This window comes from Zalophus californianus, chromosome 3 (assembly GCF_009762305.2).
Source record: "Zalophus californianus isolate mZalCal1 chromosome 3, mZalCal1.pri.v2, whole genome shotgun sequence".
NCBI lineage: Eukaryota > Metazoa > Chordata > Mammalia > Carnivora > Otariidae > Zalophus > Zalophus californianus.
Genome location: NC_045597.1, coordinates 167,013,680 through 167,287,443, shown reverse-complemented (window position 1 = coordinate 167,287,443; position 273,764 = coordinate 167,013,680). Strand labels below are relative to the sequence as shown.

The 273,764-nt window shown below is 42.5% G+C and overlaps 1 protein-coding gene, 2 long non-coding RNA genes and 1 pseudogene across 8 annotated transcripts; 2 read left to right on the top strand and 2 right to left on the bottom strand.

The window, feature by feature from the left end:
• Positions 1 to 54,847: 54,847 nt before the first annotated feature.
• Positions 54,848 to 233,895, top strand: PLEKHM3 (pleckstrin homology domain containing M3). 6 transcript variants are annotated; one of them, XM_027589656.2, is made up of 8 exons: positions 54,848 to 54,977; positions 76,613 to 77,533; positions 93,760 to 94,695; positions 120,567 to 120,712; positions 132,699 to 132,892; positions 157,164 to 157,227; positions 203,952 to 204,109; positions 227,617 to 233,895. In XM_027589656.2, the coding sequence occupies exons 2-8, from the start codon at positions 76,936 to 76,938 to the stop codon at positions 227,792 to 227,794; spliced, it is 2,274 nt and encodes a 757-aa protein (XP_027445457.1). In that variant the 5' UTR covers positions 54,848 to 54,977; positions 76,613 to 76,935; the 3' UTR covers positions 227,795 to 233,895. The 6 variants fall into 6 exon arrangements, with proteins under 6 accessions (XP_027445457.1, XP_027445460.1, XP_027445462.1 ...); XM_027589657.2 differs by lacking the exon at positions 54,848 to 54,977 and adding an exon at positions 55,106 to 55,227; XM_027589658.2 differs by lacking the exon at positions 54,848 to 54,977 and adding an exon at positions 76,379 to 76,482.
• LOC113921060 lies at positions 65,716 to 65,879 on the top strand (annotated as a pseudogene).
• Positions 119,340 to 133,107, bottom strand: LOC113919852. Its single transcript, XR_003519137.1, has 3 exons — positions 132,849 to 133,107; positions 129,354 to 129,475; positions 119,340 to 119,537 (listed from the first exon to the last, which is right to left on the bottom strand). It is a non-coding gene; the product is annotated as an uncharacterized LOC113919852 (long non-coding RNA).
• LOC113919851 lies at positions 187,445 to 214,951 on the bottom strand. The gene is made up of 4 exons (XR_003519136.1): positions 214,916 to 214,951; positions 214,423 to 214,607; positions 198,278 to 198,337; positions 187,445 to 187,599 (listed from the first exon to the last, which is right to left on the bottom strand). It is a non-coding gene; the product is annotated as an uncharacterized LOC113919851 (long non-coding RNA).
• Positions 233,896 to 273,764: the final 39,869 nt, after the last annotated feature.

Here is a 273,764-nt window from a genome sequence, read left to right as displayed (position 1 = left end):
TGGCACATAGCGAGTGCTCAGCAAGTGTCTACAATGATGATTGTTATTAGGTTCTGTGGAGTTGGAAGAAATGGGAATAAAGGTGGTGAAAATGTTGTGGATAGATCTTGTCCCATAGGGAAGAAAACATGGCACATACGAGGGGAACAAGGAGTGATTCAAGTTGGCTGAAGTGTTAGAGACCCAGAGGGGAGAAGTGAGAGAGAAGGTAGTCAGATGGTTAAGGCCAGAGCTGGGAGGGAGGTGACATTAGTGAGTTTGTTTTTTTTTTTAAGATTTATTTACTTGGGAGAGAGAGAGAGTGCTGGGGGGGGTGTGGGGGCAGAGGGAGAGAGAGAGGGAAAGAAGCAGACTCCCCACAGAGCACAGAGCCTAACAACGAGGGGCTTGATCCCACGACCCTGAGCTCATGACCTGAGCTGAAATCAAGAGTCGGGCGCTTAACTGACTGAGCCACCCAGGTGCCCCAGGAGGTGGCATTATTGATGAGACCTCAGCTGAGACAGAAATGATGTCACAAGGCTCCCAACCAGCATCTAGGACCTGAGCTGCAAAACAAAAAAGAATTTTTTAAAAAAGGGAGAGAGAGAACAACGGAGCAAGCAAAACCATTTGAAATGCACAAAATCAAAAACCAATAAAGGAGAAGTGTTTGTGCAAACATGAATGCTGCTTTCTCCACAAGCACTGTGACCCCCTTCTCTTCCAAGAGGCAGCAGCTAGTCTGACACACACACTCATAACCTCGTAGTAACTTTGCCGAAACACTTCTTTCTTTAAAAAAAAACTATTTTTTCTCTAAAACCAAAAGTGGAATATAAAATATTTTGTGATATGGTTGTTTCTGTTACTACTAACTGCTAAAGTTGTTTAAAGTAACTTTAAAATAAAAAGAGGAAGAGGTGAAGCAGGAAACAGAGACCAGCTAGCTAGCAGGCTATTGCAGCCTTCAGAAAAAAGAGGTCACTGGCTTAAGGCAGGTGGCATTTACAGAGGTGGGAGGTGGCCGCATTTTGAAGACATTGTGAACACAGAAACTCCTATTGGATTCAACATGGGTGTGACAGAGAGGGTTGGTCTGCACCACTAGAAAGATGGAGTTGTCTTCAACCCAAACAGGGAGAACTGCAGGGGGAGCACGTTTGGGGAGGAAAACCAGGTGTCCCATTTTGGACAAGAGGAGTTTGAGATGTCTAGGAACATCCAGGTGGAATTGTTAACCACACAACTGGTTAACAGTTAACCAGGCAACCAACCTGGGGTTCAGGAGAGAGGCATGGGCTGGAGATCAATGTTTGCAAGTCATCGGAGGTAGATGGTATTGAAAGTCATAAACTGGGATAGGATCCTTAGGGAGTGTTTGTCGATGAAGCCTTGGGCACCTCAGCTTTAAAATGAATGTATGAGGGGCACCTGGGTGGCGCAATCGGTTAAGTGACTAACTCTTGGTTTCAGGTCAGGTCGTGATCTTAGGGTTATTAGATCGAGCCCTGCGTCAGGCTCTGTGCTCTGTGTGACATTTGCTTGAGACTCTCTCTCGCTTTCCCTCTGCCCCTCCCATCTGCACACACGCGCTCTCTCTCTCTATAATAATCTTTTAAAAAATAAAATAAAATAAATGTATGGGAGGGAGGGCTAATAAATAACGCTAAAGTTTGGTGACTTACACAATAAAAGTTTTCTCTTTCATTTAAAACAATTTAATTTAATTTTAAAAAAATAAAAAAGGGGTTTTTTTGTTTTTTGTTTTTTTATGAGGTGCCAGGGTGGCTCAGTCAGTTAAGTGTCCCTCTCTGGATCTCAGCTCAGGTCTTGATCTCAGGGTCGTGAGTTCAAGCCCTATGTTGGGCTTCACACTGGGCGTGGAGCCTACTTAAAATACAAAAATAATAATAATAAATATTTTAAAAATGTTTAAAGGTTTTTTTAAATAAATGGTAATGACTTTTTAGCTAATTTTTAAAAGCAGATAAATCTGGAAACATGAAAGTCAGCAGGAACAATGCCAAGGTAATTAGAAAAGTGGAATCTAATTGCTGTTTCATATCACTTTTGATTTTCTGACCATTACACTAGAGAGCACTGTCTACCAGTTCATCAAGAAAATTTTGGGGGTTCCTAGCGACTCAGTCAGAAGAGCATGCGATTCTTGAGCTCAAGGATGTGAGTTTGAGCCCGTTGGGTGTAGAGATTACTAAAAAAAAAAAAAAGGCTGAAAGAAAAAAGAAAATTTGGGGGGGACCTGGGTGGCTCAGTCATTAAGCATCTGCCTTCCACTCAGGTCATGATCCTGGGGTCCTGGGGTCCAGCCCCGCATAGGGCTCCCTGCTGAGGGAGGAGTCTGGTTCTGCCTCTGTCCCTCCCCCTGTTCATGCGCGAGGACTCTCTCTCTTTCTCTCAAATAAATAAATAAAATCTTTTTTTTAATTTTTTATTTATTTATTTGACAGAGAGAGACACAGCGAGAGCAGGAACACAAGAGCAGGAGAGGAAGAAGCAGGCTTCCCCCTGAGCAGGGAGCCCGATGCGGGGCTCGATCCCACAACCCCTGGACCATGACCTGAGCTGAAGGCAGACGCTTAACGACTGAGCCACCCAGGCGCCCCCAAATAAAAAAATCTTTAAAAAAGAGAAAGAAGTCTTTTGCGCCACAGAGAGTAATAACTAAAAATTCCAAACAAAAAAAAGTAGCTTCCTTCACTTTTGCTTAGACAATGCTTTTACTTAATTTAGATGAGAGCTCCACCTAGTGCTCAGCAGAAAAAAGACAAGTATGGTCTAAAAGCTTTTTTCAAAATCACATATACTAAGAGCTTATTCTGTACCTTTTAAATATACTCTGCTAGACAGTATATGCAGGGCAAATTTATTATTAGCCAAAATTCTTATTAAGCCAATGTAACTCTTATTTGTTTGAGAGCTTTGTGACACATTGTAAGCATTTCATAAGAGCAGCCGAAGAAAGGTAGGACAATGGATCTGTGTTCACAGGAGCAGATGTGGCCCTTTCGGGTTAGAGAATCCAGCATTTGCACTGTGACTTTTAACAGATCCCCTCTCTTCCTCCATCTTGCAACATGCGACAGATCCAATTTATAAAACTTCAGGTCCATGGGTAAGATACATTCCGAATCCTGCTTCAAACATTTCCTTCATTTCACCCTCAGACTCAACCCCTATTTACTTGTGAGTTTTCAACCAACTCTTTTTTGTATCCTTTGCATTTTTTTCTTACCATTGTATATGACTCATTGTTTACAGAAGTCTGATTCATCTCGTTTGGGGGAAAAAATAAACAGGAGAGCTATTTCAAATCTTGTTGGCTGACTTCCTGTGTTCCTCTGTCCCTCTCTCAGTGTCTACAGACATACAAGGATAGCCTCGTCCCATAGGTCTTAAAACCTCTCAGATCAACCTAGGAGTATGCAAAGATAGCGAACAGTGCGCAACGTGGGTCCTCAATTGCCCAACCTTGCATTTGGAAGTCCCAACCTTGGCTCCTTCCAGTAACACCTAAGCTGTGTGTCTTGAGGCTGCTTTGAGCAGTATCCTCCAAGAGATGTTTGTCTTTCTGCCTGAGCCCTCCTACTCCCAGTTTATGTTGGTTTCAAAGGTAGGAGTTGGGAACTGCTGATAGAGCTCACAAATATAGTTCACCTTCTCTTATCCTTCGGGCTCTGTGAAGCATTCTAGAAAACCTTCGTTCTATGTCCCACATGGCTGGGGAATGCTGGAAACCAGCCCAGATCCCAGATCCCTTTGAGGATCTACCGGACTCCAGCTTTGAAACTGACCTTCTCCCTGACTTTGTGGCCACCTGCCTCACTGTCGCAGGGTCCTGGCCTGGAAAATAAGATAAACCCTGTCTTACCGCAACCATCTTTTCTTTCCAGGAAATCAAATGGGTCCGTTCTAAGCCAAGTCTTACCATCGGACTCTCCGGGACCACCACACCGCTGCCCATGTTTCAGATTCTTCCCTGTGGTTTCCATGCCCCACAGCTCACTCTTTCCACTGACTTTGTAATTTTGTTCTTCATACATTTTCAAATTTTGTCCCACCAACTTGAATTTTGTTCTTCACAACTCTTTGTCTTTACTATGTATTTAATCTTAAAGGCTTTTTTCAGAATTGTTCTACCTCCCCGCCCCCTGCCCTCCATTATAAATCCATATTCAAGGATTCACAGAACACAATTTTGCATTTAAGAAGCAGCAGAAGTAGGGGGAAAAAAAGGCAGCAGCAACAACAATCTGAAATTCCCGTAAATAATACTTCGGTTGGCACACAGTTTACCATAACCATCCAGCTAGTTTCTGTTGAAAACATTGCTCTTGAATTCCCAAGAGCTAGTTCTGGGCGTCAAACTTAGATACAAACCTTACCCTGAGCCAGCTGTGGGACATCAGGGAAACGACTTAACCTCTCTAACCAAAGCTACAGTTTTCCCATCTGCCTAATAGGGATAATCTTAAAACCCACCTCATGGGGTTTTGTGAGACATAATAATAATAATATAATGCTATAAAATGCCTGGCATATAATAACTCACTCAACGTTAGCTATTATTATTATCACATTTTATTTATTTATTTTATTGTCCTAAGTATGATATTTTGTACTTGCTGTGGATTTTTAAAAATTATCCTGAAGCCCAAAGTTTAATTTAGGATGTCCTAGGATAAGGTAGTTTGGTCGCAAATCATGTAACTATAAGTGTATTTATGGAGCGACAGTACCTAGAATACAGGAAACAATAGATGTACTGTTGTCCAAACTTGTCAAACAATTGTTCCATTCTAGGCAATATATTGTAAAGGGATCGTTACTAAAATGTCATATTTTCTGAAGAGGACATCAGGATTAGGAAGAGTCTAAAAACCATCTCCTGTGAGTAGATAAAGAAACTGGCACTATTTGGGCCGAAGAAGAAAATTGTTAGTATTTTCAGATATTTAAAATGCTACCATGTGAAAAGGAGCCTAGACTATTTTCCGTGTGAGCCCAGCATAGAATTAATACCAGTGGGTGTAATTTGGGGGTAGGCTGTTACAAGTTCAACATGAAATAAATTTTCTTTTTTTTTTTTAAGATTTTACTTATTTATTTGAGAGAGAACGAATGAGACAGAGAGAAAGCATGAGAGGGGGAGGGTCAGAGGAAGAAGCAAACTCCCTGCTGAGGACCCCGGGATCATGACCTGAGCAGAAGGCAGTCGCTTAACCAACTGAGCCACCCAGGCATCCTCAACGTGAAAGAAATTTTAAAGGAGCCAGAGGTATCCAGCAATGCGATGGGAGCCTTGCAGCGTGTCCAAGGAGGAGCTGACAGTCACTGAGTAATAAAGAGGGTTTCCATGTAGGTAGGAACTGAACTTAACAGTGCGTTCTCGTCTTACTCATGGGAGTTTGTTTATGTGATTCCAGGGAGGTATAGTAGAATCCTTTCATTGCAAGTGACAGATCTTCAACTCAAAAGAGTTTAAATTGAAACAGAATTAGAAGTGGGAAGTCACAGCTGTTGTCACACAGAGATGCATTCCAGAGTTCAAACAGTGATAAACTTTCTGCCATGTGGGCTTCACCCTTAAACGGCCTTTTTCCACGGGATGGTCCCTAGACACCCCAGGATCACCGGATCCCTCGTGTCCAAAATCCCTGTCTCTCTCCGAATGTCTGGATCAGGTCTCTCAAACGGACTCCTGTTGATCCTGCAGGGGCGAGATGCCACCACAGAACCATCCATGAGTGCTAGAGGTCTGCCTGCGCATGCTCTCCTCGGCCAGCCCTGGCCCCACGGCCACCGCAGTGCTGAGGGGATGGGAACTTGGGGCCGCTAGCTCCACTGGGGGAGGAGTAGATGTCAAGAGATGCCGGGCTGACAAATGCTAACACATCTGCTACAGGAGGACTCCTGAATACACAGATAACAGCCATGCCTCCGATTTCTCTGGGTGATCCCAAGAAAGCCTTTTTTTTCTGTAAGGTATTGCCCATTATCTACAGATGTAAAATATGGACAATACTTTATTTTCTCTTCTGTAGACATTTTCCCTGATAGGCCCACCTTTCCTTCCCTAAGAGGTTCCTTCTATTAGGATAGATGGTTAGAATTTCCAAAGTAATCTGTAAATAAATTTCTTTCTAGGAATCAATAACTATTGGAATGCAGGAGCCAATTGGGTTCAATCTGGGGCAAGTGACTGGAAATGGAAGGTTAATTTACATTGGTTTAATTTGTAGATTCCCTAGAAATGGGCCATACCCTCCCTATAAGATAACTTTTGTCTTAAAGGGAACAGAGAGCTTCCCAAGATTTTCAAAAATTCCTTTTCAGCAGAAAGGTTTTGTGTACAGTACAGACCTCATCACAGGGACATCTGCTTAAAATATCAATAAGTACCTAAATTTCAACTCCTTTGTGGGTATGCACCACCAGCACCCCCACCCTGCTGCCCGAATCTAAATAAAAGCTTCTGCTCTTCCTGTTCTCTCTGCGGCATTACTTAATCTTTTTAAGCACCCACAATGCCAATGATGTCAAGTTAATAATATCAGCAGGAAAACTGTCAGACTTTAAAATCCCCACAGTCATCATTGTTTAATACATATGTGCAATTGGCTATTGGTGGTGTGGGTCTATATTTATTGATATGGAAATCTGTTCATGATATTTTAAGTAAAATAACATTTGTCAAAAGAGCCTCCAAGTGTAACCTCATGTTTCTCTGTGCATTTGGAAATAGTCTGGAAAAATCAACACTACCATGTTAATGGCATTTGTCTCCAAGGTATGGGATTCGAGATGACATAAATTATTGTTTAGCTATGTTTTCTACAATAAATATTTATGAATTATATAATAAGAAAGAAAAAGAAAAAAGAAAATAAATAAAAATTTACGGTTTTGTCTCCAAACCAAACTGCCTTGATCATAAGTGCCTGGAGGTCAGGGGACCAATTTGGCTCAAAATGTAACAGACAATGACTAAGACCTTCTCTATATCAAGTATCACTGTAAAACTCAGAAAATAAATGTCACATACACATAGTCCTGGATACCTGAGAGAGATAGGCATTCACAAAACTGATTTAAAATGGAACAAGAGGGGCGCCTGGGTGGCTCAGTGGGTTAAGCGTCTGCCTGCAGCTCAGGTCATGATCCCAGGGTCCTGGGATCGAGCCCCGCATAGGGCTCCCTGCTCTGCGGGAAGCCTGCTTCTCCTTCTCCCTCTCTCACTCCCCCTGCTTGTGTTCCCTCTCTCGCTGTGTCCCTCTCTGTCAAATAAATGAATAAAATCTTTAAAAAAATAAAATAAGATAAAATGGAACAAGAAATACGTGCTGTGAGAGTTTAACATAATCCTGTGGCAGTGAGCAAAGAGACCCGGGGGGTGGTCTGTAAAGCATGGAAGACAAGGCAAAAACAGAGACCTATCGAAATGGGTGCCCACGGTCCTGGGGCTGAACTGGGATCCCAAAGGAGTGACGTGGGTCAGCCTCAAGGCTCAGGGCGAAAGTGAGGTACCAAACGGTGTGGACGCATTTCCAATATTTTCACAACCAGTCCAGGAAGGAGGTGGCCCAGGAACTGCACCTGGAAAATTAGTGCAAGGAATGGCAATGAGAAAAGAATATTCCGGGCAGAGGCGAGGACAGATCTGAAGACATGGAGGGGAGGCCATATCCTGGGTGTGTCCCAGATGCCTAGCATGGGGTTAGGAAGGGCATAGCTCCTTGTTGATGCTTGTGGGCTGGGAAGATAAGTACCCTGAGAACGCCCAGCACTGTCTGCTCTGGTGGGAGACCACTGGGGAGCACTTCCTTGGGTCAAGAGAGAGGAAAAAGCCGACGCTGACAGCCCACAGCTGGGAGCCAGCCTGGCACTCAGCGAGGCCATCATGTTTTCCAATGCAACATAAACAATTTACAGAATGCTATCATCAGTTGAGGTCACTCTGTGGCGATGATGGAGCCAGACACAAACAAGACCACTCCCTCCCGGGTTTGAGCACGGCAAGCAAGAACAAGGACACCAAAAATGGCAAAGATGACCAAATGTTCCAGATAACAGGGAGTGAGTGCTATTTCTTTCCCATTATAGCTCTAGCCTCGCTCCGTTCCCCCCACTTCCCAGATCATATTTAGATAATAGAACTGATCCCACCTTATGACCCTCCCCCAAATCACCTAACACAAGACCGAATCCCATCTATACGAGCCCCTCCAAACCCCTTTTCACTGGGCTGCCCCGTGGTGTGCAGCCTCCCTTGTTGCAACAAGAACCAATAAACTCAACTTCGTTCAACAATAGGTGTGCTCCTGGTGGTCTTTGGCTGAAGGCTAAAAGGTAGCAGAATACGCCATCCCAAAATATGTCTCTTTGGCCCAACCATTCTTTTGAGCTGATCATGTTTAAGAAACAGCAGACACAGGAGAAGCTCTGAGAACAGAGTACAAGTGGCCTTTTCGTAAGGGACATTTACATTTACCCAAAAAATCTGATTTTTTTGGTGCCTTTATAAATGTCTCCCCGCACCAGGAAGAGAAAGAAGGATGACTCTAAATCACAAGAAGATCTTATCAACAGAGAAAGCAGCCACTTAAATCTATAAAACAAACCTTACCCTTGTTTACCATGCTTTTCCTGATAGCCTCCCAGAACTGGTCTCCCCACTGTACCCCAACATCTTTCTTTTGTTTTTAGCTAAAGAAGGTATTTAAGATGGTGGCTTGGGCTGCCTTGGGGAGTTACTTGGGAGTTTCCCTGGGAATCTCGCATGCAGACATGAGGTCTACATATTACTAAACTGGTTTTCCCTTCTTAATCTGTCTTTTATTATAGAGTGTTTCAACCAAGAATTCAGAAGGGTAGAAAGTTATTTTTCCTCCTCTAAACTTTTGCAGTTCAGATGGGACCCGCTGGGACACACCACTTGCCCCAGAACCTGCAGATGGGATCCTGGAAATCTGACAGAAGCTGGTGAAGGATAAGAATTCTTACCAAAGTCAGCTCTCCCAGATTTCTGCCTATAGTGCTCAATCAAGAAAGGAAGGTAAAATTTCACTCTCACATTTCCTTTTCAAATTCAGATTAGCAGCAGAAAAACATTTGTAAGAATTAATTCTCTGATCATGACTCATGTGAATTTGGTTTTGGGGTAACCACTGGTTATTGATCCTTTGGCTATTGCTTTCCTATTTATTTCATTTTGTGTCCTGAGAACTTAGCTAACTTTTAGAAAGCCCCTAAGGATGGGGGCTGGTTGCCCTGGAAACCGACCTGAAATTAAAGTGTTGGAACTTTCAGCCCCCACCCCCACTTCCACGTCTGGGGAAAGGAGAGGGGCTGGAGATTGAGCTCAATCACCAATGGTCAATGATTTAACCAGCCATGACTGGGTAATGAAGCCTCCTTAAAAAGCCAACAGGATGGGGTCTGGAGAGCTCCCTCATTGGTGAACACAGGGGGTACTAGGAGAGTGGTGTGCCCAGAGAGAGTTTGGAAGCTCAGAGCCCTTTGCCCCTAGGCCTTGCCGTATGCACCTTGTCATCCGGGCTGTTCTGCCCAAGATTGTTCAGTGACAATAAATGATATATGTATGACTACAGACTCTCTAGAATGCTAAGACTGTCCAAGAAAATTTCAGAAACACTTAAAGGAATAGCCACTCCCTGAGAGAAATTAGTTTGATGACCGTGGTCTTGCTGCTAGCTGCTTTTAGTAAACGTCTTTTCTTTAAACCAATAAATAAAAAATTAAAACTAAAACAAGTGAACATATCATTTTACAAAACATGTGTCATCTAGTAAATAAACTGTTTTCCCAAGTTCTGTGACTCACTGTAGCAAATTAATCAAACCCAAGAAGGAGGTCATGGAAGCCTCCAGACTACAGCCAGTTGGTCAGAAGCCCAGGTGACAACTTGGGCTTTGACTGGTGTCTGAAGTGGGGTGGGGATGGGGGGTGGGGAGGAGGCAGGCTTGTAGGACCGAGCCCTTCACCTGTGGGATCTGATGCCACCTCCAGGTAGACAGTGTCAGAATTGAGTTACATTGCAGCACACCCAGCTGGTGCCGCAGAATAGCTTGATGTGTGGAAAAATACCGCCCACCCGGTGACCAGAATATAGAAATGTTCAAGGTAAACGATACCGTGTTCTTCCTTTACTTCGAAGCACCATAGTCCCATAGAAGGACCCAGGGCTTCTAGGAGAAGTGGTTAATCCTGGGGCAGGAGCAGAGAAAACACAAGAGGAGTCTGGAACTTCTAGTGGTACCAGAAAGTAGGAAAATGCTAAAAGAAAAAAGCGGGGAGCCAGGAAGGGAGAGACACAGGAGCCAACCTGATGGTGCTTCTAATGAGGAAAGCTGTAACAATGTAAACTGCTAGACCTCAGCTCGCCCTGGGCAGTGAGGAGTCCGTGTCACTGCAGCCCTGTAGGGAGCTTTTTAAAATGGTGACGGTGGAGCGGCACCCAGGTGGCTCAGTCAGTTAAGCCTCTGCCTTCGGCTCAGGTCAAGATCCCTCTGCGATCAGGAGCCCGCTTCTCCCTCCCTCCGTCCTTCCCACCGACCACCCCCCTAACTCTCCCTCCTCCTCCCCCCACACTCTCCCCTCCCCCGCTCATGTTCTCTCTCTCTCTCTCTCAAATAAATAAAATCTTTAAAAAAATAAAATGGTGGGGTGCCTGGGTGGCTCAGTCATTAAGCGTCTGCCTTCAGCTCAGGTCATGATCCCAGGGTCCTGGGATCGAGCCCCGCGTCGGGCTCCCTGCTCCGCGGGAAGCCTGCTTCTCCCTCTCCCACTCCCCCTGCTTGTGTTCCCTCTCTCGCTCTCTCTCTCTCTCTCTGTCAAATAAATAAATAAAATCTTTAAAAATAAATAAATAAAATTAAAAAATAAAATGGTGACATTGGGAAGGGGCCCCTTTCCTACCCACTTCCTCACTGGAGCAATTAATTTTAATGTTTCTATTAGCTCAGAAGCAAACCAACCAACAAAATTCCTCCTGAGGTATAATACACATTATTATCATTTTAGAAATAAAACCGATTGACGCTACTAAGATGCTTCTCCCCTGAGGTTTGCTTACACAGGAAAATACTGAAATTCTTGAAGCATCTGGAATATATGTGCGGATACGGGAGGCTGACTTGTTGGCACGGATAACCCACACATCGGTGAGCAAAGACTGAGCAGCCGTTGAAAGGACAGCCGCTCTGGAAGGCTGGCCAGACACTTTGATAATCTTTCTTTCTGCCATGCAGCCAATCATAATAATTGACAATTAGCGTGTTTCCAAGGCATGGTGCCAATCACTTCACGCCCATTTCAATCCTTTCAGAGCCACCCTTTGAGTTAGATACGAGTCCTATCTGCTGTACGGGGGACGCACGTTCAGAACGGTTAATGATTAATCTGGGGCTACAGAGCAGAGCCAGGACTGGAAGCCAGGTCTCCCTGATTCCAGAATCCTCACATTTCACCAGGAAGCTCTGCTGCCTCTGCGTGGAAGGAGACACAGGGGAAGTCTGGGGAAGGGGGCGGGGGACGCAGACGCATGTGCATACTATTTCCCAGCACATGCCATTTTTAGCAATAATTTACTCGAAGGTTGTAATCGCATCCAAAATAAGAAGGAAAGAGGCAGGGGGAGAGGCAGAGAAAGCACCGCCCCCCCAACCCCGACCCAGAAGCCTGGAAACAAAGAAGAGAAGGACCTTTGAAAAACTCAAAAGCAGGAGCTGTTTGAGGAGACTTCAGGCCTGTAACGCTCTGGGAACCAGACTGTATGTTGTAGCTTCTGTCGTTTTAAACAAGATCGTGAGCAAGACCATTAAAGAAGGTGTGCTGGTGGGGTCCCTGCTTCCAAGGGGCATTCTTGCAATACATGCGTAGGTAGGCCTACCCTTGCAGTAATGTGCCCCCCTCCCGGTCAACAATCCTGGTTCATCTGGGGAGGAAAGGGCTCGATAAACCAGCATTCATGTTTCTACTGCAGGACCCCATAAGGCATCGGCAGGGGTCTCCTCATAGAGACAAGTCGTACAAGATCAATGAGGAAAGAGAATGAAGGCAGGGCAAGTGCCACACTATCCCAGTAAGTCACTCTCAGTGAGAAAACAGTAAGGATGCGTTCCAGTGTTGCTGTCAGAGAACAGAGGAAACCTGTCTCTGTGCTCCCAGGAAGACAAGTGAGTGCTCCCAGGAAGACAAGGAATGGGAGTGCAGGATGCCCCCGTGATCGAGCATCTTGGTAGTGAGGAGAGAGCTGGGTCACTTGGCTCGGAGAAGAGGCTACTGAGTCTGTGAGGGAGGGTCCACAGACCCCTCCTATGATGCAGAGACTTATGGGTGTGGAGAGTCTCCTTGTGGAATTCTTTTAAGAAGAAATTTTGTCAGCCCAGGACTGAAAACCCATAGCATTATGATTATAATTTATTATCTTGAGTTAAAAATATGAACTTTTTTTTGGTTTCGGTTTTTATAGAGGGAGTGGGGATGGGCAGAGGGAAAGAAAGAGAAAAAACCTCAAGCAGGCTCCATGCCCAACACAGAGCCCGACTCCAGGCTCGATCTCACAACCCTGAAATCATGACCCTGAGATCACGACCTGAGCTGAAATCAAGAATTGGATGCTTAACCGATGAACCACCCAGGCGCCCCCCCATTTTTTTTTTTTTTGGTTTTTATAGAAGAACAAATGTACCAAGATGGTTACTTGAAGGACCAGGAAGTCCACAATCTATCTTTAGAAGACAGAAAACCAAGGGACGAGCGACTGAGAAGACCCAGGGAAAGAGTGGACACAACTCTGGGAGGCATGCTGGGGGTTCCTGGCAGGAGTTACCTACCACAGGAGCAGAGATGTGCTCCCTACTCCAACGGGGAAATGACCAAGTTTGAGAGAAAGACAAACGCCAGCAAGTTCTGCATTCTCGTCAGTGTTCAAAAAGACCCAACCAGGCATTGTGGCAGAACAATCCTAGCAGTGCCTAATGGGGTGTCAATAACAAGAATAATAGGAGCCGTGAAGATGGGCCTCAACAGCTTGGCCAGGTGCCTAGAACCCACACCTACGAGGCTGCTGCTCAAGTCCAGGCTTCTGTCCCAGTAGGGAACTCACGCAAGATGGTGAGGCCAGTCAAGCAGAATAGAATTCCCACCAGAGGGACAGGCAGGCTGGTGGGGAGAAGGAGCTTGGCGTCCAGGCAGCCATCTGGGATTTTGTTCACCTCTATCGCTTCTGAGAACACTGATTATAATATATGTTGGTTCCTAAGCCAACTCCCTCATTAGCCTCATGATTAGGTAATAGGAGCTAAATCCTGTTACCTTTAGGTAACAGGAACTGTTAGCAGCCAGGAGAACTTGAGCAGAGAGAAACAGAAGGGTCCCAGAAGGGCCAAACTCAACATTGGCTCAGACACAGGTGAAGACCCACAATGACAGGCACACATTCATTCAACTGATAGTTCAACACAGACTCAGTGAACACACTATTACACGCCCCAGAAACCAGTGCTGCTGAGCTAAGCCGAGAAATTTTGGAGATGGTCAGATAGGGGAGGGGCCTAACACAGACTGAGCCCTTGCTCTGTGCCCATCTCTCTATCAGCTTATGGAAATGCAAAGAGGACCAAGACAGAGGCTTTCCCTAAGGAGCTCGGAGTCTGGCAGGAGAGCCAGGCCCACAATTAACTCCCGATGAGGTAAAAGGCGGTTACCTGCGCAGAAGCTGAGGATGTGAAGGGCTGCAGAGGCAAGGAAGAAGAAAGACGTGAATTCTTCCTGGGTAAGTAAGGAGAATTCCAGAAAAGGATTTGTTGTCTCACAAAGAGATAACATTGGAGATGGCGTTTAAAGTCTGAGTAAGAATTTAACTGTGGAGAAAGAGCAGAAGGACCCTGATAGCACCAGAACATCGTGAGAAAGCTTGGAACACATCGAGGCATGAGGGGGCATGGTGCGTTAGGCGGACTGTGACCAACCCCGCGTGGTTGGAGGAAGAAGGTGGGTCACAGGTCAGGGGTGACAGGTCAGGGGTGACAAGTCAGAGAAGACCCTGGAGAGATGGGGTGGAGCAGGGTGTGAAGGACTTTCAGACAACAGGGGACCACGGAAGGCATTCAGCAGGCTTGGTGTAACTGGCCTGTTTCCTTAAAGACAAAGGACTGATAAACAGGAGAAGGGACGGAAGCAGGAAACCCGGGGAACCACAGAGCACGTGCAGAGAACTGGGCCAAGTACCGAGGACCTGCCCCAACAAAAAGGAACGGCCAGATGTATTTCGCCACCCATCCACGGAAAAGAGGCCCAACGTGGCCAGATGCCCCCACTTTTCATGACAATCTAGAACTGTACATTCTGATGTTGACTATCCACCCACCACTCTGGTTTTTAATATCGGCTTAAACTTTAATTTTTTTTAAGATTTTATTTATTTATGCGAGAAAGAGAGAGTGGGAGGGTGGAGGGAGGGAGAAGCAGACTCCCCACTGAGCAGGGAGCCCAACATGGGGCTTGACATGGGGCTCAATCCCAGAACCCTGAGATCATGACCTGAGCTGAAGGCAGATGCTTTCCCAACTGAGCCATCCAGGCGCCCCTTGGCTTAGACTTTTAAAAATCACCCTGTGGGCAAGCAAAATTTCCTCAGTTACATTTCTGCACAATTAAGATCAAAGGAGAGATTGAAAATTAAGTCAATATAGTTTGATAATTAAGCCCTGGAGTCAGACTGACCTGGGTTTGAAAGCGGGTTTTCCCACCAACCAGGAGGCCAGGGGTAAGTTAGGTTAGCCTCTCTGAGCCTCAGCGTGCAAGATGGGTGGCCAGGTTATTGTAAAGGACAAATGAACATGCTAAGCATTTAGCACAGAATTTGGCATGCTCAATATATGTAAGCTTCTGTTGTTAAATCTATTGTATTATCAATCTTGTACATTTTATTATGCAGTCAATGCATTATTCTCCTTTTCTTGAGTTCTTTTAAGATTTAAAGCACAAGTAACTACTACAACATTAAAAAAAATTCTATTTCCCCAATTTTGATACCCACAGTAGTAAGAAAAGTAAGGAAAAACGTAACCGATATGATTTACCCTCCCTTTGGGGAAAAAAAAAAGAGGAAATATAGACCTAAAATTCATTGATTCTTTTTCTCAAAAATATGCAGTAATTACATTTTTAAATGAGCTTCATCTTTTCTCTCCCTTCCCTTAAAGTCGTGCACCTAAGTTTTAACTCAGCAAAAAAATGTCCAGCTTCCATTTTCAATAATAATGGAGTTTTGTAAACATTTTTAAGAACCTAACCTAAACTTAAAATTAACTTAACCTAAACTTAAAGTTAAAGGCAAAGTTGATTTCCTAAAGAAGCCTATATGAACAGCTATCTCACCTGCTAGAGATAAATGTTCAGTGTTTTACACTTAATCCTCAAAATATTTTTTTTTAAGAAGGTTCCATGATGGATGTGGAGCCCAACATGGGGCCTGCTTCTCCCTCTCCCACTCGCCCTGCTTGTGCTCTCTCTCTCTCTGTCAAATAAATAAATAAAATCTTTTTTAAAAAAGGATTTTATTTATTCATTTGCGAGAGAGAAAAAGAGAGCACAGTTCAGGGGGGCAGAGGGAGAGGAAGAAGCAGACTCCTCACTAAGCAGGGAGCCTGGCGCAGGGCTCCATCTCACAACCCTGAGATCATGACCTGAGCCAAAACCAAGAGCTGGAGCCTTAACCAACTGCACCACCGAGATGCCCCAGTTGGTAGCTTGTTTTATGCCACAGCCTGTAGCAAATACCCCAGCTACTCAATGGGCAAGCTAGCTCCCAGCTCCATCATTAGGAGGAACACAGACGCTGAAGTCTATTCAAAATACCCTGATTTCTCAGGTCAACACCCTGTCAACTTCAACTTTATAAAGCAGAACATGATTCCCTTCTTCCTTGGAATTTAGAATTTTTTTTTCACATATTACTGGAAGAACTTAGGGTTAAGTAAGGGCTTCCTGTTGATGAAAGTGAGTGGACCCTGGAATGGAATTAATGTGTAAAGTTGTAAGATTGTTCTACCACAAACTGTCTAAAGACTAGGGTCAATGACCTTGCTGATCTCTTCAAGGCCAGTCTGGGAGTGATCTGCAAAATAATCCCATTCCTTTGAATGGCCAAGTCTTCCCACAACCATATGCCTAATATGGCCCTTTAATCTATTATCTCATTTTGAAAACCAGACTTGGAACTTCTGTAAAGTTCTAAAATCAAGGTTTTGTAAAGCTTCCACTTGTAACTAGCGGTGGGATTGTGTGACAAGAAGAGGTTTGATTTGGGATCACAAGTGCCCAATAAGCTTCTTGTTAGTTGCATGGTTTTATGTAACTCTCTGAGCCTCAGTTTCCTTTTCTGTCACAGACCAATACAAATTCCTGCCCTATCTGCTTCACCAGCTTTTTGCGAGGAGCAAATGCAATAACATTCAGGAAGCCAATATTCAACTGAACCTTGTTCTACTTTATCACAGGGGTAGACACATGTAATTATTCTATAATAAAACTGCGGCTCACAGAACCACTCAACTTCAAACACATTCTGAGACTCTCCCCCAAGTGAGCAGCTATTCATATTTGAACATTTTAATAAATGTGGATAGAAGTTCATTTAAAGCTTAGCCTCCCTCCCTTTTAGGGAAACAATCATATTTTCTCCTTTAATAAAGAGAGTTATGAATTGCTTAGTGGATTTTCATTCCTTTCTTTGTAATTCGTCTATTTTTACCTTTAGATTATGGAAATGTTTCCTGAGATGATATTTTTTTAATCCGTGTGTTATTTCTGGCTGCCATTCTTTTTTTTCCATCTTGAGCTTTTAATTCTTTAATGGGTACATATCCCTCTTTGGTGTCCAGTAGATTCTCCACCATCTCCTCCTACCTCTTTCCTCGCTCCACAGACCATCAGTGTTGCATCCGCTCAAACCCCCTCAGCCCATCGCTCTGAGACATTCCACTGGAGCAGTGGTTTTCTATGCTGGCTGCACATGTGAATCACCTGGGGAGCTTTTCCAAAAATCCTGAAGCTTGGTTTCACCCCAAAGATGGGACTGAGTTCTGATGCAGGGCTGAGGCATCCCAATGTTTGCAAAGTCCCCCAGCTGATTCACGTGTGTAGGCAGGACTTTCAACCACAGGGATAATTTGCTTTCTGAACAAAGTGTCTATTTTTTTTAAGTTTATTTGTTTATTTATGTAATTTCTACAGCCAACATGGGGCTCGAACTCACAACCCCAAGATCTAGAGTTGCATGCTGGGGGCGCCTGGGTAGCTCAGTCATTAAGTGTCTGCCTTCGGCTCAGGTCACGATCCCAGGGTCCTGGGATTGAGCCCCAAGTCTGGCTCCCTGCTCAGTGGGAAGCCTGCTTCTCCCTCTCCCACTCCCCCTGCTTGTGTTCCCTCTCTTGCTGTGTCTCTCTCTCTGTCAAAAAAATTAATAAAATCTCTAAAAAAAAAAAAAAAAAGAGTTGTATGCTCTTCCGACTGAGCCAGCCAGGCGCCCCATGAACAAAGTGTTTAAATAGTTGCCAGCATTACACACAAGGCAAATAGTTTTCTTTGCTAATTCTATTTAGGTTCTTAATCTCAAGACATTATAAGATTTTATTTTATTTATTAGAGAGAGAGAGCGCACAAGCAGGGGGAGTGGCAGGCAGAGGGAGAAGCAGGCTCCCTGCTGAGCAAGGAGCCCGATGTGGGACTCGATCCCAGGACCCTGGGATCATGACCTGAGCCAAAAGTAGACACTTCACCGACTGAGCCACCCAAGCGTCCCAAGACATTATAGATGTCAATTCAAAAGTACTTCATAACCAGTTATGTAAGGTTGTGTGTTATCTCATGGGCTCTATGTCCACAGGGCTACTTGGTCTGTGAGGGAATGTCACATCCCTGCACAGGGGAAAGTTCTTTGTGCTGAGAGGGAAAGCCCTTGACATGCACTCGGATTTTTTGACCCCTCCACGCACAGCTCAAGATGCCTTGCAGAAGCCCTTGGCCAGGGCTGAAGAGCTGGTGTTCTTTTTGTAAAAGTAGGACAGAAATTAGGAAATACACCCAGACAAAGAGGAGGGCGGGCTCGTTGCGCTGAGTGTGTGACCACCGTGTGTACCGTTGACCCCGGCTAGTGTATCATGTGCCAAATCATCAGCATCAGGTAAAACCAGCCCCTACCGGCCCAGTCCTACTCAGGTTACCGTCTCCCACCCTCCTGCCTCATTTCCGCTCACACATCGCTTCCTGATGATCTTGAGTTCCCCTGGCTCCTGACCTCTGGTCTGCTTTCTATTTCCAACTGTACTGTGCACTCAGTCTGACTTCTTCAGTTTGGCCCATGGCAATCCTTCTTAGACACAACTGCGTACTCTACTGGAGGCCCAGATCCTTCCTGCCATGTTGGCTAGAAGACAGGGATTAGGAGAAAATGAAGGTAGAGAAGTGGGGGCCAGACCATGAAAAGCCTCAGACGCCATGCTAAGACCCCTGTTCTACAGACAAAAAGGCTCTGCTGTGCTAGGTTTATGCAGAGGAGTAATACTACCGTCTGTAATTCTTAGAACTCGAACTCGGCTTTGGAGACAGGTTGGTGAGAGGAAACACTGAAGGCCGGTGATGATTATAACACTTGGGGCGGGTTTTGCTGGGATACGAGCTAATCAATTGTAGTGGGAAGGTGGGGGGGGGGGGCGTCAATCTGCCGCAGCTGACAGAGAACTTTCAGGAAGTATTTATGTAAATACTTGATCTGATCCGACTACTTATTACCCCATCAGTATTGTCCTTGTGTTCAACATCCTGGGCCTCACCTCTCCCCCTTAAAAAAGACAGGGGTACCTACAGAATTACTCTATAATAAGAAAACTCACATTTGATTAGGGCTTCACAATTTACAAAGGACTTTCTCAAAGTCTCCCTCGATCCCTGTTCCAACCCTGTGGGATGGACATGAATATCCCCACTTTAACAGATGAGACTCAGAGTGCATGACTTGCCCAAAGCCCCAGAAATGGTAAACGGGCAAGTAAAAACTCAGTCCCAGTTCTTCAGACAATTTCAGTGCTGCCTTCACCTCAACACAACCACCTCCACAAGGAAAAGGAGGCTTGTCTATTTCCTTTCATACTGGGAATGCTGTAACACAGCAAAGTTCATTTTGCATTATTCTAGGTCATCTACTCTATTATAATTATTTTACTGTAAACATTAAGGCTTTGCCAAGGAGGATCACTGTTAACTTATTTTGCTTATCTTTACCGAAACCAAAAGGACGCCTGGGTGGCTCAGTGGGTTAAGCGTCTGCCTTCGGCTCAGGTCATGATCCCAGGGTCCCGGGATCGAGCCCCACATCCGGCTCCCTGCTCAGCCGGAAGCCTGCTTCTCCCTCTCCCTCTGCTGATCCCCCTGTTTGTGCTCTCTCTCTCTCTGACAAATAAATATATAAAATCTTAAAAAAAAACCAATACATTCAAAGTATATTTCCACGTCTGTACATTTCACCTTTGTTAAGGAAAAAAAATTGGGTTGCAAAGGAATCTTGCCAGCTTCAGTTCCTTTGACAGGAAGTTTGGACCCCTCTTCACTTCTTTCCCCCATGCCCCAACACACTCAACTTCACACTCTTACCTCAAGCCCCACCCACCTTCAAACGGGCAGTGGGACCACACAGGTGCGCGCGCACACGCACACACACACACACACACACACACACACACACACACACACACAGCATGGAGGGCAACGGACAGGAACACTGTTAGGAAAAAGACAAAATTCAGGGGACCCGAGGATGGATGTGACATGAGGGGAGAATGCCAAGCATTTGGACAAAAACCGCCAAGCACGGTTTTGGAATAAAATGAACTGAGAGGAGGAGTCTTTACCTAAACAACCTAGAGCTCATCTTTACAGCTCATTTCTTTGGTTGTCCAAGTATATGGGAGCTTGTGCTCAGCTCAGGAGACACCGCTGCTTTATCGCCTAGGGTGAGTGGGTATTGGCAGATGAGGATATTGGAGAAAAACGGTTGTCAGGCGGCATTTAAATGTTATGCCTAATTCGTCCACTAGAGGGAGACCACAGACAGGCACTTGTGGCAATTCCCATAACAGCGGGAAGTTTCCATAGTTTTTGCTTAGCTTCATCTCTCCTTGAGTGTCAGAGGAGCACAAAATGCTCAACAGATACTAAAAACTCAAGTGAACATTTACACATTTACATATGTAAATGTTGTTGTAGAGCCTTGCCCGATAGTAGGGTATAAATTCCTACCAAATTCTCATGACCTTAGAAAGAAAAAAGATAAAATTGAAAAAGGAGTGATTTTTAAAAATCTTTTCTTGGCTTTTACGCATCCTGAAAGAGCCAGCCACAAATCACAGATGTGGTACTATTTCTAATTTATTAGTACCCCCCAATGCCCAAGTCCCTCTTATCTGCTGCACCCTTCACCCCTACAGAAAGCATTCCACGACGGATCTGCTACATGATATCATCTGTTTCTCACTGAGGCAACTAATGAGCAAATACAATTATATTATAGACAATATAATTGTCTACAGACAAATCAAAGGCAGAACAAACAATAATTTGCCACATCCTGTTAAATAATCTAGGATGAAGTCAGGATTAGACCAAGACATTTCCCGTGTATTACTCCAGAGAATAAGATTTCTTTAGCATCCATTAGAGCCAAGCATTCTAGGAAATTTTTAGAAATGAATGGAAAGCTCTCACGGTAACAGGTCAAAGCCTATATGGTCTAGCCATTGCCTACCTCCGGGACTCTCTCCTCTCCTCTCGTTCCTTCCTTCTTCACATCGTGCATTTTCCATCACCTAAGTTGGGTATGCTGTCCCCCTTGCTTGAAATGTTCGGCTTCCATCATCCAACAAGGGGTTTCTTATCATTCAAGTTCCAAATTAATTGTCACTTCCTAGGAAAAGACTTCCTAAAGCACCCAGTCCTATCTGCCCTTCCCAACAGAACCCTGCTCTCCAGCGGGACACTTTGCTGCCCAGGACACCAGTCCACACTGCCCAGCCTCACTAGCAGCTGGACGTGGCCATGTTTCTGGCTAATGGGATGTAAGTGAAAATGTGGAGTGGGACTTCCTAGAAGCCTCCTTGAAGAGAAGCAGACAAGCCCTTCTTCCTATTTGCTGTTCTCCTACTATCTGGAATGCAGGTGTAATAACTGGAACTTCGGGAAGCATCTTGTATCCTGAGATGCAGTGACAAGGGACAGATAGGAGCCAGAAAGACTAGTGGAACTGTGGAATGGGGGCAGAGCATACAACATCAGCCTCTAGGTATCTTTTATGCGGGAGATAGAAATGAACCATTTCTTTAAATCACTGCTACTCATAGCTTTCCTATTCCATGCCACCACACCTTAAGACTAACTAAATATACCACACCCATCTCTGGACACATCACCCTCTTTTCTTCATTCCCTGAAACAGCTCATTCGTTTGTGTTTCCATGAGAGCAGGGTCCAGGTCTCTCTGGCTCCCTGCAGTATCCCTAGCACCTACCACAGTACGTTTCCAGGCAGGAATTCCCTCCCAGAGTTTCTCAAAAGTTGGTGTTGTTTTGAGTTCAGGGAAGAATCCACTGAGAACTCAGTTGAGGAAAGTATTATAATTCTTCCCACAAGAAAGAAAGTTAAGCAATCTTCATGGAGATGTTACTCATTTGAAGGAATCCACCAGCCTCTGTAATTAGCAATATATAGTGAAAAAAAAAAAATGGGGTGAGTTTTCAGCAGCGATGCTACTTCACTTTGCTGTAACCGAAGTGTCTTATTCAAACACCTGAAAGATGGAGCCTTGAGAACGGGGGGCAGAGCAGCGTACACACTGTAGATTCTGAACATGAGAAAGCTGAAAGCAAGTAATTCAGATTCGGATGATGTAGCTGGTGCCAATCAGTATGAGCTGCAAGATGATGTCCTTCTGGCAATTTCTAGAAGAAAAGCAGTAAATCTTTTAAGAATTTTCTCCAGTGTGGGGCACCTGGGTGGCTCAGTCATTAAGCGTCTGCCTTCTGCTCAGGTCATGATCCCAAGCCCTGGGATGGAGCCCCTCATCGGACTCCCTGCTCCGCGGGGAAGCCTGCTTCTCCCTCTCCTTCGCCCTCTCCCTCTCCCTCTCCCTCTCCCTCACCCTCTCCCTCTCTCACTTCCCCTGCTCCTGTTCCCTCTCTCGCTGTCTCTCTCTCGGTGAAATAAATAAATAAAATCTTTAAAAAAAAAAAAAAGAATTTTCTCCAGTGAGAAATTTTCTCTTTGCAACAAGAATAGGAAAAAAAAACAACAACAAAAAACTTACAGGTCATTTTGAACTGCAAAACACTCTGGAACACACTAAAAAAAAAAAAAGATCGAAAGATTTTTAAAGACTCTAAACCTGATAAAAAATTATTTTCTTCCCGCTGAAACGAAGATACTTTTGGAAAGAGGAGTATTTTGAAATTGTGAGACATTGAAATTGCTTAAAACCAGTTTGATTAGCAGTTGAAGTGTGAAGAAACCACAATGCAAAATCTTCTAAGCAAAATCAGAATTCTGCTTTAAGCAGTATGCTTTTAAAAGAAATTAGAATCTAATTGCTTAATGAAGAATAAAGGTCTAATAAACATTTAAGTAATGTTAGTAGTTTATATGAGGTGGACAGCTTTTTTGCTTTGGCAAACAAGAATGAAGTAATTCAATTAGCAAAATCCTTAATGGAAAGACTTGTGAAGGAAAATGTGCTATATCAGAAGAAATGCAGAGAAGTGTTGTGGTCTATCCATTGTGGAGTCTGACACTGATCTAAAGTCAGAATTAGCAAAAATAATATGGACTTCAAGGGCAAGATTAAAATCAGAGAAGACAATATTTTAATCATTGGGAAAAAGGGAATGAATTTATAATAAGCAACAGGTACCTTAATGACCAACTTGAAGATGCTTCTGGACACACTCAACAATTCAACTCATGTCAACACACAATGAAAGATCTTTCTACATCTGGAATATTTGTCATAAAGCAAAGGATCAAGACAATTAGGGCAATTTATGCTTTATAGGTCTTTAAATTTCATTTTAAGAATGATAACTTAAAATTTAATTGTATTTTTCAATTTTTAAAATGATTTGGGATTTGTTTTATGTTGATATTTCCTTTTAATATTTTCTTCTTTAAAAAAAGATTTTATTTATTTGAGAGAGAGAGTTTGCACAAGCGGGGGCAAGGGCAGGGGCAGAGGCAGAGGGAGAAGCAGACTCCCCACTGAGCAGGGAGCCCGATGCAGGACTCGATGCCAGGATCCTGGGATCGTGACCTGAGCTGAAGGCAGACGCTTAACTGACTGAGCCACCCAGCCGCCCCTCTTAGTATTTTCTATTATCAAAGGTCTATATCAGGTAGAGTTGGTTTTTACATGTCATTAAAATATATTATCTTGTACCAATATATATGTTCGTAATAATAATAAACTGTGCATTTGTTACCACCTTTTTCACAGAAAGTTTTTCACAGAAAGTTTTAGTATAACCCTATCATAGAAAAATGATTCACTGTTTATTATGGTCAGTCATTTAAAACATGTAAAGAAGATATTATAGAAAAATACAGAATGACTTAAGATTTTGAGAATTCCCAAGAATTCCTAGGGATTCCCATTTCTTATTCCAGAGTCCTGAAGATTGATATCTATCAGGAATTTACAAGCAGTGGTACAGCGCCTGGCACAGAGCAGACTCTGGGCTCTGTTTAGAATGAGCAGATGGTATTTTGTTTAATAGGCCAGCAGGAGATGTGAATATGCCCATTTCACACGTTAGAAATTCGGGGCCTCCTTTGAGGCCAATGTAGAGCAACACCCTTGAAATTCTCAAAAGCTCTATTGTTTACTGAGGCAGTCTATGCTGCACACCCCGAAGAATGGTGGAAGTACTGCAGGGGCTACCCTTACATGCTTGTGGCAAAGCTCCTCACAGCCACACTCTGGATTTGACCTTAGCCCGGAAGTCATTTCTCATTTGGGAATCTCTTCATGAGAGGGACTGGGCATGAGAAACAATTTTATGTTAGAACCCTGTAAATCCTGCTTTCTCTGTGTTTCCTTCCAGTTCTGTGAAACACTTGATCAGTTTCTTCATTAGATCATCACTCTGGTCTCGGATCTTATCATAGGCGACCAGGAAAAGCCGGATGGTGCTTGCTTCATTCCGCCAGCCCGCTTCATTCTGCCAGCCCGCTCCATTCTGCCAGCCCGCTCCCTGGCGGACCCCATGAGTTATTACGTAGCCATTGCAGGTGACAATGTTGCCACACTTTCTGCCACTATATAACTAACAAAGCTCTGTGTTCTCCAGCCTCCCGCAACATTCTCTTCACAGCTCTTCACCCACCCACCCCCAACCAGCAGTCCCCTCAGAGCCTTCTGTGCGTCTCCCTGCCACCCTGTCCCAAAGTCAATGTCATGGGGTCTAGGGATTCATTACAGCAGCACCCCACTTCTACATACCAAATTCTGTTCACATGACCTATTGATGTATAATAAACTTAGTGGCTTGAAACAAGAACTTATTATTATGATATTTGGATGGGACACAGCAAGGCTCAGCTCATTTCTGTTCCAGAATGCCTGAGGCCTCATCTGAAATGAGTTGAACACCTTGGGGGGCATGAGGGGTGGGGGTGCTGGGCATCTCACTCAATCTCTCCCTCTCTCTCCCTCCACGGGGTTTCTTTAGGCTGCCAGCTTAGGCTTCCTTATTTGATGGCAACCTCTGGACCATCAGACTTCCTACATGGCAACTCAGGACTCTAATCAACGTCCCAAGAGATGGGAATAGAAGGTGCCAGTCTCTTAAGACCAAGACTGGAACTGCACTTCCATACTGTTCTGTAGTCAAAGCAGACGGCCTGACCAAAATCTAGGAGAGGAGACATAGTCTCATTCTCAATGGGACTAGAGTCAAAAATCCCTGGTTACCTTTATCTGCCACACTTTTATTCCTAGGGCTATAATAACACCTATAGTAAAACTTCATGAGAACAGAAATTCAGGTATAACTCAACTCCTGTCCAGTTCTCATTCGTCAAGGGGAATGGACTCGCGTTCTTATCTTCTATAGAGAGCGGCCTTGTGACTATTTGAGACTCTAAGTTTCGCGTATGGTGCACATTGTGTTTGAAATGCTTGGTGTTCTGAATATTTCCCATTCATCTCTCCAGATGTCTTTACCTGTTTTCACCTGCTTTGTGTTCCAGGAGGCTTCTGGTGGAGTTCAGCCTCTAGGCGATACCAGCAGGTCGATGGGGGATGGGGGGGGTATGAATGAAGTCCTGGCGTTTACTCCTGCAGCTCCTCCCCGTTGAGCCATTGCATAGTGTCTCTGTGGCTCCCCAGGCAGGCTTCTCCTTTGGCAGACCTAGGGTAGTAATGGCATCCTGACTCTTGCTAGTTCCGGAGCACTCATCATTCTTTGTTGGTTTCCCTAAATCCTGACTCTATTAAACTCTGCTAAGTTATCCTATTTGGGTCTTCTGTTTCTTGATGGATACTGAGGCAGGTGGTTTCTTTCTTTCTCTTTCTTTCTTTCTTTCTTTCTTTCTTGCTTGCTTGCTTGCTTTCTTTCTTTCTTTTGCAAGTGATTTATTTCTTATTTAACCGTAAATTAAAATGCTGTTTTCTGCTTTTCTTACGAGAATCATCTATCAGTGTATTTTCTGCATTTTCCTAAGGGTTTTTGGTCCTTTGTCTCTCCATTTTTAAAAAAAAAAAGGTTTTATTTATTTATTTGACAAAGAGAGAAACAGTGAGAGAGGGAACACAAGCAGGGGGAGTGGGAGAGGGAGAAGCAGGCTTCCCGCGGAGCAGGGAGCCCGATGCAGGGCCCGATCCCCGAACCCTGGGATCATGACCTGAGCCAAAGGCAGATGCTTAACGACTCAGCCACCCAGGCGCCCCTTGTCTCTCCATTTTTAAGAGTTCTTTACATATTAAGGATATTAACCCTTTATCTGTGCTATATCTTACAAATGTTTTCTCCCAATTTATTTGTTGTCTTTTGACTTTGGTTATTCCGGGGTTTTTAGCCATGCCCAGAAAAAAGAACTCTTTCTACAAATTTGGTATGTAGTCAAATATATTTAAATACTTTCTTTCATTGCTTTTAGATTTTAAGGCTTTCCCCACACCAGGGTTAAAGAATTCACTCATGTTGTCTTCTAACACTTGTATGATTTAGTATTTTACATTTAGATCCCTGACCATTTTGAATTGATTCTTGACTGTGGTATTAGGCATGGGTTTGATTTTATCTTCTTCCAAATGTACCATTTGTCCCAGCACCATTTATTAAGAAGTCCCTCTTTTTCCCCAGTGGTTTGAGATGCCATTTCTTCATATATTAAATTCCTAGATGGATTTTGTTCTATTTCTGGGCTTTTTATTCTATTCCATTAGTCTGTTTAGTCATTGGCCAATACCACACTGTTTGAATTATAAAGGCTTTATAGTATGTTTTAATATCTTGTAGGCCTAATCTTTCTCTGAATTTTTAAATTATTTTCCTGACGATATTCTCATATTTTCCCCACATAAACTTTATCATCAACTCATCTGGCTCCATAAAAGAGCTCTTTTTATTGGGATTGTGATAAAGAATAAATTGACTTAGGAGGGGCGCCTGGGTGGCTCAGTTGCTTAAGCATTGGACTCTTGGTTTCAGCTCGGGTCATGATCTCAGGGTCCTGGGATCAAGCCCCGTGTTGGGCTCTGTGCTCAGCGTAAAGTCTGCTTCAGGATTCTCTCTCTCCCTCTGCCCCTCCCCCCTGCTCTCTCTCTCTCTTTCTCTCTCTAAAAATAAAAATAAATTTCAAAATCTATTAAAAAATTGACAGGAAAAATTGACATCTCTGTGATGTTGAGACTTAGGAAAAATTGACATCTCTGTGATGTTGGGTCATCCTACCCAAGAATAGAAGATGTTTTAATTATAAGGGCTTCATAGAATGTTTTAATATCTGGTAGGGCTAGTCCCCACTCACAAGTTTTCTTTTCCTGACTATTCCTGCTTGTTTATTTTTTCATGTAAGTTTTCGTATCAGCTAATTTGGCCCCATAAAAACATGTATTGTTATTTTTTAATTTAATTTATTTTTGACAAAAAGAGAGCACAAGCAGGGGGAGTGGCAAAGGGAGCCCGATGCGGGGCTCGATCCCAGGACCCTGAGATCATGACCTGAGCCAAAGGCAGACACTTAACCGTCTGAGCCAACCAGGCGTCCCAATGTATAGCTATTTTTATTGGGATTGTGATCATTAATCAATTGAATTAAGGAGAACTGACATGTCTTCCAAGTCCAATCACTTCAAAATAGATATTTTTAGTTTGAATACACAGACACACACACACACACACACACACACACACACACCAGATTCTAAAAATTCATGTCAATTTTTTGAAAGGACCAATTTCATTCAGTTCCACTAGTATTTACACATTACCTACTGTTTGCCGATTGCTGTCAGAAAATACAGGTAGATGAGCAAGCCAGGTCTCTGCCCTGAAGATAACTACCTGAAGGGGGCAATAAGCACTTACATAAATGACTACAATTTTTATAAATGACTACAGTGAGACTTACATAGCATTTAATGTTTACCGGTTGGGGTAGCATCTCTCTGAGCTACAGAAGTCTAGAGCCTAAATATCCATGTGAAGTGCTCACTTATGTCTCCAGTCATCCATGGTAGAAATGCAATTTGTTTGCTCTTGTGTATGCCACATGCTGATTTCTCCAGATACCCTGATCGCCTCCAGCATGGATCCACATCTACAAATGCTCTCCTCCAGAGAAGAAAGGATTAAGGTGAGACCATTCATTCACTCTACCATACTGATTGAGTGACGAACTGCTCTGGGAGCTGAGCTCATAGTGGATAACAAGAAAGACCACATCCCTCCTTGTGATGACTGCTTTCTAGAAGCAGAGACAGAAAACAGACACATTAAATTATGTAATATCATTTCAAATAATGATAGGAGCCAGAGGAAGAGTACAGCAAGTCAAGAAGAGAAAGAGGGAAATGCTATTTTAGATAGGACGGCGAGGGCAAGCCTTCTTGAGGAGAAAGTATTCGGGCAGACTCGTATGACGTGAATGGGTGAATCGTGTGAAGGTCCCTGGAGAAGAGATTTCTGTGCATGCAGGAGCATCTGCGGAGCTAGGGACAGCATGGAAGCCAGCAGAACCAGAAGGGAAAGCCAGGGAGAAGAATGGAAGGAAAGGCTTGAGGTAGGCAGTGCCTAGATCAGGTAGGGACTCTGGGCAACAAGGCGTTTGGATTTTGTTCTGTGAGAAGGGATGCTTTTAGCAGAGGTCTGACCTGCATGGTCTGATCTATGTGTTCAATCCGGCTGCCATGGGGACAGTAGATCCCAGTGAGGGTCAGAAGTGGAGAACTGGTTAGGAGTCATTGGTGTTGTTCATGTGCAAGATGACAGGGGCTTGGGCCAATGAACAGCTGTGGAAAGGAAAAGAAGCACAGAAATGCAGGGATTTTTTAGAAGTTGAGCTAACAGGACTTGCTGACAGACTGAATTTGGGAGTAAGGGGAAGACAGGAGCCAAGGGTGTCTCTGTGGTTTTTAGCTTGAGCAACCGGGTAAATACCAGTGCCATATATTGAGAAGGGATGACTACTGAAGAAGGAGCCGATTTGGGGCAAAAAATCTGAAGGTGTATTTTGGATTATTTCAAGATACTTGGTTAATAATTATTTCAAGAATCTTGGTTACTTCCCATTAATTTTTATTTATTTTTTATTTTTTTTTATTTTTTATTTTTTTTTTAGGAAGGATTTTTAATGACATGGGAAATGCTTATGACAAGTGAAAAGTGGAGGAGTATTCCATGTGACTTTTTCCTTCTTGATCCTCTGGAGCACTTTTCATGAGCACGTGTGTGGGTTTTACAATCAGTAAGGAGAGGTGTACAAACGCAGGGAGGGCGACTCACGAGGGCTGTGCCCTGCCAGCCGTCTTCGAGCCTGCTTCTTGCCGCCGCCGCCGCAGCCTGACTGCGCGTTTACAACCTCCGTCACCCCCCTCTCTCCGGTGGCAGGGAAGTGCGCCCCGGGCAGATTCTCCAGGGCGAAGAACCGCAGCCCCTCAGCACCCTCCAGGGTCCTGGGATGGAGTCGCGCGCGGGCTCCGCTCCGGCCAGGGCCGCTCCGTCATGGCGGCGCCTCGGCTTCCGTCCCATTAATTTTTAATATCTCAGTGTAAGTTGTATGTTCCTTTCTCATTCTTCTTTAGTATCCAATTAGAGCTGTTCCCAGGAAGACAGTTAAGTCAGGTATAAAAGAAGTTATGGTAAATGAGCACTTGATCATTTCTCAAAGGCTCCAGCATGATCTTTGTATAAAAAGGAATTAATCAATATTAGTGTTGGTAATAAAGGATGTTTGGGTCTAGTTGATTTCAGTTGTAATCAAGCAGGAAAAAAAATTAACAGAGGTTAAACTAAGTTGTTTGCCATGTTTTGCAGGGTCAGAAACAGAGATGCACTTACAGCTTGCCACTGGCTCTGTTCAGGCAGATGGTGCAAGATCAGAACGCACTGCTTACCTGGGAGGCAGATACCTTAACAGGTAATCAAGGCCCGATATAATCTCTGGATCGGAGTCGCTTAGTCATGGAACATTTTCTTAGCATTTGTCATACACAGGGCACTGTGCTGGGGACTGTCGCTGTCACATCCTGCACTGCTATTGTTCTTCTTGAACACCTCTTTGTTCTCAGAGGGTCTCCCATGACTTCCTAAAGGCAACTGATTGTCTGGGGTTTGTTCATAGAACCATGATGAGCCTTTAATACCAAACACATACCTTAATGAGATCATAAATGGGTTAAGGCCTGTGAAGTCTTGTGAGGTGTTCAGGTGAGAAGCTCTCTGTAGTACCCATTAATATTATCTTTACCTTAAAAATAGCTCTTAAGGGGAGCCTGGGTGGCTCAGTCGGTTAAGCCTCTGCCTTCGGCTCAGGTCATGATCCCAGGGTCCTGGGACCAAGCCCCGCATCGGGCTCCCTGCTCTGCGGGAAGCCTGCTTCTCAATCTCCCTCTCCCACTCCCCCTGCTTGTGTTCCCTCTCTCGCTGTCTCTCTCTCTCTCTCTGTCAAATAAATAAATAAAAATCTTTAAAAAAAATAGCTCTTAAACAAAATAATAAGCAAAATCTGGATCCAAAAAAAAAAAAAAAAGCTGTGAAGGGGATATTCTCTATAAAGATCTTAGGTTCTCCAGTCCGTTCTCTCCTGGCTAAGAGAGAATCCCAGGTATTTTGTGAATGATGAGGCAATGCAGCCATCCCAGGCCCCAGCACTAAGTCTTAGCAGATAGAGCAGGGCAGAGTATCTTCAGCTATTGTGAACCATTAATTGTTTTGCATTGTGTAGGAAAAGTACAGTGGGATTGGGCCAATTATGAATGATTTACATCTTAAGCATCAAATGCACAAATTTTCTTTCTAAAATTCAAAAGATTTTTTTTCTTAAAAGTAATATATTTTAACAGTAAATTTTAAATACAGAAAATTATTAAAAATAACTTTATAACCACTCCTCAGAAGTTACCACTGTTAATATTTTATTTATATAGCATATATATCCACATACACATATATATCTATAAATCCTCTTTTAGGAATATTGATTTCTATGAGTGTATGAAAAAAAGAGCATGATTGAAATCTGAAGGATCAACTCCTAACGGACTTCATTATAGGGAAAAGTTGCTTAGCACAGGCATAATAATAGTTATTTGCATTTTATAGCACATCTTCTGTGTATTTTCTCTTATTAATACTACTAATAGCTATTATTAATATCATTCAGAACAATGATACTATTAACAATTAATAATACTTGTTGTTATTAATTATTATTGTTGAAATATTGGTAACCGAGGAAAGAATAGTTTCTGGGAGACAAAAGTCCAGCCCCAAGTTATGGTTAGATACAAGACAATGAACCATATTAAGCCTCAGTTTCCTCAAATGTTCAATAAAAATCCTGTCCTAGATGAAGTCTGAGGCTTCTTCCAGCTTTAAAATCCTGTCCAAGTCTTGTTATAGAATATGGGCACTTCTTGACATGCATTTCTTGAGATGCAAAATTTCACTTTCGAATATTTTTTGAATATTTTATCTAAAATACACCTGTTTTCAAGCAAAGAAAAAATGGATCACATTTTGAAGAATATTCGAATGCTTTGAAGATGGGGCCTATTTACAAAGACCAATTTGTTTCCTTGCATCATTTTAGCATGCAACTCTACTCTAGTCCTGAAGCTTCCTAAGTATCTGAGGCTTCGGAGAGTGGGGGTGGAGGAAGCTTATTACCATGGAGATAGATGGGAGCAAATGGTCACATCATCAAAAGCAAACTAGAAATGTACAAAGCTTTTGTGATGCTGATCCTTTTTTTTTTTAAGTAAGAAGAAGAAGGAAAAAGGCACAAATAAAAGGACAGATCTCCCTCATTAAATCCAACACTAATTTAGTAATCAGTGAAATAAAGGTACCCTTGAAAGCCTGCTGCCAGAAAATACCGTACAACAAAGAAGCACAAAAGGTCGCGGGCTGCCAGGTGTAATTTCCAGGTACTCCAAGTGCATTTGGACTCTCCATTCTCTTAGCTTTGCTCTTCACGGTAGATTTGAACTCTCCATTTAGTCACCCCAGTGTGTTATCCAAATATTTAGGAGGGAAAAAATTGCAAGAAAATAACCCTTAATTTTTATGATTCTCCAAAGGAAACTGTTCAAAATTAAGAGGTCTGAGAAGCGAAAAATGAGAATTAATTTATTTTTCTGTTTATTACCTATCACTTTGGATAATCTGGAAATAATTTTGACAGTAGGGTAAGAGTCAAAGTTGGGATAAAAGTCAAAATCTACAGAAAGTAACTTAAATCAGAATATAGTCACCATCAATTAGATTCATGAGTGTGTGTATATACATAGCTTTTCTATTAACCCTATCCATTATTTCACATTACTCTGGCAGAAGCTGCCAAAAGCCTAAAGGCAGGAAAGATTTACACTCAGTTCTTCATAAATATTCAAAAGAAAGGAAATCATTTAAGAATAACTATATAAAACTTAATGAACTTAACCAAGATTCTGCCTTGAACTTTCAGTCTATAAATTAGAAATAGTAATTGCATGGGGTATTTTAGAGACTGGCGTGATGTTTTAAAAGTGTTTTGTGCTATTCAGAGAGAAAATGCAATTTGTTATATTTTAAGTGTGAATTATGAGGAAAAAAATGTCTCTTCTTCTTATCTTCCTCTTCTTCCTCTTCTTTTCCCGCTTCAGATTTTCCTCTTTGCCTATAGCAGTAAGAGAGAAGACTCTCCACAATTATAAAAACGTTAATTTCCTTAATTGATCTATAAATTCAATGCAGAACCAAATAAAACAGCAAGGTGATTTTTTATAACTTGAGAAAATAGTACTAAAGTTCATTAGGAAATGAATATGGGTAATCAGGAAAATTCTGAAAAAAGAGTAATGGGAAAATAATTAGTACAACCATATCTTTTAACATTACAATAATCAACATATTTTATTCTAGAGAAGAAATATATAGCTAGATAGAATAGAATAGAATGATCAGAAATAAATTCAAATATGTATTGAACTTAATGTGTGAAAAAGGTAGATGGATCAAATTTATGGGAGGTGAGGGGGAGGGAAGATGTATTAGTTAATAAATAGTGGCAGGTAAACTGGCTAGGAATGAAAAAATAAAATAAAATGGTCTTTACCATACTCTTTTTATGCAAAAAAATTTTCAGGGGATTTAAAGATTTTCAACATAAAAAATAAAGTTATAATATTAGTAGCCGAAAACTTTGATGAATTTATTATTTGGTGGATAATCTTGGCATACAAAAACACTTTCTAAGACACGTAATCCTAAAGTTAAAGGAAGAGAAAAACAAATTTGAACACATACGAACTGGACAAAAAGATTGCAATACACTTGGCAAAGAAATTATCATTAATATACAACACATGATACAACTCAACAAGTCAAATCAAATCAGAAGAAAAATGGTCAAATATGTTAAGATCCTCATCTCTTTCACAATTAAATAATTACATACCAAGGGATGCCTGCGTGGCTCAGTCCGTTAAGCCAAGTCCTGCTTAACCTTCTGCTCAAGTCCTGATCCTGGGGCCCTGGGATCAAGTCCTGAGTCCCACATCGGGCTCCTTGCTCGGCGGGAAGCCTGCTTCTCCCTCTGCCTGCCTCTCCCCCTGCTTGTTCTTGTGCTCTCTCTCTCTCTGACAAATAAATGAATGAAATCTTTAAAAAATAGTAATTCTGTATCAAAACAATGAGTATATCCATACAACAAAATATTATTTAGCAATAAAAAGCAGCATTGTTTAGGGGCACCTGGATGGCTCAGTTGGTTAAGTGTCTGACTTCGGCTCGGGTCATGATCTCAGGGTCCTGGGATTGAGCCCCATGTGGGGCTCTGCGCTCAGTGGGGAATCTGCTTGTTCCTCTGCCCCCCTCATGCTCTCTCTCTCTCTTTAAAAAAAGTAGCATTATTTATAATATCTAAAAAGTGTAAACAATCCAAATGCTCATCAACTGATGAATAGATAAAACAAATGTGGTATATCCATACCATGGAATATTATTCACCTGTAAAGAGGAATGAAGTACTGATAAATGCTACAATGTGGATGAACCTTGAAAACACTATGTTACGTGGAAGAAGCCAGACACAAAAGAGCACATGTTGTATGATTCCAGTTACATGAAATCCCCAGAACAGACAAATATAGTGAGACTGAGAGTAGATTAGTAGTTGCCTAGGACTGGGGGATTGAGAACCAGGGGAAAATGAGAGTGACTGTTAATGGGTACAGAGCTTTGTTTTGTTGTTATTGTTGAGGTCATGACAATTGAGTGTGATGATGGTTGCACGATTCTGTGAATGCACTCAAACCACAGAATTGCGCACGTTAAATGGGTGAGTTGTCTGGTATGTGAATTACATCTCAATAAAACTGTGTTTTTTAAGTCTTATTTAAGAAAACAATGAGGTATATGAATTTGCTTATCAGATTACAAAGCTCAATAAACAATGGTGGAAGTGCAAACTGGCACACTGTTTTGGCAAATGACTTGGCAATACCTTTCAAAATTTAAATAAATTCAGCAATTCAAACTCAAAAAATTAATGATATGTGTATTTACAAAAACTTGGCAAGTTGCATAAGAAGAATATTGTGTGCAATAGGAAAATCTGAAACTCTGGAGGTTGCCATTTAAGGGATTATTATATATCTTTTCAAAATATCATAGAGTTATATGGGCTGACATGAAAGATCTCCAAGAAAACAATAAAAATAATATTTACTGAGCACTTGCTACATGCCACTCTTTCAAGTGCTTTACATGCGATAACCCACCTAATCCTCTTTGCAACCCTATATTGTTTCTTATTATTACATCCATTTTATAAATGATGGCACTGAGAAACACAGGGAGGATTAAGTAACTTGCCTAAGATCCGGTAGCTACTAAGTGGTAGAAACCAAGTTTCTTGCATAAATTTAAAAAGTGAATATTGGGTACCTGGGTGGCTCAGTCAGTTAGTCTGCCTTCGGTTCAGGTCATGATTTCAGGATCCTGCGATCAAACCCCGCACTGGGCTCCCTGCTCCGCGGGGAGTCTTCTCCCTCTGCCCTTCCCCCCGCTCATGCACGTGCTCTCTCACTCTCTCTCTTTCAAACAAATAAAAATCTGAAAAAATAAAAAATAGAAAGTGGATATTTAGAGATTTCAGGGGCTCATCACAAAAAATAGCTATGTAAGATATTAATTAGCTTGACTTAGTAACCATTTCACTATGTATATGTATATCAGATCATTGTGTTGTACATCTTAAATATTTTTAAATTTTTTATTTAAAAATTTTTATTTAAAAAAATCACAGGAAAGGGTCAACATCAAATGTGTGATTGTGGTTGCCTATGAAGATGGAAAGAGGAGAATGGAATTAGGTTCAAGCTACAATATTTTCTTAATAAAATATCAAAAGCAAATATCACACAGCATTGACATTTGTTGATTCTGACAGTGGGCACAAATGTATTTGTCATATTAGTCCTTGTATTTTTCTATAAATTTGAAGGTTTTCACTTTTCTAACAAATAATCTTTCCACCACACTAACCTGCCTCCTGACTGGCTACTAGACAGCAAATGGACAAACACTCTTATGGAATAAGGTAGGGTTTTTGTGGGGGAGGGAAAGGGGTCAGTGTTTAGTTAGTTTGTATGCTTTATGGTCTACAATCTCCACTGCTGATTGAAAGCATTTGGCTGAAGCCGTGAGGGTACCTAAGACCTGACCCTTCTTTCTCATTCTAACTCACTGGTGTCTAGACTGCTCATGCCCAGGCTCTAGTCCAATCTAGTTTGAAACACTATTGATGGTGCCACAGCCATTCAACATGGGTTTCATCACATCACTTCCTTACACAAATGCCTTCAAACTTTCTTGAGGGAGGAAGACTTCATCATTAGCTTGGGTGTCAAGTCTTCCTCAGTCTCACCTAAATCTCTTTCCACAGTTACTGCCCACAAGGTTACCCTCCATACTTGCATTACTGTTTGATGTACACCATTTTTGCCTTATCCCTAGATCAGCCTGTCCCCCTTCCTTTCTGTCTTTCTCTATCACAGCCTTACTTCAAGATCCAACTACCCAACGTCTTCCCTAGAGCCTTCCATGACCACCCCAGCCTGGCTTCCTGATCAGGGTCATTCAAACTAGAGCAAAGCCCCACTTCCTTAAACTGTCCCCCAAATCACCTAACACAAGCTCAATGCCTGTAAGGAATCGGAAACTCTCTTCTTGAGATGCCCCCTGCTTCCCCCTGGTGTGTGGTCTCCTTCCCCATAATGAATAAAAAACCCAACTTTGTTAACTGCAGGAGTCTGCCTGGGTGATCAAGAGCACTAATGCATTAGATCAGGTGAAAGAAGAAAGTCACAAAAAATAAAAATTTCCATTCAAATGAAGTTAATAAAAGTCAGTACTAATTAAATTGTTTAGGGATGCATTACCACATAGGTGATAAAACTGTATAGAAATAAAAGTAAGAAACGGATTATCAGAAATGTTGGTATAGTGTTAGTTCTAAGGGGAAGGAAGGGATTGAATGGGTTGAAACATAATCAAGGAGTGAGCTCCAGGGAAGGATGTCACTTACGAGACGGCACAGGTAGAAGCTAGCAAAAGCCTGGAAATGGACGTGAGAGCTGTGTGTGTGATCTCTCCTCCATTTGTATCTGGGGAGAGGATTCAAGCATTATTCCACTTCACAGGGAGTGGATTCAAGAGCATGCTTGGTGATAAAGCTTCAGTTCGGACATAGCTTGCTTTATTCAAGGATGAGGAAGGAGAACAAAACACCGCAGCCTCACAAAAACTTGTGCGGAATACGAGAAAGAAAACAATTTTCAGAAGACTCCCAGGAAGAGCTTGTGCCAGGAATTGATCCCCTGTAGAATATAAAAGAAAACTTCAGGGAACTGATAGCCCTCATTGGCCCAAGACGGACATTTAACAAGGGAAGAGTTATGTGTCATGAAAAGAAGAGAGTACAAGGAGAACACATTTGGATGAAATAAAAATGCAGCAAGATTTTTAAAAGAAGGATGATGTGATAAGGAAAGATGGAAAGGAAATTAAAACCGAATGCTGGAATTAAGGAAAAAAACATGGGAGGCATAGCAGAATGGATGCTGTAGCCACATAGAGGACAAGTTAAGTCGCTATCAAAGTACAAAGGGGAGGACAAAGAGATGACAGGTAACATGACAGAACAGAAAGATAGAGAGCAAAGAAGGGAGTCAACTGGTGTCCCTTAAGAAAAACCCACAGCAATGGGAAAGACACAGTCGCCAGAGATGGGCTACGAGAGTGATTCTCCCTGGAGGGTGGGGTTGGGGATGCAGCCCGCAGCCCTGATGGGCGCCGGTTGGGGATTGCCCTGGAAGGAATGCTGTGCCTTTAAATTGCCGTAATGAATGACTGCTGGTTGGGCTGTGTCGTGTCCTTCGGTTATTTCAGGGAAAAAAAAAATACACTGGAACCATTGTAAAATAGATCTGAGATAAAGAGAGTGAACTAATGTGCAAATGCAAATGTTTAACAAGATCGGGAGTGCTAAACCACATCCCACGTGAAATGGATCAAGAGAAACCCACATCTAGACACATTTGGACAAAACTTTTGAACCATAGGGTAAACGGGGGGCGGGGGTGGGGGGGAAATGCTACCGTATCCATTTTTTCCTTTTGTTTTTCCATTTTTCTCTTTAAAAATGAAAGTACCCAAAACAAACAAATTAAAAAAAATAGATTTGTCCCAAGCTTTTCTTTCTCTGCCACACACGATTCCTAATGACAATGAGGCAATGCTTACAGGATGCTAAGGTGTGAGGTTGGAATCTAATCACGTTCAGGGAAAGATAATATGAAGACTTGAATTTGCAAGCATTCAGAGAGAATGCCACCTATGTGCCCTTTTCAAAAATTACTTCACATGGCCTCTAACAAACATATGAACTGGTAAGTCATGGAATGAAACCATCGGTGGTGAGTGCTAAAATCAATTAAAACTGAGCTAGTGGTAACCAGAGGAAGAGTGGATTATTCATTAACATCTCCATCCTCTATATGACAAAATTATTTTCTTTTTTTTCTTTAAGATTTTATTTATTTATTTATTTGAGAGAGAGAGAGAACACGAGCAGCGGGGCAGAGGGAGAGGGAAAAGCAGGGTCCCCACTGGACAGGGAGTCCAATGAGGGGCTCAATCCCAGGACCCTGGGATCATGACCTGAGCCAAAGACAGATACTTAATCGACTAAGCCACCCAGGCACCCCGGCAAAATTATTTTCAGTAATAATCATTAAATAAGACAATAATAATGGTCAGAGAACAAATGCAGGAAGTAAATATAGTTTATTGAATTTTATACGTATAATATATAAATAATGAAATTATTAGATTAATGATAAAGGGAAATATGGATTACCACTTTTTAATTACAGTGTTGTGGGATTTTTTTTTGGCAAGGAAAAAAAACTCAAACTCTTGTACCTATGTATTCGTTGGTCACATAATGAATAATAACATTATTATAATTTAATGATAATTATAAAAGACAAACTGAAAACAAGAAGAAATTTCTATTTTAAAGATTTTTTAAACTGGGGCACCTGGGTGGCTCAGTCGGTTAAGCATCTGACTCTTGATCTCAGCTCAGGTCTTGATCTCAGGGTCGTCCCATGTTGGGTTCCAAGTGGGGCTCACTTAAAAAAATTTATAAAGATACTATTCAAATTCAGGAAGATACTTAATACATAAACTAAATTTTTTGCTTTCTAATAAAAAATATCCACTTTGCAGTTTGTACTGTATCACCGTTTTTATCTCGGGAATCTTTTAAATACCCCAAATCCAAGAACTCACAAGGGATTACAGAACTGAACTGAACTCATGTTCTGATTCCTTGTCTTTGCAATCACCATTGTTATTACTTATTTCAAATCTGCTGCTTAACCACAGGCATTTGTAGTACCACAAGGGTTGGAAACACCAACTGGACCCCTAACGTGACTGGAACAATCCTGAACCATTATAAAGTTACCTTTGAAATGAGCCTGTGTGTCCCCATGTGCTGTTGGAAGCTCAGTGTATGACTGGGAAGTCTTGCAATTAATGTCCATGTCTAGAACAACACTTACTGGGGCGCCTGCCTGGGTGGCTCAGGGGGTTAAACATCTGCCTTCGGCTCACGTCATGATCCCAGGGTGCTTGGCTCGAGTTCCGCATCGGGCTCCCTGCTCGGTGGGAAGCCTGCTTCTTCCTCTGCCCCTCCTCCACGGGTGCTCTCTCTCACGCTTTATTTTTTAAAAAAGGACATGATGTTTACTAAAAGATAAGTAATAATAAAACATGCAATGTTCAGGTTTTCCTGCAAATTATTTAACCTCAGCAATGGTTGAAGATTTGGGCCAAAGATTTTTCAATGAGAAATATTTAATTACTGACTTTGTTGACATTTGCTGGTACATGGCGTTAATAGAGGACAGACAACTTCACTTGGCTTCATTGTCGTTCCCATCACTCTGCCCTTGGTCTACCACTAGTTTGAATAATTCTGGTCAATCTGGCTGTGAAACCGAATGCCAGACCGTAGGTCTCTCTTTTTTCCAATTATCCTCCAAAGAGAGGACTGGGGTTTCATCAGGTAGAATTATGCTCTCACTGCATGTGTCAGGAAGCGGATAGAAAGGTTTAAGCAAGCGAGGGAAATAGTTTTTCCGAGTAACAGCTCAGAGCTGATAGAGCAGCTGTATGTTGCTGTCAAGTGATGCACGCTCCCTCTGGTTTTTTGCACAAACATCCTTCCCTTTTGTCTTTTGCCCTTAAGCTCACAAAACAGGGCCGAACCTCAAGATCCTGTGCCCACCTGATATGCAAGATATAGCACAAAAAGCGAAGGCAGCATTCTCCCAAAACCAAATCTGTCCCTTCTTATGAGGAAAACATTAACTTTCCTAAAAGTCTCATCTACCAGATTTCTGTTTACATCTCCTTGGTTAGAACTTGTCATCTGGCCACTCGTAACTGCAAGAGAGAGTGGGAAATAAAGTCTTCTTCTTTTACCTGGGTGCATTGCCGTCCCGTGTAAAATTGGGGCTCTTTTGGGATGGGGGGAATGGATATTGTTTAGGTAAAGTGCTTGGAAATTAAAACTATTAAATTCCTCTGTTGCTGGAAAGGTACTGAAATAAAGTTGGGTGTACTTGAATTCCCCATAAGGAGAAACCTGTGGTCAACAATCGCTACAATTTTAATCATTTCAGTGTTATCACATGAAAAAGATCCATGCTGTGGTCCGAATATTTGGGTCTCGCCAATATTCATGTTGAAATCCTCACCCCCAAGATGATGATATCAGGAGGTGATTAGGAGATCCCAATCACCATTGGAGGGTGATTAGATCAGGAGGGTAGAGGCCTCATGAGGGAAGAGATTGGTGCCTTATCAAAGAGACCCCAAGGAAGGACCTTGCCCCTTCCACCATGTGAGGACACAGGGAGTAGGGTGTCTTCTATGAGGAAGCAGTTCTTAACCAGACACCAAATCTGCTGGTGCTATGATCTTGGACTTTCCAGCCTCCATAACAATGATAAATACATTTCTGTTGTTTATAAGCTACTCAGTCTGCAGTATTTTATTATATTAGCAGGAAGGATGATCCATTAAGAAAGATGCTTAACTCTGATGTCATAGAGACTAATTTTTCTGGGCCAAAATTATTTCTGTTTCTACTTTTTTTGTATTTTAGTATTTTTGTACTTGGTAGCTTAATATTTCTTCCATTACTTTCTTTCTTTTGTGTGTGTGACCAAGAAAGGATAAAATAGTGTATTATCATATTCAATCACCAAGAATAAATATCATAAGGTCTGGAGACTTAAAACCAGGAGCCGGCTACTACAAAGGCAAATAACAATGCTCTTTTTCTATCCACTCATCTTTCAAGTTCTTTTTTTTTTTTAAGATGTTTCTTTATTTATTTGACAGAGACAGAGAGAGAACACAAGCAGGGGGAGCAGCAAGGCAGAGGGAGAAGGAGAAGCAGGCTTCCCATCGAGTGGGGAGCCCGATGTGGGGCTCAATCCCAGGACTCTGGGATCATGACCCAAGCTGAAGGCAGACACTTAACTGACTGAGCCACCCAGGCATCCCTCATCTTTCAAGTTCTTGAATCTGCCTCGAGTGAAGTACCCGTGGGCCACTAAGCAATACTAACCATTTACCATTCATGTGCAAGTCATTGGGCCCATCCACAAAGCAACTCCCAGAAGGAAGAGAATGACCAAGCAATAGGCACTCTGCGCATCATGTTTTTAAAGCCCAGACTACCTAATAGTGAAACAGTTCTCTGCTCATCTAGTCTTGCTCCTTCTCTTTCCATATTAGGCCCATGTTTTGTCCTCAGTGAGGTCAAGAACATATCTTTTGGTGAAAATTTGCATGATCGGATATCTATTTTCTCAATGTCTCCCACCTCAGGAAATAGCCTGAAGGATGAACTCAGGATAAAGGATGGTAGACAAAAAGCGTCACTGGCCACAGCAATAATGACTGAATGAAGTTTCTGATCAGACAGCCTTTCAAACTTCTAGGGAGGGGACAGGCTGAGGCTGAAAGCCTCTACCACTGAGCTGAAGAAACTGCCACTTGACAGAGAAAAATCTGTGGAGTTGAGAATGGTCTTTTTTCTTCTTTTTTAAAAAGATGTGTGGGATTGTTTTTTCTTTAAAGATTTTATTTATTTGAGAGAGAGAGAGAGAGAGCGTGCACGAGCAGGGGGGAGGGGCAGAGGGAGAAGCAGACTCCCTGCTGAGCAGGGAGCCTGATGCGGGACGTGATCCCAGGACCCTGGGATCATGACCTGAGCCGAAGGCAGACGCCCAACCAACTGAGCCACCCAGGCGCCCCCGTGCAACATGTTTTCTAAAACTCAGTTCCTTGCAAGGTATGGCCTTGCCTTCATATCATCCCAGACTTTCAGCTTCAGTCTCCCTCAGGCCATGTTTATTCTCCACTCCACACCTTTACTCCGGTTATTCCTTTTGCCTGGAATGCCCTACACTGAACCTTTCATTTTTCAAATCCTATCTACCTGACCTTCAGGGGTGGCCGAGATTAAACTCAAGGGTCTCCTTGAGACTCTTTGCCCGGTTCTCAATCCACTCAGACTCTTTCTTTCCTCAACTTTTATAATGCCTTTCAAAGTTTGGTGTGTGTAAGAATCACCTGAAGGGATTGGTAATGCTCCTGTTACCCACCCCCAACCACCAACACCAGAGATTCTGATTCACTAGGTCCAAGGTCAGGCCCAAAGTCTACAGTGCTCCTAACAATACTCCCAAGTGACGATGCTGTGGGCTGTGGATCACACTAGAGGCACTGGTCTAGAATGTAACAATCTAGACTCTGCATAGTCTGTTGCTTCATTTATTTCATAGATCACTTGTTTCTTCCACTAGATGGCCAGCAATTTGTGGGTAGGAACCTCGTTTTATAGTCTTCTCTATCTTGTGTATTTCGAGAGCCAAGAGATGTTCACAGGATACATGTGACCTGAGGCTCGGGAGTTTGCAGGCTTCTCCGTAACTTAGACAGTGGTAAAGATTATGTAAGAGTTTGCAGCTGTCTCTTCCATTAGTACCAGCTCCAGAAAACTTTCTGGCCCTGGTTCTGAACTTGAATGCATCACGAATCCGTGCGTGTGTCCATGTGATTTTATGTCAGTTAAGGGACAATATCCATACCTACCTCGGAAGACAATTCCTCGATGGGGCCTCAGAGTCTCTGAAAACATGCTTTTATACCAAGTCTTTCTTTCTAGGGGCACCTGGCTGACTCAGTCCATAAAGCATGTGACTCTTGATCACAGGATCGTGAGTTCAAGCCCCACGTTGGGTGTGGAGCCTACTTAAAATAAAAAATTAAAAAACAATACTTTCTTTCTTTGTTTTTCTAGACTGTTCCCTATGTTAGTGGAATCCTGAGGCTGGCTGATGCAACTCAATTATAATAGAGCAGTCTGAATTTGGGTGACCATAACTAAGTGTGAAATGCAAGCACGTACAATTGACTTCTAGCTTTATTTTTTTAAGTAGTGATGGAATACATAAACTTGGTCAGCTTACTATATGAATGCCTGGCCTCATTCATGCAAGTCAGTGTGCACATATACTCAGCTGGCCCATAAAGGCAGACCTGATGGTCACCTCTCTAGAACAGCCCCAAGCAACAGAACACACACCCAATCTCTCCTGACACTTTGCACCTTGCTGACATCCACCCTTCTTACACAATCAAAAGAGAAACTCCCCAGTTTTCTTGGGAACCATCTACAACTGGAACCATCTCCCCAACTCCCCCAAGATACCGGTGTGCCTGGAGTGCTAAGAAACTCTAATGCTGGACTCTCCTCTTTGGCTGCACCCCCATTTTCTTTCCCACCAGGTCTTGAGAAGCTAGGCGACATCACTGAAGCCTGTGTGTGTTTATTTGTGCCTTGTGAATCTGTGTTACTACATAAAGGTCCACCCATTCAGGGGCTAAGAATGTGCTTCTAGTTCTACCTGTAAAACTAGAAAAGTACTCTTTAATTGCCTACGAAAGGAGACCTGGCCCTCTACACTGATGTGGGAAGATAGGGGAAAATATGGGATATAGGTAGTTTCCAAATATTGTAGTCATGGGAACATCTCAGGGAACAAACTTCGGTTGATAAATAGAAAACAGGCGTGGAGGAGTGGGGTACAGTATTTTGAGTCACTATCTACCATGACAAATATTTATTCTGCCCTCAGGTCACAGATATTATACTGGGCACTGAGGACATAATGATACCCCCAAAGAGACGCAGCTATTGCTTAGGGAGCTTATGATTGTTCTCATAACACAGTCTCACAAGAAGGTAATTATTATTAACATAAACCATTCAAAGAAATGTAAACACTTAAAGTAAGTCCTGTGAAGGAGGAATATATGGAAATATATATATCATGAAATAGAGTTGCCAACCTAGCAAGGGCAGTAAGGGAAGGCTTTCCTGAAGCTCTGAGTACTGAGTTGAGAGTTGAAGGATGAGTGGGAGCTACCAGAGCAAAGAGTGTTTCAGGCTGAAAGATGTGCAAAGGCCCTATGGCAGGAATGGCATGATATGTTCATTCATTGAAAAAAGCCCCAGTGGCTGGTACACACAGTTGGGAGGAGTGTGATGCAAGAGGTTGCAAGAAAGGAGGAAAGGGGCAGACATGTGTGGGCTCACAGACAACATTAAGAATTCCTATGGGTAACGGGGAAGCCACTGAAATGTTTAGTTAGATTTCTGTTTTGAGAGACTTACTCTGGTTATTGTAAGGAGACTGGGTTGAGAGGGCCAATGGTGCTGCTGGCAGACCAGCTAGGGGACCGTGGCAGTCATCTAGGGGAGAGAAGATGAAAGCTTGGTCTAGGATTAGGGTAGGGGAAATGAGAAGAGAACTGCTCAGGCCACTTGCCAGCTATATAATAATGCACGAGAATCCCCCCTCATGTGATGCCAACTTCCAGGAAAACTGAGTGTTGGAGGCCTTGTTTATAAAGCTGGCTGATCATAAGACAGCCGTTTGAATCCAGGGGGGCCATCCTAAGCTTGACATATAAGTGTGCAACTGACTCTGGCTTCAGATTTTTAAAGGAATAATGGGGCAGGCAGTTTCTCTGGAGAAGTAAATACTGGACTATGGAAAGCAGCAAGGTAAAGGAAAAATTGGTCTGGAGCGTCATTCTGCTTCATGACCACTGAGTGCTGCTCTTTCCAATGACAAGTTCCCCAAAAGCAAGGGAAGTGGGAGAAAACCACCTTGGAATAAAAGAGAGAAAAAGACAAAGATGTTTCCTAATTTTAGAAATCCGAGTCCTAAGCAGCAGGGTTCCAAACCAAGTTTTTGTGAAGGTCATTTTGCAGTATGGTAACTTCTGGCTTTCCTGTCAGCATCTCTAAGGACGGTCCCCAGTAATAAAAGGGCCAAGAAGGGACTTTTTTAGAACCATTAGCGTGCCCCCTCCCCCACAGTCCCATTAGTGGGCCTTATTAAACCAATTCAGACAAAGAGTAAAGATGCCCTAGTTAATGGAGAGTCTCCGATAATTACTTACTGCTCAGCCGCTTCTTTTAGGGTCTGAAAGGCCTTTAAATAATGTTTCTCTTGCTGTGTTCTCAGACAATGACCTAGTAGTCTGCTTTAAGCGGTGCCAATCCCATTAGCTGAAGAATAGCAAACTCTGTGTGTGTCTGTGTGCCAATGAATGTGTGTGTGTGTGTGTGTGTGTGTGTGTGTGTGTGTGTGTGTTGAGGAGTTCAGTTTATGGTAGGGGTCAATTTTAAATGTTGCTTCCTTCCTCTTTTCCTCCATTCCTTTGTAAACTCATCCCTCCCAGGAATAAAATGCACCACTGTGTCTATCAGATCCTCAACTAGGTGAAAATCTATTCCTAAAAATGGCAAGCAACCCTCAAATGCTTGCAGAAGATCCCTGTCACTCTTATTTACTAAGCATTTCTTGGTTGGATGTGATCTTAAAATCATCCTTGCCTTTGAAGAACTTCAAGTCCCAAACCACAATAAAGCAAAGAAAATAAAGCTATCCCAATTCATGTCTACTGCTCAGAGTTGAAAAATGTGAAAAGTTTTATAAATGTGGAAGGAAAAGTGTAGGAGACAAAACCTAGAGGAGGAACGCTGAGATGCTTGGAATACTTTCCCCTGCGGCCCTCTCTCCTAATGCTGGCAGCTTTTTTTTCCTGGTGATTAGACTGCAGAATTATCTTTAAAGACAGGTTATATCCTGACAGAGAATGTGGAAAAAGGGCAACCTCACTTTTTTGGGGAAGGGTCACATTCTTCTATATGGAAATGAATACATTCAATCATGAGCAACTTTGTTATGAAACTGTGTAAAGCAACATTCAGAAACACTATAGTGAATTCAATCTGGCTGGAACCAGCTCTAGCCTACCTCTGTCTGGAAGACTTTTTCAGGGTTTCCAGAATGGTCTGATCCGACAGTTCTTGAACAAACGGAGTGTGAAAACAGGCCAGCGTAAGGAAGTGGGGTGATCTCATACAAATATATGAAAGTGAGTTACATGCGTCTCAGTGAGTATCACCGAGCACCCACAACACCCACACCCACACCCACCCACCCACCCACACACACACACATAACACACACACACACACACACATAACACACACACACACACACACACACACATCTGACAATTCCTGGAAAGAATGATCACACTGTGACCAACAGGATAAAAGAACCACTCTCTGGTTCTGGATTCTAGAAAGACACCATAGGCAAGGAAATATTCTACTTGGGAAAACCAGAGGATGTTCCATTCAGTTCTCACTTTTTTTTTTTTTTTACCTTTCATTTTGGTAACCGAACGGTTTATGTGTGGGGGCTCCTTCTGTATAATTTAAATTTCTGGCGTTATTTAGTTTCAAAAACATAAAGAACATCTGAGAGATGTTAGTTTCTTATACCTGCACCATTAACAACCTATCTGTTGGTTATCAACTTTCATTTGTAGGGGCACCTTCGGCTCAGGTCATGGGGAGCCCCGCTTTGGGCTCCCTGCTCAGCGGGGAGCCTGCTTCTCCCTCGGCCTGCAGCTCCCTCTGCTTGTGCGCGCACGCGCGCGCGCTCTCTCTCTCTCTCTCTCTCTCTCCCTGTCAAATAAATAAGTAAAATCTTAAAAAAAAAAGCCCAACTTTCATTTGTATAACAATTAGTTAAAATGTGTGAAATAAGAAATCACTCAGCAGGAAATAACAAGCTCAGTATTTGGGGCATTGGACTTTTGTATCAGCGATTCCCATTCTGCAGAAAAGGACTGAGTAGTGTGGAAGTTAGTTTGGGTGTGTTGGGGAAGGTGAATTTATTTTTTTACTTTTTAAAGATTTTATTTATTTATTTGAGAGAGAGTGTAAGAGAGAGAGAGTGCGCACAAGCAAGGGGGAGGGGCAGAGAAAGAGGGAGAAGCAGGCTCCCCACTGAGCCAGGAGCCTGATGTGGGCCTCAGTCCTAGGACCCTGGGATCATGACCTGAGCCGAAGGCAGACGCTTAACCAACTGAACCACCCGGCACCCAGGGGGAGGTGAATTTTTGATCACGTACAGAAGGCTTGGACCTTGCATTACATTTAAAAAAAGAACAAAACAAAAAAAAATTAAAATTAAAAAAAATAAAACAAAATAATAAAGCTTTCTTAAAAATCACTCTCCAAAACCAAATTAAATTCTGGAATCTCAATAATCTTGGACATTACAAATATAAATTGCTCATTAGATCTTACTATGCGCCATCACGGTGCTTAGTGCTATGAGGCATAATAAGTATAATATGTATAATCCATGATCTTAGACTTTGTGGTTAGGCTCATCATTCAGAGGTCCTGATTCCTAATCCAGTGCTTTTTCTAGTATAGCAAAGCCTCTCTTGCAACACAATTACCTTATCATAATCCAGCATGTACCAAAAACAGAATATTGCATTAAGAAAGTTGATCCCCAGTAGAACCACCCAGTGGAGGACTGCCCTTAGATGTGGGCAGTTGGGCTGATGTCCTAGGCTCTGGGCTTTAGGTCTTCCTCTGGCTGCATCTCTCCCTGGCCCCAGGGCTTTTACCCCAGGGCTTATCTTCCTGGGGGCTGCCCCACTTGCCAGTGTGTCCTCATAGGCCTGAGGAGTGGCTACGGCTAGGGAAGCAGTAGATGATAGGACAGTAGACATTAAGACGTGGTGGCAGAGGTGTCTTCATGCCTATGTGGGGCCTCGTAGAGCAAGACAGGGTCCGTGCTGGGGAGCGAAGGGCAACCAACTGTTTTGCTCTTGTCCCTAGAAATATCAGTTATGCTTGACCAGTTCCAGTGAACGAATGAATGAATACACATACACACACACACGTATATATTTTCATATACATATATAAATTCAAATTCAAATATATATGTGTATATATATATACACACATATACGTATATATATATATATATACACACACACACACACACACAGTTCATAAGTTATGATGGTTCAACTTAGGATTTTTATATATACATTTTTATATACTTATATATATGTGTGTGTATATATATATATTGTGTGTGTATGTATATATATATATATTACTCTGCAATATTGTATCTTCACATTTTGCTCCATACAACAACAACTCACTTATTGGGGGCCTAATATTGCCAAGCACTATTATAAACTCTTACTTGGGACTCACTTATTCCAAAAACACTATGAGGTAGATAACATTATTACTATCATCATCACCATCATCCCCATTTTACCCATGAGGAAACCGAGGCACAGAGAAGTAAGGTAATTTGTGCAGGCCTGAGAGCTAGTAAGCACCAGGGCCAGGCTTCTAACCATAGGCAATGCAGTTTCTATTCAACTTCCCTTGCTTTTCTACCTCAGCTCTCTATCTCCTGCCAGGCAGGCTCAAGCCCTCGCTCTTTTGTAGAGGGCTGTCTGAGCATTTCCATTCTCCTCCCAATTTTCTGAACTTCTGGAGTTCCTTTGGCCTTCATCACTCTCCGGATACTTACTGTTGGGGACTGCCGGGAATCTCCCCACATGTTTATCTATTAGCTCTACCATCTAAAAGTGAAAGATGACTGGGCCCTTCCCTGAAAAGTGTTGAGTGGGCAGGTGTTTGGTTTCCCAGAATAAATATGGTCGACTCTGTGATGAGCTGCCGAATCCCCAACCGGAAAAGGATTGTGGCCCCAGCTTCTAGAAGGGAGTGACGCCAGCACATTGATTGCAGTGGTCAGCCCCTTCAGGGGCTATGTCAACGGCAGAGAGCAACCTTGCCTGAGGCCACGCTCCCTCCCAGAGTGGCCCACGTCCTTGGACTGAGGGATGTGGGAGTGTAAAGGCCTGGCTATCTTGGTCAGCAGTGTGCTGGAGCCAGCTTCCATGGATGGTGCATGTCATGAACTCCATGTTCAGTGACACGACATCCAGAGCTTAAAATTAGTCATGGTGTGGTATTTGCTGCATGGAGATTGGCAAACACAGACAGATCAGGGCTTTGGTTTTTCAGAGTCAGTTTGCCAGCACACCCCGGTTCTCGGCCCAACTCAAGACTCCTCGGAAGCTTCTGAAAGGCCCTTCTGTCTCAGAGGTCTTCGTGAGGGTGGCCGAGGCTGTCTTCCTGGGGGCTCACAGCTGTATCTCTCCCTCTGCCCAGTTCTGCTCCTAGCCCCTCACCCACCCTAGGCACATGTGTTGATCCCAAGGGCACTTTCTGCATGCCCAACTCTCAAAGTCTGCTTTCTGGGGAACTCAGCCTGCAATAACTCTTACTACTGTTAAAGTTTATCTGAGCTTTGCAGATTGCTTAGGCACTTTATCAGGAATGCTAGGTTTTCCCAGAAGGAAGTTGAGAATATATCATACAAAATGTTCTGTCCCACATCAAGATGGAGAAAATTTTTCTTATACAAGCTTTTAACCTTTTTTTGAGACATTTAAGGGTACTTTATTTATTCCAGTATACCTAAAATGCTGTCATTTCCATATGTAATTATTACACATTTTTTTACTGAGACATTTTACGTTCTTTTAAAAAAAAAAAGATTTTATTTATTTATTTGACAGAGAGAGAGCACAAGCAGGGGGAGTGGCAGGCAGAGGGAGAAGCAGGCTCCCCGCTGAGCAAGGACCCTGATGCAGGGCTCCATCCCAGGACCCTGGGATCATGGCCTGAGAGGAAGGCAGACGCTTAACCGACTGAGGTGCCCCTGACATTTCATTCTTTTTACATATGAAGTTTTAGAAACCTAGTGTGCATTTTATACTGACAGTACATCTCAATTCTGACTGGTCTCCTTTCATTTGCTCAATAGATTCATGAAGCTGGTATGTGCAATATTATACAACTTAACTAGTAAGAGTGTCCACTGCTCGGGACTTCTGGGTGGCTCAGTCCGTTAAATGTCCAACTTTTGGTTTTGGCTTGGGTCATGATCTAAGGGTGGTGGGATTGAGCACTGAGTCAGGCTTTGTGCTCAGCATGGGGTCTGGTTGAGATTATCTCTTTCGCCCTCTCCTTCCTCCCTGCTCCTCCCCTGCTCCTGCACATGCACTTTCTCTCTCTCTCTCAAAATAAGTAAATAAAATCTTAAAAAAAGTGTCCGTTGCTCATACATACCACAATTTCTATATACATTTGATTGGTTTTTCCGTCTTTATGAGGTATAATTAATATATAAAAACCTGAATATAATTAATGTATGCAAATCAGTGAGTTGGGACATATGCAATGAATATGCTTATTACTTGGATTGTGGTGATGGTAATATGAGTGTATATATTTGATTATCGATATATATTTAAGTTTAGGTTGTTCCCGATTTGAGACTATTATGAGAAATGGTGCTATCAACATTCATGCCTGTCTCTTGGTGCACATATGGAATAATTAGGTTTGTATATGTTCAAATTCAATAGATGCTGCCAAATATATTTCACTTTGTACTGTCAGTTCTTTATCTAATTTTATCAGGTCTGAGGGATTACTGGTGGTCTCTAAGCTGGAGTTCAATTTTTAATTCCCCAATGACAAATGTTGTTGCTCAAGAGGTAAGCTCTTTTTGTTTTTTAAAGATTTATTTATTTATTGGAGAGAGAGAGAGTGTGAGCATGTGAATGGAGGGAGGGGGGAGGGAGAGAATCTTCAAGCAGACTCCCCACTGAGCATGGAACCTGTCGCAGGGCTCCATCCCACCACCCATGAGATCATGACTTGAGCCAAAACCAAGAGTGACAGCCAGCCAGGCGCCCAGAGGTAAGCTCTTAATAGAGGCCCTGGCTAGTACTCACCATTATACAAGCCACCATGAACCCCCTACCTAGAGGACAATTAATTCCTGTTCATGTTTGCTGAATGACTAAAATGAACCACATTCAAATTGCCCGATTAAAATTTTTTGGTAAGGGCGCCTAGGTGGCTCAGTCGTTAAGCGTCTGCCTTCGGCTCAGGTCATGATCCTAGGGTCCTGGGATCGAGTCCCACATCAGGCTCCCTGCTCGGCAGGAAACCTGCTTCTCCCTCTCCCACTCCCCCTGCTTGTGTTCCTGCTCTCGCTGTGTCTCTCTCTGTCAAATAAATAAATAAAATCTTTAAAAAAAAATTTTTTTTTGGTAAGATTCTATCACTTACTCTTGAGCTTTCTTGTTGAAAAAGGAATAGTATGTGGTGGTAGGGTGGGGAATTATTGAATATTTTGCTTTGTTGAAGACTTTTCACTTTTTTTCCCCATGTCTACCTGTTTGTAGAAGTGATAGTCAAAAGACTTAAAAACATGTATGGCCAGACCATCAACTAATCAGAAAATTCTGGCCCTAAAGCAAGAGCAGGGTCCTGTCAACACCCATCATCCCAGCAGAATAGGGTCAGGTATTAATTCTTTGGGTGTTAGATCTTAGAGTGGGTGGGGAGGGGGCTCCTCAGAAAGAGACTTGGGACACTTAGGAAGGTTAGCGACAGAAGCTAGTCATCAACCTGTATGGAACTGTTTCAATATTTGAACACTGGGTATGGCCTTGTGGATGTCTGCTAGCTGAATAGCAGGCTCATTTGTTCTTTGACCAAGTGACTCCGTTTATGACTTTAGTATTCTGTATCTCAAATGCTTTTAATTTATCTAAGGAGACAAATTATATTGCTCTCAATGAATATCCTAATCATCTTTACTTGGGCATTTTTTGGGAGATGGGAGTGATGTATACTTGGGCTTGCAAACTTTAAGCTATAAATAGCCCTCCAAATTTTCCGATTAAGTTTAAAACATCTTTTGATCAGACTGTTGTTTCATTTCTTGGAAGACAGCATTGCTTTACTGAATCCTGGCCCGACCATTACTGTAGAAAATTGAGGCTAAAAGGAAAAAAATTTAATGAAGAGATATAATAATCAAATCTCCTTCCATGTCGTTTGGTATTTCATTTTGTTTCAATGCACATTTATTGAGATCATTTACTCGATACAAAGGTAAGTGTTGTAGAACATGCAAATATGAATAAGACGAAGTCCCTGAACTTCAGAGCATGCAGAAGGAGGTATAATAGGGTAGCCTAAAGCAGGATAATGGGAAAAGAGGAGTATTCAGAAGTGGTAAAAATGTGTCTGGACTACAGAGTGGAGAGGAAAAGATTATGCAGGAGACAAGTCTGAAAAAGTGGAATGTTAGTCAAGATGCTTTCAGTAGCAAGTGACACAAACCAACTCAAACTATCTTGAGCAAACTATGATTTAACTGGTGGTATAACTGTGAGGTCTAAGAGATGTAAATAGATAGGTGACCCAACGGATTTGGGGTGGTAACGATGTGTCAATGTAAGTTCACCGATTGTAACAAATGTACCACCACGGTGCAGGATGTTAATAGTGGGGGAGGCTGTGCAGGGGGATATGGAAACTCTGTAATTCCCACTCAATTTCCCTGTGAATCGAAAACTGCTCTACAAATAAAGTCTATTAAAAAAAAAGAAAGAAAGAAAAGATGGTGGGACTGCTGTTAGCTGACAACCATTTGAATGGAGACATGAACTTAAATATTTTACATTTAAAAGAGTAAAATGTTCCCTGCTGACCTAGTGGGGAGGCCTGAGAGCCTGCCTAGCTGAGATTGTTCTTAGCCATTGACTTTTCATCCCTTTTCTGGGATCACCCCCTTGGTTTGGTGATAAGGATGTGTATTAGTGATAGTGAATAAATTCAGACATTCTGCAAATGTGACTTTTTAAAGCATTTTATGTGCCAGACCCTGTGCTTAATGCGCAGCAGGGAAACAATGACAATGCACAGGCCCTTGTCAAACTTTACAGAATCATAGAGGTTTTCTCAAAGGGTAGTCTGCTGATCACCTATATTGGAAGCAATTTGAGGCACTTGTGCAAATCACAAAATTCAGGACCCTATTATAGGCCTTCAGAATAAAAATCTGTGGATATGTGACCCAGGAATTTGCATTTTTAATAAGTATCCAAGAGCCTTGACACTCAAAATATAGCATCACCTGGGAGATCATTAGAGGTGCAGGGACCCCACCACAGATGTCCTCAATCAGAATCTGCATTTTAACAGGATCCTCATACATTAATGTTTGGGTTTGAGAAGCACTTTTCTAGAAGATTGTTACATGCTGAAGTTTAAAAATCACTGGTCTAGGAAGACTGAGTATACAGATGACTTTAACAATGTGATGAGTGCATTTATAAAGGAATGTGTGAGTTCCTCTGGATGTGCATAAAAGTAACAGGTTTCCCTGCCAGAAGTTTCCAGGACAAGTGTGATAGCACCCCTTTTTAAAGAGCAAGGAGTTAGGCTAACGTGATGTGGCAGGGGTGAGAGGTCTCATCAGAGGAAACCACTGTACAGAAGTCCTGAGGCAAAAGAGAACACTGTTTAGGGATCAAGAAATGTACCTCAAATTGCAGTGTCTTGGTTTTGTTTTTGTTTTTAACTTACTTAAACTCTGGATATCAACAGAAGGAGATACTTTTTTTTTTAAATTCCATGGTTGGGGTGCTTGGATGGCTCAGTCGGTTGAGCAGCCGGCTCTTGACTTTGGCTCAGGTCATGATGTCAAGGTCCTGGGATCAGCTCCCCCCCTCCCAATAGGGCTCTGTGCTCAGCCGGGAGTCCGCCTGAGGATTCTCCTTCCCTCTGCCTCTCCCCCCACTTGCACTCACAAGGGCACGCTCTCTCTCTCAAACAAAATAAATAGGGCGCATGGGTGGCTCAGTTGGTTAAGCGACTGCCTTCGGCTCAGGTCATGATCCTGGAGTCCGAGGATCGAGTCCAGCATGGGGCTCCCCGCTGAGCGGGGGGTGGGGGGGAAGGTCTGCTTCTCCCTCTGACCTTCTTCCCTCTCGTGCTCTCTATCTCTCATTCTCTCTCTCTCAAATAAATAAATAAAATCTTTAAAAAAACAACAAAATAAATAAATCTTAATACATTTTTTTAATTTTTAAAGATTTTTATTTATTTATTTGAGACAGAGAGAAGGAGCAGGAGCATGAGGAGCATGAGAGGGAGAGGCAGGCTCCCTACTGAGCAGGGATACCCAGGGGGTTGGGGGCTCTCTCCCAGGACCTGAGCTGAAGGCAGATGCTTAACTGACTCAGCCACCCAGGTGCCCCAAGAAAAATTCTATGGTTAAAGATTTTTCTCATTAATGTTTAAGGGAAAGGGGCGGGGATCAGATTTTCGATTCCTTTCATGCTGCTTTCTCCAGCCTCCTTTGACAGATTTTGTTTGTTTTTGGCATCAATTTCTTCACTCATTCGTTCATTTGAACGGTGCTTTGCGCTCGGTGCGAGAAAAGAAATAGTTCTCGCCCTGAGGGAGTTTATAGGTGAGGCTAGGGTAGGGATGGAGAAGCCAATAAAATAAGGAAAGTAAATGCGTAATTATAAATTGAGAAAATGGTTAGGAAGTGTGCATATATAAACACAACACACACACACACACACACACACACACACACACACACACACACACACACACAGACACACACACAAAACCACTTTCTGTTTTGCTGGGAATCCGAATGGGGGTTGAAGTCCTCCCCTCAAAAATCAACCCCTTTCAACCTGCTGTCTACAACAGGGCAGGACAGCGAAAATGGATTTTCTCCGCAGCTCCAAACCTGAAATGAGAAGCAACCTCCAGGTGTAATAGTCCTATTTTCAGAAAGAACTTATCTGAGTAATTTTCGGAGGGAGCTGCTAAAAATGGGTCCAATCCTGTATATGTTCCCAGTGAAATTTTCCAATTGCAAACATCCATTTGGGCGTCGGGAGGAGCAGGGAGGAGACTCTGCGGCACCCGCCATTGTTTCCAAAATGTGTGTGACAAAACCCTGTGCAGAAGGAAACAGAGATAAGGCCCGGCGGTGCGGTCAGGCCCTGCTCCGCGGCCGGGTCCTGGGGCAAAAAAAGACGAGTCTTGCGACCTGGAACCTTGTGTGTCGGGTCTCGCTTCCCGGGTGGCTGGGGGGAAGCATTTAAGAGCGGGACCGCGAGCCGCGCTTGTAAACAGACCGCGGGGCTGGGATGGTCGGCGGCCAGACGGGCTGTCACGGTGAGGCCGGCTTGCTGCGAAGCCGAGCCCCAGCCAGGAGTAGGCTGCAGGCCCCGCAGGTGAGGGGAGAGGCCCAGCCGGCGGCCTGGGGAGAATCCGCCTGCTTCTGTGCTGCCTGGCTGGCCAGTGGGGGAAGGGTGTGGGCATGACAACGTTGTAACATCCGAGGGTATCCCTGGGGTGGCGATGATTTTGCTGTTTCTTCCGTACTCTGGTTTTGATTTCGTGCTGGAGGCTGCACTACAGTGTCGTGGATAATGGGCGAGGGGAGATTACATGATACATTGTCTGCTGATTTTTAGACATCGGGTGTGTAAGTAGAAAGCAATTTGAAATAGCTGATCCCGTCCTGTGCGTTGTTTTTAGTCTCCCTGCTTCCTGGGTCCTAGAAACCAAATCTCAGCAGAGCCTATCACTCACCTCACGCCGGGGCTCCTCGAGCAACAGCGATTGTTCGCTCTGTGGACTCCGATCATTTTTAATGTGTAGTAAATGATACCGTGTGACTGATGACAAGCATGATTTGGTCTTCTGTGAGAGGATTACTAAGCTGAAAAACCAGGATAAGGATATTTCAGACCCACTCAATAAATGAAATGTCTACTGAGATATATAATTGAGGATAAACTGAGATTGGTCTAGATTTATAGCTTGCAAAGCAGGGCAGATTTGAATTTAACAGGTTAAACTGAAACTGAGCTATGCTGTTGTAAACTCATTTGGAAGTTTTTTCCCTTCTTTTTTAATCCTTGGAAAAGAGAAACTTTTTTTCTTTAATATTTTAATTTCAGTAGTCACAGTGAATTGCAATGTGTATTCATTCATAAGGTTTTTATTATAAACTGCCTACATGTAAGCTTTAATTGTACATATAATCAAATACAAGGCAGTTTTCATTTCATTAACTTTGAAAATGCCTTCACCAAAAATTGGGCTATATATAGACATGTCTCCATCACATAGTCTAACTTTTATTTTTATTTTTTTTAAAGATTTTATTTATTTGAGAGAGAGAGAATGAGAGATAGAGAGCACAGGAGGGAAGAGGGTCAGAGGGAGAAGCAGACTCCCTGCTGAGCAGGGAGCCCGATGTGGGACTCGATCCTGAGTCTCCAGGATCATAACCTGAGCCGAAGGCTGTCGCTTAACCAACTGAGCCACCCAGGCGCCCTAGTCTAACTTTTAGTTAGTAGAAGAGTATTAGATTAAATTGCACATAGAAAGTGTTTTTTGGGCACCTGGGTGGCTCAGTCGGTTAAGTGTCTGCCTTTGGCTCAGGTCATGATCCCAGGGTCCTAGGATGGAGCCCCACATCCGCTCCTTGCTTAGCAGAGTCTGCTTCTACCTCTGCTGCTGCCCCTCCCCCTGCTTGTGCTCTCTCTCTCTCTCTGTGTGTGTCAAATAAATAAAATCTTTTAAAAAATTTGAAAAAAAGAGAAGCGTTTTGAAAGCAAGTACATCAAAGAGATAATATAATATGAGTTTGTCTTTAAAATGAATATTTGCACAGTGTAATGGTTCATAGCAAGAACTATAAAGCCAGGCTACCTGGATTCTAGTTCCTGTGTAGCTACTTCCTATTGTATAATGTTGGGAAGTTACCTGCTGTGTTTCTGAATTTATAGACCGAGCTTAATAATAGTACTGATCTCATAGGGTTGTTATGAGGATTAAATGAATTCGTATTTTTGAAGCATTAAGAACAGTACATGTAATAATTGCTGTATACATGTTTGTTAATAAATACATAAGGGGTACCTGGCTGGCTCAGAAGAGCATGTGACTCTTGATCTCCGGGTCATGAGTTCAAACCCCACGTTGAGTGTAGAGATTACTAAAAAATAAAATATTTCATTGATTTTTTTTCTAAAAATATGTATAATAAAAATAAACCAGTGTTGAAAGTAGAATGGTGGTTGCAGAAGCTGGGGGAGGGGCAAAATGGAGAGTTTTGTTAAATGAGTATAGTTTCAGTTTTGCAAGATGAAGAGTTCTATAGATTGGTTGCACAATGTGAATGTACTTATTACTGAACTGTACACTTGAAAATGACTAAGATGGCAAATTTTATAGGTATTTTCCCACGATTAAAATTTAAAAAAAAATATCAGGGTTGGCAAAGTTAGGTATTAAAAATTCTTTTTTTTAGGAGGGGGAGGGGCAGGGAGAGGGAGAGAATCTTTAAAAAAATTTTTTTTAAGATTTTATTTATTCATTTGACAGAGAGTGAGAACACACAAGCAGGGGGGAGGGGGATAGGGAGAGGAAGAAACAGACTCCGGACTGAACAGGGAGCCCGATGCAGAGCTTGATCCCAGAACCCCGGGATCACGATCTGAGCCAAAGGCGGATGCTTAACCAACTGAGCCACCCAGGCGCCCAGAGAGGGAGAGAATCTTAAGCAGGCTCCATGCCCAGCACAATGCGGGGCTCAATCTCACAACCCTGAAATCATGACCTGAGCCAAAATCAAGGCTTAACCAACTGAGCCACGCAGACGCCCCTCAAAATTCTTATTAGCACACAGTAGCCCCATCCACAGTTGCCTTTGCCGTTGTGAAAATGCAGCTTCTTACAGTCATCAGTAAGGTTCATTTATTTGGTAAATTCATGCAATTGAGATTTAGCATAAAGAGCATGAACAAATGGTAAGAAACAACACCTATGACTCTATAGCAGGCAGAATTTTAAAAATGCCTCTCTACCAAGATTGCATGCCCTAATCCGTGCAACCTGTAAAGATGATGAATTACCACTCTTTTGACTATATTATGTTATAGGACACAGTTGAATTTAAAATGGGGAAAATATGTGAGTAGTCCTAATCTAATCACAGGAGCCCATAAAAGTGGAGAGCTTTCTCTGGCTGGGGAAATCCAAACTATTTGAAGCTTGAGGAGGAACAACATACTGTTGCTATTTTGAAGGTGGAGGCAACACTTGAGAAGGAATGGAGGAGACTTGAAGAATGCAGGATGCCTAGAATTCTGGGGGTGGCCTAGCATGGAAACTGGAACCTCAGACTTGGGGGCACAACCTAAGAACTGAACTATGCCAACAACCTGAATGAGCTTAGAACTGGATTCTTCACCAGAGCCTTTAGAGAAGAGTCCAGCCTGGCCAACAACACCTTGATTTTGGCCTCTTGAGAGAGACCCTGAACAGGGAACCCTGTCAAGCTCACCCAGACTTCTGACCTTCAGAATTGTGAAATAAGAAATAGGCGTTGCTTTAAGCTACCGAGTTTGGGGAAATCTGTTATATAGCAATAGAAAACTAATACAGACTCCAACAGAGAAGTGGGCAAAGACAGGAACAGACTATCCATAGAAGAGAAAATTAAGTGACTAATAGACGTATGAAAATACGTTCTCTTTTCATTAGTCAAAGAAATGAGGATTGGAACAACAGCAGGGCCCCATTTTTCCAGCTCTTAAATTAGATTGTTAACAAATTCAGTTCTTCACATTAGTTAGTGTGCAGTGGAGCAGATACTCTCAAATGCTGTGAGGGGTGAGCAAATGGTATAACCTTTCTGAAAAGCTCGTTGGCTGAATGTATGAACAGCCTCACTAATGCTCCTACCACTTGACCTAATACTCCTAGCAATCGATCCAAAGGAACTTAGAAATATTTTTACAGTTAATGTTCACAAATGCTTAGTGTAGCTTTGTTTTCTCATAGATAGATGGATTTTAGCTTTAGGCTCTAGACCCAGGTTAATTATACAAGTGGAAAACAAAGAACTGTGATGGATATGTAACCATTTGCAAAAAGAAGGACATCTGCATGTTCTGGCTAGGAGAACCAAGCTGGACCCAGGCCGGTAACATCTGTGTTACAAAACACCCAATGCTAATATTCATTGAATATTTATCAGATACTTGACATTCTCTATTCCAGTTTAATCATGTATGCAGCCTTTCCATAATACTTGAAGTCAAGCTATACATTTACATATTTAAGAAGTAGGTAGGTAGATGGGTACTACTTTAATTACTTGTTTCAGAAGACCTGATTTTAATAGGAACCTGGAAAAGATTAAATCATTTGGGCAGATTTTTTAGGATTCTCCATCTCTAGACAGTTTCCAGGAGCAGCAGAGCACTATTTCATTTTCCCCACTGGTTCCCTTTCCTATTTTCATTTTGCTCTGTTCTCACACACCTACAAGAAATGTCCAGAAACTGTCTATTGCTCCATTGGCACTAGCCAGATGGTGATTTTCTTCATGGGGAATGTTAATCCCTTAGAAGAAACCGTGTGGAAGGATGTCTAGCTAGGAATTGCTTTTTTCTTCATCCTTTTTCTTTTAAAGTGATTTTGTATTTGGTTCATAAGTAGCTGAACCGTATTCTAGCTTAGAGCTTCTAGTGCAAGCTAAAAATTCTGAGAACTGAGTACTGAGTGACACTATGATAAAAATGACCACCAGTAGTAAATTCCATGCATTGGGTATGCTCTCCTTCATGGGCTCCTATGGATATTACCAGACAGATAATAAAAAGCCCACATAATTTACCTTCATACTGACAATAAGGTAAAGACTGTGTTTAGTCTGTGGATGTAATTAGTCTTGATGGCAACGTGAGTTATGAGCAAAAACTAAAGTTAAAATATTGAGGCCATTGTATTGAGATGTCAGGCATGCTATTTTCATTAACATTTTGTTTCTTTTTCATACACATTAACTGTTAATTTGAGTTATGTGTTTCATATTGGATTCTTCGATTATATGCCATGTTTGTGAGTACGGTAGAGATTTGTTTGTCCACTTACCTTGATTAGTGTAACCAATTTTTTTTTAAAGATTTTATTTATTTATTTATTTGAGAGAGAGAGAGAGAGAGCACATGAGAGGGGGGAAGGTCAGAGGGACAAGCAGACTCTCTGCTGAGCAGGGAGCCTGACGCGGGACTCGATCCGATCATGACCTGAGCCGAAGGCAGTCGCCCAACCAACTGAATCACCCAGGCGCCCCTAGTGTAACCAATTTATAATTCAGTACAAACTAAAGCTGCCTGGTTCTGAGTTATCCAGTTTACTTGTGACCATTTGTCTAATGGGGAAATTGCTAAATATCCACTTTACTTTGTGGCTTGTATATGTGATTGTAAATGTAGGTTTCAGTCACAGAACAGGGAACATGTTAGAAAACATCAGAAAGGTGACCAGCAGTTTTCATGCTCCAGGAAATTGACTAAATGATAGTTTCCCACGTGTTCTTGATCCATTTGAGTCAGCACTTTAGCTTTTCCAGAACAACTTCTCTTCTACCCTCAGGGATTCATTGATTCATTGACTGAACAAGTAAGAGTTGAGCACTTGTTTTTACCGTGACAGAGAGCTCTTGTACTTGGAGCCAGGAGCACAACTTTGAATAAAACAGGTACAGTCTTTGCCTTCATGAAACTTATGGTTTAGTGGTGGAGACAGACAAGTAAACAGGCCAATTTACACAGCGTGAAAGGCATTATAAATTAAGATCAGAATGCAGTGGGAACACATAAGAGGGATGACTAAAACGGACGTGGGAGGTCAGGGAAGAAGTGACACTTCAGCAGAGACCCAAAGGCTGAATTAAAATTAGCCAAGTTGTGTCCCTGTGTGTTGTGGGGTAGAGGGTAAGAGGGAGATTCAAGAGATGAGCCCAGGAAAGTGAGTGGCTGTGAGCTCTTACAGGCAGTGTTAAGGAGTGTATGGTTTTTCCAGAAGACACCAGGGTTTTAATTTCGGAAAGCCCACTTCCTTTGCAGTGTGGTGACTGGATTAGAGGAGGGCAAGACTGAAGGGAAGAAGACTGGGTGGTGGTGTCTGAACTAAGACAATAAAGAGAGGAATGGGTAGATGCGAAGGATGTGGTAGAGGTAGCATTAATATAACTTGCTCTTTGGAGTGATTGCGGGTGAAGGAGACAGAAGGGTCAAGGGTGCTGTTCACTTTCTGGGGCAGATGATGGTGTCCTTCACTGTATGGACAATACCAGGTTGAGGGGCGGGTTGAGGGTAAGATGAGGAGCTGGGTTTGTGCACATTTAGGAGTTAGGGGACATCCAAAAGGCAGTTGCATTTGTGGGTCTAGAGCCCAGGGGAGTAATCGGGTCCTCATCCACCACATGGACTGCCGCTGAAGCCACAGAAATGAAGATCACTCAGATAGAAGAGGAACTAATAGGAGGGTTATAGGGGAAATGGAGGAATACCTGTATTTATGATATGAGCATAAGAAGGGGAGCTCATGGTGGGGACTGAACTGAGCATCCTGAGATAAAGGAGAAACATCAGAAGAGGCTGCATCGGTGTGTTCGTGAGAGCAATGCAGAGTGGGTGTTCAATAGGTCAGATACTGCTGAGGGGTCAAGTCCGACGTGCAGTGAAAAATCTCCTGGGTTTAGCAACAAGGAAATTGTTGATGACCTTTGCCTCTGCAGTTTCAGCTGGGGCAGAACCAGATTGCCTCTGGGGGGCGGGGGGCGGGGGTGCGAATGAATGGGTGGGGAGAAGTAGAGTCAGAAAGCATAAAGAGCAAGTTTCTCCTAGAAACTTGGAATTAAAAGGTAGGAGGAGAAAATGTTTTAGCTGTAGGGGAACTTGGAGGGCAAGGGAGGGTTTTACTTACTTGGTTTTTCTTCTTTGAGGAGAGATAATCCTTTTGAATCATCATGCACTTGCATTATTGAATCTCCCCACCCCAAGACCACCAGAAAAGCAGAAAACACAGTAACTCTCACTGCCTTGAACAGTGCAGGCATTCCTTGAGTAGATTAAAACCTATCTCAGAGTTTCCTGAACCGATTGCTGTCACCCCTCTGTACCAGTTCGTTGGTTTATAATGAGAGGAGATCAAAGAGAATGCGGACCCTTTCCCTGGCACCACACAGCCCCTGTCTGCGTCCTGTATCCTGTGCTTTGGAGTTCACAAAGCACTGCATTATGTCATTTGACTTGCTCTCCAAGAAAACTTTTGAAGAGGGTTGGACAGGTATCCTTATTTGACCTGCATCAATGTAACTGGAATTCAGGTTTACATAGCTTGCCCAGAATCACACCTCTGGTCATTGTGCATGGAATGTTGAAACTGACGTCTTCCAGTTCTAGGTCTTAATGGTCCCAAAGTGATTGTCCTTTACTGAAATGTTAAATATGATGTCTATGGATTCCTGGTACCAGTGTGGTCATATCGTCTTTCAGTAGACTTAAGAAACAAGACTGAAGGTTGAGGGTCAACTTTGTTACTTTGATTGAGCCCCATGTACAATGATATTCTTACCCCTATTCCTCCCCCAAAAAAGTTCAGTTGGTTTTAGAAGGAGGCACTTTATTTGGGCATGCCTTAATAGTTAAAATATGTTAGAATTATCTATAGTCACATTTAATTTGAAAATATTTCTTTAATCCTTTTGACAGAAACACTTATTAGCAGTTTTTTTTTAAGTAAACATTTTTTACAAGTGTTTCTATTTATTGGCTAAATGAAAAATGATGTCTGAGGGAAACATTAGTAAAAGGTTTGGGCAATTAGGACTATGTCAACATTTGCAAAAGCACTTATTTGGCCTAAATGAAGTCACAGTTATTATACTCTTGCAGACATTCCAAGTAATGTGTTCAAGGTCACTAAGAGAATTGAGGTTAGCTGTTTAGTTAGAGAACAGCTTTTTACTCTGTTTGTTCAGGGACCTCTCATCCACCATTCCCTCAGAGAACTTACAATGACACAGAAGTATTACAGACATGATTTTTTGAATAAATTAAGTATAAACTGTTTCCCTGGGTGTAAAGATGATAATTAGCATTTAACTTTCTGAGTTGTGGGATTAACAAAGATTTAAAAATAAATAGTTTAAATAATTATTAATTATTAATAATAAATAATTTAAAGTTGCTGATGTTTGACACTAAAATTCAAAGCACCATGTATGTAAAATTTTAGCTGTCTTATCTCAGGGTAATTAATTTGCTATTAAATGCCATACAGGGCTGTATGTGCATTTTAGAGTCTTACTTCCACTCACTGGCCATATTACTTTGGACACATAACTTGGTCTGTTTAAATCTGAGTTTCCTTTTCTGTAAAGTGATAATAATAGCAGCTCTCCGATAAGATTTAACAACATGATGCAGATAAAGGGCTTAAATAATGACTGCCCTTAGTAAGTACTCAAAAATATTAGCTATGACTTCTTAATCTTGGTCTTGGCTCAGGAATTATAAGAACTGTCTTTATTTTGTTTTTAAATATTTTATTAACTACATCATTCCATATTTAAATGTGTCCGTCTACATTGAATAAGCCCTTTACGGGACATTTTTAATGAGTTTAGTAGTGGTAGTCTTGGATGATGAGCAGCTGTTTGAGTCCCAGTAATCATATGCCTATCATCTTAATGTCAAATCAAAAGAGCTGAAGAGTGGTGCCCGGGTGGCTCAGTCAGTAAAGCGTCTGCCTTTGGCTCAGGTCATAATCCCAGGCTCCTGGGATCGAGTCCCATGTCGAGCTACACACCCAGTGGGGAGTCTGCTTGTTCCGCTCCCTCTGCCCCCTCACCCCTCTTTGTTTTCTCTCTCTCAAATAAATAATCTTTTTTTTAAAAAGTTAAAAGAAATATGCACCAATCAGAACTCCAGAATGTTTACATGCTGCTGCATTGTTTTCTAAAAATTCATTCTATACTCATGAATATAGTCCATAATAAAAGAAATTTAAATCCAGAAATGGAGATGAAAATATAGTTTCTATTGTTCTCCTCCTGCATATTTTGTAAACTTTTCCTTTGTTCTGTTTGATGGACAGATTTTTCTGACCTTCATGTTGTACATCGTAAAATAAAGACTCATCCTATTATTTTACCTTACCTTGTTGTTATCTTTGAAGGTCATAGCCTGTTTTGTCTGCCTCTGCCAGCCTTGCTTATTTCCTGACAGAATTGTAAGAGGCTGCTTGGTAGTCAAGGTTGTTGTCACAGATTAAGTAAAAAAGGGAGGGAGGGGTCATGGATGCAATTCATCACTACTGAGTATTGTGTGTCCTTTCAAATAAGGAGTCACCTTTTGCTTAGACCTTATCATGGGTCTGATACTCTCAGGATGCCATTAAACAAAGACCCAAGGCTCACTTTTTAACAGGTTCAGTTGTAGCAGAGAACGAAAAAAAAATCATTTAATCACTTCTAATGTACACTCACCCTACGTGCCCATGGGAACTGGTTTGTGAGTATGTGCTAACCCATAGGCTGATTGTTGTTTTGAAGGTTAAAGTTGTAAGTATTTTCCCTTCTGCTAATCAGCTACAGTGACCTAAGGAATTAAAGTCAACAGGAAATGAGGCATTTATTGATTTCCCATGACATCCCAGCCACGCAACAGAGGCCTTCTGTTGGCCAGTGATGTTTCTGTGGGTCAGAAAGACTTGGGCAACTTGTGAAGAGCTCTCTGCATTGGTGCCTTCCATTTGTGCCATTGTTAGTGTACTTGGAGCTTACCCTTTGGTGGAGCCTCTGAAGCTCTTACCAGAGGTTGATAGCTTCATGCCAGAAGCAGCATCATTTCTAGAGCAGGTATGATTGGTTTGGTTGGTTGTTTACTTTGTCTTTGGTTTCTTCCAACTGAAGTCATCTCTGTGTAGACTGTTAGGTCATTGAATTGTGTTTGGTCATTATGACTCTTTATTATCTCTTGATTATTAATGATTACTTATTTATGTTCCCATAACACCTTTTGGATACTTCTGTTAAGGCACTGTTTACACTTGGTTTTATGTTGTTCCCCCACCAGCTGTTACGTGCTTCTAGGGCAGCTCTGGTTTTGTGTCCCTAGCCTCTATTATAGTGTTTGGGTACTTGGTCCATCCTTGTAAAGGCTTGTTGAGTATAAATGGTTGTGTGGTTAGGAATCAGCTAGCTTCTAATAGGAATAGTAATTGCTTTAGATTTTACAAAGAGCTTTCACATACATTATCTGCATTTGTGCTTTACAATTCCCTAAGGTAGATGGGGGCAGGCATTGGCAGGATTTCCATTTTGCAGATAAGGAGGGCCCGAAGTCCTGAGTCAGCCTGACTTGCTTGTAGTCCTTCAGCTTAGAAGGCAGTGCTGTGTTCTCATTGCCATACCTCTGTCCCATTGAACAAACTCAAAACTGTGTTCTCATTGCCATACCTCTGTCCCATTGAACAAACTCAAAACTGAGTGGCAAATTGTTGGATTCAGTCTACTCACAGTTTATGGTTCTTCTAACATCAGGGCCTCTACGTGATTTAAGTTGATTTAAAAGGTAATTGAACTTGGTTGGCTCAGTGATTAGACAGGGATTCCAGGAACCTCTTTTTGTTCCCCACAGGGCCTTTGAATGACAAGAGATGAGTCATCTTGGTTTCTCTTTCATCATCTTTAAAGTAATCCTGCTACTTTTTCTTACCTCTCTCGGTTTACTACTAGTTTTTATCAAGAAGCTTATCAAGCACTTTATAAACCGTACTCTAAGCCATGCATATGAAAATGATTATTCTCAGTAGAGCCAAATGGTTATATGAATTGATGAAATCTTTAAAGCTACTTCCCTGGTTCTTTTTGGGTAGCTTGCATAGCGGGGTCTCAGTGAACCTCCCTGGTGGTTGTTACCTTCATTGTTGTGATCTGTCATGTATTCAGCTGATGCCAGCTGGCTTGGCCCAGGTGGCACCTGCATGGACTAGGAAGTTATTCCCTGTTGCAGTTGGAGGCTGACTGTAGCAAGATGTGATTTTTATGATGGAAGTTTTCGCCTACTTCACCTCAGTCCTAGATAATTTGAGTGGGTATTTTTTGTGCCGTGGCAGTATCGTAGCCAATGAGGTTTATCTGAGGCACGATTATTGCTGTTTTTTAATCTCTATTCCTTGCTGTGGAGGTAAAGGGAAGTGGAAAACATTTGAGTCTGTATCTTTAGACACATAACTGAAATTTGTGTCTGTTTGGTTTCTAAAAGCGGGACATATTAGAACTCTGGTGGTTTTATGAAATGGGATTCCCCAATCAGGAGCCTTGGCTTTCCAATCCAGTGGTTGACATAGGGGCATAGTAACATTACTGCCTACAATGGCAAAGCGGTCTGAGATTTGAAGTGCCATGCTTACATTTAGGTTAGTTTCTGGGAAAACATCTTGGGGCATCAAATGTCTCGGTGATTTTTGCAAGTGGCAAACAATAAGCAAGCACAGAGATGTACTGAAAAATGCTTTAAATTGATTGCCTGGTGTATTTCAAAGGGAACATCTCTTTACTGGTATTAGAAAGAGCTTAAGCTCTAAGTCAGTGGAAAATGAGACCAGCCCAACTACTGATTTGCAGTGGTTCACAAAACAATTCCCTAGTGCTGCATACGTGCTTTTGCTTCTATAAAAGGTCTGAGTGAGGTCTTGGCTGCCTGACCCTTGCCATGTTATTTTTAAACCTGCTTTCTGTAGCATAGAAGCTTTCTCTACCAAGAAAAATCTTAAAAGCTCAAGTCAACATATGTTTTGTCAGATTTTACTTACATGAGCTTATAATGACTTCAAATGTACTTTTGCCAGAAAATCAGGGTGGTATTTATATTTACAGATGTCAGTGCTTTGAAAACTTACTCTTTATTCAGTTGTTCATTCAACAAATATTTACTGAGCAGCTATTGTGTACTAACCATAGTTCTAGGCCCAATGGGGGTTATAAAAATGAAATGGTTTAAAATCACCACTCTCAATTTGCTATAAGTCCGGTAGGGTAGGTGTGTGACCTCAAGCAAATTATTTGTCTTTGAGCCTCCATTTTCTGTCTGTAAAATGGAGGTAATAATACTCACATTATACATCGTGAGGCTTAGAGATGTACCAAGCAGTGTAGCGGGCACAGTAGGGGCTTTTGATAAATTATTATTATTGTCATCATTTCAGAAAGAACAGGCAGCATGCAATGTATGTTGTGGGGACAGAGTACAAAAGACATCCTGTGGGAAATTTAAAGAAAAGAGCAGGCTGTTTTAGGATCAGGGATTACAGAAAGCTTGTGGAAGAAGTGGCATTGAATCTTGTAGAGTGGATAGAATTTCATAGGTAGAGCTGGGGAGAGGGTACCTCAGAGGTAACTGTGTTAAGTAAAGTTTTGGAGTTGGGAGAACAAAATTTGAGTGATGGCATTGCAGTTTGGAGGAAGAGTATATTACAGAAGAGAAGTGAGCAGTTGGGCAGGCAAGCCGGGCCGAGGCTGTGAGAGGTTTAGAGTGTCAGGTGAGCAAGTTGGCCTTGTTAACAGAAGCTTCATTGAAGGATTTTATTTGCTACTGTTCCCCCAGTGCCTAGAACAGTGCCCAGCCCGTGGTGAGCCTTCAGCAAATATTTACTGAATGAATAACTGATTGTGATTTTAGACAAATTGAGCTTAATTTTGTCATGAGATAAGCCAGGTAGAAAAGTCTTAAGAATAGTTGGGAACCTAGGACCAGAGGTCAGGCCTGAGCTTGAGACCGACAGTGGACATTTGGAAGGCATGAACATAGAAGTAATTATTGACAAGCATGGATAAATGGACCTCAGGAGAATATGTAGCTGTAGTTAGAGAAGAGAGCTCAGGCAATGCCCACATTTGGTGAAGGGACCAGTAAGGAAAGAAGAAAGATGGAGACCCAGAATGAGGCAGTAGAAATGAGAGGAAAGGTCAGAGCGTGTGATGTCTGTGAGGCCGCAGAGATGTTTGAGGAGGGGTTGGTTAATAGTGTCAAGGAGGGTCAGGACTTGGAAGAACATTAGTAGTTGTGTACCGAGGAAGTCTCTGCAGAGCTCTAGAAGGGAGGTTCAATCGAGTGGGGCCTTGTGCCAGGTTGAGGGTGTAAGTGGGCACAGCACATTCTGGGACTTTGCTTGTTTTTTTTTTTTTCAAGGTTAGTGTTATTTGCTTTTTGAGCATATATGTAAACAGACAGTGTGCCCACATTATATATATATAATCTGATTCCAAGTCAATACTGGACAAAACACACCTAACTATTGATTTATTTTCTCTGAGTTATGATGAGATCATGACTGATTATTTTCTTTGCCATATCTGTCAGTATTTTCCAGAATTTCTATGAATATTTATTGCTTTTAGAACTGGGAAAACACTCTGCCACTTATTTTTTTTTTAATGTTATTCTCCTGATGTGTTAACGTAGCAATAGATTGCTCATTTATTAAAACTTGTATAGAATGTAGCCTTCTAACGTTCCTCCTGGGCCTATGAAATGGGATTCCATCTGTGTTTGTCACCATCCTTTTCCTCCGAAAGACCCCTGAAGCCCTTATGAGGTCCACAGCGACACCATGTCCTTATCTGCTGTTCGGGGCTGGCCTGTGCTCCGTTCACATGCCTACGGTGTCGTTAGGTCAAAGCACCTGAAAAAATCATTATCTCTTGTAGCCTCATAGTCCAGAAAGGTATTTTCGTAGGGTCAGATCCTTCCATGGTGGATTCTTGACATTATATAATTAGATATATAGATAATATAAATATAGAGATAATTAGATATGTATATAACATATATAAAATATATATTAGAAAATTTTCAGTCAGCTGCAGCCTTAACCAAAGTGAAGAACACATGAGAGCCACATATGCTGACCGTCCTGGTCATCCCTCTTCATTCTCATGTTTGAAAATGGACTGGCAGAAACGGTTCACCCTAGGTGTCTTCGGCACTGCCCTTTTCTCTCTAGTCCAGCTGCTTCTAAGACTCCCTGGCCTCAGACACCCTCTCAGCACTCATTCAGTTCTGATTACAAGCCATTTAGTCAAGTGGGAGGAAGTCAGCACTTTTATCATCCAGCTTGGGAGAACATGGCACCTTTCTGTGGGTTGGGGCTGGTATTACTGCTCACAGCTGCTTCCGCCTTGGTGTGGGAGGACTGCCGTGTTCATCCTCTTAATTAGCCTGGCCTAATGAGCATGTAAACAGCGGATTGCCTTGTTAGAAAATAGCAATACACTGATTCTCCATCCTGTTACGTTTTGACACATGCAGGGGATTCTTTGGGTTGAGTTTTTATTACTGCACTGACAAATGGACCTCCGTTTGTCAGTCTGTTAAATAGGAGAAATAACCCTTTGTACAGAAAGGGTATTTTGTATAAAAATAAGATAAAATATCTATAGATCATTGAGTTTGGCTGAAAGTAGTGTATTATAAGTAGTTGGTTGCTGACTTTGCCTTTGTTGGGCTGACACATCATTGAAGGTATAGACTAGAAGCATGTGGTTGTTGAACGGGTGAGGTCCAGGGGAGTGCTCCATAATTACAGTTTACATTTTTTAAAGGCATGTTGGAACAGCTACCTAGTGAATGATCCACAGGCATAGCAATTTGATGTTAGCAACTTTATTGGATACAGGTAGCTGAGTAAAGCACCCAGAGGTTAAATGGTTTGCCAGAGGCCACCCAGCACGTGTGTGTGGTTGAGCCAGATTTAGAACACAGTTCTAATTAGCTCCTAATTTCCAGTTTTGTGCTGAGGCAAACCACAGTGCACCTACACACTCATTTTATTTAGTTCACTTTGTCAAAGGAACATAATCTACATATTTTGACCTGTCTGAATATGCTGTTGTTATTTCTAATTAATTAATTTCAAAACCAAATGAGGCAAGCTAGGAAGAGGTGTTTACTTATAGAGACTAAACTTGGCATTAGATCCTAGTATTGTAGTGAATTTGAGGCATATATATCCTAGGGAAAAGATGAAGTTCTAAAAAGAATGAAGTTGAAAAATGGAGCCCCAAAGGATGAAGACACAAAGATTACACAGGAGGTTAAGTAAGGCACCCTGCCTGGTGTCCAGTCACTTCGAGTGTGGAGTGGGATACATGAAATAGAGGCTGTTGATCATTTCAGTGCAGTGTGGCAAACCCAGGGCGCTGTGAGAGAGCCTGAGCAATTGGGAAGGGCTCCCCAACTTAGAGCAAAGCATGGAGGAGTAAAACGGCAAGGTGAATGTGGGTTAGAATCTACAAATTAGAGAGGTGGATAGGTCACGAAAGGCCATCAATGTCATGCAAAGGAATAACACTGCATTCATTCAACACCTGAATATTTAGTGCCCCCCCCCTTTTTTAAGCATGTCAGATGCTGTTCTGTGCACTTAGATACCTTAGTGAGCAAAGTGAGCATAAATTCCTGCCCTTGAGGAGCTTATATTTTATTAGATAGAAACACTAAACATTAAATAAGTAAGTAAATTAAGTGGTACTTTAGAAAATAGTAATTGCGTAAGGAGAAAGGGTCAAGCCAGGTGATCAAGGTTAACATAAACAGCGGTAAGTCATGTTGATAGGTACCTACCCTTGATATGATGTGATGAGAATGGCACTTCGCCTCTGTCGTTTTTTCCCCCCAAAACATATAGCTCTAGTCTAATCGTGAGAAAAACATCAAACAAATCCATCTATACAATAGATCTATAGAATCTATAGATCTATAGACAATCTATAAAATACCTGGCCTGTACTTCTCAAAATTGTCAAGGTCATCAAAAACAAGTAGTCTGAGAAACTCACAGAGGCCAAGAGGAGGTTAAGGAGATATGACAATTAAATGTCATGTGGTATCCTGGGTAGAATCCTGGGACAGAAAAAAGATATTAGACAAAATTGAGGAAAGCCCAATAACATATGAACTTTAGTTAATAATAATGTATTAATACTGGTTCATTAATTGTGACAAATGTGCTGTACAACTGTAAAGTGTCATACGGAGGAAACTGGTTGTGGGGTTTGTTGGGACTCACTGTACTATCATTGCAATAATTTTGTAAATATAAAACTTTTAAAATTCTAAGTTTGTTTTAAAAAAAAGAGTAAAAGGAATCAGATGTCCCGGGTGAAGATGTATGTTATAATTTTAAATAGGATGGTCAGGGTAGGCTTCCTTGAAAAGGTGACATGAACAATCACTTCAGGAGAGAGTTGGTCATGTTGATTCTGAGGGAATAGCCAATGCAAAGACCCTGAGGTGAGAACATGCCTACAAGTTTGCGAATCTGCACAGAGGCCAGTGTGGCCAGATGGGAGGGAGGGTTGGCAGTAGGGAGAGTATGAGCTCATGGGGGAGGGATGGTGGAGCAGACTGAGGTAAGGGCTTTTAGGCCACGGTTGGTCATGTATTGTGTGCCAGGAACCATGCCACGTGTTGTCTTACTTAATTCTCTCAACTGTCCTGAGAGAGAAGTATTATTAGTTTGCTGATTTTGCAAACGAGAAGCCTGAAATTAAAGAGGGAAGTGACTTGTTGAAGTCCCATTGCTGGTAATTGGTAGAGCTGCAGTCCTTCCTTGCTGGACTAGATCTCTAAGGAAACTACTGCGCGCAAGAAATCTGACTCTCTGCCTGTTGTTTTTGTTGTGGTAAAAGACACATACAAAATTTATCATCTTAGCCATTTTTATGTGTCAGTAGTGTTAAGTGTATTCACATTGCTGTGAAACAGATCTCCAGGGCTTTTTCATCTTGCAAATCTGAATATCTATACCCCTTAAACACCACCTCCTTCTTTGGCAGCCCCTGAGCCCCTGGTAAACCACCATTCTACTTTCCGTTTCTATGAGTTAGACTACATTTGATTCCTCATCTACATTGGTTTGTGTAGCAGTTGTATTTTTGTGACTGGTGTATTTTACTTGGCATGATGTCCTCACAGTTCATTCATGTTATAGCAGACAGGATTTCCTTGCCTCTTTTTTTTTTAGTTTCGTTTTTTTTAAAGATTTTATTTATTTGTCAGAGATAGAGAGAGAGCAAGCACAAGCAGGGGGAGCAGCAGAGGCAGAGGGAGAAGCAGACTCCCCATGTAGCAAGGAACCAGATGCAGGACTCGATCCCAGGGCTCTGGGATCATGACCTCAGCTGAAGGCAGATACTTAACCAACTGAGCCACCCAGGCATCCCATTTCCTTGCTTTTTTAAGGCTGAATTCTACTCTGTTGTACAGATATATACCACGTTCTGTTTATCAGCCTATTTTGTCAGTAAAGTTTTACCAGACACGGACAAGCCCATTCATTTCCCTATTGTCTGTGGCTGCCTTCCGCACTTAGAACAGTAGAGGTGAGTAGTAGCCAATGTAACTGTACGGCTCCTAAAGCCGACGCTGCTTACTCCTTACAGAACATGCTTGCTGACTCTTGTTCTACTGGGGAGACTCTGAAGGGCTAAGAGAAGAGATGTGGAGGCTGCATTAGAGGGAGGAAGGGAAGAGGCAGGAAGACCTTTCTGGTTTTGTGGGAACAGGGACACAGGTGTGAAGTTGGGGCTTGCCCTCAAGAAGCTCATAGTCTAATTGGGGGGGAAAAGCCTGTTTACAAAGTTGACTTGTTCAGTGATGGGTTAGACATTCAGGGAAGGAAGAGACCTGAAAGGACTGAGTCCTCAGGAAAGACTTCATAGAGGGCGGGGATTTGGGACGGGATGGATCAGATTGATGCAGGGTACGGAAGAGTGCACCTCCTTCTCAGGAGGCCTTCTCAGCCACACCTTACACGTGAGGATAAGACAGCGAAAGCAGTTAGATCTGTGCCTGGCATACAGTAAGATTTCCACTACCCTTGCAGTCATGTAAGTTCCACGAGAGCAGGACTTGTATCTGTTTTGGTCACTGTAGTAATACCTGTGCTTAGAATTCAGTAGCTGCTTCAGTAAATATTTATGGAATGAATAAATCACTGTAACTCTCAATAATGCTTTTTAGCTATTTCAGTTGTACTGTGGAAATACAGGCAAAGAGCTGGACCTCTCACACTGGTCTGTCAATTCATTTATTACACTAAAGAGTAATTTATTTATTTATATATTTATTAATTTTTTTTTTTTTACTGTTAAAGCAGCGGCTAGTTTTACTGTTTATTGCTAGAGATGGTCATGTGGTAAGAGGTGGTAAGTCAGAGTTACTGGCAAGCAAGGGAAAAGAGGAGAAGAAAACAATGTTAGTAATCCTAAAGATAGCCACTCAAAAATAATTCAGTAACTTACTTAAAAAATATTTATTAAACTGCAGCTGTGTTCTGGAGGTCCAAGGGTGAGCAAAATAGACACAGTTGCTGCTTAAGAGGGGCTGACTGGCACTGAAACTGGTAATTAGGAATGTAAAGTGTGTAACTTACAGACGTGCAAGTACCACGGAAGCTTAAACAAGGACATTTAACCTAGTCTGGGACACCAGAGGGTGTTTCCCTGAGGAGGCGACGAGTCTTGATTATTGCTTGCTATGTGACAAAATACTCCCAAACTTAGTGTCTTAGAACAATTTATTGCCTCTCACTGTTCTGGGCTACCAGTTCATCTGGACAGTTCTCAGTTGGGATCTCCTAGGAGTTGCGGTTAGATACTGAATGGGGCTGAAATCCTTTGCAAGCTTGCCTGGGCTGTCATCCAAGATGGCTTCTTCACACACGTGCCTGGTGCTTCCCTGTTGCAACGTGACCTCTCTTTCTGGCAGATAGGCTTACTTCCTAGATAACAGCTTAGAGCTCCAAGAGATAGGAAGAGGAAGCTGCCAGGCCAGGTAAGGGCTGTACCTCAGATGGGCACAGCATCATTTCTACCACACTCTGTTGATCAAAACATCACAAGTCCTGCCCAGATTCAAGGAAGTGGAAAAATAAAGTCAGTTCTTGATGGAGGAGTAACAAGATCTCATTGCAGAAAAGCATGTGGGGTAGAATTTGTTGTGGCCATCTTTAGAGAATACAAGTCTGTCACTTGATGTTGGGTTGAAGGATAATTTGGTCTTAGATAGGCAAAAGAGAGAGAGGGATGGTAAGCTCTCCAGCAATGTGGACAGGACTGGAAGTCAAAAAGGTAAACCTCGGTGGGACTGAAAGACCGGAGCCGCTGAGTGGAGGAAGAAGAGGAAGGTAGGAAAATGCTGGGTTACATAGAGAAGAGTAGAGGTTTTTGGGGTATGATTAGAAGGCTAAATGCATATTTCTATCAGAAAGGAAGAGGAATAGCTGCGTAAGTTCCAAACAGAGGTAATGGAAAGCACTAAATAGTGAAAATCAAAATTCCTATAATGGGAAAGACAGGTTAGTCTAGAGAAGGACTTGGGATGGAGTGGGTATGGGTCAGGGAGATCTTGCCCCAAATCACATAGTTCATAGGAGACCACTGGGAGTTGAACCAGAACTGACTCTAGAGCTCAGACCCTTTCCACTATATTGTTTACCACACTGCCTATGGAAAGTCATATAATAAATTTGAAAATTTCTTGCTAATCAAAAAGTAATTTACTCTTTCGAATTTGTTCCTAGCCATTCAGGTAAATACCTTCTAAATTTCTTAGGCTCAACTCAAAGGGCACCTTCTTTTGAAGACTTTCCTAATGCATACAAAAGTGTCCATGTGATCTCATAATCTCTTGGCCTCAGTGTCCCCTTCTGTGAAAGGTTGGGGTTGGAAGGATGACTTCAAAGTTCCCTTCCTTGTCTAACAGTCTATGGTTTTAGGATGTGTGAGGTAACAGTGTTCCACAAGCTAGCAGTGATGGCCATCAATGGTTATATGCTTCTCACCAGCCTATGAATACCTAAACAGAGAGCACAAAGAGTCTATTTCTAGACATTTTGATTTAAAATAAGAAAGAAAGAAAATCACTTTGAAGGTATTTACTCTCTCTTTCTAGTATGATTACAGACTGAATTTTAAGCTCTGGGGAAAGGAATATGAGTAATAAAATCTTAGACGAATAACTAACTGCGCTGCACCTTGGTGCCTCGTCTATAAAATGGGAAACTTATGTTAAAAAAAGAAAATTTGAGTGAGTAAACTTGAAGATAAGTTTGGCTGTATTCAACAATTCATGAATCAGGTGACATCCCATCTAGTAAATAGAAAGCTCTACAAAATGGAAGTCTTTTATAGGCAGAAGGGGTAGAAGCAAGGTCACCTTCCTTTGAGGGGAGGGCGGGGATCTATCGGGCAGATTTCCTCAGTAGGGCTGATCAGGTAGTTCCAGATTTACTGGTTAAACGTCACATTCCTGGGAAAGGCGGGAAGTACGGAGGCTGAGGTTAGGTATAAGTCTTGATTTGCTGATGTGGGGCTCCGCACAAGTGACTCCATTTTGTGCCCATTATTTCTTTTTTTAGCACTTACACTTTATTATGTTCATATGAAATTTTAGTAAAGAAAGAACTAAAAGTTTCACGATTTATTATGTATTTCTTTTTCATAACCTCTGGTGTAGAAGATGAAACTAAAATTCCCATGTTTCAAAATTACAGAAGTAGTGAAACCCTGTTGCACAATTCAAGAGGCTTAGGGCTTAACTGTAAACACAGGAAGAGAAACCCTGTTTGCAACTATTATAACTGATGTTTATCTCTGAAAGTCAATCAGTGCCTTACTGCATAAGGGCTAACATAATAAGTACCAAAATATAAAATGTAGACAAATTCAGTCATTATCACTTCACAAGAGGTTAACCACAGAGTTCCTGTGAACTGCAAACTTCTTGACACATTTTAAAATAAAGGGCTATAGTATGGTGATTAACATAACATAATAAAAAAATAATAATAAAATAAAGGGCTATATAGACTAGTTTAATTTACATATATTAAGCAATATGGATTGGTACTGTTGATTTAAATGTAATGGTTAATGACCTAAGTGCTAAAAATGATTTTAATGAACCATAAAATCATGTAGTTTTTAACAAAAAAAGCACATCTGTGAACCTTTGCAGGAACATGCAGAGGTGTTGCTAATTGCCTAATTTTACCTACTTGTAAGTAGTTAAGGGCAAAAAGCCCTTGCATGGTTCTTTTGGTTTTTTGTTCATTTTTTGGGTACACATACAAAGGTGTATGTGACTGTTGAGCATATGAAATGTAATAGGGTGACTGAGAAACTTTATTTGATTGTTATTATAAATTGAAATTGAAATAGTCGTGTATGGCTGGTGTGTACCATATTGGACAGCATCACTGTCAAGTTCTGTGCTAATTAGACCTTGGAGATCTAGCCTTTCCCAGAGATAATGGATTAGTGCTCACAAAGGGTATTTTCTGCCCAGCCCTGAGGCTGGACCTGTACTCCTCGGCCAGTCCTCAAAACCTCTGGGAGTTTGGAGCCTGAAGCCTTTTTTTTTAAGCTGAATGGAGGAATTCTGAAGTCCAGAGGCATTCATTAGGTATTACATAATCAAAGCCTGGGAAACACAAACACAGTAATTTTGGGGTTTAATAAAAGGGCAGAGCCTCCCTGGGTCCTTCCCCCTTGTGCTTTTTAGCCTGACAAACCATCAGCGCTTTCAAAGTTTGTGAAAGGACTCATGTATTTGTGACTTTTAGACTGATTATGATGTAGGCCCAGACACAGAATTCTTAGTCTCTTTGCTTACTATTTTAGGTCAACATTTTACAGAGATTTGCCAGGATAGTCTTTTCACAACTGTTCTCAAAGGCTTTTCTGTATGAGTAAAAGCTGTTGACCTTAATTCCCCTTATCAAGGGTTCCACCCTGCTCTGTGTAGGTTCTAACACTAAAGCCGGTAGTGATGTGTACTCTTGACAATGGAACTTCTGTGTGTAGGTGTTGTCCACCTTGGGGCATGTCTACATAGAAGAGATGTAAAGATGGGGAAATTGTTGGGCAGATTCATGTACTATAGAATATAGTGAACCACGTGTCAATGTTGTGCTGTTTCTTTTCTTCCAGGAAATTAAGGATTGCATGGCATTGCTTTGGCAAGCACTTCCTGTTATCTTTACAGAGATCTCAATGAAGAATAATCTCAAAGGAGCATTTGCCTTCCCACACCTCTGCTAATGGCCATTAGCTACTAGCAAATGCTCTTAATGACTGAAAATACATCAACTATCCTTGTGCTTGGCCTGCTCTAGGCAGTCGAATGAAGGTTTCTTTCAGTTGTTTCCAGAACTTTATTGCTGAAGCGCACCTCTCTTTGTTGGGTGAATGAATGTTCATGAAGCCCTTTCCTGAACCAGCTGAGGAGCCTTAGGTCTCTTGGAGCCTGTGACATGGAAGCTTTGGAAGTGGATGATATCAGCCCAGCCTTGGAAGTTACTGAGGATTTCTTTAGTACTTTTGATACTAAGCTAGAAAAGGCTGTGCAGCAAGCTGAGGTTTATGGGATTCAGGAAGTCCCTGAATTGGTGGGGCATGAGGTCCTCACTAACATAACAGACAATGGTGCTATCAGAAATGTTGCCTCCCTGGGCAAGGGGGGCCTGATTTGGGACCACTGTAAGAGCAGGCTATTAGAAACCAAAGCTCAAAATGTCTTCCCTGCCAAAGAACAGTTTATGGTTCAGAAGGGGACAGCCCCAGATAATCTTTCCTGGATGGAACAAAAGGAAGCATCGACCTTTAATTTTTTCAACATCTGTCCACGTCGGAGGGATAGGCCTCGCTCCGTCAATGACTTATTGGATGAGACCTCTACTTTCAAGCCAGGGCATGCTCGGTCAAGGTCAGATATTACCCAGGTGGACTGGAGGCTAGTCCTCCAAACCATGCCTCTGCAGCAGCAACCGTGTCTTCGGGGCCCTCATTTCACCAGGCCAGCTTTTCTGTCGTCCTCACCAAATAAGGTCGAAGATGCTCAAGGGAATACTGGTATGTTTTCATGTCTGACTGCTATTGAACAGTCGTTGACTTTCCTTGGTCCGTCTTACATTTACCTCAGGGGAAGTGTACTCTCCAGTGTCCCTGTCCGGTTTTGCTTAAGCTCCGTCTTCCATTTGCTTTCACACTTTACCTCAGCCTTGGTGTCTTCGTAAGAAGTGCTGAGTGAAAAGATGACTGTAGTTAATTCTCCCTTTCTAATCTTGTGTGTTAGAATCTGCATAGTCTCATAGTTTGTGTAGTATTTGCCTTTGTACAGAGTTTGATACTGCTTGTTCACATTAGTAGATGTTCATCTGATCACACACTGGGCATAGCCTTGTGCTAGGAAGTGTTTAAAGATGTGTAAAGACACCGTCCCTGGCTTGAAGAACTTCTCACTTAAGCCGAGGGGATCAGACACTAACAAACACTCAAGAAGGCACTAGAAGTGAGAGGAAGTAGAAGGCAACTGAAATATTTGTGAGGGGGCTTTTGTTTTACTTTATATTGTTGGGGTTTCTTTCAATGAGCAGGTGACAGTGACTGAGAGGACAGAGGAAGAAGACACTGTGCTGGGTTTGTTAGGAAGGGCTTATGAGAGTTCATGGAGTTTCAGCTGGACCGGGAAAGACACTCAGATGCAGAAAGGGGGGGTCGCAGTAGAGGACACCCGGTCAGGATTACAGCTGGAACCAAGGTGAGGAGATGAGAGGTGCAAGGGGGAGTAGAGGATCCCCTGGAGGCCAGTGGGAGGGAAAGGTGGGGGAGGTTGGTTCAGACCTCATGGTGTGGGGCCCTGAATTTTTCTCTTTTTCCTCATACTTCATGCACAGTACCTATGCACATGAATTCTGTGAGGTGTGACAAACCATGTCTTCATTTTCCACAGCATTTTCTTTTAGATATCTTAAACATTTAATAATATTACTATTATTAATTAAATTTGAAACTCATCGGGGCACCTGGGTGGCTCAGTCGGTTAAGCATCTGCCTTTGGCTCAGGTCATGATTTGGGGATCCTGGATCGAGCCCCGCATCGGGCTCCCTACTCAGCAGGGGGGTCTTCTTCTCCCTCTCCCCCTGTTCCTCCCCCCTACTCATGCTTACTCTCTCTCTCTCTCTCACTCTTTCAAATAAGTAAATAAAATCTTTAAAAAAATAAATAAATAAATTTGAAACTCATCAATGAGAATCAAAGTGACAGTGACACTTCCAATCACTCCTACTTTACTCTCGCATAGACTCTTTTATAAAAGAGCCTCACAGTAAGTATTTCTTAAATTGGCCTTCCTGAAGTGTGCTTTCTCATATTATGAACGGGTTTGTTAGTGGGAAGCGAACCATTCATTCCCTCTCTCACACTGATTTGTGATCAGCTGTTTACTGTCTTCTGGTCACTGAGAAAGGAACTGTTTATTACCCATTGTTTTATCCTCAGTACCTAACATGGTGCTCTGAACATAGTTTATGCTCAAAAAAATTGTTTAAAATGTGAAATGAATGTAATTCTGATAAGCTGATAAGTTAACAACAATAACTTCTTTAGCCAGTTTTCGTCTTTCTAGAGAAAAAAAACCTCCAGCCTCTTTTCTGAGGGCCTCGCGCCATCATCTAGCATTTCATACCTTGCACATCCTCTCTGTGAAGCTCTTTAGCAGCAGTGAAAAATGATTTGCTTTTATCTCAAAGGCTGCCCTGCACTATCCTTGTGATAAGAGAAAATCAAACAGATATGGCTTATAAAGTGGCCCCTCGTGTTGGCAGCATGTTGCCCTGGCCTTGGAGGGGTATCCAGATACCTCTCAGACTCCCGGGTTGCCTAGGTACAGTTAGGATTCCCCTTTCTGGAAGAATCTGACTACTGCTTGGTGAGCACAAAGCCTTGTGCGATAATTAGGCTTTGCCCTTTAGTCTTTCTGAAGTTGGCAATCATTTGAAGTAATTTTGAAGTAATTTTGCATCACTCCTCAACTCTTCCCAGTTCCCTGATAGTGTTTCTTTAAAGAAGATGATTGCTTTGGATTTGAAGATAATTTCTTTCCTAGCTTCTTGCTCGGGTTGTATGAGAGCAGAATACATCAAACGGACTGATAGCCTACTTGTCACTATCAGAGCCAACACCCAAGCACCCAGTGTGTTTGCCCTCGGGATGAGAGAGCCCAGGCAGGAAGAGGAGGGGAAATGGTGGCAGTAACAAATAGTGTGCACTGACTATTTTAAGTTCCTTATAAGTAGCGGCTTATTTAATTCATATAATACTCCTGTGATGTAGATATTTTTACCGACCCCATTTTGGGGATGGTGAAACCTGAGGCACAGAGAGCTTAAGTAATATGCTTAGAGTCCCATAGCTGGTACTAAGTGGATCCTTGACTTGAACTTGGGCAGTCTCTCTCCAGAGTCCACGCTCTTAACTGCTAAGCTGGAGCTGTACCCTTACCTTGGAAGCCAATAGTTCTCGGTCTCCAGAACCCTCTACTTTGAAAGCCTTATTAGTAATCAGGCCCTGTGGGTGTAGAGGGTGGGAAGTGGTGTGGAAGAGACAGACCTGGATGATGTTCATTGAACTAAAATTAATCCCTCAGGAGATCACCAAGCCTGGAAAAACTTAGACACACAAAGCGGCCTAGCTAAACAAGGATTGTTTTTTGCATTTAACATATTACTAAAATACATGGACAGTGCTGAGCTGGCCACAGTTCTTTAGGGGACCAGTGAGCCCACAAAAGGAGGACTGTAACCTTGCCCTTCATACTCTTGAATGCTGGCTGCACAGAAGAGCTTAAGTGAACTGACCCCATGAATTTGTTACTATGGAAAGAGGGCTTTGGGGTTTTGTTCCATCTTTTGGCTGCCTTTTTCAGTCTTACTTAGAAGCCTGTGAATGAATGTATTCTATAAGTTTTATTGCCTCAGGCAGAGATAGACCCAGGACAGGCTTCTTACAAGGGAATATTGCCAGTGCTAGGTAGATGAAGGGTAGAGTCAATGGGTCCTACCAGGTTGATGGAGTGTGGCTTGAATCCAACCCAGTTAAGACTGTCTGCACTATCTGAGCGTGGGATAGTGATATTGAAAAGGTTAGGTCACAAATCACTGGGAAGCACTAGATCTAAGGCAAGACGGAAACAGAGACAGGTTTTTTTCTCCCCCAGCTTTGTTGAAGTATAATTGACAAAGTTGGAAGGCATTTAAGGTGTATGTTGTAATGATTTGATATACATGTACGTTGTGGAAGGATTCCCCCTATCTAGTTAGTTAGCACATCCATCACTTCACATCAGAGGCAGTTGTTTCTAAAAATTCTCAAAGACAGGTAGTGGAGATAAAGCTTCCTCATGGTCAGCTCTTTTCCTTCCTGCCATGCCCTGGGCAGCCTGTAGCAAGGTGTGACAGGGAGCTAGCCCTGGGGGAAGTTCATAAACTTAGCTCCTGCCAGAACGGATCATTGCTAGTCCTGGCACTAGTCTGAGTTCTGTACAGACATGCTCTTGACCAACCCTTTCCCCTTTATATCATTGTCATCGTGTTCTTGTTTAGTGAGTAATAATACAGCCATGGGCAGCAGGGAATTTCCCATGAGATCGGAAGACAGGGTCCTAACATCATAGAATTATAATCCAAATATAAATATGAGTTAAGGTAAGAACATAGAAAGTCATATGGACATGTGGACGCTAGGTATGTTATCAATATGAAAAATGGATCACACACACACACACATACTTACACCTATAAACGGATACATGTAGTAGAGGAAGGTGGGGGGCGGTGTGGAAAGAACACTCAATTAGGACTCACGTGTGGGTTTGGAAAAATCACTCGTCTGTTGTTTTTGATTCAAAAACCTAGTGAAGCAGGTTAAATTATCTCTAAGATCCTCCCAAATCTAAAATTGTATCATTTTAGGATATATTTGAACTGACCCTGCTTCTTGGTTGTATGGGAGCTAATTAACTATAGTCCGATAAATCGGTAAATCGGTAATGGAAGGTCGTCATGGAAATATGGGTATGGTTGAAGTTATTTAACACAGAAGAATTTCTTTGTGCCTTGTAACTAACTCTACTTTTGGGTGAACTGCTGTGGTTGCAATTTTTAAAATCTTTTTTTTTAAAGAAATCCTTTGCATTAGCTGTGGAGCTCTGAAACTCAACGGACTGCCGAACCTGACTTCCTTTTCCCTCCCTGACTGTGTTCACATTTTCATGTGCTTGGCAAGGGCAGTGGTCAACTGGCTTTTGTTTCAGTTGGTTTCACTCTCTAGTGACCTGGTACCATTTCTATGCCTCTACTTGTTCTGAGTACTTTAGGAGAAGGTCTCAAGCAGAGATTTTCTTTAGAGCTAGAAAGACCATGGCAGTGTGGTTTCTTTATCTTGAGTTTTATGTTACTCTCTTTCCATTCCCTTTTTCCCCATCTTTCACTTAAAAAAAAAAAAAGCCAAATTTGGGACTTATACTAAAATGACTGCTTTTTCAATTATGATGTTTCTGAAAAGCCTTGGAGCCAGTAGAGGTGGGAATATTCCTGCAGGCTTAGAACAAGTGAGGTCACCAGGACGTGGTCTCTTGCTGAATTTATGATTCACCCTTCAGCAAGATTAGTCAGTACAAAGAAGTTGCTAAAATAGGTCACAGAAAGTTGATTTTATATGGTTGTATAGTTTCCACTGGTTACATTATTGAATGTTGGTCTGTGGCAGCTATTGGAAACCCAACACTCCTTATCGACAGCCGATATCCTGATTCTAACATTTCTATATGAGAACTCTGAAAATGAAGTTTCTGCTGTTTTTTGTGATTGCTCTGTTAATATAGTTTATCTTTCTTGGCTAAGGAGAACTATAGTTACTATAGTATTTCACAAACCACTAGAGTTACCTTCTTAAAACAAAAATCTGTTCATACTATTCTGTTCTCAAAAACAAATCACGGTTCCCTATTCTTTACAAAATCAAGTGTAAGTTTTATCAAGCATGCAGGAAACTTCCCAGACTTATCACTCGCACCTTCTATCACCCCACCTATGTGCCATTTTTGAATGTGCCATGTCCTTTCAAGTTCCTGAGCCTTTACTCATGCTTTCTCTTCTTCCAGAATACCTTCCCTGCCTTTTTCACTTTTCAGAATCCACCATTATCTTTCTTTTTTTTAATTATGAATTCTTGTTTTAATATTTTTTTCCTTTAAATTTTTTATTGTTATGTTAATCACCATACATTACATCATTAGTTTGTGATGTAATGTTCCATGATTCATTGTTTGTGCATAATACCCAGTGCTCCATGCAGAACGTGCCCTCTTTAATACCCATCACCAGGCTAACCCATCCCCCCACCCCCCTCCCCTCTAGAACCCTCAGTTTGTTTTTCAGAGTCCATTGTCTCTCATGGTTTGTCTCTCCCTCCGATTTCCCCCCCTTCATTCTTCCCCTCCCGCCATCTTCTTTTTTTTTTCTTAACATATATTGCGTATTTGTTTCAGAGGTACAGATCTGTGATTCAACAGTCTTGCACAATTCACAGCGCTCACCATAGCACATACCCTCCCCAGTGTCTATCACCCAGCCACGCTATCCCTCCCACCCCACCCCCACTCCAGCAACCCTCAGTTTGTTTCCTGAGATTAAGAATTCCTCATATCAGTGAGGTCATATGATACATGTCTTTCTCTGATTGACTTATTTCACTCAGCATAACACCCTCCAGTTATATCCACGTCGTTGCAAATGGCAAGATCTCATTCCTTTTGATGGCTGCATAATATTCCATTGTATATATATACCACATCTTCTTTATCCATTCATCTGTCAATGGACATCTTGGCTCTTTCCACAGTTTGGCTATTGTGGACATTGCTGCTATAAACATCGGGGTGCACATACCCCTTCGGATCCCTACATTTGTATCTTTGGGGTAAATACCCAGTAGTGTAATTGCTGGGTCGTATGGTAGCTCTATTTTCAACTTTTTGAGGAACCTCCATACTGTTTTCCAGAGTGGTTGCACCAGCTTGCATTCCCACCAACAGTGTAAGAAGGTTCCCCTTTCTCCACATCCTCACCAACATCTGTTGTTTCCTGACTTGTTAATTTTAGCCATTCTGGCTGGTGTGAGGTGGTATCTCATTGAGGTTTTGCCACCATTATCTTTGAAGGACCGATCCAAATGTTATGTCCTCCTTGAGACCTTTCTATATTTTTTCAATTAAAATTCTTTTTTTTTACTTCACTGTATGTTTTCACAGCATATTTAATTCTGTGAATTATAGGTAATTGCTTATATATCCATCTCCCACATTAGGTTGGAAGTTTTTTGATGCCAAAAACCATATCATAGAAAACTTTGTATTGTACCAAGTATGATCTTATGTGAAGTGTCTGGTTGAATTTTATGTGTTGTTACTTGGAATATCAGGACAATACCATTTTGTTTTGTTTTGTTTTCCAAAACAGAAATGGCCTCTCTTTCCGTTTTCCTTCCCTATAACTTAAGTTGAATGAAGTTTGTTATTAATACTATCAGTAAGAGCTGTCATTCAATGAGAGTTAACTTTACATTCAGCCCTGTGCTAAGATGTGTCTATTATCTTATTTAATATTCGTAATAGTTTAGTATGATAGATGATATTGTTCTGACTTTACAAATGAGGGAACTGAGTCTTGGAGAAGTTGACCTAACCCAAGGCCATGCAGTAGGATGTGGTGGGACGAGGATTCCCACCCAGGCCTGACCTTAGAGGCCACACGTAATCACTCAATAATGCTGTCTCTCAAGCCCAAGGAAGTTTAGGTCATTCCCTCCACCACAGATAAACACGGTATAATCTAGATTCCAGGTTTGGAGGTTAGAGTTCTCCTCTCAAATTGCACACTTTGTGGTATAATCTTGGCCAAGTCATTTTGCTTCCTGGGATCTCTTTCCAAATCTGTTAAATTAGTTACGAATATTTTCAGAAGCAGTTACCAGCATCCCCAACTACAAGTGGCATAAATAATAAGGCCATTTATCATCTTCTGTTTTCATCCGTCTCACAGATGGGTGTGGAGCACTTAGTGAATATCAAGCACTACATGCAGTAAACACTTCAGAAGTCCAGAAGTAGGTGGTCCCAGGCTCATCAAAGATCCAGGCACTTTCCATCTTTCTGCTCTGCTTCTCAGTATACTGGTCATGTCTCTTCTTTCCCTTCATTGGTACAAGATAGCTACAGCAGTCCCAAGAGTCATTTTCTTATATATCAGTAGCCAAATTCAGGAAGGAAAAGCAGAGCACTTCCTCTGGGTCTCTTTCCCAGTGGCCCCTAATAGCAGCCCCTCGGTAGCTAGAGTCACATGCTCATCCCTAAAGCAATGTCTGGCAAAGGAAAATAGCATTTCTGTGATTGGATTAAACAAATCTCGCTTCTTTCCATGGGGCAAGGGAGAGGACATCTCCTCTGAGCATCTGCCACCATACCTGAACAAGATTAGGGTTCTGTTGGTAAAGCCGTGGGAGGACTAGTTAATGAGGTAAGCAACTGACAAGTTCTACCTCAGATGGGGCTGGGCCAAAGAGATTTCTAGTCCCTTCTAACTCTTAAGTTTCTATGACTCCAGTACATTACCCAAAGATACTATACTGAAATGCCATTTACCTTAAAATCTGCTGGCCTAAGTATGGGAGATTCTTTTATACTTAATTCCTATAGATTAGGGAAACAGAGTGAAAAGCCTACCATGGCAATGAATGAGCATAGCTTGAAAGTTGGTTTGGAATTGTTTTCTGGATCACAAAGTTCTTAAAGACTAGGGATTACCCTTATCACAGAAGGCAGAAAGCCTCTGCATTTAAGAAATTGGGTCTGTGATCTCCTAGTGGGGTTCACACTTAGAAGTGAAATTGACCAGGACCGTATGGACTAATGCTCTATCACTGTTGCCCATAGCAAAGAACTTAGGTGGAAAAGATCCCAAAGTTGGTATGTCTGTCTAGCTAATATGTAGCCAGGTATGTTACAGGCCTATTTCTACCAGAGCCTGCACAGATAGTATGTCTTTTCCCCTAGGTTTATTTTGAAGGGAGAGCAAATGGGATAGTCTCCTTTACCCATAAAGAAAGGTCTCCAAAGTAGCTCTCAGAAAAGACATTACTTGAGCCTACTTCATTTCTACCAGAACTAGTTTGTTAACAAGTATCTGGGAGCCGCCGCTGAGTGTTGGCCTGTGGAGCATATTTCAGATGTTCAAGACACAGCCTGTCTTTGGTTCCTATAGCATTATTCTCTTCATATCCTTTGCTATGGACTTTTGTGGCAGTGTCATGATTAATGTGGATCCCGTTAATGTGACTGCTCTTGTGTGCCTCTAATGAGGAGAACAAAAACCTAAAATTATTTAAAACTTTTCCCCCTGGTTTCTGGCTTAAATACAGTTGAATACTATAACATGAAACAGACTTGAAAGACTGCGTTTTATGAACTAGGAATATAAAGAAGAGAGACATGATTGTAATCTAGAATGTTAGAGAGGTCTTCATTGAGGAGAGGGTGCTTCAGTGAGCTTAGAGGGTTGAGCACAAGACCAAGGTGGAGGTGAACACAGCATGTATGTGGGGTGCCTGGGAGGCTAAGCCGGACAGGGCTGCATTTTTGAGAGTTGTAGTCTGAGGTCATGGAGGACCTTCAAAGCCAAACAAATAGACTTAATGTGATATGTTTAGCAAAGAAGCACTTGAAAATTACTTGAAAGTCAAAATTAAAAGGGTATTTTATAAAAAGTATGTAAGTCGACAGGGTTGCAGGGTAGTGGAGGTAGGTACCAGGGAACCACCTCTCCTGTAGCTTTTGTGTCTGTGTAAAGAGGTATCAGTTACACTCACACTCTTGGCCTCTTTCCTTCCCTTTGCACTCTCCACCCCCAGGGAGGAGCAACTTAGGGCAAGTTTAGGAGAGGAACTGGATGTGTATAACTCAGCCTCTCTCACAGGAAGCACTAAATCTGGTCTGTTCCTCCATCCATCAGCCTTTCATGGGCAGTCTCCCAGGAGGGGAAGCCTGTGGTGATCAGTACTGCTTATGACTCCGAGGTAAGTGTGTATAGTCCTAGGGTTAGTTAGGAGGACCTAACTAACCTAAGCTGCGGCCTCCAACTGGCTGATGTTTTGATCTCCGTGTGTCTGACAATGTCCGTCAATCTCAGTTGGTTTAAAACTTGGGTGAGTAAAGGGATGCTATTTATTGGTTCCCCTCAGTGCCCCCCCCCCCAGAATATAGGATGGATTAATAGATGGAAAGAATGGAAGGGATTGAAACCAATTAGAAGACTCTGCCAGTTATCATGCTGTGAAGTGATAAGATCTAAACTTAGGGTGACTGTGGCCAAAGAGAAAGTGGGACTTGTGAAAAGAAAAAGAAGGGCTCTAATTGGACCATAGATCTATTGACAGAATCTGTGTCTGATTCATTTGGTGTCCACAGATTCTAGCAGAGTCCTTTGTACATTCATTCAACAAATATTTATGGAGACAGCCACCGAGTATACAGGGGTGAGAGAGACATCCAGGTCCCTGCCCTCAAGAAGAAGGAGAGAGTTATTTGAAGGAAATAAAACAAGGTGTAAGATAGAGAGGGGGCTCTTGAAGGTGGTAAAGGATGGCCTCACTGAGGATGGCACCTTTGAGGGGAAAAACTAAGGGAGGCACGTAAGTCAGTGGGGCTGGGGAGAGAAGTTGCAAATGGAGGATATAGCAACCTCCGAGTTCCTGAGGCTAGAATGCACTCAACTTGCTCACAGAACATAAAAGAATGTGGCTGGAATGAGAGAAGGAATGTGAGATGAGGTCAGAGCAGTGGTCAGAAGCCAGATTGTGTGGAACAGGACATGGAGGCAATGTCAGAATTTGGCCTCTGAAGGAAGGAGACAGATTGAGCCAGACGAGAGGTAGGATCAAGTGAATCCTTTTTTAATAGACACAACAAACCTTAGGGTATTGGAAGACAGGAGGAAAAGAGATTAGTGGAAGGATAATACTAAGATGTTGCAGAGGAAGAGATTCTGAAGAAGTGGGAAGGAATTAGGCACAGAGCAGAGGTGGAAGGGCTAGCTTTAATAGGGAGGCAGGAAGATTCTTTTGAGACCAGATGACCAAAATAAGAAACATCTGTTGAATACTCATGATGTATCAGGCATGGTTCTAAGAGCTACTCATTTCTTTCTCACAAGAGTACAGTGGGGTAGGTGCTATTATTATAGCCCATCTTAGAGATGACAAAACTGAGACTCAGGTAATTTGCCACGGTCACTCAGCCAGTAAGGGCAGAACTATGATTTCAGTTTAGGTTCATTGGCTCCAGCACCTATGGCCTTAACCACTGTGCTCTGGAGCACTTGTGCAGGACATTAGTTATGCAACATTGACAGGAAGCCAAGCATAGTATATGTGAAGGAGCTCCCTGCAGTGCACAAAATGAGACAGTGGAATTAGGTGTTTAGGAAGAGTAAAGGAAGTATGGAAAAACTGTTGTGGGGATTGTGTTTGGGATCCACTGAAATGAATAAAAGAATGAATTGTCAGGACTAAAGATATGATAGAAATTGAGCAACATGAGTCTTTGTTTGGTGCTATGGACTGAATATTTGTGTCACTCCCAAATTTCGTAAGTTGAACTGTCTCCTAAATTGATGATATTAGGAGATGTGGCCTTTGGGAGGTGCGTGGGTCATGAGGGTGGAGCCCTCATGAATGGTATTAGTGCTCTTATTTACAAGAGACCCCAAAGAGCCCCTTATCCCCTTCCACCACAGAAGAAATGTAATATATCTGCCAAACTTTGAAAGGCAATCCTTTCAGGCTTGTCTTAGATGGTGTTACACTGAAGTGTATGGCTATTCTCCATTCATTCTCCACTTTGGCTTCCTTTCACATTTATTAATCTTGTAATAAGAATTTAAATGTGTGCTTTAAATTTGTCTAGATATCTTTGATTTGGAATACTGGCACCACATTGGGCTTTTGAGTTCTTTGAAAACATCAAAATGTTGCTCTGTCTTTCATTCTAACCATTGCGCAATCTGCGGAATCCTATTCTTGTGACTTCATTCATTGTGCTGACTCAGGCAGTCCAGATTTTCTTGGTAAACTAGGTTAACTAAATGTTTCTTTCATTTATTGTGATCTGGGATATGGTGGTTTTTAAAAAGATAAAATTGCATAAAGTAATAAAAATGAAAGTATGTAACCATTTAGTAATTATGTAATTACATAAGTAAATACAATATACCTCTAATTATTATTTATATAGCATATATATCATGTCTGAGGGCTTCATATCAAACAGTATGTAGTCTGGACAGGAGGATTGTGGTGCTGGGATATGGAGGCAGAAAGTTTTTGTTGTTGCCTTTTACATTTTTTTCTGATTTTTTGAATAATTTTATTATGTAATTTAATACATATGTGATAAATGTGAAGTAGTGTCTGAAATCTGAGTCATCAGAGTAGTGTAGCCATAGAGCCTTGGGGGTTCAGAGGAGGACAGTTGTTTTCAACTAGAGGGGAGGAAGAAGGTCTTCAAGCATAGGTAAGATTTTGGGTTGCCTGGGTGGCTCAGTCGGTTAAGCGTCTGCCTTTGATTTAGGTCATGATCCCAGGGTCCTGGGATCGAGTCCCATGTGGGCTCCCTGCTGGCGGGGGAAGCCTGCTTCTCCCTCTGCCTGCCACTCCCTCTGCTTGTGTGCGTGCACTCTTGCTTGCTCGCTCACTCTCTGACAAATGAATAAATAAAATCTAAAAAAAAAAAAAAGGAGTAGGTAAGATTTTGTACTAGCCCTCGTGTTAGGAAAACACGCATAAGCAGAGGTGAAGGGAGATCTAGACAGGGAGGTCAGTGAGAGAACATGCATGAAGGTTGGGAGGGGTGAGTGGTAGAAACAGTATCGTCACCTGGCTGCCATATGGGGGAGTGGAGAAAAGTGCCTGCATTGTGTGAAAGGTCGCTGGGGAAAGTTATAATGGAGGGATCAGACTAACATCTTCTGAACCCCCTAATCAATCTTAATACCCCTAGAAGTGGAACAACCACCTGTGACGTATTCTTGCCAAAAAAAAAAAAAAAAATCTAAATGAACCTCAAGATCTAAATAGCAGTTGACAGAAAACATGGAAAACAGAGGAACATTTAAACAATACCACGAGGATACACTCGGCCAAGTCCAGAATGTGAGAATGTCTACAGGACAAATGAACTCATTTCTTCAATAAATATGTGGCATGAAAAAAAAAGAGAACTGTTATAGATTTAAAGAGATTTAAATGATGTATCCACCAAATCAATGTGTGAACCTAAGCTGAACAAACCATCTGTATAAAGAAATTTTTTGAGACAATGTGGGAAAATCAGATACAGACTAGGTATTAGATGAGGATTATTCATGTTGTTGGGTGTGAAAATGGTTGTGTGTGTGTGTGTGTATGTGTGTATGTGTATGTGTATTGAAGTTTTATCTGTCAGATTAGAGATCCCCTTGAAGTATTTACAGTAGAAATGATGAAGTGTTAACAATCTGCTTTCAAATATTGCAGCCAAAACAACTGACAAAAAGCCAGAGTCGGAGAGGGGCGGGAGATAGGGAACAAGAATAGCAGAAATTTGATTTTCAAAGCTGAGGGATAGGTCACTGCATGTTTATTTTCTCTTCTACATGCTTTGGAGTGTGTTTAAAATTTTCCATAATAAAATGTCTTAAGGAGTTTGAACTTTACTGGGTGGGAGGGGCGGTGCATGACCCAGGTAACAGTGTGGGAGATCGCCAGGAGGAAGGCGGGCTAGAGGTGGGAGCTCATTTAAAACCTGGATTAGGTCTTAAAGGTACAACTTTCCAGTTATAAAATAAAAAGCCATGGGGATGTAATGTACGGCACGGCAACTCTAGTTAATACTGTATCGCATATTTGAAAGTTGCTAAGAGAATATGTCTTAAAAGTTCTCATCACAAGAAAAAAATGTTCTGTAATTATGTATGGTGGCAGATGTTAACTAGACTTAACTGTGGTGATCGGTTCACAATATATGCAAATATCCAGATCATTACATCTGAATTGTACATCTGAAACTAATATAATGTTATATGTCAATTATGCCACAATTAAAAAAAAACACAAAACCTTGATTAGGGTGGTGGCCATGAGAAAGGAAACTTTTCCGAGAACAGGTAGAGGAAATAAGAGCAAAAGAGGAACTCTGGCACGTTGGTGGTACAGAAGTGAATCAGGCGGAGAAAATTCCCTTCTTCCTCTTCAGTAAATAGCAATCATTGTCCTTAAACCGCTGCACTGGTACTACAGGTTGAAGAGACGAGGAAGAAGGGGTCTTCACTGCAGAGGAACTGAACCAGGTCTTTGTACTAGCCAAAGTGGAAAGCAATGGGGAAATGAAGAATTCAGGGGTGGGTTTTTGGTTTTTCCCCCCCTCTTTTTCACAAGGAATTACTTGTGGTTTCAGTATGAAATTTTTGGGTACAGTGATTGATTTTGATCATCCTTTCCTAATTTATTGAGGAAATGGTGATAATCCTTGTCAGTGCTGCCATCTGAATCATTTATGATAATAGTTAAAATAGATTTTATATTACTCATTTGTGAAATTGAACACTTTACAATAATGTGTGGGAGGTTAATTAAATGAGTTGAAATGATATGGTCTGGGGAAATAAGAGTTGAACTATAAGTTAATGAGAGCTTTGATTTAAATATATACCTTCTGATTTGTCTGTAGCATAAATATTAAAAATAAACTTCAGATAGAAACAGAAAGTAGCAGTTGTTTGAGACTAAAGAGAAATGGTCATCCTTTAGCCCTCTACAACTCAAAGACCATCAGTACTTCACACAGGAAATATTAGTAAGGTCTAATATAAACAGACCCTCCAGAGAGGAATACACATCCCAGAGGATAGCTTTCTAATCATGTTTGCTCTCTTCTTGATTGTTCTTTTTCAAGAAATTAACGCTACAAACTGCAGCCTATAAATATGGGCCATTTCCTATGATCAACACCAATCTCTTCTGTCTCAGTTTAATGTGCCTATTTAGAGAGGGCTGAGCCAGGTGGGGGAAAAATCTGGAAACACAATGCATTCTCTACCCTTATTCTGCATCAAGAAGGTGAAGGGACTTTTGAGACACCCAGGCAGGACTTCTAACTCGGTCCACCCAAGCTGGCATCTACCACCCTAGCTTGGACAGTCAGAAAGAGGTGAGTTTTTAATCAGGTTTGCTGCTGGCTTGGGCCCAATTAAAGTAGAATTTCTAATTCGTGATTGCTATTGCAAAAAGCTCTCAGGGAGGAAAGAAAAGGAGAGAAAAATTCCAGGCTAAAAGCAAGAAAGGTAGTTTTTATTTTACTCAGGGATGCGTAGCTGAGCCATTGGGTCACAGGACAGATGGGGATGGAGGGACACATGGTTATGAGTCTTATTATGGAAAAGATTGAACTACCATCAGCGCTTGATGGAAATGAGAGGGGGAGAGGTAGCAGCAGCATCTCTAACAGCACTACCTCCCTTATTGCATTATCAGAAAAGACAGATAACTGAGAATAGGCATCCATTATCTCTCTCTACAAAGGGATTAGTGTAGGTTGCAAGAAATTAATGGCTTTTGAGTTATCACAGAAATACTAATGAATGTCAGGACTGGAGATGTAAAGCAGGTAAAATTGGCTTTTCTCTGCCTCATTTCTCTCCTTTTCTCTTTTGGTTTGCTATTTTAAGATCTAGATCTGTGTTACCTTTTTTTTTTTTTTCTTCAGCCAAGATCAGAAATCATACCCTTTGGGAGTGTGATTTGTTTTCTTTAGGGAATGACTCAATTAGTTTATGACTGTCTCCAATGTGTGTTAGCAAAGAAATAAAGAAACAGAATGAAATGAAAATTTCAGAAATGAAAATCTCTACCAGGGAGGGGTGCTGCCTCTTGCATGGATGTCATTTTCATGCCTGATAAAAGTATCAGGAAGTCTCCCAAATGATAGTGTCCTTCTATTAAAGTACTAAACTTGCATACATTGCAGCTAAGCATTGATTAAAGATGGCACAACCAGATAAACTTGTGAAACAGGGGAAGGGAAAGAAATAATACCTACTGTATGCTGGGCATTGTGCTGGGAGCTATAGTTCTCATTCAACAAGTACTTTTTAAGAGCCTACTGTGTACTAGGCATTTTTCTATGTGCTGTGATAATAAGGATGAAAAGACAGACCTCTTCTCTGTCCTCAGTAGAGCTTACAGTCCAATGGGGAGGACAGACTTCTTTAAAAACTTCAAAATTTATTTTATTTATTCAGATAAATTTACACGATTATAATACAGCCTTATAAGAACCCATCAGAGAGGAATACTAGAGATACCTGTTACTGACCCAGGGCTGTGTGTTTGCAGGTGAGGGATTGGGGGAGTCAGGAGAGACTCTATTCTTGGAAGAGAATCTGGCTAAGTGAGGAAGGGTAAGTGTGTGGTAGCTGGGGGAAGCAGTGGGAAGGAACACTGTAAGCAGAAGGAACAGTGTGAGCGCATCCAGGCTCAGAGGTGAGAGAGAACTGCTCTCTAAGCAGAGACCTAAAACGAGCTCGTTGAGTCAAGCCTGGGGAAGTGGTTGTAAGACAGAAGGCTCATGAACTGGCCTTGAAGACTAATGGGTGTGTCTGAGAAACAGGAGTTTATCGGCAGCAAACTTCATGCTCTGTTCTGTCCTTTCCATTGACGCTTCTTGGCTTTCCTAACCCAAAGAAAGATGGGAGTATTGGCGAGGAGTTAGGTCATGTGACAGGAGGAATGTTCTCTCTCATGTATTTGGCACTCTGTAGAATGTTTCCTAGAAAACATGGAATCCTGGGGAGGTGCAGTTGTTTCACGGGCCCATGGGGGATAGTTCCAGTTATTCCAGTATTTCTGTTTTCCACACAGACCCCTGCACGTCACACTGACATTGCAAACCACCCCCCTCCGTACTTAATCTTACGCTCATAATTCCACCTTCGTGAAGTTTTTTAGACCTGAAATTTCCCCCCAATTACATCTTATCATTTGTACTATCTTGGAATTGTACTGCTTCTACTGTGTTTGCTTTGAACCAGAAAGATGTCATTCCCTGATCTCTTTAGTTTCTTGCAGCTGCCTTTTCATCTCATTGAGTCCATTCATATTCATAAATTAATGCACATTGCTTCTTCTGTTTTGTTTTTTTTTTTCTTTCTAGAACACAAGCAGGCATTCCCAAACCTTCTGAAGAAGGGGTACCTGGAGATTAGGAAGGACCATGACAGTTACTGGCAAAGCTGTTATGCAGAACTCTCCCCCTACAACTTCTACTTCTACAGCCTTGACAGCAGTGGCAATCAAGCCCTCTATGCCACCTACCAGCTTTCACACTTCCAGAGCATATCTGTTTTGGGCAACCTCGAGGCCAGGCTGGTGGATACCGTTCTGTATGACAACACTCAGCTGCAGTTAAAGGCAGAGTCACCATGGGAGGCTTTGGACTGGGGGCAGAAGCTTTGGGAAGTCGTGCACGCCACCGTGCCTGGTTATGTGGGGCGGCAAGATGAGCTGGCCAACTCACCAGGGCTTGGTCATCACGTTGACTGTACACAGAATCATTGTTTACAGAAGAAATCCAGTGAGCTGCTCGCACCATCCCCTGTCTTGGATAGTCCCAAACAATACCAAAACATCATCAAGTCAGGGACGCTGTACAGGCTCACCGTCCAGAACAACTGGAAGGCATTTACTTTTGTGCTTAGCAGGGCCTACCTTATGGCTTTCCAGCCTGGCAAGCTAGATGAGGATCCCCTGCTAAGCTACAATGTGGATGTGTGTCTGGCTGTCCAGGTGGACAACCTGGACGACTGTGACTCTTGCTTTCAAGTCATTTTCCCCCAAGATGTCCTCCGCCTCCGTGCTGAGACCCGGCAGAGGGCCGAGGAGTGGATGGAGGCTCTGAAAACAGCAGCCAATGTGGCGAGGAGTTCAGAGCAAAACCTGCAAGTCACCCTGAGGAGCAAACCCAAGGATCAGATGGGTGGGCACGAACTCAGGAAGAACAAACGTCAGTCTGTGACCACCAGCTTCCTCAGCATTCTCACAACTTTGTCTTTGGAGCGAGGACTCACTGCTCAGAGTTTCAAATGTGCAGGTATGAAGCAAATGTTTAGTCTAAAGCTTATTAAAGAACAGTCCTGAATCCCACTATTGGAATTCACTTTAAAAATCCCCTCAGTGGGCCAGTCACAGCTGCCTCTTGTTTAAAAAGCATCTCTCCTTCAAGGAGTTCGCTATATCAGAACATCTGTCTATCTTCATGCCATGCTGATGAAGTAAGTAGAAGCAGATAGGATAGACCCCACTGAATCAAAATGACTTAGCCAAAGCATAACGAGCCTAGAATTTAGGCTTCTTGTGTCTGCTATGATTCCATTTCCTCTGTCTTCTTAAATAAAGGTCACTGGGAATGTGGATGTCACAAATTGTCTCAAAGGAGATATTCAGGCCCAAAGCTGACTGCTGACACTCCTTAGGGAAGAAGAATGTCCGTAGTCAGTAACTGTCATTGATCATAACCTTGTCAAATCCTGTTAAGGTGGAATCTAGAAAGTCAGCCTTGACGGAAAATCTGGAGGTGGCTAACAGCAGGGTAGATGATGATTGGGCAGATGACCTCTGAGTCACAGGGGAAGGATTACAGAATGGGCAGGGATAGAACTTTTTGGCAGCTGCTTTAGGTTCCATGTTGCAGGATATCTCCCTTTGCTGTCTAAATGTCCTCACTCAGTTTGGCCTGGTTGGAGAAGAGGTTGGGGATGGGTGCTCATAAGGAATCCAGGAGGCAGGAGAAATGAAATCTAAAACTCATTTGCTCTGCTCAGCTTTTACCTTCATGCTCTGGTTTGGAGTTCTAATAAATCACAGGTAGCTTTCTAATCTGGGGTAGGGAGAATTCAGTCCTAATTTGTGTAGTATGGTGGATTCCCAAGTAGAAATTTTTTATTTCATTTCAGTGCCCCTTCCACTGGGAAATACTACATTCAGTTGCTTTGTGCTACACATGGTTTACCAGGTCGCTTTTCATTTTCCTTCATTGCAGCATGGAGTACTGGTTTCATACCCCAGGTAGGAATACTTCACCTCCTGTAGGGGGCAGAGTCTCAAAAGAAAAAGGCTAAAACTTGTTAAGCAAACCTCCGAATGTTTTTAAAATTACTTGGGAGGTTGTTCATTATATTAAAAATTATTATAGCAGATGGAACCTTAAAAATTGATCTCTCACAAACACAGTTAATCTAAACCAGCTGTTTATTCATTTAGTATTTGTGTCCCCTAACTTTTCATCCTTGTAAAAACATCCATTTGGTGAAAAAGCTAGTTGCATAGTATGTTTACCTTCTAAAACATCAATTCTCACTAACTTGTTTTTAGTTGAATTTGGCATTATCTGTTATTTTAAAGAGAAGCTCATTCAGAATATTTCATGGTTTTAGTGTCTTTAGAATGTAAGTTTTTACGTCCATGTAGTCCCTCCCCCTTTAAATATGTTTTTGAGGATTTATTTATTTATATATTTATTCTGTATTTTATGACAGAGCAGCTCTTTATTATGATGTCATTCAGTTGCTGTCTGGGCGATCTACAAATGTTGGCTTTTAAATCTACAAAATAGTGCAGTTGGCGTTCTTTCACTAAATTCTTTCTGTAGGTAAAGAATTTTCGATATCCTTTTTGGAAACTTGAAGAGCCCCTGCAGAGAAAATGGACCACAACCATCCCAAAATGCCTGAGGTTATGGTTTTGAAAATACATGCTTATATATAACTGTGTATTTCTTAACATGTGCTTGAACTTTTTATAGTTGTATTTGATGCTCTGTGGTTTGTTCCATGGCTTCCTTTCCAGCCCCAGGGCTGCCTCATGCTAGGAAGCCATAGCCACAGTGGTCATCTTGTTGTTCTGGAACGTACCTTGGTCATTTTTGCCTCCGGGGCCTTTGCACTTGCATTCCTTCTTCCTGAAAACATGCCTTTGGAAATGAAGTTCTTTCCTTCTTCAGCCTACCATTTATTGTGTGCTGAGTTTCTGCCTTGGTCATGTGCCAAAAACTCAGGTGCACCCAGAGAAGTCAGAGCTGCAAGAAAGCAGACATGGTCCCTGCCCTCATGGAACCTACAGTCTGCTCGGGGAGCCGGACATTAATCACATAATCATGTCATGAATGCCAGATGGCCACTGTGACAAAGCTAGGTGGTGGCAAGTAGAACTATATGAAATAGCAGCTCTTCAGTCATTTTTGACCGGCAAAAGGAGTTTGATAGGGTTGAACTGAACCTGTGACCCTGAAATCACAGAAGGTTCCTGAGCAGAGAGGAGCATATGATGCAAGTGGTATTTCTGAACAGTTAATTTGGTGCTGCTTTAGTACAGCTTTTCAGGAACACTTCTGTAGAAGAAAATGAGGTACGATTCTCTAGCGAAGTTACTGGTTGGGATTTAAAATTGGGTTTGGCATCTGTGGTATTAAAATATTAATACTAAAACAAATGATTATGCAGCTTATTAAAATATTTATGAAGTATGTACCTGTAAGTGGTTCTACACTAGGTTGCTCACAAAATGCTGTATAACTTAGATCATAAGGCAGCCGCCCTGTTTTCTTCAGGAATTAGACATGTGTACATACCTATTTCCCTTCAGTGGATACAGGGTTTTCTTGGCACGAGTACATACAACTATTTTTCCTGTAATTTCCCGGCAAGCAAGAAACCTTACAATTGAGTACTATAATCAAAGGGCCCAGGGCCTTGTTTTGGGTGCCACAAGATCTGCAAAGCTCACCGTTCAAAGCGTTCCTTCTGTTCCTGCTTTGTAATCTGGGAGTAATGTCGGATGGCCACTGTGGGACAGTGTTCCTGATTCTGGACTGAAGTTGAATAATGTTAACAGAAGAGACAGCAAGAAAAATAGTGAGCTGAGGGGATCCCCTCTACTATTTTCACACTGTCAGTTTTATGGTTTTACTCCTTTGGCTGCTGTTTAACCTCTCGGGACTGCTGTTGGTAATTACATCTCTCTGGCATTAAGAGCTTTTGCTTTCCTTCCCTCCCCCCCCCCCTCCCCGCACCTCAGTCCTTGGGAGGAGTAAGCCCAAGGTGGGAGGGGGGGGGGAGTTTCTCTGTGAATTCTTCAGCCATTTAGTGCAAATTCCTGTAATTACCGGCATTGTGTCCTCCCTGAATGGCACATAATACAGCAGAAGCCATTCCTAATTGAGACCTTACAGGAGGTACAAATCCTCTCTTTGTTCAGCCTGACAAATTAGTGCCAGAAAGTGGCAGGGTCCGAGTGGGAATCAAAGGCAAGAAACACAAAGATGGAACTTAAGGCTACAGTAATAACCCTCTCTTGTCCTGAAGGGAAAAAAGGAATGACCAAGGAAAAATGAAGTTTTTTTTTTTTTGTTATAAATTCCCTTGACATGACAGCACCTCAGGGCTGCTCTATTTATTTAGCAAAAGTGATTAAATAGTAATACAACAGGGCTGCCCATTGTTTCCCTGGGTGCCCCCACCTCACAGACCCCTGCTGTCTCGGCTAATTGATTGACAATGAACCTCTGATAAAGAAGTATGTTGTTAGGACCTGGGGGGGGGCATTTTTTTCTTCTCTCTTTGTGTGTTTGAGAGTGTGTGTGTGCGTGTGTGTGCGCGCGCGCGTGATTTCATTTTTGTTTAAATTGCACTCTAGTTTTTCTTTGCCCCCACCCTTTCTCTCCCCTTCTCTCCCCTTCTCTCCCCTTCTCTCCCCTTCTCTCTCCTTCTCTCCCCTTGCCTTTTTCCCCCCAGAGCTTTTCGGTGGCTGCTCCCAGCTGATACAAACAGGTAGAGAGGAATTAGAATTGTAGTGCAGACTTTTGACAAGTTTATCTTGGGAGCAAACTTCCTCCTCTCCCTGCTCCATTTAAGACAGAACAGTGGTGGGGCGCCTGGGTTGCTCAGATGGTTAAGTGTCTGCCTTCGGCTCAGGTCATGATCCCAGTCCCAAGTCCTGGGACTGAGCCCCGCATCGGGCTCCCTGCTCAGTGGGGAGCCTGCTTCTCCCTCTCCTTCTACCGCTCCTCCTGCTTGTGCTCTCTTGCTCTCTCTGTCAAATAAATAAATAAAATCTTAAAAAAAAAAAAAAAAAGAACGGTGTGAGAAGAGAGAAAAGGGAAAAGGCGCTGATTATTGGTACGTTAGGGTCACAAAAGTTTTTTGTTGTTAGTTTCTCATTTGTGAGGATGGATGTCTGAAACTAGTCTTTGAGCTAAGATATTTCTCATAAATTGCTTACTCAACGTTTAAAAAAAATCTGTGCTCTAATAACATTTACATGTTGGGGTGAGGGCGGTTGTGGAGTAAGAAATAACAATTTGAATGATTTCATCTCCCCTCTGTTCCTGAAAAGCCGGGATTGGTTATTCAGGGGGAGACTCTGGCTGCTGGTGGTGTAACTCAGTACCCCCAGGATGCTGAAAGTTGTGGGAAGATGACTAGCAGCAGATAATTAATAGCTGCTGGCTATATATGCTCAACTAGCTAAGCAGAAGCTAAATCCCTAATTTAACTCCGTTACAGCTGCGAAAACAAATCATTTCAAGCCCCTTGAAAGCAAAATATATTAAACAAACAGTATCGACCTTGTTAATACCGCATGGCATTTCACGTGATAAATGAGGGCGTCTTTCTGGCAAAGGCCTATTTTATGACATCGTTTAGACATAAAGGATACCTTTACCCTGGTAATACAAGCATCCCTGATAGAAAGTATGGAGTGGTTAATTATTCATTAAATAGTTGCCAGTCTGGAAGTAAGCAGTATTTCTGAGTTGGGCATAGTTACTTACTGGCCTCAAAGTAAATCATACAGAATAGCAATTCTGAAGAAAAAGAGAAATTGATTCATTTTCCCCTCCGGTCAAAGACGAACCATGAGAGACTGTGGACTCTGAGAAACAAACTGAGGGTTCTATAGGAGAGGGGGGTGGGGGGATGGGTTAGCCTGGTGATGGGTATTAAGGAGGGCATGTATTGAATGGAGCATTGGGTGTTATACACAAACAATGAATCATGGATCACTACATCAAAAACTAATGATGTAATGTATGGTGATTAACATAACATAATCAAATAAAAAGAAAAAGAGAAATTGAATTTGGGAGCTGATTATGCATATGAGTGTAGGTAAAGAAAGATGTAGGTTTTTTAAGTGCCAAAAAGGCACTTTTTGTGTGTTGTATGTTATGCTCTTGGTTGCAGAGGGCGACTTCTAGCATAGCCAAAATCTGTTTTGATTCTCATGTGAAAAATTAGGGGATCCTCTAGTAGCCAAAGTACAATATCTGCTAAGGAAAATAGAGACAGAAATAAAAACAATTGACTTTCCTTGATATCTCCAATTTCTATCTTTAGAACTATTTTCAAATTTGTCTTCCACTTGCTAGGAATGATAGTAAGGTGAAGATTTATTTGAGTTAAGGAATAGGCAGATATCCAATTGGAGGAGAATAAGACAATAAAGAAAAACCTAGATATTCCCCTCAAAACATAGAAACAGCTTGGATAGAAGAGAATATTTTAGTTTGTTGTTGCCTTCTTTGTATTATCTGTCATTTTGTTTCTTAGTGTATTGGGTGGTTGTCTCCCAGAGGAGAAAAGGAGAAATCTCGTGTGTGTGTGTGTGTGTGTGTGTGTGTGTGTGTGTGTGTGTGTGTGTGTCCCCATCCTGACAGGCTAAGTTTTATTTCCCCAACCTTGAATATGACCATGGAAGGGTTGTTGATAGTAAAATCTTTAAGTGGAGTTTTGGTGGAGGGTTCGTTTCTACAAGCCTTTATTAAGCCCTTCGTGTGTGCTACACACGTGCCCTGCCAGGCACCTTGGGATATGCAATCAGGAGTAATATGCGGGCTGTGCTCTTCAAAGATTTATAGAATCCCCTTCAAGAGGATATGGGGATTTGAAGGGGATGAGCAGGAGAATGGGACTGGGAGGTAAGGGGCTAGGCTGTCGTGGCTACTGGCTTGGAGACCAGCACATCCCCTCTCTGCTTATGCTAGAGAATCCCTGTTGTAGAGAATTTGAAAGCTAAAGAGCTAAAGTAGTGTTTCTTCCCACTTCACCATTTCAAACGTCATCCTGAGATTTCCTGTAGAATTAAACTTGGGGAAATCTCCTTGGCTTTTACTACCCATCTATCAAAGATAAAACTTGAATTTCTGTTGTGTCCTCATTGTGTAGTTGGTGCTATGAGAGATAAAAGAGAAGCGTAGATATGGTCTGGACCCCCTGGACTTTATAGTCTGATTGAGGATGCACAAAGGAAAATGAGGGGTTACTAGACAGTTAGGTCAGGTCCACGCCATATGGCACTTAATGTTCAGAAAATTATCTGGGCTTTTTTTTTTTTTTCCTCTTCTGGGGATGGCATCAATAGGTATTCAGAGTGGTCCAGAATTTGACGTATATAATACAGCCTCTAACACAATGAGGCTAGCCCAAACCCCTGGTAATAGAGTCATTTAGTTTTATACCACGAAGGTTGGGAAAGCACCAAATTCCACATGTGGTGTGTGCCCAGGGTGACTTTGAGAAGTTTGTGCTGTACAGTTCTTACGAGGATTTCTAAAATGAAAAAAACACATCAGCAGGGCCTACAGTGGTTCCATGTGTGCTAAGTGTGTTCATGACAGGATCAAGCATGTTTTCCTTATTGTGGAGCAGAAAACTGTGAAGTTGTTGAAGGCACAAAGACAGAGTTAGAAAGCTGAATTTAGAAAGGAAGCTTTTTTGAGTAATAAAAAAATCAAAAGGCTTGTTCTGTTTAAAAAAAAATTAAAAGGAGAAAAGAAAAATATTTGGCAAAGTCCTGAAGACAGAATAGCATGGGTTTTCAGAGATTATAGTTCTGTCATTTTGTGAATGATTGACAGCTTTGTACAAGGATTGTTGACTAATGGATCCCTATCAGCCTAGAGGGTTGTTGGTAAAGGTACATGAGAATAATAAGAATGAGCATCATTTAGTAGTTAAGATCAAGGACTCTGGAATCAGACTGGGTTTCCAGATGGCCCCTCACCATGTGACCGTGCGTACTTACTTAACCTTTCTGCATCTACATTTTTTAACCTCTGATGTGAGAAAATAATCACATCCACCTCATAAGTTTGTAGTAAGAATAAAATGAAGTAAAAGGGCCTGGCACATAGTAAGTGCATATAAGGATTAGCTCCTTTGGGGCACCTGGGCGGCTCAGTTGGTTAAGCAACTTGCCTTCAGCTCAGGTCATGATCCAGGAGTCCCAGGATCGAGTCCTGCATTGGGCTCCCTGCTCAGTGGAGAGCCTGCTTCTCCCTCTGACCCTCCCCCCTCTTGTGCTCTCTCTCTTTCTCAAATAAATAAATAAAATCTTTTTAAAAAAGGATTAGCTCCTTTTATTATTTGTCTACATAGAACGATAATTACCTGGGTAAAGATAACATAGGCATCCTTAGTCAAATTTGCAACTCACACAAAACTAGGTTAGGCAACTAATATGTTAAATGACAGAATCCAGATTCTTAAACATAAGCTAGAGGAATGGACCAAACAAGATATGACTTTAGTAGGGATAAATAGATAGTCCCATGCTTATATTTGGAAAATTAACTGCAAAAATGGAAGGCACAGGATACTTGATCTAGTAGCTCAGGTGGGTGTACAAATGGAGCAGCCGGAAACCAGAATCTATGCTGCTGTGTTGACTTAAAAGCATTCATGAAACAAGTCCAGAAAGAAGAGATTATATCCTCATTGTGTTCTGCCCTGGCCAGATCACATCTGGCAATTTCATTTACAGCAGTTGCTCTTGAAGAACAAACAACTACATTTATTGACATGTGATAGGATAGTGAACCATGCCGTGCATGTGTCACCTAGAATAGGAAGGACACAAGTGTTGTCCCCGTATTTTTGAAGGCTGCCACTAAGAAGAGAAAATAGACTTCTCTGGGTAACTCCAACAGACCAAGGGAAGAGATATTTCCAGATTGGAATGGATGTCCTTTATTTAGGATTTGATGGCCATAGGTGAAAATCGGTAGAGTGTCCAGAGCCCTGGCCAATATCAAACTGGAAGAACTGGAATTGTGACCTCAAGGCAAGACACTTAACTTGTCTGAGCTACAGTTTTCTCATCTGCAGGATGAAGAGATTCATTAACTTGGACCTTCTGCTTGTGGAAGCCCTGCTATGTTCTAAGCACTATGCTTGATGCATAATGAACAGACTAATCCCATTATTTGCCCTCACAGAAATTGAAAATTGGAGGCCAGACAAATGAGTAATTATAGCACACAGTTGAACTCAAAGGTCTTTGAATTTCCTTCCAACACTTCCATCTGTCTGGGATATTTTAGAGGGAACGACCTTGCTCTATATGGTCCCTTTTATCTCTCATTCTGTGGTTCTTTGAATGTCTATAGAAGATTAGAGAAAATTAGATTAATGTGGTCCCTTCATTTAAACCTCATTTAATAAGCAATACCTTTTTCCTTTGAGGAAGATATTTTAAACCAGTGGAAATATCACTTGACGAAGAAGACAGGAGATGGGTATCTTTTTCCTGATTCTGATGTTTATCATTGGATAAATGTGCTTTTTACCCTTTTTTGTAGTCTAAATGTTTTGGTCTAGGAAATGATTTTAAATAAAAATAAATGTACATTAAGAATCTGAATACACACTGAAGTAGTAAAATGACTAAGGAAGAAGATTTGGGTTTTGAACTATTTCACATTCTAAAATTCAGAGAGATTTGATCACTTTATATAAGTAGGCTGTTTGATTTTATAGGTTATAAATTTGCTTTTTGATTTATTCCTGGTATCTCATCATAGAAGTCACATGTTGGTCTTTGATATGTTTCAGAAGAATAAAATCATTTTGAATTTCAGAAGATATGGATCTTTTGATAGACCTTCCTGAACTTCATAGGCCATAGCTGTGCTGTCTTTTTTTTTAAAAAAACTGTTCATTTCTCCCAGTCTTTGTTGCTATACTTTGGTCTGGAAAGTTCTTGTCCCTTTTTGTAGCTTCCTTTATGGTTAACATTGTTCTCATCATGTGTTCATTTCCAGCTAAACTTCTAAAGTAAGTGATAATGTACTATTGGACTCTGCATTGAGTTAATAGTTTCTATTTACTGACCCTGCATTGGGACAGAAATTGGTCTAAGTATGGTTTTAGGATAGGCTGGGGATATCCTACCTAGGGGTAGGTCAATATTCTTAATTTCTAGCTGAGTTACTGGAAAAACTAAGCTTTTCTTGGACTCCTCTAAACATAAGAGCTACTTGAGAGGTTTTCTAAAATTCATTATACTGCCTAAAAGCAGAAACATACATAAGTGAAATGAGTAAATGCATCCCTAGATAAGGAAACTTAGTAATAGAGTAATACCAACTTATTTCTTGCCATATTATTTTCATCTAATCATTCATTCATTCAACAAACATGGGCCACATACAGTTCCAGAAATTGAGGTGTGGGGGTAAATGAAAAGTTAATTTTAGTGGTAGAAAATATGACTATATGCAGGTTTTGTTTTGTTTTTTAATTGAACTATAGTTGACATACAATGTTATCTTAGTTTCAGCTGTACAACATATTGCTTATGCAGGTTCTTATATCTTGAAATACATTAACCCAGAAAATGTTTTAATTAAATCACATTAATAAGAAACGAAGAGCATAAAACTCCTTTCCATGTTTCAGATGCAAAATGGAGCAGGCCTGCAAAGCAGTGAGCCTCGAGATCAGGGGTGACAGGCAGTGTTCTGGGTAGTTTTGTATAATGCTTTGTTGAAGACTTTTGGTAGTGAAAAAGCCCCTTTATACTCTTAAAGGCTTCTTTACAAGCCTTCCTTGACTATCCTACCCCTACCTTAACTCTAATCCCCCAGGTAGGACTGAACATTCTTCCTGCATGACCCCACCCCCCTTCCAGTCTCCTGGAATCCTGTCATGGTCCTATGATGTGTGTCTGACTTTTTTGAAGGCAGGACCCCAGCACTTCTTAGAGTGATCAGAGCACCATTTTCATCAGAATCAGGAGAGTGGTGAGGGGAGACAGGACACTTCCCTAGACCTGTTGAAGTCAGGATCTCTGGGATTGGGTCTGGAGATTTTAACAGGCTTTCCAGTTGATTTGCATGCATACAAAGTTTGAGAAACCACTGCCCTAACATATAGAATGTTCTTAGTGAATGAATCAAGCCAGACTTCAGTTTTTTCTAGGTTATGTAAGCACATTTCTTTTAACTGTTTCTTCTACATATGTCCAACATTTTAACCATTGAGGTATCAATCTGCTGATAATCTCTAGGTTTCCATGTCTTCCTTACATTCTGGAGACTACCATGGTGTTCTAATAGGGTTCTACTTGGTGGTGAATATGAATGAAGAAAGATTAGTTCAAGTCTTTTACTCACATTCTGGCCTCCTTTTTAGTACATCCTAATGTTATGCCTAGTTTCTATTTTATACTTGCTAAGCCTATTTAGTATTTGGATTTTGAGATAGCCTTTACCTCCCTCATTTCTTTGCTACCGGCAGAGTTGTCTTTCACCTAGACAACCACAGTGACCTCCCAACCAGTCTTCTTGCTTCCATTCTAACCTTTCCCAACCTCGTCTTGACCGTAGTGAATGTGATCTTATTAAAATGCAGATTGACCCTGGTAGACCTCTCTAAAGTCCTTCAGTGGCTTCACACATCTTTTGGCATGAAGACCAGGATCCCTAAAATGACCCCGCATGATTTGACTCCTGCCCACTGCCTCACCTTCAACTCTTTTTTTTTTTTTTAAGATTTTATTTATTTATTTGACAGAGAGAGACACAGCAAGAGAGGAAACACAAGCAGGGGGGAGTGGGAGAGGGAGAAGCAGGCTCCCTGTTCAGCCCAGGCTCCCCTCCGAGCAGGGAGCCCAATGCACGGCTCGATCCCAGGACCCTGAGATCATGACCTGAGCCGAAGGCAGACGCTTAACGACTGAGCCACACAGGTGCCCCCACCTTCAACTCTTCTTGTCGCTTCCTCCCACACACCAAGTGCCAGCCACGATGACTTCACTCTGTTCCTCAAACACACCATTTCCTTCCCCCTCAGAGCCTTCGCACGTGCAGTTGCCTCTCCCTGGTACGTTGCCACCATCTCCTCTACCCCCAACTCTTTCTTCAGGTCACTACTTCAACATCACTTTCTCAAGAACACCTTCTCCAACCAACCCCCCAGACTGACTTAGGACCCATTTAGTGCTCTCCTCTGTAATGCTGGTTTAGTACCTCTTACTCTAGCACTTGCCATAATTGACATTATAGTATCATTTGGGTAATTGTTTATTTAATACCTGTCTCCTCCACTTGACTGCAAATGCTCTGTTGGCATGTGTTGTCTTGTTCATTGCTGTCTCCCTAGCTCTGCATCTGGTGCACGGTAGGTGTGCACTAAATAGTTCTAATCATCCTCTGTTTGAGACCTCCCTCCCCACTCCCACCATCTTTTCTAGAAATCCTAGGTTGGAGTCATCTGCAAATATAATTAACATGTTCTCTACTTAGTCATCTAGGTTGTTTAATAATATTAAGAAATGATGGACCCCAAAACTTACCCTTTTGGAAAGCCAGTTATCATCTTGAAGGTTTCCAGGAACTTTAAAAAAATTTTTTGACTATGCGGAGTGCCTGGCTGGCTCAGTCAGAAGAACGTGTGACTGTTGATCTTGGGGTCATGAGTTCAAGCCCCACGTTGGGTGTAGAGATTACTTAAATAAATAAAACTTGAAAAAAAATTTTTTTAACTATGTAACCTTTTAGAGCCTTTATTATACTGATAAGAAGTATAAATATGCAACATTTCTAAACTTAGTTGAGCTTCTCTTTGCAGGACTAGGATTCCTCAAACACATGGTGCAAACCCCTACTCCAGGCACTGTACCATCAGAGTTTCCTCTCATGTGCACATATTGTTTCAACTCCAACTGGTGTACTGCAGTTCAGTTTCGGCGCTAACTACCCACAGCACAAACCCCATGAGTTAAAGGCTTGATCCCTCACAAGACTGCTCCAACTGCAGATGCCAGCCACAAGTTCAGGGCGTCCCCAGGCCACCCGCACTCTGGCTGACTAGCTATAAATTTGAGGGTTCCCACAACCCTCTCAGGTTAATAATTTGCTGGAACAACTCACTACTTCAGAAAGCGCTATACTCATAATTACTGTTTTATTAGGAAAGATACAAATCAGGAACAGCCAAATGAAGAGACTCAGAAGGCAAGGTCTGGGAGGGTTCCAAATGCAGAGCTTCTGTGTTCTTTGCGTATGGAATCAGGTCATGTCACCCTCCCAGCACATCAGTGTATTCACCAACCAGGAAGTTCTACAGAGTTTGAGTGTCCAGGGTTTTTATTAGGGTTTCATTATATAGGCACGCTTGATTGAATTATTGACCTTGTGATTGAACTTAGTCTGCAGCCTCCATCCCCCTTCCTTTTATTTTAAGATTTTATTTTTTTTTTGTCAGAGAGAGCACAAGCAGGGGAAGTGGCAGACAGAGGGAGAAGCAGACTCCCCGCTGAGCAAGGAGCCCAGTGCAGGACTCGATCCCAGGACCCTGGGATCATGACCTGAGCCGAAGGCAGATGCTCAACTGACTGAGCCACCCAGGCATCCCTGCCCCCATTCCTTCCCCAGAGGTCAAGCTGGCTCAAAGTCTAAACCCTCTAATCAAGTGGTTGGTCCTTTCTAGTGACCACCCTCTATCCGAAGCTATTTGGTGGCCCACCATGAGTCACCTCATTAGCATAAAGTCAGTTGTGATCTAAGAGGCTCAAGAATAATAAAGACCCTTGTATCACTCAGGAAATTCCAAGAGTGTTAGAAACTCCCTGCCAGGAATGAGGGAGAAAGATGAGACAATTCTTTATTATACAACAGTACGAACAGCAAAAATAGGATCTGGATGAAAGGAGGAGAAGTGATATATGTGGCTGCCCCTCAGAGAAGGAGGAAGCCTTGGCCTGTTTACCTTGTTCTCTCATTTCCAGTCCGCTGCTTGTGGGTGCCTTCCAGCACTGATGCACTCACTCGGGAGGGGAGATTTCTAGTGATATCTTCCCGGGTCTTCCTGGGACCAAGCAGCTTCAGAAGCAGCGAGGAAACTGGCTGGCTGTGGTCTGTCCAGCCTGGCTAGAGCCCTCAGAGGGCTGCAGCTCAGGGTGGTGGGATGAGGGCACATCCAGTGACTTTGTGATCCCACTCTCTAACCCAGATATACTCTCAAATCCTGGCTTAAAATAGAGTGTTTCTTTTTAAATAGATGCTATAAAGGTGACCAGCAAAATTAATTTCATTTATTAGCTTTAGCTAATGTAGTGTGTGTTACATACCACTTTTGGAGGGAACTAGGATTCCAAAACCAAGACAGGTAGGCTTGTGTGAATTTCCAAAAGATTGAAAATCACATTCTTTTTTTCTTTCCCCCAGCTTTATTGAGATATAATTGACAAATAACATGTGTAAGTTTATGGCCTACATTGTGATAATTTGATATACATTTTAAAATGGTTGCCACAATTAAGGTTAGTAAAGATATCCATCACCTCACATAATTAAAATTTTTTGTTGTTGTGGGAACATTTAAGATTTACTCTCTTTTCAACTGTCAAGTATACAATACAGTATTTTTTTTAAGATTTATTTACTTATTTATTTATCAGAGAGAGAGCACAAGCAGGAGGAACGGCAGACAGAGGAAGAAGTAGGCTCCCCACCGTGCAAGGAGTCTGATGTGGGGCTCGATCCCAGGACCCTGGCCAGCGTCATGACCTGAGCCGAAGGCAGATGCTTAACTGACTGAGCCACCCAGGCGCCCCTGCAGTACAGTATTCTTAACTGTGGTCACCATGCTGTACATTAGATCCCCAGAACTTATTCATTTCCCCTCCCCCTGCTTTTTTGAGATAGAATTGGCATATTACGTGTAAATTTAAGTTGTACAACCTGGTAATTTGATATGCATATATATTGCAAAAAGTGATTACCACAATAAGGTTAGTTAACACATTCGTCACCTCACATAGTTACCTTTTGTGGGTGTGTGTGGTGAGACTTTTTAAGATCTACTCTCTTAGAAACTTTCAGGTATACAATAGAATATTGTTGAGTATAGTCACTGTGCTGAAAATCACATTCTGACAAGGTATGTATCAATATACCAAGGACTGTATCTTGCTAAGCATTTTTTCAGTGAGGTAAGTAAATTATGTGGGGCTGAATCAAAAGCCTTATTGAAAATCATTTCCCTGTCAAATCACCAAGCCTGTACCTCTGACACAAAGGATACACTTAGTTTGAATGTCTTGGTTTCTTTCTCCATCCTTATCAATAAAGATGTTCTTAACCCCCAGGCTTTTAGAGACCAGACAAAATAATAGATACCCATGATTTGGTGGCTGAGAAGCATCTAGACTCAGTGGGTTAAGTAATACATTAGGAGCAGAAGAGCTTGGTCTTCTGTTTATAGCCCTGCCACTGATTTATTATACAGCCTCGGGCCAGCCTTTTTAGTCTTGCAGGTCAGCATCTTCGACAGTCTAACTTGAGGGAAGATTAAACTGCCTTGACTATGTGCAATTCAACTATTACAAAATATCACCTAAACCAAAAGTGCCAAATTTTAATTCAGTAATATTGTACATCACTGCATTTTTTTTCCCCAGAAAACATGGGAGAGGGGTTCTTGGATGAGTGGAAGTCTTATTGTGGCCTAATATTGGATGGGAAAGCTTTAGGAAAAATGATGTTTCTCATCCATTGTTAAGATGAAGAATTTTAACTGAATGAAAGGTGCCCGGTGATGCAGAGGATTTCCTTGCAAGCCTCTGAGCCCAGCTTTCCTGTATGATCCCGTCACCCAGTGCCATGTGTTGCCTGATTGCTTTCCTTTCTCCTTCCCACTCCCATTGGTAGATGCTGTGTCTGAGCCATCATCCTGATAGGGGCTTTACAGGGTTAATGTATCCTACCTCTTCATTCTGCTGCCAGGGGTCAGGAAGATGGAGATCAAAATATAGCATGTATTGTGTATCAGTCACACTTATTATTATATAATGGACCCTTAAATTAGAGAGACTTATTCACATGGTCACAGCTGGAATCCCAAAGGCCATGTCTTCTTGAGACAGAAAATCTTCCTTTTTTTTTTTTTTAAGATTTTATTTATTTATTTGACAGAGAGAGAGATAGAGCAGGAACACAAGCAGGGGGAGTGGGAGAGGGAGAAGCAGACTCCCCGCTGAGCAGGAGAAGCGGGGCTCTATCCCAGGACCCTGGGACCATGACCCGAGCCGAAGGCAGACGCCCAACGGCTGAGCCACCCAGGCGCCCCGAAAAACTGCTTCCTGAAGGCTGGGCTGAACATGCCAGGTTTCTTCTAAATTTTCCAGTCAGGTACCTCACGTCTCCATCTGTGAAGAGGCCAGATAAACAAAGGGGAGAGACGCTGGGAATACTACTCTAGGGAATTCCTTTCACATGGCAACTGGAGGACCAGGGAATAGGAGTTTCCTGCTTGCAGATGTCTTTTTGTGTCTTGCCTTCTAGCTCTAAATATCCTGATACAAGCAGCCTATCTTCAAATACTAAACATATAGTTAAAAGGTTAGTTTTGGAGGTAGTCACAAATCTGTGCTTTTAGAGAGACAGAAAAGCTTGGTAAGAAGACCAAAAAAGGCATAGGGAAAAGGGTCAAGGAAGAGTACACTGAGGCAGTCCCTGAATCTTCTAGAACATAAAGAATTTGGTTTGGGGTGAAAATGAAAAAATTCCAGCACGGGTTTAAGGGAAGCTGATGAAAGTGATCCTTTCACTTTGAGACTGTTCCTAGTACTACTTGGATCCACTCCCATGACTTTAATTTTATCAAATTGTTGTCATTACTAAAATAGCTCAGGTAGAAATTACTCTAAGAGATGCTGTCAGGGTTTTTTCGGAGGTTTTAGCAAAGAAGAGGAAAGGTTGTGTTGTAAAGATACTGTAAAGTTCAAAGGGATGAGACTCATGAAAAATATAAGGAAAGAGGAGCAGGCATTCAGAATGGGGAGTGACGTGAAAGAGAAGTCTGAGGGGCCCCTGGTGGGACAGTGTTTGTCACAGAAGCGACAGGGCTGGGTGAGGCTGATGTACACAGAGACTTCTGTAAACAAGCTGGAAGGAAACCTAGGTTCCAGAAAAAGACTAAAGAAAGACAGCTTGCTTCTCAGGGAAACCATAAAGATAATCTGAACTTCTAAGCCAGTAAGAGGTTTTTGACCTTCCAAAGCCACCGAAATAAAGGTGGAACCACTGTGCAGTGAAGAAAACAAGGCCTACCCAACCATGTCTTCTCTTCCTCACTCAGGTTTTCCTCACTTCTTTATAAAGTGCTGTCTCACAAAAAGAGAGTTAGTGGTGGTTTAATATAATGTTAAATATCAGGGAGAATCACTGCAGAAAGAACATCATTGGGGTACACAGCAGACTCTGTGAGGAAAAAAAGGGTTCAGTACAGGGCTGGAGACTAGGGTAGGGGGCGTGAGGCAATTGCTTTGGGCATACAACTTAAGAGGATGCCCCCCCCAACCACTCAGTAATTGAGATAAATAATATTTTTAATGTAATATTATTTAAAAGCCAAAAGATCCATGATGAACAAAATATAAAATTTTAGAGATAGGATCAGTATGACTGAATTTTCCTTTTGTCTCAGGCTTCTCTCATATGGCGTGGCACTCATTCAGAGGAACATTCCAGTAAAACCGTTGATTTTTTTTTTTTAAGATTTTGTTTATTTGCAAGAAAGAGCATGAGCGGGGTGGGGGGAGGGCAAAGGGAGAAGGAGAAGCAGACTCCCCGCTGAGCGAGGAGTCTGATGCGGGACTTTATCTCCAGACCCTGGGATCATGACCTGAGCCTAAGGCAGATGCTTAACCGACTGAGCCACCCAGGTGCCCAAGACCATTGATTTAATAAGACAGCTTCCTCCAACGCTTTCAGTGTGTAAGTTCCAAGCAGCCCAGCCCAGCATCTGCCTTGTTACAAGGATGGTGAGGCTGACCTGCCTTCCCTTTCTGGGGCTGCAGGGGTACAATATGGGGGATACTGCTACTCCCGTGCTTAAGAGACAACTGGCAGCAGGAGGTAGACTGTGACAGAGGGACAATATTCCCACCGCCGGCCGCTTTCATGTTTAAAATAATCAGGTTAGCTCAGCCCTTTCCCTTTCTGCAGTTTTCCAAATAAGAGTTATTGGTCGCAAGTGTTTCACCAGAAGGATTACTTCATGAAGAAAAGAGCCGACGTTACTGGCCAGTAATCTAGGAGATGGTGGTACAGTGTGGATAAGACCTCTCTTTGATGGTGCCTCTCTAAACTAACATAGTGGCATGAATCATTTCTTTTAGCTAAGAAAGTAGAGCTGGCGGGAGGGCTTTCCTCCTTCCCATGATAGACCATGTATCTGTCACTTGCAGAGAAAAGTGATTAAGTAGCGTCCATACTCAGACCTCTTATTTTGCCCTCTTTGTGCTGTCACAGGGTTTCTCAACAGTGGCAAGCCTGACATTTGGGGCCAGATAATTCTTTGTTGTGGGGGCCGTCCTGTGCGGTGAGGGATGTTTAACAACATCCCTGGCCTCTATCCACTAGATGACAGTAGCTACCCCCCTCACCCTTTTATGACAACCAAAAATGTCTCCAGATATTGTAAATGCCCCCGTTTGGGACAGAACTCTCCCCTGGTTGAGAACCACTGTGCTGTCAAGAAATAAGGCCTACCCGCTATGTCATCTCTTCCTCACTTGGCTTCTACTCGCTACTTTATATACTTCTTTATAAAGAAATAAATGTCTTCTACGGAAATGCATATTGATTATTTCGTACCAGCTAATGGTTTATAATGAGACCTTAGCATCTTAATGGGTAGCTCTAGGTAAAAATGATAGGTTATAGAAAGAGAACCCTCAACCAGCCATTATTCAGTATCAAATACATCAGATGCTGTCAGTCACATAACAGAAAATCAAATTCAAATAGATTTGTACAGTAAAGGGGAATTAATCTCAGTCAACTGAGCTATAGGAATCAGAAGATCTGGTAGCTCAAAATTTTTGAACTCTTGTCTTTTGGTCTTAATGCCCCCAAACAAACAGCATTTTCTCCCTGAAACCACCTGCCCCTTCTGACTGATAGATTTCTCATACAACATCATGGGCATCTTTGACAATCCCAATTCTTTCCACGTTAATCAGTTACCAAAACGTTTGCCGTTCATCTCCATGGTATCCCTTTCTCTTTCCCCTTTCTGCTCCCAACCTCACTGCCTACTTAAGCCCAGACTGGTACAATAACTTATTGACTGGTCCTCTCCCCTTCCATTTTTTGTTTTTGTTTTTGTTTTGCTTGTCAATTAATCTTTCCAAAGCTCAGATTCCTGTTCTGCTTCAAACAACTCTAGCTCATCCTGTATCTTATTGGTTAGTAAGGATTCTTCCCACTGAGCATTCAGGATTCTTACGTTCTAGCTTCAGTTTATGGTTCCAAGTTCCTTTTTCCTAACACTCCTCTCATTACAGGGAGCCTCAGACATCTAGAATAGTCAACGTTTTCCAAACATGCCCCTATTTTTCTGAGCTGTTGTCTTCCAAAATCTCTTTTCTTTTTCAAGGCCCAGTTCAAATGACCTGTGCCTACACAGCCTTCCCCAGTCTCCACAATTAGAGTGATTGCTTCCTCCTTGGCTTATCTTTTACTGTCTTCTGCTTTCCACCTTCCAGATTTGTACTCTTGTACCCCTCACCCTTCATATTCAGGGTGATGCTAATGCTCTGAGGTCCCAGGCTAATTCGGTGACAAAGTAACTTATGCTCTTTGGTATAATTGATTTCTATTTCCTGTGCTTATCGTATTGCCATACACAGAGAGACCATTTTTTAAATACTTTCCACAAGGAGATAGCTACGTGGAAATTCATATATAGATAGATAGATAGATAGATAGATATCTATCTATATATATATATATTAGTGTTTCTCATCAAGTGCCACATCAGCTACTTCTATTAAGCTCTGTCTTCTTTCTAACTGTACAACCATGGACAGAATTACTTTATCACCCTCTGCCTCAGTTTCTTCATCTGTAAAATGGGGATAATACCTACCTTATAGAATTGATGAGTATTAAATAAATGTGTGTGTATGTAAAGTACTTATAACCGTGCCAGGCATATAGTAAGCACTGTGTAAGTATTTGTTTATCCATTTACCTATCTATTTATTACTCCCATTTAAAATTGCATACTGTTTTCTTGAGAGTCTTTGGGTAAAGAGCAGACAGGCACAGAAGTTAATGAGAAAATTTAGTCATAGACTATTAAGAAGAAAACAAGTATGAAAAAAATACCAAGTTTAGAGTGATTTAAATATACTAGATGGTGAAATAACATTTCATTGTTAACCTTCTCTGACCTTACATTACCATAATACTGGTACTGAAACACCTTACCATCAACATCTTCCAAACCATGTCTTTGGAAGTGAGAATCTGTGTCATGGATACTTTTAACTGAATGTAGCTATTTAGTAGACAGAAAAGCAGTCAGAATCTCTAGAACAGTGCACATATTTACTTACTTGCCTTGGCAAAAATCAAGATTTATTGCCTTTCAAGATAAATTTTGACTAAATATTGACTTTAGTCTCTCAATCATTGTTTACCTGAAAACCAATGAATCTTGACACCTCTCAACTTGAGTTGGAATCTACTTGGTAATATGATTTATAATCTTAATAACATTCTATGAAGATTAAACAAATATTATAGCATTTATCCAGCATAGACAGGCTTTATATTTTGTTTTGTTTTGTTTTTTCTGTAAAAACATTATTGTTTCTGTTTGGTCCACAGCTGGGGAGAGGGCTTCAGGGTGTTAAAAAACTGCTTAGTGGCTGCAGGGAGGAGATGCCCTGACACCTGGGGAATATAGAGGAACCCCTCAAAGTCCACTGGGCTCCAGAGGCTCCTAGTCCTGCTTGAGGGTGAGCCTTCACAGGAGATACTAGTCTAGCCCAGCCTGCGGAAGTTAGTCAGGTGGTCGCCATCTTCTTGATGAGTTTCACCTCCTCATCTAGGAAGTGGCTTTCCAGGAAGTCACAGAGATGGAGGTCTGTGTGGGCAGAACCTGGGGCATGCCAATCCTAAAGGGCCCGGTTCAGTTCTCCTTCAGGGCCATGGCAGCTTCCATGCATACAAGGCTTTCCCTCACCATCTTGGGAGGGCATTTGCATGTTCTGGAAGAGGATGCAGCCTCTGCCCTGGTTTTGCATTTTCAAGAGACACTGGGCACCCTCATGCTTCCCCTGGGTCACCTGGCAGAAGAGCTGGCCCATGCCTTCCAGAGCCACAGCGTTGCAGCAAAAAATAGAAGCCCAGAGAGAGGTAGGTGTAGAAAGCCTGCAGATGTTAGGTCATCCCAGCAGTTGACAGCAGCCTCCACTTTGGTGGAATAATTCTGTTGAATCTAGGAGCTCAAGGTTGGTGGGCAGTAAGGAGCTAACCACAAAAAACAGTGTTAGCTGGTCCCAGAGGCAGAGGATGGCCAAGAAAAGATGGTCTTAGAGGTTGCAACTGGGAAGGAGGTTGGGGGTTGGTTGGAGGTTGGAAGAGGGTCCCCAGGTCCGTTTCATGCAAACACTGTTGAAGCAAGAGACAGATGCATGGGATTGCCGGGTGCTATCTGTATTTTCAATCAGCAGTCAATGGTTATAGACTGTAAGCTAGGAAAGCGGAGTTCTGTATGACCTTTTTCCTGCTGATTCTTATAAAATAGCAAGTCATTGAAACCACCCTCCCCCATTTCTGTTTTCCTTCATTTTGGAAAATCTGGTCTGTAGAGCTTCGGATAAAAGTCCAGGCCTTTGGGCGCCTGGGTGGCTCAGTTGGTTAAGCCACTGCCTTCGGCTCAGGTCATGATCCTGGAGTCCCGGGATCGAGTCCCGCATCGGGCTCCCTGCTCGGCAGGGAGTCTGCTTCTCCCTCTGACCCTCTCCCCTCTCGTGTGCTCGCTCTCTCTCATTCTTTCTCTCAAATAAATAAATAAAATCTTTGAAAAAAAAAAAAAAGTCCAGGCCTTTAAGCCCCACTTTACAAAGTGCTTAGCACAGGTCATTGTCCCACACCAGGGCACTGGACCGAAGGGGTGAGGGGGCAAGGGCCGTCCTTTTGCCCTTCCTATGGGCACGTCTCCCTCCACCGTGCCAGTTTTATTTTTCTCTTTTAACAGAGAAAATAAAAAGGTATCCTCTCACTCTTACCTCTGTTCGTCCCTTTTGTATAAAGACCCCTTCTCTTCTTTCTTTTTATTTGCCTTTTTTTTTTCTTAGAGCATTTCTACCTTCCAAATACAAAATACCAAATTTACTTTACCAAATTAGGTCAAGGAGGTAGTGTGGCTGACCACACTTAGAAAGCATTGTGTGAGTTCTTTCCTCAGGGAGATTCACCTGGATCTAGCCACAGTCCACCTCACTTTTTTTTTATGCCCGTGAATTTTCCAGCTGCTGGTCAGGGGAAGGAGGGCCGATTTGGTAGCCATGAAGTAGTGAGAAGGTGATTGGCTTCTCCTCAAGATCTCGGCTTCAGTAACACCACATTGCAGCCAATTGAGCTAACTAGGTGCACTTGTAAGAAGAAAGATTGTGCCTTTGTGGAGAATTATGCCAAAATTTCTGCTTCAAGCCCTGGCAACAGATTCTTTTGGTCCTCTTTAGTGAAAGGCCATTTGGGAAATGGACTGTACATGCAGCAAATAGGATTTCAGTTAAATGGTAACATTTGTTTCCAAAAGAGTACCAGAGGGGAAGCTAAGCTCTTCAGAGCATGTGTTCATTAAAGATTTGAAGTGGGGTGGGAAGCAATAAAAAAAAAAAGGCCAGTGAGTTCTCTTGTGAGATAGTTTTTTGTTCCTATGAATTGAACACCCTCTGAAAAGTTTCAAAAAGAGACTGGGAAGAATGTATTTGCTTTGATCCAATATGTGGAGGGTTCCCTACTATAAATACCCCTTAATTTGGAAGCATTATTCAAAAGTCTGTTTGAAAGCACATAAAAATATAATATGTAAATAAGCTCTAATTAGTTATTTCAATTAATTATTTTTTGTCTCTGCTTTGCAGATCTGTTTTTCTCCCCATAATGTCTCTTGTCAGAGTCCAGCTTTGGCGCCCTTCAAAAAATGTGTTTTTCTAGTAGTCGTTAATAAGAAAACACATTTTTTGCCCTGTTGAAAACATCACAATGATAAAGTAAAATCCAGGTCATATATCTTTAGGGGAAATTGATTCAGACATTTTTAGTCTATAATTTGCTAGTATGATATTAAAGAAGGAAATCTTACAGTTAATTGAAAAATATATGTGTTTCCTTCTTCAAGTAAATGGTAAGTGGTATTTTTTAGAAAATGAATCTGTATTAGGCCACTAGCCTCTGATCTTTTTTGACCATCCTTTGTTCTTTCAGTAACAAATACTACATTGGATTTGGAGATTAAAAGTTTTAATTCTAAACCAAGTAAGATGCTTCTCAGTGGAGAGACTGAATGCTGTGGGAAAATATTGGTAAAATGAACTCAGGTTGTTTCTACGTAGCAGATTTGGAGAAATTGACTAAGAACCTGAAATGATGGTTTTGGAAGCCTAGAGAGTATACTATGTGACACATTACGAGCTTTTCATTTGAGGGGCTGCACACCCTCTGCACTTGAATAGAATTGGAATTTTAAAGCTTGGAGGGACCTTCGCAGCCACCTAGAAACCAGGGAGCCATTCTTAGCTTTTCCCCACCCAGGTCTCTGGTGGTAGTTGGCTGGTTGGGGGGAAATAGAGGTTCCTGGGCCCTAATCCAGATCTACAGACTCAAAGTCTTACGGGTGGGAGTTGGGGTGGGGACGGGGTCTACATTTTTCACAAACATCTCAAAGATCAACAAACATGTCAAATTCTGACACTGACTGAATTTGGCAAACCGCTGATTTAGGCTGGCCCCTTTATTTGCAGTGAAGAAAGCAGGGCTAGAGAGTTTGATGAGTCAAGTTCACAGTCTGTCCTAGGCAAAAATGGGCTTTCTAAGTCTGGACTTGTGCTTGTCCGTACACCATGTATCCCAAACAGTCCTAAGCACGCAGATAGGTTCAGACCTACTTCTGGGTCATTAGGGGTGATTTCAGCACGGAAAGTAGGAGAGCATAGTTCTAAATAAGGTATGAAGGTAAAGACACCCAGGAACTAGGGGTTTATGTGCTGTTGCTTCTGTCTAACCTAAAACCTGAGTGAGCCCTAGCCACTCTCTCTCAGCCCTTCTGTCTTTGATGAGCCTCGAGACTAGTGCGCAGTGGTGTGAATGCTTAGCTCATTTAGTTAGCTCATGTAGTTGAACCCCCAGCATGTTAGGCTTTGGACCTGTATTGATGTACACGTTTTTAGACCATGTACTTTCTTAAAATGCATATTTGTGTATTTTAATATTGCTTATGTACATTGCATCTAAAAAATTATAATAAAGTCATTAAAAAAAGTATAGACTGATAAACCCAGTAGTACCTACTAAAGCATATATAAATATCCAGCAAATGCTTATTAATGTTAGTTACATCTAAACTTCAAAAAACCAAAAAACTAAAGTGACCCAAATTTATTTTTGCTGTGTTCTGTGATGAGAGTTTAAACTATAGTGATGATCTGGAATTCCTGCAGGACCATGATCACTTTCTAAATCATTAGGAAAGATTGAGTTTCATTCATTGTCATTTCAGTGTTAAGTCAATTTGACCATCAGCGAATTTTTGGAAACAGCAATATACCAGTGTCTAGGATGTGTCAAGTTCCACTGAATTCTGCTCCACAGTCCATGTATGAACACATGAACGATGTATAATTCTTAGAATGGACAACATATTTTTCACAGGGTTGTTAACAAAAAAATGCTGTTTTAAGAGGCAGGTGACCAGGTTAGGGGGATCAGTTCTAAAAGAGCTATGAGAAATTAAAATCTCTTTAAATGCAGGTGTATGTGTGTCAGGTAATATTCAGTTTATCATCCTTTCTGCATAAGCAGTTACTGATGGTCTGCTGTATGTAAAGCTCTGTGTTAAGTACCGAGGATAAGAAACTGCTCTGAGGAGTTTATAGTGTGGTTCTTGCTGGACAAGCACATAAAAAGGCACAGTAGTTTCAGGAAGTATGTGCCAAATGCCAGATGAGCAATAGTGCGGTCCGTGAGTGCCGCAAAGAGCATTCCAGTGCCCAGAGCCCGGGCATTGCAATGGCACCTCCTCTCTGCAGCCGCAGCCACTTGTGTGTTCACTTCGTCTGTATCTGTCGCACACATCTCCTTGCTCAGCCCATCTGAAAAACAGGAGCTTGTTCTGATTTTGCTGCTACTCAGTAGTAAAGAAATAACCATTCTAGGAAGGAACGGTATGCAGCTTTTGAAGCATAATACTGATGCACGCACTCACTGTCTTTTAGTACCTCTTGTCTTTAAAGCAATAGGATCTAATTCTCTTCCTGGAGAATGCACTGTGAAACTGCTTGATTACCGATACCATTTTATTTGTGATGAAAACGAAAGTCCTTTGGGTTTTGTGATATTTTCATTCATGGAGTTCATGTGAATCAGTTTTTTCTTGGGTTAGCAGTTTGTTAAATAAACTGTTGGGAGCTCCTTTAATGGCAATGAGGTGCAACCCTGATGGTAGTGGTGATGAGGCTGATGATGATGGTGATGATTAATTCGTTTTATGCCCTTATCGTGAAATAGGCTTAATGTGAGATTTCTTTGACCAGTGCGGTTCTTGGTCCAGCCATGAATCCAGAAATGGATTTCTGAAATGAAAGCAGTAGATTAGAAATGCCAGGATAATGTTGCTGTTTGTATAATCATGATTACCTGTTCTGGGCTGCCAGGATTTTGTCCTTTGGGTTAAGATAGAATTTCTGTACTCACCAAGAGAAGGTAGTTCCTCCTACCTAAAGAAAAGGCATGGCTTCTTTGTGACAGGGCCGAGACTATTACCAGTTCCGCTGAGAGTCCCAAAACAGTGCTCACAGAATCATGGATTTCCTCGGACATGAAAAGGGCCTTAGCAGTGATTTGCAGGCAGCCACTGGTCTTGAGTAATGGGCAGGATTTGGCAACGTGGAGATCAGAGAAGAGGGTGTTGTGTACGGAGAAGCAATATACGCCAATGTGTGGAGGATGGAGTGAGCACACTATTTGGGGAATAGCGAGGAGAGTTCTCTGATTGCAATAAAGAGGTTATATTCCCATTGGAGAGTAGTAGGAGTAGGTAGTTGGAAAGGTGATATGGGGCCAATCGGGGGACAAATTTCTTTCATTGACTATGTAAGTACAGGAAGGCCACATATCAGTTTTTGGAATCTTTAAACTCAGACAAGCTTAGAACCAAATCCAAACTCCACCTCTTACTGGCTTGGTGACTTCAGACAAAATTCTTAACTTGGCTAAAACCATCTCACAGAGATGTTGTACTTGTTAAATAAGCTCCTTTATGAGAAGTCCCCAGCAAAATGTCTGGTGGTGGAAGTAAGGGTTTAATGAGGAAGAAGTGAGGTGCCAGTAGTGGGGTTGTAGAGAGGCTGATCTCTGACAGCTGTATGCAGAAGACACAGAAGAGACCAGAAACGGAACCAGTCAGGTGCCGGCTATGGCAGCCCTGAGGAGGTGAGGGGTGGAGGCTCTCAGGCTAGGAAGAGAGGACCTATATACATGTATTCTCTGAAGGTTTTTTTTTTTTTTCCTGTTGCGGACTTTTGTTTGAGGGTTGTGTAACCTTGTTCTGTGGTGTTAAAAGTACAACACTAATCATAGACTTGTCCTTTTGCCTTGGACAGGATGCCAGCGATCCATAGGCCTTTCCAGTGGGAAAGCCAAGGTGTGCAATTACAGTGGGTGGTATTACTGCAGCAGCTGCCATGTGGACGACAGTTTTCTCATCCCCGCACGCGTAGTCCACAACTGGGATACTTCAAAATACAAGGTAAGTACAGAATCTGAGTGTACTTCATAATAGCAATGTGGGTGTTCAGCTGTTGTGTGGATTAAGAAATAATGATATAAGAATTTGAAGCACACTTGACTAGGTAGTCTCATAAAAGCTACGAGATCTTATCTAATGCTTCTTAAATAGCTCCCACTTAAAGGCGTCTTAACTATGACTTTTTATTAATTTCCTCACTTAGATAATATAGCAGGTTTTACTTCTGGGCCTTGGTAATTAACTGTAGGTGCTAAAAAAGAATTCTGATAGAGAAAGAGGCCTCATTATTTTTTTATTAGATCTTATCTCCAAAATCACAATACTCTCAGAGGATAAAAATAGGAAAATAATGCATGCATGGGCATACTAGTGACTTTTGAAGGAGAGGCCTTATATAATCAAGATATTTCTTACCTTGAGTAGGAGTAGCACTCCTACTCATGTGAAGGTCAGTCTTCCAGCAGGTCCATCTCCCCTGGAACTAGAAGCTGGAGAGAAGCTATGAGGATTTCTGGGTGGGGGCCCACACCAAAGAACAGTGCACCGAGCCACCCTTAGACCTTCACCTGGACTGTTGTTTATTTTTGTAAAAAGGGAGGAAGTGAGAAGCATGCTTTGCAAAGTAACTGCTAACAGCCTAGCAGGGTATGCCAGAAGTACAAATAGCGGACTTGGTAGCTATAAAAATGCAAGTCAACAGAGGAGGAGAGGAAGTCTGGGGAGGGGGACACTCACCTTAAGAGGGTAGAGAGGAGAGGAGCAACCAGCAAAGGAGACCAAGGAGGAGTGCATAGTGAGGGAGAAGGACCCTACTGTGTCCAACAAGCCACACAAAGAATGTGTCTTCAGATCAGCTGTGACAGAGGCTGATACGTAGTTCGGATAAGATGAGCACTGAGAACTGACCATGGGATATAGGAATGCGGAGGTAATGAGTGACCTTAATGAGAGCAGTTTGAATTGAGCAGTGGGAGTGAAGGTCTGATTGGAGTGAGTTTGACATGGAACAGGAGAAAAATAAGAGACAAGAACAGACAACTCTTGAGAAGTTTTGCTATAAGGGATGGAGAGAGATGGGGAGTAACTAGAGGGGAAGTAGGATCAAATCGGGTTTGATTTTTGTTTTTTTTCTTTTTTAAAGATTTTATTTATTTATTTGAGAGAGAGAGAGAGAGAAGAGAGCATGAGAGGGAAGAGGGTCAGAGGGAGAAGCAGACTCCCTGCCAAGCAGGGAGCCCGATGCGGGACTCGATCCCGAGACTCCAGGATCATGACCTGAGCCGAAGGCAGTCGCTTAACCAACTGAGCCACCCAGGCGCCCTGATTTTTGTTTTAATAGAAGAAATAACAGCATGTTTTCTATGCTAATGTGAACTACCTAGGAGAGAGAGAATTGCTAGAATCGTGGTTGAGTGAGAAAGAATTGTGTAGACAGTAGGAGGGTTGGCCTTCGCTTGGAGCAGGAAGTAAGAGAAAAGGCGGAGTCTGGATGTAGGTGCCAGTGGGTAGCTTAGGGAAGGCCCCTTCCATTTACATCAGTAGCTGTCATCATATTGATTTATTTCAGCACCTGTGAGTCTAAAGAGATTAAAGACCCAGCCCCGGTTACTCTGGGAAAAGCCTTTACCTTCTATTTCATAGAGTTTCAGGAGTGATTAGGCAATAATTCTGCCAACCCTTTTATAAACTTGTCTGCATCTACACCCGTCCTCCTTGTCCTCCTTCCAACCACAGAAGAAACATCACTCCTTTTATGGAAGGTTTATTCCTTCTGCCTCTGCTCATGATCTTAGCTCCTCCATCAGTTTTGCCAAATCTGATTGACCCTTGTCAGTTTCTTGTTCTACTGGACTTCTCTGGGATATAGTATTGGACCAGGAATTCTTCTGCCTTGACTTGGAGGACACACCCCTGGTTCTTCTCCTACTTCCAACTCTTTTTCCTCTGTCACCTTCTCTGATTCTTTATCCTCTGCCTACACCTTTAATGTTGCAGTTCCTTAGCTTCATTTTTTTATTTTCTGTTCCCGCTTTATACTCTATTGCATTCTCTCTTTCTCTTGCATAGTTTCGACTCCCTGATGATTTCCACCCTTATCTCCAGCTCCATTTTTGCTACCGCAAGGGAGATCTGTGGATTTAATTGCCAAATGACATCTTAGCTCTAGCTTTCAACCTAGTAGTCTTCAAGATATGTGGATTGTATTGCACTTGTTAGCGGCATTGTACCACAGTTCTGCCCATGCAGAAACAAGGCAGTAGAATTTGGCAAGTTGGGGAATCTAATCCACTGAAGTACTGTAGGCATAGGATTCTTTTATGTTCCTGTATTCTGCCAGAACTGAGAATTCTGGTACCTGACTGACTAGAAGCTTTTCTGATCCTTCTGCCAGAATGCTGTCATCTCTTCCTTGAATGAACCTTCCACGCAAAGTGCTTTGTCCCAACCACAGTCTGTATGACTGCTTTTATGTCTCCTTGCTAATAGATGTCTGAGACTTGCTGTCAATGTAACTGTATCACCTGGGAGCAAGGTGGGTGGGGAAGGGGCCCATAGCTGTCACCTGTAATATTTTTTTTTTAAAGATTTTATTTATTTGACAGAGAGAGACAGAGCGAGAGAGGGAACACAAGCAGGGGGAGCGGGAGAGGGAGAAGCAGTCTTCCCATTGAGCAGGGAGCCTGATGCGGGGCTCAATCCCAGGACCCTGGGATCACGACCTGAGCCAAAGGCAGCCGCTTAACCCACTGAGCCACCCAGGTGCCCCTGTCACCTTTAATATTTGAAGTCTAAAACAAACATGAAAGTTGTGAGGGACCATTTGGTGGATACCCTCTCTGTATCCCTGGGCAGCTCCGTCTCCTGGTCAATCCAATAACCATCCACACCTTCACTGTCTTTAGGGTGCCTCATCCCCATCCTTCTCAGCATATGACCTTGCCTGCACTTCAAGGACAACATTGAAACTGCAAGATATGGATATGAATTCCTACAAATGTTTCTATATTTGTACCCGGCCTTACTGCTTCCCCTCCTATCATATCCTTTCTCTTGTTTAGAGATCATCCTTCCACATGTACTATAGATACTTTTCTCCATCTGGGCAACCGCTCTTCATTCTTCCAGAGCTGATAAAAGCATGTCCTCTTTGGCAACATATTTTCTGGTATTCCCCACCCTACCCTATTTGCTGCATTGCTGGCTCTCTCCCTTGTGCCACTACCATGCCGTGTGTGTGTGTGTGTGTATCTATAATTAGACTTACTTAGGGGGTTAGTTGCAGGACCTTGGAGTTAAACAGGCATTTGTCCAAGTCCTACCTCCACCTCTTATTTGGGGCTTAATTTGCTGGGGCAAATTACTTGAACTTTCCTGAACCTTAGTTTCCAATTTATAAAATGAACTCAGGGCGCCTGAGTGGCTCAGTTGGTTAAGTGACTGCCTTCAGCTCAGGTCATGATCCTGGAGTCCCGGGATCGAGTCCCGCATCGGACTCCCTGCTCAGCGGGGAGTCTGCTTCTCCCTCGGACCCTCCCTCCTCTCATGCTCTCTCTCTATCTCATTTTCTCTCTCAAATAAATACATAAAATCTTAAAAAAAAAAGAATAGCTAACATTTATTAAAAAAATAAATAAAATGAACTCAGACTGCCTGAGTGTAGGTCTTGTCTTGGTCATTTATTAGGTGTCTAACCTGGGCAAGTTATGTAGTCTCTCTGTGTTTGAGTGTCCTCATCTGTAAAATGAGGACGATAACACTTCACAGGCCCACTGCCAGTTACCTGAGTTCATGCATGTGAAATGTTTAGAATAGTGCCTAGGACATAGTGATGGTGCTCCTCTCTGTGAGCTCCCTGGGCACACGGAACCTGTCTTGGCACAGTTTCTGGCACGTCGTAGGTAAGCAAGAATGTATACTGAATCAGTGAAGGAATGAGGTCTTATGGTCCCCTCCAACTCGATACCCCCAAATCGGCTTCATCACCCTCATCACATGTACCTCTGGAATGTTGGTGGCCCCACCAGTCCGCGCTGCCAGTGTCGGGAGACAGCCTGGGCTCTTCTCTCTGCCACCACCCCCCCGGTCTAATCAGTGAGCAAAACTCAACCACTGGATTTGCATTCCGCTGCACCCACCATCCCACCTCACAGACCCAAACCTTGGGCATCACTCCAACGAAGGAGTTTGGTAGCCTCCTAACTGTGCTGCTTGCCTGGAAGTCTTGCCCCAGCAATGGTTCAGAAAACCCTAATCTCACCGTGGGTAAATTCTGTACCCTTTCTCAGTCTCAGTTTCTTCACCTTTAGAATGGAGGTGGTGATGATTGTAATGGGAACTGCTTCATAAGATTGCTTTTGACTTAAAAGAGTGATTCACAGAAAGCCCCGAGCACCATGACTGGCACACGGGTGCTAGGTTAATGCCAGCTTTTACTATGGTTGTGTAGAAGTTAAACACAAATCTCTTAACCTGACACCAAGACCTTTTGTGATCTCTAGTCCCTGCTCTTCTCTCCCCTTCATGCACTACTCCTGCCCCGATGAGCATCCTCGGTAAGGTCACACTCCCTTCTGTTCCTCGGTCGTGCCATGCTGACCGGACGCCTCTCGTCTTCCTCTTGCCCTCATTTCAGCATGGCAAACCCTAACCGAGCCTGTCTTAAACCTCCCTTCCTCTCCCAGTTCTTTCCTTCCCCTCTCCCAGACGGAGTTATCATTCTCTCCTCTGCATCTTGTACTTGACACTCTGAATATAGGCTATAAATATATTTGCCATGTGTGTATTAGATAAAAGCATATTTAGAGTTGAGTTTGGTTTAGATTATTTATATTAATCTGCTTAGAGCAGGGCTTTGACAGCTAAGAGAGGTGTATAGAGAGCAAGTGAGGGAGGCAATCCCAGCCCCGCACTCACCCGGGCCTTAGGCTAGTGGCACCTGCCAACAGAATATGCACCACTCCGGGGAGTTAAAATAGAAGAGGTGGCGCTAAATGAGGAAAGTCTGAAAATCAGGCATGGCTTAAGAAGATGTGAATTGGTGGAGGAGATCCACATCTGTGTGCAGTGAGCCATTGAAACCATCAATTTAGCCATCAGTGACGCTTGCAGTCTTTTTCTCTAGAGCAGACATTTTGCCATGCTGGTCATTCAGATGACAAGGTTTTATGTTGAGAGGATAAGTAACTAATTAAAGGTGTTAGGTACCCTCGCTTCATCCACCTTGTACATGAGGAAAATCTCCTTTGTCGGACCTTCCCTCCCGGATTCTCAGTGGACCAGGGAAGATTTTAAAGCAAGAACAGAGCTGGTCGATTTTATCAGGATCATCTCTCTCTGGCATTAAGTAACTATATTCCATTTAGTCCAGGATCTGTCTGTCTTTGCTCAGACACCAGGATTTAACTTAATGTTTCTAATTGTGAGGATCAATTCAGACCTATCAGTTTCCAAGACCAGACATCATTCTGCTAGATCTGCCTCCTATCCTTAATAAGAAGTACGTGACTGGCTTGAATATCCATTTAAGAGAGTGAAAAAATGGTTTTGCAGAGCTGATTGAAATCTGTCATCTGAAGCGTTTCCTTGTCTACCCTCTGGAGTAATAATAATACTCCTAATTATTTTTAAAGCAGGATTTCATCTATTTTCCAGTATACATCCTGCAAATTGAATTGAGCTCCGGGATTACCCAGCAGCTAAACCTTATCCTCAAGTTCTGTAGCCATTTTCTAATGAAATTCTCTTTGAAGACCACCTTCCCCCTACTGTCCGCCCTCTGATTCACAAATACCAGGCATGACACAGAGGTGGTGAGGACCTCAAACTTGGCCTCAGCTCTTCCTAAATAGTTCCCTACTATTGTACTTTTAAAAAAATATTTTTGTGTCCTAGCCTGAATATTCACATTCCATTTAGCTCGGGGTTTTCCATGTTACATAAACTACTTACTATCTCTCCATCTTGAGAGGCATTCGGGGCAAGCCGTACTGTTCTCACAGAGCTGGAGAGTGGCTCACTGATGGGAAAAACCACTTGCTCAGGGTCATTCAGAGATTTTGCGAACAAATTGCAATTAACCTTAAGATCTCCTGATTCCTTCTCCATTGGCCCCCAGTGCCTATTTTAAGAGGACCAAGAAGTATTATGGTTGGGATTGATTTTAATAAGACTTTCACCATGATTTTTCACAATGAACACAGGCGAAAATACAGGGAAGAATACATTATACCAAAGCAATAAGTGGTTATTTTTACTGTAATAAGATTGTGATATATTTTTTTCCTTTCCTGATCTTTATTCTCCAGATTTTCAGTAATGTGAGTGTTACTTTTAGTATTTTTAAAATGATTAACTGTCACTTAGCTCCATATATTCTATTTCAGAAAATACATACTAGAAACTTGCCTTTTTTAATGCCTCAGAATTATGATTGTTCTGTCCTGTGATGACTTCAGGTTTAATGTGGTAGAGAAGGCTACTTTTCCATAAGGAAACTGCCTTGCACTGCTATATTTTTATTTCTTCTTCTTTCAAATATAATATACTTCCACAAATTTCAAGATTCAAAAAGTACAAAGGGCATGTATACATAGATCATCTCCCTCCCACCTATCATGTTCTTCTTCCCACAGGCAACCAGTTACTCTTTTCTTGTGTATCTTTCCAGAGGTAGTTTATGTACACGTGCTTATTCACACAACAGTGGCAATAGATGATCTACATGCAGCTCTTGGAGAGCCCGCCCTTCCACTTAGGTCATATCCCGCATCTGGGGCTTGCCTGCTTTCTTTTTCTGTTTTCTTTTTTTGTCTAGCCACTCCATAGTCTGTCATGAATTATACACATTTTTATACACACATGACAATCTAACCAGTCCTTTCTTGGATGATTTCGTTTTTTCAGTCTTTTGGTATTACAGATACTGATTCGATGAATAACTTGATACATCATTTTGACTGTAAGTTCTTTCATTCACAGGTGAGACTGAGCACACCTTCCTAGATGTAGATTTGTACATTTTTTAGCTTGCCGCATGTTCCAGATTGTCCTCAGTCGGACTTTGTGCTGCACTTTCACCTGTATCTCCTGGCAGCCACCTTTCTTCCTTAGTACCAAGATTTCCGCTGTCACTTCCGGTGTGACTATGCTGCCTCGAGCTGTCCTTCCCCTTTCTACTTTCGTAACTCTCAAGATGTGGTGAACTTAGAAACAGCTAGCCAAGCTGTTAGGAGTGTGTGGTTCAGAGTCCCAGCCAGAGCATCGTAAAGCGTTCATCCATTTCTTCAGCAAGTATCTGTCGAACACCCACCATGCTCACTGTTCTACGCAGTGGGGACAGTCTCTGCCTTGTGAATGCTCGTATTCCAATGGAGGGAGAAAGACTGTAAACCAGTAAACAAATAAGTGACTTCTAGATAAATGACGGGTTATTGGACTGTAATTTTTGTTTCATAGTTAAAATCAAATGGCCAGCATACTGCCAGATTACATCATCGGTTAGTCTCCCTTTGTAGCCCCTTGGCTTTGTATTTGGGAAAAGGGAAGGACAGAACCTGGACAGGGATCCCCTCCTTCGAGGAGTGATGACTAGATAGTTTATGGTAGAGTTATTAAAGAATAAAAAGAACTGTGAATATAAATAATGCTAAAAAGCACAGAACAGGGTATCCAGAGATCTGAACAGATAAGTCACTTGAGCTCTCTGGATTCAGTGTTTTTTCTTTCTTCTATTAAGTATATTAATTCAGCGTTTCTCAAAATATGTTCCATGGAGCATTAACAAGTTCTGTGCCTGTTAATAGGTGTTATACCAGATGAGGGTTCTATAGGAGGGTCTCAGCCAGGCCAGCTTTGTAATCGGAACAGGGCACCTCAAGAGAATGCAGCCCTGGGAGCTCACAGGATGGCAAGAGATTGGAAGGAGTTAGAGATAGAGGCCCCCTTCCTCCAGTTGGTAAGCAGGGCCCAGACTGAGTTTCATCCCCTACCGCCCCCTGTACAAGGCCAGCACAACACTAAATAGCTGCCTTGTCTGCAGTTAGGTTTGGGAAATTGCTGGGCTAAGCACGTGACGCAGACGCGCTGTCCGCAGGCTTTCATAGGCTAACATGCTACACTGAATGACTAAGAGAAGAATGTGGCATGTGGCATTTTTCTTGTTGGACCTCAGGGCACCATTTTTGTGGGACCGGTATTCCTTGGAACACCTGCTGAGAAAAATGGAACTAGATTATTTGTCCCAGTTGTTATTCTAAAATTATGGTCTCATCTGTTTTATTCTAATGTATTCTCCTCCCTTAACAAAAACTGAACTCCTCCCTACTCCCACCCCCACCACATCATCTCCAAACTGCTGTCTCTGGGTAAACATTCCCTCTGCTCCATTGTTTTCTTACCCGGGGCTATATTTGTGGGGGAGCATACCAGGACACCATTCCAGAACCTCTTTCTCAGAATTACATAAACCTGAACATCTGAGAATTCTGTTTTTAGGAGGTAGCAGTCACCAGCTTAACAAAAGGAGTATTATGTTTAAATCTATACCGATGATGGTTACTTCTCAAATAACAGGCTTATTTGTAAATACGTATGTTTATAGAGCAGATTTGGTCCTTATAATTTGTAGCTGATTATAACCCACTTGCTGTTTGCTCCAACTCCTGTGTGTGAGGTGTGGAGAAGCAGCTTTCAGCCTCAACTTCCTCCTCAGCTCTTGAATCACGCAGATTGCAGCGCTGTGTGAAGGGGGCACCAGTTCACAAACTGCAACAAAATCAAGTCACAGACTTGAGTTCTTATAGCTTAAATTAGTCTGGTTTTAAGCTTAAAAAACCATGGAAAGAAATTATATTAAACATTAAATATTATTTACTAAATTACCAAAGGTCAGTCGGTTTGGAAAATGAACTATTGACCCAATAAAAGTTGTTTCTAATGTGAATGGAGTGGGATCATGGAAAAGAATGCCAACCAAAGCCATTTTTAGAAAATGTATTGGGCCCATCCATCTGCACCTATGAGCTGAGTTTTTACATACATCAGAAATAGCACTCAGGCTTTTCATCGTTTTCATAATTTGGCAAGAAATAGGACAGTAGCTCTTAGCTCTTGGGTGGAATATAATTGGTGTTCACATATAATTTATGTAGTATTTCTGTTAACAGGACAGAAACTTTCTCACTTAAAAGAGTATCACTGGCTTCCTTCCCTAAGTAACTATATATTTAAAAAATTATCTTTTAAAAAAGCTTTCTAATTACAGTGAGTTTGGAAGTGGAATCCTTATACCAGTATGCAGGCTTATTTAGAACTTAGGAAATCAGTGGGGATCCAGCACTCTCTTTTTGCAAAAGTAGCATTTTATGCCAAATTCTTAGTTCTTTCAAAAATTCCCTTACTTAGTTATAAGTGGTGGATTCTCAAAAGTGAGCATGTGCTCAGCCATGCTGCCAAAAACATGGCTCAGTGTTGCAGGGTTCGTTCACCTACTCGGGCAGCTGCAGTCACAGTACGCTCTGTATTCTTAACACTGGGTAATAACTTCGTGAAGCAGTGCCTTAGACATTATTGAAACTAGCTCTGTTTTTGTTTTTAGTAATTTCAGCTCATGAACACTGATGTCAGTAGCTGCTGTCCCATTTGTCTCACTGCTTTTACTGTCTCTGAAAAAGACTTTTTTTTGCCCCCCTTTTGGGCTTAAGTACCACCTGAAGAGAGAAGCCTTTTCAGGCCTGGGAGACTGGCCAGTGCCCTTTGTCCTGTTCACCTACTAAAAGGTAGTATTGTTAACCTAATTCAGCAGGGCCCTGACTCAGTATAAACACTGCTCAATAGAGCCAGAAAGACTAATTGAATTGTACAATACATCATTTTTCAGCAACAGTTTCAAGTGGACTGTACTTCATTTCCCAGAACACCATCCGTTTTTTCCCCCATTTAAGATATTTAAATATAGCAAATATTTAACCATGATAAATAAAATACTTGAACGCAATTCTGTCTTTCTCACCGAACCTCGAGCTACGGGAGGACGGGGCCTTGCCTACTTTCCTCCCCACTAACGCCTGCGGTGGCATCTGTATGGCACGTACCTGTGTCTCCGTGCCTCGCAGTGAGGCGCTAGTTATCCTGGCCACCTGTTAGTTCCCATCTGCTTAAGTAGTGGAAGGTTTTGGCTAATTCCAGGTGCCTCTTTGTGAGCTGATTTGCAGAGACTGTAAGCTTCACCACCTATGTCACTGCAGGACCCCCAAAGGATCACACAACAGGTACCTCAAAAATTGCTAATGAGGAAAAAAAAAATGAGACTTTTATTTAAAAAAAAAATCAGTGCTTTTGTATCTCTCTATAACAAACTTTTATATGAGTTCTATTTTATATTAAATGACATAAATGTGTTTTAATCAGCATACAATAGCTGTACATTTAGTTATCACCTATTCATACTGCGGGGGTTTTCATGGTTGTGTCTAGTTGTGGTACTCTCCTCTGTCCCATCCTTGCTCACCAAGTGAATTTCTTTTTATCCTTCTAGACCTTAGGCAGTGTGGCCTGCTTTGCCAGGGGCTCCCTTCCCCCCAGGACAGTTGATTTCTCCTTCCTTTAAGCTCCCAGTGGACCTCATCTGTATTTCCTCTGTACTAGGGGACAGGCTACGTGCTACATGTAGTTTTTATCTTAAATATTTATCTCTGATACTAAATAGTGAGTCCCTTGAGGGTAAGGACTGTATCCTATTTATCTTCATTAATAAACTTCTAGGCTGGAATGTAAAGCATAGTGGATTTTCAATTTTCTTTTTAATAAGCAGAATTTTTTTAATGTTGAATTCTGTCATTACTCCCAGTACTAGAGTAGTTTTGGTGGAAACTTTTTAGAGAGGTTTTACCTTGCATAAATAGAAACTAAACCAAATCTACATATCATTAGCCAGTCCACATCTCAGTATCAGTGGATTGGTATGTAAAGATTCCCCCAAATTCCCCACTTGTTACACATTATTTAAGCTACTCCCTCTGTATCTCAGATGCATTGTTTGTACTCTAAGGACAATGACATATTAAAATCACCTTTTCATAGGCTTGATGTTTACTACCAGAAGTGGATATAGAATTGGATAGATAGATTAGGCAGTCAGCCCAAGCGCAAAGTTATTCTAAGAACACTCCTTTCTGCTCACTAAAGTGTGTTTTTTGAGCCTGTTTTCTATGGAAATTATCGTTTTAAGCTATCCTTTTATTCCTCTTGAATTTAGTAATATACTTGATTTACCTATTTTTTTAAATGGCTCCTTATAAAAGTAGTACAGAATATACATGTATGTAGTTTTTAAAAATGAAAAATTAGGACTCTTAACAGCAATGTTAAGTTTTGAAATGATTATAAATTCACAGGAAGTTGCATAGATAAAGGGGTCCTGTGTACCTTTCACCCAGTTTCTCCCATTAGGTTACATCTTAGATCACTATGGTTCAATATCAAAAAAAAAAAACAAAAGAAAAAAAACCCAGAAGTGGACACGGGTATCCTGGGTCTGTATAGTGCTGTGTCATTTTATCACGTGTAGATTCGTATAATCAAGATTCAGAATTAATGAACTCCTTTCCATGCAAGATTACTTTTATAAGTTTCTGGAGGAGAGAAGGAAAAGCCAAAATTTATATTTAGTTAAATTATGGGCTATTTCTCTTGGCTTGTTCAGAAAATAATGTGACTTTGGGTGGGGGGATGGGTTAGCCCGGTGATGGGTATTAAAGAGGGCACGTTCTGCGTGGAGCACTGGGTGTTACACGCAAACAATGAATCATGGAACACTACATCCAAAACTAATGATGTAATGTATGGTGATTAACATAACATAATAAAATGTAGAAGTAAAAAAAAAAGAAAAGAATGTGACTTTGATATTTAAACTCTGGTTCCTACTTGGAGGAGGTGTGGCAAGCTGGATGATTTGACAGACTGACTGAGAAAGTTTATTTCATAGGTATCTAAGCAGGCCAAAGAGTTTCTGGAGTACGTGTACGAAGAGCCCCTGATCGACATCCAGCAGGAGAACCCCATGCTGTACCGCCACGCCGAGCCCCTGGCCACCGTGGTGCGGCTGCGGCAGCGGCTGAAGTCTCTGCGAGCCTACCTGTTCAGCTGCCGGGCGGCTGTGGCCGAGGATCTGCGCCGCAGGTAGGTCACGGGGTCAGGCAGCTCCACTTGGTTTTCCTCTCCCGCCCGCCGGGGGAGGGTGGTCAGATGACCTCCCCGGCCTTCACGGTGTGCACCCTCTCGAGTTCTGTGGCTCTCCCTCTAGGCTCATCTTTGACTTTTTTCCTCCAAAGTCCTCTCTGGTTGAGCCCAGAAAAAATGAAGGTAATATCTCAGCACAACTGAAGGCTTTTCACCCGGGGAACTAGTTTCCCACAACAGTGAAGACTGCTCTTCCCCTTAGGTTAACTTGATAATCACGGGAGTGTCCTCACTGATCAGTTCTGGAGTGTTTTACACTTTTCCTAGTTCTCTTTGTAAAAGGAACGTGTCTGAACTATTCCATAACTTAAAGACATTTTTCAATGGAAATAAGTAGGTGGTTGTTCAGATCTTACTTTCCATACAGAAACAGGCGTGGTAAGTGATGCAGGCCGTGGAGGCTGGATTAAGATACAAAGGCCCAGGATTCTGCCTTTTCATGTCCCCATCTATGCAGGCTGCTCTTCCATAGCTTAGTTATCCCAGAGTTCATAGAACACGCAAGTCCATACCAGGTTCAGATCCTCAAAATAAAACTGTGAAGTTAAAATGTGCCTGCTCTCATCAGATTCCTTCTTTTACAGTTAGATTTTATTGGCATTTCAAGTCTCACCCTTGGCATATATGAACTAGCTTACACTTGAGATAATTGTTGATGGTGTTCATAGGTCCCTAAAAATCCCTTTTAATGTCTTAATAGAAATGACCAAAAGCATACCTTAGTCATGGTTTCTGGAGGTGAGCCTACATGCAAAAGAACCTTTGGAAAATATTAAAGTGCTATAGTTTGTTATTTGAGATCCGGTTAGATCCAAAGAACCTGACATAACCCCAGGCATCTGAAGAAGACATTTTAAAAAGAATTAAATGTAGATAGTGAGGAATACATAATATCTAGACAAGCTCTTATAAAATAGTAATGAGAAGGCAGCTGCCATAAAGCAGAATACCTCTCAGTGGTAGTCATTCTATTACCTCGTTGTTTTTCAGAAAGCACTAGAAAATGGTCAGCATTTATTCTTATAAAGTCGAGGCAAATCTTAACAGATCAGGGCTTTCCCTGAAAGACGATAGGATTATAGGTCTCTAATTTACCAACTAACCTAGATACAAGATTTTTAATGTTCAAAGTATGTTCTATTTACCTTTGGCTTTGCTCAGAGTTAGTTTTTCTTGTGCCTATACTTCTAGACAGTATTAAAATCTTTAAAAAAAAAAAAGTATCCGACATGATTCCCATGTGTAGATTTTATTTATTCATTTGAGAGAGAGAGAGTAAGCACGAGCCAGGTGGAGAGGCAGAGGGAGAGGGAGAAGCAGATTCCTCGCTGAGCGGGGAGCCTGATGCGGGGCTCGATCCCAGGACCCTGAGATCATGACCTGAGCCAAAGGCAGATGCTTAACTATCTGAGCCACCCAGGCGCGTGCCCCTAGATACCTTTCTGATACAGTGTTTTGCTTTGGATAAATATGCCACATCAGGGCATACATTTAGAAGGTAAATAGATCCTCTCTTCATTTGGATGACCTATGCTTTTGAATACCTCTCTTCATTTGAATACCTATGCTGTTCTGGTGGTTTACCACCATGTCCTACACCTTATGGCCAGACCACCAGAAAAGGAATGGAAGTTCTCGAAAGAAGATACTCCTAGGGCTAGGAAAATGAAGACAGCAGTCTGTTTTTCTTTCCTCACTTGTTCATGACCAAAACTTAGTAAGTTCTGAATGGAAGGAAGGAGGAAGGGATGGACAGTTGTCTGCTGGGGTGTCACTTGAGACCACTGAATAATGGCTAGTATCCCAATTATGAGGAAGGAGTCAATCTTCGGATTTTATTTCTTCCTTAGATGTCCTTTAGCACAGTGACTGACCCATCTGCAACCTCAAAAGTAATTCTTGAATGAATGAATAGATGAACTGAAAAACAAATCAAAGCAGTCAAAAAAAATTTAGTTGGTTGTGTTTTGAGCATAAGTCTCAAATCTTTCTTTTCCTTTTCACTTTCAATGTACCACCCTGGCTTGGAGTCTCAGGACTATTGCAGTATCCTTCAGACCAGCCTCACATCAGTTTTTTCCCTCTCCCATTGAACCTTCATGTCAGGCAAATTACTAAGTATGGAATTCAAGATCTGTGCAAATCTAGTCCAGTATATTGGTCTACTGTCAAATATCTTGTACTTCAAACACGATTTAACTTCCTTTAATGCATTCTGTTGTGGGAATTAATTTTTTTTTTTTACAACTGAAGTGTGTACAACAGTGCTTATACATAGTTAGCACTCAATAAATACTATTAAATACTATTATAATACTGCTTTACTATCCTAGAATGTTCTTATCTCTGGCTTTAAAAATCTTTGTTAGAAGCTTCCACCTAAAAGCCCCTGATGCCCTGTCTACTGGAATCAGTCCCTTTTCCTGTTCCTATGTCAGGAGAGGAGTGAGCCAGAGGAAGTGGATTGGAGAGCTCACCCTGGCCAAGGAGCCTGAGGATCTGGGGTATTTGATGCATACTTATTCATGCAGTTGTTGCATAAAAATGGGTGGGGCAGGAGGTTCCCTAAGACCAAAGAATGAGATTCCTACAGAACCCTAGAGGAGGCACATTGATTTAAAAAAAAAAAAAAAAAAAAAGTTAGTTTCTCTATATTCATATGCTGTTAAAATAACGTTTGGGCTTACCATGTCTTCCCACCTTGGCACAGAGGAAAGGATACCAGTACACAAGCAGTACTTACAGGGGGCTGGTCTTGAGTTATTTCAAATCTTTTTATTTTGAAATAGAGAACTATTTAGTGCAGTAGGTCTAAGATTTTCTGGGATGCCTATACTTCTTGCAGCTGGGCCATACTTAATATCATTTCTGCCTTCTTAAAGGGTGCACTACATAACCATAGGCACAAAGGGGAACCATTACCCACCGAAGACGCTAAAACTCCTGTCACCAGAGGCCGTCTCTTACCTTTTACCTTTATGAGGAGTCTGGCGTTTTAAAAAACAAAACGAGCCAACTGCACCCTTGATAAGAGAGACGATAAACTTGTCCAGAAGTCATGTTTAAGGTTCCCTTTGTTTTTGTTTCACTTGGGAACACAACATTTAAAGTGGAATTTAAACATAAGAAGAAGCTCCTAGATCCAACTAATCTCGTGTAACCTTGATAGAAATGAAGGAGGAGGAGTTGATGTGCAGCAGGGAACAAAAGAGAGCGGGAGAAGCCAGAGCTCATCTAGTTGTGAAAGGCATTTTCTCCTTGCCTGGTTTTCACCTCCGTATAGGAGTAGCCATTAATCTCCAGCAAGGAGGCCCAACGTGCTGAAGACCTGTCAGCACCATATAAACAGAATAAAGCAAACTGTTAATATTGCTGTCGTGAGGAAACTGAAAACAGACTGATTAATCGTATCGGTGCTCCCCCACCAGAGAGCTAACTTTGGTCGTCGCCTTATTAGGGAAGTCGCAGTTTGCTTTTAGGCCTGTCATTATGATGACCGCCCGCTCTTCATCCTCAGTATTCTGTTCTTGTTGTTAAATGAATGCCTTGTTCTTGAACCCATACTGCAAATCTTGACTGGCAGGGATGATCAGTTTAGAAAAAGTCAGTGTCTTCTGTGAAGTCTAAAATGTTTACAGTGCTAACAATCCACTGTTCCTGAGGACTCCCAGATGGTGACCCTGTTGGATTGGTTTAAAGCCCAGTTAACTTTTCATGAGAAGAGTTATTTACAGTGTCCACACATGAAGGTACATGAAGAACTCTCCAGAAAATCTTAGCACTGTGAGGACACAGCCACATCAGCAGCCTTAGGGAAGTCTTTGGGAGGGACACTGAGAAGAACTGGTAGGGGTCCCAGCACTGTATTTCCCACTGAACAATAGGAACGGTAGGGTGTGTGTGTAAATCCCGTCACCAACGGGCACCTCAGGGCCAAATTTGGCCCTCAGACATGTTTTGTTTGGCCTTTCAGGAATGGTCTGGCTTTTAAAGATTGTGAATTAGTTGCCAACATTTAAATAACCAGGAGTTTTCATGTATGCACAACGAAGCTCCCTGGTGTCGCTGAGGACATCAGAGGAGTCCCTCCCTCCCGGCTAGCAGCAGTCAGCATTAGATCCTGGATGCTTCACTTGGCATAGTCTCTCCTGCTCCTGTTCTCTCCAAACCCAGGGTCATTCAGTAGACACTACATTTCGGCCCTGTTTTCTTCTCCCAGCCCATTTCATTTATTTATGGTGGTACCTGGGCCCATGTAAGATAATTATGGTTTTATCAGTTAAAAGTGCTTTCCCATAAATATATTATTTGTTCCTTACAGGAAACAGAGGGTATTTAGAAAGAAGAGAAAGAGCTGTGACTCTGAGACGCTACGTGACTTGCCTGAGGTGACAAAGCTGGTTAGCAGCAGAGTCGTCCCGTCCCCCCCCCCCCCCCCCCCCCCCCCCCCCCCCCCCCCCCCCCCCCCCCCCCCCCCCCCCCCCCCCCCCCCCCCCCCCCCCCGCTCAGAACCAGATCACTGCAGCTCTCCCCAGAACATTTGCTCTTGGTGGTGGTGATGGCCAGAGGTCTCTAGACTCTTAAGAGGAACCACTTCTAATTCTCCTAAAGCCTTGATTGAGGTCATGTGGAAGAGGGGGAAAGCAGGCAGCAGGGAGGTGGCAGACAGTGATGTCCCATGAGGGGGAAGGTGGGGTTGCTGACACAGGCACTCCTGTGCTCACAGTTGCTCAGTCAGCCTAGGAGAGCAAGGCATGACAACTGGCTTAGCGTTAACGAGTACATTTTCTCTAGGTCCGCATTTACCAGACCTTCCCGTTTCACAGACCTGTAAATTTAAACAAGAATATGGATATATCTGGGGCGCCTGGGTGGCTCAGTCGGTGAAGCATCTACCTTCGGCTCAGGTCATGATCCCAGTGTCCTGGGATCAAGCCCCGCATCTGACTCCCTGCCCCTTGGGGAGTCTGCTTCTTCCTCTCCCTCTGCTACTCCCCCTGCTTCTGCTCTCTCACTCATGTTCTCTCTCAAATAAAATCTTAAAAAAAAAAAAAAAAAGGAGATGTCTATAGGGTTGTCATATATATGTATATTTTTTACCAAAACAAACATTACCGCCTATTTTTCACCGTTTCATAAAAGAACATAGTAAATTAAAAAAAAAGGCAAATGATCTCAAATCAAACAGCTTTTTAAAATCAAATAATTATATTCAGCATTAGTTCTCACTGAAATATCAGCTTTCCCAAATAGTGAGAAATTCCTATCATAAAGATTCTCATTTTTATTAATTTATCCAGGAAAAAAAAAATGAGTGTATGGATGTGTATCCTAAGACTGGCACTGCCAAATTTAGCAGTTTGCTCAGCTCTTGGACCAGCCCGTCAGTGTCATCTGATTTACCAAGATTCTCTTCCCACTCCTTCCTTTGTTAGCCCCGGGGAAAGCTGTCTTTCTAGAGAGTTGAGGGGAGGCTAAGTACAGAGGTTGTAATGTCCTTTGGCCATTCGCCAGCATCGTAAACTCCATATGCCCAAAGCGGAACTAGTCTTCCTGCGCCCACTGCTGTTGCGAACCGTGCCTACTGCAGACCTCGTCTAGCTGACCGGCCCCTGCACCTCCTGCCGCCCTGTTGTTCGCGCCGAACACCTCTCTCTCACGTCCACAGCCAGTGCCTTAGCAAATCCTGTGGTGGGTTCGCCTTCAGAATACATCCGCTCGTCACCACCTCCCCCGCTCGCTACCGCCCAGGTCCCAGCCACTGTCCTCTTTCCCCTGCCTTAGTGCAGTAACTGGTCTCCCCCGTCAGTCTGTTCTTAAACTACAGCTAGAGCTAAGTGTGGATTAGGTGACGTCAGCCGTCATCCGGACAAATGGCTTCACCTCTCCCTCCAGGTAAAAGCCAAGGCCATGCACGGTCTCCTCCCCGGGCACCTCTGCCCTCACCTCCCACTACCTGCCCCCTCATTCCTCTGTTCCGGTCTGTGGGCAGGGTCCTGTGTCATTTCTGTCCTTGTTTTTCCTCTCCCCAGACAACTGCACGGTTGCTTCCTTACCTCTTTGAGGTCTTCACACAACTGTCCCCTTAATGAAGTATCCCTGACGCTCGCTCCACCCCAGACTTCCCGCCTTCTTTCGCGCTTATTGCCATATGACAAGGTATTTTGTCTGTCTCCGGCTCTTGGGCCATCATGCATGGATATGGAGGCTGTGCTTTGCTCCCTCTCTGCAGCCATATGCAGGGGCCCACTTTCCGCACCGGATCTAAGCTACGAAAGGTCATGGCTTTTTATCTGTTTTGTTCACTGCTACATCCCCAGGGCTTAGACCCGTACCTGACGGTATAGTGAGGGCTAATCAATATTTGCTGAACAAATTAACTAAATGAATAAAATAGTGTTCCCAAGATTCTACCCACTTAATTTGGTCAAACTTTTTTCTTATTACCAAAAAAATACTGGTCATTATAGAAAACGAAAATAAAGCCATCCTTTATCTTACCACTTTGGTACATGTCTTTTCAGACTTTTTCCTCCACAGACTATTTTTTCCCCATTAAAATGGTTTCATACTGTACATACTACTTTTAACCCAATCATTGCACTTGGTATACTGTGAACATCTTTTTATGCCAGTAAATATTTGTCTTAAGCATGATTCACTAAATAAAAATGGTGCTTTGATGTGTGAGCATACGTACATAACATTGATCTTGAAAAAGTAAGTGAGGATATTACTCAGTGTACCCAAAAGCATGCATGAACTGATAATAAACTGAGAGAGATCATTTCATAGCAACACATCCTCTTCCCCCCCTCCAAAATCGGACGTATTAGGTGTAGGGGTTATCTGTTACAAAGAGAAAAGATTGCATGCTGTTGGGAATTGAATACACTTAATTTAGGAGGCTGGCTTATTAAGACATATCTCTTAGGGCAGCCTAATTCTTAAAACACAATCTCTACAGACATGACTTGGCATGTCTCTGACCTGCATGGGAGGACTATCTTATAACCAAAATTTGAGATCTAATTGTACAATTATTAGCCTACAAAGACTAGTTAATGTTGAATTTTAGAAGAATAAGCATTAGCAGGACTCTTAAGTGTATAGATAACTCTTGGGTTCAGTAAATGAATAGGACTCTGTAAGATTTAATCTTAGATTTTGTGGCTTTATTTTTCGAATTAGTGGATTAAAAAGTGTCATTAGCTGCAGTTGGGGCTTTAGTCTCAACAAATTTGGAATCTATCAGGACTTCAAAAACTACTAAAACACATGAAAGCAACTGTTCTCATTCTACTTTAAGAATTCCCTTTCCCTTGGATGACTTCTAGAACTTCTAAGGTCTTCAAGTCATCTAACCTCCTGATCTATAGCTCCTCCCCCTTCATTTTCTTCAGAGATCTTATTTAGCAAATCATATACCAATATCAACACTCTAAAAGGGAGTTACAGACTGTAAAAGACAATGTCATTCAAAACTAAACAGATTAATAATCTGTGAAAAGAATTCTGGCAAGTTATGTATTAATTTTATTATAATGTACATATAGCTTTTTATTTACTGAATTCCTTCAGAAAGTTAAAAAGTGATTTTTATCTTATTCTGAGGAAATGAAATATACAGAAATTATCTAAAATCATTTTCTAAGGGACAACAAAAAAGTGTTAGTTCTTGGAACTGTTAAAAAATACTCTAAGACTTTCAGCTAGGATCTATAACTGTGATACAGTCTATCACTCTTATAATCAGACCCCAGAATAATCACAACCAAAATTACTTCCCAAGTATTCCCTCTCCAGGCTTTAGATTGTTACTAAGAAACTTAAGCACAATTTTTGAATGAGCAGGTAAAAGAGGTCCTTATTTCCCATAACTATCTGCCAAGATATAATGTCTGATGCAATCTTGCTACTTTTTCAGCCAATGAGATTAGCAAAATGAGGTATCTAGAGAAATGATCGAAGCTTGTTTCTTCTACATGGGTTGCTATCGAAATATCTGCCTTTGATTTAAAATTGTTTTTCCATTAGCTGGGAGCATGGCTAGACATATGATTCCTGTCCACATTCAGCCTAATGTAGCGATTTCAGGAAGAGTTTGCAGCTCATATCAAGAACAGCAAATTGCATTTCCTTGGGGAATGCTTCTCGGTGCTTTGTACTGATTTCAGTGTGGGTGTTATTGCAAGCCTCTCAACTCAGCACAAATTACCCAACCCAAATCACATATTCTTGGAAAACCCAGTAATGCTACATGAGTAAATGGTTTTCTTTTTAAAATTATTCTTTATGCTCTTCTATCCCTGTTCTTCGTTTAGACAGTTCTGACTTGGAATCAAAATTGTTTTTGATTTGTTTTCCTTTGGTGGTATTTGTATGTGTGTGTGTGTAGATGGGTCTTTTCTTTAAAACTTCTTACATGTGCTAACATATTTCCATTATAAACTTTTTTTTCACATTTTAATCATTGGGTCTTTAAATGCCAGTTGTGCACCTCCAAGAACTGAGCTTCAGGGAAATGGTGATATTATTAAATCTTACAAAATCCTGCCAGGTGTCTGCTTACTTCCGAGTCTCATCTATGACCTACTCCCTCTTCTCTCATGAGCATCAAACCTTGGTGGGGGCTGAATTGAAGTCCTCAGAAATTAGTTGAGTTAAATGAATCTTGATTTATTTGATTCAGTGTCCTAAGGACAAAATGGAATGAGGACCCCCTACCTTTCTTGCAAAGACCATTGCCTTTGATTTCTTAGGCAGTTATCTTTGCCTTTTTTAACCCCAAGTACCAACTGCATAATATTAAGGACTCTGAATCATATATGACCTTTTTCCTTTTTTAATTTTCCTTTTTTCTCACCTTTCTCATTCGAGCAATCTATAAATGAAGCCTAAGTTACCTTCTTGGTAAACTAGAAAACTTTGGCCTTAGAAATGATTATGCTACTTGATTTCCCTGATTCTTTAGCAGGTTTCTTCATTGTTCTTTGGTATCTGAGAATTTGATAGTGCTACCTGCCAGTAAGGTAATTTCCCTTAACACATTTGTCCTTTGGCTCTGATGTCAGGACTGACCAGATGAACTTGCATTGGCATGAGGAGGGCTGTTCTCAGGGTTGGCTTGCTGGAGAAATGCTGTCAGATCTGATGGTCTGTAGCCCTGCAGTGCAGTAAGGTCACTTAATCCCAGAAAACCCTAAGCACAGTAGCCTTGTCAGAAAGCAAAAAGCAGCACCCTCCTGTAGCAAAGATCCTGTTTACCAGAGGACTGCTAAATTAGATTACTTTCAGGTAATTTGTAGCTTTGGGTTCCTAATATGTTGACTTTTAGAGGGAACACTGGAAAAATTAGTAACTACCTTTTATATAACATTTTAGTAGAAACCTGAAGCAATTAAATTAAGAAAATACAGGAGATGTGTGTGTGCATATGTGTGCAAATATGTATATTTGAAAGAGCTTCCAGCTGGGTCCCCATCCCATTTTCTCTAGGCCATTCCAGGGCCAGGCTCTGTCAGTTATCCCTACTTTTCTATCTATAGTTTCTCATGTACTAGCACCTTCATTTTAGCATATAAATGTGCCCAAGCCTCTCCCAACTTTAAGAATCTTTTTGAAGCAGAAAACTTATTTGAAGAAGTAATAGCTGATAACCTCTCTAATCTGGGGAAAGAAACAGACATTCAGGTCTAGGAGGCACAGAGAGCCCCCAAACAAAATGAACCTAAAAAGAGCCACACCAAGACATATAATAATTAAATTGTCAAAAATTAAAGAGAGAATCTTAAAAGCGGCAAGAGAAAAGCAACTAGTTACATATAAGGGAGTACCCATAAAATTATCAGAGGATTTTCCAGTAGGAACTTTGCAGGCCAGAGGGAGTGACATTATATATTCAGGCATATAGACTGAAAAGAAAAAGCCTACAACCAAGAATACTCTACCCACCAAGTTTATCATTCAGAATTGGAGGAGAGAGAAAAAGTTTTCCAACAAACAAAAGTTTAAGGAGTTTATCACCACTAAAACAGTCTTATAAGAAATGTTAAAGAGACTTCTTTAAGTGGAAAGGAAAAGGCCATAACTAGAAAAAAAATTATGAAGGAAAAGGATCTCACTAATAAAAGCAAATATATAGTAAAGGTAGTGGGTCGACCATTTATAAAGCTAGTATAAAGGGTAAAAAACAAAAGTGATAATATCAACTTATATACAATAATTAGTTAAGGGAGATGTCCGTCAACGGATGAATGGATAAAGAAGATGTGTGTGTACACACACACACACACACACACACACACACACACACACACAATGGAATATTATGCAGCCATAAAAAAAAAGAAATCTTGCCATTTGCAATGATGTGGATGGAACTAGACGATATTATGCTAAGTGAAATAAGTCAATCAGAGAAAGACATGTATCATACGATCTCACTGATATGAGGAATTCTTAATCTCAGGAAACAAACAGGGTTGCTGGAGTGGTGGGAGGTGGGAGGGATGGGGTGGCTGGGTGATAGGCATTGGGGAGGGTATGTGCTATGGTGAGTGCTGTGAATTGTGTAAGACTGATGAATCACAGACCTGTACCTCTGAAACAAATACATTATATGTTAAAAACAAAAAAAAAGAAGAAGAAGATAGCAGAAAGGGAAAAATGAAGGGGGGGAAATCGGAGGGGGAGACGAACCATGAGAGACTATGGACTCTGAGAAACAAACTGAGGGTTCTAGAGGGGAGGGTGTGGGGGATGGGTTAGCCTGGTGATGGGTATTAAAGAGGGCACATATTGAATGGAGCACTGGGTGTTATATGCAAACAATGAATCATGGAACACTACATCAAAAACTAATGATGTAATATATGGTGATTAACATAACAATCAAAATTTAAAAAAATAAAAATAAAACATACCTGCAATAAAAAAAATAGACTGTCATATACATAGGGTGTTATATATGAAATTCATGGTAACTACAAACCAAAACCTTGTAATAGATACACAAAAAAACAAAGATAAAAGAATCCAAATATAACACTAAAGAAAATCATCAAATCATAAGGGGAGAAAGCAAGAGAAGAAAGAACAGAGAACAGCTACAAAACCAACCAGAAAACAGAACAAAATGGCAATAAGTACATGACTAGAGCACCTGGGTGGCACAATTGGTTGAGCATCTGACTCTTGGTTTTGGCTCAGGTCATGATCTCCAGTTTGTGGGATGGAGCCCCAAATCGGGCTCCATGCTCAGCAGGATATTGTTGAGACTGTCTCTCTTCCTTTGCCTTTGCCCCTCCTCCCAGCATGCACTCCTTCTCTAAAATAAATAGATAGATAGATAGATAGATAGATATAAATAAATAAATAAATGTAAATAGACTAAATGCTCCAATCAAAATACATAAGGTAATTGAATGGATAAGAAAACAAGACCCATCTGTATATTGCCTACAGGAGACTCACTTCTGACCTAAAAGCACATACCAACTGAAAGTGTGAAGGGATGGAAAAAGATATTCCATGCAAATGGAAACAAAAGGAAAGCTGAAGTGGCAAGTACTTATATCAGACAAAATAGTTTTTTTTTTTTTTTAGATTTTATTTATTCATTTGACAGAGAGAGACATAGCAAGAGAGGGAACACAAGCAGGGGGAGTGGCAGAGGGAGAAGCAGGCCTCCCGATGGCAGCCCGATGTGGGGCTCGATCCCAGGACCCCAGAATCTGCCCCGAGCTGAAGGCAGACACTTAACGACTGAGCCACCCAGGTGCCCCCAAAATAGATTTTTTAATTTTTTTTTTTTTTTTAGACAAAATAGACTTTTAAACAAAGAAGGGACCACACTGGTAAAGAGATCAATCCAACAAAATGATATAACACTTGTAAATATCTATGCACTCAACATAGGAGCACCTAAATATATAAAGCAAACATTAACAGACATAAAGGGAGAAATTGACAGTAATAACAGTGGTAGTAGGGGACTATAACATCCCACCTATATGAGTGGATACATCATCCAGACAGAAAATAAAGAAACAGTGGCCTTAAATGACACCTTAGACCAGATGGATTTAACAGATATATATATAGTAGAACATTCCATCCCAAAACAGTAGAATGCATATTTTTTTTTCAAGTGCACATGGAACATTCTCCAGGATAGATCACATGTTAGTCTACAAAATAAATCTCAATAAGTTTAAGAAGATTGAAATCCTATCAAGCATCTTTTCCAAGCACACTAGTATGAAACTAGAAATCAATTACAAGAAAAAAAAAAACTCAAAAGAAACGAACACTTAAAGGCTAAACAACATGCTACTAAACAATCAATGGCTCAATAAAGAAATCAAAGAGGAAATTTAAAGAATACCTTGAGACAAATGAAAATGGAAACAACATTCCAAAATCTATGGGATGGTTGCCTGGGTGGCTCAGTTGGTTAAGCGACTGCCTTTGGCTCAGGTCATCATCCTGGAGTCCCGGGATCGAGTCCCACATTGGGCTCCCTGCTGAGCAGGGAGTCTGCTTCTCCCTCTGACTCTCTTCCCTCTCATTCTCTCTCTCATTCTCTCTCTCTCAAATAAATAAATAAAATCTTAAAAAAAAAAAAAATCTATGGGACCCAGCAAAAGCAGTTCTAAAAGGAAAGTCCATAGCAATACAGGCCTATCACAAGAAACAAAAATCTCAAATAGTCTAACCTTAGATCTAAAGGAACTAGAAAAAGAAGAACAAGCAAAACCCAATATTAATAGAAGGAAGACAATAATAAATATCATAGCAGAAATAAACGAAACAAAGACTAAGAAAACAATGGGAAAAAATCAATGAAACTAAGAGCTGGCAAAATTGATAAACCTTTAGCCAGACTCATCAAGAATAAAAGAAAGAAGGCTCAAATAAGTAAAATCAGAAATGAGAGAAGTTATAATCAACACTTGAAGAAATTTTTTTGGAGGTTTCCTCAGGCAAGGACAACAAAAGCAAAAATAAACAGGATAATATCAAACAAAGCAGTTTTGCACAACAAAGGAAACTATCAATAAAATGAAAAGGTAACCTACTGAATGGGAGAAGATACTTACAAATGATATAATCAATAAGGGATTAATATTCAAAATCTATAAAAAACTCAGTATTAAAAAAACCAACCTGATTAAAAAATGGACAAAGGACCTAAGAAACATTTCTTTCAAAAAAGATATACAGATAGCAGACACATGAAAAGATACTCAACATCACTAATCATCAGGGAAATGCAAACCAAAGCCATAGTAAGATGGCTCGCCTTTCAGAATGGCTAGTATCAATACAAGAAATGAAGTGTTAGTGAAGATGTAGGAAAAAAGGGATCCCTTAGCACCTTTGGTGGGAACGTACTTGGTGCAACCACTATGGAAAACAGCATAAAGGTTCCTCCAACAATTAAAAATAGAACAAAAACCATATGATCGAGCAATTCCACTTTGGGGATTTATTTGAAGAAAATGAAAATACTAACAGAAAAAGATATTATGTACCCCTATGTTCATTGCAGCATTATTTATAGTAGTCAAGGTATGGGAACAACCTATGTGTCTATCAGTGGATGAATGGATAAAGAAACTATGATATATATGGATATAGACAGTGGAATATTAGCCATAAGCTGATTTCAAAAATGAAATCTTGACATTTATGACTACATGGATGGATGCAGAGGGTGGTGTGCTAAGTGAAGTAAGTCAGAGAAAGAGAAGTACCATAGGATTTCACTTACATGTAGAATCTAAAAAAAAAACGTGAATAAACAAAAAATGAAAACAGACCCAAAGAATAAATTGGTGGTTGCTAGAGAGGAGTGGTAAAGATGGGTGAAATAGACGAAGGGGATTCAAAGGTACAGACTTACAGTTATAAAGAAGTTGAAGAGATGTGAAGTGCAGTATAGGGAACACAGTCAATATCGTATTACCTGTGTATGGTGACTAGACTTATGGTGTTTATTTTGTGATGTATGATGTAAGGTTGAATCGCTTTGTGGTACACCTGAAACTAATATGTTAACTACAATTAAAAAATTTATTTGAAATAATATATTTTCTTCTTCTTTTTTTTTTTTAAAGGATCCCTTCTTTTGTAGGGATCCCTTCTTTTGTAGGGATCTTTTGTAGGACTTAAAAAAGTCCTACATCCTTTTTTTAGCCATAGTCCAATTTCTCTCCTTTCTTTAAGGGTAACTTCTTTAAGGAGTAATCCATGGTCCTCCACACTAGGGAAGGAAGTCTAGCTTCCCTCTTCCTCCCCTGAAATCATCCTGTCCAAGGTCACTAATGATTTCGTTTGCCAAATCCAGCACAAACTGTTCAGGCTTTGTGGTGGCCTTACTCATATTATTTGACCTCTCCACTGCCTTGGATGGCACGGACCCTCTTTTTCCTTCTTGAAATTCTCTCCTTCCTTGACTTCACTGATGCTGGCTCTCCTGCTTTTTTTTCCTCCTATCAGCTGCTCCTTCCCAGTCTTCCTGCATCTACTCCCTAAATAATACGGTTCTGCCAGGGTCCCGTCTTTTCTCTTTTTCTAATATGTGTTGTCCCAAGCTAGGTTCATTCTCATGGCTTCACCTAACACCTGTAGGCTAAGGGCACACAGAGCTCCTGCCTAGACTCATGGACAACTCCACCTGGACACTCTATAACAGCTGCAGTCCTCTGTCCCAACTGAACTCCCTGTTCCCAAAGACAATTCCTCTTCCTTACTCCCTATGCCAGTAAGTGGAACTGCCATTTTCCTACTGACCTAGCTGGAAACAATGATCCCAAGCTCCTTCTTGGCCTTCACTTCCTGTTAGTCATCATCACTGTGGATTCTGCTACAGAAATCTATCTCCTGGTAGGCCCACTCTCTACAACCCCAGGGTAACCATTTAAATTTTGTTCAGGCCCCCATCATTTTGCACCTAATTTACCAAAAAAGTGATCCATCCCTCTGTCTCTTCCCCCATCTCCTTCTGCTTTCATTGTTCAAGTCACAGATCTAACCATGTTATTCTCCCGCACTTCTGTGGCACCCCACCTCTTTTGAGGTAGATGCTTAGCAAGGTATTCAAGACCTGTCATGTCTGGCTACATGTCGCCTTCCTGAGCTCACACCCTGCAGTTTCCACCTCACCGTTTGTACATGTGCGCAGCTCCTTCATCTGCCCATACCGCTGGTCCCCTGAAAGCACAGTCCTCACACTGGCCCCTGTGCTCTCACGCATGCTGCTCCCTCTGCCTAGAATACCCCTCCTTCCACTTCTTCAGATTACCCCTGGGCAGTTCTTGGAGGCCTTCCCTGACCAGGTGCTCTGCAGGCTTCCCTCACCTCTACCTGTGTGTCTGAGGATCTCAGCACTCCGCACTGTGAACTGGAACTGTTTGCTTACTTGCCTGTTTACCCCACTTGTCTGCATATTCTTTGATGTTAAAGAACCACGTCTTCTCCAGAGCTCCAGGGCCTGGCACAATGCCTGTCCCATATTACGGACCCAACGTCTATTTATTGCAATGAAATATATGCAGGTTTTAGTTCTGATTTTAGGTTTTTACCACAGTGACAAGCCACAGAGGTTGGAAGGTTGGATTTCATTTGCATTAAATTCATTGGGAGATAATGATGATCACAAGTTGTGTTTTCTGACAAAATGCAAATAATCATTCTTTATCGAATACGTTAATGGTAAAATTAATGCTGACACGACTATCTTAAGGGGCACTAGGCTTTGCCTCCCGGACATGAATGGCTCCCCCAGCAGTTCCTGAAGTGGCTGTGAGTTCTTCTCTGCATCCTCTGCAGAGTCCTGTCCTGCCTCATCAGCTCTGCCTGAGGCACTTTAATGCTCCCTGAGCACACACTGGGTCTGCAGATTCTCCACAACCCCCTTTACTACTCATAGTGTAAGGGGAACTGCTCCTCGGAGTTCCTGCTCGTTCCCTCCATTCCCTAAAGAGCTTGGTTGGATGAGCCAACTTGTACATCTCAACCACAGCAGGGAAAAGCCCTTGGCGTCACCCAAATGAGAAGTTGCAGGTGCTTTCCTGGGCTTGGCTTTTGTGTTATTTACCCTGTGCTTCCCCTGTGGATGGTCTGCCTAAAGGAGATATTCAGAGAGTGTCTTGCAAACTCGGTCTGCCTTGAAGATGGCAGGCGGTGGGAAGTAAGCCTGGCCCTGCCTCCAAAACCCTTACCTCTTCTACGCAGAAGAGTGTGTCCCTACTTCTAAAGAGCTGCGAAGGATATTTTCTTTTTTTTATTTACATTAAAAAGCATCACTATAAGAAATACCTTTTAATACCTCTGTCTTCCCTCTCAGGAAATTTATTGTCATATTTGACTTCAATGCTTTTGTGCTACAGCTTCTGTCCTCGGGGAAAAGAAAAGCTGATTGGCATTATCCAGTCTTAAAAGCCTGTGTATTTTAATGGCCACCACCATATCTCCTGGACACATCTTCTCCAGACACACGAAACTCAGTTCCTTTATCTTTCCTACATATATTGCATTTTCTAGTTCTTTGTGTCTGTTATGACTGACGTCATGTAAATTATAGAGGTAGACACGGACAAGTGGTAGGAGACCAATAGATAAGGTGCTTCTCAGGGGAGAGGAAACAAACATGTGAAATACATTTATACACAGAAACATTAAATGAATACATAGATAACTTCAGCAGACCGTGTTCAAAGCTGGTGAGTTATTGTGAGAAGAGGAGTTAATTAATGAACAGTGTTTGGAAGCAAGAAGGACCCAGCCTAGTATGGAAATTTTCTTTGTTACTCATCAACCATGTTCATTGACCCATTCATCTCCAGCACTTCGCACAACACCTGGCTTATTTTACGCACTCAGTAAATGTTAACTGGATAATTGACTAGCTGTAGTACTCTAGTAAGAGTAGACCAGTAGGATTTGGTTTGTAATTTTATAATTATTTTTTATATCCTGTGTACTCTGTGATAGAGGTTTTAGGATTTTTAGAGCAGAAAGAACTAAGTGGCAGAGCCCTGAGAGAACACTACCCTGTGTTTGTTCTTGCTACAGTCCATTTCAGTCGCTTTCCTTCTCCCAGCTCCAGCTGACCTCCGTTTGTACAAACCAACAGAAGAGGCAGAAGCTAATCTTGAAATGATTTTCCAGCCTACTTACTTGATTCACTCTGTCTCCATGTCTTAGCCCTTGTGCCACACTGCTCTTGTTGTACTTTATTTAAGGGATTTCGTTATTAAGCAATCATTGTTGGAAGATTATTCCTCCCACTGAACCATGTTCAAACATCCTGTGTCCCTGCATTAGATTATCGTACATCGCTACCCTAGGTGCCCCACTCTAAGACTCTCCTAGGTTTCCTATTCACATATGTTCTGCACAAACTCAATTTCTTGCGAATGCTTAAATTTTACATATATTATATAAAGCTATATATATTTTATAATATAGAAATCCAATCTGGAATACAACATTGCATTTATATATATTATAAAATATATATATATTTATATTTTTATATGTTTATAATTTATATATATAAATGCAATGTTATATTCCAGATTGGATCCTTGAATAGAAAAAAGAACATTAGTAAAACAATTGGTGAAATCTGAATAAAGTCTATAATTTACATAATGCTTCATTTCTGAGTTTTTGGTCAATGCGCTGCGGGTTGTGTAAGATGTTAACATTAGGGGTAACCAAGTGAAGGGTATGAGGGTACAAACATTTCACAAATAGAGGAAATGTTAGAAACCGAAGTACATGTGAACATCTTGGTTATTTTCAAAACAATTTTTCAAGCAGGAGAAAAATTGTAGAACACCGAAGTGTATACTTTAGAGAATTCCAAGCAGCACAAAGTAAACAAATAACGACAAAGAACCTCTGTCCCTGCTCAGCCCCCTTCCTGTTCCCTCCTAGGTCCCTCCCATCCATTCCCACAGCTTTAACTGTCACCTCTGTGCCGATGTCAGTAGTGCCCCCTGAGTATCCCACATGTCTCCCATCCCACATTTCCAAGGGCCATACTTCCTGCCCCTCCTACAAGCACTTCATAGTCAGCACTATGAAACTCAATTTTTTATCCCCTTCCCTGACAGCCTGCCCTATGTAGGCCAGTGATATCACCATCCTGTCACCCAAGCTAGATACGTCAGTCACCTTTGATTCCTTTCTCCTCTTTCACCAACTTTTTTTTTAAGATTTTATTTATTTTTCAGAGAGAAAGAGAGAGCACAAGCAGGGGAGCAGCAAGGCAGAGGGAGAAGCACACTCCCCACTGAGCAGGGATCCCGATGCAGGACTCCATCCCAGAACCCTAGGATCATGACCTGAGCCGAAGGCAGACGCTTAACCGACTGGGCCACCCAGGCGCCCCCTCTTTCACTAATTCTAAACATTGTCAGTTCTTCTTCCAAAAGGTCTCTTGTATTATCTACGCCCCCCCCCCCCCCCCCCCCGGCGCATGATCCTCCTGTGGTTATCCTAGAATAGACTCTCAAATACCTGTCAGGACTGTCCACGCCTGCAGTCTGTCCACCTTCTCTACTGCCTTCAAAAAATAGGCATGACAAAATATATCAGTGTCACTTTCCTGCTTAAAAAAAGCACCAATGGCTCTATATTGCTACTGGTCTAAACAGTAATAAACATCTACCTGGAAGAGACATGCACTGTTATAGCTAAATTAGATGGCCAGCCTGCCTCCCTCCTTCCTCTACCCCCACCTTCAAGAAAGTGGAAGGAAAACAGGCCTTTGGCGTCAGGAAGTCCTGGCCTTAAATCCCAGCTTTGTGACTTTGGGCAAATTGGTCTCTGCCTCTGAGTATCAGTTTTTTCTTAGGCAAAATGGAAGTTGTACTTAACATGCAGGGCAGCTCTGAGAATTAAATGAAATGATGTATGTCAAGTGCCCAGCCCACTGTGGGCTCCTTTTACTGTTATTGGTGCTTAATACTAAAGGGTGCCATGAGGAATAGATCTCTCGATCATCTCTGTCTTATATGTGTGTTTTTGAAAATGGAAGTGGTCCACCTTCTACAACAGGGAGCCTCTCTGTGGTAGGGAAGCTTATTCTCACTTGGAGGAGTAGGCACTTGCCCTATATCTTGCCCAGCTGGGCTTGGAATATGCACCCACTTCCTACCAAAGGTGCGGCCCTGAAGCATTAGAGTTGAAGGGAGCCCAGCCTCAGGTACTGTACTGTATTTCCCAGAATATAAGGGCCTTGCCACTAGGTCTATTCTCATTTCTGTGGATGAAACAGGGCTTTTCAGCAGAATTCTTCAGAGCCTGTCATACTTCCCAGGAGAACTCCAAACTAGCATATGCTGCCCAGGCCTCCATGAGGGAGGGACTTTCATAAGTTCAGTGTCCTTTCTTCAATGGCTTAGTACAGGGACTGGCACATAGTGTACTTAATCAGTATTGGATGGATAGATGGATGAATGGAAGGATGAATGATTTAGCCTCTAGGATTTGTCCAATAATGCATACTTAATTGAAAGACTTTCCCAGTGAGCTAGATATTAGGCCAGTGGTTCTAAACCTTGGCTGCACTAATCACCAGGAGAGTTTTTGTTTTGTTTAACACTGATCTCTGGGTTCTACCCATGCTTATGCCCTGTTATTTTCTAAAAGCTCCCCCAAGTGATTTTATTTTTTTCTTTTTTTAAAAGATTTTCTTTATTTGTTTGAGAGAGAGTGAGCAAGAGAGAGAGCACTAGCGGGAGCAGAGGGAGAGGTACAAGCAGACTCCCCTGGTCCCGATGTGGGGCTCGATCCCAGGACCCTGGGATCATGACCTGAGCTGAAGGCAGACACTTAACCAACTGAGCCACCCCAGGTGATTTTAATAGGCAGCCACGGTTGGGATCCAACATGCTAGACCATTCTAAAAGTATGTATCCTGTGCATAATTTATCATTCTCAGTTATCAGTTTATATATCTTTTCCTCAGTTGACTTAATGCTCCTTGAACTCAGTACTGGGACTATCTTATTCATAATTATCTACCTGATGCCTAGCACAGTGCTTGGTATATAGTGGACAATCATGAATGTTAATTGAATAAATTGGTTGTTTCTTCCCTTTAGGGTACAAAAAGATTGCATAGTGTCACATAAGACAGAGAAAAACTGCTAGCAAGCACCATGAGTTTTGTTTGGGTGATGTATGTGTGTTGGTAGGGGAGGGTTCTGACCATCAGTACTTTGGTACCTATGTGCTTGCCCATAATCCACTGTTGTTTCCTATTCACTGTCATTTATCCAGATGCTGTGAACTGACAGCAGTTAGATACTAGACTTTGTCAGAGACTACCAATGTGAAATATTTCATCCCATTATTCCCATCTGTACCTATGTCCTAAAATTCATCACTGTGTATATGAGGATAGTTCATTACTGTGATATTCAGCACAATTGTCCCCATTAATAAAAGCCATAGCAGCCTCTAGACAAAGACACACAGGTTGCCACACCAATCAGTTTTCTGAACTCCAAAATCTATTAATTGAGGCACAGAACTGGAAAGATATTTAAAGACTTTGTATTCATTCATCTTTATTAAACAGTGAAGAAGCTGAAGCTACATGGGTTTAAGACTTGCCTGAGATGACGCAGCTTGTGAGGAACACAGCTAATGCAAGAAACCTGGTGCCCTGGTCCTCAGGCCTGGGCCACGACATGGTACTCGTAGCACCTTGGATTACATTAGAATCAAAGGTCAGGGTAAACTCCTAGACACACCCCGTCCTCCAAGACTGAATCAAGAAGAAACACAAAATCTGAACAGACCAGTTACTAGTAATGAAATTGAATCAGTAATGAAAAAACTCCCAAAAAATGAAAGTCCAGTACCAGATGGCTATATCAGTAAATTCTACCAAACATTAAAGAAGCGTTAACACCGATCCTTCTCAAACTAGTCCCAAAAAATTGCAGAGAAGGAACACTTCCAAGTGCACTCTATGAGGCCAGCATTACCCTAATACTGAAACCAAAGACATTCTAAAAAAAGAAAATTACAGGCCGATATTGCTGATGAACATCCACACAAATATCCTCAACAAAATATTAGCAAACCAAATTCAATAATACATTGAAAGTATCATATGCAGTGATCAAGTGGGATTTATTCCAGAAACGCAAGGATGGTTCAATATCCACAAAATCAATCAACTTGATATACCACATTAACAGAAAGGGTAAAAATTATATCTCAATAGATGCAGAAAAAGCATGACAAAATTATTAAACATCTACTTATGATAAAAACACAGCAAAGTGGGTATAGAGGGAACATACCTCAACATCATAAAGGCCATATATGACAAACCGACAACTAACAATGGTGAAAAGCTAAAATCTTTTCCTCTAAGATCAGGCACAAGACAAAGATGCCCACTCTCACCACTTTTATTCAACATAGTATTGGAAGTCCTAGCTACAACAGTCATTTAAGAAAAAGAAATAGAAGGCATCCAAATTGGAGAAGAGTAAGTAAAACTGTGACTATTTGCAAATAACATCACACTATATATGGAAACCCCTAAAGACTCCACTAAAAAACTATTTGAACTAATAAATGAATTCAGTACTGTTGCAGGATACAAAATTAATATACAGAAATCTCTTGGATTTTTATACACTAATAAAACTATCAGAAAGAAATGAGGAAAACAATTGCACTTACAACTGCATCAAGGAGAATAAAATATCTAGGAAGAAATTTAACTGAGGAAATGAAAGACCTATACACTGAAAACTGTAAAACACTGATAAAAGAAATTGAAGATGACACAAATAAATGGAAAGACATACCATGGACTGGAAGAATTAATATTGTTAAAATGTCCGTACTATCCAACTCTACTAGCTCTGATCCACAGATTCAGCAGAATCCCTATGAAAATACTAATGGTGTTTTTCACAACATTAGAACAAATAATCCTAAAATTTGTATGGAACTACGAAAGACCCTGAAGAGCCAAAGCAATCTAAACAAGGAAGAAAAAGCTGAAGGTATCACGCCCTGATATCCCACTATCCTACAGAGCTATTGTAATCAGAATACTATGGCAGTGGCACAAAAACAGACACATTAATTAATGGAACAGACTAGAAAAATCCAGAAATAAACCCATGCTTATATGTTCAATTAATGTTCAACAAAGGAGGCAAGAACATACAATGGTGTTGGGAATACTGGACAACTATAAATGGTGTTGGGAAAACTGGACAACTGGACAACTACATGCAAAAGAATGAAACTGGACCATTTTCTTTTATCAAATACAAAATAGATTCAAAATAGAGTAAAGACTTTTAAATTTAAGACCTGAAACCATGGGACTCCTAGAAGGAAACATAGGCAATAGGTTCTTAGACATTGGTCTTAGCAATATTTCTTTGGATCCGTCTCCTCAGGCAAGGGCAACAAAAGCAAAAAAAAAAAAAAAAAAAAAAAAAAAAAACCCCAAATGGGACTACATCAGACTAAAAAGCTTTTGCACAGTGAAGAAAACCATCAACAAAATGGAAAGGTAACCTACTGAATGAGAAAATATATTTGCAAATGATATAACTGATAAAGGGTTAATATCCAAAATATATAAAGAACTCACAATTCAATATAAAAAATAAACCAGTTTTAAAAATAGGCAAAGGATCTGAAGACACTTCTCCAAAGAGGGTCAACAGACACATGAAAAGATGCTCAACATCACTAATCATCAGGGAAATGTAAATCAAAACCACAATGAGATATCACTCACACCTGTCAGAATGGTTAGTATCAAAAAGACAAGTAAGAGGGGTGCCTAGGTGGCTCAGTTGTGGGTGGCTCAGTCGTTAAGCGTCTGCCTTCAGCTGGTCATGATCCCAGGATTCTGGGATCGAGCCCCGCATCGGGCTCCCTCTTCCACGGGAAGCCTGCTTCATCCTCTCTCACTCCCCTGCTTGTGTTCCCTCTCTTGCTGTGTCTCTCTCTGTCAAATAAATAAATAAAATCTTAAAAAAAAAAAAAAAAAGACAAGAAATGTTGGTGAGGATGGGGAAAAGGGAATGTAATTTGCTGTAGTCACCATGGAAAATAGTATGGGGTTCCTCAAAAAATTAAAAATAAACTAAAAACGTACAATCAAGCAACTCCACTTCTGGGTATTTATCCACAGAAAAAAAACTAATTTGAGGGCGCCTGGGTGGCTCAGTTGGCTGGGCGACTGTCTTCGGCTCAGGTCATGATCCTGGAGTGCCAGGATCGAATCCCACATTGGGTTCCCTACTCGGCAGAGAGTCTGCTTCTCCCTCTGACCCTCCCCCCTCTCATGCTCTCTCTCTCTCTCAAATAAATAAATAAAATCTTAAAAAAAAACTAATTTGAAAAGAATATGCACCCTTATATTCATTGCAGCATTATTTACAATAGCCAAGATAGGAAAGCAACCTAAATGTCTATCGGTAGACGAATGGATAAAGAAGAGGTAGTATATACATATAATGGAGTATTACCCAGCCATAAAAAAGAATGAAACTTTGCCATTTGCAACAACATGGATGGACCTAGAGGGTATAATACTAAGTGAAATAAGACAGAGAAAGACAAATACCATATGATTTCACTTATATGTGGAATCTAAAAAAACAAAATAAAACAGAAACAGACTCATAGATACAGAGAATAATAGGGTGCTTGACAGAGGGGAGTGGCATGGGGTGAGGGATAATAGAGGGGAAGGACATTAAAAGATACAAACTTATAAAATAAGCAGTGATACAGTGTACAGCATAGGGAATGTAGTTAATAATATGCAACAGCTTTGTATGATGATAGATGGTAGAGTTATCATGGTGATCACTTCATAATGTATATAGCTGCTCACTTTGTTGAATGCTTGAAACTAACAGAATATTGTATGTCAACTACACTTCAATTTAAAAAGAAAAAAAACAGAGCATCACTCCTTTTTGTCCTGAAGTAAACTCATTTAGGAATAAAAAAAAAAGGCAAAGATCAAACTTTTACTTCCATCTTAGTATCTGTGTTAAGAAGAAAAGGGATGTTAGATTTCTCAGAGAATGCTGGGAGGAAGACTATCAGTGGAAAGGGGTCTTGAAAGAGACAAAACTTGTTTTGTGGCAGTACCACAGTTCATTTGTGTTTCTGTCCTTGTTTTCAGAATTTTCCCCAGAGAATACCTCCTTCAACAGATCCACCTATATTCCCTCGCTGATCTGCAGCAGGTGAGCGCTCAGAAGGGCCATTTCATTTCTGCTTTCTCACTGGGAAAGTGTCTTAGTTGATTATGATCTAGCACTGAATTCTGCCATCATTGGGGTAATTTCTTCACGAGCCCTGATAATCAATTTCTACTCAGAATGGGGGGAAAACCTTACTATAAAAAGATGCTGCGGGACAATAAGAAATGTTGGCAAGGATATGTCGAGAAACTAGAGCTCTCATACCTTATTGGTGGGAATGTAAAGTGGTACAGCCACTTTGGAAAACAGTTTGGTGTTCCCTCAAAAAGCTAAACAGTTACCATATGAACCAGCAGTTAGATCCTCTCCTGGAATATACCCAAGAGAAGTGTAAACTTGTGTCCACATAAAACTTGTACACAAATGTGCAGAGCAGCATTACTCCTAATAGCCAAAGAGTAGAAGTAACCCACTGTTCATCAACTGATGAACAGATAAACAAAATTTTGTATAACAAGACAATGGAATATTTTTGGCCATAAAAAGGAGCAAAGTACTGATACAAGCTACAACATGAATGAATCTTGAAAACATCATGCCGAAAGAAGCCAGACAAAATATATATTTTATGATTCTGTTAAATGAAATGTCCAAAATAGGCAAACCCAGAGAGACAGAAAATAGATGAGCAGTTACCAGCACCTGGGGAGAGCAAGGGAATGAGGAGTGACTGCTAATGGCCCAGAGTTTCCTTTGGAGCTGATGAAAAATGTTCTGGAATTATATGGTGGTGATGGTTGCACAACTCTGAATATACCAAACCCCACTGAATTGTGTCTTTAGAAGAGTGCATTTTATGGTATGTGAATTATATCTCAATAAAAAAATTGTACAAGGAAAAAAGATTTAAAAGGCAATGACTCTAGGAAACTCTTTGACTTGTGCTTAAGTCAAACAGTTGGAGGACTTTAAAGTTTAATAAAACATAAGAGAACATACAAGAGTCAAATCATCTTTTAAAACTTCTATTAGTGCTTGTCCTTTTACTGACTGACCAGGTTAGCAACCAAGAAGAAAACCAACATCTTGTCTGTTCAACCCAAAGTTCTGAATATGTTAAGCTTTGGTTAATCATTTAAATCAACAACTCACTCCCTCAGAAGCTTTTAGACACTAAATGAAAGCAGTACTTTCCATATATCTATTCTTTCAAGAGTCAAAAAAATGATTGTGACAACTTTCAGAGTATCTCATACTGCTCTGATTCTGTTCTTTTGTTTGTTGTTATTTTCCTCACGGGTCGTTTTGCCCAGGGAAATGAGGTCAGCTTAAAAATTGTTCAGATCCTTCAGTCATTTTGCAAGAATTTAAACTACTCTAAGTGTTGTTTTTTAACTTAAGACTTGCATTTTCTTTGTACACCCTGAGGGAGGAAAATTATTTTAAATGGTAGAAGTGGTTTTAGACCATTTAGTTGGAAACGTCTGAGGGAATGGTAGTGTTTTAATTTTCTCGTGTGCATCAAGTTTAATGTATTTCTCACATCAGCTCCTTCCACTTCTTCAGTCCTGCACACCCTTTACTACATAATCAAGCAGGAATGATCTGCTGGCTGGGGTAGGAAAAGGTATATTTTTAATTACTATTGCCTAGTGGCATGCAAGGAGAAGAATCGACTAAAATACCCATCACACACTTACCTATTTTCTAGGACTCTACCTGATCATAGTATCTGAGAATCCGCTCGAGAAGTATGTTTAAAGGCATGGATGTAGTCTTGTAAGGGTGGTTTAAAATAGAATGGGTGGGGTCCAAAGTGAGTACTCTTTGAGGAAGCCTTTCAAAAATGAGTTTTGATACCAGATGAAGAGAAAGAATCAGAGAAATTCCATATGCATTTTAGGGTGTCAAAGTAGTGTATCCATTTGGCATGATAAATCCTCCTTTTTAAAGCTTTCCTATGCCTTGCGGGCTTTTATCCCCCCTTGTAATAACCAAACCACGTATGCCGCGCAGCTCACTTAAGTCAGTGACAGCAGTATCCCTGGTGGGCCAGACCATTAGCCTCTGGAGCCCCATAAGCAGCTTAATCAGTTTTCAGCCTCAGTAGTAAAGTGATAGAGGCAGTCAGCAGCTCATCAAACTCCCTGGTGGGGGTGGGGAGATCGGCTAGAGCTCTGTGCATCCAGTTAATACGCAACAGCTCACTCTAACCTGGTTCTTTGTGCCTGGTTTTAAGGTCCCCAAACTTATCATATTTAGAGGAAGTTTAATTCAATTACTTTTCCTGCCTGAGGTGGTTTAAATTGAATTTAGCTTTTGATCTGTCCGCATCTAGGCTATCAGTACTGAAGGGCCCCTCCACCCCATTTTCCCTTGGCTTCTGAGTAAATTTCAGGCATGTTTTCTGAACCTGAACTGTTCTTGTGAATACGTAAGAGAAGGGAACACAAGGGAAAAAACATATACTATTGCTCTGTGGCAGAGTGTGTCCGTGACAGCAGGCAATCCAACCTAACTGATGGAGCCAGTGGCCAGCCCCATGTTGTCCTGTACCATTTTGGCCTATCTGGCTACTTGGTTGTCCGGTTTCATGTCAGCCTCAGTAGTTTTAGAGTAAGTTATTTCCCCCCATTTCATTACCCTTCACACTCCTAAAATAAAGGTCTCCATAAAAGCAGATTACATAAAATAACTATAGAAAAGTGAATTTCAGTTTATTAATTTTGCAGGGGAGTAGAAGATAAGCTAATGCAAGTAACCGAAGAGTTAGAGAGTTTGAATAATGATAATATAAATATCCTTTCTAATGACATTGATTGCTTTCTACAAATTCCGCTTAAGTGAATTTGATTTTTCCCATTAGCATGTGTTTAAAAAAAAATGGACATTTTCCTCTCCAAAAATCAAAAAAGGTGAGAATACACATTGGTAAAAGGGGACTTATAATTTAAGTATATATAATCTTAAAATAATGTAGTACACAAAACACTAATACCTAAGATAAAGATGTTAGAAGAAGTCTGATACCAAGAAAATTGCTCCCTTCTTCTATCTCTGTTTTCATTTTTATAAGTAACAATCCCAAAGTTTAGGAGATAGGCTCAATTCAACAATTTGGCCAAAGATTTCAAGCTACCTTAATGCTTCTGATGTAACGACCATTTTCTCCCCACTTCTCATTATTTGAATTTACTGGCCTCTTTGCAGGTGTTCTCCTTTGCTCCTGTACACTTGGATGTGAGGAAACAAATAGCAGGACGGACACTGCTTAGCAAAAGGAACTCCCTCCAGTTGTTCTGGGACCTGTAGTTGCCTGCCCACTAGCCAATGAGTGCCAGTTATTGACAAAATTTGTAGCTGATGCTGGTGCTGAGTCCCTAATTGTCTGTTTATTTCACCAGTCATTAAGTTGCTCACTGGGTTTTACTAGCACCTCATAAAGGTAGTAGTTGAACAACACAGTCATTACCTATTATCAGCTGGCAGCATTATAACATGTAACACTTAAGATAGAACCAAGTACTCCTCCTGCCTTGTAGCAGGTCCAAGGAAGGTAAAAGATGGGAGCAGAGACTCTCCAAATCCTAGGAGCTCCGAGGGGCACTGACTTGAGCCTGTCATTTCTTCAGTTTAGAATTTCAGGTGAATTTCTGGTCAGCATAGTAGAACTTACTATGCTGTTAGAAAAACTTACCCAATCCATGCTCTTTGAATGTGAATCTAACATAATATACAGCTGATTTTTTACAAAATAAAATCATATAAGCAGAAACTTTCTGGAGGTGTGAATGCAGTGTTTTGTTTTTTAACTGACAGAGCAGTTCTTTCTAAAGGATTTGGCAGACAAGGACTAAGCATCTGTGAATGAATGGACAGTACTGAGGCATGTTTGAATGGGGAAACGGAGGCACTGCTTTTTAAAACCTTTCTCCTCCTTTGATACTTCAAGAGGGGGAAGTAGAATAGAATTCGTGTCTTGTTATTTTCTGTCTATCCAGCATTGTCAAAAATCCATGGGAAGGCTTTAAGATAGGAATACAATAAAAAGATAAGCCCCGACAGTAGGAACAATACCATAACTCTAAATGCATTAGCTTTCTGTATTAGCTCTCTTCTTTTCCTGCAAAGTATGTGACAAACCATCTCCTTATTTACATCGCTGATGAGAAAATTCCACACTGTACCAGTAGAATACCTTAGCATATGTAAGTTAATGTTCAAGAGATCATAGTTGCTCTTAAGGAGCAAATCGGAACCCTGGTTTAATAGCTCATTCCTCAGACTGTGTAAGTGATAGGAGAATTGTTCTCAAGTTCCTTCTACTTACTGAAAGGAAAGGCCAGATTTAAATTCTAAGTTTTGGCTACCTGTGCTTTTGTGACAAAACCTGAAATGTGTATTAATGACTAAATCTTCTGGTGTTACTCACCTTTGGGGCATATGTTAGCTAAGCACTGAAAGATTCCATTTGTACGTGATTCACGAGAAAGGATACTGGATGATCCCATGGGTGAGGCAGCTGCTTAGAGTAGCCCCTCCTAGCCACCCCCTCCACCGCCTACCACCTACCTCCCAACATACACACCCATCTTGTGGGACAATCACCTCCCCTGGGCCCTAAATTTCCAAACTAGACCCTACCTTCAGTTTAAGGCAATTTAGATTCCAGGGAATACAAAACATTACCTGAGAAGAATAAATTATTTTGGCACAAATTCTTTTGTCTTCTTAATAAGTTAAAAGCACAGGATGGTATTCAGGGGAGATGTATTTCAACAGACATGATGATGAAAGAAGATGGAACAATCTGGAACTTGGAGTACTTACTAACGAGATGTGAAGTGGGAAGGATGCCAGTAGAGGAGGGCCCATAGCACTCAAAAGCCATGAAGAGAGAGAGGAGTAAATCAAATGCGTACTGCCTTTCTAGAGTTGCCTAGAATGGTCTGAACTGCTTTTGTTCTATGCTAAAGCAGTAAACATGCTAAGCAACTGGGCATGTAAATATTCGATGTATCGACGGATGGAAGGATGGATGAATACATACACTGTCCCAAACTTATTAACACTCTCTCTTCCCAAAGAAAAACAAACTAATTTAATGTTAGCCCCTAAACATTAGAAATGCTATTCTGTAAAACAACAATGCATAGAATTCTAAAACCAAATTAAAAATCTACACTTGTTATATATTGGGATAAGCGCAAGTTGTTCATTGTCGCAAACTTTCTGAACACTAAACATTCCTGAACAGCTAGCCAACTTTTCAGTTAACTTTTTCACTAGTCCCCCACACCCTTAGGACTTAGAATTGTCATCTCTGTGACCTAAACATTTATCAAAATGGGTGCCGGAAAAAACAACACAAATGGTGATCCTACCATGAAGATTATCTAGCTAGTTTTCTAGCTAGTGAATACAGTCACCAAAAGGCAATGTTTAAGACATTTAAGGCCACTTTTTAAAAACAGACTTTGCTGAATTCTTCTTTGAGGAAGTATGTGAGTAATTTTGCATGGCCCTGCCCCCGAAGCAAACAATCAGAGAAAGTTATTCTCTGTGGGTGCTATTCACAGAGTCAGCACACAAAGGCCGAGCCTAAGTGGGCACCCAGCACAGCTGCCCTTTCACCGAAGAAGCAACAGGTGATGACCTTTATTCACATGAGGCTGACATCTTTGAATCCACAGTCCACAAGAACACAGCGCCTCGGTGCCCACAACCAAGTCACCAGTCTCCAAGCCTCAGCAGCCTGAGGAACTTGTATTCATAGCCTCTCAGCACCCCTGATCCTGTGCCATTGTCCACCCAGGCGTTAGCGGGCAGGGCAACTAATTAGGAGCATTCGGATTTAACAAGCAGAAAAACAAAGTGTGACAGCTTGCCTGTGTTGTTCCATGGCCAGGACCTGTGTCCGCCGCAGCCGTCACTGCCTTCAGAAACTTCTGAGGTAATCTGAGGCAAGATAGGAGTGAGGCCTCCATTAAAACATCCCTAAATCTCTGTTAGCTATTTTAGCCAGAGTTGTTCTAATCAATGAGTTAGACAAGAGGACCATAAATTACTGAGTGGGGGCACAAATCATGCCTTTTAAATAAGCAGATTTTTTTCAAAAGTGAGTGTGTTTCAAGGGTAAAGGGAAGGAATTGAAGGTTATTCTCTGAAGAATTGGCAGGCTAGCACCAGAGCAAATGGAAAGTCACGGTTTCTCAGGAGAGTTGTATCTTGAGTAGGTGCAGAATAGTTCAGGCCTCATGCTGTCTTCCAGGGGGCTTCAGATCCTGGGGGAAGGGAAGTGACTACTAGTGCGAAGTGCCTGGGCTGGAACCTGGGTCTTTGCTCTCCTCGGCAGGAGGCCTTCAGGCTTTGGAGTCTTGACTACTGGTATTTTGGTGTTTTGGTGAGGGGGCCAGTTAGCTGAGTGGGTGAAAGCAGGTGATTCACAAGGTGGTGGTACAGATTGTTCTATATGCAAGCTGGTTAGCCTTTCTTTGCTCAGAGAACACTTTGTCTGTCTGCAGACCCAGGCACCACACCCAGCTCCGTCCACACAGCTGATCCACAGACACAGTAAAGGATTGGGGAAGGTGGGCAGGGCGAGGGCTGTGGCAGAAACTGTGGGTAGCTAAGGGCAATGTATTGCTCTTCTTGGGAATCCAGGCCGGAAAGAGGACCATGTGTTGTAAGTGCTGGAAGGGGAGAGCCTCATCCTCCAGCTGAGAAAGAGCTTGGTTGAGATAAGGATTTCAGAAGTCATATGGGAGCCCCTCAAGCGTAAACACCATGATAATAGATGAGGTAGCAGCACGGAACTGGATGGTGCTCAGTCAGTGCTGAAATCACTTTCCTGGAATCCAGTTTCCTGGCCCTGCTTCTGCTTTGGCTTCCAACCATCTGGGTTTTTTGGTTGTTGTTCATTTGGAGTTTGTATTGTTGTTGTTTCCCATTTATAAAAACGCAGCTAGAATACTGACGAGGCGAGGGTCTACTTTCAAAGACATTTTACTTAAAGACATAGAGTAAGGTTAGTGTCGATCTTACTGTTGATGGAATTAGACTGTGCCTTCCTAGCCCCTCAGCCTGCCACTTCACACACAAATGTTGTTAGTCACTAGGAACAGGCAAGAATGGATTGGCATCAAAACTAAGCTGTCACATGGTCAGAGAAATAACTGCCACAGTGGTGGTTGCTTAGTGGGGCATAGGTCTGTGCATTAGCTATCTATTGCTATATAACAAATTAGCCCAAAACTTAGTAACCCAAAACAAAAGTAAACCCTTTTCTCCCATGGTTTCTGTGGGTCAGGAATTTGGGAGCAGTTCAATTGGGCATTTCGGGCTCGGACTCTGTTAGGAGGTTGTAGTCCAGATGTTGTTTGGAACTCTAGTCATTGGAAGAAGCCCTAACTGGGGCTGGAGGATCTGCTTCCAAGGTGGGTTACTTCCACAGCGGCCAAAAGTTGGTGCTGGTCGTTGGTGGGAGGCCTCTGCTCTTCCTCACCTGGGCCTTGCCACAGGCTGCCTCATGAGCTGTCTGAGCCAGTGAAAGCCAGGCAAAGTGATCCTTTGTAGGTCTTGGCCTCGCAGATCAGAGAGCCATCACTTCTGCCCCATTCTATACATTTTTTTGAAATAAGTTATAGTTTGCAAAGCAACAGCATCTCCCATCCCACATGCCCTCCTTGCATTATGACTATGACGTTCCTTCCATCGGGAGGTGGGGTCTGTGTTTCCTTTCCCTGAATTTGGCTGGGCTGGTAACCATGGAAGTGATGCTAGGATGCTAGGTGGCTTCTCCCAAGGCTAGTTCATAAAAGGTGATACAGCTTCAACCTGGCTGTTCACGCTTGGAAGCGGCCACCATGTTGTAAGGAAGCCCAAACCAGCCCATGCACAGAGACCACAAGGAGAGGCCACAGGTCGTCATTCTAGCTGACTACCATCATCAACCACTAGGCATGGAGTGAAGATACTTTCAAAGGATTTCCACCTTTAGTTGAAAGTCTCCTCCACAGAGGCAACAGATACGGAGCAGAGAAAAGCCATCTCCACTACATCTTGCCTGAATTTCTGACCCACAGAATCTAAGAATAAAATGGTGGTTTTACACCACTAGGTTTGGAGTATTTTGTTTTGCAGCAGTGGTCACTGGAACACCAGTAACTCAACTGTTAGAAGGCTTCCTAGAGGCTGTGATCTGACTTGAAATGTGAGGGCCTGTAGGCAGAAGCCAGATGTAAGGGAATGGGAAGAAAACTTTCAGGCCTTGGTAGTTTCAAACCCATCAATGACCCAATCTACAGTATTTCCGTCATGAAGGAAAGCAGGAAAGTCTTCATTACTGACTTTGACGTTTCTGAAGAACATTCTGTCTGCATGCTTCAGGGTTATTTTGATAAATTGTCTCAACAAACATTCATGGAATGAGTATGATGGAATCACTTTACTTTCCTCAGAAATGAATGTGATAAAAAATCTGTGAAAGAGTCTCCGGGCTAGAGCTCCACAGTGTGTGGAGTTTATAATTTTTCTCTCCCACCTGTGCTCCTGAAACATGAGCCAAATTCTCAGTCACCAAACCCTTGACTGGGTGCCTCCTCCCTATTCATTCATTCATTCATTCATTCATTCATTCAGATGTTGATTAAGTACACACTATGTGCCCATAGCTGTGCTGGCCCTGAAGTTGAGGGAGCTCATTTTCTCAGAAAAGGACTAGTGATTCTTACTGGTTATAGTCAAACTCCTGTACTTTGTCTTGTGGCAAGAACTTCTGATAGAGGCTGTGCTCAACCTAATGAGCAGTATTTTACCCCTTGATGCCTCCCTCATGCCAGCCACTCTACCACATTTGTAGTTTGGTCCTCAAGGGACCAGAGGGATCACGAGAAGCCTGTCTAGCCAGGTGTCGAAGGCTAAGGAGGTTTCTAGCATTTTCACAAAGTTCACTCACCTGAGGTTGCTCCAGAGATGGAGCAGGATGGCAACTCACAAGACAGCTTTAGCACACCTGTCTTTGATGAAACTATTGACTGCATGTGATGGTGGCCTGCACTGTGATCCACGTTGGAAACTTGTTGCTTTTCAGTAATATTGCCCCCCATCTTTCTGAGAAAAAATTAGAAGGCTGACTGGCACAGCCTTTCTTATTGTTTGTTTTTAAATTTCTGGCTAAATCCTAGTGAACCATCAACACTTGTGCTCCTGGAATTTTAAACAAGATGAAATCATTTGTGACAGCAGGGAAGATCTTTACAGCCCAACAAATTAAGGAGAGGTATAGGGAGCATCATGAATCACTCAGAAAGCTGCTGAAGCATTAATAAGCCCAGACTTCTGTTAGCTGTTGAGCAGGTTTCTTGTCACTCAGAAATTCACTTCTTTCCCGAGAGCCAGTCATTCATTCATCTATCTGTACGAGAAGCAAGTGGTAAATGGTGTATGATGTACCACGAACTTACTGTGCCAGGTCTGTGGACAGGATCGGAAAGGCACAGCACCTGCCCTCTAAGAACATTCTCTCCCAGTTCTGTACTGGTATGCCAAGCACATCGCAGGGGCAGCCTAACCATTTCATTCTGCATTTAAAGGAGACCGATATGGCTTTAGAACAAAGTTTCCGCAGGGGCCAGGCAAGTGGCATCCGTGCCCGAGGCAGGCCCAAGTGGAGCCTTCAGGTCATGATGAGAAACCAGAGAGCGTCCCCCTCTGAAGGGGACAGCTGTTTTTCAGTAGGGGAGTTGTCATCTCTTCCCATTTTCCAAGAGAAGCCGGAAATCCGTATTTTTATGTGAAATTTCTCAATATTTAAACACTCTGCAGGCCAAACAAAACATAGCCACTGGTTTTGACCTCTGCTTTATAATAGAGAATGCCTGCTTTTGTTCCGTCAAAACTAATGAATGCTCAATTACAAGAAGGAATTTGGAGGTTGGTGTTAGATTGTGCTCCTCAAAAGGCTCCGGACCCCATCCTAAACCCTTGAGATACTAATTGACAGACTTGCACAGGCTGACAGCTGGGCTCTGAAAGTAGACACACACAGAGAAATAGGCGAGCTATTCCAGGTCACTTTGCAAGGTCAGGGCAGCAATGCAAACATTAGGAAGGTCACGTGGCAGCAAGGAAGCCCTCCATTTCCTCGAGCTGTTGGTTAATAAATCATATTCAGAAGATATCACCAGATTCCCTGTCTCTGGCACTGCTTTGTGAGGTGGAAAATTAAATAGAAATCAAAATAAAGATGGCTGTCAGGAGCTTTTAGGAGACCAGCAGGCCAGTGTGAGGCCAACCTAGGATGAAGTTTATGCCTGGAACAAAGGTCTCCAAAAGGGTGATGATACCTGATGCTGGGCATTGCAGAGGGACTAGATGGTACAGGGTGATTTACTTGGAGCCTGGCTGCCCACATTCAAATGCCAGCTCACTCCAGACTCCACTAGGTGACCTTGGTCAAGTCCCTTCTCTTCATAACTCACGAAACACTTAATCTCCGAAGTCGGGGATAATAATAGTACCTTCCTCAGAAGTTGCTGTGAGGCTTAGAGGAGTGAAGACGTGTAAGGCTGTTAGAACGCTGTTTGACACACGGAGCTTAGGAGCTACCAGCTTCACTAGTGGTACAACTACTGGCGTTAGCGTTGGCTAGGAGATGGGGACCTTTTGTAAATGGCTCCCTGTGGCTTTCTCGAGCAGCAGCAAGACACTGCATCTGTGGACACCAGACGGCAGCCTCCACACAGAAGTCATGTTTGCTCTACCTGTTTAGCCTCTCACCAGCACCTTGATAGGGAAAGCCGAGAAACCCTGGGTGGGCTTCCTCCTGCCTCCAGGGTGGTCCTAGACCAGACCTCCCCAGTGGCCCCACAGGGGAACTGCTCTTCCAGAGCCTCCCACCCTACCCTCTTCCTGGCAGTGAGACCTCCCTAGAGGTTTGGGCTAGATATTACAAGTCAGAATCACATGCTGGCCTCCTGGCCTCACCATCTTTCTTTGGTCTTGCTAAGAGGCCTTCAGCACATGAACCAACCAGAAGCTGAGTTTTGGCTTCCCCAAAAAAGGTAGGCACCTTCAGCACCTGTCTCTTGGAAGAATGCGTGCCCTTTTGGTGGGCTGTACACAGATCATCTTTTCAGTTTTAGCAAAAAGCATTCTTTAAGTTTTGTAGAATCATAGAGTGTACATTTTTTGAGCTTAAAAAAATAAAGTCCACACTGTTTCTGTAGCTATAGAAGGGTGGAGCTTACCAGACTGAGCTGTTGGCAGAAACAAAGAGAACCCATGTTTCCTTCCCACCTGCAATTATAGTTTTACTAGCTTGTAAAGCACACGTAGAATTTGCAGTACATTCTTCCTTTGCAGTCCGGGGAGAGGCCCTGCTGTGAGTGTAATTGGCTTTCTAGCTTCCTTTAACGTGCAGGTGGAAGGGAGCCGGACTGAAGGACCTTTACTCTTAGAATTAACTGATGCTGAATTGTGTTTAAATTCCACGCATCTCCCTGAATGCATGTGTTCCATTAAATCTTAGGAGGGGAAACACGGCTTACCTCTAAAAATATCCCCATCCCTGTCCCTTCTTACAGCTTTACAAAACCTGAGTTGTTTTTTTTTAAATGGATTTTTAACCCCTGAAGGGATTATTTTCAACCCTGTTAACCCGTGTGTTAAAGATATAGGGCATCTTCAAATGACAATTTCACACATTACATCCAACTTGGACCACTTTTTTACTCCAGCTTTGGCTTTGTACAAATCTGTTCCCAAGAGAATCTCAGACTCTTTACTACTTTATTTCTAGAGCCCTAGGTTTCCTTATTTGTGGAGTGAAAGGTTGAATTAAACAATTTTTACAGCCCCTCCCAGCTCTAGGACCCTGGTTCCATGATCCTTGAGGAGTAATTAAACTGTAGAAGCCACTCTACTTTTACCTATGTGCTTTCTGGGACTTCCTTGTCAGTTTTCATAACTGGGCTCTGGGCATAGCAAGAAACCTGGAATGAAAGCTAGACACCCACTCCTTCAGTTCCAAGGGACAAATGTCAAGATTTCCATTTGCCAAAGATCAACTGATGTTTTGACTTTTTGTCCTTAAATAGCAGTTTTAAGCATTTTCACAAATAGGATCTGAAGGACAGTGCACAAGTCAAATATACTACTTTTATATAGCCCTTAAAGACAGATTAATCTCATAATACCTTACAATCTCATGGCAGTTAGAATAGTGCTCAGCACACAAAAGTTGGCTAATAAAAATGTGCGGAAGGTGATATGACATTTAGTGAGTTTGCTCCTAAAATGGGCGGCATCAATCAGGTTATTTGGTGAACTAGGAGCTGGCGTTTGTCAGGGCTAAAAGCAGAGTCAGGTAAAGGACAATAAAAGAATGGGGCATCCTAAGGGAAGGCTTAGACCTGAAGAACAAGGGAATCTGGGCAAGGATGTTGTTGAATGGATTCTGGGCTGGAGCAGAGGTCAAGGGTGCGGAGAGAAAGTCTAGCAATCCCAGGTAGTAAAACTACTGATTGGAGTTTCATCTTTTTCTCCTTTCTCTGCCTGCTGCCAGCTGGGGGCAGGGACTGATCATCTGACAGACAGAAGGAACGAGAAAGGGCCAGGACTTTGAGTCCGCTTGCTTCATCCCAGAGTTGTTGAGGCACAGCCTCCCTGAGGGCAAGGGGCCTCTCATATTCACAGTACTTAGTCAAGGAGGGAGGAGAGAGGGATATTCAGGAAACCTATGACCCAGGGTGACCGTAGCTCATCCTTTACCAAGTCACATAATATCTCTGGTGCTTAAAGTCTTTATAAGATGAGAACAATGTACTGATTAATCATAGCTATTTTTTATTACATGTTCAAAAAATGTGACTTTTATTATAGAGTGCTTACTTTAGGTCAGACTGTGTTCTAAATCTACATGGATTATCTCATTTAATCCCAATAGCCCTCTGAGATAGGTTCTATTATTATGCACCTTTTACACAGGAGGGGAACTTGCCTAAAGTCATCTAGCTAAAGTGGAGGAGCTGAAATTCAAAAAACCAGCTGCCCTGTTCTAGCACATATCCTCTTTTGTTTCAGTTCCGTATGAGAGTTTTCAGACTTATCAAAGAATAACACATATGACCAGCTGTTTGATTACCCCCACAGTTGAAGGATTCCCTTCTCCAAATGGGCACACACTCTGAACCACTACATTGTACTGTTTCCCGCCAGCGCTAACATTATTTCAAGAGGCATCCTGGTACCAAACCCACCTGGCAGCAAGGCCAAGACCTACCATTGCTGAAGCTCCACCAAGTCTTACCACTGGGTAGGAGAGAATAATAGAAGGCAAAGAGGGGAACAGAGCTATGTAAATGCACCCATTACTAGCCTCAGAGTACCAGCACCACATATGTAAAAATTCCAGTGCCCACGTGTAGATGATACGATCATAGTGGTCAGGCCCAGCTTCCTGCCCAGATTCCCCCAAGTAGTCCACAGCCCCTAAAATTTCTACAGGTCAGTTTTGTTTTTTGTTTTTTAAGATTTTATTTATTTGACAGAGAGAGACAGCGAGAGAGGGAACACAAGCAGGGGGAGTGGGAGAGGGAGAAGCAGGGTTCCCGCTGAGCAGGGAACCTGATGCAGGGCTCCATCCCAGGACCCTGGGATCATGACCTGAGCCAAAGGCAGACCCCTAACAACTGAACCACCCAGGTGCCCCTACAGGTCGGTTTTAATAGCTGCCACGGTGGTCAAAATATTTTCGTTTTTTCCAACCCAGTGACCAGTAGTCGTCAAAAACAGCAAAATTCTAGAACAAAGAACTGGATAACACACAGGATATATTAAAGTCCCATGCTAATTCCATATGGACTTATGATACTATGAATTTGCTTTTTGTTTTGTTTTGTTTTTTGTTTGGACTTAGTATATTCTGTATTCATAGCTATGGCTGACCTGTGTCAGTGTGTTTATATATTTATAGCTAGTCTGCTTCCAAAAAGGACTTCTGTGGTAGAGCTGCTTTTTCTCTTTGTGTGTGTGCACGCGCGCGTGCGTTCATAACTGGCTAATTTTAATTCCCATCCGTTGCCTTTGGCTTAAATCATTGGCATGTGCCCTTATCAAAGATGATTCTTTGCTGCTCAGGATCCTGTGTGCCTGGAGTTCTGCTAGCATCCCTCCCATAGAACGTGGTTAGAAAACCTAACTCTTCTAGAATTGCCTTCAGCCTAAAGGTTCCTTTCAGCTCCTGGAAGAATAGAGAACAAAAATCTGATGCAGCTGATGTTTTAGGTGTGTATATAATTTGCCAAATTGTTGACCACTCAGCTCTTAGTCAGTGGTCACAAAAGGAATTAGAAACCGTCCCCTGCTACCCCACAACCCAAAGAAGGAAGGGTGTTACTTGGCTTTGGCACAGAAGCCTGCTAGCACACACTGTCAGACAGCAACACGGTGGTGCATTTTGGCCACAAAAGGCTTTGGGGTGGCAGAAAGGGCCAAAATAGTTGTGGCATAAGTTGGCCAAGATATTAAGCAGACCTGAGTTTAATTTGACATAAAGATAACAACTCTTTTTGTGTTTTCCAACTGGCTGCTGCTTTCTCTGTTTCCGTGGGACTGAAGATTTCAGCCAGGAGCTAGTTCATAAGGGCATTCAAGTCCTTTCAAAGTGAGACATGTAATGGGCTTTACACAGGCTTTCACGTTGGGCTGGACAAGATGGAGTGAGGATAAAAAGGCACATGGGGATCTGGGAGAAGCTGAAAATGGATCTTGAGGCTTGAATTCCTTCTATGAGTTTGCTTAAACCACATTGCCTGAGCTTAGAATAGAGAGGCAGGCAGTCTGGCTCCTTGGGATAAGGAAAGATTTGGAACCCAGCTACTGTGAGGTCTTGGCCCCTACTGTGTATTCTGGCTTGTTTTGTTAGCACGAGCAAGTTATTCTCGTTTCTTGCCTCTGGGGTTTTCTTCAGCACATTTATAAGCTGTGAGTCTCCACCCCACTGATGGGGTGGGCAGAATGGGATAATGAAAGGGGTGGAGAGACAAGTTGCTTCAGCTGCTTAGGATGAGGAAGGCAAAGAAACTTAAGACCTTGGAGCTAGCTTCTGAATCCATCGAGGGCGGGGAGGGTGGGGGCACCACACGGACTGAAGTCATCTCTTCCAAAGATACTAATGCGGCCCCGCCATGCTAGTTAGGAAAACCAACGAATTGTCTGAATTGCGATTTTATTACCGATGAAATGGTTAACAGTGGAGGAGAAGCTGCAGAATTCTGAAAATAATCAATGAAATGTAACCAATCAAAAGGGATTATGAGCTATACCTAAAGAGCTATACCTAAAAATGGTAAATGTTACATATATTTACCACAATAAAAAGAATACCAGCATCTTAGCTGTACCCCTTACCTGCTGTGTGACCTTGAGCAAATAACTTAAACTTGGTATGCCTCAGTTTCCTTATTTGTCAAGTGGGGATTATTAAAGTATTTACCTCATAAGATTGTGAGGTTAAGGGAGTCACAAATACGTCAAGTACTGAGGAATGGCTGGCTGATAGTGAATACTCCGGGAGTGCTGTTGTTAAAAGTCCCTCACAGTCATTAACAAAGTTTGGGGGCGCCTGGGTGGCTCAGTTGTTAAGTGTCTGCCTTCGGCTCAGGTCATGATCCCAGGGTCCTGGGATCGAGCCCCACATCGGGCTCCCTGCTTCTCCCTCTCCCACTCCCCCTGCTCGTGTTCCCTCTCTCACTGTCTCTCTCTCTGTCAAATAAATAAATAAAATCTTAAAAAAAACAAAGTTCAGTTGATTTCCATACTGTAATGAGGCTTTATCATGCACCCTGTGACCAGGGGTGCTTTCTTTCTCTGTTTTATTCTGACAATTAAAGTTACCCATGAATAGCAAGAACACTGCAACAGACATTAGAAACTGAAATGATACAAGGAGGATTCCCTGCCTGGACAATTTGATGTATATTTCACATCCTCTTTCCACCACTACCACCAATCTTTTCTAGTTTAGATGGCCCCAATTTCTCCATCTCTGACATGGATAATAATTTACCTTCCATGGCCGATAAGGGAGCCAATAAAAAGTACATATATTGAACTTTTGTTGAAGTATGTGAGCAAATTAAGTGTAATAAAAAATGCCTTTTCAAATGGCCCAGCAGAAATCACTAATACTGGCATTTTAAAAAATACATTTAAAATAGTAGTTGAGGGCGCCTGGGTGGCTCAGTCGGTTAAGTGTCTGCCTTCGACTCAGGTCATGATCTCAGGGTCCTGGGATTGAGCCTCATATCAGGCTCCTTGCTCGCTTCTCCCTCTTCCTCTGCCCCTTCCCCCTGCTGCGCATGCGCGTGTGCATGCGCGCACACTCTCTCCACCCCCCTCAAATGGATGAATGAAATCTTTAAAAATAAAATAAAATAGTAGTTGGAGAGCACCTGAGTGGCGCAGTCAGTTAAGCGTCCAACTCTTGATTTCAGCCCAGGTTGTGATCCCAAGAGATTGAACCCTGCATTGGGTTCATGAGCTGGGCGTGGAACCTGCTTAAGAGTCTCTCTCCCCCTCTGCCTCTCTCCCTCTCTCTAAAAATAAAAAAATCAAATAGTTGATTTATTAGTAACCATAGCTTTATAATATTGTTTCTTTAAAAGTGTAAGTGATAATAGCCAACAGAAGCATCAAAAAAGACAACATGTAGCCATCATGATATAGAGATAAAACTAAAAATATCAGGGTTTGGTGGGGTGATACTGCCAGTATCCCATAGCACTTAAGAATGATAGCCTTTTCTACTATCAGGTCTTATAGCATATTCTTGGTAGTAAATTACTTTGTATGTAAGTATGTACAAATATATATATTATACATGGTCATGTGTTTAAGGAAATGGTCTCCTTTCCATAATTTGAAAATTCCTGGTAACTCCATTTCATTAACACACATTCTCATGTGGTGTTAACTACCTACTTCCTAAGATGCCCTATAATTTATTATGCTGGCATTACCTTGTGACAGAATTATGATTACTACAGCTAGCTTGGAATTCTTAAAAAAATGAATGAAAAACACAGAAGAAAAATTAATAACCTGTGAATGGGGAAGGGCTGGGGTGGCAGGAGCAAAGGAGGAAGGCAGCTTGGCCCAGGAATGGCCCAGGAATGGCACAGGAAAGGGGGAGAAGAAAGGGAGCTGGCTGCTTCAAGACGTGTTATTTTTACTGCGGCTTCTTGCTCCTCTCCACCCCCACCTCTTCCAGTCTGAGCTTTGAATACGGTTGAATTTTCACCACAGAACTTGGCTAGGTCTCCTCAGGGACTTTCTCTTTCCCATCTTTCCATAAATTATAGGTTTGCACATGAGAACAGAACAGATGATTCCCATTATCTTTTGGGTTGGGTTAGGATTTTTTTTTTTTTTTTAACCTGCCCACTCTTAAATGTGTATCCTAGTTCAGGGAGGTGGAGCTTTTGTTAACATAGTGGCATATCCACCAACGAATTGGTCTACTCCTCCTTAATAGTATGATTTTAACCTGGTTTCCTTGACCAGTACGATTGCAATCATTTTCCTTGGCCTTTAAATACTCACAGGAAGTCATTGCCCCAAAAGAGCCGGGCCTTGCCTGAGTTGTTCACCAGTATCCCCAGCACTTGAACCCCACCTGCCATACTGCAGACTCTGCATGAATGTCTGTGGAAATTTTGCTCCTTATTTTGGTAGTAAAGTGACATTTCTAGGACACTATTATACTTTCATAAATGACCCATTCAGATCATTGTAATCAAATAGATCCAAAAGTGTTAATTTACCCCAGAACATAGAGATCATCTATAGATAAGGTGTAGAACTCACTAAAAGCTATAGAGCCACTGCTAATGGTTAAGGTTTATTGAGCTCCAACCCTGGGCACTCTTTAAGACAGGGAGGGAGGGAGGGAGGAAGGAAGGGAGGGAGGAAGGAAGGAAAAAAAAGGAAAGATTTTATTTTTAAGTAATCTCCACACTCAGTGTGGGGCTTGAACCCACAACTCCAAGATCAAGAGTTGCATGCTCTACCAACTGAGCCAGCCAGGCACCCCTGGGCACTCTTTTCGATTAAATACCCGGACCAGATGCAAACTCAGTAAAGGAAGGTGAAAGGAATTTACTGTATTGCATCTGAGTTTATTCTGCTCTTCATGGTCTCCCCTGAAGTACTCAATCTAAGCTTTCTAAAAGGAGTAGGTCCTAGGGGAAAGGTGTAAAGGAAAATTAGAAGATGTGACTTCATTCCACTTCCAGCATCTGGAACATTCTATTGCTTACAGACATAATAAAAGTAGAGTGAAGGAATTTACAAAAACTGTCCTTGGCAGTGTGGGAAGAAGAGAAGGGGGAAAGGACAGATAACATTTTTAAGAAAGAATAGTTAGTGTTTGATGCAGAATTCAGTAGAAAAGCTGAGTGACCTTCCTGAAAAAGCAGAGCAAATGAGGATGAGGACTTGGCCTGATCAGAAGAAACTAGCAATCCAGAGGTCTGTAGAGAAAAGGGAGGCAACTTACAAATGGGAGAGGATGACAGCAAAAGGGAAAAGCTGAAGTGTTCAACTTGGGACACTGGAGGAAGAAAACAGCCCAGAACTGAATGGAGAGGAGGAAGAGGCAGTAAAGGTGTTATCAAGAGGCAGGTTCTAGAGATGGAATAAACGGTCCCTCCCCGTGAAATGGACAGGGACTGAAAACAGGTATTTTTAAGATACAGATCCTTCTGAACGAGGCCACCATCAAGGTAGACCCAACAGAGGGTCTGGAGATTGCTATAAATTTCCAAATGGCCTTATCTTGGAGTCTACGAAACTCATCGTGTACTTGTCCACTATCTCTTGCCCTACCTAACCTTGACCATGACCTACTAAATTAATACCCTCTCTTTCTACTTGACTGCCCTGGCAGCGCTGTTGTTCCCTCTGTACTAAATATAGTTCCAGGGACAAAAGGGATGAAACACATGAAAGGCAACAGCTTAGGATATGTTAATATATGTCTTTCTTGTTCAGGACCAACTAATCCATCTCAGGAGCCCCCTAGAACGACTGGTTTTTGATGTTAGCTTATTTATTTGATGATTTAGTGATGAGTAAGTCCTCCCTCACTATATTTTGCAATACGAATTAAATCATAACGAGTAGCCACTCTGAGGGTTAAATCCTATGTTAATTCTACTGTTTACTCTAAATAGAGGGGACGTTGATTTCATAATTAAAAGCCTCATATATTTAGATGGCCTTGTTTACCTAAGTAGTGACTTACAGTTAAGATCCTGAAAGCCTTTCTGTATGGCGTGACCTTTCTGTGTCAAAGGCATTGTGTACTATGCCTTAAAGGCAAAAATATATCTCTCAGCAGTGCTCTTAGCCAAGAAAATGGGGCATGGAAGGAAACAAGCCAAATGAGCAATAAATTACCATAGATGCATGTGTATGGAGTTACTCTTTTAATTCAAATTACCAAAGAATGACCATTCTTTCCCTAGCTCTCTGTTCTCTCCAGAAATAGGTTACTATATTACTCTATGCCTCATACAGCTTCATATAGGCCTTCAGTATCCTAATTTGGCATTCTTCAAAGTGTGGGGTATGAAGAATAACGTTTTTAAGCTCTTAGTGTGCTATTTACAGTTCTGCGAGCCTTACGTGTATCTACTCATTTCACCCTCGCAACCAACCTGTGAAGTGGGTATTACTGTTGTGTCCATTTCTTAGATGAAAACCTCAGGCAGAGCAGGTTAATAACTTGCTCAAAGTCACCAGCTAGTATGTGGAAAAGTCTCAGAATCTGAACTCAGGAAAGCCAGTTTAACCAGTGCTTTTAATTACTGTGCAATGAGACCTCTGATTCCATGGAATTTCTACCAAAACGAAATTGGTTGGTACAAGAGATGCTCTAGACAGTACATGGACATGGCATTAAACGACATTTAATTGCATTATGAGAAAATTATTCCCTTCAATTCTCTTTCTGTCCTTGAGGTTAAATTAAACAAAGATTTATTCTGGTACTGCTGTGACTTGAACCCCTAACACCTGCTAATCCTTTTTTTTTTTCTTTTTTTAACAGAGTTGGCAGCAGGCTCAGGGTCTTCCAGCCAGTTGTGTTATCTTGATTTTATGGCACGGGATACTGATTTCCATTTATGGTATTCATATATGGCTTTCATTTTTAGACTTACTTGAGTCAACAAATGACTCCATCTAAATAAAGCATTAAGTAAATATCACAGGTGGAATGCAGCTGTGACAACGTTTGTGAAAGTGTTTTCACATGATTGAAGTTTGGGAAACACTGTCCTGATTCTTCTATTTTGAAGTTAACTTTAAAGCAATGATTTTGGCAAACATTGAGTGAGATTCCTCGTGCTCTTATCAAAAAGATCCCCATCTTCCCTTCATCGGTTGAGGGCTCATCTGGGATGGAGTTTTCAGTAGGTCATACAGAAGGGAGAAAAATAATATAATGTGGGGAATTTTTAATACCACCATATAGGCTGAAAAAAAATTTTTCTCTGAAATCCTACTATATCTACTTTTTTAGCTTTAAAATCCCATTACTTTCTTACAAAATGATAGTGATAGTCAATAGATTGTTTGGTCTTTAATATCCTTATTTGGCAGAAGTAAAGATTTAAAACTTTAAAAAAAATTGTGCTGATCCAGAAAACATGAAATTTGGGTACCATTGCTCAGTCACTGTTCATGGTAGGTTTTCTCTTCATTGCTTAGCATTCTTGAGTACTTCAGGAAGGGTGATATGGAATCATGCCAATCTCTTTCTAAAGTGCATTAAAGCATTTTCTTCAGGGAAATTATTAAAGAGATCCTGCTTATATGAAATTCTTTCATGTCTGTTCTCTAGATTTATAGTTTTCCTATCAAGACTACAGTGCTCATTATTAATAAAATAATTTTTAAAAGATGAGATATCTCTGAAATAGTTACTATGAGCAACCAATCCATTGGAATACTCCTATTCACTAAAATGTTTATTTCATTTTGCACTTCCAAAGTGGAAAGTTCAGAGCACAATTGAGAACTACTTAAACAGTCATTGGTTTTTTGTTTGTTTTTCTTTGACATTGCTGCTGTTGTTTCTGGGACTTAGGAGAATAGAGAAGCTAAAAATCTTGGACATATTTAGGAAGAAAAGTCATTTTTCTGTTTTTTCATTTCATGCTTTGACTAACACATTTTTTTTACTCTGAGTTCAGAGTTGATCTAGAAGGAAGCCATTGGAGATGCAGAAAAAGTTTTAAAAGGGAGAGGAGGCCCCAAATGCCCAATGTCAAGGAGACTAGAGTTGGAGAGGTTAATTGTAAGGCTAAAGCACAGACAAGAAGCAAAGTTCAAAGACTCCAGCAAAACTTAAGATGATTTGTCAGGATAGGTCTGAGTTAGCCAGGGGAGATCTGGCAAGTTCAAGGCCAGCATTGGCCAGCAACCCCAAATCAACAGGATCACTGCTATAGTCAATGCTCTAAGGAAGAAAACAAACTAGTTAGAGAGCTCTCAGACCTGAGACATTCCCAGGCTCCTGGATCACTCCGTAGACTTGGTGGATATTACTGGCTTTCGTGTTTTTATTTCACTAACTCTAAGATGTCTGAGTAGCCCTGTCCCTTACATGACTTTCCTTGTACTTTAGAGGATCTTTATAGAGAGACAGGCAGATTCTCATATTCATGAGCCCAAAGACCTTGGTTTCAGCAGCAGATGGCAATGGCTTGTTCTGATCTGATGCTAAGCCCCATGTCCATATGGAGTCTTTCATGATCCAATACAAGTGGACCTGCAACAGGCCTATCAGACTAATGTCATCTTTTTTTCTCTTGGGAGTAGCCATGACCCAGAGTACCTGCAGAAAGCAGGTCCCGACTGAAATATGTGGATGCCTAAGCAGGCTAATAATTTGGCATCCTACTCATTGGTACTCTTTAAACGTACTTTGAATATGTACTCAAAGAGTATTTAATATACTTAGTAGATAGGGAAAGAGGGAGAGAAACTGATTATCAATAAAAATACATTATACTTCTCTCTGTTGAAAACGAGGAATTTATTACATGCTCTAACAGTCGCACTACCTTTTTAACTTATTTGGAATGGGATTCCTGATAAGTGTTTCCATAACTCTGAACTGGAGAGTGTTAGTCACAGCCTCTCCAAGAGTACAAGCAACATACATGGGTATAATTACAAAGTCTTGATCAAAATATACTTAAAAGGTTTTTTTTTCTGGCTTTCATGTCAGCAAAATGTGTCCAACTTTTTCATATACCAGATCTTGTCATCATCAGGAGTTTTTCTTTTTCTTGCCCAATTGTCCTAGCTAGAACCTCCAGTAAAATGTTGAGTAGATGTGTTGAGAACAGACATCCTTGTCTGGTTCCCGATCTTAAGTATAAAACATTTTTCATCATTTTTTTAAAAAGGTTTTGTGTATTTTTCAACAGAGAGAGAGACAGCGAGAGAGGGAACACAAGCAGGGGGAGTGAGAGAGGGAGAAGCACGGTTCCTGCGGAGCAGGGAGCCCGGTGTGGGACTCGATCCCTGGGATCATGATCTGAGCCGAAGACAGACGTTCAACAACTGAGCCACCCAGGCGCCCTGATCTTTCATCATTAAATATACTTTTAACTGAGTTTTTCATGGCCAGCCTATATCTGTTGAAGTTCCCTTCTTAGTTTGTCAAATGCTTTTACCACAGAGAAATATTAGATTTTGTCTAATGCTTTTTTTTTTTTGGCATCTATTGAGATGATCATGTGGTTTTTGTCCTTTATTCTATTAATATGGTCTATTACATTGTTTGATTTTTAGATGTTAAACCAACCTTGCATTCCTGGGATGAATCCCAATTAGTCATAGTGTTTAATTCTTTTTATATGTTGCTAGATTCAGTTGGCTAGTTTTTTGTTGTTGTTTGGGGTTTTGGGTTTGTTGTTGTTGTTTTTGAGAGAGAAAGAAAGCAAGCATGGGGGTGGGGGGCAGGGGGAAAGGGAGAGATCAAGAATCTTAAACAGGCTCCACGCCCAGCACAGAGCCTAACATAGGGCTTGATCTCACAAACCTCAGATCTGACCTGAGCGAAAATCAAGAGTCAGATGCTTAACTGACTAAGCCACTCAGGCGCCGCTGACTAGTATTTTTTTGAGGATATTTGTATATTTTTCCAACTTTATAATTCTTCTTTTTCTTTGCAGTTTTTACAGAATCAGTTGACTGACTTTTATGCAATGAAACTAATCTCTTGCACCCATGTTAATTGACTGCTCAGATGATTGTCAGCTGCTTCATTCCAGGATGCTTTCCCTGGCTTACAGTTCCTCTGTACATGTGCTTACCACCAAAATGCTGAGTACTCAATATATAAAGAAGTTTCTTAAAATTTCCACTGCTATCTACTTATCCTCTAGAGGGACTAGTTCACATTTGCCAGTAATTTAAGGAGCAGCTATGGAAACATGAGCTCACTGGCACCTTATTTCCAGTTTATTTGGTGATAATATGGTACAGTTTACCAGTTCATGTCCTGGGACTGGCTGGGCCACACCATAATCTAGCTCTGAGGGTAGGGGCTGAGAAGAAGAACTTCCTCATTAAACTCTGATGTTTGGGTTCATAGTCCCTGATAGGGAGCTCTCGGGATTCTTTCCATTTTATATTGTGCCAGCTATGGTTTGGAACAGCATAATCACAAAACAATATTCATATCTTCCCCTTTCATCACTTTCTTTGGGAGAACGGAGACAGAACACCTAGCCGAGCACATGGTACCAAAGCCTTGCCAACTGGTGAAGTCACATGTGTAGAGCCTCCCAAGCTTAGAGTGCAGGGTTCAATAAGGCAGCTTGTTGAGCAGGTATAACAGGTACCAAGACAGACTTGGATCTGCCTTTTAGTCTGAACTAACTACATCAGTGGAAAATGATTTTTGTTATTTGATGAGAGCTTTAGGCTTAGGCACCTCTCATTGTGATAACTCAGGCCTTTTATAACTGTTTTCAGAGGAAGAGAGACAAAGAAAACAAGGGAGAACAACTCTGACCATGGTCTAAAGCCAGGCTTCTGTCACTAAGCAATAAAGAAAAAAGCTCAAGTAGCCCTTGCATAAGTGGGAATTTGCGGTTTCTAAAGCTGCCCATTCCCCAAACGACTAAAATATGTTATTGGCATTTGGCACTGTTTCCTATGTTTTGCTCTCCTTAAATTTCTCTTTAAAAGGGTTTGAGTTTAAAGGCAGAACCACTGAAAAATGCAATTTAATCATAGAACTGTGAAAGGCCGATTTAACCCCAGGATGCCCTGTTTTGTTTTGTTAAACCAGAACTTTGAACCAGGCTTATTCCCAGGGGCTGCTAGGAAGTCTAAGGGTAGGAAAAGAGAGAGGCAGAGGAAAGAAAATGAGTAGGCCAGACCAGCCCTGAGATGGCACCACCATGCACCAAGGGCTTCCCACCGTCACCAAGTGAATCCAGGATGTACACTGGAAAGAGGAGAAAGGGATGGGAAATTGAAGAAAGAGAACCCACAGCCAAGGACAAGAGTGGAAGGACTCACTGGTGGCACAGTCTTCCATACCACAGGCTGTCACGGGACAGAACATGAGAATTTCAAGAGCTTCTTGGCCCCGATTCACTTTTTTAAAAGTTGTGTTTTCCCCCAGATTATTAAAGTATATTCATGTCACAGAATCTGGAAGAACAGTTACTAGGGAGAAAGTAACCACCTGGCAGCATGGTGGAGAGGTTCAGATCCCAGCCCTTGGTAGACCAGAGTTTGAATCCCAGGTCCACTGTTCAGCACCCCCACAGAGTGGGGGGAATAAGATCTAACAATGATGTGAGGATTGAATGAGATCACCTACCTAGCCAAGATTAGCTGCTTCTGCTATTATTAATTACTATTAGCCCATCAGCACAGTTAATAATTAGATATACATCTGGCTAGTTCTTTTTTATGCCAAAACATGGCTCATTCTTTACAGTATATAAATTTTTATCTTGCTTTAACTTATTAAATAATCTTCAGAAGCACTAGCTCTTTTGTTTTCTTGTACAAGATTCTGTTGCTATAGTTTAATGCCTTTTCCTTTTTATTGGACATTTAGGGGTTGCCAATTCTGTATTATAAATAATACTAGGATATACATCCTTGTATAAAATCATTTAGCTTCTGGTTATTTAAGATAAATTCAGAAGAGGAATTATTATAGTCAGGGTTTGAACTTTTTAAAAGCTCTGGATAGTTTACTAGCTTCATACCTGCCAACATGGCAAGTTCTCCCTTCAGCATTAGCCACTGTTATTTTTTTTAAGATTGATTGATTGATTGATTGATTGATTTAATTTATTTATTTGAGGGGAGAGGGTAGGCAGAGGGAGAGGGAGAAGCAGGCTCCCCGCTGAGCAGGGAGCCCGATGCAGGGCTTGATCCCAGGACCCTGGGATCATGACCCGAACCAAAGGCAGACACTTAACTAGCTGAGCCACCCAGGAGCCCCAGCCATTGTTATTTTAAGCACACGCACGTGTACATGTGCACGTCTTTGATAATTTTAGAGGCAAAAAAAGATTCCTCGTTATTTGACTTTGCGTATCTATTTTTTTATTATTTGGGAAGCTAAACATTTTTTTGTATGTTTATTACTACAATTTAAAAAAATGATTACATACTTTGCCCATTTGAGACAGGCTATTTTTTCAGTTAGTTTGCATGAGTTCCTTATACATTAGGTGTCATGTTTTTCCTAGTTTTGTTGTTTGCCCTCGGATTTTATATATATGATGTTTTGATAAACAAAAGTTTTCAACTTTTATGAGTTCAGATCTGTCCACTTTTCCCTTTTGTGATTTTTTTTATGAGGCTTTAAATCCTACGAAGCCTTTCTCCATGTTTGAATCAGATGAATAAGAATTTGCATTTTCTTATCTTTTAAAATAGTTTATTTTATACATTTAATAATTTACTAAGTTTCTGGGATTTATTTTTCTTCATGGTATAAGTGAGGGTATAAGGGTTTTTCCCCAAAAAATGAGTAAGCAGTCATTTCAGCTCCTTTTTAAATTATCTGTCCTTTCCATGCTGACTTTTGATTCCAAATTCATCATAATCTAATTACATGTGTGTCCTGGGGTCTGTTTCTGAGCGATCACTTCTATTTCCTCAGCAGCAAGTCTAATCGCCAGTACCAATCATTTGAATTTCATGATATTTTCATATCTAGTAGCACAAATATATCCTCATATTCTTGTTTTATAAAATTGTCTTACCTACGCCTGCCCTTTTATCCTTCCAGACCGACTTTGGAATCAACTTGTCAACTCAATTTACTTTTTAAATTATTTTAATAATTGTACTGATTCCAAGTTGAATTTTTGTACTTTTTCTTAACAGTGAGAATTTTTAGCTCAGGACTTGAAAAGAAACACACATAGTTTACATTTATGTAGATTAATAAGCTAAAGAATTTATTTTAAGGGCACCTGGGTGGCACAGTCGGTTAAGTGTCCAACTCTTGGTTTTTGCTCAGGTTGTGAGATAGAGCCCTGCATCAGGCTCCGTGCTCAGCATGGAATCTGCTTGGGACTCCCTCTCTCCCTATCCCTCTGCCCATCCCTCCCTAAAATAAACAAGTCAATCTTTTCTTTAAAAAAAAAAAAGAATTCACTTATTGTTTAATCTTAAATATAAGTATGATTGAATGATCACAGCCAAATGCTGCCAAAACTTGTCAGGAGACAGTTGCAGAGCCAGCCACTTCCTGTCAAGTTATAAGACTTTTACAGACTGTACATTAATATTCATTTTTGAGGTACAGAAGGAGCTGAACATGTACCAAATGTTCCAATGCTTCAGTATTTTTTATTTTACATAATCAACAAGAATGTTAGCTATTTCAATGATAAAATGCTTTGCAAGATCAGTTCAAAAAATTGCCCACTCTGGCCTTTCTGGCTGCCCACAGAATTCATCCTCCATTGTCCTTCTGTTTGGAGAGCTGACTAGCTCATCCCTCAGGAATTGTACATGTCCCAGGAGTTCATGAGTCACACATCCCCTGGAGGTTCTGCTAAAGTGCATGTGGTGTTTAACTGGCAGCAACTCTTCTGCCCTCTAGGTTCATGCCATTAAACCATAACCTCATCTGGTCCCAGACTTGCCATTTTGTTTGGACAAAGTTGCCGTTTAAATGTTTGGCTCTGGGGCCTGCAGTAGGAATATTCCAGAAATATTCCATTTCAGCTTTTTGAATGCAAAGGTTGAATGTACTTGGAAAGGCCTGGAATGGAAATGAAGCATTAACCTCCTTAACAAGTGATCTGTTTACATCTGTGGAAGGCGGCAGAGCAAGATGGGGTCAAGTGGTAGCTAGAGTCAAAAATGCCTTAGGAACTAACTGACACTAGGCCACATATGAGAGCAGGCCAAGGCACTAAAATCAGACAGGCCTGAGTTCAAACTCCAGCTTTGGTGCATATTGGCTCTCTGACCATGAGACACACCCCTGAATCTTTCTGTCTCCGTTTACTTAACTGTAAAATGAGTAGGATACTACTTATTTTGGGCAGTTGCAGTAAGAATTGGAGGTAAGTACAGAAAGCATCCAGAACTCATACATGATGATAGCAATAAATAGTAGTTATCAAGATCAGAACTTTTTCAGGGAATGATGAAGTAGGTAGGCATTGTGAGAGCGGGAGATGGATGCACAGTAGATAAAAACTAGAAGCAAGTTTGGAAAGACAGGATGTACCTACCTAGCTTGTGGGAAGACCTTGTAGGGCATACGTAGGAGTTGAGACCTTATCTTGTAGGGGCTGAGGAAGCTTCGAGGGGTTTTCATTAAAGAAATACCAGTTGGGGGTGCCTGGGTGGCTCAGTTAAGTGTCCAACTCTTGGTTTTGGCTCAGGTCACGATCTCGTGAGATGCTCAGTGGGGAGTCTGCTTGAAGATTCTCTCCCTCTGCCCCTCTCTCCACTCGTGTGCATGCATGCGTGTGCATGCACTCTCAAACAAACAAATCTTAAGAGAAAAAGAAAGAAATACCAGTTCTAGGAACATACTGAAGTATAGTGGTTAGTGCTGGGCTCTGGGAGTCTAGCTCCCTACTCTAGACATCCAAGCTGAGTGACCTTGCACAAATGACTTAAGCCTTATAAACCTCAGTTTTATCACCTCCAAATTGGTAATTGGTAAAAACATTGACCTTTTAAGGCTCTTGTGCATAATAATAATAGTTATTTATTTAAGGCTCACTATGTGCCTGCAAATGTTCCAAGTGCTGGACTTGTGCTAGCTTAAGGAAAAAATGAATTAAAAAGCTTAGGGCAGTGACTGGCACAGATTAAACAGTCAGTCACTGCTGTGGGGGTGGTGCACCAGCTGGTGTCATTTTTATCACTTGTTCAAATCTGTGTTTTAATAAGATCATTCTGGTGATGGCATAGAGAATGGGTTGGTGTGGTTGGGGCTGGAGGCCAAGAGAGCGGATAGGACAATAGTAGTTTCACACACATGTTTAAAAATTCATTGAGTTGTACCTAAGATCTCTGCACTTTATCTTATATATGTGATACCTCAACTTAAATATATATATGAGAGATAGGCAGTGAAAGCTCTTCCCTCAGTTGACCTAAGCTACTCTACAATTGCCTGGAGTTCCAATTAGCTGAGTGCTCTTCACTAAAAAAAAAATAATAAAGTAAATTTAAAAAAATAAAGGAGAGACTGAGGAAATGAAGTAATATCCTTTTTCAATTACCCATGCTCCTGAAGAACAGAAAGCCCAAGGAAAACGAAAACCTCTACGACTCATACAAAACTCTGACCTGCTTGATAGTTTTCCCTCGGCTAGAGCCACCAGCCGTAGCAAATGACTGTAGGAGAGTCCTCGCTCTTCTGGCCTAGTGGCACAGAGATGCTGGAAGGGAGAAACGCAGACTACTGGCGTGGAGAGGCTCAGAGGCTGGACCAGATCACAGACGGTCTGCCCTCATCGCTCTGAAAAATTGGCTCTTTACGGGGCTTCCTTTCTTAGGACCCATTTCCATTTAGATTTTACCAAAACTCTGAACACATCACATGTGGGCCTGCTATTCAAAATGCTTTTGTCTTTGAACCTGATCTTATCTCTGAATGTCGTCCTGTTGTAAAATCACAGTTTCCATTTTTTTAAGGCCAAGTCTAAGGCAGGTTAGTCAAGTACATTGACTTTTCCTTGAAATGACGCCAAACTACATGGTAAAAATGTTCAAGTTTGGTAACAGACCTCTGCACAGTGCCCTGGGTGGTATGAAATTATTGTGACCTCTGAGTGTCTGGGGAATGGATAAAAAAAATATGATATCAATACTGTTTCTCCTTTTATTGACTACAAAAACACCCATTTAAAACTATAGGAATTTGGGGACCAGCCAGGTGATCAAAATCAAATAATGTGCCTCAGGGGAGGGAGCCGTGAGGTCATTTCTGAGAGGACAGAAAGGAAGAAGCAGAGCTGCAAAAGGGCATTGAAAACGTTAAGTGAGATTCTAGAAAATGCTATATGCATCCTGATTGCTTACTTACTAACTCCCAGTTAGGTATTTCAAGAGATAAGATTAAATGTCTAGAATTCAGTGATAATTATGTAAACAAAAACCTGACCTTAAATTGCCTGGTATTAGATAGGGCTATTGACACTCCATATATCTTATAAGTCATTCTAATTGAATGGGGCAGTGTTACCTTCCAAAACCTAAAAACACCCGTAAGTCAGGGAACATTCTGATTAGACACATAGGTCTCCTTAGATACAAGCATCAAGTCTAATGCAATCATGACAGGTTCACTGATAGGCAGTTTTCAAGAACTTTTGTGAAAATGAACAGGTTATTGGAGACAAGTGAAAACATAGGCCAAACAAAACCAAAAAAGGAAGGTCTTCTCCATTTTTATAATGTTCACATATATGCATATGCAAATTTCATGTATATATTTCTAAAGCCATGCTCTGTAGAGCTGTCATTTTTTTTTACCAACTTAAGCATTTACTATAAAAGTGTTAACTCACATTCATTATTTAAACGTCAAAAAACAGAATTTATATATATATATTGAAAATACAAAAAGGCTACTTACAAATTGAGGCCTTGGGGACGAGCAGAGCCGTCTCAAACATGTCCAAAACGGCTGAAGAGTGAAAGCAGCCTGGCTTGAGGCTTTTATTGCGGTTAGGGGGTGGGCCTGGGTGAGGATTCCCATAGGAAGCAGGAAATTGGGTGTTTTGAATCTCTTGCAGGTGCTAGAGGGAGAACACTTGGGCTGCCCATCAGCTTGCCCAGGTGTGGGGCACAAGAAGAGGCGGGCGTGAGGCTTAAAAGCTGTTTGCAAACATCAAAATAGAGTTTAACTCTGTATTACAAACATCATCCACACAGTCACCAATTTGTTCTTCCATTGTTACCACCCAAATTTCTCTTCCTCCTCCACTCTTACTACCCCTCTTTTGCCTCTAAGAAGTTATCACCTTTGAATGTCTGTGGTAGATTTCTTTCCTTTTTTATTGAGGTATAATTGATATATGACATTATGTTCATTTCAGGTATTCAACATGATTTGCTGTTGTTGTATATTGGGAAATGGTCACCACAGCATAAATCACCATACATAATTAACAAAATTGTTTTTCTCGTGATGAGAATTTTTAAGATCTACTCTCTTAGCAACTTTGAAATATGCAATACAGTGTTAATTATAGTCACCATGCTGTACATTACACTCCCGTAACTTATCTATTTTATAACTGGATGTGTGTACCTTTTGACTCTCTTTTCCCATTTCATTTACCACCACTCCCCCCACCACCACCCCCGGCAACCACCACCAGCCTGTTCTCTGTATCTGTGAGCTTGAGTTGGTTTGGGTTTTGTTTTTTTTGTTTTTTTGTTGTTGTTGTATTGTTTTGGTTATTGTTGTTTTAGATTCCACATTTTTGTGAGATCATACAGTATTTGTCTTTCTGTCTGACATTTCACTTAGCATAATGCCCTCAGGGTTCATTCATGTTGTCACAAATGGCAAGATTTTGTTCTTTTTTTTATGGTTGAGTAATATTCCTGCGTGTGTTTGTGTGTGTGTGTGTGTGTGTGTGTGTGTGTGTGTGTGTCACAGTTTCTTTATCTATTCATCCATCAATGAACACTTAGATTGTTTCTATATCTTGGCCATTGTAAATAATGCTGCAGTAATCATGGGAGTGCAGGTATCTTTTCTCATTAGTATTTTCATTTTCTTCAAATAAATACCCAGAAATGGAATTGCTGGATCATATGGTGGTTCTATTTTTAATTTTTTGAGGAACCTCCATACCATATTTCCTAGTGTTAGCACCAAATTACATTCCCACCAACAGTGCACAAGCATTCCCCTTTCCACCAACACTTTTTATTTTTTGTCTTTTCAGTAATACCCATTCTAAAAAATGCAATGTGATAGCTCACTGTGGTTTTGATTTATATTTCCCTGGTGATTAGTGATGTTGAGCACCTTTCATGTACTTGTTGACCATCTATATGTCTTCTTCGGAAAAATGTCTATTTAGATCCTCTGCCCATTTTTCTTTTTTTAACAAGCTTTAATTCACTTTATTTTTCTTGTATAAAACTATGTGGTGGCAGGACACCTGGGTGGCTCAGTTGGTTGAGCTGACTGATTTCGGCTCAGGTCATGATCTCAGGGTCCTGGGATTGAGCCCCGCTTCGGGCTCCACTGAAAGTCTGCTTGAGACTCTTCCTCTGCCCTTCCCCCTGTGCGCATGCATGCTCCCTCTCAAATAAATAAGTAAATAAATAAATCTTTCAAAAAAAATCAAACTATGTGGTGGCTACAATTGGAGCCTGGGTGCTCTGCACGGAGACTCTGCTGTGGGTCTTTACAAGATGGTCAGTGAATTCCTGATAGGGAGACTTGGTGAACACAGTCTCTTTCCAGAGGTCAGGGGTGAGAGAGCCGTAGGTCTTGGAAATGGCATCAAAATTGGCATTGGCCAAGTTACCCAGGGTGGCAGTGCAGCCCCTGGCCAAGCCCTCTGCCCATTTTTTAATCAGGTTCTTTTTTGCTGTTGAGTTGTAGGACTTCTTTATATATTTTGTATATTAACACCTTATCAAATATAAGATTTACAGGTATTTTCTCCCATTCACTAGTTTGCCCTTTTGTTGATGGTTTCCTTTTTTGTATAGAAGCTTTTTTTTTTTTTTTTTTTGTATAGAAGCTTTTTAGTTTGATGTAGTCCCACTTGTTTATTTTTGCTTTTATGGCCATTGTTTTTCGTATCAAATCCAAAAAAAATCCTTGCAAGACTCATGTCAAGGAGTTTACCACCTGTCTTTTCTTCTAGGAATTTTATGGTTTCAGGTCTTACATTCAAATCTTTAATCCATTTTGAGTTAATTTTTTTGGTATGGTGTAAGATAGCGGTCCAGTTTGATTCTTTTCTCTGTCCTGTCTCGTTTTCCCAGCACTATGTATTGAAGAAACTGGCCTTTTCCCATTGTCTATTCTTGGCTCATTTGTCATAAATTAATAGACCATATACATGTGGGTTTATTTCCAGGCTGTCTATTCTGTGCCATTGATCTGTGTGTCTGTTTTCATGCCAATACCATATGGATTTGATTACTATAGCTTTGTAATATAGTTTGAAATCAGGGACCATGATACCTCCAGCTTTGTTCTTCTTTCTCAAGATTGCTATGGCTATTTGGGGTCTTTTGTGGTTCCATACAAATTTTAGGATTGTTTGTTCTATTTCTGTGAAAAATGCCATTGGGATTTTGGTAGGAGTTCCACTGAATCTGCAGATTTCTTTGGGTAGTATGGACATTTTAACAATACTGATTCTTCCAGTCCGTGAGCACAGAATATCTCCATTTATTTGTGTCTTCAGTTTTTTTCATCAGTGTCTTACAGTTTTCAATATGTAGGTCTTTCACCTCCTTGGTTAAATTTATTACTAGGTGTTTTATTCTTTTTTGATGTAATTGTAAGTGGGATTGTTTTCTGAGTTTCCCTTTCTGAGATTTCATTACAGATTTCTATTTTTAAAGTCCACCCTTCTTTCCCCCAACATACCACTCTGTAGAGGTAGCTTTCATTAACGATAGCTGGTCTGTCTTCTGGACATTTCTACACATTTACAAATGTTAATTTTTAATTTAATTTTTTATTTTTTTGCAAATAGGATCAAGCAATACTACCTTTTTGCATCTTGCCTTTTTCACTTAATAGTGTACTGTGGACATCTGGGCATATGTTCACACTGAGTACACATAAAGGTTTACCTCATTCTTTTATCAGCTACATAGTATAGAGTTATCTTAATTTTTTTTTAAGATGTTATTTATTTATTTGACAGAGAGAGACACAGTGAGAAAGGGAACACAAGCAGGGAGACTGAGACACCAGGCTCCATCCCAGCACCCTGGGATCATGACCTGAGCCGAAGACAAAACGCTTAACGACTGAGCCACCCAGGCGCCCCAATCTTAATTTAAAAAAAAAAAGATTTATTTTATTTATTTTAGAGAAAGAGAGAGAGCCCGAGCAGGGGGAGGGGCAGAGGGAGAGAAATCTCAAGCAGACTCCCCACTGAGCACAGAGCCAGCCGCAGGGCTCCATCCCACAACCTCGAGATCAGGACCAGAGCCAAAATCAGGAGTCAGATGCTCAACTGACTGAGCCACCCAGGCGCCCAGAGTTATCTGAATTTTTGACCAGTGCATTCTTTCTCTACTAGAACCAGTACTGCAGTAAACCCCCTCATATAATTCCCTGAGAACTTGTGTGACTATGTCTGTAGTGTAAATTAGTTAATATGAGACTGCCAGGTCAAAGGGTAGATGTGCTTTGTAGTTTGAGAAGTATTGCCACTTGCCTTCTGAAAAGGTAAGTGTATTTTACTTCCATTCAGTATCTTTTTTTTTTTTTTAAGATTTTATTTATTTGACAGAGAGAGAGAGACAGAGAAAGAGGGAACACAAGCAGGGGGAGTTGGAGAGGGAGAAGCAGGCTTCCCGTTGAGCAGGGAGCCCGACACGGGACTCGATCCCAGGACATCATGACCTGAGCCGAAGGCAGACACTTAACCGACTGAGCCACCCAGGCGCTTGAGAATACCTATGTTCCTACACCCACTTAATTGTCTATATTAACAATATTTTTAATCCTAGCCAATCTGGTAAATAAAAAATAACTTCACACTATTATTGTAATCTGTATGCTTTTCCACCGTAAGGTCGAGCATCTTTTTTTTTGTTACTCGCCATTTGTAGTTTTTGTAAGTTGCCTGTTTATTTCATTAACCTGTATTTAAATTATGTTATTGGTGTTTTTCTTATTATTTTGAAAGAGCTCTTTCTGTATTAAGGAAATTGGCACTTTTTTATAACAAATGGGAACTATCTTTCCCAGTTTGTTTTTGTCATGTCACTTTGTAAGTGGTATTTTGTATTTTACTAATTTTTTAATTTTACATATTCACATTTATTACTCTTCAATGGCTTCTAAGATTATAAAATGGCTTCTAAGATTATAAAATATTTGCCCCACATAAATATTTTTCTAACATTTTTCTCTAATATTCTTTGTAGTTTTAAAATACTTTTATGGTTTTCTTTTTATATTTAAATCTCCAATGTATCTGCAATTATTTTTTTATGAAATGAGTTAGAGATTCAATTTTATTTTTTCCACAATGTCTAACCAGTTACCCCAGTATCATTTATTAAATAACGTATCTTTCCCCACTTTTATTGTATTGTAAGTTCCCATACATATTTGAACCCATATCCTGGGTATACAGATGTCCAGCATACGGACGCCAGATAATATTCTTGAATAACAGGATGTATGAAATCATAATCAGTACTGTGCAGTGAGTGGTGGTTTACTACTTGTTGACTCCTTGAGGCAAAGAAGAAAAATTACCAGCTGTCTTAAGACAATGGCATGCAAGCTAATAAAGAGCACCTATTTCAGTTTATATGCGGGGTTGTTTTTCCTCACGTCAGTAACCCAGCAGTTTATTAGATCACAACCTTCTAGCCAGAAACTCATTTTGGTTTCTCATTTAATCTTAAGCATTGCTGGTCTCATAAAAGCTGTTAAGTAATAGTAATGTTGAGCACTTATATTGTGCTTTTCGTCCCTAGGTGCTATCTAAACTTTAACTAATTAAATGCACTGATAAAAGGAAGGGATTTGCAGACGTCTTTAGGAAAACTGATATCTGGTTGCACACCTGTGAGGGGATGATTCCTAAAAAGCACTAACTCCCTCTTTGAATGGCACTCAGCAAGCAGAGGAATAAAAAGCTGCTGACATTATTTCACTTCTTTTGAAAATTTCCTTGGGTATCTTCTAATTAGTCTGGTTAAACTCACCTTTTATCTATCTCCCCAGATATTCCCTTTCTACATTCCTGGGGGTATTCAACAAGTTTCTTTTGATGTTTTCCCTGTTGGTTAATCACAAAATCATAGAATCTTCAAACTGAGAGGGATCCTTATTGATCCTCCGGTTTTGAATGACTTAGTGCAATCTCTTTATTCTGTGGATGAGGAAGCCGAGGCACAGAGAAGTGAAGTGACTTACAAAACGGGTTGTACAGCTCCCCGGGGACATGGCTGGGATCGAAGCCTAGACGCCTCACTCCTCTCTTAGCCCTCAGTCAGCTCTGTCCTTTGTTTCTCTCTGTGAGCATTTCAATTTGCCTTTTACTATTTTTTACATTTTTTTCATTTCGGTTTCCATCCTTCCCCTACTTCTCCTCCCCTTCTTTACTTTCTGCCTCTTCTGTGTCTACTGTCCTTACATGATCAGGTAATGTTGCTTTTATTTCTCCTGATAATCTCTCTATCCCTTCAAATGTGGAGGCTCTTGTTGTTTTCTGTTGAGATGTTTTATTATTGGTCTCTACTCAAGCCCTCTCTGAAAAGCCATCCTTCTTTCATTTCTCCCACAGTACATGCATAGAGGGAGCTAAGTTTTGCTTTGCTTTGCTTTTTCCAGCTGTAGTTGCTTCTCCTTTTACGAAGTTACTTCTCTAGTTTTAGTAAGTAGGCTAGGGTTTAAGTTGATGTTAAGTCAATTTTTGTCACAGAATTTGGTGGCTACTTTAACTGGTGAATTTCCCAGTAGTTTAAGAGTAATGTAATATTTAAAATCATATTCCATATTCAGAAAATAACACAAGATGTGACCATTTAAGAAAATTGTTATACAAGGTGCAAATATGTTGGACAAAAAAATCTTTCTGGAAGCCAAAGGCAGATCCATTTCGGATCAAAATTGTGGGCAGAGGTAGATACAGATGTAAACAGTGCATCTTGCTTCCAGGCCAAGACTGAATCAGTTTAGAAATCCTCTGTTTCTACATTGTGGGTCAGTAGGCATCCAGAGATCTCAGAATTCCCAGGCTGAACCAAACCCAGAGGCTTCAGTCTGCCCTCGGATGCCCTTAGAAAGACCCCTTCCTAGAGTAGTGAAAGGTGCTTGGGGTGGGGGTGGGGGGGGTCTGTGTCTGTCACCAACCAGCTGGGTGATCTTGCACAACTCACATCACCACGGGGCCTCAGTTTTCTCAGATACTAAAGTAAGGAAGCTGAGTTTAAAAGACCATTTAGGGCCTTTCCTTATTTACTATTCAGTGAGTCAGTAATATCTTAACTAAAGCCGAAATGAACAATAGAGACCTAAATATAATTTATTTCAGACATACAACTAATTAACTCAATAGAGAAGCAAAATTCTGCTGACCGTACCATGAGAATTTTCTGGAACTATCTCAATTTAAAATATTTTAATCTGATAAAAAATTTAAAGAGAAAAAATATTTTAATCTGTTTTCCTCATAAATACATGTGTACCTCTCTCAGACCATGTGACCTGTTTGGGGGCTCACGACATGGGGACCACATAATTGTACTCACCCTTTGCAGATGCTGCCACTGAAGTTCCTCAAGGTTGTGGCCCTGGAGGCACTTCACTGGGTGCAGAAAAACTCTGCGAAGTGGGCCCCATTCCATATAGTTTTCTGAACAAGCAGTTTGTGTTCTTGGCTTCATCTTTGCCATTCACCCATTAAAGAAAATTGAAATTGAAATTGTTTTTCTTTTATTCCCTGAGACTGTTTCCAGCAGGAAGCAAAATGTGATTTGATGGAAATGATGATGGCCACTCACAAATCTACCCAATTACATCAACCCAGATTAAATTATCACCTAGTTTACAAAGTCTAAGTAGAAATTGTCACCTTTGGGAGAGGCTCAGATAAGGGCTAATTGGTATCCTCATAATCCACCCACAGTAAAGTGCTTGATTAGCCAAAGTTTCCATCCTGTGAGAGGGGTGGGGAACAGCTGATCACAGAAGTTCTCTGTTTATGCACAAACCACCCAGTACTGAGCCATTATAAGGAGCTCAGGGGTACCTGGGTGGCTCAGTCAGTTGGGCGTCTGAGTCTTGGTTTCAGCTCAGGTCATGATCACAGTCGTGAGATCGAGCCCTGCATCGGGTTCTGCGCTCAGCAGAGTCGGCTTGAGATTCTCTTCCTCTGCCCCTCACCCCACTCGTGCTGTCCCTCTCTTTAGAAAGAAAAAAAGAGGAGCTCAAAGGCTAGTTATGGGAAAATGGGGTTTTAACAAACTTTTTGAAATAGGAAAACATTGTAGTAGTTATTTCCTTTATTCCCCCTTTTTAAGTAAGTTCTACACCCAGTGTGGGAGAACTTACAACCCCAAGATCCAGAGTCGCGTGCTCTGCTGACTGAGCCAGCCAGGCACCCCTAGTTATTTTCTATTTTTAAGAAAAATAATATGGTGGTATGCTTTTTATTTTCTATTTTTAAGGACTTACAATTAAGAATGGTAAAATTTAATGAAGATTCAGAATATTCTCACTGAGTGTTAGGGTTTTCAAACCTGAGCAGAATCTACAGACTGTTTTTCCTAACTCTCCATGAACTCACCTGACCAGGATCACTAGACTTCATGGTATCCACGTGTTAATGCTGAAAAATGGCACTCAGAGAAAAAATAGTGAGCACAACCTATCATGGTCCTCTGGCCAAGCAAATGCAAACTAAATTATATGTGAAATCATTTTACAGTGTGTGACAGTTTTGATTCTTTCATTTCATCAAGCTGGCTTGTTACTAGTGAGTGGCAGGTGGCTTTGTTTACTATGAATGGGGTCTTCTGGCTCAACTTTTGAGGAGGGGCCACAGTATTCCCAACAGTTGTCCAGAATCTAGATGTTACACAGTGCCTGAGGAGTGCTTGTATTGAAATGGAAGGCAACTTGACAAATCAGGGGAAAGCAATGAGCCGATACATAAAGAAATTCAATGAGAAAGAGCTTTTTTCTTTTTTTCTTGCCCAAGTTACTAGTGGTCTGTCCCTCTCCCCCTGTAGATTTTGAACGGTGTGGTGGTGCCAACGGAGTGAAGGTAACGGACATAAAAGAATCATTTGTGCCGTTTTCCTGATCCCACAGATCTCTATTGGCCACAGACCTTGAACATGACACTGCAATTTCCTGGTGCCACACATGAGTAATAAGCAGCTGTTTCTGAAACTGTGGTTTGGAGAAGGCAGCACTAGGTTATTTTTTAACTTAATTGTAATTTTTGATTGGTCTGCAAGAAAGTAAATCAAATAAAGTCTGTTGTCTTAGTCTGCAAGAAAGCCATAGGCCTCAAATTTCAATGCTGACCATCTTGACCAGAATAGAAAGGGGGGAAAATGTGTGTATCCCTGAGCTGGAAGTTCAACCAGGCAGCTTTCGTGGGCTCTGCAGTCCCAGAAGGGTAAGCATAGTTGGTATATGGGTCAGCCAGCTGGAGGATGAAAAGTGACATTGGATGACTCCTTGAGTTTTAGAAGTACCTAAAATGATGAGTGCAAAAAATTCATGCAAAGATTGCAGAAATAAACAATAGAAAAATTGGGAAGATACCAGCTGGATCCTTATCCTACCATGTGATGAGAGGACACATAATTTTAAATCACAAATGGAAGTGTGTATTCTTCGACTACCTGACCAGTAAAATACCTCTGAAATAATCACATATGCATACCCTCCGACTAAGTCAATCAGACTAATACCTTCCTTAGTATAAGAAATTAAGTGTAATGGAAAACAGAAGCAAACTCGTTTTCCCTATTTTGGGCATCTGCCTTTTCTCAAGCAGATGGGGCAGCTTGGTATGGAGAAGGTGAAGGAGAAGTGCAGGGGGTTAGCAGATGGGGGAAGAGCTACAGATGTTTTCTGCTAATTACTTTGTCATGGTTTTGTTCACGTAGACTGGCCACTTGGGGAAGGTAAGTGGAGGGATAACTAAAGCTCATCTCAGAGGTCCAGTTCACCTTTGCTCCTGACACCCTGAAATGACCACCTGGTTAACTAAAACCACTAGCCTTGTTACGCTAAACATGGAATGACCTTGTGACTTCTGATGGATTATTATAAAGTTACATTAACCTGTGACTAATTACAAATCTCAAGTGCTTGAAAGAAGGAATGAATCTAAATCATATAAAGTTTCTGTTTAGATTAAGATAAATAGTAAGTTATTATTTATTAATCACATGCTCTAAGTTAGACATTATGTCCAGTGCTTTCATTATATTAAATCTGATCCATCCCTCAACGCTGCAAGGTAGATATTATCCCAATTTTTCAGTTGAGGAACTGAGCCTCGAAAAGGTTAAGTAACTTGCCAACGTCTCATGGCTGGAAAGTGGATGAACTAGAATTTGTACTCAGGTCAGCTTTGCCTTTTCCACTGTGCTTTGCTGCTTCCCAGTACCCAAAGACAACTAAGTTCTGAGGGAGTATGGAAAACTATGCAATGTCAGCCTCTCTGGGAGAGTCCCTGATGAATCAAACTACCACACACCAGAAAAATACAGCCAAGTTGTCAAGAAGCAAAAACTATGATAGTTAGGTTTTGTTTTGTTTTGTTTTTTTAAACAAGCTTTGGCCCATTTTATTAAGGAAGCACTTTTGTGGTTTACTTTGTCCTGATCAGTCCTGGCTTGCTCTCAGTGATATCAGAATCCCCTGGATCAACTCTAATCTAAATACACAACTTTTCCCCATGCTGGGCCCTGTTGAAGACTGTGGTTACTCTAGGCAGTAACACTGCCTAGGGAGGTGCTCCAATTTAGGGTTGACATAGAAGGGTTCTCATGTCTGACTTCTCTCAGGCTCTGCCCTTGTCCAGTTTGTTGGCTTTTTGGACGTTTGATTTTGTCCTACCCATAGTCGTTTTCCAGGTCCATTGGCATCCTGGCAGCTCTTTTGTACTTTGTTCTCAGTTGGAAGCTGAAGGTAGTGGCTCCTCGGGCTTTGGTTGTCTTTGAGGCCACCATCTTCATGATGTTTATGGAATATGTCCCTAACCTTAAGCCCCCACCAAGGTGGCTAGGAACTGGGAGTGAAAGTTACAAGACTCTTGGAGGCAGGAAGAGGTGGTAGATGTAGAACACTTGATTTCTTTTTAAGCAATTATCCAAAGCAAAGATATACCTGACTTTTATTTTTTAAAGGATGTGGTAATTTTTTAAGATTTTATTTATTTGTTTGAGAGAAAGAGCATGCACCAGAGTGGGGTAAGGGGCAGAGGGAGAAGCAAACTCCCCGCTGAGCAGGGAGCCCGATGCGGGGCTCGGTCCCTGGACTCCGGGATCATGACCTGAGCCAAAGGCAGACGTTTAACCAGCTGAGCCACCCAGGCGCCCCTCTATGTCTGATTTTTAAAAAGAACCCTAGGAGATTTCATACCTAGAACCTACTTCTTTGTAGTGATGAAACCTCTAGACCAGAAGTCAGAAGAGCTGGATTCTATTTCCAGTGCTGCTAGTAGTTGTATTCAAAGACAAGCTTTAAACCTCCTAAATATATCTGTACCTCTGGAACATTATAAGTCTGAAGTTTTCTTTTCTATAATATTAAAGAAATATATGTAAATTCAAAAATAAATGTATAGACTATTACCTCACTTTTCTGGAGGAAAAACTTTCAGCATCTTCAGCTCTTTGGACCATGGCCATGAACCTAAGCTAACAAATAGGAAGAACAATTAATTAAGTATAAAGAGCAAAAAAAAAGTTCCTGAACAGCTAAGCAGCCACCGGGCCCACGCACTCTTTATGCTTCTCCCTAAATCACACAGCAGAATGATTAAAAATGTTTGTGACACAGAGACAGCCCTAACACGCAGCTGTGCCCAGGAGAAAAACAGGAAGGCATCCCCAGTCAGTCAACAAGAACGTATGTCCCTGGCAGAGAAGGAATACTTAAAACAAGTGTGAGACCCCCATCTTTGCCTTCGAGCAATTTACATTCTTAGACTGCTCCATATAGAATCACCATTTTTATATGTTCAATCTAGTCGGATAAGCAAAACAATCACATGTTAAACAATAGTGAAGAGTACAAAACAGCGTCAAGTTCTGTATTAAATTATATGATATAAAAGTAAATTATATGAAGCACAAAAGATCTGTAACAGCTGAAGTAGCCAACGATAGCTTTCCAGATCAAGCTGACTAGATCTGAGCCATGAAGCCTAGGTGAAATTTAAATAAGTATTAAGAAGTGAAACCTAAGATAGAGGAAATGACATGGGGAAAGGCACAAGAGAAAAAGTAAGCATATTCTACACAGGGAAAAGTTTTCTCACAGTGGAAGATACATAGTAGGAAATGGAAAACGAGCTTGGATAAAATAGTATGGAATCAGCTTATGGAGACACTTGCACACCAAGCAAAAATGTAAGCTCCGGTCTTGGCCGGTTCACTCATATACGGAGTATCTAGGACATAGTCACTCAATAGAATTTTATGAAATGAATGAGTGAAGAGTTCTTATTAATAATAAGAATTCACCAAGATTTGAAAGAAGAGATGATACTTGATAAAAATGATGTCCAGAACTGGTTAGTATATATGCTGGATGGACCACCAAAGGGAAAAGACTGGCATCCAGAAATAAAACTAGAAGACGATCTCATTAATCTAGAGAGGAGTGATAATAGCTGGGGCAAGAGATATTCTGGCACCAGAGATATTTAAAACAGAATCACCGTGAACCTTGAAAACATTATGCTGAGTGAAAGAAGCCAGTATGAGTCTTTTTATATGAAATGTCCAGAAGAGGTAAATCTATAGAGACCAAAAAAAAAAAAAAAAAAAAAAAAAGATTATTGATTCCCTAGGGCTTGGGGGAGGGGGGACAGGTTACGGGGGAAAGGGGAGTAACTGCTAATAGGTACAGGATTTTTTGCAAGTGTTGGTGAAATGTTCTAAAATTGACTGTGATGATGGTACACAACTCTGTGAATATACTAAAAACCATTTAACATAGGTGAATTACATGGCATGTGAATTTTATGTCAAAGCTGTTATTAAAAAGGAGAAGGAATTGCTCTTCCTCGGCGCTGCCTGTGGAGGTGGCAGCCATCTATTACTGGGCATCATGGCTGCCCTCAGACCTCTGGTGAAGCCCAAGATCGTTAAAAAGAGGACCAAGAAGTTCATCCGGCACCAGTCAGGCTGCTATGTCAAAATTAAGTGCAACTGGCGGAAATCCAGAGGCATTGACAGTAGGGTGCGCAGAAGATTAAAGGGCCAGATCTTGATGCCCAACATTGGTTACGGGAGCAACAAGAAAACAAAGCACATGAACAAGGAACTTGCTTCCGGAAGTTCCTAGTCCACAATGTTAAGGAGCTTGAAGTGCTGCTGATGTGCAACAAATCTTACTGTGCAGAGATTGCTCGCAATGTCTCCTCCAAGAACCTGCAAAGCTATTGTGGAAAGAGCAGCCCCGCTGGCAATCAGAGTCACCAATCCCAATGCCAGGCTGCGCAGCGAAGAAAATGAATAGACAGCTTGTTGTGCACGTCATATTTGTGTTAATAAAACCATAAAACCTAAAAAAAAAAGAAGGAATTAATAAATGTGGTGAATGACAATATATATGTGTTTGATGGAGAAAATGAACCACTCACTGTAGACTACATAATTTCCAGTTTGATTCTCATGGAAATAGCAAAAATATCTGCTAACACCATCATTATGTAAAATTATTTTAGGATCACTGGATGATGAAATAAGACATGAAACGTAAGTAAGATATAATATTAGAAAGGAAGGGACCAAGTTATTACTTTCAGAAAACCTTAAAGAATCACCTAAAAATGATTTGCATTCATGAAAACTCAGTAATATAGTTATATATAAGATATCCACAGATGTCAGTATATTCTAAATACCAACAATAACTAATAAGAAAAATATTATATAAAAGTTTAACCTTGAAATAACCTAAATAATAGGGTGAGTGGCTTAGATAGGGAAAAAACCCAAAACTTTATTAAGCAATAACAAATGAAGATTTCATAAAACGGAGATATAGGTAAGGTTCTTTTTTTTTAAAAGATTTTATTTATTTATTCATGAGAGACAGAGAGAGAGAGAGAGAGGCAGAGGGAGAAGCAGGCTCCCAAGGAGCAGGGAGCCCGATGCGGGACTCCATCCCAAGACTCTGGGATCATGACCTGAGCCGAAGGCAGACGCTTAACCATCTGAGCCACCCAGGCGCCTGGTAAGGTTCTTAAATAGGGAGAATAAATAGTATAAAGATACCAGCCCCCAAATTAACTTTTTTAAAAGATTTTTTCTATTTATTTGAGAGAGTGAGAGAGTGAGTGAGAGAGAGCATGAGCGGAGTGGAGGGTCAGGGGGAGAGAGAGAAGCAGACTTCCCACTGAGCAGGGAGTCTGATGAGGGGCTCAATCCCAGGACCCCGGGGCAGACGCTTAACCGACTAAGCCACCCAGGTGCCCGCAAATTAATTTTGTAAAGCGCATTGAAGTCTCCAAGTAGGAATAAATTTACATTTCTGGCAATGTAAATTTGGTGAAGTATTTCAAAAGCCTTCAAATTGTTCTCGGCCTTTATCTCAAGGAAGTTTTCTAGTAGGAAAAAAAAACTTTATGGGGCACCTACGTGGCTCAGTTGGTTAGGCATCTGACTTTGGCGCGGGTCATGATCTCAAGGTCCTGGGATCGAGTCCCATATTGGGCTCCACACTCAGTGGGGAGTCTGCTTCTCCCTTTCCCTCTACCCTTTTCTCTCTCTGTCTCTCTCAAATAAATAAAATCTTTAAAAAGAAGAAAAAGAAAAAAACCATATGCATAAGATGCCCAGTCTTCTGCTTTAGATCCTAGATGATAAATTTCATGTCTTCCTCCACGTCCTCCCTTCTTACCCTCAGTTCCTCCAAACAACCTTTACTCACCTGGTTTCTGGACTATTCTAGATTCTGATGTTTTCCCCTAAATGGATCCTATTTTGTCAGTGCATCTCTGAATGTGTCGTTAACCTTGGTTGTTTAGGGAAGAGTAACATAAGTAAAACCAAACTCAGCTGAACTGTTGTTACCACAATTTAGAAATAACCCTATGACACATTGGAAAGTGTTTACCGGTGGTCGGTATAAGATTTGGTAGTGGTTATTTCTTAGAAAGTGTGTATCATGTGGTGGCATTAGGAGTACATGTTACTAGGGTTGATCGAAGTTAATGGTTCTTGAGAAAACATCAATAAGGCAGGTCAACCTATGGCTTCCTGAAGGAAGTGCAAAGGAGAGTAAGTGAAAGAATGGTGGAAAATGTACTTGCTTGACTCAAAAACCAGCCAGCATAATTTCTACCCCCTTTATTAAGAAAAAAAAAATCCACTCTTTTTTTTTTAAGATTTTATTTATTTATTTGACAGAGAGAGACACAGCGAGAGAGGGAACACAAGCAGGGGGAGTGTGTGAGGGAGAAGCAGGCCCCCCACGGAGCAGGGAGCCTGATGCGGGGCTCGATCCCAGGACCCCGGGATCATGACCTGAGCCGAAGGCAGACGCTTAACGACTGAGCCACCCAGGTGCCCAAAAACAATCCACTCTTATAAAGCAGTGAACCTTATTTTTCTGTTCACTTTCTGTATCTTAATACAAAAATAATATACATTGTTTTTTAAAAATGCAAAAAAACCCTATATATCTACAAAGTTAAAGACTTGCTTTTCCAACTTGTTCCCTTCCTTAGAGTTAACTACTGTTATATTCATTTTTAAAACATCATAAGATTATCCCATGATGTTTAAAAACAAAACTTGGAGTTTTTTTTTTTTATCTCCAGTATTATGTATAGCTTCATTTTTTGCAAAATACATTATTACATTCCTTGTAGTCTTTCTATCCGCTACTGCTATTTATTCACCTTGACATCGTAATTTCTATTTAGGTCTGATTTACTACAGTTCCCTCAGATGTTATTTTTATGTAAAATTGTCATTTTAACTCAATTTAACTTTAACATGAGTAAAACTCATTTTACTTATTTATTTGAAAGTATCCAGCTATTACCAGTTATTTTCAGCTATTTCCAAATTAAATTTAATCTTCATTGTTTTATATCAGAATCAGCATGTATATGCAGATGCATGAATGAGAGAGAAGGCAGATTTTTTTTCCTATTAGTATTGAACTGCTGAAGTCTTTGAAGCCCATTCAGTATTAGCTAAGTGAGGTGGGATCTGACTAACCATTGGTTCCAAACTCATGGATGTTTGCAGGCCAACAGGTAAGGTAATGGTGGGAGGCAGGCAGATGCAAAATAGCAGGACCTAGAAGGGACAACTGTGGACTGCAGAGCGCCTCAGTAGGAGCAAGCAGCCCCTACTCACAGCCAGGATCCTCATCATGTTGGAATTCAGGGCTACTTTTGCTAAATCTGATGATTTTTCCAAAGAAGCCAAAATTGTGGATTTTTCTGTGAAATCTCCCAATTATCAAATTGGCTCATTTTCTAAAACACTGAAAGATTTAAAACAAACAAACAAACAAAAAAGGGGCATCTGGGTGGCTCAGTCGTTAAGCGTCTGCCTTCGGCTCAGGTCATGATCCCAGGGTCCTGGGATCGAGCCCCGCGTCGAGCTCCCTGCTTGGCGGGAAGCCTGCTTCTCCCTCTCCCACTCCCCCTGCTTGTGTTCCCTCTCTCACTTTGTCTCTCTCTGTCAAATAAATAAATAAAATCTTTAAAAAACAAACAAAAAAAAAACCCTCAGGCTGAATGTGGCTCTCAGACTGTCAAATCACAACCTCTTTATGTTAACATACTTAGCAGCAGCAAAGGAAACCTCATTTTCCACGTTTGTTACATGTTTGGGGGGAGATGGCAAAAAAGCTATACCATTAACTCATCAGAGGATAGGTATTATTGAATTTACAACATAAAATTCTACATTAATATTTACCTTGTACATTTTCTATTTTGGGAAATCCACCACACCCCTCTTATACCACACCATAATGGTAAGTTGGTCTATAAAGTAGCATTCCCCATTTGTTGGCGCTCAATCCCCTATATCACACTACAGAGAAAGAAGAATACAAAAGAAGTTTCAACATCTTCATTTCCCAACCTCCAGTGGTTTAAACCAGAGAGTTCTTTTGGAGTGAAAATACTATGTCTTTTCTTCCTCAGAGTTGCTGAGAAATTATAATTAGAGGTTTTCCTGTTGTGTAAAGGAAAGGAATTCCAGTCCTCCTGTGTCTGCAAGACTTCTGTTCTCAACGGATCTGCTTCCCTGTCCCATTTCTCTTTCTGCAGGTGATAGAGGGGAAGCTGGCTCCATTCTTGGGCAAGGTCATTAAATTTGCCACCTCACACGTGTACAGCTGCAGTCTTTGTAGCCAGAAGGGGTTCATCTGTGAAATCTGTAACAATGGAGAGATCCTCTACCCTTTTGAGGATATTTCAACAAGCAGGTACAGAATCTCTTGTCTTACAAAAGTATACCTGAATATGTCACATGCAGTTTTATTTGGTCAGATCTGGCCAACTTTTAGTCATGTACTGTATCTCTGTCTCTATGCTTGTATCAGATTTCCCTTATTCTTGGAGAACATTTTTTACCCTTTGGTTTCCTGTATTTATTCCCAACTCACTTCACTATCTTTATCCAGAATGAGATAACAGAGTTGCAAAGAAACATCACCTATCTCTGCCTTCTTAGGTGACGAAGAGCGTTCAGATTCATTTTTAGAATGAAGATCAAGGAGGAAGAATCCTCACAATATTTCAGGGCTAAGTGATAGGCAATGGGAAATCTCAGTCTGAGAGCAAGGCTAAAACTGGACCGACCGCCAGGCATAAAACTACAAGACCCTGGGGAACAGCTGTCTGGCTCACCACATGCTTTTCTCCACAGATGCGCTGTAGTGTGGTGATGAAAGTTTTAGGATCCAAAGGAGAGAAAAGTGGGAGTTTGTGTGGGATTATTTTTCTAACCAAAGTAATATTTGGGCATCATCACATTCATTGATTGATGGATGATTTTCTTCCCCCACTAACTTGAGAGTGGGGTTTTTACTATTGCTTTTCTTGAATCACAAAATGATACATATCACTTTTCCTTTCATTCCAAAAGCATCATAGAAATGTATACTGTTTATGTGTCTGTGCACTGGCTTCTTTGGCCATGAAATCATGCCTCATTTCCCACCCAGCAGGGCTTACTTACTCTGTGGTTCAGAACAGAAGGGGAGGCATATAGCCAGGGAGGTCTGAAGCATGTAGGGTGAAGCTACAATATTAAGAGTTGACTCAGCCCTTCTGGCCTCTTCTTAAACCCAAAGACTCTTTGTAAACATACAGGAACTTGGGTTGGCCCCACACACAGAAAGACACACACACACACACACACACACACACTTCAGCCTCATTTCCTGGGTACAGGTACTTAACGCATAGCCTAGAGATTATAGACTTCTTAAGAACGTACACCACACAAAAACTTGTACACATATGTTCATAGCAGCATTCATTATAGCCAAAAAGTGGAAACAACATAAATGTCCATCAACTGATGAATGGATAAACAAGATGTGGTATATCCATGCAATGGAATATGATTCAGCCTGAAAAGGAATCTGACCGCCACACGCTGCCAGTGTGGGTGAACCTCAGAAACATTATGCCAAGTGAAAGAAGGCAGACACAGGCCACATATTTTATATTTTGTGTATATGAAATGTCCCAAATAGGCAAATCTATAGAGACCGAAAGTAGATTAGTAGTTGCCTGGGGCATCAGGGAAAGGAAAGTGAGTAACTCCTAATGGGTACAGATTTGTTTTAGGAGTGACAGAATGTTCTGGAGTTAGACTGCGGTGATGGTTACAAGGTCTTGTGAATACGTTAAAAATCAGGGAATTGTATACTTTAAAAGAATTTCATGGTATATATATTATATCACAATTGAAAGTATTTAATAAAAAAATAAAAATTAAATTTAAAAATGCTTCCAACAGTATAAACTATATGCTGGGTCACAAAACAAGTTTCGGATTTTTTTTTAAAGATTTTATTTATTTATTTGAGAGTAAGAGAGAGAGCGAGCGAGCACAAGCAGGGGGGAGGGGTGGAGGGAGAGGGAGAAGCAGACTCCCCACTAAGCAAGGAACCCGATTCAGGGCTTGATCCCAGGACCCTGGGATCATGATCTGAGCCGAAGGCAGACACTTAACTGACTGAACCACCCAGGTGCCCCACAAGTTTCAACAAATTTTTAAAATTGAAACCACACCAAGTATATTCTCTGACACATTGAATTAAGATCCCCAATAGAAAAAAAATCTGAGAAACCCTCAAATATTTGGAAATTAAACAATACAGACTAAAAACTTATGGGTCAAAGAAGAAATAAATTACAAGAAAAATTTAAAATATTTTTAAATGAATGAAAATGAAATATAAAATGTCAAAAGGTATGGAATGCAGCTAACATAGTACTTAGAGTGAAACCTATAGCTATAACCATACCATGAAAAACGTCAGAAAAAAAAAAGAAGGTCTGAAATCCATTACCAAAAAAATCCGCTTTAAGAAACTAGATAACATAGAGCAAACTAAGTCCAAAGCAAGCAGAGGAAAGGAAAGAGTAAAGACTAGAGCAGATATCATTGAAATGGAAGACAGAAAAAGAGTACATCAGTGAAACCACAAGTTGGTTCTTTGAAAGAATCAAAATTGACAACTCTTTGGCTAGACTGAACAAGAAATTAAGAGAAAAGACACAACTACTCAAAATCAGGAAGGAAAAAGCAATTAAAAGAATTATAAAGAGATACCATAAATGACTTTATTCTAACAAGCTAGACAACTTAGATGAAATGGGTACATTTCTAGAAAGACAAATTACCAAAACAGACTCAAGAAGAAATAGAAATATGAATAGCCCTATAACAAATAAAAAAACTGAATTAGTCATTTTTAAATCTTCCCATAAAGAAGCCAGATGGATTCACAGATGAATTTTGTTGAATATTTAAAGAAATAATACCAATCCCTCACACAGGGATAAAGAGGGGCATTACATAATGATAAAGGGGTCAGTTCTCCAAGAAGACACAACAATCCTTAACATGCACGAGCAGAGTCAAGATACTTGCGGCAAAAAAATTAATAGAACTACGAGGAGAAACAAACCCACAACTATACATATATATCCACTATTAGAGAGACTTCAACACCCCTCTGTCAGTAACTGCCAGATCCAGCAGGCAGAAAATCAGTTTAAGCATATCGTTAAACTGAAAGGCACTATCAGTCAACTGGATCTAATTGACGTCTCTGCCAATTCATGTTGTTCATCCAGCAACAACAGAATATGCATTCTTCTCAAGCTCACATGGAACCTTTAACAAGAGAGACCATATTCTGGGCCATAAAATACATCTGAACAAATTTACAAGAATAGAAATCATGCAAAGTATGCTCCCAGACCATAATGAAATTAAACTAGAAATCAGTAACAGAACGATACCTGCAAGGGGCGCCTGGGTGGCTCAGTCGTTAAGTGTCTGCCTTCGGCTCAGGTCATGATTCCAGGGTCCTGGGATCGAGTCCCACATTGGGCTCCCTCCTCCACAGTAAGCCTGCTTCTCCCTCTCCCACTCCCCCTGCTTGTGTTCTCTCTCTCGCTGTGTCTCTCTCTGTCAAATAAATTTTAAAAATCTTAAAAAAAAAAAGATACCTGCAAAATCCCAACACATTTGGGGATGAAACAATATATTTCTAAATAACACGTGAGTTGATAATTTATGTCCACACAAAACCCTGCACACAGATGTTTATAGTGGGTCTACTCAAAATCGCCAAAACCTGGGAACAACCAAGATGTCCTTCAGGTGTGGATGGATAAATAAACTGTGGTATATCCATGCAATGGAATATTATCCAGCAATAAAAGAAATAAACTCTCAGGCCACAAAAGGACATGGAGGAACCTTAAATGCATATTACAGAGTGAAAGAAGCCAGTCTGAAAAGGCTACATACTGTACGAGTCCAACTATACAAGAGTCTGAAAGGGGCAAAACTGTAGAGAGAGTAAAAAATAAAATCAGTGATTACCAGGGGCTCAGGAGTACATAAGGAAAAATGGATAGGTAAAGCACAGGAGATTTTTTTTGGGCAGTAAAATTATTCTGCCTATTATACATTGATCAAAACCCTTAGACCTGTACAACACAGAATGAACCTTAATTCAGACTGTGGACTTTAGTTGATAATAATGTATCAGTATTGATTCATTCATTATAACCAATTTACCACACTAATGCAACTTGTCGATAATAGAAAAAACTGGAGGTGAGGGTAGTAATATGGAAACTCTACTATCTGCTCAGTTTTCCTGTCAATCTAAAACTGTCCTAAAAAATAAAGTCTATTAAAAAAAAACCACAAGGCATCCAACTGAACAGTTGCCTCAAATACTAAAGCTGATCAATGTTAATAATCTTCATTAGAATAATTTTAGATTGACAGAAAAATCACAAAGATGGTACAGACAATTCCCATATACCCCGCACCCAGTTTCCCCTATTAACATCTTACATTAATATGGTGTATTTGTTACAATTCATGAATCAATGTTGATACATTATTATTAGCTAAAGTCCATAGCTTTTTCAGATTTCCTTAGTTTTTACCTAATTTCTCAGACTTTGTTTTTAGGACATTGACAGTTTTGAGGAGTACTAGTCAAGTATTTTGTAGAATCCCTCTGTGGGGATAGACTTGATGTTTTTCTTACGATTAGACTGGGTTTTACAGGTTTGGGGAGGAAGACCACAGACATAAAGTGCCATTCTCATCACATCAGACCACGGGTACATACTGTCAACATGACTTACCACTGCAGTGTTTGTGTCAGGTTTGTCCACGGAAGGAACTCTTCTTGCCCCACCTTTTCCATATTATCCTACACTTAAGGAGTGAAGATTATGCTCCACTTCCCTTGGGAGTGTAGTTTATACAAAATTATTTGGAATTCTGCCCTGAGTGACTTGTCTCTTCTTCCCATTTATTTTTTCAAAGTATTTATTTGTATTATCATGGGCATGTGCATATTTATTTTACATTTTGGGTTATAAGCCAAGATTATTTTGTTGCTCAAACTATTCCAGCTTGGGCCATCCAGCTCTTGCATCTGGCTCCTGCATCACTTTGATATACTCATATCATTGTGGGGTTTTTGATTTTGATCATTTCCATACTTTCTTGTGCTACTAGATGTTCCAGCCTCATCATATACTTTTCTCACCCTAATCCTAGAAATAGCTGTTTCTCCAAGAAGCCCAGGTTCCTTTTAGTGAGAATATGAAACCAACATCAGGGCACTAGGTTGCACACACATTTTTTAATTTTTTAAAAATTTAAAAAATTTTAAATTTTTTAAAGCCCTCAGTCCCAGCACTCATCCCATGACTAGGGAGAGATGCTGCCCTCTGACTACATATCAGAATCTCCTATGAGACTCGTTGGTTTTTGGTTTTTTGGTTTGTTTGTTTTTTTTAACTCTGAGTATCTATCTTCAAAGGCTCCCCATGTGATTCTGCATCATAGCCAAAAGAAAGAATCACTCCTCTAAGATAGCTGTGGCCATAGACAGAGGTGCCAGATTCTTATAATCAGAATGACCACATTAGCACATCTGTGAGTTCAGGGAGCCCTTTACCCAGCAAAAAGAAATACAAATCTTCTGTTTCTGTCTTGGTCAGATGCAACTCTCTAAGCTCGGACAAATGTCTTAAGAGCAAAGTAGTCCTCACCAGCCTCCCTGGAATTCCAGGTTTGATAATACTTTCCAGGAACCCATTGAGCTTTCTCTTGGTGTTCAGTTTCCAGTTAAACACTGGGAACAGTTCATGCAAGTCTATGGGAAAGGACAAAAACAAACACAAATAAAAGATTTATTAAAGGAAAACTTTAATCAGAAATTGAGTTTCAGGGGCACCTGGGTGGCTCAGTCAGTCAAGTGTCTGACTCTTGATTTCAGCTCAGGTCATGATCCCAGGGTTGTGAGATTGAGCCCCATGTTGGTCTCCGCACTGGGCGTGGAGCCTGCTTAAGATCCTCTCCCTCCCTCTCCCTCTGCCCTGCCCCCTCCCGTTAAAAAAAAAAGAAAAGAAATCAAGTTGCAGATGAAAACATGTCCATAAAGTGTGCTGAATAAATAAATGTGCTAAATAAAAATAAATGTGAATAGTGGGGTAATTTTTAAAATTTACATGTAACTGAAATCTTTATAGGTAAAGTAATGTGATATCTGGGATTTGCTTCAAAATAATCTGATGGTGGCAAAAAATAATAATCTGACGGTGGGGGAGAGGGAGTAGATATAAATGAAAGATAATTGTTGAAACTAGGTGACAGGAGTTTATTATACTCTCTGTTTTTGAATATGTTTGAAATTTTCCATAATAAGACATGCTTTAAAAATCTGTAAGTAAAAATCTTAGATATGATGTATTTAGTGAGTTCATCACCACATTTCCTTGACCACGTTGCTAAAGTCAGCACCTCTGTGTCCTCAGAAATATACTTAATATCCCTTTAGATTCAAATATCATTTGAACAGCAAAATTACCACTCAGTAAAAAAACATTCCACAAGCATTGGAACGATCCATTCTTTGAATAAATGATCTATAGAGCATACTGTGTTTGTGCACTGGGCTGGGCCCTGGAGACGCACAGTGAACATAGCACGCTCCCCGCTCACAAGAAGTTGACAGTCTCTACTAAGAGACACTGAGTCATTAGGCAGTTGTGTTGAGGTGTTGGAGGATCCACGGTCTAGGGGGTGGACCTGGAGCTCCAAAAAGGGGCATCACCCATAGGAGTCATGGACGTTGTAGGGGAAAAAGCAGTCGCACAATTTCCTGCAACTGTTAGAGAGCTCTATGTTGAACTCTAAAGTGCTGATTTACGTACTTCAGTTTTAGAATATACTTGGTTTTAACATGCTTATTTGCTTGCAACCATGTGTCAAACACTGGTCAGCTCTTCAGACTTTCTTTTCCTTATTGAATTAATTGTTATGCAGGAGGAAGCTTCATGAATATGTCATTTAAAAATATAGCCCTAGTATTAATTTTTAGAGCACTGTCTCTTACCAACCGAGAGGAAGTGTTGGGGTTGTAGGGAAATGGCACTAACACTTATTAGTACTGGCGCCAGCAATTTACATATCTCGTCATTTCATTCTCAGGCCAGTTCTCTGAGGGAATACTGTCCCCTCCGTTTAACAATGGGGAAGCCTAGGTTCAGAGGAGGCAATGAACTTGACCCAAGAGATAAGACCAAAACTGGAACCCAAATTCATCTGACTCCAAAATCCACGCTTCCATCATCCATCACCTTTCTTCTGTACCTATAGTCTTCAAACCATTTTTGCAGTGTACCCCCTAAAGGACATGTGAAGAAATTATGTCCCAAGAAGGTTCCCCCCAAACTGTTATTTTGCATTCTCCCTATATGTGCCATCCTGAAAGTTCTTACACTTGGAGCAGTAGGCCACAGTTAGATTAGGGTGGGGGAAAGATAGGCCTTTCTTTGGTAAAATGGCTGAGGGGCTGTGGGAGGCGGTGTGGAGAGAGACCACAGTGGAGCTCCCTCCTCTGCACATTGCTAGGCCGGTCACGAGCCCCAGGGGTGCCTGTGGGAGCTGACAATGTGCCTTACTCAGGCTGAGTAGGCAGGCCCCCTTTTGCTGCTCCATCACCCCCACCTCCATTCAGACGATAATGCCCACAGTTTTACACTGAGGTAGTCTTTCTTCTCCAACACAAATTAATTACATACCTCTCTCTGATTTAAATAGAAAACACTAAAATCCAAATTACAAGATGTTAAATACAGTAGTAAGATCCAGAATCACAGAACTTAAGCCTAATCCAACATTTACACTCTTAGAAAAAGGAAAGCACAGCTTTCAGAGTGAGAAACATTCTGTTAAAACAGCAATAAAATTCCACATCCTAAAGAAAGAGAAATGACCAAACATACTGTCCTTGACTGAGAATAAGAAATAAAAGCTCTAACTTCTGAATTAGAAATCAGAAGAGTAGACTGATACCACTCTAAGACTTAAGGGAAAGCAGTGACTATAAAAGCAAAAAAAGAGTCACATATATCCACAAGGTGACCCAGGCCTTAGATTTTTTTTTTTTAAACCCTTAAATTGCCTCCTATCCAGCTTTCTTTCTGACATCTCTACATATCACTAATCTGCTCTTGCTGCTACAGAGACCATCCTCCTGCACACATTTGTGTGAAGATGTCATTCCTGAATCTTGAAATGCTTCCAGATCACAAGTACATAAATATTTCATCTTAAAAACACTCAGCATGCATTTTAACATGGAACTTACAAAATATACCAACTATCAGGGCGCCTGGGTGGCTCAGTAGGTTAAGTGGCTGCCTTCGGCTCAGGTCATGATCCCAGGGTCCTGAGATCAAGTCCCGCATCAGGCTCCTTGCTCAGCGGGGAGTCTGCTTCTCCCCTGCCTGCCGTTCCCCCTGCTTGTGCTTGCTTTCTGGCTCTCTCTATGCCAAATAAATAAATATAATTTTTATATATATATACCAACTATCATAAATCAGTTCCATCCTTTCTGTCTGATCCATTTGGCTTTGTTTATTATTTCATGTGACATACAAATCATCCCCACAAGTTTTCCAATATGGAAAACATTGCACTTCAAGACTTCATGATCCCTATACCATTTTGGGCTGTATTTAGATGTGGGTATACTATAAGAAGATTATACTTAACACTGAATCTGGTGTGCTCCATATAGTAGGCATTCCATAAATATTGTTTGGTTCACCTCTCCTAGCATATCATGTACATTCACTAGGAACACCGACAAAGTTTTTAAATAAACTGATTAGTTAAGAAAATTTAAAATACTTGCATCATCTGAAATAGAGAAAGATTCTTTATGACCTCACTTATATGTTAAATCTAAAAAAACCACACATGTAGATACAGAGATGTGGTTGCCAGAGGCAGGGGGTGAAGGTGGTCAAAAGGTAAAAACTTCCAGTTAGAAGATACATAAGTTCTGGGGATGTAATGTACAGCATGGTGACTAGAGATAACAGTACTCTATCATATATTGAAAAGTTGCTAAGAGAGTGGCAGATCCTAAAAGTTCTCATCACAAGAAAAAAAAATTTTAACCACACGAGATGATGGATGTTAACTAAACACTGTGGTCATCATTTCGCAATCTGTACGCCTACCAACTCATCATGTTGTACACCTGAAACTAATACAATATTCTATGTCAATTATATCTCAATAAAACTGGGGGGAAATACTTGAAAGAGAAGCAAAGTGTAAGTCTGAATTCACTACTTTATATGTAAGCTTTATCTGTAAAGTTGAAGCAACTGACCTCTGTTTAAAGTATTTCTGTGGCATGAGCATCGGCCTGCCCAGGTCCCCAACATTCACTTGGCCCTGGGAAGGCATCCAAGGGAAGTGTTCTTCCTGTTGAGGTGGGGAGGTCATTTGCAGCTCAGCGGTTACTCTTCTAAAAGGGTCCTGTGTTTTTTGAAGCACTAGGGTTTGGAGAAGCAGATTGAGCATAACTTGCCAGTTTTTCTTTAGGTACAGTACTTAATCACTCCCTCCCTTCCTCCAAGAAATAACGATTGCACTCAGGACCTTGAACTTATCAACACCAAAGTCGTACCAGTTGAGTTAACATACTCTGACACCATGTCCAATTTGCACCCATTTCAAGAACATTTCCTACATATGTCTATTGACAGTGAACACTGGCCCCATAGAAAAATCCATAACAAGTGAGTTTCATTTTAAAACCGATTTTGTTAGGTTAACTTCCAGAAAATGAAGGCCACCCAAGAACTCAGTCCAAGCCCCATTGCTTTCATCCATCTGGGCAAATTTCGGAAAGGCCCAGCTTGTACTGAAGAACATAGAGGCTCCTCCCAGCACCCTTGTAAATTGGTCTGTGTCATTTTACATTTCATGGCAATCCACACAACCCTGTCCCTGAGGACCTCAGCTTGTTGGGGCTTGGACTTTGGTCTTTGCCTTGGCACTTTCTGCACTTCCTCGGTCTTCAGGTACACACAATTTCCAATAGCTAATAGTTGTCGAACCTTATAAAGGTTTATTTAAAGGAGAGAAAGCAACCGCTTTATTACAAAGTATAGAATTACTTCTTGCCCTAGAAGATGCTGAGATGCATGGTTTTTCTCAGCACAACTTGAGCAGTCCACTAAGGGCTGTGTGTTCTGTGCCCTCGTTCCCTTTGATTTGTCCCTGGAGGATAAAGGCAGAGATGGCTTTTCCCAAAGCTGTCGCCTAACTTAGGTGCCTAGAAAATCACCAAACCCCAGATTTTTCAGCAGCCTTAACAAAGGCTCTTCCCTTTTTCGAGGAGCCAGTTATAGTTGGTCATTTCTTGAAAGAGAGTTTCATGTTTAGGCAGGAATGTTTTGGCAGGGCTTGGGGAGTAGAACAAAACTCCAGAGGCGAACGAGAGAGGAGCACTGCCCAGAAGCTGGTCTTTCCTTGTGGCTTCCTATTTGCTCAGGCTTCGTTTTTGTCAGTCCTTGCACAAACAGACTGAATACCTGGATTATTCCCTCATCTGGACGCAAATACACATACATTACATACCCTTTTCTCACTAAGCAGCCTGACACATTCCTTTGTTGGTAAATGGTTCCAAAACAAACGGTGTCAACTCACCTCCTGAGCAGGGTTGTGGGCGGCGCTTGGCAGGCGGGCTACATCCTGTTCAACAATAGACACAGCAGCCTTGGCGAGGCCCAGGCCGGGCTCCACGGAGGGACACTTCCCTAATGATATTTCCTTTCTGTGGCTTTTCTTGGGAAGCAGCCACTCAGTGCGTATTGTGCTGAGGTGTGGGATTCCTGAACTGGCGAGAGAAAGTTCAGACGCCTCTTCCTCGGTACCTTTGCTGAGGAACCATTCGTTTCCATCCGCTTAGTGCTCATTCTTCTCTCTGCTATTGAAGAGGGGCAGAGTGAGGAACTTCCTCCATGTCCCCTAACACTGATGAGAGAGGATGAGATCCCTGCCTGTGTTCTAGGGTCATAAATTAACAGCGATAGAAAGGCCTGTGAACATTCAGACGCAGGGTTGGGGTGGGAAGGTAGAAAAACTCAAGCCCGGCAAGCTCACAGGTTTTGTGAGTGCAGAAGCCCGAGTGGCGACTTACCAGGAGGCAATTCTACTCTAAGGCTGCATGACCGCCTGCTCTTAAATGTATTTATTGTGTCAGTGAAGGTTTTCCTTGATTTAAAAAAAAAAAACAAAAAACAAACCTCAAACACAATGCTAGTTTTTTTGGCTTTTAAACTTTGGTCAAAGAGTAACTTGGTAAATAACATTTCACCTTGGCCTGGTGGCTCCTATATTCACATGTCAAAATGTTCCAGAAGGTCTGCTAACACAGACGAGACTTCTGTGAAACCCTCAGGGCTGACCTGACCCTTAATGCCATTAAGCCACTTTATAAATACAGTGCATTTATAAAGGCAGTCCTCGCCCGTGAGACTGCTGCCATTGTTTTTTGAAGCCACTTGGTCACTTGAATAGATGGCTAGCATCTCCACCTGGACGCATTTCTTACCAAGCCTCTTGTTAGGTGTCTGGTTAATACTGTGTAATCATCTTTTCGCTAAGCATTTCTGACAGCCTACTTTTTTGTTAATTAGAGGGGGTAATGCTCATCATTGTTTAACTCGTGTTGTAATTTTCTAACTATATAAAACAAAGAAGAAAATTCTCCATACATATGTATGCATGTTTACTTTTTAATAAAATTGACAATATATTGAATACATGGTTTTATATCCAGCTTTTTTGTCACATCATATCAGAATAAGTTGATAGATAAGCTTTAATGGGCGGCTACTTTAACAGGAAAAAAATTTTATTGGTTCTAAAATCTTTAAAATCCATTTTAAAAATAGAGGCAGACTGGCCCACTGATTTGCTGTGTGACCTTTGACAAGCCACCCCTCACCTCTGGATTTGCCTACCTGATATATGACACTGTTTTAAGTTCTTACCGACAAAGAAGTTAGAACTTTACTTCATTCAGCTTCTTTGCTTAGCATTTTATATTTGTTTGCTAGTTTGTCATGATGTTTTCAGCGAGGTTGACTATTTTTGATACAGTTTACCTATAGAGATTAAGATATAAATGCAAATTGTGATTCAGTCTACCATTTTGAAATAATGTCAGCTCCATGAGGAAATGGACTTTTTTCTGTTCTGCTCACTGCTCAATTATCTGCATTTAGAACAGCACATAGTAAACGCTCAATAAATAATTCATGAAGCGTTTGCTTTATTTTTAGTTTTTCAAATATGTGCTTTTCCACGTATTTTATTTTAAATAAATTTCAACTAATTTCAAGGAAACTGTCTACTTAAATGTAGACATTACCAAGAAACATGACTTTATTGAATGATAGCTAGCTTTCTATCATATATTAGGGATAGATTTGTTTTTCTGGCCCAGTGAAAACTTTCATGTCAAAAACTTGAGTCTTGCTAAGCCACTCAGATAATTTAATTTTCAAAACAACTTTTTGGTTACTTTGTAGTGTGTGTTTTTTCCTTCCCCATGCGACTGTAAATAAGTAACCTGAATACACAATAGGGAAGAGAGGAGTGTTTACCTTTCCGTACAAAAAACGTTGACTCTTCAGCCTGAGCAGTATGTTCTGAAATGAACTGTTTATGCTTTAGAATTACGAAAGGTACAATAGTAACTTAGTTTTGTCAGTGTATGTTTTTGATATTGTGAGACTTTTTTCACCTAACTAATTATGGGAGGACAGATAGCAAGATCTTGCTAAACTTGTCTTTTAAAAATCCTTTTTTTTGTTTGTTTGTTTTCATTTCGGCATCTAAAGTATATTATCATGTCTTTATTAAACTTCTTCAGTATTCTAAATATTAAACCACTCAATGGTGCATCAGGAAACATCGGCACATGCTATCCATAGCTATCATTAATAATCACCTTCCAGTTCCTAATGCTTTCAAAGCACTTAAAATAGAGAAAAGGCAGTCTATAGATGTTCATTCTCTACCCAGTCGCTGCTTGAACTCAATCATGTCTGCATAGCGTAGAGCTTGGGTAGAGTCAGAGAGGAGCTTAGCAGTCATCAGCCCATCACTCCCACCCTCTAACATACCCCTTCCCCCCCCTCCCCAGAGAAGCAGGCATCCCCACTCAACACCACAGCTGTAGCTCCTGGGAGAGGCGGGCTGTTGAAGTCCAGTACAGTCTGCTTTCTGCCTCTCCTTGTCCTCCCAGCACTAGGCTCACATTTGAGGGAATGCGCAAACTACCTTAGGAGGGCAAAAGACTATACCACGTACCCTTAACTGATCTCACTTCTGGTGATGGTTGGTGGTCGGATGGTGGGGAGAGGTTCTCAACAAAAATAATGGGACGAATTTTGTAAACTTTTGATGAGAAAACAGGAAAAGATAGCATTTAACAAGCAGTAATTCATGTGAAAAACAGAAATGTGGGAATCTCCTTTTATAAAACCAATAATAGACTGACTTGCAAGTCACGAGCCAATGACTGATTCAAAGACAACATTGGAAGCCACTAACTTGAGCTGACTTAAACTGAAAAATCTAGTTTGGCCTTGAGAGGTGGGAAGCTGAAGTATATTAAAGCCCTTCTTTAAGAGGAGTTAACACTTTTTTCTAGAAAGAATCCTTGATGGTGGAGAAAGGAAATTTAAATTAAAAGACTTAGCTGAAAAGCAGCTTACATCAATGATTTGAAAGAAAATTTTCAGAATTGAGAATGAAAAGAGATAGGCAAATTTTCCTTGGCAGTGGGGAAGATGTGGGGGCAGGGTGGAAGGGTGAGGGGGATAGTGAAGCCTGAGGTAACCTCAGGGGGAACATGGTTTTCATACAACACTTGAAAGAGACACCAGCCAAGAGTCTTAGGGACAGAAATGCATGTCAAAGCAGCAAGCAAGAAAGATGACTTTTCCTTCCTTCAGTTTCACTGACAATGTAGTTAAGGTCTCCTGTTTTAAAAGAGAGAGACCTAATCAGGGGAACCTTAATATTTAGAAAGTACCTAAGAGCAGTACTTAACCCTTCTCCCCTCCTCACCTAACCCTACCCACAAGGTTCATACTTCAGTTTTTCTCCCTGAGGGGAAGAAGGGAGAACTGGAGAACTTACCCAGGCCACTGTTCAGAGAAATGAAGGAGAAAAGGCTTAGTTATTAGTTAGCGTAGCACTTTGCTAACCAGACCTAAGCTAAAGGCTCCCGTTGGCTTTCCCCAGTGAGCAACTACGTTACTGCCTTTGAGAATTTCCTTTACTGATAGACTAGCATCTAGCCTTCTCTACCCTGTTCCTGTCTTAGGAATATCCATGTTCAAGGACAGAACATTTTCAGTGACTGCGAGGTGTCTTACATGTCTCTTTATTGCTTGTGTACATAGATAGCATAACTAGTTTTCTTAGTATAATTATCAGTTCTATCCAATTTTTACTCATATGCAGAGTAAAAATGTTCTAAATAATGTTCGCACTGAATGAAAGGGACTGTTAAACATGCATTGTTTGTCACATCTTCCTTTGTTCAATGATAATGTATACCATACTTTAAGTATTGCAGTTATTTTCCCAAGATAATACATCTCGGTTCCTGCAAAGTAGAATAATTTTAATTACTAAGAGTGTATACATTATTAAATAATTGTATCATGTTTCCTAATTTTATAAACATGTGAACAGGCTATTAGTTTACCTTACCAAATTTATACAATACCTTTATCACTACATAAAGATGAAAAAAAATCAAAAAGTCAAATATCTAAAGCCAGGATTAGTCCTTGACCACTTGGGATGTTTACACAGGTGCTTTTCATTTTACATAAACCGTATAAATTATACTATAAATTTTTTAAATTAGTTGATTATATACATTTCAAAAAATTTTTTATTTAACATTCAGATGGGTGGCAGTAAACTTTCCTCATTATTCAATGTAGAATTTGACCTCTCAAGTTGTTTACATGAAGGGAGACTGTTTTCATTAGATATAAAAATGTATTATATACTACGCAGTACAGTGCTGGCATGGGAACAGACAGATCAACAGAACATGATTTCAGAAATAACGCAAATAGACCCAAGTAATGTGGGAATGTAGTACATGATAAAGGTGCACAGCAAATTAGCAAAACAAAAGATGGAACATTCCTTAAAAGAAACTGGGAACTAGACAGCCATTTGGAGAAAGAAAAATAATGCCGGATTTTACCATACTCTTTATATCAGGATCAATTCCAGATGGATCAAGTATTTTGATATAAAAATAAAACCCATAAAGTGCTAGAAGAAAAGATGGGTGAATATTTTTATAATCTTAAGTGGGGAAGGTCTTTCTAAGCTTGACACAAACCCAGAAGCCGTGGAAGCAAAATGCTTTTAAATATATTTTTAAAAAGTTAAATGCTTAAAGTTCTGTAAAGACAAATGTAAACAGGAAACTTGGAGAGACATTTTTAACACATTTAACGAAGTATTAATTAATTTCCTGAATATAAAAAATCTTCAAAACTCAGTAAGTAAAAGTGATTAGACAATGGGCAAAGGACATGAACTGATTTACTGAAAAAATATGCAAATGGCCCATATCTGAATAGCTTAATATCATGTCTAATTGAAGAAAGTAAAATGAGGTTCGTACCTATCAGCTATGAGGAAATATTAATGGATATGAAATGCAAAGCTCAATATTAAAGCATGAGTTAATACCACTTTTCATTTTCATTTTGCAAAGTCCATATTTTTGTTCTAAATATTTACAACAGTGCTGTCTAATATGTTAGCCCTGCTGTCTTTGGAGACAATTGTCCTAGAGTGGCAGTTTTCAAACTTCCATATTCATCAAAATTCTCTGGAGGGCTTGTTCAAACACAGGTTGCCAGATCCCACCCTAGAATTTATGATGCAGTAAGTCTGGAGTGGCACCCAATAATTTTCATTTCTAACAAATTCTCTGGTGATGCTGGTCTGGCTGGTCCAGGGACCACACTTTGAAAACCACTGGCCCAGAACACATTGAGTATTAGAAAATTATGTGATATCATCTTGTTAAGAGAATTGTATTGGTGGGAGGAGACAAATTAGGGGAGCAATCTAAAGTTATGACAAAACACTTTGGGTCTTTCATGTGAATGTCTTTCTCCTTCTAAATTTATATCACTAACTCATTCCTAAGCAATCAATCATGTTCATAAATTTAGGTATGGTTTACCTTCTAAATTTTCTGCATTGTACCCATCCCTGAAAATGTCTTTATCTCCTCTCACCAATACAGTTCTCTTAACGAGATGATGGAGTATTAATGAGAAGTTCTTGTCACCATCCACAAATTAGCAAGGAGCATTTATTAAGCATTTGCACGAAAGATAATGTGATTTACTGCTCCCAATAGGATAGCAAAATTAACAAATGAATTAATTAACCCTTGTTTACATTCTCTTTCAAAGCCAAGATTTTAAGTAAAGCTTTTGTCAAAGCTATTAACTGAGCTTGGTTTACAAACTAAAAGTGCAAGACTTGTGAAAGCCAAAGGCTTTGTGGTCCGGAATCAGGGAAAAACTCTTCCTTAATTAACTCTGGGGATGAAAAGGTAAATAAGAAGATCACTGCAGGGCATACCAATTGTTCTTCCCATGATTTGAGTCTTAGCAAGTATTTGAGAGTGTGCTGAATAACCGAAAGGACCATGGGGCTAGTAACAGGGGAAAGAGAGCCAGATTTCAAGTCCGAAGACTGGAATCAAGGCCAGAGTCTATCACACACTTACCAGTCTGGGGACCTGAGAAGCCACCAGTTACTTTATTTTATTACCTTATTTCTTTTTATCCATTTACTGACTGACCGACTTATTAAAGATGGGAAAACAAATAGTACCTAGCAAAGAGAGGTATTGTAAGGATAATTTATATAAAAACAGGGGCAAAAGGCGTAGAGATGTTACCTAATTTAAATGTCCAGCATTGATCTGGGCTGTACTTGTATTTACCGTTCAGAACCAGTGGAATAGCTTTACACATTAGCACATACACACCCACATCTGCCAGACATTTGGCCAAAGGAGCTAGAGCTTTTCCAGTCTCGTACAATTCCAATCAAACTGTATGGATACCTTTTTGCCCGCACCTCCCTAACCCCACCCAAAAAAAGAAAAAACACACACACACACACAATGAATAATCCCAAATGTAGTCCATTTCTCACTCTGCAAGGAGCCACAACAGTTCTGTAATCCAACATTTCCAGACCCTTTGCTCTGTCCCTCCCCATTCCACTTGCTTCCCCTCGGGCCAAAGAGAGGGGCATCTGGAGTGTGTGGATCCTAGTAAGCCTGGCTCAAGGCTTCACCGGCAGAGGCTGTGAAACTTGGACTATCCCCAGCCATCAGCACGTTACTGAAATTGTATGTAACCTTTCTTCATTTTAACCCTGTGCCCCCACAAAAGAAAGCATGTGTTCAACTGTATCATATTTAACTCATTTTCCCTTAGAATGTTTAGTGACATGTTCTGTGTATTCTTCTAAACAGCACACATACCTGTGTACCTACAGTAAGTACCTACGTAGCACAGATGTACATACGCATACACCTTATGAAGCAAACTAGAAGTTATTGGCTTATATTCACTCACTCACACAATAACAGGAGAAAACACCAACCCAAAACATTAAAATAACCAGGCCCCAATAACTACCTCCCTTAGCTAAGAGATTTCAATAATCATCTTGGTTTCTTGGAAAAACCAGTAATAGCTGGTGGCTCTGTGGGGCGCCTTACATAGTAGCCATCCGACCAAACTCACTCGCATGCCTGATCGCATGCCCTGATTTCTGCACCCCGCCCTAGTCGCTGTGGGTTCGGCAGAGTGGAAATCAGCCAGAGTTCTGCCCTGCTCTGCAGGCCTGTCCTTCCACTTGTCAGAGATCCAGCCAAACTCAAGGCTGACTTTCAATCTAATGAAATATCTGAGGTCATTGCCTGAGCCAAAAATAAAAATGCAGCAGGAGAAGAATCCAACATGAGCAGAGCAGAAGCATTTCAGTGACCTCAACTTGGGGCAGGGGCCTTTAGCAGCTTCCTGTGACCCGCCTGCGTGCAGCTAGACTCTGGAAGACACAGACAAAGCCATCGAGCCTGTCTCTAACTGGCCTCACATCATCAGCATTCCAGAACAGGAAACTGTCCACAGCCAGGAATTCTTGCCGCTTTGCCATATTTGAGAAGCAACCCTGTCCCCCTGCACATAGGTAGTTCTGTCCGTTTGCAGCAGGTTTGTTTCTTGGTTTTGAGGCTGGAAGAAGACCATTGTGTCTGTGGCTATTAGATTTCTAGGGTATGTACCTCTCTGTCACTTGCCATAGGTCAGTAAGCTAATGTTTATAGGTCAAAGACTGTTCATAAAATGTACAGAGTCTCATGTGATGGTGCCTTTTACTAAGAGATTGAGATCTGCGTTCCCCCCCCCCCACAGTGGTGGAGCTACACCCCCGCCCCCAGCTCTAGGAAGGGGACCGGTTTGCCAGGGCGCACGTGGACAGTCCATGGCACTGCCCCCTAGAGCTTCCAAAGAAACAGACCTAGAGTTCCTTCTTCCTCATCCCACGTCATATGGTGTACGCGGTGCTGATATGCATACAGGTCACTCCAGTGTATCTGTCCCGTGGTTAAAACACAATTTCTTCCACATAGGACGATCCATGACTGCCACCTCTAGCCAGCCCCCATACCACCCCCAAAATAAAAACCCCACAACACTGAACCATTCTGGGTTTTTTTCTTGGGGAGAGAGGGTGCTGATGAGGGTTGGGAACATCCTTAGAAAGGAATCCTTAATGTTTAATTGAGATGTTCTGAGAAAGAGGCAGAGTCAGCTCCTTTTGGCCAAATTCCTGATAACCAGAGCCGTATGTACTAGTCTGCAAGCTATTTCATGGTTTGATTAATCAGTGCAAATAAATAAAATTTAAAGTAGTGCTCTTCACTTTAAGGATCCTCCCATTCAGTCCCAGCTTGTCAGTTTGAGACTTTCCAAGGAGTGGCCAGCAAGGCTGTATTCCCACTCATCCATCCACAGACTTTGGGGCAAGAAAATGTGGAACGAGAAAGGTAAAACCCAGAGTAGTCTTCCCCTGCCGTCGCCCTCCCTCTTGCACAAAATCTGCAAGTTGGAAGAAACCTTGGATAATCCAACCTTCCCTTTTACTTCTGTGGAGAACAAGAGGTCCAGGGATGAAGTAACTTACCCAAGGGCCCAGGGACAATGGGGCCAACCTGGGCCAAGAACTCAGGGCTCCTCACTTCACTGGAGCCCTCCTCTCTGCAGTAAGTGGCCTTGTTAATATTTTTCGGTCTCCTTTTCATTGGAGATGTTGCTGAAACCTAACTGCTTCCCAGTTACATAAAAGCAATTTGCTTTGTGGGGCAAGTACAAGTTTTTGCTTTAGATTTTCTAGATGGCCTACATAGGACATGAAGAAGTAAAGAACACCACAGAGAAACAGCCCAGATGTTCTTGGCCAAAGAGCAAATCCATGCAACTGAGGGTCAACCACCAAGATGGCTTTTGAGGAAGACTAAAAAATCAGAGTGAGTTGATAGAAAGTTAAGGGTTACTAAGCAATGCACAGAATTGTGTCATGGGTATTGACTTCTTATATGATGTTCTAAATTAATTTTCAAAACCACGGGATGGTTAATGCCTGTGAGTTTCAGCTATTTTAACTGAATGATGTATTAAAAATATATATATTTGTGAAAATGAAATGAATAAGTAACACTATGTTGGACCCTATTGGTTGGTAGAAGCCTGCAGTTGACGCTTGGAAATTCCACCCGGGGAGGGCACTGTTTAAAGTACCCCCTGGGTACTCCCTCTATGATGCCTTCTCCAGATAGATTAGGTCAGTGTTTCTCAACTGGGATGATCTCCCTGGCCCTCCCAAGGGACATTTGGACTTTTGGCAGTGGCTAGAGACATCGTTGATTGTCACAACTCGGGGGAAGGGATTGTGACCAGCATCCAGTGGGTAGAGCCGGGGATGCTGCTGAACATCTTGCAGTGCACAGGGCAGCCCCACACAACAGAGAACCATCTGGCCCCAAATGCCAGTAGTGCCGAGGTTGAGATCCCTGGACTCAGTGAAGCAATGGACATTTTCAGGACAAACCCATAGGATGGCTTTGGTCAATAGCAAATGTCTCCCTGTAGTTGCGTTCTCTGGGACACTGGAAAGGAGGACGTAGGTCTTTGTTCTCTGTGGCGTGCAGCAACAACCGGAAGGCAGCGAAACTGCTGATTGCTGGGAGCGGGGACCTCAGAAATGAAGATGAAACTGGCGAGCTTTCATTTGATTTATCGCTCAGGGACACCGAAGGGCATTTCTCTTTCAGTACCTGCTGCAATTTTCTACATGGATGATTGCATAGGTAGATTAACCTTATATATAAGATATGTTCCTGAAAAGTTGTGTGTAAAATCGTATTATAAATACAGTCAGAAAATTCAGTAAACACTAAGGGGCCAGTGAACTCTTTTAAAGTGAAAGGGCCTTTTAAATAATATTTTCAAAGAGGAGCATGCCTATATATTGCACTTTTTAATGCAAATACTTTATTTTTCCTGCACACTTTTCTTACAAAGCTCCATAACTTTTATGTAAGAAACAGTTTCTCTTCCTCCTTCCTTTTCCTGACCTTATTCTTTTCATTTAAAAAAAAAAAAATCAGGGAGAAAGTTAACAATAGACTGTCTGAATTTGGGAAGGTCATTGATCAGTCTGTCCATTATACAGTTCAAAAGATGACTGCTGGCTTACAAATGGTTAGAAAATAGGACTTGGTTACATTCTGAAATCATTAATTTTTTATCTCAGACTTTTTTTCAGTTACTGACCTTTGGCTAGAAAGAGCAGGTGTACTCAGCCCCTCCGTCACCCCAGGAGTGTTTGTTGCCCCGGAAATCCCCAGTAAGACTCAGCCTCTTCACTGAAGCAGGGTGCGGAGGTGCCGGGATCAGCAGAGATAAGGGAGTGGTACTGAAGGAACCCCACGGTTTTCCCCTTATCAATCACTGCCCTGGGGCAGCATCCCTAGGTGTATAAATCACTCACTCAGCAGGGCAAAGGGGGCAGGAAGGAGGAAATTTACTTGATAAGGCTACCATTAGTGTCACTTCAGTGACAGGAGGGTAGAGAGGTGTGACCCAGGGAGGACAGAGCCATTGCCACCAGGGAGGAGCCAGCCCAAACCAGAGGCAGGAGGAGACCTGGGTCTGACCTTCAGCCCCCTGGTGGGAGGGAGGCGCTGAGGGCAGGGAAATGCTAGAGAAGATTCTACCACTGTCGACTCTCCGGACCAGTGTGGCTCCAGCATCAAGAAGGCAGGTACTATAGAGTCATCATGAAAGGTGGTGTCACACCCACCTGCTCATTCCACATATGGTCACCCGTTTTTGTCCCACAGAACCCCAGTGAGTAGGAAGGAGGTCACTGCGAGCAACATTTTACAAATGAGGAGAGCAGACCACCAAGAAAGTCAGTGACTTGCCCAAGGTCACTCAAAGAAAGGGTTGTGATTGGAACAGGAGTCTTCTGACTGGAAGGCCTGCGTTTCCCTCCAGGATGGCGCATTCCCCTCACTCGGATAACCAGGCTTCGGTGGGAACCGTGGCTGGGCTGTCAGGAGTCCCGGGTTCTAGTCACAACCTGTCTAACTCACTGGGTCCTCATGAGACAATCACTAAGCCTTCTTAGAGTCTCAGGCTTCTTATCTATGCCAAGAGGGGGTTGATTAAGATGTCCTCAGGTCACGGTGGTGACATCGGTGCAGTCAGACTGCAGGAAGCATCGCTGGAAGACACCAGGAGGCGCTGCTCACCCTGGAAGACGCAGACTTAGCTGCATTACTGTGCCAGGTGCTCCGCTACACGATTTATTTGTGATTCCCTTTGAGCCTCACAAGACCTCTCTGAGGGGCATGTTAAGATAAGGTGATTGAAGCTCAGAGAGGTCAAGTGACTTGCGCTAGGTCACTGTCACAGACTGCTCAGGCTGTCCTGCAAAATACCACAGACCGGGGGGCTCCAACAACAGACACTCATTGTTCACAGTTCTGGAAGCTGGGAGTCCCAGATCAAGATCCAGCAGGGCATGGTTTCCGGTGAGAGCTTCCTTCATGGCTTGCAGACGGCCACCTTCTTGCTGTGCTACTCACATGGCCTTTCCGCTGGGTACACACACTGGGGGAGAAAGAGAGAAAGCTCTCTGATGTCTCTTCTTTTAAGGGCACCAATCCTATCAGATCAGGGCCCACCCTTATGACCTGATTTAACCTTAATTACTTCCTAAAACCCCTATCTCCAAATGCAGTGTCACTGGGGGTTAGGGCTTCAACATCGGCATTTGGTGGCAGGGTGGGGAGGTGGCCACACAATTCAGTGCATAGCAGTCATGCAGCCAGAAAGTGATTTGAAGGTGGGATTTGAAGTCAGGCCATGTCACCCTATTCCTGCTTTCGTAACTACCACTATGATTTACTTGCCCAGAGAGCTGAGCTTGGGCAGAGACTGCCGGGAACAGTGAAGCTTCTGTCTTTTGGTCTCTCAGCTGATCAATACGCCCTTCCTCCCCTCCCTACCCCACCCCACTCCCCACGTCTCTTGCTCCCTGGGTACAAAGGTGGGTGGGAGGATCCTCCTTTCACCAAACTTTCTGAATCCTGAATGGTGCCAGGGCCAAGTCAGTGGCACGCTAGGGAACGGTGCCCTGAAGACCGTCCTATGTTGCAGGACTGAAGCCCAAGATCCTAGAGGAAAACCAACAGAAGCCCAAGCTGAGCCCTGAGGACTGCTTCCTGCAGAGTCATCTTTGAACCCAGCCTAGTGCTGGACCCTCCAGGGACTGCTACTGGTTGAACTAATTCCCTGGGCTCCTGAGATGAGGGAGTAGTTGCTTGTCACTCCCGAATGGCAGGATGGGCATGGTAATCTGCACTGGCCAGCCACCTCCTGGGGCAGCCATAGTTGCGCTTGTCAGTTCCTCATTATTAAAGACTTTGCCGTAAAAACAAGCCATTTGGACTCCTGTACAGGCTTCCACCAAGCCAGACAATAAACTAGTCATCCACCTGGAATGCCTCCTCTCTATAAATTACAGTATCTGAGTGTTTTCTTTAGAAACTTTTCTTTTCCCCACTTTCTCATGCTTTACTCTTTCCACTTGTGTTACAAAGATGGGCTTACAGTGGTGGGGGTTTTCCCAATTTTTTAAAAAAACTCCGAAGGACAATAGACCTGAGGATAACATTCAGAAAATGAAAATGTGTCCTTTTATCTGTCCAAACTGTTAAATGAGGGCAAAGAGTAACGGGGACCCACTCAGTCCCTGTTTACAGAAGCGGGGAGCTACATTTTCACTGCGGTCACGCTGGGGTTGGTGTTCAGAGCACTTGCAGTTGGTGAAACACCTCACTCCCGTTCTCTCTCACTTCACCCCAGGGCCAATGGAGGGGAAACTTCCAGAGCTCTGGCCATTGTCACCGTGGTCACACCATTGCTAGTTGACTGCTGACCCCTCTCCGCCGTAAGCCATAAGCCTCGCCGCAGCCATTTCTAATCAGGAAAAAAAAAAAAAAAATTCAACCGTGAGCATCTTGGAAAAGGGAAGAGCCCATTTCTGTGAGTCTCTCTCTTCCCGGTGGCAGGGCTCCCCGGAATAAACGTTGTCCTCTGAGCAGCACAGAGGCCACTGGGTTTCAGATGCTTGTGTCATGCTCCTTCCCACCTTGTTCATCATCTCCGTGGTTGGTTTTTGCAGATGTGAAAGCTGTGGAGCCGTTTTCCATTCTGAATGCAAAGAGAAGTCCGTCCCCTGCCCGAGGTGTGTCCGCAGGGAGCTGCAGAAGAAGCAGAAATCTTTCTGGCGGAGGCTGAACATGGACGAGAGCCTGGAGGAGGCTTGCAACATGTTCGAGCTGTCCTACCAGAACACCTGAGTCAGCAGGGGCCCGAGGCCAGGGATTGACCCCGGGCTGATGTAGCAGCCGGCAGCTTCCCAGCTAGCCCGTTCGATCCCTTTGGAAGAAGAGGATGTCTCATCTTCAGCTAGACAATAGATGTAGATTTACATACATATCCACACCTCCCAATATGTCCTGTATGTATGTTCTGTGTAAATCGCTGTCCAAAAGGTCCGGGAAGCCTCTGTGGCTCAAAAAACTACCAACAGAGGCTTCAAAAAAAAAAAAAAAAAAAAAACTACCAATAGCTGAATTACATTTAGCCATGAATTTCAGCAGCTCGCTCCCAAGCAAAACGTGGTTTACACACAATGCTTTATAGGTCAGACTTGTTTTTTCCTTTTTTTTTTTTGGTTCTCAGGGGCCATTTTATTACACAGGACAGGACACAGGAGGAAGCATTTCCTACAGAACCACAGAACTTCGGGTTATTTTTGTGTTATTTATTTTTAGCAGAGGACGAAATAGCTGAGGCAAGCACTCACCACCATTTGTTTCAGAATACCGGGACGACGCCTGGGTCGTTGCAGGGCCGCGCATCCCTGACGCCGTCACCTCAGTCTCTGCCACACAGGTGGGGATCACCTAAGCCAAGCCAAACGGCTCAGACATGAGGCGTGCGCACTCCCTCTGACATAAAGCATGCACCCCCTAATTTATGAGGAGAGCTCCTTCTGGTTTTGAGGTTGATCTCCGGTTTTTTGCTGAGAAAAAAGACCTCCGAGACCAATGAGTGCATGTGTGGGTCTGTTTGCTGGTACGAATCCCAGAGCCCCCTAATGATGCAGTGCCCCACCATAGTTGGTTGAAAACCTAGCTTTCTGAAGAGCAGTTTTCCCGGGCTTCACGGGTAATATTTATGATGTTGTAATGGTGCCGGCCTGAGGACATTTCCTGCATTGTGGTTAAATGCATCGGTGTGAAGACTGGTGGAGATAATGCGTACATGCTATGAGATGGTCCTCAGTTTCTTTTCACAGAATCTTGTGTAGGCATTTCCTACCTTAATTATTTTAAATGCTTTATTTCTCATTGTTTTTCATTGCACTTTCATTTGGACCTTTAATTTGTCAATTTAACCGCTTCCACTTTCACATTTTTAAAATTGTTCACAAAATCAAAGTAACATGGGACTTCAAAACACCCATGCTAGGCTATTAAGAAAATACCAAACTTACAAATATAATGAATTCAGTGTAATAATATTGTTTAATTAAATATATAGACACACATATAATTGCCACCTTAAAGTGAAACAGAACGTGCTAAAATCATATCATAGGAATAGGAACTATAACGAATTGCTTCGCCACTTGGCCGAGTAGGGGGCCCCCACAGCAGTGGCTGTGGCCAAAACGTCAGGTAGAACAGCGCTGGAGATCATGGCTCCGGTGCTCCCACCGGAACTCTTCCCAGAACAGAAAGATACACTGATATTGAAACAGTTTTCAGCAGACTGCCTGAGAAGACTGTGTATGTTTCCACTGAGCAGATGCCCCCATGCCTTCCTGGTTTGGTAGTTTCACTACTGTTAGGATCTAGAGCATCAGTGGCTCACAAAGTACAGGATACATTTAACCCCATTGCCACTTTCCCCCCGACACCTTGCTCCCTCCAGATCCTAACTCTTGATACCTCCATCCATTTAGAGGCGAGACATTTCAGACAGACTTGTGCAGACCGCCAGTTCCTTGGGCCCCGGATCCCACGCTTCATTTACTTTCCCGTTCTACAGCAGCTGTGACCAAGGGCATAAAAACTTGCTAAAAGGCCAAGGCCCCCTTCATGAGGAAACCTTATGGAGCTTTTTATTCTTGGAAAAACAGGTTGACTTTTCCCCCACCCCAGTTATAGTGTTGCACACAGAAGATAAAGGGTGGAAAATCTCAAACAAGCACTTGGCACACAGGCAAACAAGTCTGATCCTCTCCTCCTTTTTCCTCCCCTTCGTGAAACACAGTATTTATATTTTCCAGCCTCAGAGAAGATAGCAGAACATGATCTTTCACAAGAGAATTATAGACCTGCTTATTATAAAACAGATGTGCTCCGATGGCAAAGTGCCTTTTCCCTCCGCCCCCAGCTCCCTGTCACCGTATCTCACTTCTGCCTTTGCCGTAATTACTGTACCCGTGATCCCGACTGTCCGCGAGGCCGTCCCCAGCACACTGCGCTCGGAGCCCTGAGGTGCAGCCCCCCTCCTCCCCGTCCAGCACGCTTGCTCTACCTACAGAACTACCTGCCCCACCTCACAGGCACCTAGCGTCTGGTCTGCCGAGGCCGTGAGATTCTGGATCCCTGTTCTAAAGGCCTTTGTCTTCACAGGTGCCCACATAGAGGGTCCTGCTAAATATGGGCCTCCCCTGGGAACTCCTAAGGAGAACCTTCTATCCACATCGCTTTCTGCGTATTTTCAATAGAGGGGAAAAATATATATATATATACACACATACATATATATAGGAGAGGTACTATCGCCATCAGCTACCCATAAGTAGGACTACATCCCAGCCACTTCTGTTTTCTCTCCTTTTTGTATGCCCCCAACAGCCCGGCCAGTGCCGCCTGCCAGCCTGCACAGCCACCACCACCCAAATCTGATAGGACAGCGTGGAGCCAGCTTCGGAATCGGGTCTGTCCTGAAAAATTCAAAATTGCTGTTTTCCAGCCCAGAACGCCTTAGAGCACATGAACGCCCTTACTGTTTTCCACCCAAACAAATGACTTGGTGCACTGTTAGGTAATTGTTCCACTGCTTAGAAACTGTCGAAACAAAAGCAAATCCGTGGATTACCACCTCCCTAAGACCAAGCTAATACCTGCTTTCCCTCACATTCCCTCTCTCATCCCATCTGAAATAGCTCACACATAAAACACACGAGAAAATAGCCAATTAATCTCCTAGAGCTGGCGGCTGACTCAGGGGAACCTCTTTTCACTTGAAAGGCCCATTCCCTGGTGGATCACTGGAGGAAATCCCTCCTAACGGTGCCAGAAACTCATGTGTGAGACCGTCCAACCCTGGTAAAATGTTGGCACCTAACCCTGCAGGAGAGAAGCCAGTTCCCAAAATAGACCTCACTTGTACCACTGAGGCCACAAAGTACTTTAAAAGCAGTCAACTGGAATCGCATCGTGTTCTTTCCAGGGCTGATTTTCCCCAAAGTTGAAAGCCTCTTTATGTGAAAACCACGTCAACGCCCGTCATCCCCCTTTGCTTCCCTGCCTTTCAGGGGACCGTATTACCCTTCCTTTCCTATCCGTAGGACTAAAGAGTGATACTCTTCGGAGCTTGCACACTTGATTCGCTGAGGGGGTAATCGTTTTTGGATTCTACTAGACTAGGCCTCCACCAAAAAGGGAATCTCAGTGGTGTTGGGAATTTGTGGTTTCCAACTAACTCAGTGGGATCTCAGACTCCTGCAAAGGGACTGTGCCATGACTTCCTTCCGGGGCAGCGAGCACCCTGGCGTTGACCTCACTCCGGCAGCCAAAGGCAGCCTTTGCGAAGCTAGAGAGAGTCCACCTTGATGAGGTCTGGCCTCTGGTGTGGTCACTGCGGGTGTACACCCTGGACATTGACGCTGGACGGTTTCTCCCTGTGCCTCCTTGGAAAGGCTTGGCTTCCAACCCTGGGGGTTTGTTCTCTACCTATTGGCCCAAAGAGGCCATGTGGGAATTACAGAATCGGGCTATGACCGGACGCCACACTGAACACTTCCTGCAAAGAGAGGCATTATCGGAGGAAGCCAAGATACGGTTGCTCCTAATTTAGGGTGAAGCCAGTACTGCTGTTCCTGAGTTTGGGCAGAAGTGTTCATCCCCACCGCTCTGCCGCGCTCTACGGAAATAACTGCATTAGGAAGTCATTCTTCAACTCTTGACTCTAAGACTGCTGAGAGTCAATACAGAGGTTATTTTATTTTTTTACTTTTCCCAGTAAAGAGCGATGCATACAACTTCCCCCTTATTTCTTGAATTTTCTGTCTCCATACTTTCCTTACTCTACGATAATGTCAGAAAGTAGAGAATTTGGGGCGAAACACAAATGAACACTCTTTCCTAGGCATGAACTGAGTCAGTAGAGGTACCATTTTCCTTCCGTTGGTACTTGCTATCAGCTGGGCGTTAGCATGCTGTGTACCTCGGACCATTCTTCTAACCCCGCGTCTAGTAGAACTCACTGCTCGAGGTAGAGCCCGGTGATGGGTGAATAAGCCCCGCGCAGTTCATTTAAGCAGACGAGTGTTGGTTTCTATCATGGGGCACAGTTAAGTCCTAGCACCCAGCAATTCCCAATGGTAGACAATTCTAATTTCATTGTATTCAGACCCTCTGACTTGAAGGGTTTTCTTTGGTGTGTCTTAGGGGGTGCACGCCAAGGTCAAATCTAAGTCACTGTTAAACTCTAGGTAAAAGAAGTGTGGAATGCCCTCCTCAGCACAACCATGGTTGTCAGGGGTTTTATTTAAAACGGGTTCCCGGTGATCGTGTTACGGGGCACTCTCATCAAGTGGCCTCCGAAGTGACAGAAGGCATTTTTCAACTCAAGGAAAGGGGACAACTGCTATTTCGCTTTGGCTCCTCCCTATGGAAAGAGAAGCCACCTTGTTAGAAAGGGGTGGAACGAAGCCACGGTCGTTGCCCAGGGTAGAAGATTCAAGCGCCTACAGCAATTCTAAGCGCGGTGAAGACTCCCTTCTCTTGGCCATAGCGCTGTAGACCAGCCTCTTCCCCCTCCCCTTGATCTCATCGCCCTCCTCCTGAGCCGGGGTCAGGCCTCCTGGCCAGAAAGCCGGCCACAGACCCGGCAGATGGTGGGAGCCTGCACTCCTCCTCCATGCTGGGCTTCCGCCCTGTCTTTCCCCGTAGGAGTGCCTTACAGTACTGCCTCGTGCTTCTAGTCTCCTCCGTGGACCCACTTGAAGCCTGCAGGGCCCTTTGCCTCAATACAGATCACTTTGCTTCTTCCCTGCTGGCCACTCTTCATACAGATGCGCTCGGAACCTGCACATTCCACAAGCATGGCAGACCTTTCACCTTTGTTTAACCTGGTGCCTTAACCTCACGAGGGAAGGATTTCTTTGGGGAACACACTGCTAAAGTAGAATGGTAGACACGTGGGCTTCTTAGCTCTGTGGACACTTATACCAGGAAATACAAAAGACACAACCACATAATGTTTTAACTTTGTTTTATGCTGTTTTGTTTTTTTTTTTTTTAATTACTCTTTTTATTTGCTTGCTTGCTTTCTTTAACCAAACTCAGGGGAATGTATGTCATGATGTCACCAAGGCCAATGAGTAGAGGAATTAAACCAGTTCTCCGTAAAGTCGGTGAACTTAGCCTTTCTTCGGGTCAAAAAATTACACAAACACAGAATTTTCTTTTCTTTTACTGTATAAAGTTTTTCTTTTTTACTTCGCCCCCTGTTTTCCAAGTAGGAGGTGGGAAGCCTCTGGGACACATTGTGATAAAAATGTTTCTGGGTGGCGTGGGCAGTCCACCAAGCTATTAAATTTGGCTTTTGCTGCTGGAGGCCTAGGTTCTGATTTCGGTCACCTACCACAATCTTATTTTGAATAGCCAGAAGCCTACCATACAAGATTGGGGGTGGGGGGTGGGGAACCTGTCTTCAAAGAATAGTAAAAGGAGGGAAAACGTTTAGTTTGCAAATGAAGAGCACTGAACCTGGTGCAGAAGAGTTCTGCTCCACTTGTTCCTCAGCTCCTGGGTCAGATCCGTGTCGTTTTCCCTTAGTTCTGCTCGTGCAGTACAGAATTAGCTACAATTCTAGGTTTGGGCTATTATATCACTCTGTGTTGAGCTATTTGAAATGTGCGAATATACACACACACACATATATATGTTGTTTCTGTTTTCTGGAATGTATTGCCTTTTGTTTTGGCATAACTTATACATGTTTTTGTTTATATCATTTTTAAATATCAGTAACTGTAATAATATAAGATGAAGTTGTGTTGTTGACAAAAGCCCGAGTTTTTATGGTCATCTGTCATATAATTTAAGTGCACCAGTTCCTAATGTATAAAGTTATCTCTCTCTCAATAAACAATACAGAAAGTACTTTTTGTTCTCATAACAACTTCTTTAAAATACTGTTTTCACGGCCGTCGGGGGGCGGGGGCGGTGAAAGCCCAAGATGAGCTCTGGATGTTAATTCAAAGTCAAGATTTGAGCTTTATTGAAAGTGAGCTACGAGGACTTTAAAATCTCTCTTAATCTTGTAGATTTGGGTTTTTCTAAATTCATCAACTCATAATACCCTCATCAGCCCTTCCCATGCTTCTGAAGAATATAGTGTAATTTTTTAAAAATGCAAATGTAGTATTATGGGTCTTGTTTGCGAAATCAGCATGATTTCCTTCAGGTCTGAGACAAACCTGCCAAAGCTCATGCATGGAAGGTCTTCCTACCATACAAAGTTCCACCCCAAGCCTCCTTGCCCTCGTTTCGTCTTGCCACCATGCTCTCCAAATTAGATGGACAAGTGGCAGGCAGTAAGCCACTAGGCAAAGATGCTGGTCTTCCTGAAGAGCATATTCAGGGGGCAAAAAGTGAAGAGTAGAGTAGGTGTTTATGTGAAAGATAGCAGTCCTCTGGTGTTGAGATGTGATCGGGAGTATCTGCGCTCCCTAGCCTGGGCTGGTCCTTGCTTTGCCACCACAAAGGCCATGGGGTGCAACACCTGTCCGCTAGGAAACTTTCAAAACACCCTTTAAACTCACTTTCTCAAAGACAGACATTGAAGACTAGTAAAGGTGCTTCTGGTTAAACATTTACCAAAGGTGAACCCTGAGCCTCACTCCCCAAGACATACCTGTGTTCATGCCCAGCCTCTCTGCCTCCTCCCTCAGTAAACCAACTGGGGCTCACGCCCGTTCTGTCCAAGAAATAACTGGACTTCATCCTCACAAGACACCTGCTACAATCAGTGATAAAGAGAAACAAGTTAATGTTTCACAGAACCAAACCAGACACTCGATCTGGTCAGAGCCAGGATTCACTGGATTCACAGCGCTGGTTACCTTTCCCCAAGCTGTAGTAAACTGGAGCGAATGGGTAACTCCAGCAAGCTTGGCATTATCAGAGAGAAGATATGCAAAGATGTTTTCAGAAGGATGGAAAGTGACACGATTTTGTTCCTGTCTCCCCACCCCCAGGAGATGATGACTTGAATCTCCCCTCATTGTTTCCCCTGTCCTGTCCTTTGATGATGGCTTTAATCAGCGGTTCCCACATCAGACACAGGAAAACAAAAGCAAAATGTTAGGACCCCATCACAGACAACTGAATCCGAATCTCTCTGGATGGGGCCTGAGTGTTTATTTCTTAAAAGCTCCCTGGGTGATTCTCATGTGTTCTGAAAGTTAAGAACCACTAGATGAAATGAAGCAAGTTGCCCTGAAATAAACATTTGCTTGGCATCCCGGTGGTCGGCAGTGGGAAGGGCAGCAAAGGGATGTGGACGGACTGCGTGGCCTTAGTTGCCCTCTAGCTAACAGCTGCTGCCACCCTTCTTCCCAGCACACACAGAACAGTACTTCGGAACTTGCCGCGCAGAGGTTGCAATCGTTTCCATAAAACCTCACCTTTATACCCCCTTTATTTTCTTCCAGGGTGCGGTCAGCTTCTATTTCTCTAGTATATACTATCACCAGACAGACTGGTAAAAGGAAGTGGCCAGGTCATGGGCACAGGTGACTAAGCTGGCTACAAAGGGAGCCTTGTATTCTCCCTTCCACTTTTTCATTCCTCCTGGTTCTGCTGCACTTGTCCTCACACGCATGTGTGTGAGAGTCTGCTCCCAGTTCAGGCCTATCCAGTGACCTTGACCCTCATCACTCTTGAGAGTGGTGTTTAAAATGGAAAAGCACCAGTTGCTTCTTGCCCAGAAAGATCTGGGAAATTCATGAACTCTGGGGCTGCGTCCAGATTTGCCTTGGTTCAGTAGAAGAACTAGACTTAAAATGAACCAGAGTCCTTCCAAATGCAGGCACCTATTGAACTACCGACTTTCAGCCTCAACTGCCAGTTACGGGTGAATAGAAGCAGCCAGTTCTTCCCTCTTCTCCCTTTCTGAAGTCAGTGACTTTGATGACAAGTATTCCTCATTCATGAGCTTTTCCAGAGGGTTCAGAGTCTTACAAACTATCATCTCCTCCATGCCCACAATGCTTATCACATGGAAAACACCCACAGTAGCGATGACTTAATTCAAAATCACTATAGGCAGCTAGTATGCTGTGGAGCAGGAATACAGCCGGAAATGAACTTGGGTCTACTGGGGCCTTACCTGGAGTTTGGTCTAAAGCAGCACCGTTAGGGCGCCTGGGTGGTTCAGTTGGTTAAGCGACTGCCTTCGGCTCAGGTCATGACCCTGGAGTCCCAGGATCGAGTCCCGCATCGGGCTCCCTGCTCGGCGGGGAGTCTGCTTCTCCCTCTGACCCTCCCCCCTCTCGTGCTCTCTCTCTCTCTCTCGTTCTCTCTCTCTCAAATAAATAAATAAAATCCTAAAAAAAAAATAAATAAATAAAGCAGCACCATTAGAAACTACATTCCTGATTGGGGCAAAAAATGTTTTTAAATTTATTTTTTATTATGGTTTTGGATTCTGATTGGGGTAGAGAATTATTCCTCCCCCAGGATAACAAAGGCTTCTGGTACATAGAACCAGGAAGCCCGAGACAAAACACACCCATCAGAAAGATAGAGTTCATGCTCTCCTGTTGGCATCTGTTTGTTCACAGCTTGGGCAGAAACATCCAGCAGGAAGAATAAAGTGTTCCCATAGCTGAACATACAGGAATTCTGATTTATGGGCAGTGACTTCCAGTTTACTTGGACAACAGGGAAACTCATTACTCCACCTTTATTTCCTATTTCTCCATTGAGGGCTCCTGGTTTTATGCAAATCAGCTAGAGTTCACAAGTTCCGGCCACAATTCCGATCCTGCTGTACAATCTCCAGACAGCTGCTGGTCTGGGGGAAATTCCAACAGCTTTTATGCTGATGTTCCCAGACAGACTGATAGGAGAATCACTTTCAGGGACCTCCATGTTCTCCCAGGATGGTCTGTCGTTCTGAGACTGAAGAGCTGCTATTAGCACAGTAATTTTTTCAAATGAACATTGAGCTAAATTATCTCAAATGTATGAAGGAACATCTCTCATTGTGTTATGGAAAATTGCCTCCCAAATTACAAGACTATACAAAGCATATATTAATTTGGGGCCCAAGGACATCCAAATTGCCTTAGCTTCTGTACCGTATCGTGATGACACGCTCTTAATAACGCCAGGTTCCGAGGATACCACGAGGTGCACGTTGTTAGGAAAATCAACCAGGCAGGAGCTTTCTCTGTGACGATCCCCGCATGCATACCCAAGCCCAGCGAGAGGCCCTCTGTGCTGAGATGCAAGCCTTTTGCAGAGGAAATAAATCCCAATTGCATAGGCAGGGAAGTGAATTTGAATTCTAAACTGGGTCAACTTCCCCAGATGGCTTTCTCACTGATGCCGTGGAGCAAGGCAACAGAGGAAGTAGCCATCGGCGGCCCCAGTGTCCAGAGGAGATGCCCGATGACAGGTGTCTCAGGAAGTACTCCTGCACGTGCGCCTTCAAGTCCATGCCAAGGTGAGAGGGGGAGAGCAGAGGCCAGGCACCGGCTCACAGCCTTCGCCAAGGGTCAGCGCTGTGATGACGTGTGTCAGTGTGTGGTCCCACAGACAGTGAGCCCTGGAAACCAGTCCTGACTGAATTCCCCGCACACCGGTCCCCCTGCACCCAAACGTGCAGCCCACCACAGGATGCTTCTAATGAGGATTTTTCAAAGATAAAAATAAACATTTTTTAAGATAAAAATTATTAGATTTTGCCTTGCTTATTCCACCTAGCCTTATTTTTCATTTTTCACTTTTTTGAGGAAGTATCGCAAAGCCAATCCGAGACATAATGACATTTTATCCCCCACATGCTTTAGTACACATCTAAAAAAGATGTGTATTTTGGGGGTGGGCACCTGGGTGGCTAGGTCGGTTGAGCATCTGACTCTTGGTTTTTGGCTCCAGTCAAGATCTCAGCCCCAGATCTCAGCCCCGCATGGAGTTGGGCTCTGTGCTCAGCAGGAGTCAGCTTCAGGTTCTCTCTCCCCCTGCCACTCCCCCACTCTCTCAAATAAATAAGAAGTGTATTTTTTTCTATGTAGTCACAATGCCATTACAAATCTAACAAAATTAACAATGTTTCCTTGCTATCTGATACTCCATTTCAAATCAAATTCATTTTATTATCTCAAAAACGTCTTTTGTTTTGTTTGTTCAAACAGTAAAGCTTTTACAAAATAAAAACAAGATCATGAGGTGCCCCCACCCCAAGGCTTGGTAAATTATAAAAAAAAAAAAACAAAACTGGTGCCTCCTCAGCTTCCCTTCCACCTTTTTTTTTTAAGATTTTATTCTTTTTTTTTTTTTTAAGTAATCTGTACACCCAATGTGGGGCTTGAACTCACAACCCCGAAGATCAAAAGTCACACGCTCTATGGACTGAGCCAGCCGGGCGCTCCCCCTTCCACCTTCTTTAAAGTGTCCCACTCTTCCTTCAGAGGACAGTACTCTCCGTTCCAGGTCGTCCTGGTGGCCTGTCAGAGTCTGACTGTTGGGACCCACAGCCCCAGCTCGGGGTTTGACCTTGACCGGAGCTGGCGTGCACCGGGATGACAACCGCTAAAGGGGATTTCCGTTCACCCAACTCCCTTGAAACTGCCCTGAACTCTGCTCTTCCAAAGACCTGGGGGTTTTTATTCCTTAAATTCTATCAGCTATGCAGCAATGGCTTCTTTCTTCAAGTCAGCCAGAGCTGGTTTCTCACACAACGCCTTTCCCACGCAATGTCTCATCACAATTTGTCCCCTTTCTCTGTGCATTTGCCATCCTGTCCCGACCAAGGCTCCCAGCAGATGCTGCAGCGTGAACACACAAGGGCAGACCTGCCAGGGGCCACCATCCCTGGCCTCTATTCAGAAGGCGGCATCCCCAGCACGACGTTAGTGGCTTACCAAGGGTCCCAGAGGAACGGACTAACTGAAATGATGTGCTCAAGGAAAAGGGTTGGTTCGGACAGAACTGAGTAGAGAGAGAACCCTTGGCTTGCAGGGGAGGCAGAGGGTCCCATCTGTGGTTTCCCGGTGCCACGTTGAGACCCAAGGCATTGGCTCCTGAGCTAACCGGACACCCTGGTCCTCATGGGAAGGCACCTCAAACCTCACCTCACCCCTCGATGCCCTCACCAAAAAGACGAGAGCTCAAATCTCTGCGTCCCGTTCTCCCTTGGATGAGCATCTCACCCGAAAGCATAAGATATTCATGAAATAAAATTAAAAGGCACAAAACACCTGTGGGAAAGAAGGGCTGTGTGAGGAGTCCCCCCAAATAAAAGACTCAGTCCAGATATTTTCTTGAAAATGCTGCTGTTTGCAGTGTGGTTAGTTGGGCACGTGGCTTTTTTATTTTTTCCATCAGATATAAATGGCTGCTGGATAAGATTGTTATTTAAAGCAGGCAGAAGGGGCGCCTGCGTGGCTCAGTCGTTGGGCGTCTGCCTTCGGCTCGGGTCATGGTCCCAGGGTCCTGGGACAGAGCCCCGCATCGGGCTCCCCGCTCCGCAGGAAGCCTGCTTCTCCCTCTCCCACTCCCCCTGCTTGTGCTCCTCTCTCGCTGTGTCCCTCTCTGTCAAATAAATAAATAAAAATCTAAAAAAAGAAAAAGAAAAAAGCAGGCAGAAGCCTGAGATTATTATAATCAAAACTTCTGAACTTCAATTTCTCCTTAATAAAACTTCAGGGCTCAGGCCACAAAAAGACAGAGATAACAGAAGGAATGGGCTCCCCGCGGCAGAGTTCGCATCGTGCGCGGCAGAGTTCGCATCGTGCTGGAGCCGGGGCAGCCCTTGTCCAGCTGGGGTCGCGGGACCAGCAGTAGCGGCCGGAAAGCTCTTAGGAAGGCACGTTCTCGGTTCCACCAGGGCTGGGACTGGGGGGCGGGGGGGTGAGCAACCTTCCACCCCAGGGGATTGTGATGCAGGCTGAAGTCTGAGACCAAAGGGATGTGGAGGAGGTCTGCCAATTATTCACCCCTCCCCGCCTCTCCCTTCAGGCAGCAAACCTTTCTGGAAGCCTCCTTTATGTCAGGTGCTGTGTTAGGTGCTGGGGATGTAAAGGCCGCAAAGAGCCTCTGCCCTCCAGAGACCAGTGACGGGGGAGGGGGGGGGGGGCGAGCATGGAAGCAAAGAGGGCCCGGGAGCTGACACCGTTGTTGCAACAGTTAGATAGATTCCCGGCCTCTCTGCTTTGACGCTGGGTGACCTCGAGTGCGATACTGAACCTCTTAGGGAGGCTAAGAGGCCTCAGTTTCCCCATTGCCTTCTCTATGGAGCTAAAAATCATCCTCCAGTCCTGGGGCTGTTGTGAGATTTAGGTGAAATGCTGTGGATAAGGGCCCTTAGCCCTGCGCCTGGCTCCCACAGGAGAGAGGACTAGAGGTCAGGTCCTGTGGTTTTCAGGGTGCAGGGTGAGAACATGAAAGAGGGTGTGGGCCGGCCCCACCCGGCCAGGAGGGGCTTCCAGGAGAGGACACGTGTGACGTCGGTCTGGGAAGGTGAGTCATTCTGTGCCAAGGAAGGGTGTCAGCCGGAGCCAGGTGGCTGGGAGGATCCCACAGCCTCTGGGGGACGTTCTGGGGCCTCTCGCACCTTCTCCAGCAGGCCCCAAGGGGCCCAGCAGCATCATGTGGTGACCATTATGTTCTGGTCCACAATCCTGCCCAACTCCGCTTCTGGACCAGTTTAAAGGTCAGAGTCGCCGCCGCCCAGAGCCTCTGGACTTCGTGAGAGTCTAATGCGCCACAAGGCGAACGGCTCAGCCTTCTCCCTTTCTGGCTTCCTCCCCTCGCTGAGAAATGTGGTGGAAACGGGGGCATCACCACACACCAGCCTCAACACCTGCCTTTTGACCATCCCGGAGAACACTTCCCCCAGAGCCTTTGCTCACCAGCCGCTCCAACTTTTCCATCCTTTAGCAGAAACACTGGAACCCTGGGCGGAGATGTGGAGGCCACTCAGGTCCCTTCCCACAGAGACGACCTGAGGGTGGTTCCCCTCCCCCCCCCCACCAGGACCCTGGAGTTGTCTGAGGCAAAGTCTACTTTTTCCCCCAAACAATTCTTTTGTCCTTCATTTGTATTATTAATTTAGAAAGCCCAACACGAGCCCCAAGTACTGTGCCCCCTCTGCACATTGGTCCCCCTCTCACCAGGACCCCGGGCCTCCCATCCTCCCCCCCTTCTCCTTCCCTTTTATCCCGGTGGCCCGCTGATTGGAAAAGAGCGCCCCCCTTCCTCCCAGCCCCACAATTGTCACCACCAATTAGTGCATTGTTAGGACACACAATGGCGTTACTGTAGCCAGTGGAATGGGAGGCCTTTGTGCTTCTCCAGCCGGCCGTGGGGGCAGTCAAGTTTCATTTAGAGACTTAAAACACCACGCCAGAAGGAAAGTGCTATCAGAAAAGCAAAAAGAATAGAGGGAAGGTGGTGGGGAAGGGAAAAAAAGCACCAAAAAAAAAAGAGAGAGAGAGAGAGAGATTGAGAGAGAAAGAAAACAGGACAGAAGGAGGTGAAGTTGAAGATGGAGGCAGAAGGAAAAGAAGGGTGCGCAGCAAGCAAGTGTTGAGAAGGGGAAAAAATCTGCTATTCAGGAGTTAGCCCGAACTCATGAAAAGACCCAAGTGGTTGCTACACACTGAAGTCCGCCCCCCCCCCCTCAGAACACAAAAAGGGGCTCGGGCTTAACAGTAATTAGTGGCCTGATTGTGCTTGGAACACTGTGTGTCTTCAGAGGATTTTTCCAGCTTTCCTATTTTTTTTTCTGGTCCTCACAAATAAAGGGGGCGGGAGGAGAAAAGCAGGGGCTAGGGGAGGAAAGGGCCTGCAAGCCGGGTCCCCCCACCCGCAGCAGCCTGGGGTGGGGGCAGCTCAGCTTTTCTCCTTGACAGGTAAATTGGATTTTATTCTCTGAAGCTTGTAACTAATTACAGAGAGTATTTTTCTGTAAGAACGTGACATACGGGTATGTTTTAGAGTCACTGTTTTATTTGTTTCAAGTACCTTTCAAGCAGCCTAGCCCTTTTTGCAGCCGGGCAGATGCCCCCAGAGGCCCAGCCCTTCCATCCATGGCCCACGGGCCGTGGACATTTCCTGTCAGCCGAACTTGTATGTCCAGAGCCTTTCCTGCTGGTCAAATTCATATCCCAGTTTAAACCCAGGACCAACCTAGAAAAGCAGCCTTCACTCCTGAGCTGGCATCCACTCCAAGCATTGATTAGACTGCTCTGGGGCTGATCAAACAAGCTCCCCCTGTGTTTTTCCTCCCTCTCTTCCCCCTCACTGATCCCTAAAACCATTGGAAGTGCTCTGTGCTTGCAAAAGCTGAGGGACAAGGAAAGTTCTTTGAGACAGAGAAGCCCCAAAGTTCAGCTGGTCTCCCGGACGCCCAAGTGCATTCACGTTCATTTTCATATTCTCTCTCTTCCTCCCTCGCCCTCTCTCTCCCTCTCGTCTCCTACCTATCTATCCCACACCACATTTTCTAGAAAGTGCAAAGATTCACCAAGTTGGACTTGTCAGGGAACTAGGATATTCACGTGTTGCTCCTTTTTAACAGTTTTTTGGAACAACGAAGCCAGATACAGTCAACTCATAACTCATACCTACTTCACTCTGCTACTCATGTTTTTTATTTCCCTTCAAAGGCATTAAATAGGCTTCCCCTTTCCCTCTCTTTGGATCAGACCAGACTCCTATTATTTTACAAATAAGCTAATTTTGACCATGCAAGATTTCAATAAAATCACCTCCCATCTTAGAAACGAAGCCCTCGGAATTTACCCAGGACTGTCTAACCATTATGCCTCCTCTTTTTGGCTTTTCTATGTTTGAAGTTGAAGCAAAAAAAAAAAAAAAGGGAGGCTGTTCCCAGACATTTACTTGGGTTGGGAGGGATAGTGGGGGGAATGTCCGGGAACGCAAAGACCAGAGTTCTAATCCACATCCCCCGAGAGTGGAGTGGCCAGGGGCAGGTGGCTGTAGACCTGGGCCAGCTCACTGTGCGTGTGTGTGGAGGGGCCACCAAGCTGACCCTCAGGCACTGTGACAAATGTGGTGAGGGCTAGAAGAGAGATCCTATCAAGAGGGAGGGGTGCTGGCACACGGCCTGCCCTGGCACTGGACACACGCTGGCTTCCTTCCCCGCCGTCTGCTAGTCAGGAGAGCTGCCCGAGGTGCGCTGGCGCGGGTTCTTCCTTCCTCCCTCCCTGCTGGGCCATGGGGTCTGTTCCGGGCTCTGGGTGGATGCCTTGGCTCCCCTCCCCCAACCAAAGGGCACATCCTGATTCAGTCAGGAAATGAAAAGTGAAACTCTGGTGGTGGCCCATGCCATGTCACAGACACCCAGGTCAGGAAATGCAAGTCCCAGGGAGGCTTGAACCGAGGAGGATGGAGCCTCCTAAGGGCCGTGCTTCTAGGGCAGAGAGGGGGGTTGGTTCAGGTCCTCCAGACCTGGGGGCGGGCAAGCAGGGTAAGGTGCGCCCTGAAAGGGTTCTGGGTGACAGGCTGGTGGCACTTGCCCTCCACCCTCAGCCTTGTGCTCTGGGAGGGGTAACGGGAGCCCAAAGATGCCGGAACCTGCCAAGGAGGAGGCCCAAGAGAGGTCAGGGGAGGACAGCCAGTTGGACGTTGAGCCCGAAGACCATGAGTTCCAGAGTTCATGTCCACACCGCACACCCACACGCTGCCCAGTCAGGGTCCCATCAGCAAGTCGCCAAGCTCACCGCCTATGTAGCTCTCAGGTCCCGCCTCTTCCGCGTCCCTCTGTCACCTCCCCTGGCCTTAGCCCTTCTTCCCAGGCCATTTCAGTCAATGTAAATTATGAACTCCGAGGCAACAGAAACGTGTCAGAATTTCCCATGCTCGTCTGAGTGACCTTGAATGAAGTGCTGTATGTGAGAAATACATGTTGACTGAAAGTATCATTAAGTTTTCACCCCAGTGGGGTGCCTGGGTGGCTTAGTCATTAAGCATCTGCCTTCGGCTCAGGTCACGATCCCAGGGTCCTGGGATCGAGCCCCGCATCGGGCTCCCTGCTCAGCGGGAGGCCTGCTTCTCCCTCTGCCTCTCCCCCTGCTTGTGTTCCCTCTCTCGCTGTCTCTCTGTCAAATAAATAAATAAAATCTTTAAAAAAAGTTTTCACCCCAGTGACCACACCCATGCTGGGGACTCTCCTCACTCTAGCCTCACGTGGGCCCCTCAGGACCACAGTGCAGGTCACCCACTCTGGAACCAGTAAGGTGGCCTCTGGTAAGCAGCGTGCCTTAGAGTACCGCCATCCAATCAGACTTGCTGCGATGACAGGAGTGTCCCGTAGCCGCGCGGTCCAGTATGGACGCTACCGGCACTTGAAATGTCATAGTTCGTGCAACTAACAATAGGAACGGTGAATCTTATTTCATTTCAAATAGTATAAATTTCAATAGCCACTTGTGGCCAGAAGCTCCCACCTTGGACAACAGAGCCTTCCGTGACGTTACTGATCCTTGCCGTGGCCAAGGAGCAGTTCTGCTCAGGACATCTGGGCAAATGACAAGCCTTTGAGCACCTCCTAAGGAGGAAGATTTCCGATGAAAGGGGAAACAGTCTTTTCCGTCTCCCTCGACGGAAACCACCAACTTCTCTCTACACACATTCTGCTGACAACCACGATGTGGGGCTCCCCGGTGTAGCCACATGTGGTCTTACCTCAAAATGAGAAAAAGAAGCCTTCCACACCTCAGTGTGGTGGGGAATATCTGGCGGAGTCAAGGGATTCTGTGATGGTTACCCAGGGCAAGAAGATGAGCCTGCATCCCTTTCCTCCAAAGTTGTCAAAGGGTTCTTGTTAACAGTAGTTATGGCTCTCCCCAGAGCCTGCAAGGCCAAGGTCACAGTCTGGGTGTGAACGGGTTGCCGGGGGGGGGGGGGGGGGGGGGGGTCCATCTTCGAGGAGCATTGTCTCTTTCAGGGAGGACTCTATAACTGATACAGGTAACAGTAGATCACCCGGGGACAATTTCAAAGATGAGAGCAGCTGGGTGAGTAGAAATCATAGCAGATCTAGGTGGCCGGGAATCAGGACGGCGCAGGCGAATCACAGACGAGTGAGCCCCGCAGCGTCTTGGTATTTAAAATGATCCACACACTCGCGAGAAAAGACAAAACCCCTGTAGGATTTGAATGATAATTCCAAATGCTAAATTGTGATCCAAAGGATAGATTAATTTTTCATGCCTCCAAGGAAAATGGGGGTCCTATTCTCCCCTTCGCTGCCACCACCCCCACCAGGTTCCCTAGGGGCGCCTCCTATTTAATGGGCCCTGGAGAAGGCAATTCTAGAAAATGAGCTACACTTAAGACCAGAAGTTAGGATGAGCACGAGGGAAAGGAGAGCTGGAACTTTGGTGAGGGTGGGCTCCCCTTAAAGTTCAGCTGATTACATTTACTAACAGGTACATGGCATTCTTTCTGGAAATATAAAATTCAATTTGAGAGGTTCTTCCTCATCTTTCTTCTCCTCTCTGAGAACAGTTGTTCATACCACTTATTCTCAGCTGACACTAAGGTCTCAGAGACTCTGAAATGGTTGTCCACTAAAAATACCCTTTATCAGTCAATACCTGGGTCCAATGCCATATTTGAAAAGAGCCTCTGGCCCTGGAGATGTCACTGTTTGTCTGGTGTGACAAGAAACAAAGTTCAGAGAGCAATACAAGAACAAATATATGCCTGTACTAATTTGGGAGTTGCAAATGCCCTGTGTGGTCAGGGTTCAAAAGGCGGAGACCTCCAAGGGCTACAGTTGGAAGGCAGTGTCATCCTGCAGATGAGCAGAGCCATTCCCCAGGGATGCCAAGTTGCAGCATTCGCGCTGCACCCTGGAGGCCCCTCCAGCCCCAGGACCCGGCAGCTCCTCAGGGAAGCAGTCTCGGGAGGGGGAGGGGCTTGGCCGGGAAGCTGTGGCCCTCTGAGGTTCAGGGATACAGTCACCCCAAGCTGCAGTCCCCGGCCAGCCATGGGGCACAAGCAAACATTTCTGCTCCCTTTCCATGCACGTCCCCCCAGCCAGGTCACCCACTCTTGGCCATGGTTCCTGGCAGGAACCCTGGTCCAGTCTTGGGGTACCAGGGGCACAGATGAGAAAATGGGTAAGATCTCAGCGCCTGCCACCAAAGGGGCAGGGATGAATTCCCAGCTCTACTATTTACCACGAGCTGTGTGACCTCCAGCTGGCGACTTAGCCTTCCTGAGCCCCCCGATCTGTGTCAAATGTGCATGGTCATGGTTCCCCTGCAGGATTATGTTGAAGATTAACTACCAGATGTACAGTGGCTGACAAATTATTTGGTATGTATTAAGCCTATACTAGTCTTTCCTGGAGAAGAGGCAGGAGGACTGAGTGAAGAATTATGGTCCCTTTCCCGCGTTTTTCTAGTCTGCAGGTTACTTGATCACTAACTCTCCTCATTTTAACAAAGCCCACTGCAGGACCGTTTCCCTGAAGTGCTTTTCAAATAACAGAAACTTGAATGATCTATGATTTTCATAGCAATTTGGATTATTTTTTTTCCTTAGGCTGGTGGAACAGGTTAAACTTAAGGAGAGCTGTGCTAGGAGGTATCATGAAGGATTTAATTTAGCTTCTGGATTGGACGGATCACGGTGAATCCTTAAAAAGAAACTTAAAATGAAACCACGTCCTGTCCAAAAGTAATTCAGTCATTCGGTAAACATTTACAGAGCACCTTCCATGAGGCAGGCCCGATGCTGCATCCAGATGGCCGCCTGCGTGTTCTTATCTTTAGAATAATAAAAATTCTCATCAATAAATAGTTCTTAAATAATCAGAGATAAGGACAAGTGCTCGGATCTGGAATGATGTAGAAAGTTGTTTTTAGGGACGCCTGGGTGGCTCGTTCGGTAAGCATCTGCCTTCGGCTCAGGTCATGATCCCGGGGTCCTGGGATCGAGTCCCGCATCGGGCTCCCGGCTCCGCGGGGAGCCTGCTTCTCCCTCTGCCTCTGCCTCTCCCCCGGCTTGTGCTCTCTCTCTCTCTCTCTGACAAATAAATAAATAAAATCTTTAAAAAAAAGTTGTTTTTAAATGTGAATAATTTGCCAGGTATATAACAGATAAAAGAATGAATATCTAAATTATATAAATTATATCTAAGATCCCATTAAAAAATCATATCAGTGGGCGGTTCATAGAAAAGTGAATTTAAATTGCCAGTAAACACAGGAAAGATACAATGGAATAGAATTTGTACTTAGAAGGCACGAGTGAGCATAGGATTGCATATGATCCAGCAGTTCCACATGTGGGTACCAGCCCCAAAGAAATGATAGCGAGGACTCCAACAGATCTTTGCACGCCCATGTTCACAGCAGCATCATTCACGATAGTCAAAAGGTGGGAACAATTGATAGAAGAGAGAAAAACAAAGTGTGGTATATACTATGAGGGACTGCAAGCCTTAAAAAGAAAGGAAATCCCGACACACGCTACCACAGGGATGGTCCTTGAAGACGTGATGCTAAGTGCAATAAACCGACCCAAGAAGACAAATACCACATGATCCCACTTATAGGAGGACCTGGAGCAGTCAAATTCAGTGAGACAAAGTAGAATAGCGGTTGCTGGGGCAGGGGCGTTGCAGGGGAGAAAAGGTGGCACCGCTGTTTCGTGAGTACAGAATCCAGGGAGGGGAAATGAAAGAGTTCTGGAGATGGAGGGGTGGTGATTGAACGTGAATGTGCTTGATGTCACTGAACTGGACACCCAAAAATGGTTACAATGGCAAATTTTATGTTATGGATATTTAACCACAATAAAAAAAGTATTTCCAAACTTGGATTCAAAAATCACTATCATTCTAGGGGCACCTGGCTGGCTCAGTCAGTGGAGTGTGTGACTCTTGATCTCAGGGTTGTATGTTCGAGCTCCACGTTGGGTGCAGAGATTACTTAAAAAGAGAAAATCTTTAGGGGCACCTGGGTGGTTCAGTCGGTTAAGTGTCCAACTCCTAATTTCGGCTCAGGTCATAACCTCTGGGTGGTGAGATCGTGCCCTGAGTCGGGCTCCACACTCGGCCTGGAGCCTGCTTAAGATTCTCTCTCTGCCCCTCCTCACTTGCTCTCTCTCTCTCAAAACAAAACAAAACAAAACAAAAAAACCCGTCATCTTTTTAAAAAAATTATGCCTTAAAAACACCCTTCTTTCTCCTCCCATCATTGAATTTCTTCAGTGTGCCTTTACTATTAAAAATGCAGGGGGGCACCTGGTGGCTCAGTCAGTTAAGCGTCTGCCTTCGGCTCAGGGCATGATCCCAGGGTCCTGGGGTCGAGCCCAGCACCGGGCTCCCTGCTCAGTGGGGAGTCTGCTTCTCCCTCTGCTCATGCTCGGGCTCTCTTTCTTTCTCATTCACTCTCTCTCAAATAAATAAATAAAATCTTTAAAAAAAAAATGCAGGGCACCTGGGTGGCTCAGTCGGTTAAACATCCAACTCTTGATTTCATTTTTTTAAAGATTTTATTTATTTATTTGAGAGAGAGAATGAGATAGAGAGCATAAGAGGGGAGAGGGTCAGAGGGAGAAGCAGACTCCCCGCCGAGCAGGGAGCCCGATGCGGGACTCGATCCCGGGACTCCAGGATCATGACCTGAGCCGCAGGCAGTTGCTTAACCAACTGAGCCACCCAGGCGCCCTTTTTTTTTTTTTTTTTAAGATTTTATTTATTTATTTGAGAGAGAGAATGAGATAGAGAGAGAGCATGAGAGGGGAGAGGGTCAGAGGGAGAAGCAGACTCCCCGCTGAGCAGGGAGCCCGATGCGGGACTCGATCCCGGGACTCCAGGATCATGACCTGAGCCGAAGGCAGTCGCTTAACCAACTGAGCCACCCAGGCGCCCTGATTTCAGTTCAGATCATGATCTCACAGTTTGAGATCGAGCCCCCCACAGGGCTCCGTGTTGGTCCTGGAGCCTGCTTAAGATTCTCTCCCTCTCTCTCTCTCTCCTCTCCCCGCCACTCATGCTCTCCGTCTCTCTCTCTATATATATATAATAAATAAACATGTTTTAAAAAAATGCAAAAAATTTTTTAAAAAGAATGAGGTAGGCCAAGAAAGAAGTCTACAATAAATCATGACGTGAAAAACCTTGCAGTACACAATGCCTTTCCATTTATGTGAAGAAAAAGAAATACATTGTATGTGCACAAGCCAAGGAAAGGTCTCCAAGGAAATACCCTACACTGGTCACAGAACTTGTTTCTGAGGAGAACGGGGGTGGGGGGAGTAAATGGGAACTTGTGATTTACTTTTATCCTGGAATAATTTTAAAATAGGTCCATAACTCCCCAGTATCAGGGGAGGAAGCCTGGGGTTTCCGGCCCAATAGGTTCGGCCAAGTGGGCCCAGGACTGCCCCACATCTGACCGGAACGACATGCTACAAAGTGGAGAACAGGCTAACACACGCCCAGAAGAGGAGACCTTTCAGATCGCGAATATTATGAACAGTTGTCTGTAAAAATAAAAACATACCTGTGAAGTCATGAGTTTCAGTTTCCAGTGTGGGAAATAGGGCCACTGCAGTTCGGCTTGGGAGGTAACAGCTCAGACTTGAGCCAGAAACACAGAGTCGAAAGACACCACAGGTAATTGGTGTGAGGTGGGCAAATGATTTTACCTCTTCCACATCTGTTTCCTCATCTGTAAAATGGGTACAACAAGAATACAGATGGGGGTGGTCGTGAGGATTATAAAGCATCTGGCATATCCAAACACCCAGTAAATACCGTGAATATAAAATAACAAAGTACTCATTTCTTTAAAAGGGTACCTGGAGTTTGGCTTTTCAAAAACCAAACCAAAGCTATTTCTCTCCCTTGTGCAGAGCCTGACATCCAGAAAGCATTCGGTAAAGAGGACCCCGGGCCTTCCCCTCTGGATCCGTGGTTCTCAAAGGTCAGTGAACGTCCACGTGGTCTGAGGAGCTTGTTAGAAATACAGATGCCCAAAGTCCATCCCCAGAAACTGTGATTCGCTTGGCTTGGAGTGTGGCCCTGGAAACTGCATTTTACCTCCAGTAGAATAGAGTGCACTTAAGAAATCCTGTTGTAAGAGTAATAGTTGAAAAAGATGAGGCAAAGTTCAAATGTCCTCCCTGCCCCCAAAACGTTCTCTTCCCCGCTCCCCACCACCCCCCATCCCCCGGTCTGCTTCCGCTTCCCTGTCTGCAAGAAAATGGCCACTCCTCTCCTTCCTTCTCCAGAGTTTTGGGGAGTGCAGTTTCTAGAAAAAAATGTGCTTGCTATTTCTTGACAAAGGCTTAACACGACTGTTTTTTAAAAAAGAAGAGGGGGAGGGAAGGAAAGTAGGGAAGGAAGGAAAAAAAAAAAGGAAAGGACAGCTTCCTGGAGGTGGGGTGGGTGGGAGAGTACCCGGAAGCAGAGGATTTGGGAGGCATTTGGCATTTAAACCAAAAAGACTAAAAATCCTCAAATATCCCGTCTCATGGACAGACAGACCTTTTCCATCCTCTGGGACAAAATCCAAAGAGTTTTCCAGTTGGAGAAATAGCGGAAATGAGAGACAGAGAAAAAAAATGGGCTGGAGGAAAGGAGGGGTGGAGAGCAGGGCATGGGGGAGGGGGGCGGGGGGCAAACCGACCAGCGTGGACAGTAACTTGGATGTAAGTTCAGTTTTTCGGTACCTTTTACACAGAAAATAAATAAATAAAAATAAAAACTCACCTAATGGTTTTTTTTTGGGGGGGGTGGTTTCCTGCTGCTCGGCAAACACCAATTAATGAATTCATCGGCCCAGGACAGCCCCTCCAGAGGGAGGTAAACAGTTACAGGCTCTTAGGCCCTATCTGCTAAGTAAACTGGAGCTACAATGGGCTAGAAGTTAGGCGGCTCGCTTGGTGAGAGGCTGCATATAGTTAATTAATTGCATCACGTCTGTAGCTGATAAAGCAGGTCTCGAGGGGGGCTATTTTCAAGTCACACAGCTTTAGGTGGAAGTTGAAAATTGAAATAGTTGCTCCTCTTGGGAGGGTTGAGATTTCAGGATCAAACCTTATTAACAGGAGGGCTTCAAACGAAGGGGCGGGGTTGGTGAGAGAAGCCCCGAGGAGCTGGGCTTGGTGGGAGGAGGACCAGCACGAGCAGCTGCCTCAGGTCAGGAGCCCACGCAGCCATTAACCTGGATTTTTAATTCAAAAGACACTAAAGACACGTGTGGCAATGCGACGCGGTGAAGACGCCCGAGAGAACCCATGATCCCTCCCGGTCAGACCTATACTCCCTGTGTCTAGTGTGTCTATTAATTCTTTAAACTTTTTGGTTGGAGAAAATTTCACCCGGACATGCGACTCCCCACCCCATCCATGTGTCACCCAGCCTCAGGGATCATCAACTCAAGGTGAATCTTGTTCCATTTAAACCAGCCTTGGCCTCAGGGTCACCTTGGGGGTTTGTTAACACTGCATTCCCGAGTCATTAGGTCTGGAGTGGGACCTGAGAATTTGCATTTTCCCTGGTGCTGCTGGTGCTGCTGGTGCTGCTGGTCAGGGAACCACATTTTGAGAACCACTAGTTTATAAGTGCACTCACTTTTTTTTATTATTAAAACTAATCTCGCATAGCATGTCATTTCATCTGAAATATTCAGTGCTCTAAAAAATGATGCCATTATCACACCTAAAAAAATCAGGATAATTCATGGATATCATCAACTATGTAGTACTGACTCAAATGTCCAAATGCCTCATACATGTCATCATTTTTTTACAGTTTATTTTAATCAGAATCCAAATAAGGTATATATCGTGATTGTGGGAGATTATGTCTTTCAGTCTTTTCATCTTTAACCCTTAGTCCTCCTTCCGCTCTTTTATTTCCTTGCAATCAGCGTGTTGAAAACGTTTCTTATTTTTTAAGTGGTAGAGCAGCATAGTGGTGAGCTCCGCGGGGGCCAGATGCATGCTTGTGACCTTGCTGAGTTAGTCACCCTCTCTTAGCGCAGGGACGCTGGTGAATGTTTAACCACCAGCTCTCGAGGGAGGAGGGGCCGTGGGGGAAATACAAGCCCCGATTTGTACATTTGCCCATATCAGTGGCGTCAACACCCCCGCCGTGGTCGATTTCAAGTGACAAACATGCTGTCAGGAAACGGAGGGCCTGGACCCGTGGGGGGTAGCACCCTGCGCCACAGGATGTCCGCCAAACGGACACAACCGACGTGAATAACCCCAAAGCACAGACACCAATGAAACATAAGAAAATAATTAGCAAGTGATGACTCTCGAGTATTTATTACCTTTGTTTTAAATATAATTTATGTAATTATAGGTTTATTTCATTTTTAACGATGGCCATGTTTAACCACTCGCTTGCCAAATTCCTGGAGGTTTAACCAGCAGTGCGGGCTCCTGCACACAGCGGTCCCTCCGTCTCTCCGCCGGGAATAGGACGCATAAGGGCTCTAAGGCTCAGTGGCCAGGACGCGGGATGGCCACACGGAGGGCGCACAGCGAAGACTCAGGGCGCACGCGCGGTCTAGGGGCCGTCCGCTGGAGTTACTTGCTCCGGTGGCTGGGCCTGGAAAGCAAACCCCGTTGGGGGCATGTGTCACATCCAGGGTACGTTCAGATTTTTCAGAGTTCCAGGGGGAAGAAGCAGCCAGAAGGGTGTGAACTCCAGAGGTGGCCCTCGGGCCTGGCTTGATCACCACGCAAATTCCAAGGGCCCAGAAAAAATGCAGTTCAGGCAAACTGACTCAGGCCCTCCGTGCTCCACCCTTCCACTTCACGGGGCCACTTAATCTGTTTGCTAAAACCAAGACCCTTCTTTAGAGGTAGATCGGGTTACTGGCAAGGTGATTATTGTTTCTAATGGTCTGCAAACAGGTTCTCAACTGTTAACCCCTCCAGCCTCTGGGGACGGGGGACAAGCCTGACTGGGCAGAGGCAAACTCAGGCACAGGTTGCTCAGGAGGTTGAGGGATGCTGCAAGAACCAAGGCTGGAGTCAGGAAGGGTGCCTTTCTGGCCAACGCGTTGGAGCTCAAGTCCAGGCTGAGCACAAGGCACCTGCCTTAGTTCCCGGCATGGCCTGTGACTCCCTCCGGACTCCCTCCGCTCCCAGGAGGCCCTGAGCATAACCCGGGGCTGGGGAATTCCTAGGGCACCGGCACTGTGCACAGAAGAAGTTGATAAAGAAGGCAAGATCAAGTGGCACGATGAGTTCTCGCCCCCCCCCCCCCCCCCCCCCCGCTTTCCAGCAGTGTGAGCTTGGGCAAGTTATTTAACTTCTCTGAGCCTCAGTTTCCTTATGTATTCCATGGGGTAACAATGATTTCCACCTGTGGGGTTGGGGGGCAAATTATAGATAATGTATGTAGGGCACTTAGCAAAATACCTGGCACCTAATAAGTACACAAGAAATACTAGCTGCTTATTATTATTATTATTATTATTTCAATGCATGTAGACGCTGTCATCATTAATAAAATGCAAATCTAATTAATAGCTTTTCCTTTCCATATGTTTTCTCATTCAATAAATATTAAAAGTGTCATAGGGAACGTCTTTGGGGTGTTTAGACTTTGAGAAGGGGTCCTCACTCTTGGGAAAGCACGCATCTAGACTGTGGGAGAGCAGCACTTTCTCCACGCACCTCAGGGGGGGCTCAAGCCCAGGAAAGATGACAGTGTTGGGGCGCCTGGGTGGCACAGTTGGTGAAGCATCGGACTCTTGGTTTCAGTTCAGCTCATGACCTCGGGGTCGTGGGATCAGGCTCTGCGGTGGGCTCCACACTCAGTGCGGAAGTCTGCTAAAGTTTCTCTCTCCCTCTCCCTCTGCTTCTCCCCCTGCTGACTCTCTCTCTCTCTCTCAAATAAATAAATCTTAAAAAAGAGAAGAAGAAGAAGAAGTGGCAAAAAGGCAGCAGAGCTTGAAGAACATCACCTGAGATGTCAGGAAGAGAGTGAGGCAAGGGTGAGGCCGGAGGAGCCTGGGGCCAGCGGTGGGAGGATGAGGCTCCCAAGAGAAAAACCATTTTTTCAAGTTTATTTATTTATTTATTTATTTATTTATCTATTTATTTATTTATTTATTTATTCGAGAGAGAGCGTGGGAGCGAGCATGAGGAGGGGGAGGGGCAGACTCCCCGTTGAACAGGGAGCCCAACACGGGGCTCGATCCCAGGACCCTGGGATCACGACCTGAGCCAAAGGCAGAGGCCTAACCAACTGAGCCACTCAGGTGCCCACTTGCAGTTTTTTATTATTAGGAGTAAAGGTGCAGAAAAATTCATGTCCAAGCTTTTTTGAGGGCCCATGTGTTCTCTCCCATAGGCAAATATCTGGGAGCAGAGTTGCTGGATTATAGTTGACCCTGTTCCACGTTCTTACTCAGGACCTCATGATCAGGATGGACTGGAGGCAGAGAGGTGGTGCGGGGGTGGACTGGAAGGGGGAGGACGTGGCATTCTGGAGCAGAAGATGCTGTGAACTGTGATTTGGAAGCCTCAGGCTCAAACCAGCTCTCTGGTTTTGGGCAAATCACTCCTTCGGGGGCCCAGTTTCCTCCCTAGGAAAGAGCAGCAATCATGCTAAAGAATGGAAGGTGGGAACAGATGGTTTCAAGAATGCAAGTGGGTCACTCTCAGACCTCTTGCCCTGACTTTGAGGTGGGAAAGCTGGGCCAGCATCCCTTTCACCGAGCGTAAGTGATACGCTTGACTTCCTGGGTATAGCTGGGGAAGAATGAATGAGGGGCTAGCTTCAGAAAGTCAGTGCTGTATGGTCTCCAGCTCACGGCTTCCCATGGCCGACTTCCTGTCCTCCGCACCTCTTCTTCCTTCCTCCATAATCCGGCAGAGCAGGGGATCCAAGCCTGGATCCACATGCTGGAGGGAGAGGACTGTGCAACGGGAAGGATCAAGGAAGGTACCGGGATGCCCTGGAGAGCCTGGTGACGGGAGTTCCACTGGTGCAGCTTCAGCGGTTGGCCTGGGGGAGGCAACCCAGCAGGCTGAGAGACAGTCCCCGGGGTTCGAGATCAGCACCCGCTCTGACCTTGTAGTTACCCAGGCAACACGCGTGCCTTCCCGCTGCTCACCTGAGGTCGCACGCAGGTCTGGGGAGCTGTGTTTTCACTTTGAATCTCTCCCAGTTCCCTGCAAACGGTAAGAGACCACTGACCATTGAACAAAGGCATGAAGCATCCTTCCTGTGGCTTCATGTTGGGAAGAGGCTGAGGCAACATTTTTAAGGCCGAGCAGGATGGCTACGTTACCCAAGTGACCTAATGCTGGGATCATTATTTCCAGAGCGTTACATTTTCCCGTTGCCGATTCCAAGTTAAGTCTCGAAATTCTCAGTCCCTTGCATGAAACTTTCCCCTTTGTTTATAGGCAGGAATATTCCTCCTCTGTGTTCCTGCCTCTGGCAAGATCTGAGACAGCTTCAGGCTGTTACAACCACTCAAATAGGACTTCGGGGAGGGGGGAGGGAAAGAGGATAATGTGAGCATTCTTTCACAGATTTTTTCCCCCTCCTAGCGCGTGCCATGCTATGGCTCTGATTACAATAATTTTCCCTGGATCTATTGGGTCTTGTTTTATCAAAATGACTTACTCTTGTTTTTCTTTCCTTTGCTCTTGAAGGCACGGCCTTGGGAAGGAGACGTTTTGGCAGCCGTGAGAAGCTTTGGAGCAGAAGGCTTGTGGGGCCGCTGGGCCTGAGTGCCAGGCAAAGGCCTAGCAGCAGATCGGTTGCCTCTCCTTCCTGTATGCTGCAGACTGCCCTCTGATGCCAGCCCCCAGCGAGCCATATCACCACCGACTCTGACTTTGCTTTACAAAATAAAGACCAGCATCACCCGGAAAGTGAGCTGAGCCTCTTCAGATCCTTGCCCTGCCACCCACCAAGAGCCTTGAATGAGCCACTTCCCAGCTGGGCCCCTCAGGGAGCTTCCACTCAGAAACTTCGAGGAAAGGAGTAAAGAGCATAAAGATCAAGTGTGTCATTAGAAGTTACAGTGAGGAGCTCAGCCCCAAGGTTTAGGGATGAAAAGAAAAGTTAATTGAAGGAACCCTGCCATTCGCGACTTTCAGTGTCTTCCAGCGTGTCTCTCCCTGTCCTTCTGCCTGGTGTCCCAGCCAAAGAGAGGAGCCCCTCGGCCTCCCCGCCCCCCCCCAACACACAGTGATTTCCCTCTGGGCTCCGGGGGGGTCTTCCCTCGTCCCACCGCTTCCCAGCCAGGCTGGGGAGCTGCAGGATGAACGGGGTGTGGTGCCTGAGCACCGCTGGCTTGGCTTGGAATGCGGGCCCCGCTCACTCCTGGGCATGTGCGGATTTGAGTGAATCATTTCATCTCATCTTCTCTGCCTGTAAAATGGGGCCAGCGTTACCTTCCTTGGAGGATTCTTGTGAGGACGGAATGAGAGAGTATGTGTATGCAGCATAGTGCTAGAACGGAATCGGTGCTCAAAGGAATCTGTGAGTGAATGGCAGGACAGAACCATCCGTGGGTGTCGGGGGAGCTGTGAAGTGTCGGACACCATCAGAAAAGAATCCAAGATCATGAGCTCCGTGGGCTTGGAACCCCTGTGTTACTCACCTGTCACTGTGCCTGGAATATGATTGGCGCTTGATCGACGCTTGTCCATATTCCAGATGGAAGGCTATGAATGGCAAACTAAAAAGTCTAGTAATGATTACTTTGTCTTTTTATTCAACTAACATTTATTCAGTGCTGTGTGCCAGGCACTATGGCAGCCTCTGGGGAGACAAAGAAGCCGGGCTCTGCCTTCCAGATGGCTATGGAAGTCAGGTTTTAGGATGGGGTTGTGGATGGGGGTGGGGAGGAGGGTTGGATGAACTGGAGCGCAAGGGAGCCTGGGTGGGGGGACCAGCCGGGAGACCCCAGCGTGGCCTGCCGGGCCAGGTAGAGCTGTGAGTGTGGCCAGAGGGCTGCTTTGGGAGACAGAGGAGAATTCTTAGCAGGAAGGGGAACTGGTAAGATCTCAAGAAAAATTCAGGTTTTCATAGTCAGATTTTCTATCCCTATACTTGGCCATCGGAGAGTAGAACCTCATTTTCCACTTGGTACCAGGTTACTCGGCCTCCTCTCATTCCAGAAAGGGAGTGGGTTTGGCATGAGAGCTTTCCACAGAGGGGACTCCACAATCTCGAGAATTCGTCGCATCCCTGAAGAGCAAGGGTTTTCCCAGTACTCCTGGGAGGAGGTAGCACCTTTAACCACCTCCCACCCTCGCCCCCTACCCTTAACTGGAAACTCTGTCCTGTTCACAGCAGGGGAAACTGGGGTTCACACTGGCCTCCAAATGCAGGGAATAATTTCCCAGTGAAAACCACAATCTCAGAGCCCAAGACCCAAGGCTTGGAGACTTTCTAAGACAGAAGGAATTGGGCTGAGATGGAGGAGCTTAACTGAACATTACACAAACACCTGTCCTTACACCAACTCAGCGTGTTTCTATTTGTCTCCTTAACGTGCAGTTAACTGTTCCCGCTTTATGCCATCTTATTTCTCTCCCTCTGCCCTCTTTCTCCCTCTCTCTCTCAGTGGTGTGAGATTTTAATTTATCCATTCATTTAACAATTATCCATTGAGTGCCAACATGCCAGAGATCCAGAGAAAAACAGGATAGAACTCCAGCATTCCCCCTTGGCGACAGCTACTGAAATGTCATCAGAGCCTCTGATTCAGAAGTTCAACTCCCAAGAATTTATTCTAAAGATACACTCCCACAGGTGCCAACACTATTAGGTAAAAAGGACAATTCTTGGACTATTTTATTTTATTTTTTTTAAAGATTTTATTTATTTATTTCAGAGAGAGAGAGAATGAGAGATAGAAAGCACGAGAGGGAAGAGGGTCAGAGGGAGAAGCAGACTCCCTGCTGAGCAGGAAGCCCGATGTGGGACTCGATCCCGGGACTCCAGGATCATGACCTGAGCCGAAGGCAGTCGCTTAACCAACTGAGCCACCCAGGCGCCCCTCTTGGACTATTTTAAATACCAATTTAAATTGAGGGGGCGCTGGGTGGCTCAGTCGGTTAAGCGCCTGCCTTCGGCTCAGGTCATGATCCCAGGGTCCTGGGATCGAGCCCCGGGTCAGGCTCCCTGCTCCGCGGAGAGCCTGCTTCCCCCTCTGCCTCTGTCACCTGCCCCCTTGTTCCTGCTTGTGCTTCCTTTCTCCCGTTCTGCTCTCTCTCTCAAATAAGTAAGTAAAATCTTTTTTTTTTTTTTTTAGATTTTATTTATTTATTTGACAGAGAGACACAGCGAGAGAGGGAACACAAGCAGGGGGAGTGGGAGAGGGAGAAGCATGCCTCCCGCGGAGCCAGGAGCCCGATGTGGGGCTCGATCCCAGGACCCTGGGACCAGGACCTGAGCTGAAGGCAGACACCTAACGACTGAGCCACCCAGGCGCCCCAGTAAGTAAAATTAAAAAAAAAAAAATTAGGAACAATACAAATGTCTACCACTAGGGAACTGAATAAATTGATTATGATAAATTTAAACAATAGGATTCTATGATGGTCAAAAAAGGGTTGATCTTTTGTGTGCATGTGTGCCTAATGCTGATTTCATTTGGTTTTTTTATTGAAGTGTACTTGATACAATATTATGTTAGTTTCAGGCTATAACATAGTGATTCAAAAGTTAAATACATTGTGAAGTGATCACCACTGATAAATCTTGCTACCATCTATCACCAAATAAAGTTGTTACATATTAACTATATTCCCTATGCTGCATTGTATCTCTGTGTCTTTTTGATTTTATAACTGGAAGTTTGTACCTTTTAAGCCCCTTCCTTTCTCTTGCCCATCACCCCACCCTCAGCCCCTCAGGCAACCACCAAATTGTTCTTTGTATCTGAGTCTGTTTGTTTTGGTTTTTAGAGTCCACATATAAGTAAAATCATACAGTATTTGTCTTTCTGTGTCTGAGTTATTTCACTTAGGGTCATACCCTCTAGGTCCATCCAAGTTGTCACAAATGGTGAGATTTCAGGGTGCCTGGGTGGCTCAGTCGGTTGGGCGTCTGGCTTCGGCTCAGGTCATGATCCCGGGGTCCTAGGATCGAGCCCCGTGTCAGGCTCCCTGCTCATGGGGAGCCTTCTTCTCCCTCTCCTCCCCACTCGTGCTCTCTCTCGTTCTCTCTCTCTCAAATAAATAAAATCTTTCAAAAAAATGGTGAGATTTCATTCTTTTTATGACTAATATTCCATTATGTATATACACAATTTCTTTATCTATTCATCCACTGATAGACCCTTAGTTTGCTTTCATAGTTTGGCTATTGTAAATAATGTTAGAATGAACATAGGGGTGCATATATCTTTTTAAATTAGTGTTTTCGTTTTCTTTTTATTATTTATTTTTAATGATTTTATTTATTTATTTTAAAGATTTTATTTATTTATTTGAGAGACAGAGAATGAGAGAGAGAGAGCACATGAGAGGGGGGAGGGTCAGAGGGCAAAGCAGACTCCCTGCTGAGCAGAGAGCCCGATGTGGGACTCAATCCGGGGACTCCAGGATCATGACCTGAGCCGAAGGCAGTCGCTTAACCAACTGAGCCACCCAGGCGCCCAGTGATTTTATTTATTTATTTGAGAGAGAGAGCACAAGCCGGGGAAGCAGGGGGAGCAGCAGGCAGAGGGAAAAGCAGGCTCCCCGCTGAGCAGGGAGCCTGATGTGGGACTCGATCCCAGGACCCTGGGATCATGACCTGCGCTGAAGGCAGACGTTTAACCAACCAAGCCACCCAGGCAACCCTTCATTTCCTTTTTAATCAATACCCAGAAGTGGAATTGCTGGATCATATGATAGTTCTATAAAAAAGGTTGATCTCTATGGAAGATAAGGAAAAATCACCAAGAAAGATTATTCAGTGAAAAATGCATATATATTATACTAATTTTATTTTCTTAAATTTATGTAATCATATACATACAAACTATCTAGATTCATGAGCTGTCCACATGGTAGCCACGAAACTTGGAATGTGACTAGTTGGAACTGAGATGTGCTATAAGTACAGAATCCACAGCAAATTTCAAAGACTTAGTACAAAAACAAGAATGTAAAATATTTCAATAGTTATTTACATATGTTTTTAAAGATTTTTATTTGAGAGAGAGACAGAGCGAGCATAAGCAGGAGGAGGAGAGGGAGAGGGACAAGCAGACTCTCTGAGCACAGACCCGGACACCACATGGGGCTCAATCCCACGACCCTGAGATCACGACCTGAGACGAAATCATGAGTCGGATGCTCAACTGACTGAGCCACCCAGCGTCGCAACAATTATTTATTTTGATCATGTGTTGAAATGATAACATTTTGGATATATTGGGTTAAATAAAACAGACTATTGAAATTGATTTTACTTTTTTAAAAATTGTTTTTAGTATATTTATGAGAAAATGTAAAATTATGTATGTGGTTCATATTACATTTCTATTAGACAGCAAGCACTATTCTAGATCAGGAGCCAGCAAATGATTGTCCCAGGGCCAAATCGGGCTGAAGCCTGCTTTTATAAATGAAGTGTTATTGGAATACAGCCACACCCATGCGTTTAGGTACTGTCTGTGGCTACTTCCCTGCTAAAAGGATAAAGATGAGTAGTTGTGACAGAGACCGTGTGGCCACAAAGCCAAAAGTATTTACCATCTGGCCCTTTACAAAAATGGGGCCTCAGTGTTGTCCCAACCCTTTAGAATATCTAAAGGAGTCTATAATGATATCTTTAGGGTTGAGATGAAGGGAGATTTTTAGTTGTTGCCCCCCCCAACACCAGAGTAATATATTATTTTTGTCAGCAGGGAAGGAAAACAATTAAAATAACTTTTTAAAAAAGATTTTATTTATTTATTTGTCAGAGAGACAGAGCAGAGCAGGCAGAGGGAGAAGCAGGCTCCCTGTGAGCAAGGAGCCCGATGCGGGACTCGATCCCAGGACCCTGGGATCGTGACCTGAGCTGAAGGCAGATGCGTAACCGACTGAGCCACCCAGGTATCCCTAAAATAACTTTTTTTTTTTTTAAGATTTTTTATTTATTTGACAGAGAGACACAGCGAGAGAGGGAACACAAGCAGGGGGCAGTGGGAGAGGGAGAAGCAGGCTTCCCACTGAGCAGGGAGCCCGATGCGGGGCTCGGGGGATCATGACCTGAGCCGAAGGCAGACGCTCAAGGGCTGAGCCACCCAGGCGCCCCCTAAAATAACTTTTAATTAAGAACCTGCCCTCAAGGAGTGCACATTCTAGTAGGCAGGTGGGTCAAGCAAGTAAATAACTACAGGGTCGAGGAAAAGCACAAGATCATGGTTAGATATTTGGAATGCCAAGTGAAGAAGAACAATAGCTAGTCATTACTGAAAGCTTAGAGATGGCCACAGTGTGTGAAGTAATGCTATACATATCTTATTTTGTTTGATCACAACATCCTCATTTTAGATTTGAGGAAACTGAAGCCTGGAGATACATAGTTTGCTCAATGACACACCAGTCTCTACTGGGGAGTCACCGCGGGGAAGTGATCTGTCAGATCAAGGAAGACTTTCACTATCGCGCTCCCTGCCTCTGTTTCCCTAACTAGAAATTTTGTCTGTTTTCCTCTAATAGGTGTGAGCAGGGGGAAGCTGTGCTTCTCTGGGATGTACGAAATGCCTGTAAGAGTCTTTTCATTATAAGCACTAACCTGCTTGTAAAATACTATAATACTCAGAAGCAGAAAAGCAACTCTGCCATTCCGTACCCTCCCCCGTCACATCCCCTCTGCCCCTGCTGGGGGGTGGCCTCTCAGGCTTCGTCCTTAAAACAGATACAATGCTTTTAGCAGGAGCAATGTGTGATGCTACTGTCAGGAGACTTGCTTCTATCATCTAACAATGAAGCCTGAACTTCTTTACATGATGGCCTACGTGATCATAATCTACTTAATTTTTTAAGAGCTACATGTTATTTTAGCAACCCCCCTTTTAAATGAAAACATCAGGGATGCCTGGGTGGCTCAATCCGTTAAGCATCTGCCTTCGGCTCAGGTCATGATCCCAGGGTCCCGGGATCGAGCCCTGCGTCGGGCTCCCTGTTCGGTGGGAGTCTGCTTCTCCCTCTCCCTCTGCCCCTGCTCGTGCTCTCTCTAGCTCACTCTCTCTCAAATAAATAAATTAAATCTTAAAAAAAAAATGAGAACACCAGTTAAAGTTCTGATTGACTACTAGAAAAATACGTCTTAAGAATTACTTTTACCCTATAGTCTCTGCTTTCAGGAAGTGGATTTGTGTTTACGGTTTCTCTGAGCAGCAAGCTAGGTACAGTTCTGGCTGCACTGGAAAACATGTTCCACATTAGTTTTCAATCTGTAACAGTCTGCAGACAAAGAGCCAGCCATGCGTCTGAACGCCATGTCCGGAACCCTCGGGTCCTTACACAATCGCCTGTGTTATACACCTGTAAAACCCGAGATAATAACTGTCCCAGTAATTATGACTTGCCAGGGGAATGTCAGAATCAAGTCCAGGCAGGGTAGGTGGAGGAATAACACCTAAGTGTCTGCTTCTCTTTTTCCACTTTTCTGGCTCCCAACCTAGCTTGGGCCTCCTCACCCCGTCGCTGGACTCCTGCTGAGGTCTCCAGGAGTCTCCTAACCTCAGACATGCTCTGCTACAATCCATTTGGCATAAGGTGGCTGGACTACACTCCCCCAAACACTGTTTTGTGCACGTCGCCCCTGGCTCAAACACCTAAACAAAATTCCAGATCTTTATCTTGGCGTCCAACGTCCTTCTCAGTGTTGCCCCAACTCACCATTCTGGTCTTACCACCCAGTCACTCTCTAAGCTCATCTCCCCCCTCTCCACCAAAAAGGTCCTCTTTGCCACCAACCTGCCTTGCTCATTCCAGACTCAGCCTCTGTGAAGAGAGCCTCCTGCCTGGCTCCCACAATCCTCTTGTTCTATCTAAACCCTTCCCTAACTTAAATGAAATTCTCCTGAAGACTTCTGAGCCCCTCAAACCCAAACTTCTTCCTCATCCTAACATAAAGTTGATTCCACAGTCTCTGATCATATGATGGTTTTGATGGTTAGCTATCTTTTATGTATAAAGATTATATACACTCCAGCTAGGCAGACTAGATGAGAAAGACCTTCTCAAAAAGCATTTTATATCTTCTATAAAATATATCTGAGCACCTTCCATATAATACAAAGTCAATAAGTGTTGGTACAGATTGATTAAGAGGAATTAGGTTATTTCCAGTATCTTACTAGAAAAAAAATGCTGCTTGAATAATTTCAAAGATCTGTGATCTATATTTCTATAAAACAACTTCCTCAAGTGAGAATTGTTAGAGCAAAAAGCATGTTCATTTGTAGTTTTGATATATATTTTCACATTGCCTTGAGGAACAATAACAATTTAAACTCTCACCTATAAAGTTTGAGGCATAGCCATCATATTTAATGTTTTCAAAGTAACCCATTCAGCAGAACACACTTGATTAAACCATCCCTTATTATTTGTACATTTAAGCTTTGTCCCTATTCAATTCAGGAACCTACTTTCATAGTACTAGACACTAAGAGAACTTGAACAGAACAACAAAAATCTAAGTACCTAACTATTTCATATACAGAGATGTACTCCTAAAACAGTGTGTAAAAATAACATTTTTAAAAAGATTTTCATTTATTTATTTGACAGAGAGAGAGAGAGAGAAAGCACAAGCAGGGGGAGAGGCAGAGGCAGAGGGAGAAGCAGGCTCCCCCACTGAGCAGGGAGCCCGATGCAAGGCTTGATCCCAGGACCCTGGGATCATGACCTGAGTCGAAGGCAGGCGCTTAACTGACTGAGCCACCCAGGTGCCCCCCAGATAACATTTTTAAAATAAAATCAAACAACCAACTGGAAGAGTCAGCCTAGTTGAGTAGAAACGACAAAGATTTAAGGTCAAAGTGTAATTTTTCATCTTTTTCTTACAAGTTGTCTGACTGTGGACAAGCCACTTAAATCTCTCTGAGCTATATTTTTCCCCTCTGAAAAGGGATCTAGTATTATATGTTTTGATACGAATGACAATGTTTAAAACATTCATCCAGCCTGAGCTGGGAGCCAGCTCGGGAACCACGTCTTATTCCCTGTTTCATCCACAGAGCCCGGAGCAGTTCCTGGAATGTAGCTTGTTATCAATACGTAACAAATGAATGACCCATATTTCATCTTCTTGTCCACAGGAAACGTGACTTGTCAAAGGTCAGATAATAAACGACCAAGAAAAGTTAAAGGTGGCCAACGAAAGAGCTCACACAGGCGCATTTAACTGCTAGTCTGGCCTATTACCTCTCCAACTGACCAAAGACTCCATAATTGTCCCCAACGTTGTTTCGTTCCAAGTGAAGAGCTGTCAGGAAGGCACCTTCTAGAATCCATTTTCAGGGATATTTATGTATCCCAGGCTCTTGGGACAGTGTCTTTGGTTCTCTGGGGAAATGAACTTTATACCTGGGCTCCAAATCTAGCTCCCAGCCTTAGACCAAACATATTCTCCAAAATCATCCAATACACATCTCAACGGATCTGTCCCTTTTATTTGGGCAGGAGACCTCTCTCCCACTGTCTCCACCCCTCTCTTAATTTCCTACCAATGAAGTTCTGGGCCCATATTACTTTTCCAACATCTTCTCAAGCGCTCATGCTTTTGCATCTGCAAGCCAGCTCTGTAAATGATGCTAAGACCCAGAAACGTGAAATGATCTGCCCAAGTTTACAGAGTGAACTGGGGAGGGGAGTGGATTTTAACACTAGTCTTCATGTTCGGGGTCCAGGGCTAGACCAACAGCCCCCCTCTCCCCTCTGCTCGCTTCCCAGGGCTTCACATTTGCAAAGAGCTTTTGTTTCTCATATAATCATCGTAATAGTCTCAGAGGCCATGGCCTCATCCCTATTGCTAGAGTACCAACCATCTCAAAATTCAGAGGCTTAAAATAACAATCACTTCCTACTCCAGGTCCTGCATCTGCAGTTCCTGGGAAGGTTGGGTAGGCAAAGCTGCTGATCTTGGCTGGGTTTCTTCAAGCACCCTGGGGGGAGGCAGCTGGACAGCTCTGTTCTGGGCGGGGCGGGGCCAGGACGGTTGGCGGCAGCTTCCTTGGGGCAGCTCTGCCCCACACATCTCTCATCTCCCTCCTGGGACCAGTGGCTCCAGGCAGGCTCCTCTCATGGAAATAGCAGAGATGCGGGCCAGCAAGCCCAATCACACAAGCACGCTTTCAAGCCTCTACCTGTATCGCATCTGCGAGCATCCTATTGGCCAAAGCAGGTGTCATGGGCAGAATCAGTGGGTCCGAGAGCATCCTCGTCTCTTGCTGGGAAGAGCTGCATGGCAGAGGGTGGTGAGAGAGGAAGGGATAAAGACTGGAGGCTCTAATGCAGTCTACCACAGCCATCAAATATCAAGCCATCCTAGGGAAGCTACTGTTTCTTCTTGCCTCCAAGCGGAAGCCAGTTCCCTAAAGTGGCGGACTCCCCTTTACACAGGTGCCCAGAGCATGGGGTATCGCAGGAACAGGCACTAAAGAGCTTCTTTCACTGGTGACTTCAGTGCGAGGCCACACTCTGGCCGCTGCGGTGGGTAATCAGAGAAGGAGGGCGACAAGCCGGCACTGGCTCGAACCTCCCAGCTCTGTCTCTGGCCGTCCCCACCCTAACAGCCTCTCAGAGTGTGATTCACTGCTTGAGGAAGAGAGAAGTAATTGAGGGTGTAATTTATATTGGAAAACTTGCTCTGAAAAAAAAAAAAGAGAGAGCAACGGAGTGAGCACTCGGGCTCCAAAGGAATTTCCTGCCCAAAGACCAGAGCAGCTGAAGGACGCAGACGCAGGGTCCGGGGACGTGGGGACCAGGGAGAGGAGACATCATCTGGGGGTGTGGGCTGGGGGACAGATCTAAAAGAAACTCCAAAGCAATCTTAGAGGAGGGATATAGAAGGCAATAAGCCCCACATTTTCTGAGATTTGTTTTGCTTTCTGGAAGTGCTTGAGGAGTAAGGCCTACACAGAACACCAAGTTTTCAATGAAAACTTCTCAACGGAGACGTGTCTCACGCCCTGCCCCTTCCGTTGCCGGGATGAACACGCTAGGAGGGCCATCGCAGACGCTGCAAAATCCAAACCAACCGAACAAACTCAGCAAAACCGAGAGGATCCCGTTTCCAACTCCGATAGCTTTGTGATCATCCGATCTCTGTCTCGTTCAGGTTAGAACCTCGCTCCACAGAGACTGTTAAGAGTTGTGCAACTAACAGCACTCACCGGTGTTAACTAGTAACAGGGGCATCCCATCACTAGTCGCAGAGGGAACGAACACAGGTCGCACACCGTGCGTCCGTGGCTCGGAGGAGAAGTTGGTGCTCTACTGCCCATCCAGGGCCTTCCCGGCCTTGCCCCACAAGGGTTCCGGCTCTCTCGAATTCTCCCCCATTCAGCTGAAGGCACCCACTATCTCTCTTGGGCTCTTTCCTCATCTGAAAAAGAAGGAGGTGAAACCACATGCTCGTCAGTGTCCATCCCAGCACCCGGGGTAGTTGTGTGCATTTCCTCCCCTACCTCCCCAGCTCACTGCACCTTCAAGAGAGCTACTGGAGCACCATGACTCTCTGTCCAGGCCTTTCGTGGCAGAGGGCGGCTGGTACTGATACTTAAAATAAAAACCAGAGTGGCGAGGCGGCTGGAAGGAGCTCCGTGTGTGAAGCTCTGCCAGCTACAAGCTGTGTGCCCGCGGGCGACTTACTTCATCTCTTTGTGCCTTCGTTTGCCAATCTGTAAAGTGGGGGAGATCCAAGAAGGTGCGTGTTGAGCATTCCCAGGACTGACTGGGGTGATGCGTGAAGCAGTCAGGAAGGTGCTCGGGTCTGGTTTTTCATTGTGACCTGTAAGTGTGACTTTGGCAACCCTCCGGACGGCAGGGATTCCTTCACTGAGAAGTGAATGCCCAGAACACATTTCCAAATGAGGGGCTCTGTTTAAAAAACAACAACAGCAACAACACTTTTTTCATTCTCGTTGACTTGCTAATGGGAAATTGGACTTACACCCATCACCCAAGAGGCAAGAGCCTGGCCTGAGGCGGAAGTGTGGCCTGCCTTTCAAGTTTGCTTTCATTTTCTTTTACCTGTATCTGCGCGCTTGGTTTCGCACCTCCTGCTTCCCTACCACCCACCAGTAAGACAACAGCTCGCCGTCTTGGCTGCACAGGACACGCGCTTGAGGGAGCTTGAAGAATCTACCCAAGCCGTGCTGTTGGAAGTCAGGATAGGGGCTGGGGGCGGGGTGAGCTGGGGGGGCGAGAGCCTGCACGCTTAGAGGGGGACGGTGACGGTCTGATTCTTGAGCTGGGTGGTTACCCAAGTGCCTGCACTTGGTAAACATTCACTGTGCTGTAAACTTAGGGCAGTGCACGTTTCTACATGCATCGTAGACTTCAGTAAAACGTTACACCGGAACCTCCATGCTGAAGTTGCACTGAAGAGCAATTAAATCAAAATCTTTAGGAGCGGGACCCTGCAATTGATATTTTTGTAAAGCTTCCCAAGTGATTGCCATGTGCGGCCTTGGGTAAGAGCCACTGCAGCGGTCCTGGGGGCCACAGTGGGCCCGGGTCTCAAGATTGGCATTGCAGCCAGTGTAGAAAGCCCCGTGGAACTGCCAGGAGTCGGTGGGATTGGCCTGGGATTTGTATAGGTGGGTCCCGAATCCAGAGGTCACCGAGCAAGCAGGGCAGGGGCGGTACTGGATAGACACCTGGGTTCAATGTCCAGCTCCGTCACTCACTGATTGCGAAACTTTGGGCTAGTTATGTAGATAACCTCAGGGAATTGCTGCTTCCTCATCTGTTAACTGGCGCTCCCACTGGACTTCTTACCTCACATGGATGCACCCCCTCCCCCCATATACCAAGGGCTCCATAAATAAGCTATTATTACAAGATTTTGCAAATTTACAACCCCCCCCCCCCCCACACACACACAAAGCTTTCGTCTTTGCCTCTGATTTCCAGGAGAGCTCTCAGGCAGTACTTTTCCATTTCCACTATTGTTCCTACCACTCACCTTCTCGTACTGGACCAATAAGGAAGGACGAGGCGCTGATTTGAGTTTCTATTGCAACCGGTGATTTGCTTATTGCACATTAATTTGTAAGTGTGAAGACCAAGAGCACGTGGATGGGAAACTGGCCACCTGTGGCCACCCCTGCCTCCAGCATCTGGGTGGGGCGTGCCTAAGTGAACCCAGCTTTACATCCCTTCGGAGGACACTGTGATTTCTGTTTTCCTCGCTTTCTGCTCACCTCCATCAAGTTTCCAAGAATCTTCAAGTCAAAAAAATTGTTCCTTATGTGCTTCCTGAATCTCCATTTTATTTATTGCAATTGTACCTACCTCTCCTCTTCGTCTATGGGGAAATAAAGAGCGATCCTTCTCAAAATGACTCCTTCATATACTTGAACATCATTCATAGACTCTCTTTTTCTTTCCTCCTTTGTTCTATATTTTAATATTTCAGTACCTAAAAAAAATTTTTTATATATGTGGTTCTTCAAAACTATGATTTTCTTGAGTAAGTACAACTGCAAGTACAATTTAGTAAGTATTATTGGATAAAGATTTAACAAATTAATTCAACGAGCACTTATAGGGGCTTGCTACATAGAAGATTCGGGGCCGGGCTGTGAACACCATTGATTCCAGCCTTAGAGGAGCCCACACTGAGGTAGATTAAGAAATAATAATATTGGCACAAGATGGGCTATCAGACAGTCTGCAATATAGTTTGCAAACAAGAAGACCACGGCAATGTGAGATCAAGAAGATAAATTCTATAAGTGACAATTGCCAAAGATGCTTTCTAGAAAAGAGCTGGGTCTACTGTTGAACAAGGATACTCGGAAAATTACTGATCATTTAACTGTCCACAAACTGTTACTACTATTTATTTTTGTATTATTCTCCTGCACGATGTCACTGCCAATTTGAAGTTTTGTGCTTATGTAGCTTTCAAAAACAAGTGAGAGTTGTTTGTGTCTACTTCTGTGTCAGAAAGATGAGATCAATTGAATAATTTTGTTAGAGAGATTTGAATACTTGGCTAGCCTCAGAAAAATCACTTATTTGTAAATCATCAAGGATGGGAGCAATAGTATGTCCAAAAACTCAGTCTAAATCTGTCCTCCTCATAAAATTCAAGCTGATGAAGCTGATGCTACAGAGAGATGTAAGCAATGGCACAGTCACTCTAGGAGCTGACAGAGAGGCAGGGAAGGTCTGAAGATAGTTGGTTCAGGCAGATGCTGAGCCAGCAGTTACCTTCAAATGCTAGAAGGCCAGCTCATGATGTCTCTCCCAAGATTTTTCAAGCTGCTTCCTGGAGTCCAGGGATCTCTTCAGGGCTTGTTTCCTAGCCATTAAAACACCTTTATAGAAACAAAACAAAACAAAACATGATTCATGAAAGGAAAATTCATGTTGGACTTCATTAAAATTAGGAACCTCTGCTTTGTGAAAGACACTGTTAAGACAAGCCACAGACTTGGAGAAAATATTTGCAAAACACATATCTGAGAGAGGATCTATATCCAAATATACAAAGGACTCTTTCTTATAACCCAGAAATAAAAAAACATATGTACAACCCAGTTTTAAAAAATGGCCAAAGATCTGAACAGACACCTCACCCAAGAGGATACAGAGATGGTAAATAAACATATGAGAAGATGCTCCATATCATATGTCATTAGGGCGTTGCAAATTAAAACAATGAGTAACTACCTCATGCCTATTAGAATGACCCAAATCCAAAACCCTGACACCACGAAAGGATGGCTATGATGGAGATCAACAGGAACTCTCATTCATCGCTGATGGGAATGCGAAATGGTATAGACACGTTGGAAGACAGTCTAGAAGTTTCTTACAAAACTAAACATGCTCTTACATACATATAATCCAGCAAGCTCATGCCTTGGTATTTACCCAAAGGAGTTGAAAACCTATGTCTACCCAAAAACTGAACACAGACGTCGGTAGCAGCTATATTCCTAGTTACCCAAACTTGGAAGCAACCAAGATGTCCTTCAGTAGGTGAATGAATAAACTACGGTATGTATAGATGATGGGATATTATTCACCCCCAAAAGAAAAAAGCTACCAAACAATGAGAAGACATGGAGAAGCCATAAAATATATACTACTAAGCGAAAGAAGCAATCTGAAAAGGGTACATACTGTACGATTCCAACCATGTGACATTCTGAAAAAAGGCAAAACAATGGATCAGTTGTCGCCAGGGTTTGGGGAGAAGGATAGATGAATGGGTGGAGCAGGGAGGATCTTTAGGGCAATGAAAATATTCCTTACTATACGATAATGGTGGATACATATTACTATACATTTGTCAAAATCCATAAAATGTACAATACCATCAGTGAACCCTAAGTAATTATGGTCTTTGGGTGATAATGATGTGACAATGGAAGTTCATTTATTGTAACAATGTACTACTCCAGTGTGGGATGTTGATAATGGGTACAGCTGTGCATCTGTGGGGGCAGGAGGTATATGGAAACTCTCTGTACTTTCTGCTCATTTTTGCTATAAACCTACAACTGTTCCAAAAAACACCCCAGGGGCACCTGGTTGGCTCAGTCAGGAGGCCACACAACCCTTAATCTCAGTTTTGTGAGTTCAAACTCCACATTGGGCGTGGAGCCTACTTAAAAAAAAAAGTCAAAAAATAAAATAAAAACATAAAAAAACCCAAAAGTATATATATAAAAAAAGAAAAGAAAAGAAATAAGCTATCAAGCCATATCAAGCCATGAAAAGACATGAACGAAAATTAAGTGTGTACTACTGAGGGAAAGAAGCCAGTCTGAAAAGGCTACATACTGTATGATCAACTATATGACATTCTGGAGCAGGCAAAACTATAAAGAGTAAAAAGATTGGTGATTACCAGAGTTTGGGGGTGGGTGATGGGCAAGTGATGATTAGGTGAAATGCAAGAGATTTTTAGGGCAGGGAAGCTACTCTGTACGATATTGTAATGGTGGATACATGACAGTATTTGTCAAAACCCACAGAATTATACAACAGAAACAGTGAATCCTTTTTTTTTTTTTTTTTTTTTAGTTTCAGGTGTAGAATTTAGTGATTCATCACTTACACACAATGCCCGGTGCTCATCACAACAAGTGCCCTCCTTAATCCCCAACACTTTTTTAACCCACCCCTCTGCCTATCCCTTCCAGGAACCCTCAGTTTGTTCTCTATAGTTAATAGTCCATTTCTTGGACTTCTTGCTTCTCTTTTCTTTTCCCCCATGTTCTTTTGTTTTGTTTCCACATATGAGTGGAAATGTGGTATTTGTCTTTCTCTGACTGATTTTGCTTAGCATTATACTCTCTGGCTCTAACCACATCAGTGCAAATGGCAAGATTTCATTCTTTTTGATGGCTGAATAATATTCCATTATATATATATACCCCATAATCTCTCTTTTTTTTTTTTAAAGAAGGAGAGGGTCTTCCTTTCTTTTTTTTTTTTAAGATTTTATTTATTCATTTGAGAGAGAGAAAGAGACAGCATGAGCAGAGGGAGCAACAGAGGGAGAAGCAGACTCCTCGCTGAGCAGAGAGCCCGACCCAGGACCTCGGGATCATGACCCGAGCTGAAGGCAGATGCTTAACCAACTGAGCCACCCAGGCGTCCCATACCACATCTTCTTTATCCATTCATCAGTCAATGGACATTTGGGCTCTTTCCATAATTATGCTATTGTTGACAATGCTGCTATAAACATCAGGGTGCATGTGTCCCTTTGAATCAGTATTTTTGCATTCTTTGGGTAAATACCTAGTAGTACAATTGCTGGATTGTAGGGTAGCTCTATTTTTAACTTTTTGAGGAACCTCCATACTGTTTTCCAGAGTGGCTGCACCAGTTTGCCTTCCCACCAACAGGGTAAGAGTTTCCCCTTTCTCCACATCCTTGCCAACCCTTGTTGTTTCCTGTGTTGTTCATTTTAGCCATTCTGACTGGTATGAGGTGACTCCTCGTTTTAGCTGTGATTTGTATTTTCCTGATGATTGAGCATCTTTTCATGTGTCTGTTGGGCATCTGGAGGTCTTCTTTGGAAAAATGTCTACTCATGTCTTCTGCCCATTTCTTACCTGGATTATTTGCTTTTTGGGTGTTGAGTTTTATAAGTTCTTTATATACTTTGGATACTAATCCTTTATCAGATATGTCATTTGAAAATATCTTCTCCCATTGATTTTGTTAAGAGTGAATCCTACTGTAAACTATGGACCTTACTTAATAATAATGTATAAATATTGGCTCATCAGTGTAACAAATGTGCCACACTAAGGCAAGATATTAATAATAAGGGAAGCCATGAGCAGGAGGAGAGGATATTGGGAACTCTACTGTCTGCTTAATTTTCTGTAAAACTAAAAATGCTCTAAAATATAAAGTCTATTAGTTAAAAACAAAAGTGCCGCCCATTGCTTGACCAGTTCCTTAGGTACCACTTATGTAAACCGTAACTCATCTTTGCAGTCTTTGAGAAATAAGCAATGCTGCAGCATAGCCCATATGGGCTGAAGGGTTCTGAAGCTGGCAAGCCTTCAAGCCATTTCCCTAGCTAGAGTGTGAGTAGGAAGGCAGAAGGGGGAATAGACTGTGGTGTTTGATACACTAGGTTCCCCTTTCAGCTACAACCGAGGAGTCACTGAGCACACCAAGGCCACCTCACAGAGGTTGCGTTATTCTAAGAAAAGGCTACACTTGTGATTTGGTTTAGCCAAATAACCCAAATAAGTAAATAATAGCCAAATAATTCATCCTCCATGATCTTCAGTTTTCCCACTGGTACAATGGAGAGTGTTGGTATAGATGTTGCTGGGATGTTTGCAAGCCTTCCTTGAGGGCCTTAACAAAAACATCAAAACATTCTTGCATATTATGAGGATGATCAGGAAGGGGATATGTGTGATCATTTAGGACATGAGACACATTGTTAAGGAAGATAGGGGAGAGTTCTTCTTCAGAATTCATATTTTTTTAAAGAAGATTTTATTTATTTATTTATTTGAGAGAGAGAGAGCATGAGTGGAGGGGGAGGGGCAGGGAGAGAGGGAGAAGCAGACTCCCGCTGAGCAGGGAGCCCAACACAGGGCTCGATGCTGGGCTCGATCCCAGGACCCTGGGATCATGACCTGAGCCAAAGGCAGACACTTAACTGACTGAGCCACCCAGGCGCCCCTAGAATTCATACTTTTAAAAATCCTTTCTAGGAATTAGATATATTATTTTATTACTTTCACTACTGTTATTCTGCTACTTGTTGCTTGAAATCTAAGAGTCTAAGACTCTATACCCTAAACCTAAGGGTCTATACGCTCCATGAATTATAAAGACCTCAGGGGTTATATTAACCCTGCAAATAATCTTCTGTGGAGAAGGGCCTTCTCATGCAGCTCCTTGCTATTGATAGAGTTTGCTAACCCAACAGCGAGAAGCAATCCGTCCTCCCAGCCCAGTAGCCCTTCAAGAGTGGTGATTCTGGGGATGCCTGGGTGGCTCAGTTGGTTAAGCATCTGCCTTCGGCTCAGGTCATGATCCCATGGATCGAGCCCCACATCAGGCTCCCTGCTTAGTGGGGAGCTTTCTCCTCCCT

Bases quoted from the DNA above. Each gene is read 5' to 3' on its own strand.
- PLEKHM3 (XM_027589656.2), top strand. From the start codon at position 76,936: ATGGAAGCTTTGGAAGTGGATGATATCAGCCCAGCCTTGGAAGTTACT. The intron at 94,696-120,566 runs GTATGAAGCAAA...TGCCTTGGACAG, and splicing joins TCAGAGTTTCAAATGTGCAG to GATGCCAGCGATCCATAGGC. The intron at 157,228-203,951 runs GTGAGCGCTCAG...CTCTTTCTGCAG, and splicing joins CCCTCGCTGATCTGCAGCAG to GTGATAGAGGGGAAGCTGGC.